Consider the following 273,195-nt stretch of genomic DNA (forward strand, 5'->3'; position numbering starts at 1 on the left):
GATGAGTCCAAATCTTACCCTTTTTTCGCATTTTCCAATTCATTATGAAATGGATATGGGTGGCATTAGCGTGGTAACAAAACTCCGTGAAATTAAATTCCTTTCATCAATGCCTAGAATGGAAAACTATCTACGGAGCCTCTCTCGGATTATTACATCAGGAGTGCGTGAAGGGAGAGTGCGGAGGAAGCTGCACTCTGTGTCTGACCACCAAATTGTGTGATAGGATGGCCTGGAGGAGGCTTCGTCTGTGTCTCACCGCGGGACTCTGTGATGAGAAGAGGTGGAGGAAGTTTCACTCTGTGTCGGACCACAGTCTTTTGTGATGCAAAGGTGCGGAGACAACTTCACTCGATGTCTGACCCCCCGAGTGTGTGATGGGACGGTGTGGAGGGAGCTTCACTCAGTGTCTGACCCCGGGGCTGTGTGATCTGACGGTGTGGAGGGAGCTTCAGTCAGTGTCTGACCCCGGTACTGTATGATGCCACACTGTGGAAGAAGCTTCGCTCTGTGTCTGACTCAAGGCGTCTGTGATGCGTCGGTGTGGAGGGAGCTTCAATCTGTGTCTAACCCTGTCGGTCTTTTTGCGAAACCAAAGGTTCGCTCACTGTGGACTGTCACTTTAAGAGCGCTTGACTGAGAGGCGGGACCATGACGTCAGTCGCTGGCTGCCGTGGCTTTTGCAGGATAAACAAAGTGTGTGTGTGTGTGTGTGTGTGTGTGTGTGTGTGAGAGAGAGACAGAGAAAGAGAGAGAAAAAGAGAGAGAGAGAGGGAACGAGAAAGAGAGAGACAGAGAGAGAGACAGAGAGAGAGAGAGAGAGAGAGAGAAGGAGAAAGACAGAGAGAGAGAAAGAAAGAGAGAGGGAGGGGGGAGAGAGAGAGAGAGAGAGAGAGAGAGAGAGAGAGAGAGAGAGAGAGAGAGAGAGAGAGAGAGAGACTGGGGAAACGGATAACTTCAGCTTGTCGCAGCTAAGACTTGGAACTCTGCTATGCCCACAAAGGTTGGTTGAACATCGGAACACGGTGCACAACGAATGTGTGACTGTCACTTCGTAGGATCCATAGGGGTGAATTTTAGGTTGCCAGGATATGCTGTGTGGTAACCTCTGGAAGACGATATTCCCGTGACAGGTCACTTTCGGTGATAATTCGTGTGTGCATTTGAAACGTCAGGTCGGACGAGACCTACGGCGACTGTCATCTCGTTTTACCAGCGTGATCCTGTGGAATATTTTGTACTTAACTTTTCTCTACGTTTTACCTTGGATTACAAATGTCTCTCTCCCATGATTTATTTCGTAGATTACTGAATATTCCTGCTTTACCATCTCAAGACGCTAAAACTTCCCCCGCCCCACCCCTTTCCAAGCTCAATAGTTATATTTACACACACATCTACACATAAAACCGTTAACTTTTGTTCATCTTGTTAAAGTTACTATGTTATACGTGGTTACTAATAAAGATAGTGATTTTAACATCAAAACCAGACTCGCACATATATAGGGATGTACGGTGGGTGTCGATCATTCTGTCTTGTCGCATGGCCGCCTGGTGTGGAGGCTGCAACGCAGAGGGTCGCCATGGACCATAGAAGGTTCTAGACTCAGCCAGCTCCATCACGGGCACAACCCCCTCCTCCATCGAGGACATGTTCAAGAAGGAATGCCTCGGGAAGACCGCATCCATCAGCGAGGGCCCTCTCCCGCTGGGAAATGCCCTGTGCTCATCGGGACCATCGGGGAGGGGGTGCAGGAGTCGGGGAACTCAACAATTTGCAAGCAGTTACTTCCCCTCCGCCGTAAGATTGCGAACGCTCCCTGAACACTTAAACACTCCCTCCGTATTCATCTTTTTTGCAGTATTTATTAATTTTCCCAACTGTCGTCAATTTTACATGTTTGCACCGTACTGAGACACGTTCTGGTTTTACATAAGGTCGGTGAGGCCGCGCTGGGAGTACGGTGTTCAGTTCTGGTCGCTCTGAGTTCTGGAGAGAAAGCAAGAAGGGTGGGACTTTGTTCCTTGGAGCGTAGGTATGAAGCCAGGAGAGGCACAGATTGGGTAAATGTGCACAGTCTTTTTCCCCCGGGTTGGTGAACTGAGGGACAGTGTGCACAGAACTGAGGCGAGAGTGGGTGGAGGAAACCGAGAGAGGAGAGGCAGAGAATGGAGTCCGAGGGGGAGAGGAAGGGGGAGAAGCGGGATGAGTTGGGGAGAAGAAGGGCAGAGAGAGAAGAGGGGTGGAAAGGGGGAATAAATGGGGGGGAGAGGGGAGTGCGGGGCAGGGAGGGGAGAAGAGTAGGCCAGATTGGGAAAGGGAGAGTAGCGGGGGAGAATGGGGATGCCAGTAGAGGAGGAGAATTGGGTAATTTGTACCACTCGCAAACGCGCTCCCACTTGCCTGCTTCAGTCCGCAAACTATTCCCACTGACCCAATCTTGGCGCACAGTCTCCAAACCAATTCATTTCTCCCACTCTCTCCCTTAGATCTCTGTCAGTTACCAAGGTAATCCCGCCGCCCATTTTTTTTTCTCACAAATCAGTTGAGTTCCACGTTCCCTCCATCTTCCCTTAACTTCGTGCCACTCTCTGAAGGAATTCCGCTGCATGTTGCATTCCCTCAGCCCTGCGTCAGTCAGAAAAAAATAATCGTAGGGTACTGATCTCTCCCCAGATTTCCTGCCAGACCTCAGGATATTCCCACTGCCCTACACTTCCTCTACCCTTCCCCAAAATATTCCCATTGAGCCATCAACTCCCGACAACCTCGTACCGACTTCAAACAGTCCCAGGGCCCCCTTCTGCCCACAAACATATTTCAGTCCGTAAACTAATCCAATTTTCTACCGACAGTACCGTGTCATCCCCTAATTCTCACCACACAGATCAGTCCAAACCTTACCCTTTTTTGCATTTTCCAATTCAGTATGCGGGGATACGGGTGACATTAGAGTGCTAACAAAACTATGTGAAATTAAATTCCTTTGATTAATGCCTAGAATGGAAAACTATCCACGGAGCTTCTCTCGGATTACTACATCAGGAGTGTGTGAAGGGTCGGTGCGGAGGGAGCTTCACTCTGTGTCTGACCACCTAACTGTGTGATAAAACGGTATGGAGGTAGCTTAATTCTGTGTCTGACCTCGGGACTGTGTGATGAGGCGGGGTGGATGAAGTTTCACTCTGCGTCAGACCGGTAGCGTGTGGTGGGACGGTGAGGAGCGAGCTGCACGCTGTGCCTGACCCCGGGAGTGTGTGATTGGACGGTGTGGAGGGAGATTCGCTCTGTGTCTGACTCCGGGGGGTGTGATGGGACGGTGGAGAAGGAAGTTCGCTCTGTGTATGACCCCGGGAGTGTGTGGTGGGACGGTGTGGAGAGAGCATCATTCTGTGTCTGACCACGGGAGTGTGTAATGGGTCGGTGTGGTTACGAACCCGCAGGTTTCGTTTACTGTGGACTGTCGCTTTAAGATCGCCCGTGGGAGGCGGGTTTATGACGTCAGTCACTGGCTGCCATGGTTTGTGCAGATTAAACACAGTGAGATTGAGAGAGAGACCTTCAGTCGCAGTAGAGAGAGGGAAAGGCTGGGGAAGCCGGTAGCCTCAGTTTGTCGCAGCTGAGGTTTGGAAATCTCCTGTGCCCAGAAGTGTGTTCTAAACATCGGAACACGGCACACAACGAATGTGTGACTGTCACTTTGTACAATCCATAGAAGTGGATTTTGGGGTATCCGGTAGGACCACTTTTGTAGCCCTTGCCTGGGTATGCTGTGTGATAACCTCTGCAAGACGATATTCCCGTGAAACGGTCACTTTCGGTGATAATTCGTATGTGCATTTGGAATGACACTGTTATCTCGTTTTACCAGCGTGATATCTGTGGAATATTTGTACTGACCCTTTCCCTCTACGTTTTACATTGGATTACAAAACTCTCTCCCATAATTTATTTCGTGGATTACTGAACATTCCTGCTTTTCCATCTCAAGATGCTAAGCCTCCCCACCGCAGCTTAATAGTTACATTTACGCACATATCTACACATAACACGGTTAACTTTTGTTTATCTTGATTAAGTTACTATATTATAAGTAGTTACTAATAAAGATAGTGGATTTAACATCAAAACCAGACTCGCACATTTCTAAGGATGTACGGTGTCGAGCATTCTGGCTTGTCGCATGGCCGCCTGGTGTGGAGGCTGCAACGCAGAGGGTCGCCATGGACCACAGAAGGTTCTAGACTCAGCCAGCTCCATCACGGGTACAACCGTCTCCTCCATCGAGGACATGTTCAAGAAGGAATGCCTCGGGAAGACCGCATCCATCAGCGAGGGCCCTCTCCCGCCGGGAAATGCCCTGTGCTCATCGGTACCATCGGGGAGGGGTACAGGAGCCAGGAAACACGACAATTTACAAGCAGTTGCTTCCCTCCGATATCAGATAGCGAACGCTCCCTGAACACTTAAACACTCCCTCGGTATTCACCTTTTTGCAGTATTTATTAATTTTCCCAATTGTCGTGAATTTTATATCTTTGTACCGCGCTGAAGCCACGCTGTGGTTGTACAAAAGGTCGGTGAGGCCGCGCTGGGAGTACGGTGTTCAGTTCTGGTCGCGCTGCTGTAGGAAAGATGCCACTGAACTGGAAAGAGCGCAGAGGGAGATTTACGAGGATGTTGCCGGGACTCGAGGGTCTGAGTTATGGAGAGAAGGCATGAAGGATGGGGCTTTGTTCCTTGGAGCGTAGGTATGAAGCCAGGAGAGGCACAGACAGGGTGAATGTGCACAGACTTTTCCTCTTTGTTGGTGAACTGAGGGCCAGTGCGTACAGAATTGAAGCGAGAGTTGGTGGAGGGAACCAGAGAGGGGAGGCAGAAAATGAGGTCCGTGGAGGAGAGGAAAGAAGAGAAGCGGAATGAGTTGGGGATTAGAAGGGCAGAGGGTGAAGAGGGTTGGAAAGGGGGAGTAAATGTGGGTGGCGGAGATGGGGAGAGCGGGGCCGAGAGGAAAGAAGAGTAGTTCGGATGGTGGGAGAGGGAGTAGTGGGGGAGAATGGGGATGAGAGTAAAGGAGGAGAATGGGGTAAGTGTTAGGGCAGAGAGGCTGGGAAGGGATAAAAGGATGGGGAGGTGAGAGAGGGGTAGATTGAATGGGGTGGAGTGGGGTGTTGTCATTTGATTGAAGTCGGTCCCACGGGGTGTTGACAGAGACTTTGGATCTCTTCAGGAATATCTGGGTATAAATGTGCAGACTTCTCGCAGATGAATCTCTGTTTCCTTTTACAACTGTAGCTCTGTGAGTCCGAGTCGCACTTAATGCAGGTGGGGGATCCATAGTATGTCTTGTACAGTAGATAAGAGGAAAAAATCCTATCAAAGAGAGTTAAACAATTTCATAGAACATAGAACATAGAAGAATACAGCACAGTACAGACCCTTCGGCCTACAATGTTCTGTCGACCCTCAAACCCTGCATCCCATATAACCTCCCAACTTAAATTCCTCCGTATATTTGTCCAGTAGTCTCTTAAACTTCATTAGTGTATCTGCCTCCACCACTGACTCAGGCAGTGCATTCCACCCACCAACCACTCTCTGAGTGAAAAAAAACATCCTCTAATATCCCCCTTGAACTTCCCACCCCTCACCTTAAAGCCATGTCCTCTTGTATTGAGCTGTGGTGCCTTGGGGAAGAGGCGCTGGCTATCCACTCTCCCGATCTCTTTTATCATCGTGTACACCTCAATCATTTCTCCTCTCATCCTCCTTCTCTCCAAAGAGTAAAAGCTTATCTCCCTTAATCTCTGATCATAATGCATACTCACAAACCAAGCAGCATCCTGGTAAATCTCTTCTGTACCCTTTCCAAAGTTTCCACATCCTTCCTATACTGAGGAGACCAGAACTGGACACAGTTCTCCAAGTGTGGCCTGACCAGAGTTTTATAGAGCTGTATCATTACATCGCGACTCTTAAACTCTATCCCTCGACTTAAGAAAGCTAACATCCCATAAGCTTTCTTAACTGCCCTATCCACCTGTCAGGCAACTGTCAACAAAGACAAAAAAGATCCAGCAGAGAACTAGGGACCAAAGTAATCTCAGTAATCCACTCTCTCCCCACAGCCCAGGGATCTTGGCCGTGCGAGTCTCATTACACCGCGCTCCCCTACAATCCCGAGTTAGTTCCCATATTAATCCCACTGCACCACCTTCTCCTGAGAACCCTCTATCAGTCAACAGACTAATCTCACTGACCCACTCTCTCCCCACAGATCTGTGTCAGCACTCAAACTAATCCCACTGACCCACTCTCCCCATTGCTTCGTGTCAGTCTGAAAAATAATCCCACTGCCCAACTTTCTCCCCACGGTCTCGTGTCAATCTCACCCCACCGACCTGCAACAGCCCAAACCTCACCCGTCTCCGCAATTTTCAATCCAGTGATATCTGTATTCGGAGTCGAAAGAACTGGAAACAAAATCCTGTGAAATTAAATTCTTTTGTTTAATGTGCATGTAACGCCCTGGGAAAAGTTTCACTGCTGATGTAATGTTTTTTTTTGCAGCCGCGGTGTGTTTGGGTTATGTCTGGAGATAACGGGGCCTTGTGAATGTGTGGCGTCCCATGATAGGAGGGGTGTTCGTTCTTGTGTGACCGAGTGCGTGGAATTCGCGGGCTTTTGTTAGAGAAAAGATGCAAAGACAAGATGCCAGAACGGGGAACTCGTAGACTGCAGATCTGAGCTGACTTGGAATGCGGTCGGGAGTTCGACGACGCCCCGGGGGAAATCGATAGAGAACGAACGGACGGAAAACATTCAGCTACAAGGAGCACATTAGACACTTTCGTTAAAATGGGCCCTTTTTCTCTCTGTTTTCGATGCTAACCAGACAGACAAATTAAGAATCATTAAGCTCTATCGTTTAATTGCATATGGTGTACTGCTCGTTATTTCGTGGGATTGATTTGTAACCAGGCAACACATCACGCAACGTCCACACAAACGAGATTTCTCAGTTGGGCCGGGCCCGAGGCAGTGATACCCCCGACCCCCAGACAAACGCATGCTGGTCGATCCTGAGAGTTATATTTATCCTCTCTCCATGCCTGACCAGGCGAAAAAGTAAAGAGATGCACGGAGATGGAATCACCCAGTGTCTAATCCCAGGGATGTGTAATGGGCCGGTGTGGTGGCAGCTTCACTCTGTGTGTACCCCGGAGGTATGTGATTTCATGGTGTGGAGGGAGGTTCACTTTCTGTCTGACCCTGGGAGTGTGAGGTGGGACTGTGTGGAGGGAGATTCACACTGCGTCTGACCCCGGGAGTATGCGATGTCATGGTGTGGAGGGAGATTCACCCTGTGTCTGACCCGAGAGTGTGTGATGGGACGGTGTGGAGGGAGATTCATTCTGTCTCTGACCCCGGGAGTGTGTGATGGGACGGTGCGGAGGGAGATTCACTCTGTGTCTGACCCCGGGAGTGTGTGATGGGACGGTGTGGAGGGAGATTCACTCTGTGTCTGACCCCGGGAGTGTGTGATGGGACGGTGTGGAGGAAGCTTCACTCTGTGTCTGACCCCGGGAGTGTGTGATGGGACGGTGTGGAGGGAGCTTCACTCTGTGTCTGACCCCGGGAGTGTGTGATGGGACGGAGAGGAGGGAGATTCACTCTGTGTCTGACCCCGGGAGTGTGTGATGAGACGGTGTGGAGGGAGATTCACTCTGTGTCTGACCCCGGGAGTGTGTGATGAGACGGTGTGGAGGGAGATTCACTCTGTGTCTGACCCCGAGAGTGTGTGATGGGACCGAGAGGAGGGAGATTTACTCTGTGTCTGACCCCGGGAGTGTGTGATGAGACGGTGTGGAGGGAGATTCACTCTGTGTCTGACCCCGGGAGTGTGTGATGAGACGGTGTGGAGGGAGATTCACTCTGTGTCTGACCCCGGGAGTGTGTGATGGGACGGAGAGGAGGGAGATTCACTCTGTGTCTGACCCCGGGAGTGTGTGATGGGACGGTATGGAGGGAGATTCACTCTGTGTCTGACCCCGGGAGTGTGTGATGGGACGGTGCGAAGGGAGATTCACTCTGTGTCTGACCCCGGGAGTGTGTGATGGGACGGTGCGGAGGGAGATTCACTCTGTGTCTGACCCCGGGAGTGTGTGATGGGACGGTGTGGAGGGAGATTCACTCTGTGTCTGACCCCGGGAGTGTGTGATGGGACGGTGTGGAGGGAGATTCACTCTGTGTCTGACCCCGGGAGTGTGTGATGAGACGGAGAGGAGGGAGATTCACTCTGTGTCTGACCCCGGGAGTGTGTGATGAGACGGTGTGGAGGGAGATTCACTCTGTGTCTGACCCCGGGAGTGTGTGATGGGACGGTGTGGAGGGAGATTCACTCTGTGTCTGACCCCGGGAGTGTGTGATGAGACGGTGTGGAGGGAGATTCACTCTGTGTCTGACCCCGGGAGTGTGTGATGAGACGGTGTGGAGGGAGATTCACTCTGTGTCTGACCCCGGGAGTGTGTGATGGGACGGTGTGGAGGGAGATTCACTCTGTGTCTGACCCCGGGAGTGTGTGATGGGACGGTGTGGAGGGAGATTCACTCTGTGTCTGACCCCGGGAGTGTGTGATGAGACGGTGTGCAGGGAGATTCACTCTGTGTCTGACCCCGGGAGTGTGTGATGAGACGGTGCGGAGGGAGATTCACTCTGTGTCTGACACCGGGAGTGTGTGATGGGACGGTGTGGAGGGAGATTCACTCTGTGTCTGACCCCGGGAGTGTGTGATGGGAGGGTGTGGAGGGAGATTCACTCTGTGTCTGACCCCGGGAGTGTGTGATGAGACGGTGTGGAGGGACTTCATGCTGTCACACTCAAGAACTTCCATAGTCCTACCTTCGAGAACATTCTGACAGGCTGCATCTCTGTCTGGTATGGAGGTGCTACTGCACAGGACCGAGAGAAGCTGCAAAGGTTTGTAAATCTTGTCAACTCCATCTTTGGGACTCGCCGACAAAGTACCCAGGATACTTTCAGGGAGCGGTGCCTCAGGAAGCTAGCGTCCATTTTTAGGACCCTCCAGCACCCAGGGCATGCCCTTTTCTCACTGTTACCATCAGGTAGCAGGTACAGCAGCCCTAAGGCACACACTCAGCGATTCAGGAACAGCAACTTCTCCTCCGCCATCCGATTCAAAAATGGACTTTGAAGCTTTGGACACTACCTCACTTTTTTAAAAATGTACAGTTTTCTGTTTTGCACTTTTTAATAATCTATTCAATATACGTAATTGATTTGCTTGTTTATTTATTGTTCTCTCTCTCTCGCTCCCTCTCTCTCTCTCTATACCTCTCTCCCTTCTGCTGTATTATGTATTGCATTGAACTGCTGCTGCTATGTTAACAAATTTCACGTCACATGCCGGTGATAATAAACCCGATTATGATTCTCATTCTGGAGGGAGTTTCACTCTGTGTCTATCCCCGGGAGTGTGTGATGGGACGGTGTGGAATGATTGAATCTATGTTAGTCCACGGGAGTGTGTGATTGTTGTTTATATCTCCTCTCACGGTGTGACACTTACCCTTTCCACGTTTGAATTTATTTCCAGGAGCCTTGCATCAAATTTTGAACAATGTTCCCTCGCTCCATCATAAGAATTCTCCAACCTGGATATTAAATAACACCGATCTTCATTGTCAATCCAGTCCTGGGGACACGTTTGCTCTGCAAATCAGGAACAAGCAACACTGAATGTGCCTCCATACCTCCAATTGCACCGGCTGGGAACAGAGGGAAGTCAACCTCCATGTACAACGTCCCATCCCAGATTCGAGCAACACACATCGAAGTTGCTGTTGAACCCAGCAGTCGAGGCAGCATCTCCAGGAAGAGGTACAGTCGACGTTTCAGGCCGAGACGCTTCGTTAGGACTAACTGAAGTAAGAGTTAGTAAGAGATTTGGAAGTGGGAGGGGGAGGGGAGATCCAAAATGACAGGAGGAGTTAGTCCTGACGAAGGGTTTCGGACTAAAACGTCGATGTACCTCTTCCTAGAGATGCTGCCTGGCCTACTGTGGTCACCAGCAACTTTGATGTCTGTTGCTTGAATTTCCAGCGTCTGCTGAAATCCTCTTGTTTGCCATCCCGGATTCAGACAGCAGGTGTCGCTGCTCTCACACCGTCCCATCAAAAACTCTTCCGACGGCCAGACCCAGAATGAAGCTCCCTCCACACCGCCCCATCACACACTCCCAGGGTCAGACACACAGAATTAATGTCCCTCCACACCGCCCCATCACACACTCCCAGGGTCAGACACACAGAATTAATGTCCCTCCAAACCGTCCTATCACACACTCTCGGGGTTAGACACAGAGAAAATCTCCCTCCACATCGTCGCATCACACACTCCCGAAGTCAGTCATAGAGTGAAGCTCCCTTCATACCGTCCCATCACGCACTCCTGGTGTCAGACACAGAGTGAAGCTCCCTCCACTCCGTCCCATCGCACACTCCTGGGGTCAGACACAGAGTGAATCTCACTCCACACCGCCCCATCACACAGTGCCGGGGTGGGATACAGAGTAAAACTCCCTCCAGCCTATCCCATCACACACTCCCGGCATAAGAGACGGAGTGAAGCTCTCAACCTCCTCCCTCCCCCTATCTCACCCCCACCCCCACCCTCCTGTGATGAGAAGCACGAGCAGCGGGGGATGTCGTCTCACCTCTTCTGCTGGTGAGGTACTGGCAAATCTGAACTTTGTTTTCAGAGATGGTTTTGTACTTCGTTTCGAGCTGATTGAATTGACGATGGAGATCGGTGTGTGTTTGATTCAGCTCTGAGAGATCGGAGTTGAGGACGGTAATGTTGTTTTCGAGTTTGGAGAGGTTGTTGTTGAGGACGGAAATATTCTTCAGACAGTTTCTCTGGGAGAGATCCAGGCGGGAATTCTCAGATGTCCTGGATTTAACGGTTGAGTTCAACTCACGAACTTGCTGTTGACATTGGCGCTGGCTCCTGTTCATCTCCTGATGTTGTTCCCAAAGTCTCCGGTAGTTTCGGTCGGAGCCAATCAGAGACTGACGAGTCTGTGATGCTGAGGGTGATGGTAAGGGGTGTGTCAGTGGCACGGTGTGAGGTGTGTCCCTGTCAGAGTGAGGGGTGTGTGGTTCACAGTGAGGGGCCTCACTGTGACACTGTGAGCGGAGTATCGGCGTCACGCACAGGGGTGTAACAGTGTCACGGAGAGAGTTGTGTCGATGTCACAGTGAGTGAAGGGTCAGTGTCACGGTGAAGGAGCTGCAAATATTATGGTGTGGAGTGTGTAAGAGTCACAATGAGGAAAGTGTCGGTGTCACGGTGACGGGACTCTCGGTGTTACGGTGAGGGGCGTGATGATGTCTCAGAGTGGAGCGTGCCGGAGTCACGGTGAGGAGCGTGACGGTGTCACTCTGTGGGCAGTGTCAGTGGCTGTGTGGGGTGTGTAAGTGTCACGGTAAGGGGAGTGCCGGTGTAATAGTGTGGGCTTGACAGTGTCACGGGGAGGGATATGTGTCGGTGTCACGGTGAGGGGTATGTGTCGGTGTCACGGTGAGGAGTGTGTCGGTGTCACTGTGTTCGCAGGTTTAGCGTCAAGTTGTGGGGAGTATCGGTGTCACAGTGAGGGAACAGTCAATGTGACGGTGCGGAGAGCTTCGGGATCACGGTGTTGGAAGTGCCAATGTCACAGTGAGTGGTGTGGTGGTGTCACAGAGAGGGGATTGCCGGTGTCACAGTGATGTGAGAGTCGCTATCACGCAGATTGCTCTGTCACTGTTACAGTGAACGGTGTGTCGGTGTGACAATGAGCGGTTTATCAGTGTTACGGAAAGGGTTGTGGCGGTGTCACAGTGAGTGAAGTGTCGGTGTTACGGTGGAGGGCGTGTCAGTGTTTCTATGTGCAGTGTATAAGTGTCACGGTGAAGAGAGAGGCGGTGTCACAGTGAGGGAAGTGTCCGTGTCACAGTGAGGGGGAGTGTCAGTATCACGGTGTGGGCCGTGAGAATTTCACGGTGTGGGGACGGCCGGTGTCACGGTGAAGTGTGTTACTGTATCCTTGTGAGGGGAGACTCAGTCTTATGATGTGGGGTGTGTCGGTGTCACTGTGAGGGGTGTGTCGATGTCACTGTGGGAGGCGTGTCGGTGTCACGGTGAGGTTATGCGCTAACATTTCATCCCACTCTGTTTGTTTATGGTCTGACTCCTGCCGGAGCTCGTTCGACTCACCATGGATCGAGAGGCCGGCCACTATCGCGACGAGGATGGATGTAACGAGGCAGAGTAGGCAGATCTTATGGTACGCTCTATTTCCGATGTTTTCTTTCGACTCTTGTTTATGCGGACCTGTAGAGAGAACTTTCAGTTTGTGCGTGAATTCAGCCGTGACTCCCACTGGGACTCGCTTCCACCCACGATCCACGCTGTCTCCTTCCATCACGATCACCCTCTCCCTCTCTCAATCTCAGCTATTGTCAGCCGTCGTCGCTGAGAGTCCAAATTCCTTGGCTTGTGTTTGGCTGACGGGAGTCTGACGGATTCCAGAGATCAGTCGGATCTCCCCGGAGCCTCCTCCGCTCTATAGGAAGCAACCCATGTGTCCGACCTCTCGTTGTAACACATGCCATCGAATCCAGGCAGCATCCTGTTACACCTCTCTGGTGGGTACCCAGCGCCTTAACATACATCCGATAATCTGGTGACCAGAGCTGCATACGAAACGCCTGATTCATACTAACTGGTGATGTTTATAAAGTTGCAACATAACTCCCTGACATTTGTATTCAATGCCTCGACTAATAAAGACAAGAATTCCTTAAGCCTTCTTGAAGAGCAGATCGTATCTAACAAGCCTGATAGAGTTTTTTGAGAAGGTGACCGGGCATATAGATGAGGGTATCGATGTGGATGTGATCTCTATGGATTTTAGTAAGACATTTGACAAGGTTCCACACGGCAGGCTTATTGAGAAGGTCAGAAGGCATGAGATCCAGGGAGGTTTGGCCAGGTGGATTCAGAAAGGGCTTGCATGCAGAAGGCATAAGGTCGTGGTGGAGGGAATACATTCGGATTGGAGGGTTGTGACTCGAGGTGTCGCACAAGGATCCGTTCTGGGATCTCTACGTTTCGTGATTTTTATTAACGACCTGGATGTGGGGGTGGAAGGCTGGGTTGGCAAGCTTGCAGACGAAACACAGATAAATTGATTACGTGGAGCAAGGAAATGGCAGACCAATTGAATACCTACTTTGGTTCTGTCTTCACTAAGGAGGACATAAATAATCTTCCCTGAATAGTAGGAGACGGAGGGACTAGTGAGATGGAAGAACTGAGGGAAATACATGTTAGTAGGGAAGTGGTGTTAGGTAAATTGAAGAGATTAAAGGCAGATAAATCCCCAGGGCCAGATGGTCTGCATCCCAGAGTGCTTAAGGAAGTAGCCCAAGAAATAGTGAATGCATTAGTGATAATTTTTCAAAATTCTTTAGATTCTGGACTAGTTCCTGAGGATTGGAGGGAGGGTAATGCAACCTCGCTTTAAACGAGAGAGAGAGAGAGAGAGAGAGAGAGAGAGAGAGAGAGAGAGAGAGAGAGAGAGAGAGAGAGAGAGAGAGAGAGAGAGAGAGAGAGAGAGAGAGAGAGAGAGAGAGAGAGAGAGAGAGAGAGAGAGAGAAAGAGAGAGAGAGAACGGGGGAATTATAGACCGGTTCGCCTGACTTCGGTGGTAGGGAAAATGCTAGAGTCAAAGATGTGATAACAGCTCATTTGGAAAGCGGTGGAATCATCGGACAAAGTCAGCATGGATTTGTGAAAGGAAAATCATGTCTGACGAATCTCATAGAATTTTTTGAGGATGTAACTAGTAGAGTGGATAGGGGAGAACCAGTGGATGTGGTATATTTGGATTTTCAAAAGGCTTTTGACAAAGTCCCACACAGGAGAGTAGTGTGCAACCTTAAAGCACACGGTATTGGGGGTATGGTATTGCTATGGATAGAGAATTGGTTGGCAGATAGGAAGCAAAATGTGTGAATAAACGGTATCTTTTCAGAATGGCAGGCAGAGACTAGTGGGGTGCCTGAAGGCTCAGTGCCGGGACCCCAGTTGTTTACAATATATATTGATGATTTAGATGAGGGAATTCAATGCAGCATCTCCATGTTTGCGGATGACACGAAGCTGGGCGGCAGTATTAGCTGTGAGGAGGATGCTAAGAGGATGCAGGGTGACTTGGATAGGTTGGGTGAGTGGGCAAATTCATGGCAGATGCAACTTAATGTAGATAAATGTGAGGTTATCCACTTTGGTGCCAAAAACAGGAAAACAAATTATTATCTGAATGGCGGCCGATTAGGAAAAGGGAAGGTGCAACGAGACCTGGGTGTCATTATACAGCACTCATTGAAAGTGGGCATGCAGGTACAGCAGGCGGTGAAAAAGGCGAATGGTATGCTGGCATTCATAGCAAAAGGATTCGAATACAGGAGCAGGGAGGTACTACTGCAGCTGTACAAGTCCTAGGGAGACCACACCTGGAGTATTGTGTGCAGTTTTGGTACCCTAATGATATCTCAGGATATTTAGCCGTGACTTTGATCCAGAATGCCGGCAGAGATGTTATATCAAACATACTTTTCAGCCCGCCGTCATTTGTAAGCTTGAGGAGTTGATCTCCTTCCCGCGCTGACATGCATGTCGCGCGGGTAATGACGTCGTGTGCTTTCAAGCTCCTCAGTGACCGAGACAGTAAATGAGGACAGGTTCGGATGACTCCTATCGCTAAATTATATCGTTTTCTCCTGGCCCTGTAGCGCATGCTTTGCGGCCCGGTGATTGGGGACCACTGCCTTAATCTGAGGAAAGACATTCTTGCCGGAGTGGGTGTACAAAGAAGGTTCACCAGATTGATTCCTGGTATGGCAGAACTTTCATATGATGAACGACTGGATCGACTAGGCTTATACTCGCCGGAATTTAGAAGATTGAGGGGGAGATCTTATCGAAACGTATAAAATTCTAAAGGGATTTCACAGGCTAGATGCAGGAAGATTGTTCCCGCTGTTGGGGAAGTCCAGAACGAGGGGTCACAGTTTGAGGATAAAGGGGAAGCCTTTTAGGACCAAGATTAGGAAAAACTTCTTCACACAGAGAGTGGTGAATCTGTGAATTCTCTGCCACAGGAAACAGTTGAGGCCAGTTCATTGGCTCTATTTAAGAGGGAGTTAGATATGGCCCTTGTGGCTAAAGTGATCAGGGGGTATGGAGAGAAGGCTGGTACAGGTTTCTGAGTTAGATGATCAGCCATGATCATACTGAATGGCGGTACAGGCTCGAAGGGCCGAAGGGCCTACTCCTGCACCTATTTTCTATGTTTCCATGTTTCACTCCTGTCATCCTTTTTTTATTCACATAATTGAAGAATGCATTGGGGTTTTCCTTTACCCTACTCGCCAAGGCCTTCTTATGCACGCTTCTTGCTCTTCTCAGCCCCTTCTTAAGCTCCTTTCTTGTTTCCATATATTCCTCAATTGACCCATCTGATCGTTGCTTCCTCAACCACATGTATGCTGCCTTCGTCCACCTAACTAGATTTTCCACCTCACTTGTCACCCATGGTTCCTCCACCCTACCATTCTTTATCTTCCTCACCGGGACAAATTTATCCCTAACATCCTGCAAGAGATCTCTAAACATCGACCACATGTCCATGGTACTTTTCCGTCTACTCTACCCCATTCCACTCTCCCGTGATAAGACAGAAAACGAAACACTTTCAGCCCTATCTCACCGTGGTCAGACACAGTCTGCTGCTCTTCTTTCCCGTCAGATCACACAACACAGAGGTCAGATACGCAAGAAGCTCCCTCCACACCATCCTATCACACACTCCCGGGTGAAAAACAGAGAGACGTCTGCTCCATACCCTCCCACCATAAAATCGAGCGGTAAGGCATAGAGCACACTCCAGGGATCAGGCACAGTGTAGCTGCTTCAGCACCGTCTGATTACTGACACCTTGTGAAAGACATGGAGAGAAGCTCTCTTCCACTCTCCCGTGACACACGAGCAGGATCAGAAACAGACCCATCACAGACACCCGGAGTCAGTTATACAGTGTTGGTCTCCGCACGCCATTCAGTCACAGACTTCCTGATGGGTCAGACACACATTGCCTTCCATCCGCAATGACCCGTCACACGCTCTCGGGGAGAGACGAAGAATGACGCTGTTGTCTCACGGGCCCATCATACTCCCCCGGTGTCAGACACAGAGTTATGCTCCTTCCGCACTGTCCCGGGTTCAGCCTCAGACTGAAGCTTTCTCTGCACCACACTATCAGACACGCCTGGGTCAGACATGGAGTGAAGCTCCCTGCACACTGTCACATCACACAGTCCTGCGGGCACACACAGAGTCAACCTCCGCCCACACTACCCCGTTACACCCGCCCGTGATCAGATAGGAAATGAAATGCTCTCGGCACCACCCGACCGCATACTCCCGTGGTCCGACACAGTATGATGCTCCTTCTACCCCGTCACATCACACAACACAGGGGTCAGAAAACTAGAGATTCTCCCTCTGCATCGTTCTATCTCACACTTCTGTTATCAGACACAGAGCGGAACACCATCCAGGCACGCGTCAATGTTCCCGCTGTCAGTCACACACATGACCTCCCTCCCAAACGCACTCACCCACCACCCCACCTCCGCTATTCCTTCCCATCACACGCACACCGTGTCACAGAGTCCAATGATACACACACGGGGTGAGACACAGATTCAAGCTCCCTGCATACGGTCAGATCACAGACTAAAACGGTCAGGCGCAAATGGAATCTCTCTCTCCACGGTCTCAGCACACACTCTAGGCGTCAGACGTGGAGTGAAGCTCACGTCCACATTGTCAAATCATACACTCCGGGAATCAGACGCCGAGTTTAGTTCCCTCTACAAAGCCTCGTCACGTACTCCCTGCGTCAGAAACAGAGTGAATCTCTCTCTCATGGGCTTATCACACATTCCAGCGGTCAGACGTGGAGTGATGTTTCCTGCACACTGTCCAATTACACTCTTCCCGTGTCAGATTCTGGGTGTTACTCCTTCCCCACCGTTTCATTACACAGTCTCTGGGTCAGACACAGAGTGAAGCTACCTCCCCTCGGCCGCTCATACACTCCTTGAGTAAGATATCAGAATATAGATCCTTCCCCAAAGTCCAATCTCACACAGCCTTGTTCAGACACACTCTGAATCTCTCTCTCTCTGCAACCCCATCACACACTCCAGGGGTTAGACACGGAAAGAAATTCCCTTAGCGCACACGACAAATGTCAGAGGGAGACTGATTCTCCCTCTACATCTTCTCAACACACCACAGAGCAAACTGTCTGGCACAGAGGGAAGCTGCCTCCTCACCGTCCCATCACACACTCCCGAGAATAACACAGTGCGAATCTCCCTCCTCACGTCCAGTACCACACTCACGTGGTCAGACACAGAATGAATCTCCCTCTGCACGGCCACATCACACACCACCGAGTCTAACAAAGTGTGATTCTCCCTCCTTACGTTTCATCACACACTCCCTGGCAACTGTATCTGAACCGTCCCATCACACCCCCTTGTGTTCACACACAAAGTGAAGTTCCGCCCTCACTTCCCATGGCACACTCACGGGGTCAGACAACCTTCACAACATCCAATCACACAATCTGATGTAACATAAAGTGACCTCCCCTCTGCACTTTCCCATCACACACTCCCAGAGTCAGACACATTCTCTCTCTCTCTCTCTCTCTCTCTCTCCCCGATCCCATCAGACACAGAGTGAACGCCCCTCTGCACCGTCCCCTCACACACTCCCGGATTCAAAGTGAAACTCTCTCTCCACGGTGCCATAATACCATTCAGGGGTCAGACATGGAGTGAAGCTCTCTGGGCCCTGTCCGATCACACAGTCCGCCTGTCAGACACAGAGTGCAGCTGGATCCACCGTCACATCAGAATTTCCCGGAGTCAGAAGTTGTAATGTTACGTCACACAATCCCGTGGTCAGACACAGAGGGAATCCACCTCCACACCGTCCCGTCACACTCTCCTGGGTTCAGTGACAGAGTGAAACTTCCTCCACGCAGCACCATGACACACTCCCCCGTCAAACACAGAGGAAATCTCCTTCCACACCACCTCTTCACTACTCCCGATGTCAAACACAAAGTGACGCCTCCCCTGTCTGTGGCTGCCCTGTGATGAGGAGCGGGTTAAAGATGAGAATGATGCCTCACCTCTTCTGCTGGTCAACAATTCACAGATTTGAGCCTTGGTTTCGTTCACAGCTTTGTACTTCGTTTCCATCTCGTTGATCTCGGACTGAAGAATTGAGTTCAACTCATGGCAGTTTCGGTCGAGGGTGGTCTGAGACTGACGAATCTGTGATACTGAGAGAGATGGTGAAGGATGTTTAGCCTTTACAGTGACACGTGAGTCAGCATCACGTTACCGAGCGGGTCACAGAGAGTCTTGTGTCAGTGTCACGTTGAAGGTCGTCACAGTGAGTGGCGTCGGCCTGTCGTGTCACGCTGACGGGTATATTAATGTGTCGGTGAAGGTTACGTTGTTGTTCCAATGGGGGTCTCCGGCAATATCATGCGGGGCATATTCGAGTTGCTGTGAAGGACGTGGCGTGCCACCGTGATAGATGATTCTGTGCCCCGGCGAGAGTTGCTCCAGGCCGCAATGAAGTGTATCTCGATGTCAGGGCGAGGGAAATGTCAGAGGGGCTTGGTGGTGTCATGGTGAGTATCTGTGCGATGGTGTGGGGTGTGCTGGTCTCACAGAGAGGGGTGTGTCTTTGGCACGGTAAGAGGCGTGTCATTTCCACGGTGGGTGTGACGGTGCCAGGCTAAAGTGATTTGGTAGCACGTTAACAGGTTTGCTTGTGTCAGGATGAGGTGTGGGTAATTGCCTCAGTGAGCGGTGCATCGCTATTTTCGGCGATACTGCCTCGGTAAGGTTTGTTACATTGGCATCTGAGTCTTTGTCACGAGGCGGTGCTGAGCGGATCACCTTAAGGAATGTGATGTTGTCACGATGAAGAGCGTGTCGGTGTCATTGTGAGATATGTTTCGGTGTCGCCTTGACCAGTTTATCATTGACACGGTCAAAGGCTTGTCGCTGTTACAGTGAGGGGTTGGTTGCGGTCAGTGTGACGGCCATGTGTGTATCACGGCGATGCTCACGTCCTTGTCGTGGTTAGGAGTCTATCTGTGTCTCGTTGAAGGTCGTGACCGTGCTACGGTGACAGCATTGTTCATGTTATGGTGAATGGCCTGTCAGTGTCAGGATGAGTCTTGATTGTGTTACGGTGAAGGCCGTGTCCTTATCACGGTTAGAGGCTTGTCTGTTTTATGGTGGTAGGTTTTAATCCGTGTTACGGTCAGAGGGGTGTCCGTGTCACTGTGGTGTTTTGCAATAACAGTTTGTTCCACTCTCTTTATTTATGGTTTGCCTCCACCCGGAGACCGTTCCACTCACCATGGATCGAGAATGCTGTCACTGTCACGATGAGTGCGAACGTAACTAGGCAGAGTAGGCAGATCAGACAGTGCAGTCTCTTTCCGATCTTCAGTTTCGACTCCTGATCATGCGCACCTGTGCAGCGACCACAGGACCATAAGACCAAAAGATATAGGAGCAGAAATAGGCTATTCGGCCATCGAGTCTGCTCGGCCATTCAATCATGGGCAGATCTCATTCTTCCAGTCATCCTCTCTCCCCTGCCTTCTCCCATTACCCTTTGAAACGCTGGCTAATCAAGAGCCTATCTATCTCTGCCTGAAATGCATCCAATGACTTGGCTCCACAGCCGCTTGTGGCACCAAATTCCACAGATTTCTCACTCTCTGACTGAAGTAATTTCCCCACAACTCAGTTCTAAAAGGACGTCCTTCAATCCTGAAGTCGTGCCTTCTTGTCCTAGAATCCCCTACCATGGGAAATAAAATGTCCATGTCTAATCTGTTGAGGCTTTTGAGCATTCGGAACGTTTCTATGAGATCGCCTCTCATTCTCCTGATCACCGGGGAATACAGCCCAAGAGCTGCCCGATGTTCTTCATACAGCAACCCTTTCATTCCGGGAGTCATTCTCGTGAATATTCTCTGAACCCTGTCTTATGTCAGTTTATCCCAGGAGCTCAAATCACCACACACTACTCTAAGTGTGTCTCACGAGTGCCTTTTGCTGCCTCAACATCACATCCCTGCTCTTCTATTCTATAGCTCTATAAATGAATGTCAACACTTATAAACATATATAAACATATAACGATTACAGCAGGGAAACAGGCCATCTCGGCCCTTCTAGTCCATGCCGAACTCTTACTCTCACCTAGTCCACCGACCTGCACTCAGCCCATAACCTTCATTTATTTCCTGTCCATATATCTATCCAATTTAACTTTAAATGACAACATCGAACCTGCCTCGACAATTTTTTTCTGGAAGCTCTTTCCACACAGCTACCACCCTCTGAGTAAAGAACCCCCCCCCCCCCCCGCCCCTAAACTTTCGTCCTTTAACTCTCAGTTCATGTCCTCTTATGGAAAAGCCTATCCACGTCAACTCTATCTATCCCCCTCATAATCTTAAATACCTATATGAAGTCAGCCCACAACCTTCTACGTTCCAAAGAATAAATACCTAACTTGTTCAACCTTTCTCATTAACTAGAAGATGGAAACCTAGGCAGCATTTTAGTGAAACTCCTCTGTATTCTCTCAATTCTATTGACATCTTTCCGATATTTCGGTGACCAGAACTGTACACAATACTCCAAATTTGCCCTTACCAATGCCATATACAATTTCACCATTACATCCCAACTCGTATACTCAGTGCTCTAATTTATAAAGGCCAGCATACCAAAACTTTCTTCACCACCCTATCCACATGAGATTCCACCTTCAGGGAACTATGCGCCATTATTCTTAGATCCCTCTGTTCTACTGCATTCTTCAATGCCCTACTATTTACCATGTTTGTCTTATTTTGATTAGTCCTACCAAAATGTAGCACCTCACATTTATCAGCATTAAACTGCATCTGCCATCTTTCAGTCCACTCTTCTAAGTGGTCTAAATCTCTCTGCAAGCTTTGAAAACCTACTTCATTATCCACAACTCCACCTATCTTAGTATCATCTGCATACTTACTAATCCAATTTACCACTCCATCATCCACATCATTAATATATAAATGACAAACAACATTGGACCCAGTACAGATCCCGGAGGCACACCACTAGTCACCGGCCTCCAATCTGGCTCACAGTTATCCACCACTACACTCTGGTGTCTCTCATCCAGCCACTGCTGAATCCATTTTACTACTTCAATATTAATACCTAACGATTGAACCTTCCTAACCAACCTTCTGTGTGGGACCTTGTCAAAGGCTTTACTGAAGTCCATATAGACAACATTCACCGCTTTACCCTCGTCAATATTCCCAGTAACCTCTTCAAAAAATTCAATAGGATTTGTCAAACGTGACCTTCCACGCACAAATCCATGTTGACTGTTCCTAATCAGACCCTGTCTATCCAGATAATTATATATACCATCTCTAAGAATACTTTCCATCAATTTACCCACCACTGACGTCAAAGTCAGAGGCCGATAATTGCTAGGTTTACTCTTAGAACCCTTTTTAAGCAATGGAACAACATGAGCAATATGTCAATCCTCCGGCGCCATTCCCGTTTCTAATGACATTTGGAATATTTCTGTCAGAGCCCCTGCTATTTCCACACTAACTTTCCTCAATGTCCTAGGGAATATCCTGTCAGGACCAGGAGACTTATCCACTTTTATATCCCTTAAAAGCGCCAATACTGCCTCTTCTTTAATCATCATAGTTTCCATAACTTCCCTACCTGTTTCCCTTATCTTACACGATTCAGTATCCTTCTTCTTAGTGAATACCGAAGAAAAGAAGTTGTTCAGAATCTCCCCCATCTCTTTTGGTTCCACACATAGCTGTCCACTCTGATTCTCTAAGGGACCAATTTTATCCCTCACTATCCTTTTGCTATTAATATATCTGTAGAAACCCTTTGGATTTATTTTCACCTTACTTGCCAAAGCAATCTCATATCTTCTTTTAGCTTTTCTAATTTCTTTAAGTTTCTTTTTACATTCTTTATATTCCTCAAGCACCTCATTTACTCCATGCTGCCTATATTTATTGTAGATATCTCTCTTTTTCCGAACCGAGTTTCCAATATCCCTTGAAAACCATGGCTCTCTCAAACTTCTCCCTTTCCTTTCAACCTAACAGGAACATAAAGATCCTGTACCCTCAAAATTTCAACTTTAAATGTCCTTCATTTAGCTGTTATATCCTTCCCACAAAACAAATTGTCCCAATCCACTGCTTCTAAATCCTATCTCATCTCCTCAAAGTTAGACTTTCTCCAATCAAAAATCTGAACCCTGGGCCCAGTCCAATCCTTCTCTATAATCACATTGAAACCAAAGGTCTTGTGATCACTGGACCCGAAGTGCTCTCCAACAGATACCTCCGTCACCTGCCCTATCTCATTCCCTAACAGGATATCCAACACTGCCCCTTCTCTAATTGGTACCTCTATGTATCGCTGCAAAAAACTATCTTGCACACATTTTACAAACTCCAAACCATCCAGCCCTTTTACAGAATGGGCTTCCCAGTCAATGTGTGGACAATTGCAATCTCCCACAATCACAACCTTGTGCTGACAACAAATATCTGCCATCTCCTTACAAATTTGCTCCTCCAAGTCTCGCTCTCCATTGGGTGGTCTATAATACACCTAATTTATTTCGCTTTCTTCACCACCGACTGAACCTGAAGGTGGCTAATGTAACTCCACTTTTTAAAAAAGGAAGGAGAGAGAAACCGGGGAATTATAGACCGGTTAGCCTAACGTCGGTGGTGGGGAAACTGCTGGAGTCAGTTATCAAGGATGTGATAACAGCACATTTGGAAAGCGGTGAAAGGATCGGACAAAGTCAGCATGGATTTGTGAAAGGAAAATCATGTCTGACGAATCTCATAGAATTTTTTGAGGATGTAACTAGTAGAGTGGATAGGGGAGAACCAGTGGATGTGGTATATTTGGATTTTCAAAAGGCTTTTGACAAGGTCCCACACAGGAGATGAGTGTGCAAACTTAAAGCACACGGTATTGGGGGTAAGGTATTGGTGTGGGTGGAGAATTGGTTAGCAGACAGGAAGCAAAGAGTGGGAATAAACGGGACCTTTTCAGAATGGCAGGCGGTGACTAGTGGGGTACCGTAACGCTCAGTGCTGGGACCCCAGTTGTTTACAATATATATTAATGACTTGGATGAGGGAGTTAAATGCAGCATCTCCAAGTTTGCGGATGACACGAAGCTGGGTGGCAGTGTTAGCTGTGAGGAGGATGCTAAGAGGATGCAGGGTGACTTGGATAGGTTGAGTGAGTGGGCAAATTCATGGCAGATGCAATTTAATGTGGATAAATGTGAAGTTATCCACTTTGGTGGCAAAAATAGGAAAACAGATTATTCTCTGAATGGTGGCCGATTAGGAAAAGGGGAGGTGCAACGAGACCTGGGTGTCATTATACACCAGTCATTGAAAGTGGGCATGCAGGTACAGTAGGCGGTGAAAAAGGCGAATGGTATGCTGGCATTTATAGCGAGAGGATTCGAATACAGGAGCAGGGAGGTACTACTGCAGTTGTACAAGGCCTTGGTGAGACCACACCTGGAGTATTGTGTGCTGTTTTGGTCCCCTAATCTGAGGAAAGACATCCTTGCCATAGAGGGAGTACAAAGAAGGTTCACCAGATTGATTCCTGGGATGGCAGGACTTTCATATGAAGAAAGACTGGATGAACTGGGCTTGTACTCGTTGGAATTTAGAAGATTGAAGGGGGATCTGATTGAAACGTATAAGATCCTAAAGGGATTGGACAGGCTAGATGCAGGAAGATTGTTCCCGATGTTGGGAAAGTCCAGAACGAGGGGCCACAGTTTGAGGACAGAGAGGAAGCCTTTTAGGACCGAAATTAGGAAAAAACTTCTTCACACAGACAGTGGTGAATCTGTGGAATTCTCTGCCACAGGAAACAGTTGAGGCCAGTTCATTGGCTATATTTAAGAGGGAGTTAGATATGGCCCTTGTGGCTACGGGGGTCAGGGGGTATGGAGGGAAGGCTGGGGCGGGGTTCTGAGTTGGATGATCAGCCATGATCATAATAAATGGCTGTGCAGACTCGAAGGGCCGAATGGCCTACTCCTGCACCTATTTTCTATGTTTCTATGTTTCTATGAAGGACTCAGAGTTTATTATTTTTCACAGCTGTGTTATTATTTGCCTGCTTTGTTCTTTTCTTCAAACATTGGATACATGACGGGCTAAGCTCTTCCGTTTCTCCAACTGTATCTGTGACTGATCTATGTCGCATTGAGATTTTTTTTGCCAGTTCTCGACATGATCCACAACACCGCCCATCTTCGTATCTGATACAACTCACGAATGCACCCATCTACAATTTCATTAAGATCATTTTTATACATCACAGACAGGAGGTTGAATGAACTTCCAGAGAGGTGTTCGAGGCAGATGAGTTAGCAATTTGAAAATATTGGGCGAATGACACCTGACGCTTGCAGAATGGTGTCACTACGGCGAACTCTGACCTGCTAACCAACTCTCCACCCACACCAATACCTTACCCCCAATACCGTGTGCTTTAAGTTTGCACACTAATCTCCTGTGTGGGACCTTGTCAAAAGCCTTATGAAAATCCAAATATACCACATCCACTGGTTCTCCCCTATCCACTCTACTAGTTACATCCTCAAAAAATTCTATGAGATTCGTCAGACATGATTTTCCTTTCACAAGTCCATGCTGACTTTGTCCGATCATTTCACCGCTTTCCAAATGTGCTGTTATCACATCCTTGATAACTGACTCCAGCAGTTTCTCCACCACTGACGTTAGGCTAACCGGTCTATAATTCCCCGGTTTCTCTCTCCCTCCTTTTTTAAAAAGTGGAGTTACATTAGCCACCCTCCAATCCTCAGGAACTAGTCCAGAATCTAACGAGTTTTGAAAAATTATCACTAATGCATCCACTATTTCTTGGGCTACTTCCTTAAGCACCCTGGGATGCAGACCATCTGGCCCTGGGGATTTATCTGCCTTCAATCCCTTCAATTTACCTAACACCACTTCCCTACTAACATGTATTTCGCTCAGTTCCTCCATCTCACTGGACCCTCTGTCCCCTACTATTTCCGGAAGATTATTTATGTCCTCCTTAGTGAAGACAGAACCAAAGTAATTATTCAATTGGTCAGCCATGTCCTTGCTCCCCGTAATCAATTCACCTGTTTCTGTCTGCAGGGGACCTACATTTGTCTTTACCCGTCTTTTCCTTTTTACATATCTATAAAAGCTTTTACAGTCCGTTTTTATGTTTCCTGCCAGTTTTCTCTCATAATCTTTTTTCCCCTTCCTAATTAAGCCCTTTGTCCTCCTCTGCTGAACTCTGAATTTCTCCCAGTCCTCAGGTGAGCCACTTTCTCTGGCTAATTTGTATGCTTCTTCTTTGGAATTGATACTATCCCTAATTTCTCTTGTCAGCCACGGGTGCACTACCTTCCTTGATTTATTCTTTTGCCAAACTGGGATGAACAATTGTTGTAGTTCATCCATGCGATCTTTAAATGCTTGCCATTGCATACCCACCGTCAATCCTTTAAGTGTCATTTGCCAGTCTATCTTAGCTAATTCACGTCTCATACCTTCAAAGTTACCCCCGTTTAAGTTCAGAACCTTTGTTTCTGAATTAACTATGTCACTCTCCATCTTAATAAAGAATTCCACCATATTATGGTCACTCTTACCCAAGGGGCCTCTCACGACAAGATTGCTAATTAACCCTTCCTCATTGCTCAAAACCCAGTCCAGAATAGCCTGCTCTCTAGTTGGTTCCTCGACATGTTGGTTGAAAAAACCATCCCGCATACATTCCAAGAAATCCTCTTCCTCAGCACCTTTACCAATTTGGTTCACCCAATCTACATGTAGATTGAAGTCACCCATTATAACTGCTGTTCCTTTATTGCACACATTTCTAATTTCCTGTTTAATACCATCTCCGACCTCACTACTACTGTTAGGTGGCCTGTAAACAACTCCCACCAGCGTCTTCTGCCCCTTAGTGTTACGCAGCTCTACCCATATCGATTCCACATCTTCCCGGCTTATGTCCTTCCTTTCTATTGCGTTAATCTCTTCTTTAACCAGCAACGCCACCCCACCTCCCCTTCCTTCATGTCTATCCCTCCTGAATATTGAATATCCCTGTACGTTGAGCTCCCATCCCTGGTCACCCTGGAGCCATGTCTCTGTGATCTCAACTATATCATAATCATTAATAACAATCTGCACTTTCAATTCATCCACTTTATTACGAATGCTCCTTGCATTGACACACAAAGCCTTCAGGCGCTCTTTTACAACTCTCTTAGCCCTTATACAATTATGCTGAAAAGTGGCCCTTTTTAATGCTTGCCCTGGATTTGTCGGCCTGCCACCTGTACTTTTCTCCGTAGTACTTTTTGTTTCTACCCTCACGTTACACCCCTCTGTCTCTCTGCACTGGTTCCCATCCCCCTGTAGTGAACTAACCTCCTCTCGCCTAACCTCTTTAATTTGATTCCCACCCTGACAAATACCCTGAGAAATCAGATACCTATCAATCTCCTCCTGAAACACCCTCCATGATCGGACCTCCACAGCTGTTTGTAGCAACGGATTCCATAGGTCCAGGACCCTGTGGCTAAAACATTTCTCCTCATCGTTGTTTTAAATGGATATGCTCTTATCCTAAGACTGCGGCCTCTTGTCCTGGACTCACCCACCAAGGGAAACAGCCTTTCCACATCTACTCTGTCCAACCCTTTCAACATTCGAAATGTTTCTATGATAACGTCACTCATTCTTCTGTACGCTAATGAATACAGTACAAGAGCCGACACAAGTTCCTCCCATCTTAGCCCCTGCATTCCAGGAATAATCCTGGTGAATCTTTCCTGAACCCTCTCCAACATCAGTACATCCCTTCGAAGATAGGGGGCGCAAGACTGCACACAGTTTTCCAAATGAGGTCACACCAGTGCCCCATAGAGACTCAGCAACACCTCCTTTCTCTTACGCATTATTTCTCTTGAAATGAATGCTAATGTAGCATTTGCTTTCCTCACAGCCGATCCAAGCTGGTGGGTAACCTTTACGGTATCCTGAACGAGGACCCCCCCCCCCCCAAGTCCCTTTGCACTTTTTGAATTTTCTCCCCATCTAAACAATAATCTGCCCGATTATTTCTTCTTCCAAAATGTACAGCCGTACACTTCTGTGGAAGAAAATATCAAGGCCTTACATTGTAATGGGCATTGAGGGAGCTAATGATTTGTTTTAAAATGTGAATTCGAAGTTTACAATCATTTATCTGTAACTAATGTACTCTGTGTGACTGAACTGTGCCTCGCAACCGAGATATAAAAATAATTGCATCTGTACTTCCTTGTTCTGAGAATTTTTATGTGTCCGCGGTTGAGCCAGCTGGCCTGAGAACTAACACTTCAGTAAAATGTGTAGCTGCTCAGGCACATATTTCTGCTACTTTGCTATTCGGTAGCGTTCTCTGAAAATGCTAGACAAAAGTTCAAATAAGGAATTATCTGACCATACAATGTCCTGAAGCACGTGACCTTTACTTCTGTAAAAAAAAAATTCAACACAAGTGTCTCTTGTCACGTACCGTTGATGTATAAATATCACTGAGTTTTCTTGTCTGAGGGAGCTCCAGGATCCCGATTTTAGGGGCTGTGCTCCCCATGATATCATGTGACAAATAAAGAATTTTCTACGGCTCTCTCACTCCGGGTCCGAGCATCGTTTGTCCGCGACAATTTCCTAACATTGTATCTCATCTGCCATTATTTTTTTTTTTGCCCACTCTCCAAAACTGACCATGTCCCTGTGCAACTTTTCCGTTTGTTCAACACTTCCTGCTCCTCCACATATCATGGTGTCATCCGTAAAATAGACACACCTCCGAATATTATTACCACCACACACATATAACCATATAACCATATATCAGTTACAGCACGGAAAGAGGCCATCTCTGCCCTTCTAGACCATGCCGAACGCTTACTCTCACCTAGTCTCACCAACCTGCACTCAGCTCATAACCCTCCATTCCTTTTCTGTCCATATACCTATCCAATTTTTCTTTAAATGACAATATCGACCCAGCCTCAACCACTGCTACTGGAAGCTCGTTCCACACAGCCACAACTCTCTGTGTAAAAACGTTCCTCCTCGTGTTACCCCTGAACTTATGCCCCCTAACTCTCAAGTCATGTCTGCTTGTTTGAATCTACCATGCTCTCCTACACAACGCTTCTATTTGTGACTTTGTATGAACTTTAACATTATTTATTTTCACCCCCGCTCCACTATCTTCTCTGACACTCTGGTTCCCATCCCCCGGCGAATCTAATTTAAACCCTCCCCAATAGCACTATCAAACCTCCCTGCAAGGATATTGGTCCCTTTGCAGTTTAGGTGTAACCCGTCTCTCTTGTACAGATCCCACCTGCCCCAGAAGAGGTCCCAATGATACTGAACTCTGAAACTCTGCCCCCTACACTACTACCTCAGCCACTTGTTAATCTGCCATAGCATCCTATTCTTTCCCCCACTGTCACGTAGCACAGGTAGCAATACCGAGATTACCACCCTTGAGGTCCCGCATTTTAAATTCCTACCAAGCTCTCTATACTCACTCTTCAGGACCTCCTCTCTCTTTCTTCCTACGTCATTGGTACCGATGTGCACCATGACATGTGGCTGTTCACCCTCCCACTTTAGAATGCTGTGCAAGCGATCAGAGACATCCCTGACCCTGGCACCCGGGAGGCAGCAAGCTATCCGGGAGTCTCTGTCACGACCACAGAACCGCCCTTCTGTACCTATAACTATCGCGTCCCCTATCACTACCGCTCTCATCTTCTTCAACCCTTCCTTCTGCACTGAAGAACCAGACCCAGTGCCAGAGATCCGGCTGCCTCAGCTTGTCCCAGGTAAGCCATCCCCCCCAACAGTATCCAACTCGGTATACTTGTTGTAGGAATTTCATCCAATTCTGCTCTACCGTCCTTCCATCTAGCTTACTTTCCCATTCGATTTGGGCCAGTTCATCACTCATACCACTGTAATTAACTTTGTTCCACTGAAATATTGTTACACCTGGCACCAACTTCTCCTTTTCAAATTTGAAACTGAACTTAATCGCCTCAGATTCATTACACAGCACCCAATCCAAAACAGCCGATCCCCTGGTGGGCGTATGGACATGTTGCTCCAAAACGCCATCCCGTGGGCATTCTATAATCTCCCTTTCCTGAGATCGAGTACCTTCCTGACTTTCCCAATCCACTTTCATATTAAAATTCCCCATAATTATCTTGACAATTTCCTTCTGTCACGCTTTTTGTATTTCCAGCTCTAACTGGTAGTCCACATCCCGGCTGTTGTTTCGAGGCATGTATATAACTGCTGCTGTTAGTGTCTTTTTATCCTTGCCATTTCTTAACTTCACAAAGAAGTTGAAAAGCAGGACCTCAAAGGTAGGAATCTCGGGAATATTCCCTGTGCCACGTGACAGTGAGTATAGGAATTGAATGAGGTGGAGGATAAATGAGTGGCTGAGAGATTGGAGGAGGGGAGCAGGGATTTAGACTTCTGGATCACTAGGACTTCTTCTGGGGCACATGTGACCTGTACAAAAATGAGGAGTTGCACTTGAATCCGAGGTGGATCAATATCCTGGCGGAAAGATTTGCTAAGCTACTGGGGAGATTTTACACTAGAATTCCTAGGGGTTGGGAACCAAACTGAAGAGATGGAGGAAAGGGATTTTGACTCACAAACAGAGAAAGCTTGGAGACAGTGCGAAAGGGGAGGATAGGCAGATGATGGAGAAGGTACGCGCCCTGACTGATGGCTTGAGATGTGTTGAAATTAATACGAGGAACATTATGAATAAAGCGGATGAGCTCAGAGCATGGATCAGCACTTGGAGCTACGATGCTGTGGCCATTACATAAATTTGCGGAGTGCAGAGCCAGGAATAGCTACTTCAAGTGCGAGCTTTAAATGTTTCAGAAAGGATAGAGAGGGAGGAAAAAGAGGTGGGTGTTGATCAGAGATAGTGTTACGGCTGTGGAAAAGGAGGAAGTCATGGAGGAGTTGTCTACGGAGTCTCTGTGGGTGGAGGTTAGAAACAGGAAGGGGTCAATAACTCCACTGGGTATTTTTTATAGACTACACAATAGTAACAGGGACATCGAGGAGCAGATAGGGAGACAAATTCTGGAAAGGAGTAATAAAAACAGGGTTGCTGTGGTAGGAGGTTTTAATTTCCCAAATAATGATCGGCATCCCCCTAGTGTGAGGGGTTCAGGTGGGGTAGAGTTTGTTAGGTGTGTTCAAGAGGGTTTCTTGACACAATATGTGGATAAGCCTACAAGAGGAGAGGCTGTACTTGATCTGGTATTGGGAAATGAACCTGGTCAGGTGTCAGGTCTCTCAGTGGGAGAACATTTTGTAGATAGTGATCACAATTCTCCCTCCTTTACCATAGCATTGGGGAAGGATAGGAACAGACAAGTTAGGCAACCGTTTAATTGGAGTAAGGGGAAATATGAGGCTATTAGGTAGGAAGTTGGAAGATAAATTGGAAACAGGTTTTCTCAGGGAAACGTACGGAAGAAATGTGGCAAATGTTCAGGGAATATTTGCGTGGGGTTCTGAGTACGTACGTTCCAATGAGACATGGGAAGGATGGTAGGGTATAAGATCCGTGGAATAGAAGGGCGGTTTTAAATCTCGTCAAGAAGAAAAGAAGAGCTTACGAAAGATTCAAAAAACTCGGCAATTATTTTTATAAATGACCTCGATGAGGAAGTGGAGGGATGAGTTAGTAAATTTGCTGAGACACAAAGGTTGGTGGTGTTGTAGATAGTGTGGAAGGCTGTCAGAGTTTAAAACGGGACATTGATAGAATTTAAAATTGGGCTATAAGTGGCAAATGGAGTTTAACCTAGATAAGTGTGAGGTGGTTTATTCTGGTAGGCCAAATATGATGGCAGAATATAGCATTCATGCAAGACTCTTGGCACTGTGGATGATCAGAGGGATTTTGAGGTCCGAGTCCATAGGACACTCAAAGCTGCTCCGCAAGTTGACTCCATGGTTAAAAACGCATAAAATATATTGGCCTTCATCAATCGTGGGGCTGAGTTTAAGAGCCGAGAGTTAAAGTTGCAGCTATGTAGGGTCCTGGTCAACCGTACTTGGAGTACTGTGCTCAGTTTTGGTCACTTCACTCGAGGAAGGATGTGGAAACCACAGAAACGGTGAAGAGAGGATTTACAAGGATGTCGCATGAACTGCGGAGCATGCCTTATGAGAATAGGTTGAGAGAATTGGCCTTTTCTCCTTGGAGCGACGGAGGACGAGAGGTGACCTGATAGAGGTGTACAAGACAATGAGAGGCATTGATCGTGTGGATTGTCAGAAGCTTTTCCACGGGCTGAAATGGCAGCCACGACAGGGCATAGTTTTGAAGTGCTTGGAAGCAGGTACAGAGGAGATCTCAGGGGTAAGTATTTTTTTCCTTTTTTTTTACACAGAGAGTGGTGAGTATGTGGAATAGGCTGCCGGTGGCTGTAGTGGATACGGAAACGATTGTTTTGTTTTTTTAAGAGACTCACAGTTGGCTACTTGAAGCTTGGAAAACTGGTGTATAAAGGCTGTAATTAATCTAGTCAAGAAGAGAAGAAATGCTGACAGAAGGATTAGAGAGCCAGGGAATGTTAGACACCTAAAAATTATAAGGCTAACTGGAAGCAGCTTAAGAAGGTAATTAGGAGGGCCAGAACGGAAGATGAGAAGGACTGGGCGGGCAGGATTAAGGAAAACCCCAAGGCATTCTACAAGTATGTGAACAGCAAGAAGATAAGACTTGAAAGTATAGGACCTATCAATTGTGACAGTGTGAAAGTGTATATGGAATCGGAGGAAACAGCAGAGGTACTTAATGAATACGTTACTTCAGCATTCACTATGGAAAAGCATCTTGGTAATTGTTGTCATGACTTGCAGCAGACTGAAAAGCTTGAGCATGGAGATATTAAGAAAGAGGATGTGCTGGAGCTTTTGGAAAGCATCAAGTTGGATAAATCGCCGGGACCAGATGAGATAGAAGTATAGAAACACAGAAAACCTACAGCACAATACAGGCCATTCGGTCCACAGTGTTGTGCCGAAAATGTCCCTACCGAAGAAATTACTCGGCTTACCTATAGCCCCCTATTTTACTAAACACCATGTGCTGATCCAGAAGTCTCTTAAAAGACCCTATCGTATCCGCCTCCACCACTCTCTGAGTAAAATCCTTACCCCTGACGTCTCCTCTGTGCCTACACCCCAGCACCTTAAGCCTGTATCCTCTTGTGGCAACCATTTCAGCGCTGTGAAGAAAAAAAAAACTCTTACTTTCCATATGATCATTCCCTCTCATCATCTTATACATCTCTATCAGGTCACCTCTCATTCTCCGTCGCTCCAAGGAGAAAAGGCAGAGTTCACTCAACCTATTCTCATAAAGAGGCTCCCAAATCCAGGCAACATCCTTCTAAATCTCTTCTGCACCTCTTCCGTGGCTTCCATATCCTTCCTTTAGTGAAGCGACCAGAACTGAGCACAGTACACAAAGTGTAGTCTGACTAGGGTCCTTTATCGCTGCAACATTACCACTAGGCTCCTAAATTTAATTCCACGACTGTTGAAGGTTAATACACTGTACGCCTTCTTAACCACAGAGTCAACCTACTCAGCTGCTTTGAGTGTCCGATTGACTCGGACCCCAAGATCCCTACGATCCTCCACAATGCCAAGAGACTAACCATTAAAGTTAGATTCTGCCATGTTATTTGACTTGCCAAAATGAACCACCTCACACTTATCTCTGTTAAACTCCATCTGCCACTTCTCAGCCCAGTTTGGCATCCCATCAAGGTCCCGTCATAACCTCTGACAGCCCCCGACACTATCCACAGCACGTCCAACCTTTGTGTATACAGCAACCTTACTCACCCACCCCTCCACTTCCTCACCCGGGTCACTTATAAAAAATACGAAGAGTAAGGGTCCCAGAACAGATCCCTGAGGCACTCCACTGGTGACCGACCTCCATGCAGAATATCACCCGTGTACAACCACTCTTTGCCTTCTGTGGACAAGCCAGTTCTGTATCCACAAAGCAATGACCCCTTGGTCACCATGCCTCTTTACTTTCTCAATAAGTCTTGCCTTACCAAATGCTTCGCTGAAATCCATATACTCTATATCTACTGCTCTTACTTCATCAATGTGTTTAGTCACATCCTCAATAAATTCAATCAGGCACGTAAGGCACGACCTACCCTTGACAAAGCCATGCTGACTATTCCTAGTCATATTATACCTCCTCAAATGTTCATAAATCCTGCCTCTCAGAATCTTCTCCATCAGCTTACCAACCAGTGAGGTAAGACTCACTAGTCTATAATTTCCTGGGCTATCTCTGCTCCCTTTCTTGAATAAAGGAACAACATCCGCAACCCTCCAATCCTCCGGAACCTCCCCCGTCCCCATTGATGATGCAAAGATGATTACTGCGTACAGTTATTTAGCATTGACTTGGAGAATCGAGGAACAGGGAGCCCAGGTCCCAAGTGAGAAGGGAAAGGGATTTAATTGGGGAGCCGAGTGACATCTTTTGGTTACCCAGATGGTGGTCAGTCTGTGGAATGAGCTGACAGAGAACGTGGTCGAAGCAGATGCATCAGAAAATTGGTCATTTGGGTGTAAGGCAAGTGACCCCTCCAAAACGACGTCATTTTTACTGTCTCTGACCTGTTTGTGCAGTGTTTGGCAGCACGCCGGGACCTGAGGCAATGGGAGGACCCTCGTCCACATCGATGAGGGGTTCCTCTTTCCGAAAGTACAGTTCCGAGTAGGTGGAGTTCAGACCGTCTGGGAGAGAGAGTCGGACAGGCAGATGAGGAAGAGAGTGAGAGGAATAGAGAATGGAGGAGGGAGTCGGGAAGAGAGAGAAGAGAGATGGGGTGAGGGAACAGTCAGAGGAATAAGTGAGGGGTAGAGAAGGATTGAGACAGCGAGAGAGAGGGTGAGGGAGAAGGGGAAGAGAGAGGATAGAGACGTAGAGACAGAGAGAGTGTGAGTGACAAGGGAGAGATTGAGAGAGAGGAGACGGGTTGAGAGAGGGTGAGGCAGGAGAGAGAAGGGAAAAGAAGGAAAAGAGAATGTGGTTAGAAAAGGGAGAGAGTGGTTATGGTTTTATACCGCTCCCTCATCACTGTTTCTCCCACTGGGTCCCTCTGCATATCCCTTTCTCGGCGCTAACTCAGCACCACCACCCCCGACCCACAGCGCTCCCTCCTCATGGCCACTTCCTCCACAGGCCCATCCCATGCTATCTTACCCCACCGATCCTTGCACAGCACTCTCTCCTCAAACCATCCCACTGCGCTCCCTCTATTGCGCCCCTCCCAGGGTGCAATATTCCTCACCGACCATCAAACAGAGTTCCCTCTTCATCGTATTTCTCACGCGTTCTCTCCGTCTTATTTTGGAACAGTTAACCATTCCGGTTAGTTGGGCGCTTGCCCTGAGATCTGTCGAAAGGACTGGACACACATTCTAAAAACAGTCAAAACAACAAAGATGAAACTGACCGCGATCAGTCCGGACCCGGGGCTCAGAGACGGTCTTGAAATTAATTTCACCGTACGATACATCATGTTCAGCTGGGGATAGAACAGTAAGGGTCAGACACAGAGTAAAACTCCTTCCACATAGTCCCATCGCACACACCTGGAGTCACACGCTGTCATCACAGACTCCGGGATCAAACCACCACCCCATCGCCTTGAGGATTCCCGAGGCCAAACATAGAGTGAAACTCCCTCCAAAATGTCCAACCCACATTCCAGGGGTCAGACACAGAGTGAAGCTCCCTCCTGACCGTCCCATCACACACTCCCGAGGTCAGACACAGAGTGAATCTCCCGCCACACCGTCCCATCACACACTCCGGGGTCAGACAAAGAGTGAATCTCCCGCCACACCGTCCCATCACACACTTCCAGGGTCAGGCACAGAGAGAGGCTCCTTCCACCCCGTCCCATCAGACACACCCGGCGTCAGACACAGAGTGAATCTCTCTCCACACCGTCCCATCACACACTCCTGGGGTCAGCCACATAGTGAAGCTTCGTCCACGCCGTCCCATTACACATTCATGGGGTTAGACATGGACTGAAGCTGCCTCAACACCGTCCTATCACTCACACCCAAGGACAGACAGAGACTGAAGCTCCCTCCACACCGTCCCATCACACACTCCCGGGTCAGACACAGAGTGAATCTCCCTCCACACCGTCGCATCACACACTCCCGGGGTCAGCTGCAGAGTGAATCTGCCTTCGCACCGTCCCATCACACACGCCCGGGGTCAGACACAGAGTGAAACTCCCTCCCTCCCTGCTTCTGCCCTACTCACCTCGGGATGGAGACCGTGAGTCCGTGTTTGTGATCTTCACATTCATGTATGTCTCCCTGTCGTCCATCCCGTCGAGAATTTTCTGCGTTCTCAGCTCTGAAAGGGGAAACGACCGTTGTCAGAGGAAGCCCGTGTTGACAGGGTGTCAGACCGACACCAGCAAACATCAGATGAAGGGATTATAAAGAGAGAGGCCGAGATCAGGGACCGGAAGTGCCGGGCAGGACGAAGGTTGAAGGTGTGAGAGCGGGTGAGAGGTGAGAGTGGCGGGGGAAGGAGTTGTGTCAAAGGGGAGAAAGACGGGGAGGGGAGAAGGAGAGAGATTTGGAGGAGTTCGAGAGAGAGAGAGAGAGAGAGAGAGATGGATGATGGAGGGATATATGTCACTCATGCAGAGCATCTATTGCCCTGGAGAAATATATCTCCAGGTACGAACACCCAACACCCACCGAAGCAAGAAAGCCCCCACTCCCGAGTGAAATGAACAGGTCCTCACTGTCTCTCTCTCTCTCTCTCTAATCTGCACCCAATTTACACCTGAAGAAGTCGCCAAAAACAGTTTACCCTTTTTAGACTGTGCAATGTTTAACAAAAAAATGGGTATGTGGTCATTGAAGTTTACAGGAAGCGCACGCTGATCGGTATCTACAGTTTGACTCTCATCTCCAATTAGAACATAACTTGGGCGTTATCAGTATTTCAGAGAAGTCTTGAAAGCGTGCGGATACTCTGACTGGTTCTTCATCAAGACAGCAAAACAATAACAGGGACGTCAACCCAAAAGAGGGATTTCAGGAGCTATTTCAAACACCCTCCACTACTTCCTGTCTATCCCTTTCGCTCTCTGCATGTCACTGTCTCCCTATCTATCCCCATGAATGTACCTATCCCGCTTGAGGTTCGCACCTCTCTCCCTCCCTCTGTCGACCCCCTCTCGCCGTGTGCCTTTCCATCTCACTTCCCTCCTCACTAAGCCTTCCCTTTCTATCGCCACACCCTCTGAACACCACCTTCACTCTGCCCATTCCCTCCCGCGCACACTGATCGTTCACCTCACGGAAGTGACAGGGTCGTTTCCAGGAAAGTTGCCGCCTTCTGACCATCTGTGATCGGTCACATTCTCCACAGTCAGTAAGGGCGAAGGCGGAAGGAGAAGTGAGGTTTGGAAATGAGGGGGGATTTGGCGAAGAGGGTGGTGGTGTGCAGCGATGTGATACAGCGGCTGTATGCGTGTGTGTGTGTGTGTGCGTGTGGATGTGTGTGTGAGAGAGAGAGAGAGAGAGAGAGAGAGAGAGAGAGATCCTCGGCATCGGCAGAATAAACACTCAAACACTCCCGGAGTCAGATACAAAGTGAAGCTCCCTCCACACCGTCTCATCACACTTCCCCGGAGTCAGACACAGCGAAATGCTACCACCGCAGCGTCCCATCACACACTCTCGGGGTCAGACTCAGAATAAAGCTCCTTCCATCCCTACCCAGCACACAGTCCGGGGGTGAGACGCAGAGCGAATCTCTCTCCATACCTTCCCATCACACACTCACGGGGTCAGACACAGAGCGAAGCTCCCTCCACGGGAAATGAGAGTCAAACCGTAGATACCGATCAGCGTGCGTTGGTTTCCTGTAAACTTCAATATCCACATAGCCATTTTGTTCGTTAAACATTCAATAGTCTATGAAGGGCAATCTGTTCTTCGCGACTTCCTCTGCTGTAAACTTGGTGCATCACACACTCACGTAGTTAGACAGAGAGAGAATTTCCCTTCATGCCGTCCCATCACACGCTGCCGAGGTCACACACAGAGTGAAACTACCTCCACGCTGTCCCATCACGAACTCCCAGGAACAGACACAGAGTGAAGCTCACGTCACACCGTCCCATCACACAATCCCGGCAAAGTGAAACTCCCTCCGCACTTTCCCATCACACACTCACGAAGACACACAGAGAGAAGCTCCCTCCACGCCTCTCCGTCAAGCACTCCCGGGGTCAGACTCTCAGTAAACCTCCATCCACCCCGTCAAATCAGACACACCGGGGGTCAGACACAGAGTGAATCTCCCTCCACACCGTCCCATCACACACTCCCGGGGTCAAACACAGAGTGAATCTCCCTCCACACCGTCCCATCACACACTCCCGGGGTCAGACACAGAGTGAATCTCCCTCCACACCGTCCCATCACACACTCCCGGGGTCAGACACAGAGTGAATCTCCCTCCACACCGTCCCATCACACACTCCCGGGGTCAGACACAGAGTGAATCTCCCTCCGCACCGTCACATCACATACTCCCGGGGTCAGACACAGAGTGAATCTCCCTCCGTACCGTCACATCACACACTCCCTGTGTCAGACACAGAGTGATGTTCAGTCCACACTGTCTCCTCATACACTCCCGAGGTCAGGATGCAGAGTAAAGCTCTGACAACACTGTCTCTTCGCACACTGCCAAGAAGATACACAGACTAATGCTGGCTGCACACCGTTCCGTCACACTCTCCCGGGACCGGACACAGTGTGAATCTCCCTCCATCGAACCATAGATCCATAGAACATTAGACCCTTCTTGGCTGTGCCGGACCATTTTTCTGCCTAGTCCCGCTGACCTTCATCTGGATCATATGCCTCCATACATCTTTCATTCATGTACCTGTCCCAGTTTTTCTTAAAAGTTAAAAGTGAGTGCGCATTCACCACTTCATCTGGCAGCTCATTCCACACTCCCACCATTCTCTGTGTGAAGAAGCGCCCCCCGCAATGTTCCCTTTAAACTTTCCCCCCTTCACCCTTAACCCATGTCCTCTGTTTTTTTTTCTCTCCTAGCCTCAGTAGAAAAAGCCTGCTTGCATTCACTCTGCCTATACCCATCATAATTTTATATACCTCTATCAAATCTCCCCTTATTCTTCTACGCACAGGGAATAATGTCCTAGCCTATTCAACCTTTCTCTGTAACTCAGTTTCTCACGTCCCGGTAAAATCCTTGTAAACATTATCTGCGCTCTTCCAACCTTATTAATATCCTTGCTGTAATTAGGCGATCACAACTGCAGACAATACTCCGAATGCGGCCTCACCAATGTCCTATACAACCTCACCATAACAGTCCAACTCCTGTACTCAATACTTTGATTTATAAAGGGCAATGCTCCAATAGGTATCGTTACTACCCTATCTACTTGTGCCGCAATTTTCAGGGAATTTTGTATATATATTCCCAGATCCGAGATTATCACCCTCGAGGTCTTGCTGTTTAACTTCCTACCAAATTCTCTATACTCTTCAGGACCTCTTCGCTCTTTCCTCCTACGTCATTGGCACCATGATATCTGACTGATCACGCTCCCACTTCAGAATGCTGTGTAGGCGATCAGAGACATTCCTGAACATGGCTTCCAAGAGGCACCAAACCATCCCGGAGTCCCTGCCACGGCCACAGAATCTCCAGTCTGTACCTCTAACTATCGAGTCCCCTTATCACTACCGCTCTCCTCTTCTTCCACCCTCCCTTCTGCACTGCAGAACCGGACTCAGTGCCAGAGTTCCGGCTGCCGCAGCTTGTCCCAGGTAAGTCACGACTTCGGTATACTTGTTGTTGAGGGAAATGGCCACAGGGGAACCCTGCTCTGCCAACCCTTTCCCCTTCGCTCGCCTGACGATAACCAAATTACGTGGGCGCTGCTCCTTTGGCGTGACTACCTCCCTGAAGCTACTGTCTTTAAACACATCATTCTCCCGAATGATCCGGAGGTCATCCAGTTCCCGTTCCAGTTCCATAACGCGGTTTGTTATGAGCTGTAGCTAGATGCACTTCTTGCAGGTGTCTTTGTCAGGACACCAGTGGCTGGCAAGAGAAATTAGGGATAGTATCAATTCCAAAGAAGAAGCATACAAATTAGCCAGAGAAAATGGCTCACCTGAGGACTGGGAGAAATTCAGAGTCCAGCAGAGGAGGGCAAACGGATTAATTAGGAAGGGGAAAAAAGATTATGAGAGAAAACTGGCAGGGAACATAAAAACGGACTGTAAAATTTTTATAGATATGTGAAAAGGAAAAGTCTGGTAAAGACAAGTGTAGGTCCCCTGCAGACAGAAACAGGTGAATTGATTATGGGGAGCAAGGACATGGCAGACCAATTGATAATTACTTTGGTTCTGTCTTCACTAAGGAGGACATAAATAATCTTCCGGAAATGGTAGGGGACAGAGGGTCCAGTGAGATGGAGGAACTGAGCGAAATACATGTTAGTAGGGAAGTGGTGTTGGGTAAATTGAAGGGATTGAAGGCAGATAAATCCCCAGGGCCAGATGGTCTGCATCCTAGAGTGCTTAAGGAAGTAGCCCAAGAAATAGTGGATGCATTAGTGATAATTTTTCAAAACTCATTAGAATCTGGACTAGTTCCTGAGGATTGGAGGGTGGCTAATGTAACTCCACTTTTTAAAAAAGGAGGGAGAGAGAAACCGGGGAATTATAGACCGGTTAGCCTAACGTCGGTGGTGGGGAAACTGCTGGAGTCAGTTATCAAGGATGTGATAACAGCACATTTGGAAAGCGGTGAAATGATCGGACAAAGTCAGCATGGATTTGTGAAAGGAAAATCGTGTCTGACGAATCTCATAGAATTTTTTGAGGATGTAACTAGTAGAGTGGATAGGGGAGAACCAGTGGATGTGGTATATTTGGATTTTCGAAAGGCTTTTGACAAGGTCCCACACAGGAGATTAGTGTGCAAGCTTAAAGCACACGGTATTTGGGGTAAGGTATTCGTGTGGGTGGAGAATTGGTTAGCAGACAGGAAGCAAAGAGTGGGAATAAACGGGACCTTTTCAGATTGGCAGGTGATGACTAGTGGGGTACCGCAAGGCTCAGTGCTGGGACCCCAGGTGTTTACAAAATATATTAATGACTTGGATAAGGGAATTAAATGCAGCATCTCCAAGTGTGCGGATGACACGAAGCTGGGTGGCAGTGTTAGCTGTGAGGAGGATGCTAAGAAGATGCAGGGTGACTTGGATAGGTTGGGTGAGTGGGCAAATTCATGGCAGATGCAATTTAATGTGGATAAATGTGAAGTTGTCCACCTAGGTGGCAAAAACAAGAAAACAGATTATTATCTGAATGGTGGCCGATTAGGAAAAGGGGAGGTGTAACGAGACCTGGGTGTCATTATACACCAGTCATTGAAAGTGGGCACGCAGGTACAGCAGGCGGTGAAAAAGGCGAATGGTATGCTGGCATTTATAGCGAGAGGATTCGAGTACAGGAGCAGGGAGGTACTACTGCAGTTGTACAAGGCCTTGGTGAGACCACACCTGGAGTATTGTGTGCAGTTTTGGTCCCCTAATCTGAGGAAAGACATCCTTGCCATAGAGGGAGTACAAAGAAGGTTCACCAGATTGATTCCTGGGATGACAGGGCTTTCATATGAAGAAAGACTGGATGAACTGGACTTGTACTCGTTGGAATTTAGAAGATTGAGGGGGATCTGATTGAAACGTATAAGATCCTGAAGGGATTGGACAGGCTAGATGCAGGAAGATTGTTCCCGATGTTGGGCAAGTCCAGAAAGAGGGGCCACAGTTTGAGGATAGAGAGGAAGCCTTTTAGGACCGAGATTAGGAAAAACTTCTTCACACAGAGAGTGGTGAATCTGTGGAATTCTCTGCCACAGGAAACAGTTGAGGCCAGTTCATTGGCTATATTTAAGAGGGAGTTAGATATGGCCGTTGTGGCTACGGGGGTCAGGGGGTACGGAGGGAAGGCTGGGGCGGGGTTCTGAGTTGGATGATCAGCCATGATCATAATAAATGGCGGTGCAGGCTCGAAGGGCCGAATGGCCTACCCCTGCACCTATTTTCTATGTTCTATGTTCTATCCTGCAAGAGGAGCATTCCAACGTCTCTCTAAACTTACTGGTTAAAAAAATAAATCTAATGATAAAAAAAACAACAACAACTTAGGGAACCTCCCCTCGCCTCTGCCTGTTCTCGCCTAAGCCTGCTGAGCCAAAGCCGTCTAACTCTGACGCTGTCCACTCCCACGATGGCAGCTAGGAAGATGGCCGCTTCGCTAGAGGAAACTTCTTTTAAAGTGCGCTCGCTGGCCGGCTCTCTGCAGATCCTCCCATCCCAATTGGTTGGCCCTTAAAAAAAAACGGAAAAGCCTGCGAATCCTTTCTATCTCAGATCTGACAACGGCCACTTCGATGAATGTACGTATCCCGCTTCAATTTCGCTCCTCTCTCCAGCTCCCTCCCTCTCTCTGCCCTCTCTCCGGATCCCTTTCAATCTCACTGCCTTACTCACGAAGCATTCTCTTTCTATCTCTCCACACCCTCTGCCCTCCTTTATCCCTTCCCACTCTCTCCCACTCACAGTAAACGGTCACCTGATTGAAATATGACCGGGCCGTCTGTTCTGTTTCCAGGAAAGGCGCCGCCCACTTCGCTACATCCTCCACAGTAAGTACTGGGGAAGTGAAAGGAAATAGGGAGTTTGGATGTAAGGGGGCGGGGGAGCGTAGTGGCTAAGGGGGCGGTGGTGCGGAAGGCGATGTGCTGCAGCGGCTTTGTGTGTGTGTGTGTGTGTGAGAGAGAGAGAGAGAGAGAGAGGGAGAGAGAGAGAAAGAGAGAGAGAGAGAGAGAGAGCCCCTACAGCCCTGCACCATCCGAACAACAGTCCCGGGTTCAGACATGAGTATTGCTCGCTGCAGACCGTCCCATCGCACACTTCTGGGGTCAGACACAAAAATGAAGATCCCTCCGCACCGTCCCATCACACACTCCTGGGGTCAGACACAGAATGAAGCTCCCTCTGCACCGTCCCATCACACACTCCCGGGGTCAGACACAGAATAAATCTCCCTCCACACCGTCCCGTCACACACTCCCGGGGTTAGACTGAGATTGAATCACCCCCGACACCGTCCCATCACACACTCCCGGGGTCAGACACAGAGAAAATCTCCCTCCACACCGTCTTATCACACACTCCGGGGGTCAGACACAGAGTGAATTTCCCTGCACACCGTCCTGTCAAAGTCTCCCGCGGTCAGACACAGAGTGAATCTCCCTCCACACCCTCCCATCACACAGTCCTGTGTCTAGACACAGGGTGAAGCTCCCTCTGCATGGTGCCATCACACACGCCCAGGGTCAGACACAGAGGCCAGTTCCGTCCACAACGTCCCATCACCCTGTCTTTTGTTGAGACAGAGTGAAGCTCACTCCACATTGTCCCGTTACACATTCCCGCTGTCAGACGCAGTGTGAAACTCCCTCCACCCTGTCCCATTACCCATTCCTGGAGTCAGAAAGAGATTGGAAGCCCCTCCCTCCGTCTCTGCCCCTCTCACTTCTCGATGGAGGCGATGAGTCCGGTTTCACGAGCTGCACATTCATGTAAGTCTCGCTGTCGCCAATCCTGTCTCGGATTCTCTGCGTCTCTGAGCTCAGTAAGGGGGAGGGGAAGAAGCCGTTGTCAGAGGAAGTTTTTGTTGACAAGGGGATCAGATCGACACAAATTAACAGCAGCTGAACAGCTGATAAAGAGAGGAGCCGAGAGCGGGCGGAGGAAGTGCTGGGGAAGAGGGAGATGGAGGGTGAGAGAGTGGGTGGTCTGGAGAGATGAGAGTGGCGGGGCGAAGAATATGGAGTGTGTAGAGATTCAGAGGGAGGGGAGAGTGAGGGAAAGGCTAGGGCTTGGTGGAAACAGAGACCTGGGTTACAGGAGTCAGAAAGGGGGAGCGGAATGAAAAAAATGGAGAGAGAGAAGTGGGAGGGAATGGGGAGAGAGAGGGGTTAAAATAGGGAGGGTGGAGTCTTGGAGAGAAATTAGAGGATAGAGTGAGAAAACAGAGCGCGAGCAGGAGAAACAGAGAGTGAGAATAAAAAAAAACGGGCAGGGAGGGGCCGAAGGAAGAAAGGGAGAAGAGAAAGCGCTACAGAGAGGGAGGAGGGATGCAGGGAAGGGTCGATTGAGGGAGAAGGAATATAGAAGTTGGAATGACATAGGGAGAGAAGAAGAGAGAGAGAAAGCAATAGAAAAAGGGGAAGATTGATTGATGACGAGTGAACAAGGAAAGAAAGGCGGAAGGATATTTTGTCACACACGCAGAGACTTTATTGTCCGGGAAATTTACAACGAACACCACCCCCCAGAACCCCAACCTCCCGATGATTCCTGGTTTGAGCGTCAGCGCTCCCATTGTTCTGCTTATCGCCGGGGCTTCAGACCCTCTGTGCTCCAGAAACCACGGCCCCGGGACAAACCCGCAACACCCACTGAAGTAAGCGAGCCCCTTCCCTCCGAGAAGACGTCAGAGAAATAGTTTGTCATTTTTAGAACGTGTAGCATTTAGCGAAAAAAGCGGAAGTTTAGAGATTGAAGTTTGAACCAACGCACGCTGATCAGTATCTGAAGTTTACCACACTGCACCCATTGGAACATAAGCGGGGGGTTTTCATTATTTCAAAGAAGTCTTGAAAGCGTGCGGTTACACTGACTGGGCGGTCATACAGACAACAGAAAATAAAAATAGCAGGGACGTCAGCCAAACAGACGGAGTCCAGGAGCTCTCTCAAAAAACCCCCATTACCTGGTTCTGTCATTTTCTCTCTCTGCTTCCCTCACTCTCCGCTCACTATCTCCCTATTTGTCTCCCATGAATGTCTCTAACCCGCTTCAATTTCGCACCTCTCTCCAGCTCCCTCCCTTTTCCCTCTTACCCTCTCCCTCCTATGCCTTTCTATCTCACTGCCCTCCTCATGAAGCCTTCTCCTTTGTCTCCCCACCCTCTCTACCCTACTTTCTCCCTTCCCACCCTCCCGCTCACACTGAACGTTCACCGGACTGAAATGTGACCAGGCCGTCAGTCCCGTTCACAGGAAAGGCGCCACGCACGCTGCAGCCCGATTAGTTACATCCTCCACAGTAAGTAAGGGGGGAGGTGAAAGGAAATGGGTGTGAGGGTAATAGATAAGAGGGTGGTGGTGCGGGAGGTAATGTGCTGGATCGGCTGTGTGTGTGTGTGTGTGTGTGTGTGTGTGTGTGTGTGTGTGTGTGTGTGTGAGAGAGAGAGAGAGAGAGAGAGAGAGACAGAGGGAGAGAGAGAGAGTCAGAGAGAGAGAGAGAGAGAGAGCGTGTGTGTGTGTGTGTGTGTGTGTGTGTGTGTGTGTGTGTGTGAGAGAGAGAGAGAGAGAGAGGGAGAGAGAGAGAGTCAGAGAGAGAGAGAGAGAGAGCGTGTGTGTGTGTGTGTGTGTGTGAGAGAGAGAGACAGAGAGAGAGAGAGAGACAGAGGGAGAGAGAGAGAGTCAGAGAGAGAGAGAGAGAGAGCGTGTGTGTGTGTGTGTGTGTGTGTGTGTATGTGAGAGAGAGACAGAGAGAGAGAGAGAGACAGAGAGCCCTCGGCACCGTCCGACCAACCGCACCCGGGGTCAGACACAAGTACAGCTACCTGCAGACCGTCTCATCTCACAGTACTCAGGACAATACACAGAGTGAATCTCCCTCTGCACCGTCCCATCACAAACTCCCGGCGTCAGACACAGAGTGAATCTCCCTCCACACCCTCCCATCACACACTCCCGGGGTCAGACACAGAGTTAATCTCCCTCCACACCCTCCCATCACACAGTCCTGTGTTCAGACACAGAGTGAAGCTTCCTCTGCATGGTGCCATCACACACGCCCAGTGTCAGACACAGAGCCCAGTTCCGTCCACAACATCCCATTACACTGTCCTTTGCTGAGACAGAGTGAAGCTCACTCCACATTGTCCCGTTACACATCGGCCGTGTCAGACAGAGAGTGAAACTCCCTCCACCCTGTCCCATTACCCACTCCCGGGATCAGAAAGAGATTGAAACTCCCTCCCTTTGTCTCCGTCCCTCTCTCTTCTCGATGGAGACCATGCGTCCGTTTTTACGAGCTGCACATTCATGTAAGTCTCGCTGTCTTCAATCCTGTCTCGGATTCTCTGCGTCTCTGAGCTCAGCGAGGGGGAGGGGAAGAAACTGTTGTCAGAGGAAGCCCTTGTTGACAAGGGGAACAGATCGACACAAACTAACAGCAGCTGAGCAGCTGATAAAGAGAGGAGCCGAGAGCGGGTGGAGGAAGTGCTGGGGAAGAGAGAGATTGAGGGTGAGAGAGGGGGTGCTCTGGAGCGATGAGAGTGGCGGAGTGAGGAATAGGGAGAGTGTAGAGATTCAGAGGGAGGGGAGAGTGAGGGAAAGGCTAGGGCTTGGCGGAAAGAGAGACGTGGGTTACAGGAGTCAGAAAGCGGGAGCGGAATGAAGGAAATGGAGGGCGTGAAGTGGGAGGGAATGGGGAGAGAGAGGGGTTAAAATAGGGAGGGTGGAGTCTTGGAGAAAAAATAGGGGATAGAGTGAGAAAACAGAGGGCGAGCAGGAGAAACAGAGAGTAAGAATAAATAAAACGGGAAGGGAGGGGCCGAAGGAAGAGAGGGAGAAGAGAAAGCACCACAGAGAGGGAGGAGGGATGCAGGGAAGGGTCGATTGAGGGAGAAGGAATATAGAAGTTGGAATGACATTGTACGAGAAGAAGGGAGAGAGAAAGCAATGGAAGAAGGGGAAGATTGAGGGATGACGACTGAACAAGGAGTGAAAGGCGGACGGATATGTTGTCACAGATGCAGAGACTTTATTGTCCGAGCCATTTGTACCGAACACCACCACCCCGCCAACCCCAACCTCCAGGTGATTGCTGGTTTGAGCGTCAGCGCTCCCATTGCTCTGCTTATCGCCGGGGCTTCAGACCCTCTGTGCTCCAGAAACCACGGCCCGGGGACAAATCAGCAACACCCACCGAAGTAGGTCAGCTTCTTCCATCCGAGAAAACGTCAGAGCAATAGTTTGCCATTTTAGACCGTGTAGTATTTAGCCAAAAAACCGGACGTTTAGATATTGAAGTTTGAACCAACGCACGCTGATCAGTATCTGAAGTTTCACTCACTGCACCCATTGGAACATTAGCGGGAGGTTTTCATTATTTCAAAGAAGTCTTGAAATCGTGCGGTTACACTGACTGGGCGGTCATACAGACAACAGAAAATAAAAATAGCAGGGACGTCAGCCAAACAGACGGAGTCCAGGAGCTCTCTCAAAAAACCCTCCATTACCTGCTGTCTGTCATTTTCTCTTCTCTGCTTCCCTCACTCTCCGCTCACTATCTCCCGATTTCTCTCCCAGGAATGTCTCTAACCCGCTTCAATTTCGCTCCTCTCGACAGCCCCCTCCTTTTCCCTCTTACCCCTCTCCCTCCTATGCCTTTCTATCTCACTGCCCTCCTCATGACGCCTTCTCTTTTGTCTCCCCATCCTCTCTACCCTAGTCTATAAAGTTCACCGGACTGAAATGTGACCAGGCCATCAGTCCCGTTCACAGGAAAGGCGCCACACACTCTGCAGCCAGATTAGTTACATCCTCCACAGTAAGTAAGGGGGGAGGTGAAATGAAATGGGTGTGAGGGTAATAGCTAAGAGGGTGGTGGTACGGAAGGTGATGTGCTGGATCGGCTGTGTGTGTGTGTGTGTGAAAGAGAGCGAGAGAGAGAGACAGAGAGCCCTCGGCCCTCGGCACCGTCCGACCAACCACACCCGGGTTCAGACGCAAGCACAGCTAAACGCAGACCGTCCCATCTCACAGTACTCCGGATCATACACAGACTGAATCTCCCTCTGCACCGTCCCATCACACACTCCCGGCGACAGAGACAGAGTGAATCTCCCTCCAGGCCATCCCATCACACACTCTGGGGTCAGACACAGAGTGAATCTCCCTCCACACTGTCCCATCACAAACTCCCGGGATCAGACACAGAGTGAAGCTTCCTCCACACCGTCCCATCACACACTCCGGGGATCAGACATAGAGTGAATCTCCCTCAACACCGTCCCATCACACACTCCCGGGGTCAGACACAGAGTGGGTCTCCCTCAACACCGTCCCATCACACACTCCCGGGGTCAGACACAGAGTGAGGCTTCCTCCACAACGTCCAATCACACAATGCCGAGGTCAGACACAGAGTGAAGCTCCCTCCACACCATCCCAGCACACGCTCCCGGGTGAGACACAGAGCGGCCCCGGGGTCAAACACAGAAAGAATCTCCCTCTACACCATCCCATCACACACTCCCGGGGTCAGACACAGAGTGAATCTCCCTCCATACCTTCCCATCTCCAAACCCGGGATCCGACACAGAGTAAATCTCCCTCCACACCGTTCCATCAAACACCCCCGAGGTCAGACACGTAGAGAATCTCTATCCACACCGTCCCATAGCTAACTTCCGAGCTCAGACACATAGTAAAACTCCCTGCACACCGTCCAATCACACACTCCCGTGATGAAACTCAGAATGAAGCTCCCTCCACACCGTCCTATTACACACTCATGAGGTCAGGCATGGAGCGAAGCTCCCTCAACACCATCCCATCACTGACACCCGAGTTCAGACACAGACTGAAGTTCCTTTCACACCTTCCCATCACATACTTCCGGGGTCAGACACAGAGTGAATCTTCCTTCCCACCGACCTAGCACACACTCCCGGGTGAGGCACAAAGTGGATCTCCCTCCACACCGTCCCATCACACGCTCCCGTGGTCAGACTCAGAGTGGAGCTCCTTCCACACCGTTGCATCACACACACCCGGGCTCGGACGGGGAGGAAAACTCCCTCCACACAGTCACGTCACACACTCCCGGGGTCAGACACAGAGTAAAAATCCCTCCTCACCGTCCCATCTTACACTCCCGGGGTCAGGCACAGACATAACCTCCCTCCACACAGTCAAATCACACACACCTGAGCTCAGACACAAACAGTGAAACTCCCTCCATCCCTCCTTCTGCCCCACTCACCTCGGGATGGAGACCATGAGTCCGCTTTTGTGATCTTCACATTCATGTATGTCTCCCTGTCGTCCATCCCGTCGAGAATTTTCTGCGTCCTCAGCTCTGATAGGGTAAGCGACCTTTGTCAGAGGAAGCCCGTGTTTACAGGAGGTCAGACCGACACCAGCAAACACCAGATGAAGGGATAATAAAGAGAGAGGCCAGGAGCAGGGACCGGATGTGCCGGGCAGGACGAAGGTTGAAGGTGTGAGAGCGGGTGTTCTCGAGAGTTGTCAGTGGCGGGGGGAGGAGTTGTGAGACAAGGGAAAAAGAGGGGGAGGGGAGAATGAGAGAGATTTGGGGGAGTTCGAGAGAATGAACTGGGTGACAGGGGACTATAAAAGTGGAGGGAAAAGAAAGAGGGGGAGGGTCGTATGTGGGAGAGAATGGGTAAAGAGGGGGGGGGGAAAGCCCGGGATATTTGAAGAGAAATTAGCGGACAGAGGGAATAATGTGAGGGTGAGCTGACGGGTAAAGAAGGGAGAAAGCGAGAGAGAAAAGGGCATGGAGGGGGCGAAGAACATGGGAGGGAGGAGAGAGAGTGCCACAGAGAGGGAGGTGGCATGCAGGGGAGGGACGACGGAGGGAGATAGAATGAGAAGTGCGGGAGAAGGGAGTGCAAGAAGATGATTAGAGAGAATTGCAATGAGTGAAGAAGGAGCAAATGACGGAGATGTATATGTCACTCATGCAGAACACCTATTATCCGGGAGAATTGTATCCCCAGGTACAAACACCCAACACCCAACCAAGCAAGCGAACCCCCACCCCCGAGTGAAATGAATAACTCCCCAGTCTCTCTCTCTCTCTCTCTCTCTCTCTCTCCAATCTGCACCAAATTTACACCGGAAAGGTCGCGGAAAACAGATTGCCATTTTCAGACTATCCGGTGTTTAACAAAAAAAAAAAGAACGGGTATGTGGACATTGAAGTTTACAGGAAACCATTCGCACGCTGATCTGTACCTACTGTTTGACTCTCATTTCCAATTAGAATGTAAGTTGGGGGTTATCAGTATTTGAGAGAAGTCTTGAAAGCGTGCGGCTACTCTGACTGGTTCTTCATCAAGACAGCAAAACAATAACAGGGACGTCAACCCAAAAGAGGGATTTCAGGAGCTCTCTCAAACACCCTCCATGACCTTCTGTCTATCCCTTTCGCTCTCTGCAAAAGTCACTGTCTCCCCATCTATCCCCATGAATGTACCTATTCCGCTTGAGTTTCACACTCTCTCGCTCTCCCTCCCTCTCTCTACCCCTCTCGCCGTGTACCTTTCAATCTCACTTCCCTCCTCACTAAGCCTTCTCTTTCTGTCCCCACACCCACTGAACACAAACTTCACTCTGCCCATTCCCTCCCGCGCACACAGAGAGGGAAAACGAAGCGGGATGTTGGAAATGAGGGGTGTGTGGAGTATTTGGCGTGGCGACGTGCTGGAGCAGCTCTGTGTGTGTGCGTGTGTTTATGTGTAAGTGAGAGAGAGAGAGAGAGAGAGAGAGAGAGAGAGAGAGAGAGAGAGACAGAGAGAGAGAGAGAGAGAGAGAGAGGGAGAGGGGGAGAGAGAGAGAGAGAGAGAGAGAGAGAGAGAGAGAGAGAGAGAGAGAGAGAGAGAGAGAGAGAGAGAGAGAGATGTACCTCGGCATCGGCAGAATGAACACTCAAACACTCTCCCGGAGTCAGACATAGTGAATCTCTCTCCACACTGTCCCATCACACACTCCGGGGGTGAGACACGGAGTGAATCTCTCTCCACACCTTCGCATCACACACTCCCCGGGTCAGACACAGAGCGAAGCTCCCTCCACACCTTCCCATCACACACTCCCCGGGTCAGACACAGAGCGAAGCTCCCTCCAAGGGAAATGAGAGTCAAACCGTAGATATGGATCAGCGTGCGTTGGTTTCCTGTAAACTTCAATGTCCACATAGGCATTTTGTTCGTTAAACATTCAATAGTCTATGAAGGGCAATCTGTTCTTCGCGGCTTCCTCTGCTGTAAACTTGGTGCATCACACACTCACGTAGTTAGACAGAGAGAGAATTTCCCTCCACGCCATTCCATCACACACTGCCGAGGTCACACACAGAGTGAAACTACCTCCACGCTGTCCCATCACGAACTCCCAGGAACAGACACAGAGTGAAGCTCACGGCACACCGTCCCATCACACAACCCCGGGCAGAGTGAAACTCCCTCCGTACTTTCCCATCACACACTCACAAAGACACACAGAGAGAAGCTCCCTCCACGCCGCTCCGTCAGGCACTCCCGGGTTCAGACACTGAGTAAACCTCCATCCACACCGTCCCTTCACACACTCCCGGGTTCAGACACAGAGTGAATCTCCCTACGCACCGTCACATCACAAACTCCCGGGGTCAGACACAGAGTGAATCTCCCTCCGCACCGTCACATCACACACTCCCGGGGTCAGAAACAGAGTGAAGCTCCCCCCACACCGTTCCATCACACACTCCCGGGGTCAGGCACAGTGTGAAGCTCCCTCCATCGAACAATAGATCCATAGAACATTAGAGCACAGAAACAGGCCCTTTGGCCCTTCTTGGCTCTGCCGGACCATTTTTATGCCTGGTCCCACTGATCTGCATCTGGACCATATCCCTCCATACACCTCTCATCCATGTACCATCCCAAGTTTATCTTAAAAGTTAAAAGTGTAACCGCATTTACCACTTCATCTGGCAGCTCATTCCACACTCCCACCTCCTCTGTGTGAAGAAGCCCCTCCCCGCAATGTTCCCTTTAAACTCTTCCCCCTTCCCACAACCCATATCGTCTGTTTTTTTTCTACCCTTGCCTCAGTGATAAAAGCCTGCTTGCAGTCACTCTATCTATACCCATCATAATGTTAGATTCCTCTATCAAATCTCCCCTTTTTCTGCGCACAGAGAATAGTGTCCCAGCCTATTCAACCTTTCTCTGAAACTGAGTTTCTCAAGTCCCGGCAGCATCTTCGTAAACCTTCTCTGCACTCGTTCAACCTTATTAATGACCTTCTTGTAATTAGGTGATCAAAACTGCACACTATACTCCAAATGCGGCCTCACCAATGTCTTATACAACCTCACCATAACAGTCCAACTCCTGTGCTCAGTACTTTGATTTACAAAGGGCAATGCACCATTAGGTATCTTTACTACCCTATCTACCTGTCCCACAAATTTTAGGGATTTTTGGATATATATTCCCAGATCCGAGATTATCACCCTCGAGATCTTGCTGTTTAACTTCCTACCAAGCTCTCGATACTCACTCTTCAGGACCTCTTCGCTGTTTCCTCCTACGTCATTGGCACCATAATATCTGGCTGATCACCCCTCCATTTCAGAATGCTATGCAGGCGATCAGAGACATTCCTGAACATGGCTTCCAAGAGGCATCAAACCATCCCGGAGTCCCTGCCACGGCCACAGAATCTCCTGTCTGTACCTCTAACTATCGAGTCCCCTATCACTACCGCTCTCCTCTTCTTCCACCCTCCTTTCTGCACTGCAGAACCAGACTCAGTGCCAGAGATCCGGCTGTCGCAGCTTGTCCCAGGTAAGTCAACAAATCGGTATACAAACGTTTGTACTTGTTGTTGGGGGAAATGACCACAGGGGAACCCTGCGCTTCCTGTCCTTTCCCCCTCCCTCGCCTGACGGTAACCAATTTCCTGCGCACTGCTCCTTTGGCGTGACTACCTTCCTGAAGCTTCTGTCTATAAACACCTCATTCTCCCGAATGATCCGGAGGTCGTCCAGTTCCGTAATCCGGTTTGTTTAGGAGCTGTAGCTGGATGCAATTTTTTCAGGTGTCGTTGTCAGGGACACCAGAGGTCACCCTGACTTTCCACATCCTGCAGGAGGAGCATTCCAACATCCTGCCTGACATTCTCTCTAAACATACTAGTTAAAAAAGAAATCTAATGAGATAAAAAAAAACAACAACAACAACAACAACAACAACAACTTACCTGAACCTCCCCTCGCCTCTGCCTGTTCTCGTCGAAGCCTGTTGAGCCAAAGCCGTCTAACTCTGACTCAGTCCACTCCGACGATGGAAGCTACGAAGATGGCCGCTTCGCTAGACGAAACTTCTTTTAAAACGCGCTCGCTGACCGGCTGTCTTCAGCTCTTCCGCTCCCAAATGGCTGGCCCTTTAAAAAAACGGAAAAACCTGCGATTCCTTTCTATCTCAGATCTGACAACAGCCACTTCAATCAGTGTATCTATCCCGCTTCAATATCGCTTCATTCTCCAGCTCCCTGCCTCACTCTGCTCTCTCTCCGGATCCCTTTCAATCTCACCGCCCTCCTCACGAAACATTGTCTTTCTATCTCTCCACACGCTCTACCCTCCTTTATCCCTTCCCACTCTCTGCCGCTCACAGTAAACGTTCACCGTACTGAAATGTGACCAGGCCGTCTGTCCCGTTCCCAGGAGAGGCGCCGCCCACTGGGCAGCCGGATTGGTTATATCCTCCACAGTAAGTAAGGTGGAGCTGAGAGGAAATGGGGCTACGGAAATAAACGCGGAGAGCGTCGTGACTAAGGGGGCGGTGGTGCGGGAGGCGATGTGCTGCAGCGGCTTTATGGGTGTGTGTGTGTGTGTGTGTGTGTGTGTGTGTGTGTGTATGTGTGTGTGTGTGTGTGTGTCTGTGTGTGCGTGAGAGAGAGCGAGAGGAAGAGAGAGAGAGCCCCTGCACCGTGCGAACAACAGTCCCGTGGTCAGACACAGAGTGAAGCTCCCTGCAGCCCGTCCAATCACGCACTCACGGGTTCAGACACAGAGTGAATCTCCCTCGACACCATCTCATCACAAACTTCCAGGGTCAGACACATAACGAAGCTCTCTCCACACCGTCCCATCACACAGTCTTGTGTTCAGACTCAGGGCGAAGCTCCCTCTGCATGGTGCCATCACACATGCCCAGGGTCAGACACAGAGTTCTGTTCCGTCCACACCGTCCTATCACACCGTCCTTTCCTGGGACAGAGTGAAGCTCACTCCACCCTGTCCCAGTACCCATTCCTGGGGACAGAAAGAGATTGAAATTCCTTTCCTCCGTCTCCGCCCCTCTCTCTTCTCGATGGAAACCATGCTTCCAGTTTTACAAGCTGCATATTCATGTAGATCTCGCTGTCGTTAATCCTGTCTCGGATTCTCTGCGTCTCTGAGCGCAGCGAGGGGAAGCAACTGTCGTCAGAGGCAGCCTGTGTTGACAGCGGAGTCAGACCGACCGAACAAACACCAGATGAGCAAATGATAAAGAGAGGAGCCGAGAGCAGGGGAGGAAGTGCTGGGGAAGAGGGAGATTAAGGTTGAGAGAGGGGGTTATTCTGGAGCGATGAGAGTGGCGGAGTAAAGAATAGGAAGAGTGTGGAGATTCAGAGGGAGGCGAGAGTGAGGGAAAGGCTAGGGCTTGGCGGAAAGAGAGACGTGGGTTACAGGAGTCAGAAAGGGGGAGCGGAATGAAAGAAATGGAGGGCGAGAAGTGGGAAGGAACAGGGAGAGAGAGGGGCTAAAATAGGGAGGGGTGGAGTCTTGGAGAGAAATTAGAGGATAGAGTGAGAAAACAGAGGGCGAGCAGGAGAAACAGAGAGTGAGAATTAAAAAAAAAACGGGCAGGGAGGGGCCGAAGGAAGAAAGGGAGAAGAGAAAGCGTTACAGAGAGAGAGGAGGGATGCAGGGAAGGGTCGATTGAGGGAGAAGGAATATAGAAGTTGGAATGACATAGGAAGAGAAGAAGGGAGAGAGAAAGCAATGGAAAAAGGGGAAGATTGAGGGATGATGAGTGAACAAGGAAAGAAAGGCGGACGGATATGTTGTCACAGACGCAGAGACTTCATTGTCCGAGAGATTGGTACCGAACACCACCCCGCACAACCCCAACCTCCCGGTGATTCCTGGTTTGAGCGTCAGGGCTCCCATTGCTCTGCTTATCGCCGGGGCTTCAGACCCTCTGTGCTCTAGAAACCACGGCCCCGGGACAAACCCGCAACACCCACCGAAGTAAGCCAGCCCCTTCCCTCCGAGAAGACGTCAGAGCAATAGTTTGCCATTTTTAGACCGTGTAGTATTTAGCAAAAACAGCGGACGTTTAGATATTGAAGTTTGAACCAACGCACGCTGATCGGTATCTGAAGTTTCACACACTGCACCCATTGGAACATTAGCGGGGGGTTTTCATTATTTCAAAGAAGTCTTGAAAGCGTGCGGTTACACTGACTGGGCGATCATACAGACAGCAGAAAATAAAAATAGCAGGTACGTCAGCCAAACAGACGGAGCCCAGGAGCTCTCTCAAAAACCCTCCATGACCTGCTGTCTGTCATTTTCTCTCTCTGCGTCCCTCACTCTCCGCTCACTATCTCCCGATTTCTCTCCCAGGAATGTCTCTAACCCGCTTCAATTTCGCTCCTCTCCCCAGCCCCCTCCTTTTTTCCGCTTACACCTCTCCCTCCTATGCCTTTCTATCTCACTGCCCTCCTCATGACGCCTTCTCGTGTGTCTCCCCACCCTCTCTACCCTACTTTCTCCCTTCCCACCTTCCCGCTCACAGTGAAAATTCACCGGGCTGAAATGTGGCCGGGCCGTCAGTCTCGATCACAGGAAAGGGGCCGCCCACTGGACAGCCGGGTTAGTTACATCCTCCACAGTAAGTAAGGGGGGAGGTGGAATTAAATGGGTATGGGGGTAATAGCTAAGAGGGTGGTGGCGCGGGAGATCGGCTGTGTGTGAGAAAGTGAGAGAGAGAGAGAGAGAGAGAGAGCGTGTGTGTGTGTGTGTGTGTGTGTGTGTGTGTGTGAGAGAGAGCGAGAGAGAGAGAGTGGTGAGAGAGACAGAGAGCCCTCGGCACCGTCCGACCAACCGCACTCGGGGTCAGACACAAGTACAGCTCCCTGCAGACCATCCCATCTCGCAGTACTCAGAATCATACACAGAGTGAATCCCCCACTGCACTGTCCCATCACACACTTCCGGCCTCAGACACAGAGTGAATCTCCCTCCACACCAGCCCATCACACATTCCCGTGGTCAGACACAGAGTGATTCTCCCTCTCACAGTCCCATGACACATACCCAGCGTCAGAGACAGATGGAAGCGCCCTCCACACCGTCCCGGCTCACAACCTGTGCTCAGACACAGAGTGAAGCTCTCTCCCCACAGTTCCATAACACAACAACGGATCCAGAAACTGAAAGAATCTCCCTACTTACTCCTTCTCTCCCCTTTTCACCACTCACCATCACTTCAGTCTTTCTGTAGCCTCTAATTGCGTGCCTGTCTCAGAGATAATATCGGCTTGTGACTCGACGTGGAACTGAGGAGGGAGGAGTAGGAGAGGAAGGGCTGTGAGTGGCTGGTGAGTTTGCTGCACTAGGCGGAACTGGTGTGAAACCACACGACCGGCTTGTACATACAGAGACGTAGTGATGCTCAGTACCGAGCGAGCGATATCCGGTGGAAGTGGCAAAACTAACACCAACGGTGTGGAGGGAGATTCACTCTGTGTCTGACCCCGGGAGTGTGTGATGGGACGGTGTGGAGGGAGATTCACTCTGTGTCTGACCCCGGGAGTGTGTGATGGGACGGTGTGGAGGGAGATTCACTCTGTGTCTGACCCCGGGAGTGTGTGATGAGACGGTGTGGAGGGAGATTCACTCTGTGTCTGACCCCGGGAGTGTGTGATGGGACGGTGTGGAGGGAGATTCACTCTGTGTCTGACCCAGGGAGTGTGTGATCGGACGGTGTGGAGGGAGATTCACTCTGTGTCTGACCACGGGCGTGTGTGTTGGGACGGAGTGGAGGGAGATTCACTCTGTGTCTGACCACGGGCGTGTGTGTTGGGACGGAGTGGAGGGAGCTTCACTCTGTGTCTGACCACGGGCGTGTGTGTTGGGACGGAGTGGAGGGAGCTTCACTCTGTGTCTGACCACGGGCGTGTGTGTTGGGACGGAGTGGAGGGAGCTTCACTCTGTGTCTGACCACGGGCGTGTGTGTTGGGACGGAGTGGAGGGAGCTTCACTCTGTGTCTGACCACGGGCGTGCGTGATGAGTTGGTGTGGAGGGAGATTCACTCTGTGTCTGACAGCGGGAGTTTGTGATGGGAAAGTGTGGAGGGAGATTCAGTCTGTTGTGAATATATCTTCTGTGTATCTGACTCGTAACTCTTCCTCTTTTGATTTTATTCCCAGACGCTTTCAATCAGAGTTTGAAAAATGTTGCTTCGCCACATCGCCTGCTCTGGAAAATATGAACAAGGAACGGTGAATCTCTCTCCGCACCGGCCATTGCATTCGCCGGTAGTCAGACACAGAATGGGGAACCCTTCACACCGACCCGTCACACATTTCTGGGATCAGTTGTAAAGAGAGGATCCCTCCGAAACGACCAATCAAACCGACTCGCCGGGTCAGAGACAGAGTGAAGCTCCCTATGTACTGTTCCATCAAATAATCCTGATGTCAGACATTCAGAAAAGTTCCCAACACACTCACCCAAAACACATTACCCGGATAACACAGAGAGTGAAGATCCTAAAACACAGTCCCAGAACATAATAATAATAATAAAAACTGCGCTAGTACACAGATTAAAGTTGTTTTCATACCGACCCATCAAAAAATGAAAGGGGGCAGACTCAGAGCGATGCTCCCTACACACCATCCCATCACAGACTCCCAGGGTAAGACACAGAGTGACACACTCTCTCCACGGTCCAGAAACACACTTCAGCAATCAGTCAAGGCGTGAATCTCTCTGACTACTGTCTCATCACGCACTCCCGCGGTCAGACACATCGTGAATCTGGATCCATACCGTCCAATCAGGCATTCCCGGAGTGAGACACAGAGTGAAGCTGTGTTGCTCCGTCTCACAGCCCAGTGGTCAGACAGGTAGTGAATCCCCCTCCAGGCAACCCCGTCATGGACTCAACGGGTCAAACACAGAGTGACTCTCCCTCCGTACCTTCTCCCACACACTCCCGATGTTAATCAAAAACTGACGCTTCCTCTCGCTATGCCTGTCCTGTGATGATCACGGGTTAAAGAGGAGGATGGTACCTCAGCTCTTCTGCTGGTCAACAATTCACAGACTTGAGCCTTGATACAGTTGACAGATCGTAGCGGGGGGAGGGTTGTGGGGGAGGGAGTGGGTCAAGGGTTATAGGGAGTTTTTGAGGGAGGTAGTGACAGAGACGGGAGGGGTGCAGTGGAGTTAGGATGTGATAAACTGGGAGAAGATTAGTAGACTACAGGGTTGAGAGAAACGCGGAGTAATTTGAAGAGGAAGTGAGTTACAGGGACGGGGAGGGCGTGTCGGTGTGTCGGGGTAAAATGAGGAGCGGGTTCATCTCACGGTGAGATATGTGTCGGTGCCACGGTGTGATGTGTGAAACTGTCATCGTAAGTGGTCGTACCCTGTCCCGTTGAGGATTGTGAGGCAATCTCCGTACCATCCCGTGACACACCCTCCGTACCATCCGGTCACACACTCCCAGAATCTGACACAGTGTGAAGCTCCCGCTACATAACACAGACCCAGGGGTCAGATGCAGTGCCGCTCCTTCCACACCGTCCCATCACGCACTGCCGGCGTCAGACGCAGAGTGAAGCGCCCTCCACACCGCCCGTTCATAGACTTCCGGGGTCAGACACAGAGTGATGCTCCCTCCACACCGTCCCATCAGACACTCCCAGGCTCAGACACAGAGTGAATCTCCCTCCACACAGTCCCGTCACACACTCCCGGGGTCAGACACTCAGTGAAGCTCCGTGCTGATCATCCCACCACTCACTTGCGGGGTCAGTCAAGCAATTAAGCTCCCTGAATATTTTGCCATCAAACTCCCGGAGTCAGAAATGTGATGTACCCCCTGCACTATTGCAACACACTGTACTGGAGTCAGAACAGTTGCGCAGCTCTCTCCCTCCTCCCATCTCCCCGCTCACCAATTCCCCGCACAACGGCTTTCCAGTTGTCTCGAATTGTGTGTCTCTCGGAGATGGTGTTTGTGTGTAGTGACGGGTGGTGTGCTGCGGGAAGAGGAGGGTAGGGGCGGAGAGAGGAGGCCAGGGAAAGGGTGGTGAGGTTGCAACCACTATCAACTGGAGTAGAAGCACTCCACCAGCCAGTGCATGCAGCTTTGTGGAGAGACTCAGAACCTGGTGATAGATATCTGGGTGAAGGGCGGCCTACGTCAGACGTCAAATCTCCCTCACACTCTCCACAATTGTCTGTGATCACAGAAAGGGAGACATGTGCAGTGGCGACTGAGTTGGGGAAGTCTCTAGAGGATGCAGCCGGTCACGGAGACGGGGTGTGCCGTAGGGAAGGTAGGGAATGACGGGGAGTAGTGCAGGAGAGTGAGAGGTTGTCGCAGAAGGGGAGGGGTTTTGAAAAGGGAGGGAGTTATGCATACAGGGAGGAGTGTGTCCGTGCTACGGTGAACCGCCTAAATCTGTGTCGGTATCGTTGATATGGTGGATTCCTGTTATGGTGCAGGACGTGTCGGTGTGCCGAAGAGGGGCGTGTTCCTGTCACGGGGAGGGTTGTGTCGGTGTCACCGAAACATTGTAAAGAGACCTTGAGTGTCACGGTGAGTGTTGTTTGTCTCGTTCACAGCGTCTGAGCTCTTTTGTGGCTTTTCCCTGTGTACGTCAATAGATCGTCAAATTCCTTGATTTGCCAAACCTCCTGCTCCTCCCATAGAGGGCAATGGTAACCCCAGGTAATTTCTCAGGTAAGGTCATGTTCGAAACGGCCTTGTGATCTGAAGGGCCTGTTTTCTACGTTTCTAACGATGGGTTGAAATCTCTTTCTGCTGTTTCGGCAGATCAAAAAACGTGGATCACAGAAGAGAACAGACCCTTCGGCTCATAAAGTCGTGATATTCCAATTAAACTCAATCCGTTCTGCCGACACAACGCCCGTCTCTCATAATTCCCTGCACACCCACGTGCCTGTTAAGAAGCCTCTTAAACGCCTTTATGACCCTCCCTCCACCACCAGCACTGGCAGCACGTTCCAATCACAACCCACTCTCTGTGACAACAGAAACTTGCCAAACTCCTCTCCCTTGAAATTACCCGCTCTCACCTCTGCTTTTCGACATTTCCATCCTCGGGCTAAAAATACCTGTTATCTGCTCTGTCTGTGTCTCTCGTAATGATATAAACAACTGTAGCTGCTCCCTCAGACTGCCCCGCTACAGAGAAAAGAAACGGAAAAATTCCGAGCTCTACTTATAGGTTTTGCTCTCTATGTTGAAATGCCATGCTCCCAGGCGTTGGTCCCTGCCATCAGCTCATCTGGTTTTAGGACGTTACTTTCTGTATTGAAATGTACGCAGCTCCGAACATGAGTCCCAACAGGCTCAGCCTTTTGCTTTCTGACTTTGTCCCATTAACCACTCCACTGCATGATATGCCATTCTGGTTTTCATTCCCCTGTAACTCTAGAATAAACCCCACCACTCCCTATTTTAATAGCAAACTTCCCGTTTGGATATTAGTTCCATTCCAGTTCAGGCGCACAGACTCCCCGGTGGGTGGTATCTGTCATCTGTCAAGTAGGGGACCGTACACAATTCTGATTTGATGGAGACATACGTGATAGTGCGGAGGAACATCTGGAGAAACTTCTGATATTCCCGCTTCGCTGTCGCTGCTACTGTGTGGTAACCGGAATCTCCGGAGCAGAAGGCCTGATCCACGGCTTTGCGTGTTTCAGCGGCCGGGGCGAGGTCGAAGGCGCTCGGCAGAGGATGGCGCTCGGGAGGTTGTATCGGAGAGGCTAGTCGGAGGCACGAAGTTTTCGGATGGACGGACTACGTGTCGGCTGTGGTCGGCTGCTACCAAGGCATCGGCAGTTGACGGTGCCTGGAGGTTTATAGCAGGGAGTTTCTCTATCGGGGAATCGGGAGTCGATCGACTCGTGGTCTTTGAGAATTTTTTTTTAACCGTGCCCATGGTCTGTTCTTTATCAATTCATGGTTTTGCTTTGCACTGCAGTAACTATATGTTATAATTATGTGGTTCTGTCAGTGTTAGTCTTTGGTTTGTCCTGTTTTCTGTAACATCACTCTGGAGAAACTTTGTATCATTTCCTCATGTATGCATGCATTTCTAAATGACAATAAGAGAGGACTGAGTGCTCTCATAATCTAAAACTGAAAGAGGAAATGCTAGAGGAAATTAAGGGGCTGACACAATGGAGGCGGTGTTGCGCGGCCTCCAGGCAAGAGTCTGTGACGCCCCCTAGTGTTCGTTCGGCAGAACAAGCTTTATTGCCTTGGATTATAGATTTTGGTGGCATTCAAAGTCCCCTGGGTCTCAAGAAGCTGCATAGATGCATATATACGAGTATGTGTGTTGGTATTGTGTTTTGCAGCTTTGTCCTGGCTGTATTCACGGGAGTTCATGTATGATGGAATTACAATTAAACTTAAATTGAAATCAATTGAACTGAAATGCAAACGTCTCGTCTGCAGAGGTCGCACCTTCCTTGAAATAGAGCCCAACGATCCACATATCGGAAGCCTTCGTTCCGACGCTAAGTCCATAATCCCGTGTTAATGTCAATGTTCTTTCTATTTCTAGCCACATCTGCACATGAATAACTTCTCAGAACAGCCTCGCTGCTCCTACCGATAGTAGTGAGGAACGCTGAGGCTGTTTACAAGAAGGGTCAGAGCCGTTTCTATTTCCTGAGGAGACTGAGGTTCTTTAACATCTGCCGGACGATGCTGAGGATGTTCTACGAGTCTGTGGTGGCCAGTGTGATCATGTTTGCTGTTTTGTGCTGGGGCAGCAGGCTGAGGGTAGCAGGCACCAACAGAATCAACAAACTCTTTCATAAGGCCAGTGATGTTGTGGGGATGGAACTGGACTTTCTGACCGTGGTGTCCGAAAAGCGGATGCTGTCCAAGTTGCATGCCATCTTGGACAATGTCTCCCATCCACTACATAATGTACTGGTTGTGCACAGGAGTACATTCAGCCAGAGACTCATTCCACCGAGATGCAACACAGAGCGTCATAGGAAGTCATTCCTGCCTGTGGCCATCAAACTTTACAACTCCTCCCTTGCAGGGCCAGACACCCTGAGCCAATAGGCTGGTCCTGGAATTATTTCCTGGCATAATTTACATATTACTATTTAACTATTTATGGTTTTATTACTATTTAATTATTCATAGTGCAACTGTAACGATAACCAAAGATGACTATATGACTACTGTCACCAATAACGGCAACATAACAACGAGGAATCTCGTCCTGGTCCTCAGAACCTCTTTTCGGTTCCGTAACCAAGAAAACCCTATCGCTACAGCTCGTCACATCTCCACCATCCCACAATCTATTCCCTTCTGAGCCACAGAACTACACTCAGTGTCAGAGACATGACCCGTGTGATTTTCCTCTGCTTGCTCCTCTCTCCTCCCATCCAGAAGTATCGAAGCTGTTATACCTGTCAAAGAAAGGGTTGGCCACAAGGAGCCTCTGCACAGGAAATGACAGTGGAGTGGTTATTGGGCCAGATGTTGTTATGACCTTAGACAACGTCAGGAAGCGAAAGGTTGAGCCTGCTGGGTCTCATGTTCTGAGCTGAGTGCGTTTCAATGCAGAAGTATTGTATGAAAGGCAGATGAGCTCAGGGCAGGGTCTGCGACGGGAATTATGATATTGTAGACCTTAGTGAGACGAGGTTGCAGAACCGGCGGAACACTCAACATTCCGTGTTACAGTTGTATTAGTCGTGATGAAGCGGAAACAATTCAAGGGTGAGGGCTGTTTTTCTAGTCACATTCGCTTCATTGACAAAAACAGCGAGAGAGGGTTTCAAGTGGCTCTTTTACAGGGACGTGTGTGTACAGGGTATGCAGAGAGCTGGATGTTGTGCAGGCAGAAGTGATTTAGTTGAATTGGTATATCACAACGTTTCGGCCCGATGCGTCTGTTCTGTTCGGCAATTTACGTCCTCTGTTCTGTACGGGAGCAAAGAGTGATTTGAAGTCATTGCGTAGGAAGGGTAAAGGGTGGTGTAGCTCAAGAATGTTTACGATAGATTGCGAAAAAAGCGAACGGCCACTTCACAGGTTGCATCGGCAGTGAACGAGCCACACAGCCTTCACCGTGACGCGGACACAGCCCTCAACGGGATCCTGAGTGACCCCTTATGGTTACAGTGACACGCACCTCACCGTGACACCGACATCCCTCACAGTGAAAACAACGCGCCCCTCATCGTGACACGTTAATATCGACGCCATGCACCGTGATACGGACACACTCCTCCCCGTCTCCATAACCCCCTCCAGATACCCTCCCAGTTTCTGTCAAAATGTCACTCTGCTACTCTCCTCCCCGTCACTGTCACACACACCCTCGTCTCCGTCACCCTCTTCCCTTCCAAGCTGCCCCGTCTCCGTGACCCATTCCTCCCCTGCAGACTTCCAAGTCTCCTTCATCCCTTAACTCACCGTGGACCCTTCCGTCTCCGTGACCAACAACAATCCATGCAGGCCTCCACGTCTCAGTGGCTTTCCCCCACTGTCAAATCTCTCTCTTGATGTTCACAGTTAATTGCGGGGAGAATGGAATCTGCCAGAGGTTATCAAATCTTTCGCTTTTGAGCCCCTGCAGAGATCTAAATGCACAGCCAGGATAGGTCGAAGTCAGCATGGATTTACGAAGGGGAAATCGTGCTTGACTAATCTTCCGGATTTTTTTGAGAATGTAATTATGAAAATAGACAAGGCAGAGCCAGTGGATGCAGTGTACCTGGACTTTCAGAAAGCCTTTGATAAAGTCCCACATAGGAGATTAGTGGGCAAAATTAGGGCACGTGGTTTTGAGGGCAGAGCACTGACATGGAAATTGCCTGGCTGACAGAAACAAAGAGTAGCGATTAACGAGTTGCATCCTTTTTCCACTCGAAAATTTCTTCTTTTTTGGAATATACCTGTCTTGCACCTTCCTCACCTCTCGCATAAACTCCAGCCACTGCTGCTCTGCTGTCTTTCCCACCAGTGTGTCTTTCCAGTCAACTTTGGCCAGTTCCTCTCTCATGCCACTGTAATTTCCTTTACTCCACTGAAATACCGACACATCAGATTTCGGCTGCTCTTTGTCAAATTTCACAGTGAACTCAATCATGTTATGATCACTGCCTCCAAAGGACTCCCTCACCTCAATCTCTCCAATCACCTCCGGTTCATTACACAATGCCCAATCCAGTACAGCCGATCCCCTAGTGGGCTCAACAACAAGCTGTTCTGAAAAGCCATCTCGCAGACATTCTACAAATTCTCTCTCGTGAGATCCAGTGCCGACCTGATTTTCCCAATCCACTCGCATGTTAAAATCCCCCACAATTATCATAACACTGCCCTTCTGACAAGCCTTTTCTATTTCCAGTTGTAATTTGTAGTCCACATCCCTGCAGCTGGTTTGGAGGCCTATAAATAACTGCCAACATGGTCCTTTCACCCCTGCTATTACTTAGCTCAACCCATAAACTGTCTGACCTCCCGATCCTATAGCACCTCTTTCTAATGATTTAATGTAATTTCTTATCAATAAAGCTACACCTCCCCTTCTGCCTCCCTGCCTATCCTTCCGATACACCGCGTATCCTTGGGCGTTCAGCTCCCAGAGACATGCATCCTTTAGCCAGGTTTCAGTCATGGCCACAGTATCATACCTGCCAATCTGTACCTGTACGACAATTTCATCCACCTTATTGCTTATGCTGCGTGCATTTAAGTATAACACCTTAAGACCAGTATTTGATACTTCTCGCTTTGATTTCACTGCAACTTTTTTGCACTGCAACTCATTCCAATGTCACACTGGTGGGGGCATTGGGAGCAAGAGTGGACCCAAATGCAAGACACATCTTGAGAGGCTACTTAAATTTAGTTTATTGTTCGATACCTGGAGAGCAAGGCAGGAGCGGGAAATACCGAACTGGACAGGGACTCAGGACTACGACTAGGCTGGGATCAAGGGTCTGGGCTAGGACTCGGAATCGGCTCCCAGAACTGGAGGAGACTTGAAGAGACTAGGGTATAGGCTCCGAGCCACAGACTCGGCAAGTGCTCAGTACCTGGGTCTTGCCATGGTCTCGGATCCCAGAACCAGTCAAGGACAGGACATGGGCTAGGGAGAGGAGGAACATAGTAACACAGATCCTCGGTCTCGGGGAGCAGATACAGGGAACCATGGGCACATACACAGAACACAGAGTCGGGACCCCTCCTTGCGTACAGGACATAGGGCCGGGACTCAAACACAGAACAGAGAGTCGGGACCCCTCCTTGGGTACAGGACATAGGGCCGGGATCGCACACAGAACAGAGAGTCGGGACCCCTCCTTGGGTACAGGACATAGGGCAGGGACTCATGACCCTCCGCTGGGTAACGGCAAGACGGCCTGACTTACCCCACGGAGGCAAGGACAAGACAAGACAAGACATGGCTCCCCGCGGGGCAACGGCAAGACGGCCTGATTACCCCACGGAGGCAGGACAAGACAAGACATGACTGCCCGCGGGGCAACGGCAAGTCGGCCTGACTTACCCCACCGAGGCGGGGACAAGACAAGACAAGACCAACACGAATGAACACCAGACAGTACCTATCTAGCTGCAGCGATGGTACTACACCGGAGTGCAGGCGGGGGCTGCAGACAAGGGCTAGAGGCGAGAGGGGCAGAGAAGGGATTCAGACAGGGGGGTTAGGACAGGAATCACAGACCACCAGGGCCAGGACCTGACTTAGAACTGGGAAGCCGCCAGGGTCAGGACTCGACTTGGTGCTTGAACGCCGCCAGGACTAGGACTTGAGTTGGTGCTTGCATGCCGCCAGGAACAGGACTCGACTTGGTGCTTGAATGCCGCCAGGACTAGGACTTGACTGGGTGCTTGCATGCCGCCGGAGACAGGACTCGACTAGGTGCTTGCATGCCGCCGGAGACAGGACATGACTTGGAGCCTCCGGGTAGTGGCGAGCTCTCGACTAGTCCCGGGTACTGGACAGCGTTTCTTGATTCCCTCCGGCAGGTTAACTGACGGACCCACCTCAGCGAGGAAACTTTGTAGGCTCGCTTTGGCGAGGTAACTGGACAGGGTTGCTCCGGTGAGGAGAGGCGAATTTCCGGCACTCGCTTCGGCAGAGATTCGGCTTGTTCCTGCCTGGTGACATTGGCCGCCGTGACTTTGCGGACACTCCCGCGCCGAACGGGTGAAAGCAGGAGACTATAAACTACCGGTTCAGCCGTGCGTTAATTGCCTCTAAATATCAAAGTCGACGGACACGGGAAAACAGGGAATCAACCGTCCAGATCGTATCATATACAAGGTAAATTTAAAGGCACCCCGATCCGGACCATGACACCCAATGGCTACAAATTTGCCCCATCACCTGCCTGTCTTTCCTGAAATCTTTACTGCTCATTATATTAGATTTATTTCTGTTTTCCCTTCCCTCCGCTCTGTCATTCCGGTTTCCACCCCTTTGCCAAATTGGTTTAAACTCTCCCTAACAGCTCTATTAAACTTTCCCGCCAGGATATTTGTCCCCTTCGGGTTTGGGGGTAACCTGGCCATTTTGAGCAGGTCATACTTCCCCCAGAAGAGATCCCAATGTTCCAAGAATCTGAAGCCCTGCCCCCTGCACCAGACTCTCAGCTACGCATTCATCTGCCTGATCCTACTATTCTTGCCCTCGCACAGCCCAGGATCTGCAGCTTGTTGATTCGAACTGAGGAAATAATTGTGCTGAACGCTGAGCTGTTGCCAGGTAACCGCAGCCTGACGTAAGTTCTGCTATTTTCCAGATGGTCCGGGGCCCAGAGGAGAGCAAGTGAGATGACAACAGTAGTAGAACTATTGTGGAGACAGACACATTGCAGAGGGTCGATGTCCTTCTGCATGGAGGCCAGTGACCTGCTGTATAACAGAGGGATCTGTTCTGGGACTCCTGCTCGTTGTGAAAGCTGGAAGGTGGCTTAGTCTCTTTGTCAATGTCACAAAAGTTGCGGGTGTTGTGGATAGTGTGGAGGGCTGTCAGAGATTACTGCGCGATATCGATAGGATGCAGAACTGGGCTGACAACTGGCGAGAGGAGTTCAACCATATCAGTGTGAAGTGGTTCATTTCGGCAGGTCAAATATGAAGACAGGACTTAATATTATTGGCGAGACTCTTGGCAGTGTGGAGTATTATAGAGATCGTTGGGTCCGTGTTAAAAAGGCTTACGATGTATTGGCCTTCATCAACCGTGGGAGGTAATGTTAAAACTATAGAAAAACTTGGTCAGACCGCACTTGGAATAGTGTGTTCATTTCTGGTCACCTCACTACAAGAAATATGTGAATACTATAGAGAGGGTGCAGAGGATATTTACAAGGCCGTTGCCTGGATTGGGGAACATGGCTTACGAGAATAGGTTCTGTGAATTCGGCCTTTTCTCCTTGGAGCTACGGAGGATGAGCTGTGACCTGATGGAGGTGTATCAGATGATGAGAGGCGTTGATCTTGTGGATAGGCAGAAGCTTTTATCCCCAGGGCTGAAATGGCTAACACGGGAACACACAGTTTTAAGGTGCTTGGAAGTAGGTACACAGGAGATGTCGGGGGTAAGGATTTCACACAGGGAGTGGTGAGTGCGGGGAACGCACTGACAGCGACGGTGGTGAAGGCTGATACAAACGGGTCTTTTAAAGACTCTTGGATAGGTCCATGGAGCTCAGTAAAATAGAGGGCTATGTGATAGGGAAATTCTTGGCAGCTGCTGGAGAAGGTTACTTGGACGGCACCACATTGTGGGCCGAATGGCCTGTAATGTGCTGTAGATTACTATGTTCCAGCCAATAAACACTAACGCGTTATTTTACACTCGATGGTCGCAGAAGCAGCTTAGCCCACCCTCCCTGAACACTGGTATGATCGTCGCCCTTTTGAAGCGGATCGGATCCTTCCAATGCAGAAGTGAGAGATTGAGGAAGAGCCTGGGGCAATCCAGTCTGTTTGTCGACACAGGTCTGCAGGGCTCACTCCAGGTACATCATCGGGGCCTGACACCTGGTGAGCGTTCACCCACCTCAAGGGCGTTCTGACCCTGTGCCCCGAAACAGAGATCGCAGAAAATCTCTCACCCCTCACCACTGACCAGCTGCATGAGCTCCTGACAGCGCTGGAGTATCCGGCCCCTCCATAATCCCTTACACCGACTCTCTGTCACCGACTACCCCTTTCTACCTCAGAGTAATCCCCCGTCTCCATCACCCCCTCCTTTCCCTAAACCTCTATTAAATCCTTCACCTCCTTACTCGACTGTACCGATCTCCCTCATCCCCAAACTCCCTGAAGCTACTCCCTGTTTACGTAGACCACGCCATCCCCAGCAGACCTCCAGATCTCTGGGTCCAACCCAAGCCCCTCCTCTCCAATTCACCCTCTCTGTGTTCACCGGGATTTCTGAGTACGATAGGGGTTTACTCCCCTTATATCGGATACCGGTCTCTCGGTTCTGAGGCTCTCAACAGTTCTGTGTGGATAAAACTACCATGTGATTCCTCTCCTATGTGCAATCTCACCACCCGGTCCCCGCCCACTCCACGCCTCCGCTTCCTTCCTCTTTCCTCTGCTTCGCAACGGCTCTCAGACACACACACACGGAATCTTAGAAGCAGACACACAATTCAAGACTTCAGGAACGGCTGGAGGTAGGGAGGTGGTGGGGAAGGGTGGAATGGTGAGAGGGAGAAAAGGAGCGGGTGGGGGTGAGGGTGGGAGTGTGAGAGACAGGTGGGGGAGGGGCACGGAGGGACGAGTAGTGCAGGGGGAAAGAGGAACGGTGTGGGGGAGGGAAAGGGGAAGCGAAGGAGGGTGTGACAAAAGGGACACAAACAGGAAGTAGCGAGACGGAGTGAACGAGGGGGTGAGGTGGGGAATTGCACTGCAGAATGTGAGAGAGGGATGGCTGTCCCGAGCCAAAAAAAACACCCAACGCCTTCCCCACCTTCGACAAGTCGGAAGCGATAAATATGGTGGGAGATGTGGAAGGAGACAGGGAGGGAATGCAAGAGAAATGAGGAATGGGGCATAGGAGAAAGAAGGGGAAGGAGGGAGAAAGAGAAAGAGAGAGAGAGAGAGAGGGGGGAATGAGAGGGAGAGATAGATAGAGAGAGTGAAAGAGAGAGAGAGAGAGAGAGAGAGAGAGAGAGAGAGACTGCTGTGCGATAAGGAAGGGAAGACAGAAAAGACAGAGGACGAGGAAGAGAGAGAGTGGGTTGGGTTTGTGTCCTGTGTCCAGTCACTCTCCATATCACTCTTCTCCCTCTATTTCACACTACCCTGCCCCCCACCACATTCATCCCACACACACTCAATCACTCTCCTATCCCTTTCAGGAGATCAAGAACTCAATACGATGGATGAGAGCGAGACCTACGCGAACATGCGTTTCACAGGAGCGGACTCACAATCTCCTTCGAGAAGTGAGTGGTGCAGAGAGAGGGAGAGAGCTAAACACTGTGTCTGACACCCTGGAAATATGAGGTGGGACAGCGTGTACGGAGCTACACACTGTGCCTGACACCGGGGAGGAGGGTTGGTCGGTCAGTGCTGAGGGCGCTTTACTCGGTGCCTGACACCAGGAGCTTATGACGAGTCGCTGTGAAGGGAGATTTACTCAGTGTCTGACTCGGGAATCTGTGAAGGGACAGTGTGGAGAGAGATTCACTGTGTTTCTGTCTAGGAAATAGGTGATTGGACTGCGTGGAGGAAGTTTTACTCTGTGCCTGCCCCAGGAGGGTGTTATGGACAGTGTGGAGGGAGCTTCAGTCTGTGTCTGACCCCGGGAGTGTGTCATGTGAAGTTGTGGAGGGAGTTTTACTCTGTGTCTGAACCCGGGAGTGTATCATGCGACGGTGCGGAGGGATCTTCAACCTGATTCTCACCCTTACTGTTGTGTTCCCAGCTGAACCTGATGTATCGTACGTGGAACTTAACGTCACGGCCCTCTCCGCTCCTCGGGTCCGGAGAGATGGAGGTCAGTATCATTTTTGTTGAATTGACTGTGTTTTGGTAACGTGTCCGCTCCTGTCGAGAGATCTCAGCGCATGCGCACAGTTGACCCTAATGATAAGCTGCTGTAGAATAAGACGGAGGGAACCGGTGGCTTTGGCCATGATGTGGGAGGTCTGTGGGAGTGTCGGTGTGGAGGGTGCGCTCTGTGAGGTACGGTGGGTATTCAGCACCATGGCAACATGGAGCTGTGTTTGGTGGGGACGGTGCGGTCTGCGAGGGGATGTGTCGACGAAGCGTTGTGGGATCGGGAATGGGGCAGTGCTGTGGAAGGCGTCGGAAAGGAGGGGTGCTCTGGGGGGCGTGGAGTGGTGGGTGTGCCATAGAATTGGGTGAGGAGGGATTGCCGTGTGAATCATCGGTGAGGATAAAGAGAGGTTGAGGACGGGGAGCTGTGTCGGGCACGGAGCAGAAGGAGCGCCGTTGGAGCGGTCGGTGAGGAAAGGAGGGACATCTGTGGGAAGGGTTGGTAAGTCTGGAACACCATTGGAGGGGTGCTGAGGACGGGTGGGGGCATGGAGGAGGCGGAGAGGAGACAGCGTTGCAGAATTTGAACGATTCTCCGAAAATTCTAACCATCTTTCTCTCTCTTCTGATCACCCTGTCTCCCTCTTTCTCTTCTCCTATACCTGCTCTCTCTCCCTACTTCCCCTCCCTGCTCCCCTCTCCTTTGCCCCCTGCTCCTCACACCCCATTCCCTCCACTCTCCCTTCCTTTCTAAACCGCTCCATCTTTTCTACCACTTTCTCCCACTACCCCTCTCTCCATTTCCCTTCTTTGCCCACTTTCTCTAAACTCTCTCTGACCTTCTGCAATTTGCCCCGTTTCTCCTTCCTTCACTTTCTCCTTGTTCTCTCCCCTTCGCCCCATTTTCCGCTTATATCCCGCTCCGCAACATCATCTCTTTGATGATCCCTTCCCCTTTTCCCCTCTCGCTCAGGCTTTCCCTCCTCTCCCTTCCCCTCTCTCAGATTCTCTCTCTTCTTCTGCCTCTTACCCCCTCGCACTCCCAATTTTCTCCTTCCATCTGTCTCCTATCTTCCTCCGCTCTCTTTACTTTCTCTCGCCCCTCTCCCTCTCCCTTCCGTTCTTCCCTCTGCCACTCTCTCCGTATCTCATACCCATACTCTCTCCCCATTCACTCACTCCCAATTCGTCGTCCATTGCCCCTATCGTTCATCATTGTCTCCTCTTTTCCATCCATCTCTCATCCTTTTTCTCCCCCGTCTTCACCCGTTCCTTCAACTTCTTTCTCTTTGTCTTTCATCCTTTCTCCGCTTCACTTAACATACTCTCTCTCCCTGCTCTCCCTTCGCCTCTAACTGCTCGTTGTCGCTGTCCTCACTCCTCTTTCTCTTCCCTTCTCTCTCATCCTCCCTCGCTCGACGCCCCAGCTGGTCTGAGTTCCACCTACGCAGAGGTGAACTGTCCGAAAGACGAGCCCGTCATCGATGAGGACGAGGCCCCTCCCATTGCCGCAGGACCCCGCAAGCAGACAACGAATGCCCAAACAGGTCAGAGTTCACAATGATAACATTATTATGTCATATGCGGAAATGTGTGTATTTTTAAGTACTTAACATTTCTCTCCTTCAGCCACATTTCTTGCATCTCGTTCCACATACGGACCGCCAATTGGTTACAAACTTTTGTCACAAGGGTACCCAATTATATTTTACTCTCTCACTTTCTGCGTGTGCACTCTCTTCCGCGATTCTCCTTGATATGCGCATTCACCCTGTCTGTGCCCCTCGTGGTTTTATACACCTCTGTAAGGTCACCAGTGCACTCCAAGGAAGAATGTCCCTCTGTAGGTCAGTCCTACGCTCCAAGGATTAAAGTTCAGAACTGCACGACATCTCCTAACTAGGTCCCTCGAGTCCCCGCAACATCCTCGTAAATTTCCCTCTGCACTGTTTCCAGCTGAGTGACATTTTTCCTACAACACGGCCAACAAAGCTAAACACCCAGCTCCGATTCCGGCCTCGCCGGCATCTTGTACAACTGCAAAGTGACCTCCCAACTCCCGAACTCAGTGTCCTGACCGGTGAACGCAAGCGTGCCAAACACCTTCTTCACCGCCCTGTCCACCTGTGACTCCTGTCCTTCTACGGCCCCTTCCTTCCTCAAAGCTACCGTTCCTCCACCAATCTCCACTCAGCGCATTAATTCAATCATCCAAGTCTTTGACATAATATAAAAAGGAATAATTCACAACACGGAACCCTGTGGAACACCACAAGTCACTGGCAGCCAACCAGGAAACACACCCTTTATCCTCAAACTTTGCCTTCTGTTCATTTGTGGTCGCCCCATTACAGAAAGGATGCCGAAACTTTGGAGAGGCTGCCGAAGTGATTCACCAGGATGCTGCCTGGATGAGAGGGCACAAGCTGTGCGGAGAGGATGTAGAGAATTGAGTTGTCTTCACCGGCTCTGAGGATGACGAGAGGAGATCTGATAGAGTTTTGTTAGATTATGAGACAAAGGGATTGACAGACAAACCGAATCTTTTTTTTTTCTCCACTGGGGCTGAAATATGAAATCCCAGAGTGCATGCAACCGAAGTGAATGAGTGAGGTTTGAATCGAGCTGTAAAGAGTCTGTTGTTTGGACACAGAGAGTGGTGCCTGGATTTGCGCTTCCTCGGTTGGGGTTAGAGACAGGCACAGTACAGAGTTTAACGAGATATTTAGGTAAGCCGATGAATGTGAAGGAAACGGAGAGATATGGAGATTGTGTAGGCGAAAGAGATGAGGATGGTTATCCATTTGATGAGGAATTCATGTATCGGGGAAAACTTTGTGGGCCGAGGGGCTGTGCTGGTCAGTCTGTGTTCTGTGTGTGCAAATACTTTACGGTATCTGCGAGGCAGCATGTCCTAAACGCACAAAGCCGTGTTGAACACGAAGCTTCCGTCCAAGTCTTTGCCACAGGCGGCACCGATCCGTGCGGAACACAACCAGTCACGGGCGGCCAACCTGCGACCGCCGCCCACTCTGTTCGGTGGGCAAGTCAACTTCGAATCCAAATGGCCCATTCACCGTGAATCCCATACATCGCAATCTTGTGAATGAAACTCCCACCAGAAGATTTATATAAAAGGCCCGTCTGCAGTCAACTCTGTAACACCCCATTGACCTGCGTAATAAAGCCGAAATCTCTTTTGAATGCACAGTTAAGCGCCTTGCCGTTGCAGGTGTCCTGTCCCTATACAACTGAATTTCCAGAGCGCAAAACCTCACACTAACCCGGGATAAACTCATCTACCATTTTTGACTCAGATCTTTAACAGATCCAAACCCACTGAATGTACTGGCGATCTTCTACACTGTCCACCATACCACGAATTTTATGTCATCTGCAATTTTACCAACCCACTCATATTCAGTTTCTTTGAAGTCGGTCCTAATGCATCATATACAACCTTGAGATTCAGAGCTTTAAAATTGACCTTGGATTTACATATTTATTAATAAACGGTGTGGAATCGGCTCTTCCACACTTCAAGCCGCGCTGCCCGGCAATTCCCCGAATTATTCCTAGCCTAATGACGGGACAATTGACATTGACCGATGAATGTCCCAGCTGGAACGTCTTTGGAATGTGGGAGGAAACCGGGGCACCCGGAAGAATCCTACTGGCTCACGGGATAAGGTGCAAACTCAATGCAAGCGGCAGCGGGAGCTAAACCCGGTTCGCTGGTAATGTAAAGTGTTTGCTGACCACTACGTTACCATACCCCCGACAACATGTTAATCCCTACAAGACCGTCATATATCCCACGTGTAAGAAAAGAAAAAAGCTGGGTAACAACAATTCAACTATGAAAAATAATAAACTCTGAATCCGGACGACCAATTCCCCGTGGATCTCAGGTTTCCTAATCGTCTGTATAAGCCTCCTCTGAGGGTCCCAGTCAAATGTCCAATTGAAGTTCACGAAGACAACGTCCTCGACTCTAACTTCACAGTTCAGCTCAGAAGCAGAAACAGAAACAGCCAGACATTAGACAGCCTTTGCCCAGTACAGGATTTAGGACTCTCAGCGATGACGGATAAAAATAGATGGGATTGAGAGAGGGACGGGATGACTTAACATAGAACATAGAATAGTTCTTCACAGTACAAGCCCTTCGGCCCACAATGTCGTGCCGACCCTTAAACCCTACCTCCCATAAAATAAACATCTTAAACTCCACCATATACCTGCCTAGTAGTCTGTTAAACTTCACGAGTGTATCTCCTTCCACCGCTGACTCAGGCAGTGCATTCCACGCACCAAACACTCTCTGAGTAAAAAAAAAACTTCCTCTAATATCCCCCTTGAACTTCACATCCCTTCCCTTAAAGCCATGTCCTCTTATGTTGAGCAATGGTTTCCTGGGGAAGAGGCGCTGGCTGTCCACTCTATCTATTCCTCTTAAACCTTGAAGATCTATCGTGCCTCCTCTCATCGGCCTTCTCTCCAAAGAGGAAACCCCTAGCTCCCTTAATCTCTGATCATAATGCATGCTCTCTAAACCAGGCAGCATCCTGGTAAATCTCCTCTCTATCCTTTCCGAAGCTTCCACATCCTTCCTATAGTGAGGTGGCCATATCCTTCTTCTCGTGATCGTGGTGGAAGGAGAAAGCGTGAATGGTGGGTGGAAGGGGGTCGCAGTAGGGGACACGGCTGAACTCAGACGGACACACACTAAATGGGCTCTCTACAGGTGCACATGAACAGGAGCCGAAACAGAACATCGAAAATAGACGATACATGAAGATCTGCCTACTCTGCCTATTTACGTCCGTCCTCATCGCCATAGTGGCCGGGCTCTCGATCTCTGGTGAGTCTGGATGGAGTCAGAGAGTGGACAAACAGTGTGGAATGAAATGTTCGCGTGAAATCTCACAGTGATGACGACACACCCCTGAACATGACACCAACACACCCCTCACCGTAACACCGACCATATCTCTGGCCGTAACACTGACACATTTCCCACTATGCCAATGATACTGCCGGGCAGCTGTCGGAGCGGGCAGCGGTGTCAGCGGTAGCAGAGTGTAGGGCTTTGGCTGCAACGGGCTTCGGTGATAAACGGGAAGAGGCGAGAGCGAAGCGCCAACTCTTGTTTTCTCTCCCCCCCCCCCCCCCCCCACCGCTTTCGCGAATCGGCCCGGACAGACAGGAACAGCAGGGCTCTCACAGCTAACGGTTTAAAAAGTTTGTCTGTTTGGCGAGGTAAGTGGGTGAGTAGACTTATTTTTCCTGTTTCATTCGTGTAGAATTAGATAGCATGCCTGCAGGGTTAGTGCTTTGTTCAGAGTGTCAGATGTGGGAATCCTGGGAGATTTCCAGACCCCCTGACGGCCACATCTGCGGCAGGTGCACCGAGTTGCAGCTCCTCAGAGTCGGTGTTAGGGATCTGCAGCTGCAGCTTGATGACCTAGTGCTTATCAGGGAAAGTGAAGAGGTGATAGACAGGAGCTACAGGAGTCAGTAGTCATCCCTAGGCTACAGGGGTCAGAACAGTAGGTCACTGTCAAGAGAGGGAAAGGAAATGCCCGGATAGTGGAGAACACCCCTGTGGCTGTCTCCCTCAGCAACAAATATCTTGTTCTGGATGCTGTTAAGGGGGATGACCTGACAGGGGGCGCTCACGGTGACCGGGTCTCTAGTACTGAGACTGGCGCTGTTATATAGGAGAGAAGGAGGGTGAAGAGAAATGCGGTAGTCGTGGGGGATTCCATAGTCAGGGGAACAGACAGGAGATTCTGTGAGCCTGACAGAGATACCTGCATGGTGTTTTGCCTCCCAGGTGCCAGGGTACGGGATGTCTCGGATATTCTAAAGGGGGAGGGTGAGCAGCCAGTTGTCTTGGTACATGCTGGTACCAATGACATAGATAGGACAAAGGAGGAGGTCCTGAAGAGAGATTTCCAGGAGTTAGGAAGGAAGCTGAGAAGCAGGACCTCCAGGGTAGTAATCTCGGGATTGCTACCTGTGCCACGTGCTAGCGAGGGCAAGAGTAGTCGGATCAGGCAGTTGAATGCCTGGCTGAGAGACTGGTGTAGGGGGCAGGGCTTCAGATTCTTGGATAATTGGGATCTTTTCTGGGGGAAGTATGACCCGTCCAAAAAGGACAGGTTACACATAAACCCGAAGGCGACCAATATCCTGGCGGGAAAGTTTAATAGAGATGTTAGGGAGGGTTTAAACTAATTTGGCAGGGGGATGGGAACCGGAATGATAGAGCGGAGGAAGGGGAAAACAGAAATAAATCTAAGATAGTGAGCAGTAAAGATGTCAGGAAACATAGGCACGTGATAGGGCAAATGTGTAGCCATTGGGATGAGTTGCAGTGCAATAAAGTTACAGTGAAATCAAAGCAAAAAGTATCAAATACTGGTATTAAGGTGTTGTACTTACATGCACGCAGCATAAGAAATAAGGTGGATAATCTTGTTGTACAGCTACAGATTGGCAGGTATGATATTGTGGCCATCACTGAGACCTGGCTAAAGGGTGCATGTCTCTGGGAGCTGAACGTCCAAGGATACATGGTGTATCAGAAGGATAGGAAGGTAGGCAGAGGGGGAGGCGTGACTTTATTGGTAAGAAATGATATTAAATCATTAGAAAGAGGTGATATAGGATCAGAAGGTGCAGAATCTTTATGGGTTGAGCTAAGAAATCGCAGGGGTAACAGGACCCTGATGGCAGTTATTTATAGGCCTCCGAACAGCTGCAGGGATGTGGACTACAAATTACAACTGGAAATAGAAAAGGCTTGTCAGAAGGGCAGTGTTATGATAATTGTGGGGGATTTTAACATGCGAGTAGATTGGGAAAATCAGGTCAGCACTGGATCTCAAGAGAGAGAATTTGTAGAATGTCTGCGCGATGGCTTTTTAGAACAGCTTGTTGTTGTGCCTACTAGGGGATAGGCTGTACTGGATTGGGTATTGTGTAATGAACCGGAGGTGATTGGAGAGATTGACGTGAAGGAACCCGTAGGAGGCAGTGATCATAATATTATTGAGTTCACTGTGCAATTAGAAAAAGAGAAGCCGAAATCTGATGTGTCGTTATTTCACTGGAGTAAAGGAAATTACAGTGGCATGATAGAGGAACTGGCCAAAGTTGACTGGAAAGGACAGTGGCGGGAAAGACAGCAGAGCAGCAGTGGCTGGAGTTTATGCGAGGAATGATGAATGCGCAAGACAGGTATATTCCAAAAAAGAAGAAATTTTCGAGTGGAAAAAGGATGCAACCGTGGTTGACAAGAGAAGTCAAAGCCAAAGTTAAAGCTGAGGAGAATGCATACAAGGAAGCAAAAGAAGTCGGAGATAGAGGGTTGGGAAATTTTTAAATGCTTACAAAAGGAAACTAAGAAGGTCATTAAGAGGGAAACGATTAACTATGAGAGGAAACTAGCAAATAATATCAAAGAATATACTAAAAGGTTTTTCATGCATAGAAAGAGTCAAATACAGGTGAGAGTAGACATAGGACCGATAGAAAATGATGCTGGAGAAATTGTAATGGGAGATAAGGAGATGGCGGAGGAAATGAAAGAGTATTTTGCATCAGTGTTCACTGAGGAAGACATCGGCAGTATACCGGACACTCAAAGGTGGCAGGGAAGAGAAGTGTGCGCAGTCACAAAAAAGACAGAAAAATTACTCAGGAAACTGAATAGTCTAAAGGTAGATAAATCTCCCAGAGCAGATGGAATGCACCCTCGTGTTTTGAAGGAAGTAACTGTGGAGATTGCGGAGGTATTAGCGATGATCTTTCAAAAGTCGATAGATTCTGGTATGGTTCCGGAGGATTGGAAGATTGCAAATATCACTCCGCTATCTAACAAGGGGACAAGGAAGCAGAAAGGAAATTATAGACCTGTTAGCTTGACTTCGGTGGTTGGGAAGTTGTTGGAGTCGATTGTCAAGGCTGAGGTCACAGAGTACCTGGAGGCATCTGACAAGATAGGCAGAACTCAGCATGGATTCCTTCAAGGAAAATCCTGCCTCACAAACCTATTATAATTCTTTGAGGAAATTACAAGTAGGCTAGACACGGGAGATACAGTGGATGTTGTTTATTTGGATTTTCAGAAGGCCATTGACAAGGGGTCACACATGAGTCTAATTAACAAGATGAGCTGCCATTGAATTACAGGAAAGTTACATACGTGGATAGAGCGTTGGGTGATTGGCAGGAAACAGAGAGTGGGAATAAAGGGATCTTATTCTGTTTGGCTGCCGGTTACCAGTGGTGTTCCACAGTGGTCCGTGATGGGGCAGCTTCTTTTTACATTGTATATCAACGATTTGGATTATGCAATATATGCCTTTGTGGCTAAGTTTGCTGATGAAACTAAGATAGGTGGAGGGGCCGGTAGTGCTGAGGAAATGGAGAGTCTGCAGAGGGACTTGGATAGATTGGAAGAATGGGCAAAGAAGTGAAGAATGAATTACAATGTTGGAAAGAGTATGATCATGGACTTCGGCAGAAGAAATAAACGAGCAGACTATCATTTAAATGGGGAAAGAATTCAAAGTTCTGAGATGCAACGGGTCTTGGGAATCGTCGTACAGGATACCCTTCAGGTTAACCTCCAGGTTGAGTCGGTGGTGCGAAAGGCGAATGCGATGTTGGCATTGATTTCTGGAGGAACAGTGTATAGGGGCAGGGATATGATGTTGAGGCTCTATAAGGCGCTGGTGAGACAGCAATCTGAGTACTGTGGGCAGTTTTGGGCTCCTTATTTGGGAAAGGATGTGCTGACGTTGGAGCAGGTGCAGAGAAGATTCGCTAGAATAACTCTGGGAATTAGAGGGTTAACATATGAGGAACGCTTGTCCGCACTTGGATTGTATTCCTTGGCGTTTAGAAGAATGAGGGGAGACCTCATAGAAACATTTCGAATGTTGAAAGGCATGGACAGAGTGGATGTGGCAAAGTTGTGTTCCATGATGGGGGAGTCTAGGACGAGAGAGCATGACTTAAGGATTGAAGGGCGCCCATTCAGAACAGAGATGCGAAGATTTTTTGTTTTTTTTTAGCATGAGGGTGGTGAATCTATGGAATTCGTTGCCACGGACGGCAGTGGAGGCCAAGTCATTGGATGTATTTAAGGCAGAGATTGATAGGTATCTGAGTAGCCAGGGCATCAAAGGTTATGGTGAGAAGGCGGGGGAGAGGGACTAAGTGGGGGAATGGATAAGCTCATCATAACATGGCGGAGCAGACTCGATGGGCCGAATGTCCGACTTCTGCTCCTTTGTCTTCTGGTCATATGGCTTATAACCATGATAAAGACACGGCATTCACCGTCACACAATCAAGACTCATCCTGACACCGGCACGCCATTCACCAGAACATGAACAATTCAGTCACCGTATCACGGCCACGATCTTCAACGAGACACAGATACACTCCTAACCGCAACACGGACACGGACCATGGCCGTTACACACCCGTGGCAGTCACACTGACCGCAACGTACCCCTCACTGTAACATCGACATTCCCACTGACCGTGTTACTGATAAACTCCTCAAGGCAGCAGCGAAACACACCTCAAAATGACCCCGACACGGTTTTCACTGTGACACTGTGGTACCGTACACTGTGACACCTTCACGCTCCTCGTCGTGATCTGCACCGCCTCGTGACAAAGATTCAGAAGTCACTGTAACACCCCTGACCGAGACAGTATCACCGCTCAACATAACGCCGATGCACCGCTCACTGAGGCAATTACCCACGCCTCATTCTGACACGGGCAAGCCTCTTAGCGTGATATCAAAACACCTCAGCCTGACACTGTTACAACCACCGTGGCAATGACATGCCTCTCACCGTGACACAAACACATCCCTCTCTAAACACACCCCACACCATGACAGAGATGCTCCACTCACCTTAACAGCACCAGGCCCCTTATTCTGACATTTCCCACGCCGTGACATCGAGGTACACTTCAATGCGACCCGGCACAACTCTCACCGGGGCACAGAATCACCTATCACGGTGACACCGCCACGTCCTTCACAAGAACTTGATCATGACCCACATGATATTGACGCAGACCCCCATTGTGACAACAACATAACCTTCACCGACACATTAATATACCCCTCAGCGTGACACGACAGGCCGACGCCTCTCACTGTGACAACCTTCAACGTGACACTGACACAACACTCTCTGTGGCCCGCTCGGTAGCGTGTTGCTGAATCACGTGTCACTGTAAACGCTAATCATCCTTCACCATCTCTCTCAGTATCACATATTCGTCAGTCCAAGTGCATCCTCGACCGAAACTACGATGAGTTAAACTCAACCCTTCAATCCAAGATCAATGAGATGGAAGCGAAGTACAAAGCTGTGAAGGAAACCAAGGCTCAAATCTGTGAATTGTTGACTAGCCGAAGAGGTGAGGCATCATTCCAATCTTTAACCCGCTCCTCATCACAGGGCAGACACAGAGAGAGGAAGCGTCACTCTGTGCTCGACATCGGGAGTGTGTGAAGAGACGGTATGGAGGGAGATTCCCTCTCTGTGTTTGACCGGTGAGTGCGTGATGGTGCTGCGAGGAGGAAGCTTCACTGTATCACTGAACCCACGAGAGTGTGACGGGACGTTGTGGAGGTGGATTCTTCTGTGCCTGCCCAGAGGATTGCGAGACGTATCTTTACAGCTTCACTCTATGTCTGACTCCGAAAATCTCTGATGGGACGGTATGGATCCACCTTCACTCTGTGTCTGACAGGCGGTTTGTGTGATCGGACAGGGCCCAGAGAGCTTCACCCAAGGTCTGACCCCTGAATGGTGTTATGGATTGGCGGAGAGAGAGTTTCACTCTGAACCCGGGAGTGTGTGACGGGGCGGTGCAGAGGGGGCTTCATCCTGTGTCTGAATCCGGGAGTGAGTGATGGGACGTTGCAGAGGGGAATTCACTCTGTGACTGAATCCGCGAGTGTGATGGGACGGTGTGGAGGGAGCATCACACTGTATCTGATTCCCGGAGTGTGTAATGGGATCGGACGGAGAGAGAGCGTCTGTGTCTGACTCCGGGAGTGTGTGATGGGTCAGTGCAGAGGGCGTTCACTCTATGTTACACCGGGTTGTGTGATTGGATGTTATGATGGTTGTCTGACCCCGTGAGTGTGCCATGGGAGGATGAGGGCGGAATTTCGCTTTGTGTGTGAACACGGGGGGGGGGGGGGTGATGGGACGGTTCAGAGAGAGCTTCACTCTGTGAGTCGCCAGGGACTGTGTGATGAACCGTAAGGAGGGAGATTCACACTTTGTTAGACTCGGTGGTATGTGATGTGGCCGTGCGGAGGGAGATTCATTCTGTGTCTACCCACGGCAGTGTGTTATTGGACGAGAGGAAGGAGATTCGCACTGTGTTATTCTCGGGAGTGTGTGATTGGACGGTGAGGAGGTAGGTTCCCTCTGTGTCAGACAGTTTGCGCTGTGGTGTGTTGAGAAGACGTAGAGGGAGAATCGGTCTCCCTCTGTTATTTGTCGTGTGTGCTAAGGCAGTCTCTTTCCGTGTCTAACCGCTGGAGTGTGTGATGGGCTTGTGGAGAGAGAGATTCACAGTGTGTCTGACCAAGGCTGTGTGAGATTGGACTTTGGGAAAGGATCTAAATTCTGATCTCTTACTCAGGGCATGTATAAGGGGCGGTGTGGAGGTAGCTTCACTCTGTGTCTGACCCCGAGAGTGCGTAATGAAACGGTGTGGAAGGAGTAACATTCAGAATCTGACACGGGGAAGAGTGTATTTGGAAGGTGTGGAGGAAACATCACTCCACGTCTGACCGCTGAAATGTGTGATGAGCCCATGGAGAGAGAGATTCACTCTGTTCCTGACCCAGGCAGTACGTGACGAGGCTTTGTAGAGGGAGCAAAACTCTCTGTCTGACTCCGGGAGTGTGTGATGGGACAATGCGGACGGGAGCTTCACTCCACGTCTAACACCTGTAGCGTGTGATGGGACGGCGGAGAGAGAGATTCCATCTGCGCCTGACCATTTTAGTGTGTGATCTGACCGTGTGCAGGAAGCTTAAAGTGTCTCACCCCGTGTGCGTATCATTGGACTCTGTTTGTGACACAGTATGCGTGTGATGGGAAGGAATAGCGGAGGTGGGGGTGGGTGACTGCGTTTGGGAGGGCGGTTATGTGTGTGTCTGACACCGGGAACAGTGGCGCGTGCCTGGATGGTTTTCCGCTCTGTGTCTGATGCCAGGAGTGAGTGATAGAACGGTGCGGAGGGAGTTCTCTCGTTTTCTGACCCCTGTGTTGTGTGATGTGACAGGGTAGAAGGAGCATCATACTGTGTCTGACCACGGGAATATGCAGTGGGATGGTGGCGAGAGTGTTTGATTTTTATCTGATCACGGGCGGGTGTAACACGGTGGTGTTGGAGGAGGTTCACTCTGTGTTTGCCCGCAGGACTCTGTGTTAGGAGAGTGTGCAGTGAGCTTCACTCCATGTCTGACCCAAGGAATGTGTGATAGTGAGGTGGAGAGAAAGCTTCAGTCTGAGGCTGAACCGGGGATTGTGTGATGGACAGTGTGGAAGGAGCATCACTCTGTGTCTCACACCGGAAGAGTATGATGGGAACGTGAGACAAGAACTTCATTCTTCGTCTGTTCCCGAGAGTGCGTGACGGGACATTGTGGATGGAAGCCCAATTTGTGTCTGACCCATTAGGAGGTGTGTGATTGGATGGCGTGCAGGCTGTTGCACTCTGTAACTGAATCCGGTGTCTGTGATGCCGAGGTAGTTTCATTCCGTATCTGATCTCGGGATTGTGTGATGGGATGGTATGGATGGAGATTCACTCTATGTCTGACTTTGGCTGCGTGTCATGGGATGGTGCGGAGTGAACTTCACTCTATGCCTCACTCCGGGAATCTCTGATGTGACAGTATGGATCCAGCTTCACTCTGGGTCTGACAGGCGGATTGTGTGATCGGACAGGGCCCAGAGAGCTTCACTCCATGCCTGACCCAGAATAGTGTTATGGCACCGTGGAGAGAGAGAGTTTCACTCTGAATCCGGGAGTGTGTGACGGGGCGGTGTAGCGGGGTCTTCACTCTGTGTCTGATTCCGGGAGTGAGTGATGGGACGGTGCAGAGGGCGCTTCACTCTGTCTGAATCCTAGAGTGTCTGAAGGGACGGTGTGAATGTAGCTTCACTCTGTGTCTGACTCCCCGAGTGTGTAATGGGATCGTAGAGAGAGACAGAGCGTCTGTGTCTGACTCCGGGAGAAGAGGGAAGAGTGTAAATGGACGGTGTGCAGGAAACTTCACTCCACGTCTGACCGCTGGAATGTGTGATGAGGCACGGAGAGAGATTCACTCTGTGTCTGACCCAGGCAGTAGTGACTTGGCTTTGTAGAGGGAGCTAAACTCTGTGTCTGACTCCGGGAGTGTGTGATGGGACAACGTGGACGGGAGCTTCACTCCACCTCTAAACCCTGGAGTGTCTGATGTGTCTGTGGGGACAGAATCTATCTGCGTCTGACCGTTTCAGTTTGTGATCCGACGCGGTGCAGGTCGCTTAAATTTGAGTCTCACCCCGGTTGTGTATGCTTGGACTCTCTTTGTGACACAGTGTGCGTGTGATGGGAAGCAATGGTGAGGGTGAGGGGGGTGCGTTTGGAAGGGGGTTCATGTGTGTGTCTGACACCATGAACAGTGACGCGTGCCTGGATGGTGTTCCACTCTGGGTCTAATAACAGCGGTGTGTGACTGGACGGTGCGGAGGGAGCTTCTCTTGTATTCTGATCCCTGTTGTGTGAAGTGACAGGGTAGAAGCAGTATCATACTGTGTCTGACCACGGGAGTATGCGGTGGGATGGTGCCGATAGTGTTTCGTTTCCTGTCTGATCATGGGCGGGTGTAATGGGGTAGTGTGGATGAAGATTTACTCTCTGTTTGCCGCAGTTAAGGCAGTCTGCAGGGAGCCTCACTCCAGGTCTGACCCAAGGAGTGTGTGATAGCGTGGTGGGGAGAAAGCTCCAGTCTGTGTCTGACCCTGGGAGCGTGTGATGGGAGAGTGCGGAAGGAGCATCACTAGCATCTGACACCCGGAGAGTATGATTGACCGTGAGACAAGAGCTTCATTCTTCCCCTGTTTCCGAGAGTGTGTGACGGGTCATTGTGGATGGAACCCAAATTTGTGTCTGACCCTTCAGGAAATGTGTGACTAAATTGCATGCGGGGACCTTCACTGTATAAGTAACTCCCGCTGCCTGTGTGGAACTGTTTCTGACCCCGCGCCTGTGTCACGGGAAAGTGAGAAAGAGCTTCACCTCATGTCTTCCTCCGGGTGTCAGTAATCGGATGGTGCTGAAGGAGATACGCTGTGACTTATCCCTGGAGTGTGCGATTACACACTGCGACAGCAGCATAACTCTGTGATTGACTACTCGATTTTGTAGTGGTAGGGTGTAGAGGGAGCTTCACTCTGTGCCTGACCCCGGGAGTGTGTGATGAGACGTTGGGGAGGGAGATTCACTCTGTGCCTGACCCCGGGAGTGTGTGATGAGACGGTGTGGAGGGAGATTGACTCTGTGTCTGACCCCGGGAGTGTGTGACGGGAAGGTGTGGAGGGAGATTGACTCTGTGTCTGACACAGTGTGTTTGCGATGGGGTGCTATGCACAAAGCCCCACTCTGTGTCTGACCCCAGGAATGAGTCTTCGCAGAGTGAGGAGGGAATTTCAATCTGTCTTCTACCGGGGCTGTCTGATGGCAAGAACATTGACTTCTCTAACTTCCATTAAGGCCCCACTATCCTTTCGTACCCTATCCTTTATTTATTTGTTTGTTCGTTTGGTTGTTATTACTATGATGTTGCCTTTTTTTTCTTTCGCTCTTTTTTTTTCTCTCTCTGTCCCTCTCAGTATAACTCCGTACCCATCCTCTAGGTTCCCCTCCCCCTTTCTCTTTCCCTTGGCCTCCCGTCCCATAATCCTCTGCCTTCTCCCGCCTCGCACCCCCTTGCCAATCTACTTTCCAGCTCGTAGCTCCATCCCTGCACCTCCTGTCTTCTCCTATCATTTCCGATCCCCCCCTCCCCCTCCCACTTTTAAACGTATTCCATTTCTTCTTCCGGTTATTCCTGACTGAGCTTCTCGGCCCGAGAAGTCGACTGTACCTCTTCATTGCAATGCGGCCTGGCCTGCTGGGGTCACCAGCATTTTCTGTGCGTGTTGCTTGGATCCCTATTCTATGTCTGTCTCCCGGCGGATGCAATGTACGGACGGAAGGAGATTCACTGTGACTTGTTTGGAATTTTCAGAGCAAACGTTTTCCCAGGACTGGTTCAGACATGAAGACGGGTGTTATTTTATATCCAGGATTGAAAGATCCTACGATGAGGCGAAGCTGCATTGTGAAAATTCTGATTCAATTCTTCTTGAAATAAATTCAGCAGAAGAACAGGTACGTGTCAGTTCGAGGGAAGACATATCAACACCAAAGTAAAGCTCAATCGACACCGTCACATCACGCACTCCCAGTATTAGACACAGAGTGAATCTCCCTCTACACCACCCCATTACACACTACCGGGTTCAGACACAAAGTGAATCTCACTCCACACCGTCCCATTACACACTACCGGGGTCAGACACAGAGTGAATCTCCCTCCACACCGTCCCATCACACACTCCCGGGGTCAGACACAGAGTGAACCTCCCTCCACACCATCCCATCACACACTCCCGGGGTCAGGCACAGAGTGAATCTCCCTCTACACAACCCCATTACACACTACCGGGGTCAGACACAGAGTGAATCTCCCTCTACACCGTCCCATCACACACTCCCGGATTCAGACACAGAGTGAATCTCCCTCTACACCACCCCATTACACACTACCGGGTTCAGACACAAAGTGAATCTCACTCCACACCGTCCCATTACACACTACCGGGGTCAGACACAGAGTGAATCTCCCTCCACACCGTCCCATCACACACTCCCGGGGTCAGACACAGAGTGAACCTCCCTCCACACCATCCCATCACACACTCCCGGGGTCAGGCACAGAGTGAATCTCCCTCTACACAACCCCATTACACACTACCGGGGTCAGACACAGAGTGAATCTCCCTCTACACCGTCCCATCACACACTCCCGGATTCAGACACAGAGTGAATCTCCCTCTACACCACCCCATTACACACTACCGGGTTCAGACACAGAGTGAATCTCCCTCCGCACCGTCCCTTCACACACTCACGGATTCAGACACAGAGTGAATCTCCCTCCACACCGTCCCATCACACACTCCCGGGGTCAGACACAGAGAGAATCTCCCTCCACACCGTCCCATCACACACTCCCGGGGTCAGACACAGGGTGAATCTCCCTCCACACCGTCCCTTCAGACACTCCCGGGGTCAGACACAGATTGAATCTCCCTCCACACCGTCCCATCACACACTACCGGGGTCAGACACAGAGTGAATCTCCCCGCACCGTCCCATCACACACTTCCGGGGTCAAACACAGAGTGAATCTCCCTCTGCACCATCCCATTACACACTACAGGGGTTCAGACACATAGTGAATCTCCCTCCACACCGTTCCATCACACACTCCCGGGGGTCAGACACAGAGTGAAGCTTCCTCCACTTCGTCCCATCAGACACTCTCGGGTTCCGATAGAGTGGATCTCTCTCTACACCATCCCTTCACACATTCCCGGGGTGAGACAGAGTGAAGCTTCTTCCATACGGTGTCATAACACACTCCCGGATTCAGACACAGAGTGCAGCTCCCTCCAATCCCTACCATCAACATTTCCTGGATCAGGCAGGGTGTGAATCCCGTTCTGCACCATCCCATCAGACTCTCGCGGGGTCAGACAGAACGTGACGAACCTTAAATTGTGCTGGAATTCAATCATTAATCATAGCAATTTAATTTCACAGAGACTAGTCAAGAAAGCTATCAACGACCAACGTAGTTCATACTGGATTGGAAAATGCAAAAGCGGGTGAGAGTTGGTGTCATGAAAGATGTTGAGGAGAAAGTTGGCCGTGGGATTAGTTTGGGGATTGATGTAAACTGCAAGAAGGGAGTGGGCAGTGGGATTAGTTTGGGAACTGACACAGGTGGCGAGAGGGAGCCAGCAGGGGGATTATTTTGCGGACTGACGGGTTCTGTGGGGAGAGTGTGGGATTTGGTAGTATTTTGCGGACAGGGAAAGGTCTGCGGGGAGAGAGTGGGGTGTTTGCATTTGTTCAGTGACTGACACAGATCTCTAGGAAGGAAAATTGTCGGTAGGAGTATTTTGGGGACGGACACTGTAGGGAGGGAGTGAGGCACTGGGATTAATTTGGGGCACATACATCTGTGGGGGGAGAGTGGGCAATTGGTTTAGTCTGTGCACTGGCACGGGCTATTGACAGAGTGTGTGTAGTTGAATGCGTTTGGGGACTGACGTGGAATGTGGGAAGAGAGCGTGAAGTGGGAGTGTTTTGGTGGTTGGGAAAGGTCTGTAGGGAGAAGGTTAGGCAGTGGGATCATTTTCGGAACAGGCACGGGGCCGTGGGGACTGGGTGGATCTGTAGAGCGCTTTTGGGAACTGACACAGGTTTTGAGAGAGAGTTCGGCAGCGGGAGTTCTTTGGGGGCAGACACAGTTCTGTGGATAGAGATTTTTTTCAGTGGGATTAGTTTGGGCATTGACAGAGGTCTGTGGAAAAACAGTGGAAAGTGGGGGTGTTTTGGTTTCTAACACAAGTTTGGAACAAGAAGGCTGGGCAGCAGGATTATTTCCGGGACTCGCACGGGGCTGTAGGGAAAGAGTGTGAAGTGCGAGTATTTTGGGGACCGACACGGGGTCGTGCGGACAGAGCGAAGCAGTGTGTGGACTTTGAACTGACACTGATCTGTGGGGTGAGAATGAGAAGTCAGCGTCCTTTGGGGTGTAAAATCAGGCCTGTGGGGAGACTGTGTAGCAGTTGGAGTATTTTGGGGTCTGACCTGGAGCCTTGGAGAGCGAGTGTCGCTATGTGTGTATTTTGCGACCTATGGGGAGCAGCTGGGGTACTGAGATTATTCTGGGGTCTGACACCGGTCTGTGCGGTGAGATTGGGGCAAGGGATTAATTTTGGGGCTGACTCAGTGCTGCAGGGAGAGGATGGGCCAGTGGGAGTCTCTGGAGACTGAAACCGGGCTGTGCTGGGAAATTGGGGAAGTGGGTGATTTGGGTGTCTGCCACAGGTCAATGGTGAGGGAATGTGTCAGTGATTTTGGGTACTGACACAGGGCTGTCTGCTGCGGGAGAGTAGTCCCTCTCAACTTGTTCACCCCCCACCCCGCCTCCCTTGACAGGAAAGTGGCCTCTTATGTCGTGCAGAAGAATAAAGCTGGAAATTTCGAATGCAGTGAATGTAAATGGGACCGTTGCAAAAACGATCAGCACCGTTTCATCTGTGAGAAGTCGGCAGCTTTGTGCCCAAATATTCGTGAAAAGATCCAGGATCTCTGTCATCAGTCCGAGGGGCCGACTTGAATCAGATGACAACACCCTCTTTCTCCCCCATCTCCCTCTCCGTACCTCACAAACCCGTCCTCTCTTCTCCAACTCCCTGCCCTATTTTCCTCCCTCCTTCTATCGCTCTGTTACTCGCCATCTCGCGTTCCGTTTACCCTCGTTCCTCCAAACTCTCTCTCCATTCTCCTCCCCTCCCACCTGACCTATTATATCCGCATTTTCCTTCCTCTCGCATTTTTGCGTCCCTCTTCCCCAACTCTTCTCTTCACACTCTCTCTCCCGATTCTCTACTCCTTCTCTACCCCTCTCTCCCCATCCCACTCTGTCATTTGATTTATCCCTCTCCACCTCCCTTTTCTCTTTTCAGCTACTCGCACCTAAATCATGTGTCCTAATGTTGCTGATTCCCCATCCCTGGGGAAATAGAGTGCCTTATCTGTGCCGCTGGTGGTTTTATACACCTCTGTAATGTCACAGAATAAAACCTAAACATTCTAGGCCTCGCTCCATAACTCAGTCCGTCGTGTTCCGGCAGCATCCTCGGAAATCCCCATCTGCAGTTTTTCCAGCTTAGAGGCATCTTTCCTACAGCAGGGCGACCAGAACTGAAGACCGTACTCCAAGGGTAGACTCACCGTTGTCTTGTACAACTGCAACGTAACGTCCGACTCCCGTACTCAGTGTCCTGACTGATGACGTCCAGCGTGTCCAATGTCCTGTCCACCTGTATCGCAGGTTTTTCACCGGATTCACGGTCTGTTTTATTATCTGGGACTTGTACCACCTGGGATTTGATCTTTTTGAATGATCTGTAGGGCACAGATATGTAAAATTAATATGAAATGCCAAAAGATAAAAATACCACAAAGAATGCCGAGGTGGTGCTCATGCGTTCAAAAGTATGATAGAGGAGGGGAAGAAGGTGTTCCTGAATCGTTGAGTTTTCATCTCCTGTGCCTCATGTCCGATGGTAGTAACGAATAGGAGCTTGTCCCGGGGTGAGCGGCTTCAGTGATGAATGCCGCCTTCTCCAGGTAACGCATCTTTTTTTTTATTCAATTTCAAACTTGACTACATAGAATAATATCTACCCTCCCCCTCCCCTTAACCCTTCCCCCGTTACATACCTCTACCTAAAAAAAGAGAGACAAAAAAACAGGAAAAAAATGAAAAGAAAGAAAGACAGACTGCCTGGATATTGGAAGGTCTCCACATGTTCCATGGGATTCGAAATAAATTTCATATATGTATTTGTTTATTTCCCCAATGGACCAACATCTTTATCATCAGAGCACCTATATATATAATCCTATCTTTTGTAAATAAGGGCGCAAAATACTCAAAAATGTATCATATTTATTCCTTCAATTATAAATAATTTGTTTTCAAGTGGAATACAGCCAAATATTTCATTATTCCAACGATCCATACTTAAATACGAATCCGATTTCCATGTAACTGCAATAGCCTTTTTGGCTACTGCCAATGCAATTTTTATAAATTCTTTCTGAATTTCATTCAATTTAAGTTCCGGTTTTATCCCTTCAATGTCACCTAATAAAATAATATTGGATTATGTGGAAATTCTGTTCCAATAATGTGTTCCAATAAAACTCTTAAGTTTATCTAAAAAGGTTGAATTTTGAAACAAGACCAAGTAGAATGTAAAAAAGTACCAATTTCTTGATTACACCGAAAACATTGATCAGATAAGTTTGTATTTAATCTACTTATTTGTTTGCTGTGTAGTATATAATTGTTGTAAAAAATATATTGTACTAATCTGAGTCGAAGTTTTATTGTATTTGTCATATTGTCAAGACATAGTCTTGACCAACTTGCTTCATCAATATTAATATTCAAATAATTTTCCCATTTTTGTCTTGACGCATGGATTCCTTGTTTAATCAGATTATACATAAAATAAGTTTTTTTAAAATTTTTTCCTTTTTGAATTATAGTTTCAATTAAATTAGGTTTCGATAATAACATTGTTTGACCCAGTTTCTCTCGTAAATGAGCTCTTAATTGAAAGTAACAAAAGTGTTATTTTATACTTTATATTTATTCTTTAATTGTTCAAATGACATCAATATACCTCCTTCATAACAGTCTCCTATACATCTAACCCCTTTTTGATACCAATTATATAAAAGTTGATTGTTGATTTTTAAAATTTGGAAGTTGTAAGCCTCCTAAGTCAAATTTCCATGTCAAGTTTCCCAACGATAAACTTGACATCTTACTTTTCCAAAGAAATTTCTTCACACATTTATTTAACTCTAATAAAGAAACCCTAATAAATAAAGACTGTAATCTATGAAATATATTCATTTTTATAGCATTAACTCTACCTACTAATGTTATTGGTAAGATCATCCAATTGTCAAGATTTTCTTGAAATTTTTTCAACAGTGATAAATAATTTAATGTATATAATTTATTTATATCATTATCAACTCTAATACCTAAATACTTTATGCCATTTATCGGCCATCCAAATTGAGTTGCTAATCCACATTGACTATAGTCTCCATTAGTAAGGGGTAAAATTTCAATTTTTTCCCAATTTATTTTATAGCCAATAACTTTCCCATATTCTTCTAACCTAGAAGATAATTTCCGCTACGAATGCAATGGGTTTGTTAAATAAATCAAAACATCATCAGCAAATAAATTAGTCTTATATTCCTCCTGATTTACTCTAAAACCCTTAAAATCTGAATCAATTCTAATTAATTCAGCTGATGATTCTATCGCCAATAGAAGTAAAGCAGGTGATAATGGACAAGCTTGTCCAGTTGACCTTTTTAACTGGAATGGTGTTGAAATTAGGCCATTTGTCACTACTTTAGCGTTGGGATCAGTATTTAAGGTTTTAACCCAATTGGTAAAAGGTACTCCTAACCAATATTTTTCTAATATTTTAAATAAAAAAAAATCCCACTCCAATCTATCAAACGCTTTTTTCTGCATCCAAAGCGACTACCATACTCATTTCCTCCCTCTTCTGTGCCAAATGAATTATACTGAGTAACCGAGTTACATTATCTGCCGATTGCCTATTTTCAGTAAATCCTGTTTGATCAGTTTGTATTAATTTTGGTAAATATTTAAATAATCTGCTAGATAAAATTGTTGCTATTATTTTATAATCCGTATTACACAAAGCCTGTACGATGCTGGTTTTAAAGGATCTCTCTCTCTTTTTTTGACAATACTATTAAAATCACTGTCAAAATAGACTCTGGAAGTTTATGTGTTCTTTCCGCTTGACGTATTAACTCCATAAAAGGAGAAATTAATAAAGCTTTAATTTTTTTTTGTAAAATTCAGGCGGAAAACCATCGTCTCCCGGAGATTCATTATTCTGAAGTGAACCTAAAGCTTCTTCAACCTCTTTTAATGTAAAAGGCAAATCTAATCACTTCTGTTTTTCCGAATTCAAATGTGGGAGAGTTATTTGTGATAAAAATCTTTCTATCTCATTACCATCATTTTGTGACTCCGATTGATATAATTCAGAGTAAAAACTTTTAAATGTTTCATTAATTTCTAAAGGTTTATAAGTAATTTTATTTGCACTTGTTCTAATTGCATTTATCGTTTTGGAAGCCTGTTCTGTTTTCAGTTGCCAGGCAGGAATCTTGTGTGATCTCTCACCCAACTGATAATACCTCTGCTTAGTTCTCATAATTGCTTTTCCCTTTCGATATGTCTCAAGCGGATTATATTGCAGCTTCTTGTTGACATGTTGTCTTTGTTAATTCTGTCATATGTCTTTGAGATTCTTTTTCTAATTATGTAATCTCTTTTTCCAGCCGGTACAGTTCTACCATATATTCCTTCTTAATTTTAGAAGTATAACTTATTATCTGACCCCACAAATAAGCTTTCATCGCGTCCCATAATAGAAATGTATCATCAACTGAATAAGAGTTTGTATCCAAAAAAAAATCTGTTTTCTTCATAAAATCAAAAAAATCTTGATGTTTAAACAATATTGAATTAAATTTCCATCTATTCGTCGATTCCTCCTTATCCATCAGTATTATTGTTATTATTAAAGGAGAATGATCGGACAATATTCTCGCTTTATATTCCATACTTTTCACTCTGACTTGATTATTCGTTGATAATAAGAAAAGAAATCTGTCCTTGAGTAAGTTTTATGTCTGTTAGAATAGAGCGCATAGTCTCATTCTCTTGGGTTAATGCTTCTCTATATATTAATCAAATTTAATTGTTTCATCAATGATGAGGTTAATTTTACTACTTTCGAATTTGTAACAGCCTTGGTTGATCTGTCTAATACTGGGTCTCGACAAAAGTTGAAGTCTCCACCTGTTAATATTTTATCGTGAGCGTCATCCAAATTCAAAAAGGCTTCTCCTATAAAAAATTTGCACCATTTACATTTGGAGCATAAATATCCATGACAGTCCATAATTACGAAAAAAAAGTTGACAATGTATAATTATATATCTCCCCGCAGAATCAGTTATTACACAATGTATTCTAATTGGTAACGTTTTATTGACCAAAATTGCAACCCCCCCCCCCCGCTCGCTTTTGAATTAAATGAAGCTGTAATAACACTTCGCACCCAATCTCTTTTAATTTCTGCTGTTCTATCTCTGTTAAGTGTGTTTCCTGCAAGAAGGATATATCTACCATCATTTTGTTAATATGTGTTAAAATTATTATTCTTTTCACCGGTCCATTAGGTCCATTAATACTAAAACTCAAAAAAAATCAACATGTCAGTCATTATTCTCATCAACATTACTCCAATCTATAGCATTACTTAACATCTCAACTCTCATATTTCCTTGGTACATATCTTTAAAAATCACCATGTTGCTATATGTCTCCACCCTCCAATCATCCAGGCCAAAAGAAAGAAATAAAAGATACATAAATTATAAAAAAAAGTAACAAAATACCCCCTACCAATGTTCCGAATAACAAACAAAAACACAGCAACCCCTCCCCTCCATTTTGCGGGCCATGGTTGCCGCCATGATTACACACATGAATCCGGTAGCGATTGATCAGTAGTTGTTCCAGCTCCCCCCAGCAAACAAACAAACTATATATATATGTGTGTGTGTGTGTGTGTGTGTGTGTGTGTGTGTCTGCAGTTTGGGCTGCCGCCTGCAGAGCCCTTTGTTTATCTTGACATCTTAAACATTTTATTAAAATTGATCGCAGATTTTGGTCCCGATGTGGTTTTCGTCTAAAAGCTCTATCTGCCCTTTCAATTTCAATTGACCGATTTCCTCTTCCATTTGCAAATTTTCCGGGATCCATCTTTAAAAAAATTCTATTAGATCCCCCTCCATACCTTCTTTAAGACCAACAATCTTAATATTATTTCGGCTACTAAAATTTTCCAGCACTTTCACTTTTTTTTTTCCAACAGCCGTTTTCGTTCTGTTGTTCAGGCAAGGATATTATCTTCTATCTTTTCCACTCTATCTTTGGTGTCCTCCGATATTTCTTCCAAGCTTTCAACTTTCTTATCAGTTTTGTCCTTTTTTTTCATAACATTATCAAACATACCCTACATGTTTCTAGCATCTGTTCTTTTACCTTGAATTCAACCATTATTTGCACTAAGGCCTCTTTTATGTCTCCACGACGTACTTTATTTTTAATCTCCTCTTGTTCTTCTTCCTCCTTTTCTTCAGCAGTATTCACCGGGGAGTCTGATTCTAACTCCGAATCACTGTCACTTTCAGTGGCAATCGGTCCTTGTAGTTCGGCTTACACCGATTTGCGCATGCCTGCTTTTTTATGCATGTGAAATTCCCGCCTCTTCTTCCAGGAGACCGCTGCCGCCGCCGTTGTCACCCGCTCTTCAACGTGGGAGACAAAGTGTGTCTGCTCGAAAGGAGATCCAACCTGAGCCCAAGGTTCCGTCGCAGTAGTAGGCCCTTTTCTCTTCCCAGCTCGCGGTGTCGTCAAAACGGTAGTCTTCTTCGGTTTCTGTTTACAAGGCATATCTTAAGATAATCTTGTGTAGTTTATAAGTAGTTTTCAAACAAATATTTATTAACTTTGCTTTATTTAAACGATACTTTACTGTCTTTTTTACGGGAGAGCTGATTTCCACGTCTCGATCCTACGTCATCAAGTGACGTCCCCAGGAATCGCATCTTGAGGATGTCCTCGATGCTCGGGAGTGTTGTGCTCGTGATGGAGTTGGTTGAGTTTACACCCCTCTGCCGCCTCTGGTGACCTTATGCATTGTGCAATCCTCCCTGTTTCCGTGACTCCCTGCATCCTCTGCACCACACCCCGGACTAGTCACTCTATCCCTTCTCTTCACCTTTGCCCGTCTTCCCCTCCTCCTGCCCGTCTTCCCCTTGCTCTTCTGCACCCCGCTAGTCTCAGTCAACAACAGCAGGACCTGCATCCGTCCTTGTCTTCCTTCCTCCCCCGACGACCCACTTCGTCATAAACCCTCCTTCCCATCCCCGTCACCGTCAGCCACGGCTTCCCCTACAGCCCTAGCCTATTTCCTCCACCGCCAACCCCTTCTGCACACACCGTCTCCATCAATACTCCGTCCCCTTCACTCTTTGTCGTCTCCACTATCTCCTCCTTTCGAGCCTCCTCTCGCCGTCTCCTTGACACGAACGATCTTCTGCAGCCATCCACGTTTCCATTAACACTTTACCTCCTCCACAGCCCTCCTTCTCTCTGTTCATATGGAACTCTGGGGGAGGAATTGGGAGAGGCGTTGCCCTGTGTTACACCATCCCGCCATCCTCCACCGGATATCGATCCCACGGTTCTGAGCCTCAACACTGTTCTGTGTAGTGGTAGCAATGCCTGGCCAAAAGAGTTGAATGCTCCTCTTGCGGGATATGGGAAGGTGGGGGTCCTTCAGGGTTCCTGACAGCTTACCGTGTAAGAAAGCCATACAGCTGCCCTTACTCTGCGTTGCAGAGTTGGAACTGCAACTGGATGAACTTGGGATCGTTCGAGTAATAGAGGGGGTTATAGGGATGCCAATCAAAGAGGTATTTACACGCAAAGTGTAGGACACAGAAAGCTGAGTAAAATTCAGAATGTGAAAGTGGCTAAAAAGGCAGGGGCAGTGTAGAGATATCTTGTGGCCTACCCGCTTAATAACAGGTATTCCACTTTGGATGGGTGGAGAGAAGTGCAAATGACCGATCATAGCAAAGACTCATCGGTCATTTCTCCGGCACTGAGTGTGGTTTGTGGTTCAAAAGGGAAGAGGGTGAGATGTGGCGAGGTGTATCGATGGGGTTTTCTTTGGTTGGGGAACAGAAAAGAGGTACTGTGGGCGAGAACAAGATTTCTCGATGCTATGCGGTCGTTATAGACACCATATATAGGTAAAGAAGAAGGAGCCAGTTCTGCAAATTTGGAACAACGTCTTCGGATATGCGTATCGCTGGACTCCCTTTCACGGAAGGTGCGACCTCTACAGACGAGACGGTTTCATTTCATTTCAATTCAATTCAACTTAAATTTAATTGTAATTCCATCATACATGAATGCCCATGAATACAGACAAGGACACACACACACACACACACACACACACACACACACACACACACACACACACACACATTTATGCAGCTTGAGGGCTCATGGACACTTTGAATGCCACCGTAATCTACAATTGTTCACAACAGAGGTTGTCTTCTGCCGAGCGAACACTAGGGGGCAGCACAGACTCCTGCCTGGAGGCCGCGCCTCACCGCTCCGACGTTGTTCAGCTCCTTCATTTCTTTTCTCTTGAGCCTCTCTCTCAGTTTACTCCTGAACTGGGTTGGAACTAATATCCCGGCGGTAATGTTTGCCATTGAAAGCTGGGGGGAGGGGGGGGGGGAGGGGAGTGGTGGAATAAACTGGAGTTGCTGGAGGATGTAAAGAAGAACGCCATTACTGAGAGTTGACTGTTTGTGGGACAGATGTTTTTAAGTCCTCAGACAAAGTCAGGAAGCAAAAAGTAGAGCCTTCTGGAACTAATGTTCTGAGAGGCGTAAGTTTCAGTGCAAGCAGGATTGTTCGAAGGGCAGATGAGCTCAGGGCAGGGGTCCACGCCCCTGAGCCTGGCATTGTAGATATTAGTGAAACGGGGAGTGGTGTAGGGTTTGTGGCTGACAGTGACGAGTTTGGTCGTCGGGAAAGGAGGGTTGACGACGAAGGGGGTCGTAAGGGGTGAAGTGGCTTATGGAGAGAATTAAAGTGTACAGGGACAGCTGGTGATGACAGAGACAGGCGGTGTGTACAAGAGAGAGGGGTGGCCATGGAGATTGGCTCGGGTGAAGGAAAGATAACGTGATTAGAACCAAGAGTGGTGCCGCAGGACGGGGGATTGACAGAGATGGCGGGGGAGAGTAGCAGAAGAAGGAGTGGTTGACATGCGTAGTGGTGCAGAGGAGGGAGGGAGTCACGGAGACAGGGAGTGTCTTAGGGGAGGGATAGGGCGGGATAAATGCTGAAGGCGTCGGAGAGGGAGAAGATGACAGAGACGTGGAGGATTACTGGTAAGTAAGTACACGACCTTCTCTATCAAAGAGGATTGAAACAGAGAAAACAGCGCAGCAGTTATCCCTTCACACACTCCAGGGTTCAGAAGCTCACCACCCCCAGCACTCTGCCGTGCTAGTAGTACGTAATAGTGTATCTATCTCGGAGGTTGTGCGTGTGTTTGCGTTCAGATGGTGCGCATGGAAGAGGAGGGAAGGGTAAGAGAGGGAGGGCAGTGAAGGGGTGCTGAGATGTCAGTCACTGGGAGGAAGTGATGCCGAGCCACACCAGCGGCCTGTCCACACAGAACAGTGAATAGCCTCAGAACTGAGAGAACGATATGCGGTGGAGGGTGGCGTGGTGATGTAACACCAGACGTCACCGGTCCCCCTTCCTCCCCACAACTCCCTATGAACACAGAGAGGGAGAAGTGTAGAGGAAGGAGAGGGATGATGGAAATGTGGAGGGCTGTAGGGAATGGCGCGAATCGGGGAGCCGGGGAGAGGAGTTGTGGAAGGAGGGATAACGGATCGGCGGGGGCGCTGGAGACGGAGGGTAGATGGAGACGGGGTGTGTAGAAAAGGAAGCTGGTGATGGAAACCCGGAGTGGGGAGTGTCGGATAATTCCTGACTGAATGTGGCGAGGATGGTCGTCGGGAAAGGAGGGGTTGACGATGAAGTGGGTCGTAGGGGAGAATGGGGCTGACGGAGACAGCGAAGGGTGCAGTGACTGCTGGTGGTGACACAGACTGGCGGTGTGTAGAAGAGCGAGGAGATCAGCGAGACGGGCAAGGGTGAAGGGAAGGGACAGGGTGACTAGACCAGTGAGGTGCCGAATATCGCGGGATTGCCAGAAACGGGAGAGGGAGAGTAGGGGAAGAAGGATTGACTAACATGGGTAGTGGTTGCAGAGGAGAGCGGGAGTCCCGGAGAGGAGGAGTATTTTTGGGAAGGAATAGGGTAGCGTAAAGCGGTTAAGATGTCGGAGAGGTTGGAGGTGACGGAGACGTGGAGGGGTGACGATGAGTACGTACACGAGTTGGGAATGTCACGTTACAGTTGAACAAGATTGTTGGAGTGGGGCACTTTGTTCGGCTCTGCTCGCTCCTTCTCTTCTGTGACTCCTGTCTCGAAGGTCGATGTTAGAATCTTCGTTCAGGTGAGTGAAGCCTCGAAGAGCATCGGGTTCCGATATTGTACCTGGTAGGAACTTTGCCGACCAATATGCTGGATTGTCCAAGAAGCCGGTTGTGTGGAAGGCAAATACAAGGTTAGCATTCCTTTCCAGAGCAAGATTTAATTTGAAGGGATTGGAGTGTGCCTTGCTCTCACTTTCCCTTTAAGACTGACTATTTTTGCCTGTCAGATTCCTTCCTGGAGTGTCTGCAGTTAAAGGTCTGATGCCGAGCACTGAGTCATCAACTGGGTGATGCATTCCCAGCACTATGGCTTGTGATTGAAACTTTGGATGACTTTACTGCCGTCTTGTTAATTTTGTGTCCGAGTGTAAGGTATTCCAGACCTTCCTCTGTCCTTGGGTTGATCACCATCCAGAGCTCCCTCGCTACAGAAGGTGTTGCCACGTCAGGAGTTTGTGACGATTTGGTCTCTCATTGAACACGAGCAAATTTCTGCGGATGTCCGCTGGAGGGCGCTCTGACCATCGCATCACCGCCTGGTGTGGAGTCGGAAACGACCAGGGTGGCCAGAGGCTGCAGAGGGATGTAGTCTCAGCCAGCCCCGGCACGGACACCAAGCTCCCACCGCCGAGGACATCCTCGAGAAGGCAGCATCCATCACTGAGGACCCTCACCACCAGGAAACGCCCTGTGTTCGTTATTACCATCGGAGAAGCGTGAAAACTTAATGAGTCAGGAACAGCGGAACACCTTCTTCCTCTCCTCCATTACATGAGCACAATCTCGACAGTTTTGAGGTATTTACTATTATTTTGTAATTTACATTAATTTTCCATCTTTGCGCCGTACTGATGCTGCAAAAGAAAAAGAATCTCAGGTGGTACAACTCACAAAGAATAAATCAGATCGTGAATCTGGGACAAAAGATGCGATACAGGTGGACAGGACATTTGGAACACTGGCCTTCATCCGTAAGGACACTGAGTACTGGATGGAGCGGGGTGGGCGGGGTTCACGCTGCAAATGTATGAGACGTCCGTGAACCCGCAGATGGAGTAGGGTGTTCGGTTTTGGGTGCCCTGCTGCAGGAAAGATGCCATTCAGCTGGAAACAATGCAGGTGGAGATTGCCGAGGATGTTGCCAGGACTCGAGGAACTGAGTTATGGACAGATGAGGTAAGTCAGGACTTCATTACTTAGAATGTAGGGGTGACCTTACAGAGATGTATATAAACACGAGGGGCACAGATAGGGTGAATATGCACAGTCGTTCTGTCCAGGGTCGGGTAATCGAGAATCAGAGGTCACAGGATTGAGATGTGAGTGGGAGAGAGAGAGGGAGAGCGAGCTGGGCTGGATAGGTTGCGAGAGGGACGTCGACGGACCAAAGAAAAGAGAGGCTGAGATTGAGAGAGAGGGTGCGATAGAGGAAGAGGGAAGTTAAGTAGGGGCGAAGGGCAGTTATGAAGGGGGAGTGAGAGACTGGGATGAAAGAGGGGTTGTTAATTGATTCAAATCGCCCCCAGTGGACAGAGATCCTGGATTTCTTCAGGAATATCCGAGATCAAGGATGCAGCCGAAATGGCAGATGAATCGCAGATGAAATAGTGCTTTTCAGGACTGCAAAACGAATGCTGACTGGACGATTTACATTCAATGCATTCGATGTTTCCGGAATATGTCTTGTACAGGACATTAGAGGTCGCTTTCCTATCAAAGAAGGTTGAAACAGACTCAAGAGAAGCAAAGTAGACCCAGTAGACAAGGCCGAGAGTTTTTTCGAAATATTCCAACCACTCCATTCTCTCTCCACGGCCTCGTGTCAGTCTGCAAACTAATCACACTGCACCGCGATCTTCCCGCAGCCCCGTGTCAGTCTCCAAACTATTCTTATTGAACCTCCCTCTTCACACCTCCCTCTTCACACCTGTGTCAGTCTCCAAACAAATCCCACTGACCCACTCTCTCCCCACAGACCCTGTGTCAGTCTCCATACTAATCCCACTGATACTCCTCTTTCCCACAGTCTCTAAACTAATCCTACAGACCCACTCGCTCCCCAGAGATCTACGTCAGTCTCTAACCTAATCTCGGTGACACACACCAACAACGCAGTGCCCTGTCAGACCCAACCTCACCCGTCTTCTCATTTTCCACTCCAGTTATTTCCGTATGGGCAGCAGACAGCATTGAAACAAAATTCTGTTGAATTAAAATTAGTGTATTATTGCCTAGCAGGAGCTTCACTCTCAATCAAACCACGGGAGTCTGTGATGGGACGGTGTGGAGGGAGATTGACTCAGTCTCTCAGCCCTGAATTGTGTGATGGGACGGTGCGGAAGGAGGTTTTCTCTATGTTTAGCCCCAGGAGAGTGTGCTGGACAGGGGTGGAGGTAGCTTTATTCAGAGTATGAGATCTGGCGAGTGTGATGGGACTGTGCGGAGGGAGCCTCACTCGGTGACTGATCCCGGGAGTGTGTGATGGAACGGTGTATAAGAAGCTTCTCTATGTGTCTGACCCCGGCAGTGTGTGATGGGACGGTGTGGAGGAGGCTTCACTCTGTGTCGAACCCCGGGAGTGTGTGATGGCTCGGTGCAGAGTGACCCATCAATATTTGTCTCATCCTGGTAGACGTGGGAGACATGTGGATATCTCTTCTGGTGGTGTGACACATATCGCTTCATGCTTTGAACTCATTTCGAGGAGACTTGAATTAAAGTTTAAACATGGTTGCGTCGTTCCAGTGTAAGATGTTTCTAACGTGGACAGGAAATAAAACCGGTCTTTCTATCTGACCCAATCCTTCGAACACGTTTGTAGTGGAAATCAGGAGTAAGGAACTGTAAATCTCCCTCTCCGTACCAACTCACCCGCATGTGTTTAGACGGAGAGTGCAGACCGTCCACTGTCCCACGTTTTACCATCACACACTCTCGTGATCAGAGGCAGAGTAAGGCTCACTCAGCAACCACTCAACACACTCTGTGAGATCAGACACACCGTGAAGCTCCCTCCACACCAATCACAAATTCCCGGGATGAGTCTCAGGGTGAAGGTCCATCCACACCATCCCAAAACACTTTTCCGTGGTCAGACACAGACTGAGTTTCCTCCACACCAATCTGAACAGCGGGGGTGAGATCCACGGTGAAACTCCCAATACACTATCACTGCACATCCACCAGGGGTCAGAAAAAGATTGAAGCTCCCTCCACACCGCCTGAAAACACACTCCTCGAGTCAGACAAAGAGTGAGGCTCCCCCCTCACAGTCCCATCACTTATTGCGGGGATTAGAGACAGTGAAGACCCTTCCACTGCGTCGCAACACCCCCCCCCCGGGTTCAGTGGCACGTGTAGCAACACGTGGAGATCCTGCCCTTTAATCTAATTCCCTGTATCCCTCGTCACGTATCCTCCCCATGCTATTCGTAGCCAAATCGAACACGACCACACTTGCTCCCCAGTGGGTCTTGGACCATCTGTACAATTGCAATACCGACATCTGGCTGCGGTTTATTGACAACAGCTCAGAGTTCAGCACAATCATTTCCTCAGTTCTTATCCACAAGCTCCAAATCCCGGGCAGTGCATCTCCCTCTGCAACAGATGTTTTGCTTCCTCATCGGGAAACCACAGTCAGTGCAGCTCGGTCATAACATTTCCCATCTACAGACAGTGCTGAAGTAGCAGAGAGAAATGGGCAAACTAGTGGCTGTGTAACACCGTGTCTAGAGGTGCGTGACCTCGCATTTTGATAGAAGAAATTAAAGTGTAGACTTCTTTCTAAATGCAGAAAAAAACATCGCAGTTCTACCGTGCAAAGGGATTTATGGAATTGCAGGATTCCCTCAAAAGTAAGTTACAAGTGGTCAGACGCAGAGTAAAGCTCCCTCCACACCGTCTCATAACACACTCCTGGAGTCTGGCGAGAGGGAATTTTTCAAACACCTACATCATTACACACTACCGGTGTGAGACACAGATTAAAGCTCCCGTTTACACCGTCACATCACTAACTCCCGGGGTCCGACACAGTAAAACTCCTTCTACACCGTCACATCACACTCTCCCGGGGAATGTCACAGAATGAAGCACATCACACTCTCCCGGGGAATGTCACAGAATGAAGCACCCTCCATACTATCAGATCACACACCTCTAGCGTCTACCGCCACACCATCCCATCACTCCACTCCATGTATCGACACAGAGTGAAGCCTCATCGAAACTGTGCCATCACAAACACACGGGGGTCAGAAAAAAATGTGAATCTCTCTATGCACCAAACCATCACACGCTTCCTGATTCAGGTACAGAATGAAGTTCCATGCACACTGTCCCATCACGCAATCTCGTTGTCAGATGCAGATTGAAGCTGCCGCCCCCCAACACCACCCCTTCCCCCCACCACCTCTGCACCATCCATGTGCACTCTACAAGGGGTCAGATACAGTGTAAATAATCATAGTCATAGTCATAGTCAGACTTTATTAATCCCGGGGGAAATTGGTTTTCATTACAGTTGCTCCATAAATAATAAGTAGTAATAGAACCATAAATAGTGAAATAGTAATATGTAATTTATGCCAGTGAATTTTGAAATGTCCAGGGCCAGACTATCGGCTCAGGGTGTCTGACCCTCCAAGGGAGGAATTGTAAAGTTTGATGGCCACAGGCAGGAATGACTTCCTATGACGCTCTGTGCTGCATCTCGGTGGAATGAGTCTCTGGCTGAATGTACTCCTGTGCCCACCCAGCACATTATGTAGTGGATTGGAGACATTGTCCAAGATGGCATGCAACTTGGACAGCATCCTCCTTTCAGACTCCACCGTCAGAGAGTCCAGTTCCATCCCCACAACATCACTGGCCTCCTCATTGTCACGTCAAACCCCACCTCATTGTCACGTCAAACCCCTCCTCATTGTCACGTCAAACCCCTCCTCATTGTCACGTCAAATCCCTCGTCATTGTCACGTCAAACCCCTCCTCATTGTCACGTGAAACAGACTCAGTGTCTGACAGAGAGCAAAGCTCGTTCCACAGGGTCCTATCACAAACTCCCGATGGAAAGGCAGAGACAAACTCCCTCTGCACCATCTCATCACACAGTCAGGATCCTCAGAGTGAAGCGAGCTTTCTCGCGACGAATAGCACATTCCCAATTTCAGTCACTAGGTGTCGCTGCCCCTCGACGCACACATTCCCAGAACAGGACGCAGAGTGAAGCCTGATTCCACAGCGTCACAACACACACTCCCAGTGTTAGGTAGAGTGAAACTCCCTCTACACCGTCCCATCACGTATTACCGGGTCAGACACAGAATGAGGTTCCCGCCCACCATCCCATCACACACTCCCGGGATCAGACACAGAGTGAAACTCACTCCACTCCGTCCTATCACGCACCTCTGGGGTCTTCACAGGGTGTTACTCCCTCTGCACCATCTCATCATATAATTCCACGCTCAGAAATAGAGTGAAACTCCCTCAGCACCGAACAATCACACAGATCCTGAATCAGGTACGGTTTGAAACTCCCTTCACAACGCCTTATGACCAACACCCAGGGTGAGACACAGAGTGAGGGTCCCTCCACACCGTCCCATCACACACTCCCGGGGTCAGACACAGAGTGAATCTCCCTCCACACTGTCCCATCACACACTCCCGGGGTCAGACACAGAGTGATGTTCCCTCCACACTGTCCCATCACACACTCCCGGGGTCAGACACAGAGTGAATCTCCCTCCATACCGTCCCATCACAGACTCCCGGGGTCAGACACAGAGTGAATCTCCCTCCACACCGTCTCATCACTCATTCCCGGGGTCAGACACAGAGTGAGTCTCCTTCCACACCGTCCCATCACACACTCCCGGGGTCAGACACAAAGTGAATCTCCCTCCACGCCGTCCCATCACACACTCCCGGGGTTAGAAGCAGAGTGAATCTCCCTCTACACCGTCCCATCACACACTCCCGGGGTCACACAGAGTGAATCTCCCTTCACACCGTCCCATCACACACTCCGGGGGTCAGACACATGGTGAAGCCCCCTCCTCACCGTGCCATTATACACTCCCTGGGTCAGACACAGAGTGAATCTCCCTCCACACCGTCCCGTCACTCACACTCCCTGGGTCAGATACAGAGTGAAACTCCCTCCACACCGTCCTATCATATAGCCCTGGACTAGGCACAGAAGAAAGCCCCAGCCACACTGCCCCATCAGACACTCTCGACGTCATACACAGGGAGAAGCTCTCTATGCACCAGACTATCACATTCTTCCCGAGTCAGGTACAGAGTGAACCTCCATCCACACATTCCCATCAGGCAACCTCTTTGTCAGGCACATATTGAAACTACTCCCCCCCCACCCCCGCTTCAAGTTCGAATACCCCGCTTCATTGTCACGTCAGAGAGACTTGAGATCAGACAAATGCAAAGTTTGTTCTGCAGCGTCCGATCACAAACACCCGGTGGAAATACAGAGAGAAACTCCCTCTGTACCATCCCATCACACAGCCAGTGTCTTCATGGTGAAGCTAGCCGAATCTCTCACGTCCAGTTTCAGATACTAGGGGTCTCTGCACACATTCCCAGGGTCGCACACAGAGTAAATCTCCATCATCACTGTCCCATCATGCACCCCCAAATTCTGGCGAGAATGAAGCTCTCTCCACAGCCTCCGATAACATACACAGGGGGTCAGGCACAGTGTGAAGCTCCCTCCACACCGTCCCATTACAAACACCCGAAGTTAGACACGGAAGGGTGCTGCCATCGCATCAAACCATGAAAATCTTCCGGAGTCAAATACAGAGCGATGCTCCCACCGCACCGTCCCATCACACATTCTCGGTGCCCAGCGCATATTGAAGCCTTCCCACCACTCACAGCACACCCCTACCATCGCTGCCCAATGCAAGCCCATACTCCCGGGCAGGTATACTGCGAATATCCCTCTTTAATGTCACGTCTAGGGCATTTCCATTCCGGTGTGAAAGACACACGCTATCTGGTCTATTTGCGTCACGTATTGTTATAAAACTCAATACGAATCTAAACCTCAAGTCATGTCTGTCCCTTTTCCATAATAACCTTGTATCTAATGGCATTACCATCACTAGATGGAAAGTGGCCATCTGCACACATTTCTGTCCCGTGCCTTGTTCCATTCCGCAGGAGCATATCAAGTACTTCACTGTCTCGTTGGGACTTTATACCTACTGATTAAGGAAACTGTCTTGAAAACATTTGACAAACTGTCGCACTGGTCCTTTCACAGTGTGAGGCTCACGGTCAATACCAACAAAGTTTAAATCACCCAATATCACAACCTGATGGTTCATGCAACAGATTCCGAACTCTCTGCAGATTTGTTCCTCTGAATCGCTGGGAATCTGAGGTGGTAGTTAATGTAGCCCCATGAGTGAGTTCATACTTTTCTTAATCCTCAGCTCCACACATCCTGGTGCGCATGCGCCGGTCGTGCATGTAGCCTGGTCCAGCCGTTCCGATCTATTCTTACTTTCTTCTTCTTACTTTTTAATTTACGTTATTTTATTTTTTTTTCTCACTGTAACACGTCGAAGTTGCACCCTCTCTAACATACTGGTAGAGTTTTTTTATTTGGGTTTTCTTTAGCGCTGGAAATGGTTGCATTCCGACACGCGGGACAGAAGCAAGGTCGCATTGTGCATTCCACGGACCAGCAAATGCCGGCCAGTTTAGCGAGCAGAGTGGCGGACACCCCTGCTGAAATCCGGAGGGAAACACGCAGAAGATGCAGAGAGGGATCACAAAGCCGAGGACAGAGGACCGGGTCGAGACAACAGAGACTTTTGGAGAAGAGGAGTTGGGTGGGTAACACTGTCCCGGCTGACAGGAAGTGCACTGAGAGCGATAAGCGTTAAGGGCTGGGTGCTTACTGTTCTGGCTAACAACGGATGGTGCAATCCGGGGTATATTACGCTCGAGGATCGTGTTTGCAGACTGGATATTGAACTTTTTACTGTTGGACTTCGGCCACATTTCACCGTCATACAGCACTGGCGGCACGGGAGGTCGTTCTTGCCTATTGCCATGGAACTTGCAGCTCCTCCCATGGAGGGTCAGACACCCTGAGTCACTAGACTGGTCCTGGACTGATTTTCCATCTGTCATAGTTTGCATTTTGTTGTTTTATTGTTGGGGATTTTGTATTGCTATATTTACGCTCTGTTCTTGGTTGGTGCGGCTGTAACGAAACCAAATTTCCCTTAGGATTTATGAAGTATATCTATCTATCTATCTAAAGCCTCACCTAGACGAGTTCTTCAGTGTACCCTAACTGAGCACCGCTGTGATGTTTTCCCTGACTAGTAAAGCAGCCCCTCAGCCTAAGTGAAATATGCCTTAGCTCGACTATAAACAGCGGTAAACAGGAAGGTTGAGCTAACAGACCTGCCCCTCCTGCACCCAAGTCTTACGATTGGCTAAAATATCATGCTTCAAGGCGTTGAACCCTGCCCTGAGATCACCTGCTTTTCGTACAATACTCTCTGTATTGAGACGTACGCAGCTCAGATCATGAATCCCAGCAGGCTCTATTTTTTGCTTCCTGACATTGTCTGAGGTCTGAAAAACATCTGTCCCGACAATGACTCCACAATCTGTTAAGGCATTCTGGTTTTCTTCCCCCTGCAACTCTAATTTAAACACCACAACGACCCCTTTTGAGGACAAACCTTCCCACTGGGATATTAGTTCCACTACAGTTTAGGCATAAAGTGAGAGAGCGGTGCACAACCACGAGGAAATCTGCAGATGCTGGAATTTGGTGGAGGTGCACAACGTGCGGCGGTGCTGCGCGGCTTCGAGGCTGGAGTCTATACTGCCCCCTGGTGTTCACTCGGTAGAAAACAGGTTCTGTTGTTGTAGATTGTCGATTTTGGTTACATTCAAACTGTCCAAGTCCTCAAGCTGTTTATATATATGCCCGCGCCCGCGTGTATGTGTGTGTGTGTGTGTCTGTGTGTGTGTGTGTGTGTGTGTGTGTGTGTGTTTGTGTGTGTTGTGTATACACAAGTGTATGTGTGCGTGCGTGTGTGCGCACGCATGTGGAAATACTGCGTGAATGTATTTAACTGATATACTACATATGCTTGCTATCTTTCTCTCTTTTATATATTTAGCGTGCTCTGTGCCGTGTGTGATTGTTGGCGTTGTGTTTAGCAGCTTCGTCCTGGCTGTACTCATGGGTATTCATGCATGATGGAATTACAATTAAACTTTCATTAAATTGAATTGAAAGAAAATGCAACCGTCTCGTCTGTAGAGGTCGCACATTCCTTGGAAGACAGCCCAATGGTCCGCATATCTGAAGCATTCTTTCCGAAACCAACTCCTTGGCCACGTATTAACCTGGATGTTCTTTGTATTTCTGGCTACACCTGCAGATACATAACTTTGGAAATTCGCCTCCCTTCCTATCGATACTACTGTTTCCCATAGCGACTTAGAGTGAATCTCCTTCCGCACTGCACAATCACGCACTCACAGGGTTAAAAACCGAGTGAGGCTCCCTCCGCACTGTCCCATCACACACTCCTGGGGTCAGACATAGAGTGAAACTCCCTCCACACATTCACCAGACACAATCCCTGGGTCATACAGAGAATGAATCTCCCTCCGCACAAACCAATCACAGACTGCGGGGTTCAGACACAGAGTGAAGCTCTCTTCATGCCGTCACATCCTGCACACCCGGAGTGATACACAGAATGAAGCTCCCTCCACCCCGTCCCCTCACGCACTACCAGGGTCAGGCATGGAGAGTAGTTTTCTCCACACCGTCTAATCACACACCCCTGGGGTTCAGACTCAAATTAAAGCTTCCTCACCCCGTCCCCTGGTCCAGGTTCTGAAGATCATTTGCTCTCACCTATCTTCCATGATCCTCCATCCTGGCGGTCTGTCGGTCTCGGAGATTGTGCGTGCATTTGTGCTCAGATGATGTGCAGGGAGGAGAAGAGGATTGGAAGCGGGGCGTGATGATGTTGGTGGGAGCCAGCACGTTCTGGTGAGTTAGCTGTCAATGGGAGGAAGTGGTGTGGAACACAAGACCGGCCTGCACTCGCAGAACAGGCAGAGGCTCAGAACCGAGAGATCGATAACCGGTGGAGGGGAACGGGGTGTTGTCACACCAAACGTCACCTCTCCCCCTTCGTCCCCAGAATTCCATATGAACAGAGAGATAAAGGAGTTCAGAGGAGAGAGAGGGTCACTAGAATGATTCCGGGAATCAGAGGGTTAACATATGAGGAACGCTTGACCGCTCTTGGACTGTAAACCTTGGAGTTTAGAAGAATGAGGGGAGACCTCATAGAAACATTTCGAATGTTGAAAGGCATGGACAGAGTGGATGTGGCAAAGTTGTTTCCCATGATGGGGGAGACTAGCACGAGAGGGCAAGACTTAAGGATTTAAGGGCGCCCATTCAGAACAGAAATGCGAAGAATTTTTCTTAGCCAGAGGGTGCTGAATCTATGGAATTTGTTGCCACGGGCAGCAGTGGAGGCCAAGTCATTGGGTATATTTATGGCAGAGATTGATAGGTATCTGAGTAGCCAGGGCATCAAAGATTATGGTGAGAAGGCGGGGGAGTGGGACTAAATGGGAAAATGGATCGGCTCTTGATAAAATGGCGGAGCAGACTCGATGGGCCGAACGGCCGACGTCTGCTCCGTTGTCTTATGGTCTTGTATTCTAAAGGTGGATAGCTGTAGGGGATGGAGCGAATGGAACAAGTAGCGGACGGAGGGTTGATAGAGACGGATTGTGTGGACGAGGATGGCGGTGGCGTGAACGGTGAGGGCTGTAGGGGAAGTCGTGGCTGATGGTGACGGGGATTGGAAGGAGGATTGAGGACGAAGTGGTTCGTAGGGGAGGAAGGAAGACAAGGACGGGTGCAGGGACCGCTGGTGCTGACAGAGTCTGCCGAGGTGTACAAGAGAGAGGGGATCATGGAGACGGGCAAGGGTGGAGGGTAGGGATTGGGTGATTGGACCGGGAAGTGGTGCCGAGGATGCAGGATTTTAGGGGAGGGATGGGGTGACGTAAAACAGTTAGTTTGTAGGGGGAAGAGGACATGGTGGAGATGCGGAGGGTTCAGAAAGTACACCAATTGGGAAGTCACGTTGCAGTTGAACAGGACTTTAGAGAGGGGCACATTGCTCAGCTCTTGTTGCCCCCTTCTCTTGTGTCACTTAAGAATCATCCCTCAGGTGGGTGAGCCCTCAGAAGACATCAGGGCCGATGATGTACCTGGGAGGAAGCTGAAAAAAATTGGCAAACAACGGTCTGGATTGTCCAAGGAGTCAGTGGTGAGGATGGCAAATTCAAGGCCAGCATTCATTTCCAGAGAGAGGATTTAATTTTAAGGCACCACTGAGGCCCTATTTGGGGTGTTGCGAGCGGTTTTCGGCCTTTAAATAATCCAGCCAGATGTGCTTACATTGGAGAGTGTTGAAAGAAGGTTCACGACAAGGATCTCACATCAAAGTTGCTGGTGAACGCAGCAGGCCAGTCTGCACCTCTAGGAAGAGGTACAGTCGACGTTTCGGGCCGAGACCCTTCGTCAGGACCAGCTGAAGGAAGAGTTAGTAAGAGATTTGAAAGTGAGAGGAGGAGGGGGAGATCAAAAATGATAGGAGAATACAGGAGACGGAGGGATGGAGCCAAGAGTTGGACAGGTGATTGGCAAAAGGGGTATGAGAGGTTCATGGGACAGAAGGCCCAGGGAGACGGGAAAGGTGGGGGGCGGGGACCCAGAGGATGGGCAAGGGGTACAGTCAGAGGGACAGAAGGAGAACAAGGAGAGAGCGAGAAAGAATGTGTGTATATAAATAAATAACAGATGGGGTACGAAGGGGAGATGCGGCATTAGCGGAAGTTAGAGAAGTCAATGTTCATGCTTTCAGGTTGAAGGTTACCCAGACGGAATATAAGGTGCTGTTCCTACAACCTGAGTGTGGCTTCATCTTTACAGCAGAAGAGGCCGTGGATAGACATATCAGAATGGGAATGGGATATGGAATTAAAGTGTGTGGCCACTGGGAGATCCTGCTTTCTCTGGCGGACAGAGAGAGGTGTTCATCAGAACGATTTCCCAGTCTGCGTCGGGTCTCTCCAATATATAGAAGGGCACATCGGGAGCACCGGACGCAGTATATCACACCAGCCGACTCACAGGTGAAGTGTCGCCTCACCTGGAAGGACTGTTTGGGGCCCTGAATGGTGGTGAGGGAGGAAGTGTAAGGGCATGTGTAGCACTTGTTCCACTTACAGGGATAAGTGCCAGGAGGGATATCAGTGGGGAAAGATGGGGGGGGGGACGAATGGACAAGGAAGAGGCGTAGGGAGCAATCACTGCGGAAAGTGGGGGCGGGGGGAGGGAAAGATGAGCTTAGTGGTGGGATCCCGTTGGAGCTGGCGAAGGTTACGGAGAATAATATGTTGGACGCGGAAGTTGGTGGGGTGGTAGGTGAGGACCAGGGGAGCTCTGTTCTTTGTGGGGTGACGGCAGGATGGAGTGAGAGCAGATGTGCGTGAAATGGGGGAGATGCGTTTGAGAGTAGAGTTGATGGTGGAGGAAGGGAAGCCCCTTTCTTTACACAAGGGGGACATCTCCCTCGTTCTGGAATGAAAAACCTCATCCTGAGAGCAGATGCGGAGGAGACGGAGAAATTGCGAGAAGGGGATTGCATTTTTGCAAGAGACAGGGTGAGAAGAGAAATAGTCCAGATAGCTGTGAGAGTCTGTCGGCTTATAGTAGACATCAGCAGATAAGCTGTCTCCAAAGATAGAGACAGAAAGATCTAGAAATGGGAGGGAGGTGTCGGAAATGGACAAGGGAAAATTGAGGGCAGGGTGAAACATGGAGGCAAAGTTAATGAAGTCAGCGAGCTCAGCATGCGTACAGGAAGCATCCAAGGTTCGGCATGGCCATTTCCCGGAGTGTGGTTAGCTGCTGCCTTCGCTACAAACCTCAGACCGCCTGTAACATACCTTCACGGAATGCCTGCTGTTAACGGCCTCGTACTGAGCACTCTGTCCTCTACAGTAGGAAATCCATTTCCTGTCCGACAGCTTGTGTTTTTATCTTTGATGTCGTCAGTGTCTTCCTCTTTATTACGAGTCTGAGTCTCGGCAATTGTCTCCACCTCCATCCCAACTGTCCATAGCTCTCTCGTTACAGGAGGGATTAGAACGTAAGGAGTTTGAGAAGATTTGGTCTTGCATTGAAGACCAGCAAATGATCGCTGGGGGCATTCTGAATTGTTGCAACGTCGCCTGGTCTGGATGCTGCAACGCACAAGGTCGCCAGAGGCGGCGGAGGGGTGTAAACTCAACCAGCTTCATCACGGGCACAACACTCCCCAGCATCGGGGACATCCTCAAGATGCGATACCTGGAGAAGGCGGCATCCATCACAGAGGCCACTCACCCCAGGACAAGCTCTCTGTTCATTTCTACCATGAGGATGGTATTTCTACCATCCTGTACCATCGAGGCACATGAGTCTAAAAACTCAGCGATTCAGGAACACTTTCTTCCCGTCCTCCATCATATTCCTGAACGCATGAGCACCACCTCGACACGCTTTGCGGTATTTATTACCTATTGGCATTTCACATTAAATTTACATATTTGCGCCCTACCGATCATTCAGAAGAACAAATCTCATGTGGAATAAGTCACAGATAATAGGGCGAAAACATGCGATGCAGGTGGACAGGAGATTTGACACGCTGGCCGTCATCAGTCAGGACACTGAGTACGGGAGTCGGAGATCACGCTGCAGTTGTGCAAGCTGTCGTTCAGGCCGCACTTGGAGTACGGTGTTCAGTTCTGGTCGCCCTGCTCCGGGAAAGATGCCGCTGAGGTGGAAAGAACTACAGTGGGAGATTTTCGATGATGCTGCCGGGACACGAGGGACTGAGTAATGGAGCGAGGTCGGGAGCTTTTAATCTCTTTTCTGTGACCTTAGAGAGGTGTATCAAACCACGAGGGGCACAGATAAGGCACTCTATTTCTCCAGGGCTGGGGAATCGGGAACATTAGGAATCGTGGTTTAGGTGAGAGTAGCTGAAAAGAGAAAAGGAAGATGCAGTGGGATCAGATTACAGGGAGAGAGTGGGATCGGGAGAGTGCGACAGAGAGGGAGTAAAGGATCGAGCGAGAGAGAGGGAACTGATGGGGAGGAGTTGGGGGGAAAGGGAGGCAAGAACGCGGGGGTGAGGAAAATGCGGATGAGTTAGATGTGGGAGGGGAGAGGTGTGTGAGAGAGAGAGATTTGAGGGGGAATGGTAAAGAAAGGGAGAGATGGCGAGCCAGAGTGTGACAGAAAGTAAGAGGAGAATAGGGAAAGGGTGAGGGGCAGCGCGAATGGGGTAGTGCAAATTGGTAAGAGGAGCGGTGGAGAAGGAGGGTGAAAGAGGGTGCTGTCATTTGATTCACTTCGGACCCACTGGCTGCTGACAGAGTTCCTGGATCTTTTCAGAAATATCCGGGCACAAAGCTGTAGACGTCTCGCAGATGAAGCGATGATGATCACGACTGCAAGGGTAAAGATGACTGTACCATTTACATTCACTGCATACGAACTTTCCAACGCCCATCTGGTACATGACATGAGAGGCCACTTTCCTGTCAAGGAGGGGTAAACAATTCCAAAACTGACAACACTCCAGCAGCAGACAGTCATCTGTCAGTCCCCAAAATCACTGCCACGGTCCCTCACCATTGGACAATGGAAGAACCCAAAATCTCCCACTGCCCCATTTTCCCAGCACAGCCCTCTGTCGGTTTCCAGAATTCCCCACATTCCACTCTCTGCCTGCACCTATGTGTCAGTCCACGTATTAAAACCATGCCCCACGGTCTGCCTGCAGACCGGTGTCAGACACCAGATAAATTCCAGTACCACACAGTCTGCCCACAGGACGAAAATACAATCATAGCGCCACTCTCTCCCCAAGGCCCCATGTCAGTCCCCAAAATACACCCACTGCTTCACGGTCTCCCCACAGGCGAGATTTTCACCCCAAAATACTCTCACTTCCCACCCTCTCCCCACAGCCCCGGGCCCGTTCCGGAAATAATTTCACTTCCCAGCCTTCTTCGTAGAGACCTGTGTCATGAACCAAAACACAAGCACTTCCCATTCTCTTCCCACAGACCTCTATCAATGCCCAAACTAATCCCACTGAGGAATTCTCTCCCCACAGGTCTGTGTCAGTCCCCAAAGTACACCCACCGCCTCACTCTCTCCCACAACGTGTATCAGTTTCCAAAAGAGTCCCACAGCTCCACTCTCTCCCCACTGCCCCGTACCAGCCCCAAAATAACCCCACTGCCCAAAATTCACCCTACAGACCTGTAACAATCACCAAAAGCACTCCCACTCCCAATATCATCCCACAGTCCACGTCAGTCCCGAAATAAATTCAACTGCACACACTCAACCACCAGCCCGTGTCGGTTCCCAAACTCACCCACTCTCCCAGCAAAGATCTGTGTTTTCCAAATTAATCCCGGTGCCGCACTCCCTCTCTACAGTGTCCATCCCCAAAACACTCCCACTGACACATTTCCTTGCCACAAACCTGCGGCAGTCCCAAAAAATCGAACTTCCCCACTCTCTCCCCGTAGACCTTTCCTTGTCCCAATATACTACAAAATCCCACACTCTCCTCACAGAGCTTATCAGTCGGCAGATTAGTCAGCCTGCGCACTCCCTGCCGCAACCCGTGTCAGTCCCGAAACTAATCCCACTGCCCACTCCTTTCTCGCCGCCTGTATCAATCCCCAGACTAATCCCACAAACAACCCTCTTCTTAAACAGTTGCAAGAACCCTAATCTCACCCGGCTTTGCATTTTCCAATCCAGAATGAACTGCGTTGGTCGTGCACAGCTTTGTTAACAAAATTCTGTGAAATTAAATTGCTACCATTAATTATTGAATTCGAGCAAAATTTAAAGAGCGTCACATTACGTCTGACCGCGTGAGAGTGTGACTGGACGGTGTGGAGGGAGATTCACTCTGTGTCTGACCCCGGGAGGGTGTGATGGGACGGTGTGGAGGGAAATTCACTCTGTGTCTGACCCCGGGAGGGTGTGATGGGACGGTGCGGAAGGAAATTCACTCTGTGTCTGACACCGGGAGTGTGTGATGGGACGGTGCGGAGCGAGATTCACTCTGTGTCTGACCCCGGCAGTGTGTGATGGGACGGTGTGCAGGGAGCTTCACTCTGTATCTGACCTGGGAGTGTGTGATGGTACGGTGCGGAAGGAGATTCACTTTTGTGTCTGACCCCGGGAGTGACAGATGGGACAGTGTGGAGGGAGCTTCACTCTGTATCTGACCCTTGGAGTGACAGATGGGACTGTGTGGACGGAGATTCAGCTTGTGTCAGACCCCGGGAGTGTGTGAATGGACTACTGGAAAGATCATCACTCTGTGCCTGACCCCGGGAGTGTGTGATGGATCGGTATGGAGGGAGATTCACTCTGCGTCTGACCCCGGGAATGAGTGAATGGACGGTATGGAGGGAGTTTCACTCTGTGTCTGATCCCGGGAATGAGTGAATGAACGGTGTGGAGGGAGCTTAACTCTGTGTCTGACCCCGGGGATGTGTGATGGGACGGTGTGGATGGAGTTTCACTCTGTGTCTGACCCCGGGAATGTGTGAATGGACGATGTGGAGGGAGCTTCACTCTGTGTCTGACCCCGGGTGTGTGTGATGCGACGGTGTGGAGGCAGTTTCACTCTGTGTCTGATCCCGGGAGTGTGTGATGGGATCGTGTGGAGGGAGATTCACTCTGTGTCTGACCCCGGGAGTGTGTGATGGGACGGTGTGGAGGGAGCTTCACTCTGTGTCTGACCCCGGGAGTGTGTGATGGGACAGTGTGGAGGGAGATTCACTCTGTGTCTGATTCCGGTGTGTGTGATTGGACTGTGTGGAGGGAGCTTCACTCTGTGTCTGACCCCGGGAGTGTGTGATGGGACGGTGTGGGGGGAGATTCACTCTGTGTCTGATCCCGGGAGTGTGTGATGGGACGGTGTGGAGGGAGATTCACTCTGTGTCTGGCACAGGGAGTGTGTGATGGGACGGTGTGGAGGGAGATTCACTCTGTGTCTGATCCCGGGAGTGTGTGATGGGACGGTGCGGAGGGAGATTCATTCTGTGTCTGACCCCGGGAGTGTGTGATGGGACGGTGTGGAGGGAGCTTCACTCTGTGTCTGACCCCGGGAGTGTGTGATGGGACGGTGCGGAGGGAGATTCACTCTGTGTCTGATCCCGGGAGTGTGTGATGGGACGGTGTGGAGGGAGCTTCACGATGTGTCTGATCCCGGGAGTGTGTGATGGGACGGTGTGGAGGGATCTTCACTCTGGTGTGGATATATCTTCCGGTCGATAAGATACATACCTCTTCCTCTGTTGAATTTATTTCAAGAAGATTTGAATGAGAGTCCCAACAATGCTGCTTCGCGTCATCGTAGGATCTTTCAATCGTGGATATAAAATAACACCGGTCTTTATTTCTAATCCAGTCCTGGGGAAATGCTTGCTCTGTAAATTCGGAACACCGAACAGTGAATCTCCATCCGCCCGTCCATTACATCCGCCGGGAGACAGACTCAGAATAGTGATCGTTGCACACCGTCCCAACACACACTCCTGGTGTCAGGAACATAGTGAATCTCCCTCCACACCGTCCCATTACACGTCCCCGGGGTCAGAGGCAAACCTCCCCCAAACCTTTCTATCAAGCATTCCCGTAGTCAAATTCAAACTCCCACTCGCTCACACCGCCCAATCACACTCTCTTGGTGTCAGACTCAAGTTAAATCTCTCTTCACGGCACCCCGTTCCACACTCGCGGGACCCGTCACAAGGTCTAGCTCCCTCAACACCGTCCCATTATAAACTCCAGGAGTCAGTAACAAAGCTCCTTCCCACCATCCTATCACAGACTTTCTGAGGGACAGACACACGTAGAATTTCAATCCACACCGTCCCGTCACACATTCCCGAGATGAGACACGCAATGAAACTTTTCGGCACCATCCCATCACAGGCACCCGGAGTCCGTTATGTAGTGACTATCCCTTCAGGCCATTCAATTACACATTTCCTGATGGGACAGACAGAAATTTAAGTTCCATCACAATGTCTCGTCACATACTCTCGGGGACAGAAGTAGAGTGAATCTCTTATCTCACGGTCCCATCATACTCTGCCAGTGTCAGACACAGAGTGATGCTCCATCCGCACTGTCCCATGACACACGACCGTCGTCCACCGCAGACTGAAGCTTCCTCTCCAGCACACTATCGCATACTCCATGGGTCATACATGGAGTGAAGCTCCCTGCAAAATCTCCCATCACATAGTCCTGCGGGCAAACACAGATTGAACCTCCGTCCACACTACCCCATTACACCTGCCGTGATCAGATAGGAAATGAAACACTCTCGGCACCATTCCACCGCATACTCCTGTGGCCAGATGCAGTATGATGATCCTTCTACCCCGTCAAATCACACAGCACAGGGGTCAGAATATGAGAAAGCTCCCACCGCACCGTCCTATCACACAACCCTGGTATCAGACACAGAGCGGAAAAACATCGCAAAGAGAAGTTTCTTGCACACCGTCCAGTCACACTCTTCCGGGTTGAGATTCTGGGTGTTACTCCATCCACACCGTCTCATCACTCGCGGCCGTGGTCAGACACAGAGTGAAACTCCCTCCACACCGTCCATCACACTCATCTAGTTCAGAGAACACAATTTAGAATCCTCCACAAAGTCTCATCACACACAGCCTTGGTCAGACAGTGTGTGAATCTCTCGTTACACGGCCCTATCACGCACTCCAGCGGTCAGACACCGAAGGAAACGCCCTCAGCGCACACGACAACTGTCAGAGAAAGAGAGAGAGATTCTCTCTCTACAGCTTCTCAACACAGCACAGAGCAATGTGTCAGACACAGAGAGAAGCTGCCTCCACGAGGTCCCATCATACGCTCCCGACTCTAACACAGTGTGATTCTCCCTCCACAACGTCCTATCACACAGTCCGTGACGAGTCACAGAGTGAAGCTCTCTCTGAACCGTCCCATCACAACTTTTTGTTCACAAACAAAGTGAAGTTCCGCCCACACTATCCATAGCTTACTCACGTGATCAGACTCCCTCTAGAACATCCAATCACACAATCCGGTATCACATCAGACAGTCCCGGATTCACATTCTATGCCCATCTGCACCGTCCCATCACTCATTCCTTGAGTCAGACACAGACTTAAGCTCTTTCTCCACGACCCCATCACACACTGCCGGATTCAGACGCAAAGTGAGCGCCCTCTCAGCAACGTCCCGCCACAGACTCTCGGACTCGGAGTGAAACCATAACACACGGTACTATAACACACTTCTGGGGTCAGTCATGGGGTGAAGCTCTCTGGGCCCTCTCCCATCACACAATCCGCCTGTGAGACACAGAGTAAGGCTGGATCCATACCGTCACATCAGAGATTCGCGTAGTCTGGCATAGAGTGAAGCTGTAATAATACGTCTCACAATTCCATGGTCAGATACAGAGTGAAACCACCTGCACAATGTCCCTTCACGCTCTCCTGAGTTCGGTGATACAGTGAAACTTCCTCCGCCCAGCCTCATCACACACTCACCGAATCAGACACTTAGTAATTCTCCCTCCATACCATCTCTTCACACACTGCCGGTGTCAAGCACAGAGTGACGCTTCCTCTCTCTATTCCTGTCCTGTGATAAGGAGCGGGTTAAAGAGGGGGATGATGCCTCACCTTTTCTGCTGGTCAGCAATTCACAGATTTGAGCCTTGGTTTCGTTGACAGATCTGAACATCGTTTCCGTCTCAGTGAACTGGTGACGGAGATCAGTGTGAATTCGTTTGAGAATGGACAGATCAGAGTTGAGCGCAGAAAGATTCTTGAGACAGGTTCTCTGGGAGAGATTCAGGTGGGAAGTTAACTCATGGTAGTTTAGCTCAGACGTGATCATAGACTGACGAATCTGCGATACTGAGAGAGATGGTGAAGGATGTTTAGCGTTTACAGTGACACGTGAGTCACCGTCACGCTACCGAACGGGTCACAGAGAGTGATGTGTCAGTGTCACGGTGAAGGGGGTCACAGTGATGGATGTGCTGGTGGCACAGTGAGAGGCGTTGGCGCCACCTTGCGGTTCGTGTCTGTGCCGCGCTGAGCGGTTTATAAATTTCCCGCTGAAGGTGTTACTGTTACAATGGGGTCTGGGTCAGTACCGTGCGGGGCATTTCCGTGTTGCTGTGAGGTACGTGACGGTGTCACTGTGATATTGTTTTTGTGCCTCGGCGAGAGGTGTGCCGTGTTACTGTGTCTCGCTGTCACTGCGAGGGAAATGTCAGAGTGAGCCATCTGGTGTTGTCACGCTGGATGGAGTATCTGTCTCATGGTGTTGGGTCTGCCGATCTCACACAGAGGGGTGTGTCTGTGTCAACCTTAGAGGCATGCCATGGCCACGGTGGGTGTGACAGTGTCACGCTGAGGTGTGTGGATGTCACCGAGACTACTATGTCGGCGACACTGTGAAATTAGGTGTCGGTATCACGGTGAGTGGTTTGCCTGTCTCACGGTGAGGTGCCTCAGTGAGCGGTGCGTCGGTGTTATTTTGAGGACCGATACAGTATCGGTAAGGTGTGTTACAGTGAGTGTGAGTCTTTGTCACGGTGCGGAGCTGGGCGGGTCACTTTGAGGAACGTGTAGGTTTCACGGTGTGCGGTGCCGCAGTGTCACGGTGAAGGAAGTGACGGTCTTACTGTGAGGTGTCTTTCGGTGTCGCCTTGGAGAATGTATCAGTTACACTGGCAGGATCATGTCGATGTTAAGTTGAGTGGTCCATTTCTGCGTCACGGTGACGCGCGTGTCCCTGTCTCGGTTCGGAGTGCAACTGTGTCACGTTGAACGTCGTGTTCGTGCGACGGTGACAGGATTATTGGTGTTCTGCTATGTAGCGCGTCGGTGTTTGGATGACTCCTGATTGTGTTACTGTAAAGGTCGTGTCTTTGTCACGGTTAGGGATGTGTTCGTGGTGAAGAGTTTTTTTTTTTTTTTTTTGTCCATGTTACAGTAAGGGGCGTGTCTGTGTCAGTGTACCGTTTTACAATAACAATTTGTTCCACTCTCTTTATTTGCGTTCTGACTCCACCCGGAGCCTATTCGACTCACCATGGATCGAGAGCCCGGCCACAATCACGACAAGGATGGACGTAACTAGGCAGAGTAGGTAGATCTTACGGTGCGATCTATTTTTGATGTTCTCTTTCGATTCCTGTTCGTGCGCACCTGTGGAGACAGCACAAGACCATAAGATATAGGAGCAGAAATAGACCATTCGGTCGATCGAGTTTGCCTTCTCCTCATACCGTTTGAAGTTCGTTTCTCTGACAGAAAGCCCGTCACTAACGGTGTTCACCGGGGTCAAGTGTGGGAGCAGTGATCTTTATCAATTATATCGACCATTTGTAGTAGATTATATAAGTCGCGGCTGGTAAACCTGCTGACAACACGAACGTCGTTGCCGAGGTAAACAGTGAAGGCACTTACCGCTTACAGTGGGATCTCGATTAGCTGGGGAAGAGAGCAGAGCAGTAGCAAATGCGATTTATTTCTCATAAGTGCGAGCTATCGTATTTCAGAAAGGAAAACAAGGGTACAACGTTCACAGTGCTCGGGAGAAACCCTGGCGTGTGTTGAATAACAGTGGGACAAAGGGCCCCACGTACAACGTTCCTGGAGAGTGAAGTTACCGGTAGAGGGGTCGGTGAAGGTGTCTGACGTCCCGGCCTTCATCAATCAGGGCACGGAGTACAGGATTAAGGGGGTCACGTTGCAGTTGTACAAGACGTCGGTGAGGCCGCCCTTGGAGTACGGTGTTTAGTTTTGGTCGCCCTGCTATAGGAAATATATCAATGAGCTGGACAGATTGCAGAGGGAGATTTACGACGATATTGCCGGGGCTCGAGGGATTCAGTTACGGAGATAAGTCGAGCAGGTGGGGACTTTATTCCTTGGAGCGCAGGGGTGACCTTACAGGGGTGTATACAAACACGTGGGTACACAGAGAAGGTGAATGCGCACTGTAATTTTCTTTAATCTTGGGGAACCGTGGACCGGAGCGCACATGTCTGAGATGATAGCAGAAAGAGATTTAAACTGGGACCCGAGTGACGATTTTGTTTTTACCCAGACGGCGGTCTGTCTATGGAACGAGCTGCCAGAGGAAGTGATGGATGCCGATGCATTAGGACTTGAATTGTTGGGCGTATGGCACGTGACCACTTCAGAGTGACGTCATAACTGTGAACTCTGACCTCCTTGTGCAGTCACTGGCATTTCGGCTGGTGCCGAGGTAATGGGAGGATCTTCATAATCATCGATGAGAATGTCGTCTTTCCGAAGGTTCAGCATTGAGTAGATGGATGTGACACCGTCTGGGAAGAAAGAAAGAGAATGTGAGAGACAGAGAAATAGAAGGAGGAGGAATGGTTACTTCGAGTGCCAGGATTTAGATGTTTCAGAAAGGACAGGGAGAGAGGCAAAAGAGGTGGGAATGTTGATCAGAGATAGTGTCACTGCTGCAGAAGAGCAGGAAGACAAGCAGGAATTGTTTATACCAAGGGGCTGGAGACTACCGAGACGGTATATGAGGTGTTGCTCCTCCAAACTTGTCCCTACACCTCATCTCCTGCAAACATTCAGGGCCCCAAACAGTCCTTCCAGGTGAGACAACACTTCAGTTGTGAGTCTGTTGGGGTCGACTATTGGATCCGGTACTCCCGGTGCGACCTCATCTACATCGATGAAACCCGACGCAGATTGGGGGACCACTTCGTCGAGCACCTCCACTCCGTCCGCCACAACAGATATGATCTCCCGGTAGCCACCCACTTCAACTCTGCTTCCCACTTCCATTCAGATATGTCCATATATGGCCTCCTCTACCGCTATGATGAGACTAAACTCAGGATGTAGGAGCAACACCTCATATACCGTCCAGGCAGTCTCCAGCCCCTTGGTATGAACATAGAATTCTCCGACTTCCAGTAATTCCCTCCCCCTCCCTTCCTCTATCCTTATTTCACTCTACCCCGTCCCCCAGCTCCCTCATGGTTCCGCCTCCTTCTTCTACCACCCATTTATTCAGGGCTATGAAGTCACTGCTTCTCCTCCACCACCACTTTGTCTTTCAAGTTACTGGTCTTTCAACTGAAGCTACAAGCATTCTTCAAATCCTTCCCCATCTTTCATTCTTCAGTGCTGACGAAGGGTTCCGGTCCGAAACGTCGACTCATCGTTTCTGACTGATGCTGCCCGACCTGCTGAGTTCATGCAGCGTACTGAAAGTGTTGCTTCAATATCTCTACAGGGAGTTTTTTTTTTTTTTTTTTTTTAATAGACGGCACGCTCTAAGATTGAATGGTTCAGATGGGAGGGAGTTCAGTAGGTGTGCTTGAAATTATTTCTTTTAGAGTTCCTCAAAGAACTCTAAAGGCTTGATAGACATGACTTGCCGTTAACAAAACCATGTTGACTGTCCCTGATCAGACCATGATTTTCTAAACGCCCAGAGATCCAATCTCTAAGAATCTTTTCCAAGACAGACGGAAAGCTCACTGGACTATAATTACCCGGACTGTCCCTACTAACTTTTTTGAACAACGGGTAAACATTCGCCTCCCTCCAATCCTCAGGTACCATTCACGTGGACACGAGGACATAAAGGTCCTCGCTCTGCCTAGGAAGGCAGTGGAGGCGAATTCTCTGGATTATTTCAAGAAAGATTTAGATCGAGCTCTTAAAGGTAGCAGAGTCAAGGGATATGGGGAGAAGACAGGAAAAGGGTACTGATTGTGGGTGATCAGCCATGATCACAGTGAATAGCAGTGCTGACTCGAAGGGATGAATGGCCGACTCCTGTACCTATTGTCTATTGTGTGTTAACCCACCCATCTACATTTGTATTCAGATCATTGTATATATCTCAAAGAGGAGATGTCCCAGTGGAATGTCATAGATACAGATCACATCATAGGAGTAAAAGAGGTAAAAGAGTAACAGAGCGCAGAGTAAAGTGTCACAGTTACAGAGAAAGTACAGTGCAGGCAGACATTAATATTCAAGGGGATACGACGTAGCAGACGGCGATGTCTAGAGTGCATTACCGTCATCGGGGACCACTGTATAGTCTGATAAAAGCGGGCACAAACTGCCTTTGTGCCTGGCCAGGCTTGTTTACGTATCTTCGCCCGATGTGGGAGAGTATGGGTTGGGCGGGGGTCTCGTAAGAACATTATCCTGGGTGGGTCGGAGTCTTTATTACGGAGGCTGCTTCAGCGATGCAGCGGGATGTGTGGATGAAGGCCTTGGAGGTGAGGCAGCCTGATCTGCGCGATTCAAGCTGACTGAGAACAAAGTGCCTGAAATGACAGATTGTCACTTCCTGGGAAGAGGACAATCAATGGAGCAGAGCCAATTAAAACGTGTTAAATGTCAGGAGCCGAGTAACAAACTTTTGTTACCCCGATGGCGGTCAGTCAGTGGCACAAGCTGCCAGAGGTAGTGGCCGAGGCAGATGCATTAGAAACTTGGACACTTGTGAGTATGACACGTGACCTCTTCAGTGTCGGTACTGTGAACTCTGACCTGTTCGTGCAGTGACTCGCAGCTCGCCGCAACTCGAGGCAATGGGAGGAACCTCATCCTCATCGATGAGGTGTTCGTCTTTCCCAATGTTCAGCTCGGAGTAGGTGGAGGTCAGACGGTCTGGGGAAGAAAGATGAGAGAATGAGAGAGGGAGATTTAGAAGGAGGACAGACCAGTAAAGCATGGTGGAGGAGTGAGGTCCTAGAAACGGAGCAGCGATGCGGGAAGATAGAGTGCGGAAAAAGAGGGCTGAGTGGTAAATATTGAAGTTGAGAGAGAGGTGCAAGTGAGGGGAAAGAGCCGAGGAGAAAGAGCAGGAGAGTGAGGATGAAAAAGATGAATGGACTGGGCAGAGAGGAGTGAGCGATTTGAGCGATGGGTGAGAAGATGGGAGTGAATGGGGGAGAGAGAACGGTGACGGAAAGGGGAAAGACAGAGAGAGGGAGGGAGAAAAGGGAGAGAGATTATGCGTAGGGGAGAGGCAGGGGTGAGAACATCAGCGAAGGAGAAGGTGAGAGAGGGGGACTGAGGGAGGGGAAACTTGGGAGGCTCAAGGGTGCAAAATAAAGGGAGAGAGACAGAAGGGGAGACAGGTTAAATGGAGAGGGTAAAGAGAGAGGGGAGAGCGTGGGGGAGAGAGGGACGAGGTGAATACAGAGAGTGAGAAGGTGTGGAGGGGGCAGTTGCTCGGAAGATTGGGTCACAGCGAGAGGGTGTGAACGGGGAGATAGACTGAGACAGGAGGGAGAAAAAGTGGCGGGGCGAAGTGAGCGGAGTGAGGGAAAGAGTGCGCGAGAAGAACGAGGACGGTGGAGAAGGACAATATGAAAGAGAGTGTGGGAAAGGGGAGAATGGGGAAAGAGAGTTAGATAGAGGGGAAATGGCAACGGAGAGAGCGGGAGGCGTAGAAGGGTAGAAACAGTGATAAGGGTAGGGAAAGGGGAGAGAATGAAGGTAAGAGAAAGAATTAGTGGGCCAGAGAAGAAGAAAAGAAGGTGAGAGCGGATTAGCGTGTGAGAGATGGGGGGGTGGGTGGGAAAGAGGGAGGCAGGGGAGAGAGAGTAGAAAGGATGAGAGAGCAGGGTTAGAACGCGGAGAGTATTGTTCACATTTTATAGAGTTCCCCTTCCTCACTGCCTCTTTCTACTCTCCTCCCTCCTCGCCACTCCTCCCAAGGGGTTTCCTCCTTATTGGCCATGCCACAGCACTCCCTGCTGTCGCACCACGCCCCCCCCACCACACAGAGCCCCCTCCTCAGTGCCCCCCAATTTAACCCCCTCACACGGTTCTCCCACCACCCCACAAATCCCGTGGCGTTCTCTGCACCGATCCCACCCAGAGCAATCTTCTCATCACTTTCCACAGCCCTCCGTCTCTACCGTCCCGCCTCCTGCTCTGCCTTACCCCGCCCCTTCCCAGAGCGCTCCCCCCTCACCGACCATCCCACAGAGCTCGTATCTCATCGCGTCTCGCACGCATTGCCTCGGAATCATTCTCAAACAGGGAATCATTAGTGTCAACTGCACCCGTGCCACGAGATTTCTCGACAGGAATGGACACATCGGCTGAACAGAGTCAAAACAACAAAGTGAAACTGACCTGCATCTGTCCGGGGAACGGAGAGGCCCCTGATATCCGGTTTCGCGTACGATACATCAGGTTCAGCTGGGAAAAGAACAGTGAGAGTCAGAAACAGGGTGAGGCTCCCGTCCCACGCTCCTATCACAAACTCCCGTGGTCAGACACAGAGTCAGGCTTCCTCCACCCCGTTCCATTCCCCACTCCCGCGGTCAGCAACAGAGTGAATCTCCCTCCACACCATCCCATCACACAGACACGGGATGAGACACCGAGTGAAGCTCCCTCCCCACTGTCCCATTACACATTCCCAGAGCCAGAAACAGAGAGTTTATCCCTCCACCCGTCCCATCACACGCTCCGACTGTCAGACAAAGAGTGTTACTCCCTCCACCCCGTCCCATTACACACTCCAGGGGACAGAAAGAGATTGAAAATCCCTCCTTCCCTCACGGCCTCACTCACTTCTCGATGGAAGCCGTAAGTCCGGTTTGACGAGCTGAACATTCGCATAAGTCTGGCTGTCTTCCATGCTGTCTCGGATTCCGTGCGTCTCTGAACTCAGCGAGGGGATGTATCCGATATCAGAGGCAGCCCCTGTTGACAGCGGAGTCAGACCGACAGGAACGAACACCAGATGAGCAGCTGATAAAGAGAGGAGCCGAGAGCAGGGGAGGAAGTGCTGGGGAAGAGGGAGATTGAGGGTGTGAGAGGCGGTGGTCTGGAGCGATGAGAGTGGCAGGGGGAAGAGTAGTGAGAATGGGGAGGTACACAGGGAGGGCAGAGTAAGGGGAGGTTAGGGCTTTGCGGAAAGAGAGACGTGGGATACAGGGGTCAGAAAGGGATGGCGGAATGAAAGAAGGGGAGGGCGAGAAGTGGGAGAGAATGGGGAGAGAATTTAAAGTAGCGAGTGAGTAAACAGAGGGCGAGCTAAAGGGGGAAAGCAGGAGAAAGAGAAACGAACAGGGAGGGGCGGAGGAAGAGGGTGGAGAGATGCAGGGAAGGGGCGATTGTAGGGGAAGGAATATGGAAGTTGGAAGGATATAGGAAGAGAAGAAAGGAGAGAGAAAACAATGGAAGAAGGGGAAGAGTGGGGGATGACGAGTGAAGAGGGAGGGAGAGACAGAGCGATATGTTGTCTCTCACGCAGAGCCTTTATTGTCGGAGAGATTTACAACGAACACCAGCCCCCTCTCCCGCTAACCCCAACCTCCAGGTGATTCCTGGTTTTAGTGTCAGCGCTCCCATTGCTCTTCTTATCGCCGGGGCTTCAGATCGTCTGTGCTCTGGAAACCACGGCCCCGGGGCAAACCAGCAACACCCACCGAAGTTAGCAAGCGCCACACCTCCCCCCCTCCCCCCCCCCGAGGATACGTCAGAGCAATAGATTGCCATTTTAGATTGTGTAACACTTATGAAAGAAAGCGGACATTTAGATCTTGAAGGTCACAGGAAACCAGCGCAGGCTGATCGGTATCTGCGGTTTGAATCTCTTCACCCATTGGAAGATAAGCCGGGGGTTGTCAGTGTCAGTGTTTCAGAGAAGTATTGAAAGCTTGCTGCTGCACTGACTGAGCTATATACGCAGCAAGAAATAAAAATAGCAGGGACTTCAGCCCAACAGACGCAGTTCAGGAGCTCTCTCAAAAACCCTCCATCACCTCCTGTCAATCATGTTCTCCCTCTGCGTCCCTCACTCTTCCCTCACTATCTTACTATTTCTCTCCCTTGACTGCCTCCAACCTGCTTCAATTTCGCTCCTTTCTTCAGCTCTCCCATTTTCCTCTTACCCCCTCCCTCCTGTGCCTTTCTATCTCACTGCCCTCCTCATGAAGCCTTCTCTTTTTTCTCCCCACGCTTTCTACCCGACAAGAGAGATTCTACGTACCTTGTTCCTATTTTCCAGAGCAGGCGATGTGGCGAAGCAGCATTTTTCACACCCAGATTCAAAGCGTCTGGAAATAAATTCAAAAGTGGAAGAGTCCTTTGTCAGATACACAGAAGATATATCCACACCGGACTGAATATCCATCCACACTGTTCCATCCCACACTCCCGTGATCAAACGCAGAGTGAAACTCCCTCCACACCGTCCCAGCACACACGCCCGGGGTCAGACACATGGTGAAGCCCCCTCCACACGTTTGGTGTCAGATCTGCTATCTTTCACGCGATATCGATCTCTCAGTTCTGAGCTTGCCTGCGTCTCTGTGTGCACAGGATTATCGTGTGGTTTCAGATCACTTCCTGCCAGTGCTGCAAACTCACCACCTATTCACAGCCCTACGTCTCCTCCCGCTCCCTCCTCAGTTCTACATTTGATCACAAACACAGATTATCTCTGAGACAGGCTCACAATTAGAGACTACAGGAACGCTGAAGTGATGGTGAGTGCTGAGGTGGGAGAGAGGGAGTAAAGAGGGAGATACGTTCTGTTTCCGAATCTGTTGGTGTATAATGGGACTGTGAGGAGGGAGCTTCACTCTGTAACACTCACAACACGCTGGAGGAGCTCAGCAATTCGGGCAGCATCCGTGGAACGATCAATCAACGTTTCGGGCCGGAACCCTTCCACGGGTGCTGCCCGACATGTCCAGTTCCTCCAGCGTGTTGTGAATGTTGTTTTCACCGCAGCATTGACAGATTATTTTGTGTTTAAACTTCACGCTGTGTTTGACCCCAGGTGTTTGTGATAAGACGGTGCGCGGGAGTTTCTCTCTGTTTCGGACTCTGTGGAGTCTGTGACCGGACGGTGTAGAGAGAGTTTCACTCTGTGTCTGACCCCGGGAGTGTGTGGTGGGACAGTGTGGAGGGAGATTTACTCTGTGTCTGACCCCGGGAGTGAGTGATGGGACGGTGTGGAGGGAGATTCACTCTGTGTCTGACCCCAGGAGTGTGTGATGGGACGGTGTGGAGGGAGATTCACTCTGTGTCTGACATTGAAGTGTGTTATGGGACGGTGTGGAGAGAGATTCACTCTGTGTCTGACGCCGGGAGTGTGTGATGGGACGGTGTGGAGGGAGATTCACTCTGTGCCTGACCCCGGGAGTGTGTGATCGGACGGTGTGGAGGGAGATTTACTCTGTGTCTGACTCCGTGTGTGCGATGCGACGGTGTGGAGGGAACTTCACTCCCTGTGTGATCCTGACGACTCTGAGATGCGACGGTCTGGAGGAAGCTGTACTTGTGTCTGACTCCGGGAGTGGTTGTTCGGACAGTGCCGAGACTCTCTCTCTCTCTCTCTCTCTCTCTCTCTCTCTCTCTCTCTCTCTCTCTCTCTCTCTCTCTCTCTTTCACACACACACGCACACACATTTCAGTGTGTCAGTGTTCAGGAGAGCTGGAGAGAGGAGCGAAATTGAAGCAGGTTAGAGGCATTAATGGGAAAGAAATAGGGAGATAGTGAGGGGAGAGTCAGGGACGCAGAGAGAGAAATTAATTGACAGAAGCTGATGGAGGGTTTTTGAGAGAGCTCCTGAACTCTGTCTGTTGGGCTGAGGTCCCTGCTATTTTTATTTCTTGCTGTGTATATAGCTCAGTCAGTGCAGCAGCAAGCTTTCAATACTTCTCTGAAACACTGACACTGACAACCCCCGGCTTATCCTCCAATGGGTGAAGAGATTCAAACCGCAGATACCGATCAGCCTGCGCTCGTTTCCTCTGACCTTCAATATCTAAATGTCTGATTTCTTTCATAAGTGTACACAATCTAAAATAGCAATCTATTGCTCTGACGTATTCTCGGAGGGAGGAGCTCGCTTACTTCGGTGGATGTTGCGTGTTTGTCCCGAGGCCGTGGTTTCTAGATCAGAGAGGGTCTGAAGCCCCGGCGATCAGCAAAGCAATGGGAGCGCTGACGCTCAAACCAGGAATCACCTGGAGGTTGGGGTTAGCGGGAGAGGGGGCTGGTGTTCCTTGTAAATCTCTCCGACAATAAAGGCTCTGCGTGAGAGACAACATACCCGTCCGTCTCTCCCTCCCTCTTTACTCGTCATCCCCCACTCTTCCCCTTCTTCCATTCTTTTCTCTCTCCTTTCTTCTCTTCCTATATCCTTCCAACTTCCATATTCCTTCCCACACAATCGCCCCTTCGCTGCATCGCTCTTCCCTCTCTTCCTCCGCCCCTCCCTGTTCGTTTCTCTTTCTCCTGCTTTCCCCCTTTAGCTCACCCTCTGTTTACTCACTCACTACTCTAAATTCTCTCCCCACATCTCCCACTTCTCGCCCTCCCCTTCTTTCATTCCGCCATCCCTTTCTGACCCCTGTATCCCACGTCTCTCTTTCCGCCAAGCCCTAACCTCCCCTCACTCTTCCCTCCTGTGCATCTCCCCATTCTCACTACTCTTCCCCCTGCCACTCTCATCGCTCCAGACCACCGCCTCTCACACGCTCAATCTCCCTCTTCCCCAGCACTTCCTCCCCTGCTCTCGGCTGCTCTCTTTATCAGCTGTTCATCTGGTGTTCGTTCCTGTCGGTCTGACTCCGCTGTCAACAGGGGCTTCCTCTGACAACGATCACATCCCCTCGCTGAGTTGAGAGACGCAAAGAATCCGAGACAGCATGGAAGACAGGCAGACTTATGCGAATGTGCAGCTCGTCAAACCGGACTCACGGTTTCCATCGAGAAGTGAGTGAGGCCGTGACGGAAGGAGGGAGTTTCAATCTCTTTCGGTCCCCTGGAGTATGTAATGGGACGGGGTGGAGGGAGCAACACTCTTTGTCTGACAGTCGGAGCGTGTGGTGGGACGGGTGGAGGGAGCGACTCTCCGTTTCTGGCTCTGGGAATGTGTAATGGGACGGTGGGGAGGGAGCTTCACTCTGTGTCTCATCCCGTGTCTGTGTGATGGGATGGTGTGGAGGGAGCTTCACTCTGTTGCTGACCGCGGGAGTGGGGAATGGAACGGGGTGGAGGGAGCTTGACTCTGTGTCTAACCCCGGAAGTTTGTGATAGGAGCGTGGGACGGGAGCCTCACCCTGTTTCTGACTTTCACTGTTCTTTTCCCAGCTGAACCTGATGTATCGTACACGAAACCGAATATCAAGGGCCTCTCCGTTCCCCGGACAGATGCAGGTCAGTTTCACTTTGTTGTTTTGACTCTGTTCAGCCGATGTGTCCATTCCTGTCGAGAAATCTCGTGGCACGGGTGCAGTTGACACTAATGATTCCCTGTTTGAGAATGATTCCGAGGCAATGCGTGCGAGACGCGATGAGATACGAGCTCTGTGGGATGGTCGGTGAGGGGGGAGCGCTCTGGGAAGGGGCGGGGTAAGGCAGAGCAGGAGGCGGGGCGGTAGAGACGGAGGGCTGTGGAAAGTGATGAGAAGATTGCTCTGGGTGGGATCGGTGCAGAGAACGCCACGGGATTTGTGGGGTGGTGGGAGAACCGTGTGAGCGGATTAAATTGGGGGGCACTGAGGAGGGGGCTCTGTGTGGTGGGGGGGGGCGTGGTGCGAAAGCAGGGAGTGTTGCGGCATGGCCGATAAGGAGGAGAGCCCTGGGGAGGAGTGGCGAGGAGGGAGGAGAGTCGAAAGAGGCAGTGATGAAGGGGAACTCTATAAAATGTGAACAATACTCTCCGCGTTCTAACCCTGCTCTCTCATCCTTTCTACTCTCTCTCCCCTGCCTCCCTCTTTCTCCCCCCTATCTCTCACACGCTAATCCGCTCTCACCTTCTTTTCTTCTTCTCTGGCCCACTAATTCTTTCTCTTACCCTCACTCTCTCCCCTTTCCCTACCCTTATCACTGTTTCTACCCTTCTACGCCTCCCGCTCTCTCCGTTGCCATTTCCCCTCTATCTAACTCTTTCCCCACTCTCCCTTTTCCCACACTCTCTTTCATATTGTCCTTCTCCACCGCCCTCGTTCTTCTCGCGCACTCTATCCCTCACTCCGCTCACTTGGCCCTGCCACTTTTTCTCTCTCCTGTCTCAGTCTATCTCCCCGTCCACACCCTCTCGCTGTGACCCAATCTTCCAAGCAACTGCCCCCTCCACACCTTCTCACTCTCCGTATTCACCCCGTCTCTCTCTCCCCCACGCTCTCCCCTCTCTCTTTACCCTCTCTATTTAACCTGTCTTCCCTTCTGTTTCTCTCCCTTTATTTTGCACCCTTGAGCCTCCCAAGTTTCCCCTCCCTCAGTCCCCCTCTCTCACCTTCTCCTTCGCTGATGTTCTCACCCCTGCCACTCCCCTACGCATAATCTCTCTCCCTTTTCTCCCTCCCTCTCTCTGTCTTTCCCCTTTCCGTCACCGTTCTCTCTCCCCCATTCTCTCCAATCTTCTCACCCATCGCTCAAATCGCTCACTCCTCTCTGCCCAGTCCATTCATCCTTTTCATCCTCACTCTCCTGCTCTGTCTCCTCGGCTCTTTCCCCTCACTTGCATCTCTCATCTTCAATATCTACCACTCAGCCCTCTCTTTCCGCACGCTATCTTCCCGCACCGCTGCTCCGTTTCTCTGTCCTCACTCCTCCACCATGCTCTACTGGTCCGTCCTCCTTCTAAATCTCTCTCTCTCATTCTCTCCTCTTTCTTCTCCAGACCGTCTGACCTCCACCTACTCCGAGCTGAACATTGGGAAAGACGAACCCCGCATCGATGAGGATGTGGTTCCTCCCATTGCCTCGAGTTCCGGCGAGCTGCGAGTCACTGCACGAGCTGCGAGTCAGAGTTCACAGTACCGACACTGAAGAGGTCACGTGTCATACTCCCAAGTGTCCAAGTTTCAAATGCATCTGCCTCGGCCACTACCTCTGGCAACTTGTACCACTGACTGACCGCCATCGGGGTAACAAAAGTTCCTGACATTTAACACGTTTTAATTGGCTCTGCTCCATTGATTGTCCTCTTCCCAGGAAGTGACAATCTGTCATTTCAGGCACTTTGTTCTCAGTCAGCTTGAATCGCGCAGATCAGGCTGCCTCACCTCCAAGGCCTTCATCCACACATCCCGCTGCATCGCTGAAGCAGCCTCCGTAATAAAGACTCCGACCCACCCAGGATAATGTTCTTACGAGACCCCCGCCCAACCCATACTCTCCCACATCGGGCGAAGATACGTAAACAAGCCTGGCCAGGCACAAAGGCAGTTTGTGCCCGCTTTTATCAGACTATGCAATGGTTCCCGATGACGGTAATGCACTCTAGACATCGCCGTCTGCTACGTCGTGTCCCCTTGAATATTAATGTCTGCCTGCACTGTACTTTCTCTGTAACTGTGACACTTTACTCTGCGCTCAGTTATTCTTTTACCTCTTTTACTCCTATGATGTGATCTGTATCTATGACATTCCGCTGGGACATCTCCTCTTTGAGATATATACAATGATCTGAATACAACTGTAGATGGGTGGGTTAATACACAATAGACAATAGGTACAGGATTAGGCCATTCATCCCTTCGAGTCAGCACCGCTATTCACTGTGATCATGGCTGATCACCCACAATCAGTACCCTTTTCCTGCCTTCTCCCCATATCCCTTGACTCTGCTACCTTTAAGAGCTCGATCTAAATCTTTCTTGAAATAATCCAGAGAATTCGCCTCCACTGCCTTCCTAGGCAGAGCGAGGACCTTTATGTCCTCGTGTCCACGTGAATGGTACCTGAGGATTGGAGGGAGGCGAATGTTTACCCGTTGTTCAAAAAAGTTGGTAGGGACAGTCCGGGTAATTATACTCCAGTGAGCTTTCCGTCTGTCTTGGAAAAGATTCTTAGAGATTGGATCTCTGGGCATTTAGAAAATCATGGTCTGATCAGGGACAGTCAACATGGTTTTGTTAACGGCAAGTCATGTCTATCAAGCCTTTAGAGTTCTTTGAGGAACTCTAAAAGAAATCATTTTAAGCACACCTACTGAACTCTCTCCCATCTGAACCATCCAATCTTAGAGCGTGCCGTCTATTAAAAAAAAAAAAAAAAACTCCCTGTAGAGTTATTGAAGCAACACTTTCAGTACGCTGGATGAACTCAGCAGGTCGGGCAGCGTCAGTCAGAAACGATGAGTCGACGTTTCGGACCGGAACCCTTCGTCAGGACTGAAGAATGAAAGATGGGGAAGGATTTGAAGAATGCTTGTAGCTTCAGTTGAAAGACCAGTAACTTGAAAGACAAAGGGGTGGGGGAGGGGAAGCAGTGACTTCATAGCCCTGAATAAATGGGTGGTAGAAGAAGGAGGCGGAACCATGAGGGAGCTGGGGGAGGGGGCAGAGTGAAATAAGGATAGAGGAAGGGAGGGGGAGGGAATAACCGGAAGTCGGAGAATTTTATGTTCATACCAAGGGGCTGGAGACTACCTGGACGGTATATGAGGTGTTGCTCCTCCAACCTGAGTTTAGTCTCATCATAGCGGTAGACGAGGCCATGTATGGACATATCTGAATGGGAGTGAGAAGCAGGGTTGAAGTGGGTGGCTACCGGGAGATCATATCTGTTGTGGCGGACGGAGTGGAGGTGCTCGACGAAGTGGTCCCCCAATCTGCGTCGGGTTTCATCGATGTAGATGAGGTCGCACCGGGAGTACCGGATCCAATAGTCGACCCCAACAGACTCACAACTGAAGTGTTGTCTCACCTGGAAGGACTGTTTGGGGCCCTGAATGTTTGCAGGAGATGAGGTGTAGGGACAAGTTTGGAGGAGCAACACCTCATATACCGTCTCGGTAGTCTCCAGCCCCTTGGTATAAACAATTCCTGCTTTTCTTCCTACTCTTCTGCAGCTGTGACACTATCTCTGATCAACAGTCCCACCTCTTTTGCCTCTCTCCCTGTCCTTTCTGAAACATCTAAATCCTGGCACACGAAGTAACCATTCCTCCTCCTTCTATTTCTCTGTCTCTCACATTCTCTTTCTTTCTTCCCAGACGGTGTCACATCCATCTACTCAATGCTGAACCTTCGGAAAGACGACATTCTCATCGATGATTATGAAGATCCTCCCATTACCTCGGCACCAGCCGAAATGCCAGTGACTGCACAAGGAGGTCAGAGTTCACAGTTATGACGTCACTCTGAAGTGGTCACGTGCCATACGCCCAACAATTCAAGTCCTAATACATCGGCATCCATCACTTCCTCTGGCAGCTCGTTCCATAGACAGGCCGCCGTCTGGGTAAAAACAAAATCGTCACTCGGGTCCCAGTTTAAATCTCTTTCTGCTATCATCTCAGACATGTGCGCTCCGGTCCACGGTTCCCCAAGATTAAAGAAAATTACAGTGCGCATTCACCTTCTCTGTGTACCCACGTGTTTGTATACACTCCTGTAAGGTCACCCCTGCGCTCCAAGGAATAAAGTCCCCACCTGCTCGACTTATCTCCGTAACTGAATCCCTCGAGCCCCGGCAATATCGTCGTAAATCTCCCTCTGCAATCTGTCCAGCTCATTGATATATTTCCTATAGCAGGGCGACCAAAACTAAACACCGTACTGCAAGGGCGGCCTCACCGACGTCTTGTACAACTGCAACGTGACCCCTTAATCCTGTACTCCGTGCCCTGATTGATGAAGGCCGGGGCGTCAGACACCTTCACCGACCCCTCTACCGGTAACTTCACTCTCTGGGAACGTTGGACGTGGGGTCCTTGGTCCCACTGTTATTCAACACACGCCAGGGTTTCTCCCGAACACTGTGAACGTTGTACCCTTGTTTTCCTTTCTGAAATACGATAGCTCGCACTTATGAAAAATAAATCACATTTGCAACTGCTCTGCCCCCCTTCCCCAGGTAATCGAAATCCCAGCGTAAGCGGTAACTGTCTTCACTGTTACCTCGTCACCGACGTTAGTGTTGTGTGCAGGCTTACCAACCGCGACCAATATAATCTACCGCAAATCGTCGATATAATTGATAAAGATCACTGGTCCCACCCTTGACCCCGGTGAACACCGTTAGTGACGGGCTTTCTGTCTGAGAAACGAACTTCAAACGTTATGAGGAAAAGGCAAACTTAATAGGCCGAATAGCATACTTCTGCTCCTAAATCTTATGGTCTTGTGCTCTCTCCACAGGTGCGCACGAACAGGAGCCGAAAGAGTACATCGGAAATAGACCGTACCGTAAGATCTACCTACTCTGCATCATTACGTGCATCCTTGCCGTGATTGTGGCCGGGCTTTCGATCCACGGTGAGCCGAACGGGGTCCGGGTGGAGTCAGACCGCAAATAAAGAGAGTGGAACAAATTGTTATTGTAAAACACTACAGTGACGCAGACACGCCCCTTACCGTAACAACACAATAACTCCTGACCATAACACAGACACACCGCTAACCGTGACAAAGACACGACCTTTACCGTAACACATTCAGGACTCATCCAGACAATCCTGTCACCGTCGCACGGACGCGAACTTCAATTCGACACAGTTGCACTCCTAACCGAGACAGGGACACGAGCCACATCGTGACACAGACATGGTCCCCTTACTGGGAACATCGACCTGACCCTGACAGTGTAACTGTTACACTCCCCTTAGGCGACACCGAAACTCACCTCACAGTGAGACCGACACGTCCTTCACCGTGACAGTTAGGCACCGTACACCAAGACACCTACACGCTCCTCAACGAGATCCGTCCAGCTCGGTATCGTGACAAAGACTCACACCAACTGCAACACCCATTACCGATACGGTATCGGCCCTCAAAATAACTCCGACGCACCGCTCACTGAGGCACCTCACCGTGACACAGGCAAACCACTCACCGTGATACCGACACTTAATTTCACAGCGTCCCCGACCTAGTAGTCTCGGTGACATCGACACACCTCAGCGAGACACTGTCACACCGATCGTGGCCATGACATGTCTCCAAGGTCGACACAGACACACCCCTCTCTGTGAGATCGGCAGACCCAACACCATGACACAGATACTCCACCCAGCGTGACAACACCAGGTCGCTCACTCTGACATTTCCCTCGCAGTGACATCGAGACACGGTAACCCGGCACACCTCTCGCCGAGGCACAAAAACACCTATCACAGTGACACAGGCTCGTAACTCACAGCAACACGAACATGCCCCGTACGATACTGATGCGGACCCCGTTGTAACAATAACACCTTCACCGGGAAATTTATTTACTGCTCAGCGCGGCACAGACACGCACCGCAGGGTGGCGCCGACTTCTCTCACTGTACCACCAGCACATCCATCACTGTGACACCCTTCACCGTGACACTGACACATCACTCTCTGTGACCCATTCGGTAGCGTGACGCTGACTCACGTGTCACTGTAAAGGATACATATCTTTCACCTTCTCTCTCAGTATCACAGATTCGTCAGTCTATGATCACCTCCGACCGAAACTATCGTGAATTAATTTCCCACCTGAATCTCTCCCAGAGAACCTGTCTAAAGAATCTATCTACGCTCAACTCTGATCTGATCGATCTTAACCGAACGCACACTGATCTCCGTCACCAGTTCACTGACATGGAAACGAAATACAGATCTGTCAACGAAACCAAAGCTCAAATCTGTGAATTGTTGACCAGCAGAAGAGGTGAGGCATCATCCACTCTTTAACACGCTCCTCATGACGGGGCAGGCACAGTGAGCGGAAACGTCACTCTGTGCTTAACATAGGGAGTGTGTGAAGAGATGGTATATAGGGAGATTCACTCAGTGTGTGACTCGGTGATCGTGTGATGGGGCTGCGCGGAGGAAGTTGGAATCTATTACCGAACCCAGGAGAGTGTGGTGGGACGCTGTGGAGGTGGTTTCACTCTATGTCTGACCACGGGATTGTGAGACGTAACATTACAGCTTCGCTCTAGGACTGACTCGGGGACTCTCAGATGGGAGGGTGTAGATCCAGCTTCACTTTGTGTCTGACAGTGGGATAGTGTGATGGGACAGTGCCCACAGAGCGTCACCCCATGTCTGAATCCATGGCGTTATGGCACTGTGGAGAAAGAGATTCATCTGAATCCGGGAAAGCGTGATGGGACGTTGCAGAGGGGGCTTCACTCTGTGCCTGATTCCGGGAGTGAGTGATGGGACGGTGCAGAGGAAGCTTCACTCTGTGCTGAATTCAGGAGTGTGTGCTGGGACGGAGCGGATGTTGCTTCACTCTGTGTCAGTCTCAATGGGATCGTAGAGAAAGAGCGTCTGTGTCTGACTCCGGGAGTGTTTGATGGGACAGTGCAGATGGACGTTTATTATATGTGACACCAGATTGTGTGATTGGATGCTGTGGAGAGATTCTGACCCCGTGAGTGTGCCATGGGAGTGTGTGGGTGGAACGTCGCTTTGTGTGAACACAGTGGGGTGTGGTGGGTCAGTTCAGGAAGAGCTTCGTTCTGTGACTCGCCAGGGAGTATGTGATGCGACGTAAGGAGGGAGAGTCACACTGTGTAAGACTCGGGATGTGGGATTGGACCATGTGGAGGGAGATTCATTCTGTCTGTGACCCCGAGACGGTGTAATGGGACGGTGTGAAGGGAACTTTACTCTGTGACTGACCACAGGAGTCTGTGATGGGACCATGTGCAGGGAGCTTCACTCTGTGTCTGACTCCCGGGAGTGTGTGACGGAACACTATGGAGGGAGAGTCACTCCATCTCTGACCCCGAGAGTGTGTGATGGGACGGTGTGGAGGGAGCTTCATTCTGTGTCTGAATCCGGGAGTGTGTGACGGGACCGTATAAGGGGGAGATTCACTCTGTGTCTGACACTTTGCTCTGTGGTGTGTTGAGAAGCTGTAGAGGGGAGAATCATTCTCAATCTGAAATTTTATGTGTGCTCAGGGAGTTTCTTTCCCTGTCTGACCGCTAGAGTGTGTGACGGTGCCACGAAGAGAGAGATTCACACTGTGTCTGACTGGACTTTGTGGAGGGAAATAAATTGTGTTCTCCGAACTAAGGTGTGTGTGTGAGGGGCGGTATGGAGGGAGCGTCACTATGTGTCTGTCCCCAAGAGTGTCTCATGAGACAGTGTGGACGGGAGCTTCATTCCACATCGGGCACCTGGAGTGTGTGATGTGTCCGTGGAGACAGAAACATAGAAACATAGAAAATAGGTGCAGGATTAGGCCATTCGGCCCTTCGAGCCTGCACCGCCATTCAGTATGATCATGGCTGATCATCCAATTCAGAACCCTGTAGCAGCCTTCCCTCCATACCCCCTAATCCCTTAGCCACAAGGGCCACATCTAACTCCCTCTTAAACATAGCCAATGAACTGGCCTCAACTGTTTCCTGTGAGAGAGAATTCCACAGATTCACCACTCTCTGTGTGAAGAAGTTTTTCCTGATCTCGGTCCTAAAAGGTTTCACCTTTATCCTTAAACTGTGACCCCTCATTTTGGACTTCCCCGACATCTGGAACAATCTTCCTGCATCTAGCCTGTCCAATCTCTTCTGAATTTTGCATGTTTCAATAAGGTCCCCCTTCAATCTTCCAAATTCCAGCCACTATAAGCCTAGTCGATCCAGTCTTTCATCATATGAAAGTCCTGCCATCCCACGAATCAATCTGGTGAACCTTCTTTGTACTCCCTCCATGGCAAGGATGTGTTTCCTCAGATTAGGAGACCAAAACTGCACACAATACTCCAGGGGTGGTCTCACCAAGGAATTATGCAACTGCAGTAGAAACACCCTGCTCCTGTACTCGAATCCTCTTGATGTGAATACCAGCAAATCGTTTGCCCCTTCACTGCCTGCTGTACCTGCATGCCCACTTTCAATGACTGGTGCACAATAACACTGGGGTCTCGTTGCACCTCCCGTTATCCTAATCTGCCACCATTCAGAAAATAATTGGTTTTCCTGTTCTTGCCACCAAACTGGATAAACTCACATTTATCCACATCAAATTGAATCTGCCATGAATTTGCCCACTCACCCAAACAATCCAAGTCACCGTGCATCCTCTTAGCATCCTCCTCACAGCTAACACTGCCACCCAGCTTCGTGTCATCCGCAAACTTGGAGATGTTGCATTTAATTCCCTCGACTAAGTCATTAATATATATTGTAAACAACTGGGGTCCCAGCACTGAGCCTTGCGGTACCCCATTAGTCACTGCCTGCCATTCTGAAAAACGTCTCGTTTATTCCCACTCTTTGCTTCCTGTCTGCCAACCAATTCTCTATCCACATCAATACCATACCCCCAATACCGTGTTCTTTAAGTTTGCACACTAATCTCCTGTGTGGGACCTTGTCAAAAGCCTTTTGAAAATCCAAATATACCACATCCACTGTTTCTCCCCTATCCACTCTACTAGTTATATCCTCAAAAAATTCTATGCGATTCGTCAGACATGATTTTCCTTTCACAAATCCATGCTGACTTTTTCCGATGATTTCACCGCTTTCCAAATCTGCTGTTATCACATCTTTGATAACTGACTCTAGCATTTTCCCCACCACCGATGTCAGGCTAACCGGTCTATTATACCCCGGTTTCTCTCTCACTTTTTTTTTTAAGCGGGGTTAAGTTAGCCACTCTCCAATCCTCAAGAACTGATCCAGAATCTAAAGAGTTTTGAAGAATTATCACGAATGCATCCACTATTTCTTGGGCTACTTCTTGGTGCACTCTGGAATGCAGACCATCTCGCCCTGGGGATTTATCTGCCTTTAATCCCTTCAATTTATCCAACACCACTTCCCTACTAACATCTATTTTCCCTCAGTTCCTCCATCTCACTGAACCCTCGGTCCACTAATATTTCCGGAAGATTATTTATGTCCTCCTTAGTGAAGACAGAACCAAGGTAGTTATTCAATTGGTCTGCCGTGTCCTGGTTCCGCATGAACAATTCACCAGTTTCTGACTCTAAGAACTGCATTTGTCTTATCCAATTATTTTTTTTTTCTTTTTACATATCTATAAAAGCTTTTGCAGTCAGTTATTAGGTTCCCTGCAATCTTTCTCTGATCAGCTTTTTTTGCCTTTCCTAATTAAGTCATTTGTCCACCTCTGCCGGACTCTGAATTTCTCCCAGTCCTCAGGTGTGCCGCTTTTTTCTGGCTAATTTGTATGTTTCTTCTTTGGAATTGATACCATCCCTAATTTTCCCTGTCAGCCAGAGGTGCACTACCTTCCCTGGTTTATTCTTGTGCCAAACTGGGATGAACAAATGTTGTAGTTCCTCCATGCGATCTTTGAATGCTTGCCGTTGGATATCCTCCGTCAACCCTTTAATTATCATTTGCCAGTCTATCTTCGCTAATTCACTTTTCATACCTTCAAAGTTACCCTTAATTTCAGAACCTTTGTTTCTGAATTAAATATGTCACTCTCCATCTTCATGAAGAAATCCACTATATTATGATCACCCTTACGCATGAGCCTAGCAGTACAAGATTGCTACCTAACCCTTCCTCATTACTCAGTACCCGGTCTAGAATTATCTGCTCTCTAGTTGGTTCCTGGACATGTTGATTCAGAAAACCATCGGGCATACATTCCAAGAAATCCTCTTCGTCAGCACACTAACCAATTTGGTTCACCCAATCTATATGTAGATTCAAGTCACCCATTATAACTGCTGTTCCTTTATTGCACGCATTTCTAATTTTCTGTTTAATGCCATCTCTAACCTCATTACTACAGTTAGGTGGCCTGTACACAACTCCCACCAGCGTTCTCTGTCCCTTAGTGTTATGCAGCTTTACCCGTATCGATTCCACATCCTCCCGGCTTATGTCCTTCCTTTCTAATGCGTTAATCTCCTCTCTAACCAGCAATGCTACCCGACCTCATTAATTGTCATGTCTATCCCTCTTGAATATTGAATATCCCTGAATGTTGAGCTCCCATCCTTGGTCACACAGGAGCCATGTCTCTGTGATCCCAACTACAGCATATTCATTAATAACTATGTGCACATTCAATTCACCCACCTTGTTACGAATGTTCCTTGCATTGACACACAAAGCCTTCAGGCTTGCTTTTACAACACTCTTAGCCCCTATACAATTATGTTGAAAAGTGGTCCTTTTTGATTTTTACCCTGAATTTGCCGGCCTGCCACTTTTGCGTTTCACCTTACTACTTTTTGCTCTACCCTCATTTTACACCCCTCTGTCTCTCTGCACTTGTTCCCATTCCCCTGCCACATTAGTTTAAATCCTTCTTAACAATAGTAGCGAACGCTCTCCTTAGGACATTGGTTCCAGTCTAGCCCAGGTGCAGACCGTCCTGTTTGTACCCGTGTCAACTCCTCTAGAACAGGTTCAAATGCCCCAGAAAATTGAATCCCTCCCCGTTGCACGATTTTCAACCCACGTATTTATCTGATATATCCTGCTATTTCTACTCTGAGTGTCACGTGGCACTGCTGCTAATCCAGAGATTATTACCCTCGTGGTCCTGCTTTTTAGTTTATCTCCTAACTCCCTAAATTCACCTTCTAGGACTTCATCCCGTTATTTTACCTCTTTCCTTGGTACTTATGTGCACCACCACCACTGGCTGTTCACCCTCCCACTCCAAAATGTCCTGCAGCCACTGAGAGACATCCTTGACCCCTGCACCAGGGAGGCAACATACCCTCCTGGAGTCTCGTTTGCTCCCGCAGAAACGCCTATCTATTCCCCTTACAATCGAGTCCCCTATAACTATAGCTCTCCCACTCATTTTCCTTCACCTCCTGTGCAGCAGAGCCACCCATGGTGCCATGAACTCGGCTGCTGCTAACTCCCCCTGATGAGACATCTCTCCCAACAGTATCCAAAACAGTATATTTGTTTAGGAGGGAGATGACCTCAGGGAACTCCTGCACTACCTGCCTACTGCTACGCTGTCTAGCGGCCACCCATTCCCTTTCTGCCTGTGTAGCCTTTACTTGCGGTGTGACCAACTCACTGAACGTGCTATTCACGACTTTCTCAGCAACGCGGATGCTCCAGTATAAATCTAATCGCAGCTCCAGCCGTTCAATGCGGTCTGCCAGAATCCGCAGCTGGACACATTTCCTGCACACATAGTCGTCAGGGATAGTGGAAGTGCCTGATTTCGCACATGCAGGTGAACAAACCATGGGGCCGATCTGAGCTGTCATGACCTACCCAATACGCTACAGCCTCGCCGCCTTCCTTGCTCCAAATAAAATACCGCTGCATACCGTTCTACTTTTAAAGGAACTTACCCTGCCTTACCTCACTTGGAGTGTAGCTCGCCTTCAGCACGGTGTCGAGGGAGCTTCACTCTGTGTCTGATTCGGGGAAAGTGTGATGAGACGCTGGTGAAGGAGCCTTACACCATTTCTGACCCTTGCGTGTGTTCTGGGAGAGTGGGCAAGAGCTTTCTTCATGTCTTTCTTCGGCTGTCGGTAGTCGGATGGTGCTGAAGGAGCTACACCGTACCACTTCCCTGCGGTGTGCGAATGGACACTGTGAGGCTAGCTTAACTCTGTGCCTCATCCTTCTGTTTTATGGTAGAAGGGTGTGGAGAAAACGTCACTCTGTGTTTGACCCCGGGAATGTGTGATGGGACGGCGTGGAGGGAGCTTCATTCTATGTCTGACCCCAGGATTTTGTACAGGGATCTTTGCTGGGTTTTTGAAATCTGTATTCGGTGACGGGACGGTGTGAAAGAAGCATCACGCGATGCCTGACTCTGTGAGACGGTGATGGAACGGTGCTGAGGGGAGTTTCATTCCCTGTCTGTTCCCGTGTGTGTGATGAGCTTTGCTGAGGTATTTTCATTCTGTGCCTGTTCCCGGGTGTGTGATGGGACGGTGCTGATGGAGCTTCACTCTGTGTTTGTCCGCAAGAGCGTGTGATGCGACAGTGGACTATTCAGAGGAAGCTTCATTTTCTGGCTGACCACGGGAGGGTTTGATGGAATGGTGTGGAGGGAATTTCACTCTGTGCCCGACCCCGGGAGTGTGGGATGGGACGTGTGGAGGGAGCTTCATACAGTGTCTGACCCCGGGAGCGTGTGACGGCATGGTGCGGAGGGAGTTTCACACTGCAGTGGCATGCAACCATTTGGGATTCCCTGATCAAAATTTCTTTTACTGTGAATAGCTAAACGAGTAAAAGATGAACTGATTTCCAAAAAACATAAAGTTAAAGATGACAGTTTTCTTTAATATTTTAGGCAAGAGAACTTTTTTATTTCCATCTTTTACGTTCCAAAATAGCAAACAATGAAAAGGCATGAAGAAAAAATATGGACACCCTGCATGTCAGTACTTAGTAACACAACCTTTGGGAAGAATCACAGCTTGTAGAAACCATAAAAACATTACAGCACAGAAACAGGCCTTCTGGCTCTTCTTGGCTGTGCCAAATCATTTTTGGTGTGGTCCCACTAACCTGCGCCTGGACCATATCCCTCAATACACCTCACCTCTCATCATTGTACCTGTGCAAGATTTGCTTCAATGTTAAATATGAGCCGGCATTTACCACTTTATCTGGCTGCTCATTCCGCACTCCTACCTCTCTATGAGTGAAGAAGCCACCGACCCCTAATATTCTCTTTGAAATTTCCCCCCTTCACCCTTAACTCATGTCTTCTCTATTTTATTTTTTTTTATCTCCCCTTGCCTCTGTAGAAAAAAAGAGCATGTTTGCATTCACCCAACCTATACCCATCATAACCCGTCATAATTAAGATACATGGATATATATACACCACAATTGTATGCACCTCTTTCAAATCCCCCCTCATTCTTCTACGCTCCAGGAAATCAAGTTCTGCCCTTTACAACCTCTCTCTGTGACTGAGTTTCTCAAGTCCCCGCAACATCCTTGTAAACCTTCTCTGCATATTGGAACCATGTTAATATCCTTTCTGTAATTAGGTGAGCAAAACAGCAAACAATACTCCAAATTCGGCCTCACCAATGTCTTGTACAACCGCTCCATAGCATTCCAATCCTCTGTCAATACTTTGATTTATAACACGATGTTCCAGAAGCTGTCTTTACGACACGATCTGCCTGTGACGCCCCTTTTAGAGAATTTTGCATCTGCGTTCTCAGACCCCTCTGTTCCACCGCACTCCTCAGTGCCCAACCATTTACCTTCTATCTTCTACCTTGGTGTGTCCTTCCAAAGTGTAATACCTCACACTTATCTGTGTTAACCTCCATTTGCCATTTTTCAGCCCATTTTCCAGCTGGTCAAAATCCCTCTGCAAGCTTGGAAAAGCTTCGTCACTGTCCACTACTCCTCCACACTTGGTATGATCAGCAAATTTGCTGATCCAACATATCACATTATCATCCAGCCATTGATACAGATGACAAATATAAATGGACCCAGCACTGATCCCTGTGGCACACCACCAGTCACAGGCCTCCACTCAGAGAAGCAATCCTCCACTACCACCCTCTGGTTTCTCTCATTGAAGCAACGTCTAATCCATTTTACTGCCTCTGCATGTATAGCTAGCGACTGACTCTTCCTGACTAACGTCCCATGCGGGACCTTGTCAAAGGCCTTACTGAAATCCCTATAGACAACATCCACTGCGTTTCCTACACCCACCCTCCTGGTAACCTCCTCGAAAAACTCTAATAGATTTGTTAAACATGACGTTCCACGCACAACCCCATGTTGACTCTCCCTAATAAGTCCCTGTCTATCCAAATACTTGTAGATCCTGTCTCTTAGACCTCTTTCCAATAATTTATCTCCTAATGATGTCAAAACTAACAGCCTATAATTTCCGGGATTACTTTCTGAGCCTCGATTAAACTAGGGAACAGCATGAGCTATCCTCCAATCCTCCGGCACTTCACCTGTCGATAACGACATTTTAAATATATCTGACAGGGCCCCTGCAATTACAACACTAGTCTCATTTAAGGTCCAAGGGAATACCCTGTCAGGCTCTGGGGATATATACCTCAAGATTGCAAGCACCTCTTCCTCTTGAATTTGTATCGGTTCCGTGGCCTCATTTGTTGTTTGCCCGATTTCTATTGACTCCATGCCAGTTTCCTTAGTACATAACGACACACAAAAAGAATAAAATAAAATAAAATAAAATCTCCCCTATTTCGTCTGGTTTCATACATAGCCGACCACTCTGATCTTCATTAGGACCAATTTTATCCCTTACTCTCCTCTTGCTCTTAATAAACCTGCGGAAATTCTTCGGATTATCCTTCACCTTGACTGTCAAAGCAACCCCGTCTTCCTCTAGCCCTCCCGATTTCTTTGTTAAGTACTTTTTCACTTGTTTATATTACTCAAGCACCTTATTTACTCCCTGTTTCCTATACATGTAAAACATCTTCTCTCCTTCTTTATCAGTGTTCCAATATTCCTCGAGAACCTAGCTTCCTTACTCTTACTCACTTTTCCTTTAATCCTTACAGGGAAATTCAACTCTGCACTCTCAAAATGTCACCTTTGAAGGCCTCTCACGTATCAATCATATCCTTGCCAGCGAACAACCTGTCCCATCCACGCTTTTTAGATCCTTTCTCATTTCTTCAAATTTGGCCTTTTTCCAGTTTAGAACCTCAACCCGAGGACCAGAGGTATCTTTATCCATGGTCAAATTGAAACTAATAGTGTTATGAACAGTGGAATCAAAGTGTTCCCCTACACACACTTCCGTCACCTGTACTAACTCGTTTCCAAATAGGAGATCTAATATTATATCGTCTCTGGTTGGTAGCTCTAAATATTGATTTAGAAAACCTTTCTGAACGCATTTTACAAGCTCTAACCCGTCTAGACCTTTAACAGTATGGGACTCACAATCAGTATGTGGAAAACTAAAATCCCCGTCTATCACAACTTCATGTTTCTTGCAGTTGTCTGCTATCTCTTTGGAGATTTGCTCCTCCCATTCTCGCTGACTATTGGGTGGTCTATAATACAACCCCATTAAAATGGTCATACTTTTCCTGTCTTTCAGCTCCACCCATAAGGTCTCGGAAGACAAGCCCTCTGATCTGCCCTGACTGAGCACTGCTGTGAGATTTTCCCTGACCAGCAATGCCACACCCGCTTCCCTTCATTCCTCTGCCTCTATCACGTCTGAAACATCGGAACGCTGGAACATTAAGCTGCCAGTCCTGCCCCTGCTGTAGCCAAGTTTCACTAATTGATATTATGTCGTAATTCCATGTGTCAATCCACGCCCTCAGCTCGTCAGTCTTCCCCAGGATACTTCTCGCTTTGAAATAGAGAACACATCAGATGATTATTACAACCACACATAACCCTTCTGTTTGTGACTTTCCATGAACTTTTAACACCAATTATTTTCACCCCCGCTCCACTATCTGCTCTGGCACTCTGGTTACCATCCCCACCCCCCTGCCGATTTAGTTTAAACCCTCCACAATAGTACAGACAAATTTCCCAGCAAGAATATTGGCTCCCCTGTAGTTCAGGTGTACCCGTCACTCTTGTACAGGTCACACCTGCCGCAGAAATGGTCCCAAAGATCCTGAAATCTGAAACTCTGCCCCCTACACCAGTTCTCAGCCACGTGTCTATCCGCCAGAGCATCCTATTCTTACCGTCACTGGCACGTGGCACAGGTGGCAATCCTGAGATTACCACCCACCCTGGAGGTCCTGCTGTTTAACTTCCGACCAAGGTCTCTATACTCACTCTTCAGGACCTGCTCCGTGGGGAGGGACGTGTAGACTAGGGAGTCGCCGAAGGAACGATCCCTTCGGAAAGCGGAGAGGAGTAGAGAGTGAAAGATGTGTTTCCTGGTGGGTCCTGTTGAATTTGGCTGAAGTTGCGGAGGATAAGGTGCTGGATCCGGAGTCTGGTGGGGTGGACGGTGAAGACAAGGGGGTCTCTGTCCCTGTTGTGGTGACGGGAGGATGGGGTGAGGGCTGAAGTCCGGGAATGCAGGAGCTGCGGGTGAGGGCATCATTGATGACGGTCGAAGGGTCTGATCCCGTGTGGTGTTAGATGGGACGGAATGGAGGGAGATTCACTCTATCTCTCACCCCGATGTGCGTGATTGGACGGTGTGCAGTGATATTCACTACTCCTTATTCCTATTTCCAGAGCATACGTGTTCCAAGGACTGGATCACAAATAAAGACCGGTGTTATTTCGTATCCACGTCTGAAACATTTTTCCCAACAGCGATGCAAGAATGTTCAAACCGTGATGCAAGGCTGCTTGAAATCAATTCAAGAGATGAAGCGGTATGTGTCACATCACAAGAAGATCTCACAAGAATCATCAGACACTTCCGGGGTGAGACACAGAGTGACACCCATACTACACTCCCAGGACACATTCTCGGGTTCAGACATAGAGTTATCTCCCTCCACACCGTCCCATCACACCCCCGGGTTCAGCCACGGAGTTACTCCCAGAATACACTCTTAGTACACATTCTCGGGGTCAGACACAGAGTTAAGCTCCCTCCACACTGTCCCATCACACACTCCCGGATTCGAACACAGAGTGAATGTTCCTACACAGCGCCCCATGACACATTCATGGATATGGCACATAGTGAATCTCCCTCCACACCGTCCCATCACACATTCTCGGGTTCAGACATAGAGTTATCTCCCTCCACACCGACCCATCACTCCCCCGGGTTCAACCACAGAGTTACTCCCACAGTACACTCTTAGTACACTTGCTCGGGGTCAGACACAGAGTGAATCTTCCTACACACCGTCCCATGATACATTCACAGGATATGGCAAACAGTGAAGCTCCCTCCACACCGTCCAATCACAGGTTCATGTTGTAATCAACTGAGAGAAACTCCGTACATACTTTTCGATTCTTGGCATTAATCAAATAAATTTAATTTCACAGAGCTTTGTATCCAACAAACTTGTGTACCGAAACAGTGCATACTGGATTGGAAAATGCGAAGACGGGTGAGATTTGGATTACTCTGTGGTGTGAGAGTTGGGTATTGTCATAGACCTGACGGGAGAAAGTGGGATTAGTTTACGATGAAACTATACATGGCTCTCAGGAGAGTGTGGTACAATAGGGACATTTTAAGTCCGACAGGTGTCTGTCGGGGAATGTCCGGGCAGTGGGGATAATTCGGAAACCGCCTGGGGGCAGTGTGGAGAGCTCAGGACACAGGAATTATCTCATTTTTGTACTGACGCATATCGGTGAGGAAAGCGCGGTGGAGTGGGATTATTTTGGAGATAGTCGCCGGGCTGTGAGGAGAGGGATTAACAGCGGCATTTGTTTGGTGAATGACATAGATCTGAGGGGCGAGAGTAGGACAACTGGATTAGTTTGGAGGCCGATACAGGGCGCTAATGGGACTGGTTTGCAAACTCACGCACGGATGTGGGAGAGAGGGTGCCAGTTGTACAAGTCTGGGAGCGGACCAGAGTTTATGGTGAGTGCGCCGTGTACTGCGATATGTTCGGAGACTGACACGATGCTCTGGGTATAGTGAGGGGAAACAGGATTATTCTGGGACCGACACAGGGATGATGCAAGAGTGTGGACGAGAAGGATTCATCTCGGGACAGCCATAAGTCTGTGGGGAGACGGTGGGACAGTGTGGTTTGTTCGAGGAGTGAAACATATCTGAAGGGAGAGTGTGGGCCTGTTCGATTTGTATGGGGACTGACAGAAGACTGTGGCGAGAAAGCGTTACGGTGAGATTAGTTTGGGGAGACATGGGGCTGTGGGGTGACATTCGGTCTGCACGATTAGTTTGGGAACTGACACAGGATTGTAGGGAGACATTTGGACCATTGTATTTGTCTGGGTACTGGCACGGAGCTGTGGGGAGAGAGTGGATGAGTGGGATCAGCTTGGGGACTGGCACAGGCTGTTAGGAGAGATTGATTTCATGGGCTTAGCTTGTAGACTGTCTCGGCTCGGGTTCTCTGGAGCTGCTTTGTCTCTGTTAAAATTGTTAACCGTCTTGGACAGGAATGTAGACTGGGATCTTCTGTACAAGGTGTCCTCGGGGACGTCAGACTGAAGAGACTGCCACTCGTACCCAGCGAAGAGTTCTTGCAATCGTGCTCGGCGTTTCATCTGCGAGAAGTCGGCAGTTTTGTTCCCGCATATTCCTAAAAATATCCAGGATCTCTGTCAACAGCCAGTGGAGGCGACAAAAATCAAGTGACCAACTGACCAACTCCCCTCTTCCCGTTCTATCTGAACCCTCCGTCTCCCTGATCTCTCTCTCTCTCTCTCTCTCTCTCTGTGTCTCTCTCTCTCTTTTTCCTTTTCACCCACAATCAACTTAATCATGTGCCGTCTGTGCTAGTTGGGCCGATTTGAATCACGTATCTACCCCTCCACTTCCCAATTCTCTCTTTGTCAACTACCACTCCTCCATCCTCTCAAACTCCCTCCTCACGCTACTGCCCCTTCCTCCTACTAGATTCTCCCCACCACACCCCAACAGATGTCAGTCCCCTTCGATCCCCTGCTTTCTCGCCATTCCAACCCCGTCCCGCACTTCTCCACTCCCTCTATCTTTCAGTCCACCCCCTTTTGCCTCGCCTTTTCTCTGCTCGCTCTTTCTACTCGTCCTCTGCCAACTCTCTCTCACTTTCTCCCCACCCCTACAGCTCTCTCTCCCTTCCGTCCCCGTCCTCTCAAAACCCTCCGTCTCCCTCAGTGCCCTACCTGGTAAAGACCAGCGTGCCAGGTGTCCTGTCGACCAGTATCGGATGCTTTCCACCGGAATCGCTATTTGATTTATTATCTGAAAAAAAATTGCAGCCTGGATTATGCTCTTTGGCAGCATCTGTATCCCACAATGATGCACAATTAATGTAAGTTACAAATTTTAATAAACACAGCAAAAATGTTCTTGCGTTCAAAGATATGACGGCGCAGGGGCAGAAGCTGGTTCCTGCATGTTGTGTGTGGGTGTTTACAGTCATGTGACTCCTCCCCGATGGTAGTAACGAGCAGAGAGTTTCCCCGAGTGGGGAGGGTCCTCAGTGATGGACGGCGCCTTCTCGAGGCATCGCCTCTTTTAAATGTCCTCGATGGTAGGGAGGGATGTGCCCGTCGGACTGGGGTAAGTCAGGCAGTTCTGCCGTGCGCTACAGGGAGATCTGTCTTGTCTTGTCCTCGCTTCCGTGGGGTAAGTGAGGCATTCTGCCGTTGCCATGCGTGGCGGGCGGGGTGGGGTGTTGTTTTCCGGTCTTGTCTTGTCTTGGCTTTGTCTCTGTTAGGTAACTCCGGCCGTTCTACCGTTAACTTACGGATGGACCTGTTCCACATTGGTGTGGAGATAAATTTGAGTCCCGGCTTGTCTAGGAATTAGTCCCGGCTCTATGTTTATGTACTGTCCTGTCTAATGTTAGTGTCGTGTTAAAGATGAGCCCCGGCTTTTCGAAGGATAATTCCAGGCTCTATGTTGATGTACAGTTCCCAGTCTGTCTCCGAGCTGTGGCCTCCGAGTTATCAACCTCCGCATTCCAAGACTCAAGACCCCAGGCTGCAGCCTCCAGCATCAAGACCCAAAACCCCAACCTGTCTCCAAGCTCAGGCCTCAAGACCCCAGCCTGTCTCCAAGCTCAGGCCTCAAGACCCCAGCCTGTCTCCAAGCTCAGGCCTCAAGCCTGTCTCCTAGCTCAGCTTCAAGACCCCAGCCTGTGTCCTGCAGTCATGTCATGTCCTTGCCCAGTTCAGGGGCCCGAGCCAGAGGCAAGTCCCGGGTTCTGTGACCTTGTCCAGGCTTTGACTCGGAGCCTAAGCACCGGCTCCTAGTGCATAGTTCGTTATCCGGGTTCCCTGTTTTGTCCCTGTCTTAGCCCAACTCTGCGTTCTTGTCCCTGCTCTGTGTCTGCACCCTGTCACGTCCCTACTCTAGTCAGGTCCTATTCCTAGTACTTCAGTGTCTGTGTCTTGCACTTCGGTCCGCCATTAACGCCCACCTTTGTAACAAGAGGTCTGTTGGGAGGAAATATGTCAGTAGAACACTGTGTGGATGGAATGGGGCACAGAATAATTTGGGAGACACAGGTCTCTGGCGGAAGAGTGGGCAATTGCATTATTTTGGGACCCGACACAGGCTGTCGGTGGAGTGTGTGTCGTTGAATGAATTTGGGGACTGACGTGGACTGTGGGAAGAGAGTGGGAAGCGGGAGTGTTTTGGTGATAACAGAAATCTGTATGTAGAAAGTTGGGCAGTGAGATTATTTTGGTGACAGGCACTGGGCCGTGGGGAGAGGGTGGAGCTGCGGAGCTCTTTTGGGAACTGACACCGGTTGTGGGGGAGGATAAGGTAGTGGGAATACTTTATGACTGACACAGATCTGTGGAGACAGAATTTATCAGTGGGATTGATTTGGGCATTGACAGAGGTCTGTGGGAAAAGAGTGGGAAGTGGGAGTGTGTTGGTTTCTGACAGGTCTATAGGGAGATGGTTGGGCAGTGGGATTATGTCGGGGACTGGCACACGTCTGTGCGGTGAGAGTAGGAAGTGCGAGTATTTTGGGGAACGACACTGGGCTGTGCGGAGAGAGTGAGGCAGTGGGTGCACTTTGGGGATTTACACAAATCTGTGGGGTGAGAATGGGAAGTCTGACTATTTTACGATATAAAGCAGGCCTGTGGTAGACAGTGAGACAGTGGGAGTATTTTGGGGACTGACATAGGGCCTTGGGAAGAGAGTGGCGCTGTACGGGTATTTTGGGGAACGGCACGGGACCGTCGGGAGAAGGTCGGGTACTGTGATCATCCTGGTGTCTGACACCGGTCTCTGGGGACAGGGTGGGGCAAGGCAATACTTTGGGGACTGATGCAGGTCTGCAGGGAGAGAGTGGGTCAGTGAGAGTTTTCTGGAGACTGACACAGGACTGTGCTGGGACGTTAGAGTAGTGGGAGATTTTCGGGTCTGCCACAGGTCAACCGTAAGGGTGTGTGATTATACTGGTACTGTGATTATACTGGTATCTGACACTGGTCTGTGGAGACAGGGTGGGACAAGGGATTAATATGGGGACTGAAGCAGGGCTGAAGGGATAGAGTGGGTCAGTGAGAGTTTTCTGGAGACTGACACAGGACTGTGCTGGGACGTTAGAGTAGTGGGAGATTTTGGGGTCTGCCACAGGTCAACCGTAAGGGTGTGTGATTATACTGGTACTGTGATTATTCTGGTGTCTGACACCGGTCTGTGGAGACAGGGTGGGGCAAGGGATTAATATGATGACTATAGCAGGTCTGAAGGGAGAGAGTGGGTCAGTGGGAGTTTCCTGGAGACTGACACAGGACTGTGCTGGGACGGTGTGGTAGTGGGAGATTTTGGGGCCTGCCACGGGTCACTGGTAAGGGAGAGTTCAGTGATTTTGGGGACTGACACAGGGTTGTCCCTTATGAAGTTGTTTACCCCTCATTGACAGGAGAGTGGCCTCTGACGTCGTGTACAAAATGAACGGTGGAAAGTTCGAATGCAGTGAATGGAAACCCGGTTGGTTTCAGAGTTGCAGTAATGACCAACACCGTTTCATCTGTGAGAAGCCTGCACCTTTGTACCCTGATATTCCTGGTATGATACCGGACCTCTGTCAACAGCCCAAGGGGCCGACTTCAATCAAATGGGAACATCCTCTTTCTCGCCGATCTCTGTTCCCGACTCTCAGTACTGCTTCCTCTCTGTCCCTCGCCCCAACCCAACTCTCTTATTTCCTTCTATCGCACTCTTACTCGACATTCCTCTATCCCTTTACCGTCGTCCCTCTAAACCCTCTCTCTCATCTTCCTCCCCTCCCACCTCACCTATTGCATCTCCATTTTATTTCTCCTCGCTTTCTGGCTCCTTTCCCCACAACTCTTCTCCCATCTCTTCACATTCTCTCCCGTATTTCTCTACTCCCTCTCTACCCCTCCCTCCCCATTCCATTCTTTGGTTTAGCTACTCCCTCTCTCTCTACCTTTTTTCTTTTCAGCTACTCTCAACTCAATCTTGTGCCCTAATGTTCTCAATACCCCCATCCCTGGGGAAATAGAGTGCACCTATTCGCTTCCATAACTCAGTCCCTCGTGTCCCGGCAGCATCCTCGGAAATATCCCTCTGCAGTCTTTCCAGCTCAGCGGCATCTTTCCGTACAGCAGGGCGACCCAAACTGAACACCGTACTCCAAGTGCGGCCTCACCGACGTCTTGTACAACTGCAACGTGACCTCCGACTCCCGTACTCAGTGTCCTGACTGATGACGGTCAGCGTGTCAGGTGTCTGTCCACCTGTATCGCGTGTTTTCCACTGGATTCACGGTCTGTTTTTATATATTCTGTGACGTGTACCACATGAGATTTGATTTTTTGAAGGATCAGTGGGGCTCAAACTTGTAAGATTAATGTACAAGGTTTGTAAAATGTAAAACAAAAAAAAGACGCTAATTACCGCTAATAATGTCGAGTTGGTGCTCATCCATTCAAGATTATGATGGAGCAGGGTGAAAAGGGGTTCCTGAATCCGTGAGATTTCAGACTCCTGTGCCTCTTCCCCGCTGGGCTGGTAGTAATGAGCAGGGAGCTTGTCCTGGGGTGAGTGGTCTCATTGATGGACGCCGCCCTCTCCAGGTATCGCATCTTGAGGATGTCCTCCATGCTGGGGACTGTTGTGCCCGTGATGGAGCTGGTTGAGTTTACTCTCCACTGCCGCCTTGGCGACCTTGTGCGTTGCAGCCTCCACACCAGGCGGCGATGAGACAAGCCAGAATGCTCCCAGCGATCATTTGCGAGTTCTCAATGAAAGACCAAATCTTCTCAAACTCCTGACGTTGTAATCCCTTCTGTAACGAGAGAGCTATGGATGTTTGGGATGGTGCGCAGGCCTTTAACTGCAGAAATTCCGGGAAATTATCTGACAGGCAATAATTGGCAGTCTGAGGCTGAAAAGGAAAGCAGCAGCTGACCACAATGCAGGGCATATCCTCATGACACCTTCTTGTTTACATGTGTACGGGGTCTTTCTTTTGTTACATTTAAAATGGCGATTTTTGTTATGTTAATCTGTGGAATGCGGCTTTGTTGTGTTTTAACGCTGCAGAGAGTTTGCGCTAGCAGTTTATTGTGGTTTAGAGGGTGATAAGAGGGTGCTATTAGCCAATGGGTGGTTATGTATCGTTTTGTTTTCGGATGCCATGCTGTATGATATGACTGTGGACTGAGTTTTGGCGGGGAGTCGGGAGGAGAGACGAGGAGGACGGCGGACGTGCGGAGAGGCTCCGGTCGATCACTCCGGGTGGTCCCGAGCCGTGGGTCGACGGAATTCGGGTGGTCGTCTGACGTCGAACTTGAGCTCCAACGGTAGCGCGCGAAGAACTTGGACTTTGAATAAGTGTTGGCGTTTTTTTTCATTACTTTCCTCTCTGTATCAAATGTATATTAATGCCCTAGAATTAGTAATATCTATAAAGTGTATGTGTTAAAATTTACTGGGTGTGCTGGCTGATGATTGATGTTTGTGATTGATTCGGGCGACGATTGATCCTGAGGGGACTGCTGAAGCAGGTGCTGGGCGGGATTTCCCCTAGACATACACGAGCCAAAATAACGGAACGTTACAAGTGGGGGCTACCGTCAGGGATTTGGATTTTTTTTTCGGGAAAGTTGTACTTGCTGTTGCGGTAAGTGGTGTGAAGATGGAGCGAGATAAGATTGTAAGTTGGTGTGAAATGGAGGAGGTACCGGTGAATCATGCGTGTGTGGTAAGCGGGGTCGATTATCGCATTCCGGCGGAGGTACTGGTGCGAGGGTTGAGTTTGATTAAAGGTATCGGGCAGGTAGAACTTGTAGCTAGAAGGGGTGGGAAAGAACTGGAAGCTAGCTGGATGTTGGTGCGGGCGAGTGCCGACGTCGTGACTTTAGAATTACCAGCGACAGTCCATGTCCAGGGGGAGGCGGGGCCGTGGGGTCTCCATACCCTCCCCGAGGACGCAAGTGAGGAGGTGCCGGAGGAGGAGGAGCTAGATGAGGCCCCCGGCCGGGTGCCCGTAGCAAGAGGTAGAGGTGCGGAGTGGGAAGGTTTGGCCAGGCCTCGCCCCCATGGGCTTGAGGAGACTGCCGAGTTAACGGCTGCCATTACCTCCCTGGCGAGAAGGGTTGAGGTGCACCGCCCGAAGCTGAGAATTTTCTCGGGATCCAAGCCCACCCCGGAAGGGGAGGATGACTATGAGATCTGGGTTGAAGATACATCCCAATTGTAAGAGGTGTGGCCAGTTTCGGATGAGGAAAAGAGACAGCGATTGGTGGAAAGCTTAAGGGGCGGGGCAGCCCGGGTGGTCCGCGATCTGAGAGCGGCACGCCCCTTGGCTTCCCTATCGGAGTGTTTAGACGCTTTGGAGGAAGTGTTTGGACTGTCAGGGGATCCCTGGCGGCATTTAGCAGAGTTTCAACGGATGGGGCAGAGAAGAGGGGAAAAGCTCTCCGACTATGCTTTCAGGCTGGAAGGAAAGCTTACGGGGTTGCTGCGACGAGGTATAGTGAGGGAGGACGATGTGGCGGAGTTAAGGATGAGCCAGATATGTAGCGGTTCCCGGGAGGATGACAGGGTGGCTTGGAGTGTACGGCAGTCATTTAAGCAGAGCTCCCCTCCATCATTCGGACGGCTGATCCGAGAGGTACGGGCCGAGGAGTGTGCTTTGGGCCGACCAGGGGGCTCGGACCCTCAGGGACGGTCTTCAGCGGTTCAGGAGGTGGTAGCCGGGATGAGACCAGAGAAATCCAAGGGGTCCTCGGGGGCCCGTATCGGGAGGAGAGAGGCGGCGAGTAGTGGGTGCTATAACTGTGGGAGAGAGGGGCATTTCCGCCGGGAATGTGAGTGGCCGGGGGCGTGCTACCACTGTGGGGAAGCTGGCCACTTACGGAAGGATTGTGAGAGACGAAATGCGCCGAGGGGGGAGGGCCCCCAGGCCACCAAGAAGGGAGAGGTGTCGGGAAACTTAAGAGAGGCTCAGTGAGGGAACGGACTGGAGTCTCGGGAGGAACACGTTCCCAGAAAACCCCTATGGAACCCCGGAACGAACAAGCCCAAATTCCTGATGGGCTGGTGGGACCCCGTTCCAGCGTGTCCCTACGGATAGAGGGGATCTTTGCGAAAGCCATCCTTGACACCGGGTCGCAGGTTACCTTACTGTACCGGTCGTTCTACCACAAATATCTGAAGCATTTGGCAGTAACTCCGTTTAACGCATTGGAGATTTGGGGCATAAGTGATGGTGATTACCCGTACGATGGATACTTGTCAGTGAGATTGGAATTTTCAGAGGGAGATGTGGGAGTATCGGAAGCCTTTGAGACGCTGGTGTTGGTTTGTCCGGACCCGGTGGAGACCGGTGGTGCTGCCCTGTTGGTGGGGACTAACTCCCCTCTGGTGCGACGGCTCTTGGGAGCCTGTAAGAAGAAGGGGGGGGAGAACTTTTTGGAGACCCTCTCGGTACACCCCGTGTTCCGAGGAGTGTACGAAGGAGTGAGTGACCCCCAGGGGCTGGACCCGGAGTGCAAACGAGGGACGGTGTGGTGCACTCAGGCGAGGCCTAAGGTGATACAGCCAGGGGAGGCGGCATTAGTGATGGGAACCCCCAGATTCCCCGGATTGCCGCCGGGAGAGGCCCTGCTAGTAGACGCCCCCGACGACCTGGAAAGGGAGTTCTGGTTCCCGGCTGGGGCGCTGGTGAGACCTGAATTGCAGAGGCCCTCAGCTGTACAGGCACGGCGGATGGGGGTGATGATACGGAACATAACGGAGAGGGAGATCACCTTTAAGCGCGGGATGCCCCTCGCGCACTTGTTCCCGGTGACGGTGATGTCCAGCGCCCCCGTGAAGCCCACTGGAAGAGAACTATTGGGAGACGGGGGGCGGCTGACCGAGGAGGCCTTTAATTTTGAAAACTCCCCTGTACCGCCGGCGTATAAGAGCAGGCTGGTGGAGAAGATGCTGAAGTTAGGGGATGTCTTTTCTCAGGGCGAGTTTGATGTAGGGTTTTCCAAGAGCACTCGGCACACCATTCGGGTAACAAATGACACCCCGTTTAGGGAGAGGTCGCGGCGGTTGGCCCCAGCAGATGTGGAGGATGTGCGGCAGCACTTGCGGCAGTTGAAAGATGCAGGGATTATTGCGGAGTCCCGAAGCCCATATGCGTCCCCCATAGTGGTGGCAAGGAAGAAAAATGGGAAGGTACGCATGTGCGTGGACTATAGGACCCTGAACCGCCGCACTGTTCCCGACCAATATACGGTCCCGAGGGTGGAAGATGCATTGGCCTGTCTAAGTGGTGCACAGTGGTTCAGTGTATTGGATTTGCGGAGTGGGTATTACCAGATTCCGATGAGCGAGACTGATAAGGAGAAGACAGCCTTTATCTGTCCCCTGGGGTTTTTCCAGTTCGTACGAATGCCCCAAGGTATCTCGGGGGCCCCAGCCACCTTTCAGCGGCTCATGGAGCGGACAGTGGGGGACATGAACCTGCTGGAGGTATTGGTGTACCTGGACGACCGGATAGTGTTTGGATCTACGTTGGAGGAACATGAGGAGCGGCTGCTGAAGGTGCTGAGTCGGCTGAAAGAGGAAGGGTTAAAACTTTCCCTGGATAAATGCCAGTTCTGTAAGACGTCAGTCAGTTATGTTGGGCACATAATCTCGCGAAATGGAGTGGCCACCGATCCGGATAAGATAGCCGCAGTCACCACCTGGCCGAGACCTCAGAAGGTGAGCGCCTTACGCTCGTTTTTGGGGTTTTGCGGATATTACCGGCGATTCGTGAAAGGATATGCGAAAATGAGCCATCCATTGAACCAGCTGTTGTGTGGCTATCCACCTGTGGGGGGGGAGGAGGAGGAAGGGAGACCGAGGGTCGGAGGTAGGAGGATACTTGAACCCGGGGGAGCCTTTTGGAGTGAGGTGGGATGCTCAATGTGAGGAGGCGTTCCAATCTCTAAAAAGGGCGCTGACACAGGCCCCAGTGTTGGCTTTTGCTGATCCCCGGAAGCCGTATGTTCTACACACTGATGCCAGTCACGAGGGTCTGGGGGCTGTTCTGTACCAGGAACAGGGAAACGGATTGAGGCCAGTGGCGTTTGTCAGTCGGAGCTTGTCGCCATCTGAGAGAAACTATCCCACTCACAAGCTGGAGTTCTTGGCATTGAAATGGGCGGTGGTAGACAAGTTGAGTGACTACCTATACGGGGCCCAGTTTGAAGTGAGAACTGATAACAACCCCCTCACTTATATCCTGACTTCGGCGAAGCTGGACGCTACTGGGCACCGGTGGTTAGCAGCCTTGTCTGCCTATGAGTTCAGCCTGAAGTACCGCCCGGGGAGTCGGAACATCGATGCAGATGCCCTGTCTCGTCGGGCGCACGACGAGTCGGGCACGGCCGAGGAGTGGAAGGGTGTCCCTGCCCAGGGAGTAAAGGCCATGTGTCAAGTTGGGAGCGACGGGGAAGTAGGAGCACAGATGGGAACGGATCGGGCAGTAGATCAACTGGGGGCTGACGGTGACGCGCTGCCCACTGGTTACTGTAATGTGACTGCTCTGAGGAACCGGCAGCTGCCGGAGTTGAGTCACCAGGAAGTACAGGCGGCTCAGCGTGATGACCCAAGCCTTGGCACTATCTGGTACGCGGTTAGCCAGGGTGATATGGGGCAGGTGGAGAAGGCGAAACATGCCTCCGTTCCTCTACTACTGAAGGAGTGGCCCCGGTTGAAGCTGAAGAACCACGTCCTGTACCGAGTCACGTCGCCTCCGGACCACCCCCGGCGCTGGCAGCTGGTCATGCCCGAGAAGTATCGAAAGGCTGTGCTTCAGGCTCTACATGATGATTCCGGGCACTTAGGGGTAGAGAAGACCTATAGATTAGTCAAGGACCGGTTTTACTGGCCCCGGATGAGGGGGGAGGTGGAAGAATACTGTAAGACCTGTAGCCGTTGCGTCAGGAGGAAGACCTTGCCTGCGCAGGCGGCTCCGTTATCCCACTTGCAGAGTGCAGGACCCATGGACCTGGTGTGTATGGATTTCCTGTCTATTGAACCGGACACCAGCAATACCGCGAATGTTTTGGTCCTCACGGATCACTACACTAGATATGCGCAGGCTTTTCCTACTAAGGATCAGAAAGCGACTACGGTGGCGAAGGTGTTATGGGAGAAGTACTTTGTTCATTATGGCCTTCCCCGGCGGATCCACAGTGATCAGGGACGGGACTTCGAGAGCAGGCTTATCCATGAATTGCTGGATATGCTTGGGGTTGAAAAGTCCAGAACCACCCCCTATCACCCGCAGGGTGATCCTCAGCCCGAGAGGTTTAACCGGACCCTGCTGGACATGCTCGGCACCTTGGAGATTGGACGGAAGAGTAAGTGGAGTCAGCACATCGCCCATTTGGTTCATTGTTACAATTGTACTCGCAATGATGCTACGGGGTACTCGCCCTACTATCTGATGTTCGGACGGGAAGCGAGGTTGCCCATTGATCTGTGTTTTGGGACTGAAGCGGGGGAAATACCTTCGAAGCCATGTCTGAAGTACGTGTCCGATATGAGGAGAGAGTTGAAAAGGGCGTACGAGTTGGCTGAGGCGGCAGCCACCAAGCAGAACCAGCGGAATAAAAGGAGGTATGATCAGAAGGTAAAGTTCGTCCAGCTATTGCCGGGAGACCGAGTCCTTATCCGGAATTTAGGACTACAGGGTAAGAACAAGTTGGCGGACCGTTGGGCAGCCACCCCATATGTGGTGGAGAGTCAGATGCCGAATCTCCCGGTTTACCGGGTGAGACCTGAGGGCGGGCAGGGGCCTGTCAAGGTACTCCATCGGAACCACCTGTTGCCTCTGGGTCGAGAGGTGAAGATGGACCCAGAGTCCGAATGGGAGTTTACTCCTAGTACGAGGACTCTGCGAGGGCGCGGGGCGCGGGAAGAGGCCGCTGCGAAGAAAACGGGGCCGGTCCCCACCTCGAGAAGGGATACGTCATCGGAAGATGATGATTCGGACGTGTGGTACCTGCTTCCGTTCGCTGATTCCCCGGTGCCAGGAGAAGAGACTCTTGGCCCTTCCATCACTGAGTTAGGGGAACCGAGGGAGGGTGTTGCAGAGCCGCCTGTATTACAGCCGGCATTGGGGGAGGAGAGGGTGGAGGCAGAACCCGAGCCAGAGGGCTCACCGGGGCAGAGGGATCCCGGTGAAGGGGAAGGTCCGACAGATCGGCTCGAGGGGTCACCTGGGGTGTCTGAACAGGGAGAGTCCACAGAGGAAGTCCTGAGGCCTCAGAGGAGTAGGCATCCCCCGGAAAGACTCACTTATATAGCGCCGGGAGAGCAGGGTGTGATCTCTACTGCCCTGCAAAGTTATGTCACTGCTTTATGCACCTGGGTTGGGTTTTGTGTTTTACAAGGAGTACTGGTGAACTCTGTTAACGTCATGAGGGCATGACTTTTTTAGGTGGGGGGAGAGTGTACGGGGTCTTTCTTTTGTTACATTTAAAATGGCGATTTTTGTTATGTTAATCTGTGGAATGCGGCTTTGTTGTGTTTTAACGCTGCAGAGAGTTTGCGCTAGCAGTTTATTGTGGTTTAGAGGGTGATAAGAGGGTGCTATTAGCCAATGGGTGGTTATGTATCGTTTTGTTTTCGGATGCCATGCTGTATGATATGACTGTGGACTGAGTTTTGGCGGGGAGTTGGGAGGAGAGACGAGGAGGACGGCGGACGTGCGGAGAGGCTCCGGTCGATCACTTCGGGTGGTCCCGAGCCGTGGGTCGACGGAATTCGGGTGGTCGTCTGACGTCGAACTTGAGCTCCAACGGTAGCGCGCGAAGAACTTGGACTTTGAATAAGTGTTGGCGTTTTTTTTTCATTACTTTCCTCTCTGTATCAAATGTATATTAATGCCCTAGAATTAGGAATATCTATAAAGTGTATGTGTTAAAATTTACTGGGTGTGCTGGCTGATGATTGATGTTTGTGATTGATTCGGGCGACGATTGACCCTGAGGGGACTGCTGAAGCAGGTGCTGGGCAGGATTTCCCCTAGACATACACGAGCCAAAATAACGGAACGTTACACAAGAATATGTTGGGCCCTAGACAGATCCACTGAGGTGCTAACATCCTTGTCCGGAACCTTCTATCAAACCTGTCCAATGTAAGCACATCTGGCTGGATTATGTAAAAGGCGGAAATCTGCTCACAGTACTCCAAATAATGTCTGATCAGTGCCGTAAAATTAAATTCTTGCTCTGGAAATGAGTGCTTCCTTTGTATTTCCCTCCTCACTACTGACTCCGTGGACAATCCAGCCTGTTGATCGACAAATGTTTTCAGTATCCTACCGGGTACACTTTCGGAACCTGATGCCATGTGAGGGTTCACCAACCTGAAGGATGATTCTTACATCTACCTTCGAACAGAGGTCACAGAAGAGAAGGGGACGAGCTGTGCCGAACAATCTGTCCCTCGCCGACGTCTTGTTCAACTGCAATGTGACTTTCCAACTCGTGTACGTACTCACCTGCATCCCTCCACGTCTCCGTCATCTCCTCCCACCCCGACAGCATAACCAGTTTACGTCACCCCATCCCACGGGTAAAATTCTCCCCATCTCTGTGACCCACTCCCTCCTCTGCATCGCTACCCATGTCAGACACCCCTTCTTCACCTATTCTTCTCCTCCGCCGACTCTATCAATCCCTCTCTCATCTGCACCACTTCCCGGTCTCGTCAACCTATCATTTCCTTTCACTCTTGCCCGTCTCCATGACACCCTCGTTCTTCTCCACACCGCCAGTCTCTGTTACCACCAGGAGTCATGCATCCTTCCCTGTCTCCATCAGCCTCTTCGTCCCCTACAACTCCCCTCGTTGTCAATCCTCTTTCCCCGGCGTCCAACCTCATCACCTGCAGCTACGTCATCTCCTACCCCGCCCCGTTTCCGTCATCAGCTTCCTCTTCAACACAATCCGTCTCCATCACCGATCCGTCCCCTACACCCGTGTCGTCTGCGTTATCTCATCCTTCCCCAACTTATTCTCCCCGTCTCCCTGACTCACTCCATTTACTGCAGCCCTCCACGGTTCCATCAACCGTCTCCCTCTGCTACACTCCTCCCTCTCGAGTACATTTGGATTGTGGGGAGGAAGACGAACCGGTGACCGTGGTGTTACATCACCCTTCGCCCCCAGAATCGGATATCGATCTCTCGGTCCTGTGCATTGGTAGGAAGAGGGAGGCAGTTCTGTAAAGTTCTGCATGTGCAGGTGTTGCAGAAATAGAAACAAAATTCAATTTAACAAGGGGCTAAAGAATTGGTGTCGGAATGAGGGCTTCAGATGTGTGGATCATTGGGCTCTCTTCCATGGAAGGTGCGACCTCTACAGGACGAGACGGTTTCATTCAATTCAATTTCTGTTTCATCCTATTTCCGTCATACATGAATAGCCATGAATACAGCCAGGACCAAGCTGCAAAATATAATACCAAGGGTCGCACACGGCACAAATCACAAATCACAAATAATATAGAATTCACAAAAATAGAAAGATTGAAAGGACATGTAGTAGATCAGTTGAATATATTCACGCAATATTTGCACACGCGCGAGCGCACACACACACAGACAAACAGACAGAAACACACACACACGCACACACACACACACAGACAAACATACAGAAAGACACACACACACGCGCACATACACACACACACACACAGACAAACAGACAGAAACACACACAAACACACACACACACACACACACACACACACACACACACACACAGACAAACAGACAGAAACACACACACACGCACACACACACACAGACAAACATACAGAAAGACACACACACACACACACACATATATATAGGCAGCTTGAGGCCCTACGTAATTTGACTTCGAAATCGGCAATCTGCCACAACATCGCTTGTCATCTGCCGAACGAACACTGGGGGGCAGCACAGTCACAGATCTGGAGGCCGAGACACCACCCTCTCCCCCGCCCCCCCGCACGCTGTGCAGCTCCATGGTTTCGTGGTCCAGCGAGCAACTTCATATCCCAGTGGGAAGGTTTGTCATTAAAAATGTGTCGGTGGGGAGTTGCAGGGGATGAAAACCAGAATGGCATAACAGATAGTGGAGTCAGATGGGTCATATGTTGATCAGAGCTCAACAACTTTAGTAAGCAAAAGGGTAAGCCTGCTGAGACTCGTGTTCTGCGTACGTCTCAATGCTGGAGCTATTGTCCGAAAGACAGAAAAGCTCAGGGCAGGGATCTACGCCTGGAGGCATGATATTTTAGCCATTAGTAACGGTTGGTTGCAGGGCAGGCAAGTCTGTTAGTTCAGCCTTCCAGCTTACCGCTGTTTAGAGTCGTGCTAAGGCATATATAATTTAGGCTGAGGGGCTGCTTTACTCGTCGGGGAAAACATCACGGCTGCGCTCAGTTCGGACAGACTGAGGAACTAGTCCAGGAGAGGCCTTAAGGTGGGCCTGAGGAGTAAGAAAGGCATTAACTCGTTCATGGGGGCGGCATTATCGACCGCCTAAAATTCCCGGGGATTTAGAGGAATAAATCTGTAGAAATTTCGCAGACTGTTGCAAATGACATCAGGTTATGATACTGGGTGATTTTAACTTTCTGGGCATTGACTGTGATCCTGATACTGTGAAAGGACCTGTGGGTTAGTTTGTCCAATGTTTTCAAGACAGTTTCCTTAATCAGTGCGTATGAAGTCCCAACGAGAGAGTGCAATACTTGATCTCATCGTACGGAATGGGACAAAGCAGGGAACAGAAGTTTGTGCAGGGGACCGCTTTGCATCCAGTGAAGGTAATGCCATTGGATACGAGGTTATTATAGAAAAGCGTAGGTGTGACCTTGGGTTTAGTTTCGTATTGAGGTTTACATCACAATGAGACGCAAATAGACCAGACAGCGTGTACCTTTTACCTCCAGGGTGGAATTATCTAATGCCAGACGGCCCGGATTAAGGCGAGAGGGGGGTAGGTTCAAAGGAGATAAGTTTGGCAAGATTTTTTTTTTCACAGAGCTGCTGGGTGATTGGAAGGTGCTCCCAGCGCTGGTGGTGGAAGGAGATCCACAGAGGCTTTTAACTGACTCTTTAACAGTCACGTGGGTGAGCAGGGATTGCAGGGAGACGGACGTCGACTGAAGAAATAAAACACTCTATAAGCTTTCTTAACTACCCTATCTACCTGCGAGGCATCTTTCAGGGATCTCTGAACATGTTCCTCCAGATCCTTCTGCTCCTCCACAAAACCAAGTATCCTTCCATTTACTTTGTAGTCTGTCTTGAAGTTTGTCCTTCCAAAGTATACCACCTCACACTTCTCTGGGTTGAACTCCATCTGCCACTTCTCAGACCACTTCTGCATCCTATCAATGTCTCTCTGCAATCTTCGTCAATCCACTACACTATCCACAGCACCACCAACCTTTCGTGCCGTCTGAAAGCTTGCCAACCCTCCCTTCTACCCCCACATCCAGGTCGTTAATTAAAATCACGAAAAATAGAGGTCCCAGAACCGATCCTTGTAGGAAACCACTAGTCACAAACCTCCAATCTGAAAGTACTCCCTCCACCACCACCCTCTGCCTTCCGTAGGCAAGCCAATTCTGAATCCACCTGGCCAAACTTCCCTGGATCCCATGCCTTCTAACTTTCTGAATAAGCCTACCGTGTGGAACCTTGTCAAATGACTTACTAAAATCCATATAGATCACATCCACTGCACTACCCTCATCTACATGCATGGTCACCTCCTCAAAGAACTCTATCAGGCTTGTTAGACACGATTTGCCCTTCATAAATCCATTCTGACTGTTCCTGCTCAGACGATGTTTCTCTAAATCCCCGTAGATCCTATCTCTAAGGATCTTTTCCAACAGCTTTCCCACCACAGACGTAAGGCTCACTGCTCTATCATTACTCTGAATATCCTTCCTAACTTTTTTAAACAAGGGGACAACATTCGCCTCCCTCCAATCCACGGTACCATTCTCGTGGAGAACGAGAATATAAAGATTCTAGCCAGAGATTCAGCAATCTCTTCCCTCGCCTCGTGAAGCAGCCTGGGGAATATTCCATCAGGCTCCGGTGGCTTATACGTCCTAAAGTATTTTAACAACTCCAACACCTCTTCGCCCTTAATATTAACATGCTGCGAAACATCAACCTAACTCATATTGTCCTCACCGTCATCAAGTTCCCTCTAATTGGTGAATACCGAAGAAAAGTATTCATTGAGGGTCTCGCTCAATTCCACAGCCTGCAGGTATATTTCACACTTTTATTCCTCAGCGGTCCTACCTTCACTCCTGTCCTCCTTTTCTTCTTCACATAATTGAAGAATGCCTTTGGGTTTTCCTTTACCGTACTCGCCAAGGCCTTCTCATGCCCACTTCTTGCTCTCCTCAGCCCCTTCTTCAGCTCCTTTAATGCTTCCCTATATTCCTCAATAGACCCATCTAAGCCTTGTTTCCTAAGCCTCATGTATGCTGCCTTCTTCCACCTGACTAGATTATCCACCTCACTTGTCACCCATGGTTCCTTCACCCTACCACTCTTTATCTTCCTCACCGGGACAAATTTGTTCTTAACATCCTGAAAGAGATCCCTAAACATCGACCACGTGTCCATCGTACATTTTCCTGCAAAAACATCATCCTAATTCACAGCCTCAAGGATTAGCCTTATAGCCTCATAATGTGCCCTTCCCCAATTAAGATTTTTCCTGCCCTCTGTGATTCTATCTTTTTCCATGATTATTTTAAAGGCCTCGAGCGGTGCTCACTGTCCGCCAGATGCTCACCCACTGAGAGATCTGTGACCAGACCCGGTTCGTTACCTAGTACTAGATCTAGTACGGTATTCACCCGAGTCGGGCTGTCGACATACTGTGAGAGGAATCCGTCCTGGACACACTCAACAAACTCTGCCCCGTCTAAACATTGGAACTAACCAGGTGCCAAACAAATATTCGGGAAGTGAAAGACACACAAGGTAAAATCCCTGTTATTTTTGCACCTTCCCAAAATCTGTCTCCCAATCTGCTCCGCGGTATCTCTGCTGCTAACAGGGAGCCTATAGAATACTCCCAATAGAGTAACTGCTCCCTTCCTGTTCCTGAGTTCCACCCATACTGACTCAAAAGAGGATCGTGCTCTATTACCCACCCTTCCTGTAGCTGTAGTGGTATCCCGACCAGTAATGCCACCCCTCCTCCTCTTCAATCCCCGCGCCCCGCCCCCATCCCTTTAAAAGCACTGAAATCCAGGGATATTGAGAACCCATTCCTGCCCTGGTGCCAGCCGAGGCTCGGTAATGGCCACTACGTCACAATTCCATGTATGTATCCAAGCTCTCAGTTCATCACCCCTCCCCCCTCCCCCGTCGTGACAGGAACACGCCCGCATCGTGACACCGACACAACGAGACGTTGCACCGTAGCAGAACCTCACCACTGAGAGATACTGACCCAGAGTCAGGCCATTCACAGTCATACGGAAACCCTCCTCCCTGTATGCATAGAACCCTCCCTCGGCACACACCCCCCACCCGGAATCTGTCCAACTCTCCCTCTTCTGCACTACTCCTCGTCCCCCAAACATACTCCCTGCACTACACTACTCCCGTCTCCGTCACGCCTCCCTTCCTTTAAACGTACCATACTCCGTGACCCATTGCCTCTCCTGCACACATTCCCTACCTTCCTTACCGCCCACTCCGTCGCCATGACACGATCCATCCAGTAAAACCCTTCAATCCGTCCCACGCGCCTCCCTCTCTGTGTTCAGCGGCAATTGTGGGAAGTCTGAGGGAGAAATGATGTGTGTTGCTGCACCTCCCCCTTCCACCGAATATCTATCGCCAGGCTCTGAGCCTCTCCAAGCTCTGTATGCACAGGCCGGTCACGTGGTTCCACACCATTTGCATCAGTATGTGCAATCTCACAACCCCTTCCCTGGCCTCCTCTCTCCTCCCCTTCTTTCCCCTTCCCGTTGACGCAGCACACCATCGGGTCACACACACACACAGACACCATCTCCGAGAGACACACACAGTTCGAGACTACTGGAACGCCGAAGTGCTGGGCATTGGTGAGTGGGGAGAGCGGCGGAGGGTAGGAACTGCGCACATTTTCTGATACCAGCAGAGTGTGCTGCGATGGTGCGGGTGTACTTCAAATATCTGACCGCGGGAGGGTGAATGGATAAGATGTTGTGAGCTTCACTGTTTGTCTAACCAAAGAAGCGGGTTTTGGGACGGAGAGGAGAAGCTGCGCTCTGTATCCGACACCTGGGAACGTGTGATGGTACAGTGTGGAGGGAGCTTCACACTATCTCTGACCCCGGGAGTGTATGATGGGACGGTGTGGAGGGAGCTTCACACTGTGTCTGACCCCGGGTGTGTGCAATGGGTCGGTGTGGAGGGAGATTTACTCTGTGTCTGATTCAAAGTCATAGTTAGGGGATTTTGGTGTTTAAACAGCTTCCAGTCAGAAACAGGGTGGAAGAAAATGGCGACTCACACGTTCTGCTCCAACGGCTGCAAGCTGAACAGCCGTTCTGTCGCCTCCACTCTCCTCCCCTTCCTTCCTCTTCTCTCAGCACACCATTCCCTCTCAATGATTCTTAAGTGGGTGAGTGAGCAGCCGGAGGTCCTGATGCATATACAGCGGCATGCAAAAGTTTGGGCACCCCTGCTCAAAATTCCTGTTACTGTGAATAGATAACCGAGTAAAAGATGACCTGATTTCCAAAAGGCATCATGTTAAAGATGCCACATTTCTTTAATATTTTAAGCAAGATTACTTCTTTTTTATTTCCATATATTAATGTTTCAAAATAACAGAAAGGAAGAGGGCCCGAAGCAAACGTTTGGGCACCCTGTATGGTCAGTACTTTGTAACAGGCGCTTTGGCAAGTGTGGTAGCGTGTAAACGCTTTCTGTAGGCAGCTAAACGTCTTTCAATTCTTGTTTGGGGGATTTTCGCCCATTCTACATTGCAAAATGTTTCTAGTTCTGTGACATCCTTGGGCCGTCTTGCATGCATTGCTCTTTTGAGGTCTATCCACATATTTTGGATGATGTTGAGTTCGGTGGACTGTGAAAGCCACGGTAAATCCTTCATCGTGCGCCTCTTGAAGTAGTCCGTTGCGGATTTTGAGGTGTGTTTAGGATCATCCTCCTGTTGTAGAACCCATTCTTTTTTCATCTTCAGCATTTTTTGTATTTTTTACAGAAGTTCATCATCAAACATTTCCATAAGATGTATTTCAAATACTGTATGCAAACCCTATCTCCAGAAAAGTTTGGATATTTTCCAAGATGCAATAACATTGAACATAGAACATAGAACATAGAATAGTACAGCACAGTACAGGCCCTTCGTCCCACAATGTTGTGCCGACCCTCAAACTCTGCCTCCCATATAAGCCCCCACCATAGATTCCTCCATATACCTGTCTTGTAGTCTCTTAAACTTCGCTAGTGTATCTGCCTCCACCACTGATCAGGCAGTGTATTCCACGCACCAACCACTCTCTGAGTAAAAGACCTTCCTCTAATATCCCCCTTCAACTTCCCAGCCCTTACCTTAAAGCCATGTCCTCTTGTATTGAGCAGTGGTGCCCTGGGGAAGAGGCGCTGGCTATCCACTCTATCTATTCCTCTTATTATCTTGTACACCTCTATCATGTCTCCTCTCATCCTCCTTTTCTCCAAAGAGTAAAGCCCTAGCTCTCTTAATCTCTGATCATAATGCATACTTTCTAAACCAGGCAGCATCCTGGTAAATCTCCTCTGTACCCTTTCCAATGCTTCCACATCCTTCCTGCAGTGAGGCGACCAGAACTGGACACAGTACTCCAAGTGTGGATAAACCAGAGTTTTATAGAGCTGCATCATTACACCGCGACTCTTAAACTCTATCCCTCGACTTATGAAAGCTAACACTCCATAAGATTTCTTAACTAACCTATCCACCTGTGAGGCAACTTTCAGGGATCTGTGGACACGTACCCCGAGATCCCTCTGCTCCTCCACACTATGAAGTATCCTGCCTAAAAGCAAACACCTGTGATATGTTAATTCACGTGAACCTTTATTTAACTGACAAAAGTACAAAGAAAATATTTTCAATAGTTTTACTGACGAAGTTAATTGTATTTTGTAAATATACACAGATTTAGAATTTGATGGTTGCAACACACTCAAAAGAAGTTGGGACAGAGTTAAAAAAAGATTGAAAAGTGCACAGACTATTCAAGTAACACCGGATTGGAGGACTCCGCATTAAGCAGGCTAATTGGTAGCAGGTGAGGTATCATGACTGGGTATAAAGATAGCGTCCATCAAAGGCTCAGTCTTTGTAAGCAAGGATGGGTCGTGGCTCACCCCTTTGTGCCAAAATTCCCGAGTGAATGGTTATTTAGTTCAAAAGGAACATTTCTCAACGTATGCTTGCGGAGAATTTAGGTCTTTCAACATCTACAGTACATAATATTGTGAAAAGATGCAGAGAATTCAGAGACATCTCAGTGTGTAAGGGGCAAGGTCGGAAACCACTGTTGAATGCGCGTGATCTCCGAGCCCTCAGGCGGCACTGCCTAAGAAACCGTCATGCTACTGTGACAATTATAGCCACCTGGGCTCCGGAGTACTTCAGAAAACCATTGTCACTCAACACAGTCCGTCGCTGCACCCAGAAATACAACTTCAATCTGTATTACGCAAGGAGGAAGCCATACCTCGACTCTATGCAGAAACACCGGCGAGTTCTCTGGGCCGAGCTCATCTTAGACGGGCCGAAAGACTGTGGAACCGTGTGCTGTGGTCAGATGAGTCCACAATTCAGCTAGTTTTCAGGAAAAAAAACGGGCGTCGAGTTCTCCGTGCCAAAGATGAAAACGACCATCCAGATTATTATCAGCGAAAGGTGCAAAAGCCAGCATCTGTGATGGTATGTGGTGCAACAGTGCCCAGGGCATGGGTGAGTTGCATGTATGTGAAGGTACCATCGAGTCTGAGGCGTATATTAGGATTTTAGAGACATATGTTGCCATCAAGGCGACGTATCATCCGGGACGTCCATGCTTATTTCACCAGGACAATGCCAGAGCACATTCGGCACGGGCTATAACAGCGTGGCTTTGTAGACAAGAGTGCGTGTGCTTGACCGGCCTGCTGTCAGTCCAGATCTATCTCCTCTTGAAAATGTATGGCGCATCATGAAGAGGAGAATCAGACAACGGAGACCACGGACTGTTGAGCTGCTGAAGTCTTATATCAAGCAAGAATGGACAAAATTTCCAATTGCAAATCTACTACAATTAGTATCATCAGTTCCAAAACGATTAAAAAGTGTTATTAAAAGGAAAATGATGTAACACAATGGTAAACATGCCTCTGTCCCAACTTTTGTTGAGTGTGTTGCAGCCATTAAATTCGAAATTTGTGTATGTTTATAAATTAAAAGTAAGTTGGTCAGTAAAACTAATGGAAATCTTTTCTTTGTACTTTTTTCAGTTAAATAAAGGTTCGCGTGAATTAACATATCACAGATTTTTTTTTAATTGCAGTTCGGAAAATACTCCAACTTTTCTGGAAATGGGGTTTGTATATCATGTAATCATATTTGTCACAAATCCCCGAATAATATTTATCTGAGTTATACACTTATCGAAATGAAAGGAGAGAAAGACGAAGCGAAAGAAGAAAACTAACTGCAAGTACGGAGTGATCTTTTTTATTCAAACATATTCATTGACTTGTGAGAATAAAATCAGGCTTATGCGGTGTTATTTGGTTAAACCATTTTCCCCAGTATGAATCAAAATGTTCCAGCTTATGATTAACAGATTCTGTTATCTTCTCCATTTTGTAAATGCCCATTGTAATTTCCATCCATGCATTTAAAGTTGGGCTTCCTGTGATAACCATTTCCTGGTAATGGTCTTCTGTCCCAGCCACCAGCAGTCTATTCATTAAATATTTATCTCTTTTCCCCTTCTTGAGGTACACACCCAAAATATATGCTCTTACTTTCTATGTATTTATTTATTTTAAGTCTTTTTATTAATTATTATTGAAAATCAATAAAAAACATTAATATAGTCAGATCAACATATCAAATAACTGATTAACCAAGCTAAACAGTGTACCATTAATAAGAGGAAAAAAGATGTTAAAAATATATTTTTTTTGGAAAAAAGAAAGATGGTAAAAAGAACCTCTACTAACTAAACCAAATATAACAAAAAAACACTAACCGAAAAAAAAAAAAAACACACATTAAAAAAATCATTGGTAGCACAATCCCGGAGCTGTACGCCATACACGCTTCCATAAAAGAAAACAAAGAATCAATCCGCCAACAGAATCCGATTACACAAGAAACAGAAGGGTACCATCTTAATTAACTCAAATCAAATGATAGTAACGGGCCCCACCTTTTCTTACAGTCAAATTGTGGATCAAAAGTTCGAATTCTACTTTTCTCCAAACTAAGACAACCGGCAGTTGTCCATGCTGCAAGCCTCCCCTCTCCACGCCACCGATGTTGTCCAAGGGAAGGGCAATAGGGCCGATACAGCTTGGCAGCGGTGTTACCGCAGAGCACCGTGTGGTTAAGTGCCTTGCTCAAGGACACGACACGCTGCCACAGCTGAGGCTCGAACCAGCGACCTTCAGCTCACTAGACCGACACCTCAACCACTTGGCCACGCACTGACACATTAAGTAGTCTATTTTTGTATATACAGAAAGTGGGACAGAATAATGAATGTAATCCCTTTTGTCGGGGAAAAGGTCCCTCCATATATCTATTAAACTAACTTTCTCAAAAAGTGCATTAACTCTCTTATGTAACGATTTTGTTTCATAGAGTTTTCGATCGGAAGTGCTAACTTTGGTTGTAATTGTAGATTTAAGTCTCCTCCACATATTAGGAGACCCTCTGTTTCCGTTCCAATATATTAGTAATTTTATGAAAGAAATTAATTATAACTTCCTGGGTGCGCTTTATTTTCAACGGGGTATCTGAATTTCCATCTATATTCCCCCTTACCAGAATATATCTCACCTCCCTATCTCCCATTTCGAATACTTTTTCGAAATTTAGCTTGCTTCAGATAAGTATAACAACTCCTCTCTCATGTCCTGATTTATATGAGGAGAAAAACAAATTAGTGAAGCCCACTCTCTTTAGTTTTCCATGCTCTTTATTACTGATGTGAGTTTTCTGTAACGTATACTATATGGGCTTGTTTTTTTTTTTGATTCATTTTACAGCGTTTGATTGGATTTAACAGCCTAGTGACTTTAAAACAAATGAATTTTACTTCGACCTTAGCCATGTGTATTTATCTGACAATATATCATTGAAATTAGCAGAATACAACTTAATCGATCTACTCCCTGAACAAATACAAACCAAGAATCGCGAATAACAAAAAAAAAAAAAGCCAACGAAGGTGTGTTTCCAAGCTGGGGTCTCTAGATGAACCTGGGTTCAGCTAGAGGAAACACCAGGCCGTGGGGGATAGTCCCTCCTCCCTGTGAGTTGGTGGCCCCCATTAGAGTACCTATAAAAGTAAGTGGACATGTACCCCAGATCCCTCTGCTCCGAAGCTAAGCAGGGTCAGGCCTGGTCAGTACTTGGATGGGTGACCGCCTGAGACCTCGGCCTTCTTTACCTCCTTCATGATGGTTCAGAGGTAGGAACCGTTAATAAAAGTTGGATGTGTGAGTGCTGAGGCTCCAAGACTCCCATCCTGATGGTTGAGTGGTAATAATTTTCCTGAACCTGGTGGTGTGGGTCCTAAGGCTCCTGTACCTTCTTCCTGATATTGGGTGGGTAATAACTGTCCCTGAACTTGGGAGTGTGCTTCCTGAGGCTCCTGTACAGCCTTTCTGTTGGTTGAGGGTTAATAACTGTCCCTGATCACGGTGGTGTGGGTCCTGAGGCTCCTGTACCTCCTTCCTGCTGGTTGAGCGTTAATGACTGTCCCTGAACCCGGTGGAGTGGGTCCTGAAGCTCCTGTACCTCCTTCCTGCTGGTTGAGCGTTAATGACTGTCCCTGAACTCGGTGGTGTGGGTCCTGAAGCTCCTGTACCTCCTTTCAGATCGTTGAGGAGTAGTATCTCTACTTGAACCTGGTTGTGAGACACGTGAGGCTCCTGGACCTTCTTGCTGATGGTTGAGGGGTAATAGCTGTCCCATAACATTGAGTGTAAATCATGAGGCCAGTTATCTACAGTGAGCCAGTCTGCGATAAAGGGATGGTTGCAGGGTAATTTGCCTTCAGCGAGTGTACTCGTGACTATTTATATCAGAAACGACATGAAGTCTCCCTGTGGGTTCAGAGTTTCTCGGTCAGCAAAACCCAATACCGTCACTCACTGTTCTCTGTTCCCTATTTACAGAACAGACGTGTTGCCAGGAATGGGTCAACAGGAGAGGAGCTTGTTATTTCATATCAACGGTGGCAAAATCTCACACTGGAGCGAAGCTAAAATGTTCAAACAGTGGTTGAAGGCTGCTGGAAATGAGCTCACTCGAGGAAAAGGTATGTGCCAATCCATGTGAGGATGGCCACAAACTGCCCGGGGCCTGACAGAGCGAAACTCCCTCCAAAACGTCCCTTCACACGCTCCCGGGGCCAGACACTGAGTGCACCTCCCACACACCATCCCATCACACTCTTCAGGGGTGATACAGAGTGAAGCTCCCACCACATCGTCTCATCACACAACCCCGAGTGGTGACAGAGAGTGAAGCTCCCTGCACTTCGTCTCTTCACACACTCCCAGGGTAAGACGCAGAGTGCGCTTCCAACACACCATCTCAGCACACATTCCCGGGATCAGGCACAACGTGAATCTCCCTCCACACCGTCCCATCGCACAACCACGGGATCAGAAACAGAGTGAAGCCCCCTCTACACCGTCACATTACACACTTCTGGGATCAGACACAGTGTGAAGTTCCCAGTACTCCGTCCAATCAGAGACTGCCGGGGTCAGACACAGAGTGAATCTCCTCCTACACTGTCCCATCACACACAGCGAGAGATAGACGGACAGTGACACTGGCTCCACACCGACTATTCACACACTCCTTGTGTCAGACACAGAGTGAAACTCCCTCCACACCGTGCCATCGCTCACTCCCAGGGTCAGGGATAGAGCGCAGCTCCCTCAACACCCTCATATCACACACTCCCAGGGACAGACAAAGAGTGAAACTTTTTCCACACAGTCCGATAGCACAATCACAGAATCAGACACCGAGTGAAGCTGCCCCCACACCAACTCATCACACACTCCGAGGGTCAGACAAATTGTGAAGCTCCCTTCACACAGTCCCACCACACCATCCCGGGTAAAAGACATGGAGTGGAAATCCCTCCATACTGTCCCATCACACACTTCCGTTATCAGACACAGAGTAAAGCTCCCTGCACACCGCTCCATCACACATTCCCGGAGTAATACAGAATGAAGCTCCCTCCACACCGTCCCATCACACACTCCCGGTGTCATAAAGAGTGAAACTCCGTCCACACCGTCCAATCAAACATCCCGGGATCAAACACAGAAAGAAGCTACTCCACGTCGTGTCATCAAACACTGTCGGTGTCTGACAGTGAGTGAAGCTCCCTCCACACGGTCCCATAACACACTCGGGGGTCAAACAAGTAGTCAAGCTCCCTCCCCACAGTCCTATCACACCATCCCGGGAAAAAAGACAGAGTGGAAATCCCTCCACAATGTCCCATCGCAATATAAGGGGATCAGACACAGAGTGAATCTACTCCACATCACATACTGCCGGTGTCAGACAGTGACTGAAGCTCCCTCCCCACCGTCCCATTACACACTCACCGGGTCATACGGAGTGAAGCTCCCTGCCCACCGTCCCATTACACACTCACCGGGTCATACGGAGTGAAGCTCCCTCCACGCCGTCTCATGACACATCGCCGGACTCAGACGCAGAGTGAAGCTCCCTGCACACCATCACATCACCTTCTCAATTCGAGTCTCGGGCACCGCTATTTTTTGATTGACGGTGTCAAGCTGTGACTTGATATCATTGAGTTGCTCGTTTACATCTCTTTGTAATCCCCGTATCTCTTCCAGAGGTTTTATCATGATCGCCGCTTCACCTGAACGAGGCCCATCGTCAGCCTGGCGAGCACGCGTTCGAGTAGTAGAGACACGTGTTGTACCTCTCCCGTCCATCGGCTCCGCACTGATTCCTTTTTTATCTCCATTCTTTTTCGCCATTCTTGCCCCCCTTATCAATTCAGATATTTTCGGAAGATCTTATATTTGATGAATGAACGCGGCAATATATGCGTTTTTTTTTCCGGAGTAGCTGTTGATTCAAGCTGCCATTTTGGACGATGACGTCATCGGAACCCCCTCGCTGGTGTCTTTAATTGACGGAACCCATCTTGAGTCTGAATATGTGTTTCTCTCTGTCTGTAACTGTCCTTGTAAAAAAAGTAAACACACTGCAGAGAAAACATAACACGAGCTGGTCACCACAGCAACGAGGCAATTCTGCAGACAGTAGAAATTAACACAGAGCCAAACAGTCAGTCTCGGTTCCCTCTTTCTCCTTAAAGTGACAGTCCACAGACAATATGAACCCCAGGGGTAGATAGCACACCACAATCTGAAACGCCCGCCCCCACCCCTCAACACGGTGCCACTGACTCTCCCCCTGACCGTCACTCTCAGTGTTACAGACTCGTCAGTCTATGATCATCTGTGAATGAAACTTTGCGAACAACGTCAGAAGGTGAACAGGACCCAGCGCCTATATCGTCAACAGATTCATGAGGTGAACTCTACCCTGGAATCCAGGACTTCCGAGAACTGCCTCCTGAATCTCCCCCAGTAACAGTTCCTGAGCATGGTGGTGTGAGTCCCGAGGCTCCTGACCTCATTCCTGATGGTTGAGGGGTAACAGCTGTTCCTGAACTTAGTGTGTAAATCATTAGGCCAGTTACCTATAGTGAGCGATTCTGCGAAAACTGGATGGCTGCAGGGTAATCTCCCTTTCGTGAGTGTACTCGCGACTATTTATATCAGAAACAACTTGAAGACTCCCTCTGGGTTCAAAGTTTCTCGGTCAGCAAAACCCAATATCGCCACTCACTGTTCTCTGTTCCCCATTTACAGAACAGATGTGTTTCCAGGGGTGGGTCAACAGGAGAGGCGCTTGTTATTTCATATCGACGGTGGCAAAATCTCACGCTGGAGCGAAGCAAAAATATTCGAAGTGCGGTTGAAAGCTGCTGGAAATGAACTCAATCGAGGAAAAGGTATGTGCCATACCACGTGAGGATGTCCGCAAACTGCCCGGGGCCTGACAGAGCGATCCTCCCTCCACACCGTCCCATCACACACTCCCGGGGTGAGGCAGAAAGTGACACTCGTTCCACACCGTCCCATCATAAACTTCATGGTTCATATAGAGTCACGTTCCCTCCATATCGTCCCATCGCACACCCACGAGGCGTGACAGAGAAACTCCCTCCACACTTTCCCATCACACACTTGCGCTGTCAGATAAATAGTAACGCTCCCTCCACAGCGTCCCATCACACACTCCCGGGATCAGACAAATAGTAAAGCTCCCTCCATATCGTCCCATCGCACACCCACGAGGCGTGACAGAGAAACTCCCTCCACAATTTCCCATCACACACCTGCGCTGTCAAATAAATAGTAACGCTCCCTCCACACGGTCCCATCACACACTCCCGGGATCAGACAAATAGTAAAGCTCCCTCCACAGCGTCCCATCACACACTCCCAGGGTCAGGCACAGAGTGAATCTCCCTCCACACCGTCCCATTACACACTCAACGGGTCATGCAGAGTGAAGCTTCCACACTCCATCCCATGACACAACCCTGGGCTCGGGCGCAGAGTGAATCACCCTCTACACCGTCGCACTACAAGCTCCCGGGATCATACACAGAGTGATGCTCGCTACAGACCGCCTCATCGTACACTCCCGGGAGAGACATAGATTGAAACTCCCTCCACACCGTCCTATCACACACTCCCGGGGTCAGACACAGAGTGAATATCCCTCCGCTCCGTCCCATCACACACTGCCGGGGTCAGACACAGAGTGTATCTCCCTCCACACCGTCCCATCACACACTCCCGGGGTCAGACACAGAGTGAATCTCCCTCCACACCGTCCTATCGCAGACTCCCGAGGTCAGACACAGAGTGAATCTCCCTCCACACCGTCCCATCACACACTCCCGGGGTCAGACACACAGAGTGAACCTCCCTCCACACCGTTCCATCACACACTCCCAGGGTCAGACACAGAGTGAATCTTACTCCACACAGTCACATCATACACTAACGGGGTCAGACACAGAGTGAAGCTCCCTCCACACCGTCCCATCACACCCTCCCGGTGTCATACAGAGTGAAGCTTCCTCCACACCGTCCCATCACACCCTCCCGGTGTCATACAGAGTGAAGCTTCCTCCACACCGTCTCATCACACATACCTGGATCAGACTCAGATTGAAGCTGCTACACATCGCCCCATCACATACTGCCGGTGTCATACGGAGTGGAGCTCCCTCCCCACCGTCCCATTACACACTCACCGGGTCATACGGAGTGAAGCTCCCTCCCCACCGTCCCATTACACACTCACCGGGTCATACGCAGTGAAGCTCCCTGCCCACCGTCCCATTACACACTCACCGGGTCATACGGAGTGAAGCTCCCTCCCCACCGTCCCATTACACACTCACCGGGTCATACGGAGTGAAGCTCCCTCCACGCCGTCTCATGACACATCGCCGGACTCAGACACAGAGTGAAGCTCCCTGCACACCATCACATCACCTTCTCAATTCGAGTCTCGGGCACCGCTATTTTTTGATTGACGGTGTCAAGCTGTGACTTGATATCATTGAGTTGCTCGTTTACATCTCTTTGTAATCCCCGTATCTCTTCCAGAGGTTTTATCATGTTCGCCGCTTCACCTGAACGAGGCCCATCGTCAGCCTGGCGAGCACGCGTTCGAGTAGGAGAGACACGTGTTGTACCTCTCCCGTCCATAGGCTCCGCACTGATTCCTTTTTTATCTCCATTCTTTTTCGCCATTCTTGCCCCCCTTATCAATTCAGATATTTTCGGAAGATCTTATATTTGATGAATGAACGCGGCAATATATGCGTTTTTTTTTCCGGACTAGCTGTTCATTCAAGCTGCCATTTTGGGCGATGACGTCACCGGAAGATCCTCACTGTTGTCTTTAATTAATGGAACCCATCTTGAGTCTGAGCGTGTGTTTCTCTGTGTCTGTAACTGTCCTTGTAAAAAAGTAAACACACTGCAGAGAAAACAAAACACGAGCTGGTCACCACAGCAACGAGGTAATTCTGCAGACAGTAGAAATTAACACAGAGCCAAACAGTCAGTCTCGGTTCCCTCTTTCTCCTTAAAATGACAGTCCACAGACAATATGAACAGTAGTGGTACAAAACGCTCCACACCCTGAAATGCCCCCCTTCCCCCGTCAACACGGTTCTACTGACACATCCCCTGACCGTCACTCTCAGTGCTACAGACTCGTCAGCCTACGATCATCTGTGAATGAAACTTTGCGAACAACGTCAGGAGGTGAACAGGACCCAGTGCCTACATCGTCAACAGATTCATGAGGTGAACTCTACCCTGGAATCCAGGACTTCCGAGAACTTCCTCCCGAATCTCTCCCAGTAACAGTTCCTGAGCATGGTGGTGTGAGTCCTGGGGCTCCTGACCTCATTCCTGACTGTTGAGTTGTAATAACTGTCCCTGAACCTGCTGGTGTAGGTCCTGAGACTCCTGTACCTCCTACCTGTTGGTTGAGGGTTGGTAGCTGTCCCTGAACCTGGTGGTGTGAGTCTGAGACTACTGTACCTTCTTCATGATGGTTGAGGGGAGTAACTGTTCCTGAACCTGGTGGTGTGGGTCCTAAGGCTCCTGTACCTTCTTCCTGATGGTTTAGGGTTGATAACTATCCCTAGTCCCGGAGGTGTGAGTCCTGACGATCCTTTACCTTCTTCCTGATGGCTGAGGTGTAGTATCTCTTCCTGAACCTGGTTGTGAGACCCCTGAGGCTCCGGTATCTTCTTCCTGATGGTTGAGGGGTAGTAACTGTTCCTGAACCTGGTGGTGTGCGTCCTGAAGTTCCTTTACCTCCTTCCTGATGATTGAGTGCTAATAACTGTCCCTGAACCTGGTGGTGTGGGTCCTGAAGGTTCTTTACCTCCTTCCTGATGATTGAGGGCTAATAACTGTCCCTGAACCTGGTGGTGTGACTCCTGGGTGTACTGTTGTTTCTTCCTGATGGTTGAGGTGTAGTATTTCTTCCTGAACCTGGTTATGAGACTCCTGATGCTCCTGTACCTCCTTCCTGATTACTGAGGGGTTATAGTTTTTCCTGATCTTAGAGTGTAAATCATGAGATCAGTTATCTATAGTGAGCGATTCTGCGAATAATTGATGTTTGCAGGGAAATCTCCTTTTAGTGAGTAAACCCATGACTGTTTATATCAGAAACGACATGAAGTCTCCCGGTGGTTCAGAGTTTCTCGGTCAGCAAAACCCAATACCGTCACTCACTGTTCTCTGTTCCCCATTTACAGAACAGACGTGTTGCCAGGGATGGGTCAACCGGAGAGGCGCTTGTTATTTCATATCAACGGTGGCAAAATCTCACGCTGGGGCGAAGCAAAACTGTTCAAAGGGCGGTTCAAAGCTGCTGAAATAAGCTCAATCGAGGAAGAGGTATGTTCCACACCACGTGAGGATGCCCGCGAACTGCCCGGGGCCTGACACAGCGAAGCTCCCTCCACACCGTCCCATCACACACTCCCGGGGTGAGACAGAAAGTGACGCTCCCTCCACACCGTCCCATCAAACACTCCCACGGTCAGACACAGAGTGAATCTCCCTCCACACCGTCCCATCAAACACTCCCGGGGTCAGACACAGGGTGAATCTCCCTCCACACCGTCCCATCACACACTCCCGGGGTCAGACACAGAGTGAATCTCACTCCACACCGTCCCATCACACATTCCCGGGGTCAGACACAGAGTGAATCTCCCTCCACACCGTCCCATCACACACTCCCGGGGTCAGACACAGAGTGAATCTCCCTCCACACCGTCCCATCACACACTCCCAGGGTCAGACACAGAGTGAATCTCCCTCCACACCGTCCCAACACACTCTCCCGGGGTCAGACACAGAGTGAATCTCCCTCCACACCGTCCCATCACACACTCCCGGGGTCAGACACAGAGTGAATCTCCCTCCACACCATCCCATCAAACACTCCCACGGTCAGACACAGAGTGAATCTCCCTCCACACCGTCCCATGACACACTCCCGGGGTCAGACACAGAGTGAATTTCCCTCCACACCGTCCCATCACACACTCCCGGGGTCAGACACAGAGTGAATCTCCCTCCGCCCCGTCCCATGACACACTCCTGGGGTCAGACACAGAGTGAAGCTGCATCCACACCTTCCCATCCCACACTCCCGGGGTCAGACAGAGATTAAAGTTCCCAACACACCGTACCATCACACATTCCCGGAGTCAGACACAGAGTGAATCTCCCTCCACACCGTCCCATCACACACTCCCCGGGTCAGACACAGAGTGAATCTCCCTCCACACCGTCCCATCACACATTCCCGGGGTCAGATACAGAGTGAATCTCCCTCCACACTGTCCCATCACAGAAGGAAAGGTTCAGACGCACCGTGAACCTCTCTCCACACAGTCCCAGGGTCATACAGAGTGAAGCTCCCACACACCATCCCATGGCACACTCCTGGGCTCAGACGCCGAGTGAATCGCCCCCTACAAAGGGTTCAGACGCAGGGTGAAACTCCCTCCACACCGTCGAATTAAACACCCCCGGGGTCATACACAGAGTGATGCTCGCTACACAGCGTCTGATCGTACACTTCCGGGACAGACACAGGGTGAAACTCCCTCCACACCGTCCCATCACACACTGCCGGGGTCACAAACAGTGTGAAATTTCCTCCGTCCTATCGCATTATACACTCAAGGGTCCAACGATAACGTTACATGCAGAATGGTAACGAAAGAAATTGTATTTGACAGGATTATGTTTCCAAAATTTAGATGGAAGCAGACATTACTGGATTGGAAAATGCCGAGGCATGTGAGGTTTGGAATGACTGGTGGCTGTGGGGAGAGCGGGGCGGTGGGTTCATTTTGGATACCTACAGGTCCTGTGGTGAGGGCGTGGCAGTGCGATTGGGTTGGGGACCGACATCGGACTGGACCGGGCAGTGGGCAGGGTGATTAGCATGGGGACTGATAGAGGGCTCTGGGGAGAGAGTGGAACAGTGCAATTTGTTTGGGGACTGACATGAGGCTGCGGGGAGATAGTGGGACAGTGGGATTAGTCTTGTGACGGATACAGGGTGGGAGGTGGAGAGTGGGACTGTGGTACTAGTTTGGCGACTGACTCTGCACTGCGGAGAAAGAACGGGCCAGTGCGCGTAGTGTGGTGTCCGACACGGAGCTGTAGTGAGACAGTGGGCGGTGGGATTAGTTTGGAAACAGACACGGGGCTGTGGTGAGGGAGTGGGGCAGTGGCATTATTTTCGGGACTGAGAGGCATCTCGGTGGGTTGAAAGAGGATCAGTAGGATTAGTCTGGAGTCGAGAAGTGGCTGTGTGGGAGAGAGGGGAGTGTGGGATCTGATTGGGTCTGATGCAGGGTTGCAGGGGACAGACTTGGGGCTGTGAGGAGAAAATGGTGTATCCAAAGTAGAACTGTTAACAACCCCGACTGTGAATCTCGCCGATCAGTGATTGACTGCGGGCAAATGCAACCCCTGTTTCCTTTCCTGTTCCATGTTACAGTGGGCCAGCAGAAAACAATTTGCTGTCCAAGGCGCTGGGATCAGTCTGCAAGAGTTATGCCTCCTAACCCGGCGGTGCCGGTTGCTCCAGGGAGAATTATTTCGTCTGCAAGACTACTGCTATTTCCTGCCCCGTTTACAAAGATCGACGACCTGGCATGTATTTGGAATGTGGGAGGAAACCGGAGCAGCCGGAGGAAACCCAAGCGTTTACGGGGAGAACTCATTATAGGCAGCGGCAGGAATTGAACCCGAGTCACCAGAACTGTAAAGCGTCATGCTAAACACTACGCCTCCCTCCCGCCCTCCACCACCACCTTTTTTTAAAAGTTTAATTCACCTGTAAGAGGACTGGAAGGGTCGGTTAGCGAGTTTGCAGATGACATCAAAAATTGCTGGTGTTGGACACAGTATGTTGGGTTGTCGTGGGACATTGACGGGATGCAGAGATGGGCAGGGACGTGGCAGATAGCGTTCAATCCGGTAACGTGTGAGGCGGTTGACCTTGAGAGGACGATCTGGAAGGCAGAGATCAGAGTTAAGGTCAAGGTTCTTAACAGTGAAGTGGAACAGAGGGATCGGTAGATTCACGTCCATAGGGGATGAGAGACGCTGGAGTGAGGGATTAGAGAGGGACTGAGAGGCCTGAAAGTGGACGACAGGCAGGGAGAGGGGGATGGAGAGAGAGGAGATGGGAGAGGGGAGAGGGAGGAGGAGCGGAAGGGGAAAGAGAGGTAGTGAGGGGGTCAGTGGAAGCGGGAGGGGGAAAGAATGGAGGGAGTGGGAGGGGGGACAGAGTGGGAGGGAGTGGGTTGGAAATGACGCACTCCCTGCATCACACGCTGATTAAATCTCCCTCCACACAATGCTAGAATATTCCAGGAAGAGCATTGGCTCGTAGCTTGTTAAGCAGCCTCATGTGTGGCACCACATCAAAGGCCTTCTGAAAATTCAAGTGCCAAGAGCAACCGATTCTCCTTTGTCTATCCTGCTTGTTATTTCTTCAAATAATTCCAACAGATTTGTCAGTCGAAAATTTTCCTTGAGGAAACCACGCTGACTACGGCCTATTGTATCATTTGCCTCAAAGTCACCCGAAACCTCACCCTTAACCATTGATTCCAACATCTTCCCAACCGCTGAGGACAGGCCAACTTCCCTTCTTCTGCGTACTCTCCCTTCTTGAAGAGTAGAGTGACACCTGCAATTTTCCCGTCTTCCGGAATCGTCCCAGAATTATCCTGAGAAAAGGGTGACATAGGGTCAGAGAATGTTGAATCTTTGTGGGTGGAGTTAAGGAACTGCAAGGGTAGGAAAAAAACATGATGGGAATCACACGTAGGCCTCCAAACTGTAGCCAAGATTTGGGGTTGAGACTGCAAAAGGAGCTGAAAAGGGAAAGTCAGGAGGGTAATGACACAACTGTAATGGGCGGGGGGACTTCAATATGCAAGGGATTGGGAAAATCAGGTTGGTGCCATATCGCAAGAGAGGGAATTTGGTCAATGTCCAGGAGAAGGCTTTTTTGAGCAGCTCGTGCTTGAGACTACTTGGGAAAGGCTATCGTAGATTGGGTGTTGAGTAGTAACCCATATCTAATTAGGGAGCTTAATACAAAGGAACCCTTAAGAGGCAGTGATCACAATATGATTGAATTCGTACTACAATTTGAGAGGGAGAAGCGTTAGTCACGAGTATCTATATCGCAATGGAATAAACGGAATTTCAGAAGCATGAGAGAGGAACTTGCCCAGGCGGATTGGAGGAGGATACTAGCGGGGATGGCGGCCGAGCAGAGATGGCTGAAGTTTGGGGAATAGTTCATAAGGCGCAGGGACAGAAGCAGTTGTTCTCATACCACTGGTGTAGGCAACCGTGGCTGACAAAGGAAGTTAAGGACAGCATCAAAGCCAAGGAAAAGGCATAGAAGGTAGCGAATGTAAGTGGGAAGTTGGATGATTGTTGCGTTTTTAAAATCCAACAAAAGGCAACTGAAAAACTATAAGAAGGGAAAAGATGCAATATGAGGGCAAACAAGCCAATAACATAAAGCAGGATACTAACACTGTATAAAAAATATATAACGAGTAATGGGGAGTTCCGAGTTAATATTGAACCTCTGGAAAATGAGAATGGTGAGGTAGTAATGGGCGACAAAGAAATGACAGATGAACTTAATGGCTACTCTCCATCAGTCGTCACCGTGGAAGATACTAGCAGTGTGCCAGTGGTCCGCGAGTGTCAGGGTGCAGGAGTGAGTGCCGTTGCGACTACAAAGTTAAAAAGTGCCAGGCAAACTCAAAGGTCTTCAGGTGGATAAGTCACCTGAGCCAGATAGACTGCATCCCAGAGTCCTGAGACAGGTTGCTGAAGAGATAACGGATGCATTGGTCATGATCTTTCAAAGATCACTTGATTCTGGCATGGTCCCGGAGGAATAGAAAATTGCAAATTTTCACTGCACACTTTATGTAATGAGGAAGGCCAAAGGGAAGGAATTATAAAGCAGTTAGCCTAACCTCAGTGGTTTGGAATGTGTTGGAGTCTATTAATAAACTTGAGGTTGTCTGGCACCTGTTGACTAATGATTAAATAAGTCAAAGTCAGCTTGGTTTCTGTCAAGAGTATTCTTGTCTGACAAATCTGTAGAGGAAGTAACCAGCAGAGTGGACAAAGGACAGGCAGTGTATGTCATTTACGGGACTTCCAGAAGACATTTGATAAAGTGCCATGCATGAAGCAGTTTAACAAGATAAAATCCTCTGGCGTTACAGGAAAGACATAGGCTTGTCTAGAGGAATGTCTGACAGGTAGGAGACAGCCAGTGGGAATCAAAGGCGCCTTCTCTTGTTGGCTGCCAGTGACTAGTGAGACTCGTCAGGGGGTCAGAATTGGGACCGCTACTTTTCACATTGTTTATCAATGATTTCGTGGAATACATGGCTTTGTGGCAAAGTTTGCGGATTAACCGAAAGTAATGGTAGGGGTCAATTTCATTATCAAAATCGCAGAACAAAGTTTCTTAAAAGACACCAATCAATCAGCCTCGACCACCATCGCTGGAAATGCATTCCCGCTCTGTGGCAACCCACCACTTTCTGGTGAAAAACACCCCTCCAACAACCCCTTGTACCGTCTTCCAAGCACCTTAAAACTATGACCCTACCCGCCCGAGAACAGTTTACTTTTCATTGACAAATAACATGAAACAACGGACTGTGTGGAGGGAGCTTCACTGTGTGCCTGACCACGGGAGTGTGTCATGGCACGGTGTGGAGGGAGATTCACTCTGTGCCTGACCCGGGGAGTGTGTGATGGGACGGTGTGGAAGGAGCTTTACTCTGTGTCTGAACACGGGAGTGTGTGATGAGACAGTGTGGAGGGAGATTCATTCCGTGTCTGACCCTGGGAGTGTGTGATGGAACGGTGTGGAGGGAGATTCACTCTGTGCCTGACCCCGAGAGTGTGTGATGGACGGTGTGGAGGGAGATTCACTCTGTGTCTGACCCCGGGAGTGTGTGATGGGACGGTGTGGAGGGAGATTCACTCTGTGTCGGACGCCGGAAGTGTGCAATGGGACGGTGTGGAAGGAGCTTCACTCTGTGTCTGACCCAGGCAATGTGTGATGGGACTGGGCGGAGGGAGATTCTCTCTGTGTCTGAACTCGCGAGCGAGAGAGAGAGAGAGAGAGAGAGAGAGAGAGAGAGAGACAGAGAGAGAGAGAGACAGACAGACAGAGAGAGAGAGAGATCGTGCACCACTGGACTATCCTCAACTCTATCCGAGGGAGTGGGCTCATTCAACACGTCGGATGCTGGGGCTCTGTCCCGGGGCAGTGGTTTCTCGCAGACAGAGCGTCTGAAGCCCCGGCGATTCTCAGGAGCTGTGGGAGCTTCCGACGCGTTATCAGCAACCAACCACGGCGTGCAAATCTCCAGGACAAGGGAAGCTCTGTATGAGTGACAGAAATCCCTCCGACATTCCGTCCTTGCTCATACCTGCCCTCCTTCTCTACTTCCCTCCTTCCTTTCCTTTTCCCTCTCTCCCCTTCGGATTCCTCTCTCCCTCCATCGTCTAGATTCCTTCTCCCTCATCCCTCCCCTTCCTGCACTCTCTTCTTTCTAGATCGCTCACTCTCTCCTCCCTTTCCTCCTATCCGTTCCCTCTCATTCTATCTCTATCTCCCTCTCTTCACCCCGTTTGCTCGCCCTCTCTTTTCCCCTTCTCCCTCCCAATCTCTCTCCGAATCTCCCTCTCTCTATTTCTCTCCTTTCTCCCTCCCTCCTTTCCCCGTCTCTATCGCTCTCAGTTCGCTCACTCCCAACACTCCCTGTCACCCTCTTCACTCTCCTCCCCGCCGCACTAAACACTTTCTCTAACGCTCCCATCCTCTCTCCTCCCCGCACTTCCTCCGCCTGTTCTCGGTTCCTCTCCTTAGCAGCTGCTCATCTGTTGTTCGTTGGTGTTCGTTCGGACACGCTTGTCAACACGGGCTTCCTCTGCCAACGGTTGCTTCCCCTTTCTGAGCTCAGAGACGCCGAGGACGCTCGACAGCATGGACGACAGCGAGACTTACATGAATGTGAAGTTTACAAAGACGGACGCACAGTCTCTTTCCCCAGGTGAGAGAGACAGAGAGACGGAGGGAGGGAGCTTCGCTCTGTGTCTGACCCCCGGGAGTGTGTGATGGGATGGTGTGGAGGGAGATTCACTCTGTGTCTGACCCGGGAGTGTGTGATAGGACTGTGTGGAGGGAGATTCACACTGTGTGTCTGACCCCGGGATTGTGTGTGATGGGACGGTGTGGAGGGAGATTTACTCTGTGTCTGACTCCAGGTGTGTGTGTGATGGGACGGTGTGGAGGGAGCCTCACCCTGTTTCAGACTCTCACTGTTCCGTCCCCAGCTGAACCTGATGTATCGTACGCGGAACTTAATGTCAAGACCCTCTCAGCGCCCCGGGTCCGGACAGATGGAGGTCAGTTTTATCTTTGTTGGTTTGACTGTGTCTAGCTGATGTGTCCAATCCTTTCTAGAGATCTCAGGGCAAGCGCACAGTTGACCCTACCGATTCCCTGTTTGAGCAGAAGACGGAGGGAACGCGTGGGAGAGAATATGGTGTGTGTATGTGGAAGGGGATCTGTGTGGGAGAGGCGGTAGGGAGAGTGCAGGGAGGAGTGAACGCCCTGGGAGAGGCGGTTTAGAGGGAGTGCCGTGGGATGGTTTGAGGAGAGAGTGCTGTGGGAAGGATCAGTGAGGAGAGATAACATGGGATGTGCCGTGTGGAGGAAGGGGCAATCAGGAGAAAGCGCTCCTGGGTGTGGGGAGGGGGTGGAGGCGGAGATGAGTGAGCGCCATGTCGGGGTGGTGAGACGTGACACAGTGGGAGAGACGGTTTGGAGGGAACGCGGTTTAAATACTTTAGCACTCTCTCCCTTTTCTTACACCATTCTCTTATCCCTCTTTCCCCTTCTATCCCTTCCCGACCTCCTCCTACACTCTCCTTTCTCCCTCTCTCTCCCTCTCTCCCTGTTTTGCCTGCTGTCTCCCACTGACCCTTTCTGTTCGTCCTCTCTCATTTGTCCCCTCTGCCTCCCATCTCCTCATCCTTCTGCGCTCCCTCTCATCCTTCCCCGTTCACTCCCCCCGGTCTTCTCATCTCTCTCTGTCCCCAACTTTGCCGGTTATCTTCCCTGCGCCTTCTCTTCCTCTCTGTCCACGCCTCTCTTCTTTTCCCCGACCCTCTCTCCCCTCGCTCTTGCCTCTCACTCTTAAAGTTTCTTCCACATCCCTCTCGCACTTTTCTCCTCCCCTTCTCTCCAATCTCAATCCCCCTCTCTTTCGCTCTCTCTCACACCTCTCCCTGTCCTCTCAATGTCTCCGTCTCTCTCCCCTCTCTCTCACCCTCTGTGTCCGCCTTTCTCTCCACGTTCTCCCTCCCTATTCTTTCTCTCGCATCTCCCGCCCAACGCCGCTATCGCTGTCTCCCTCTCTCTGTCCATCACTCTCACCTTCTGCCTCCCTGTGTGTCTCCTCTCTTCCCCCCCTCCACCTCACCTTCTTTCTCGCTGTCTCATCACCTCTCCCCCCCTCACTTGCCCCCCTCTCTGTTCTCTCTCTCCCCGACACCCTCCTCCATTCTCTACCGCTCTCACTGTCTTCCTTATCTGCCGGTCCGAATCTCTCCCCCAGACTGTCTGAACTGCACCTACTCAGAGCTGAACTTTCGGAAAGAGGAACCTTGCATCGATGAGGATGAGGATCCTCCCATTGCCTCGGGACCCGGCGGTCTGCCAACCACTGCACAAACAGGTCAGAGTTCGCAGAGATGACGTCATTCCGCAAGGATCACGTGTCGTAGTCCCACGTGACTAAGTTTCTGCCTCGACCACTTCCTCTGTCAGCTCGTTCCATAGACTGACCACCATCTGGGTAACAAATGGTTGTCACTCGGCTCCCCATTAAATCCCTGTCTGTGATCTACATAAATGATCTGGACGAAAGTATAGGTGGCTGGGGTTAGAAACATAGAAATATAGAAAGAAAACATCACAATACAGGCCCTCCAGCCCACAAAGCTGTGTCGAAGATGCCCCTACCTTAGAACTACCTGGGCTTTACCCATAGCCCTCTATTGTTCTAAGCTCCCTGTAGCCATCCAGGAGTCTCTTCAAAGACCCTATCGTTTCCGTCTCCACCACCGCCGCCTGCAGCCCATTCCACGCACTCACCATTCTCTGCGTAAAAATCTCACGCCTGACATCTCCTCTGTACCAACTTCCAACCACTTTAAAACAGGCCTTTTGTGTTAGCAATTTCAGCCCTGGGAAAAAGCCTTTGACTATCCACACGACCAATGCCTCTCATTATCTTGTATACCTCTATCAAGTCACTTCTCATCTTCCGTCGCTCCAAAGAGAAAAGGTTGATTCACTCAACCTGTTCTCTTAAGACGTGCTACCCAATGCAGGCAACATCCTTGTATATCTCCTCTGCACCCTTTCTATTGTTTCCACGTCTTTCCGATAGTGAGGCGACCAGATTTGAGCGCAGTACTCCAAGTGGGGTCTGACCGGGGTCCTATACAGCTGCAACATTACCACTCGGCGCCTAAGTGTATATAAATGATCTGAATGAGATGGTAGATGCGTCGGTTAGTAGGTTTGCAGATGATACGGCGAGAGGCGGTGCTGTGGAGAGCGGAGAAAACTGGCAAAGAATTCATTCGGACGTAGATTAGTTACGGATATGGTTTGGAGACCGGGCAGATGGAGTTTAACCCAGACAATTTAAAATGTTGCACCTTTGCAGGTCAAATGAAAGAAATGACACACTGTCCAAGCCAAGAACCTAAAGAGTGTTGAAACATGTAGAAACACAAAAAACCTCAGCACAGTACAGGCCCTTCGGCCCACAATGCTGTGTCTTACTCTAGATGGGCATCGGAACTTGAGGTTCATGTTCATAGCTCCCTGATCGCGGCTACACAGTTTGAAAGGATGGTGATAGAACATAGAAGATAGAAGAGCACAGCACAGTACAGGCCCTTCGGCCCACAATGTTGTCCTGGCTCTCAAAACCTGCCTGCAATGTAACCCCCCTCCTTAAATTCCTCCATACACCTGTCTAGTATTTTCTTATATTTCAGTAGTGCATCTAACTTCACCACTGACTCAGGCAGTGCATTCCACTCACCCACCAGTGTCTGAGTAAAAAACCTTCCTCTAATATCCTCCTTGAACTTCCCACCCCTTACCTTAAAGCCAAGTCCACTTGTACTGAGCAGTGGCTCCCAGAGGAAGAGGAGCTGGCTGTTCACTGTATCTATTCGTCTTAATATTTTGTGTACCTCCATAATGTCTCCTCTCATCCTCCTTCTCTCCAAAGAGTAAAACACTTGCTCCTTTAATCTCTGATTATAATGCATACTCTCTAAACCAGGCAACATCCTGGTAAATCTCCTTGGTACCCTTTCAGATGCTTCCACATCCTTCCTATAGTGAGGCGATCAGAAATGGACACAGTACTCCAAGTGTGGCCTAACCAGAGCTTTATAGAGCTGCATCATTACCCCGAGACTCTTAAACTCTTATCCCTCGACATATGAAAGCTAAAACCCCATAAGTTTCTTAACTACCCTATCCACCTGTGAGGCAACTTTCAGAGATCTGTGGACATGTACCCCCCGATCCTTCTGCTCCTCCACACTACGAAGTATCCTGCCATTTAGTTTGTACTCTGCCTTGGAGTTTGTCCTTCCAATGTGTACCACCTCACATTTCTCCGGGTTGAACTCCATCTGCCACTTCTAAGCCCACTTCTGCATCCAATCAATGTCTCTCTGCAATCTTTGACAATCCTCTACACTCTCCATAACACCACCAACCTTTGTTTCGTCTGCAAGCTTACCAACCCAGCCTTCCACCCCCACATCCAGGTCGTTAATAAAAATCACGAAACGTAGAGATCCCAGAACGGATCCTTGTGCGACACCTCGAGTCACAACCCTCCAATCCGAATGTATGCCCTCCACCACGACCTTATGCCTTCTGCATGCAAGCCCTTTCTGAATCCACCTGGCCAAACCTCCCTGGATCTCATGCCTTCTGACCTTCTCAATAAGCCTGCCGTGTGGAACCTTGTCAAATGTCTTACTAAAATCCATAGAGATCACATCCACATCGATACCCTCATCTATATGCCCGGTCACCTTCTCAAAAAACTCTATCAGGCTTGTTAGATACGATCTGCTCTTCAAGAAGGCTTAAGGAATTCTTGTCTTTATTAGTCGAGGCATTGAATACAAATGTCAGGGAGTTATGTTGCAACTTTATAAACATCACCAGTTAGTATGAATCAGGCGTTTCGTATGCAGCTCTGGTCACCAGATTATCGGATGTATGTTAAGGCGCTGGGTACCCACCAGAGAGGTGTAACAGGATGCTGCCTGGATTCGATGGCATGTGTTACAACGAGAGGTCGGACACATGGGTTGCTTCCTATAGAGCGGAGGAGGCTCCGGGGAGATCCGACTGATCTCTGGAATCCGTCAGACTCCCGTCAGCCAAACACAAGCCAAGGAATTTGGACTCTCAGCGACGACGGCTGACAATAGCTGAGATTGAGAGAGGGAGAGGGTGATCGTGATGGAAGGAGACAGCGTGGATCGTGGGTGGAAGCGAGTCCCAGTGGGAGTCACGGCTGAATTCACGCACAAACTGAAAGTTCTCTCTACAGGTCCGCATAAACAAGAGTCGAAAGAAAACATCGGAAATAGAGCGTACCATAAGATCTGCCTACTCTGCCTCATTACATCCATCCTCGTCGCGATAGTGGCCGGCCTCTCGATCCATGGTGAGTCGAACGAGCTCCGGCAGGAGTCAGACCATAAACAAACAGAGTGGGATGAAATGTTAGCGCATAACCTCACCGTGACACCGACACGCCTCCCACAGTGACATCGACACACCCCTCACAGTGACACCGACACACCCCACATCATAAGACTGAGTCTCCCCTCACAAGGATACAGTAACACACTTCACCGTGACACCGGCCGTCCCCACACCGTGAAATTCTCACGGCCCACACCGTGATACTGACACTCCCCCTCACTGTGACACGGACACTTCCCTCACTGTGACACCGCCTCTCTCTTCACCGTGACACCGGCCGTCCCCACACCGTGAAATTCTCACGGCCCACACCGTGATACTGACACTCCCCCTCACTGTGACACGGACACTTCCCTCACTGTGACACCGCCTCTCTCTTCACCGTGACACTTATACACTGCACATAGAAACACTGACACGCCCTCCACCGTAACACCGACACTTCACTCACTGTGACACCGCCACAACCCTTTCCGTAACACTGATAAACCGCTCATTGTCACACCGACACACCGTTCACTGTAACAGTGACAGAGCAATCTGCGTGATAGCGACTCTCACATCACTGTGACACCGGCAATCCCCTCTCTGTGACACCACCACACCACTCACTGTGACATTGGCACTTCCAACACCGTGATCCCGAAGCTCTCCGCACCGTCACATTGACTGTTCCCTCACTGTGACACCGATACTCCCCACAACTTGACGCTAAACCTGCGAACACAGTGACACCGACACACTCCTCACCGTGACACCGACACATACCCCTCACCGTGACACCGACACATATCCCTCCCCGTGACACTGTCAAGCCCACACTATTACACCGGCACTCCCCTTACCGTGACACTTACACACCCCACACAGCCACTGACACTGCCCACAGAGTGACACCGTCACGCTCCTCACCGTGACTCCGGCACGCTCCACTCTGAGACATCATCACGCCCCTCACCGTAACACCGAGAGTCCCGTCACCGTGACACCGACACTTTCCTCATTGTGACTCTTACACACTCCACACCATAATATTTGCAGCTCCTTCACCGTGACACTGACCCTTCACTCACTGTGACATCGACACAACTCTCTCCGTGACACTGTTACACCCCTGTGCGTGACGCCGATACTCCGCTCACAGTGTCACAGTGAGGCCCCTCACTGTGAACCACACACCCCTCACTCTGACAGGGACACACCTCACACCGTGCCACTGACACACCCCTTACCATCACCCTCAGCATCACAGACTCGTCAGTCTCTGATTGGCTCCGACCGAAACTACCGGAGACTTTGGGAACAACATCAGGAGATGAACAGGAGCCAGCGCCAATGTCAACAGCAAGTTCGTGAGTTGAACTCAACCGTTAAATCCAGGACATCTGAGAATTCCCGCCTGGATCTCTCCCAGAGAAACTGTCTGAAGAATATTTCCGTCCTCAACAACAACCTCTCCAAACTCGAAAACAACATTACCGTCCTCAACTCCGATCTCTCAGAGCTGAATCAAACACACACCGATCTCCATCGTCAATTCAATCAGCTCGAAACGAAGTACAAAACCATCTCTGAAAACAAAGTTCAGATTTGCCAGTACCTCACCAGCAGAAGAGGTGAGACGACATCCCCCGCTGCTCGTGCTTCTCATCACAGGAGGGTGGGGGTGGGGGTGAGATAGGGGGAGGGAGGAGGTTGAGAGCTTCACTCCGTCTCTTATGCCGGGAGTGTGTGATGGGATAGGCTGGAGGGAGTTTTACTCTGTATCCCACCCCGGCACTGTGTGATGGGGCGGTGTGGAGTGAGATTCACTCTGTGTCTGACCCCAGGAGTGTGCGATGGGACGGAGTGGAGGGAGCTTCACTCTGTGTCTGACACCAGGAGTGCGTGATGGGACGGTACGGAGGTAGTTTCACTCTGTGTCTGGCCCCGGGAGTGTGTGATGGGACGGTATGAAGGGAGCTTCACTCTATGACTGACTTCGGGAGTGTGTGATGCGACGATGTGGAGGGAGATATTCTCTGTGTCTAACCCCGAGAGTGTGTGATAGGACGGTTTGGAGGGACATTAATTCTGTGTGTCTGACCCTGGGAGTGTGTGATGGGGCGGTGTGGAGGGACATTAATTCTGTGTGTCTGACCCTGGGAGTGTGTGATGGGGCTGTGTGGAGGGAGCTTCATTCTGGGTCTGGCCGTCGGAAGAGTTTTTGATGGGACGGTGTGAGAGCAGCGACACCTGCTGTCTGAATCCGGGATGGCAAACAAGAGGATTTCAGCAGACGCTGGAAATTCAAGCAACAGACATCAAAGTTGCTGGTGACCACAGTAGGCCAGGCAGCATCTCTAGGAAGAGGTACATCGACGTTTTAGTCCGAAACCCTTCGTCAGGACTAACTCCTCCTGTCATTTTGGATCTCCCCTCCCCCTCCCACTTCCAAATCTCTTACTAACTCTTACTTCAGTTAGTCCTAACGAAGCGTCTCGGCCTGAAACGTCGACTGTACCTCTTCCTGGAGATGCTGCCTCGACTGCTGGGTTCAACAGCAACTTCGATGTGTGTTGCTCGAATCTGGGATGGGACGTTGTACATGGAGGTTGACTTCCCTCTGTTCCCAGCCGGTGCAATTGGAGGTATGGAGGCACATTCAGTGTTGCTTGTTCCTGATTTGCAGAGCAAACGTGTCCCCAGGACTGGATTGACAATGAAGATCGGTGTTATTTAATATCCAGGTTGGAGAATTCTTATGATGGAGCGAGGGAACATTGTTCAAAATTTGATGCAAGGCTCCTGGAAATAAATTCAAACGTGGAAAGGGTAAGTGTCACACCGTGAGAGGAGATATAAACAACAATCACACACTCCCGTGGACTAACATAGATTCAATCATTCCACACCGTCCCATCACACACTCCCGGGGATAGACACAGAGTGAAACTCCCTCCAGAATGAGAATCATAATCGGGTTTATTATCACCGGCATGTGACGTGAAATTTGTTAACATAGCAGCAGCAGTTCAATGCAATACATAATACAGCAGAAGGGAGAGAGGTATAGAGAGAGAGAGAGGGAGCGAGAGAGAGAGAACAATAAATAAACAAGCAAATCAATTACGTATATTGAATAGATTATTAAAAAGTGCAAAACAGAAAACTGTACATTTTTAAAAAAGTGAGGTAGTGTCCAAAGCTTCAAAGTCCATTTTTGAATCGGATGGCGGAGGAGAAGTTGCTGTTCCTGAATCGCTGAGTGTGTGCCTTAGGGCTGCTGTACCTGCTACCTGATGGTAACAGTGAGAAAAGGGCATGCCCTGGGTGCTGGAGGGTCCTAAAAATGGACGCTAGCTTCCTGAGGCACCGCTCCCTGAAAGTATCCTGGGTACTTTGTCGGCGAGTCCCAAAGATGGAGTTGACAAGATTTACAAACCTTTGCAGCTTCTCTCGGTCCTGTGCAGTAGCACCTCCATACCAGACAGAGATGCAGCCTGTCAGAATGTTCTCGAAGGTAGGACTATGGAAGTTCTTGAGTGTGACAGCATGAAGTCCCTCCACACCGTCTCATCACACACTCCCGGGGTCAGACACAGAGTGAATCTCCCTCCACACCCTCCCATCACACACTCCCGGGGTCAATCACAGAGTGAATCTCCCTCCACACCGTCCCATCACACACTCCCGGTGTCAGACACAGAGTGAATCTCCCTCCGCACCGTCTCATCACACACTCCCGGGGTCAGACACAGAGTGAATCTCCCTCCACACCGTCTCATCACACACTCCCGGGGTCAGACACAGAGTGAATCTCCCTCCACACCGTCCCATCACACACTCCCGGGGTCAGACACAGAGTGAATCTCCCTCCACACCGTCCCATCACACACTCCCGGGGTCAGACACAGAGTGAATCTCCCTCCACACCGTCTCATCACACACTCCCGGGGTCAGACACAGAGTGAATCTCCCTCCACACCGTCTCATCACACACTCCCGGGGTCAGACACAGAGTGAATCTCCCTCCACACCGTCCCATCACACACTCCCGGGGTCAGACACAGAGTGAATCTCCCTCCACACCGTCCCATCACACACTCCCGGGGTCAGACACAGAGTGAATCTCCCTCCACACCGTCCCATCACACACTCCCGGGGTCAGACACAGAGTGAATCTCCCTCCGCACCGTCCCATCACACACTCCCGGGGTCAGACACAGAGTGAATCTCCCTTCGCACCGTCCCATCACACACTCCCGGGGTCAGACACAGAGTGAATCTCCCTCCATACCGTCCCATCATACACTCCCGGGGTCAGACACAGAGTGAATCTCCCTCCTCTCCGTCCCATCACACACTCCCGGGGTCAGACACAGAGTGAATCTCCCTCCACACCGTCTCATCACACACTCCCGGGGTCAGACACAGAGTGAATCTCCCTCCACACCGTCTCATCACACACTCCCGGGGTCAGACACAGAGTGAATCTCCCTCCTCTCCGTCCCATCACACACTCCCGGGGTCAGACACAGAGTGAAGCTCCCTCCACACCGTCCCATCACACACTCCCGGGGTCAGACACAGAGTGAATCTCCCTCCACACCGTCTCATCACACACTCCCGGGGTCAGACACAGAGTAAATCTCCCTCCTCTCGGTCCCATCACACACTCTCGGGGTCAGACACAGAGTGAATCTCCCTCCACACCGTCTCATCACACACTCCCGGGGTCAGACACAGAGTGAATCTCCCTCCACACCGTCTCATCACACACTCCCGGGGTCAGACACAGAGTGAATCTCCCTCCTCTCCGTCCCATCACACACTCCCGGGGTCAGACACAGAGTGAAGCTCCCTCCACACCGTCCCATCACACACTCCCGGGGTCAGACACAGAGTGAAGCTTCCTCCACACCGTCCCATCACACACTCCCGGGGTCAGACACAGAGTGAATCTCCCTCCACACCGTCCCATCACACACTCCCGGGGTCAGACACAGAGTGAATCTCCCTCCGCACCGTCCCATCACACACTCCCGGGGTCAGACATAGAGTGAATCTCCCTCCACACCGTCTCATCACACACTCCCGGGGTCAGACACAGAGTGAAGCTCCCTCCACACCGTCCCATCACACACTCCCGGGGTCAGACACAGAGTGAATCACCCTCCACACCGTCTCATCACACACTCCCGGGGTCAGACACAGAGTGAATCCCCCTCCACACCGTCCCATCACACACTCCCGGGGTCAGACACAGAGTGAATCTCCCTCCACACCGTCCCATCACACACTCCCGGGGTCAGAGACAGAATGAATCTCCCTCCACACCGTCCCATCACACACTCTCGGGTCAGACACAGGGTGAATCTCCCTCCACACCATGACATCGCATACTCCCGGGGTCAGACGCAGTGTGAATCTCCCTCCACACAGTCCCACCTCACACTCCCAGGGTCAGACAGAAAGTGAACCTCCCTCCACACCATGAAATCACATACCTCCGGGGTACCCACAGAGTGAAGCTGCCACCACACCGGCCCATTACACATCCCTGGGATTAGACACTGGGTGATTCCATCTCCGTGCATCTCTTTACTTTTTCGCCTGGTCAGGCATGGAGAGAGGATAAATATAACTCTCAGGATCGACCAGCATGCGTTTGTCTGGGGGTCGGGGGTATCACTGCCTCGGGCCCGGCCCAACTGAGAAATCTCGTTTGTGTGGACGTTGCGTGATGTGTTGCCTGGTTACAAATCAATCCCACGAAATAACGAGCAGTACACCATATGCAATTAAACGATAGAGCTTAATGATTCTTAATTTGTCTGTCTGGTTAGCATCGAAAACAGAGAGAAAAAGGGCCCATTTTAACGAAAGTGTCTAATGTGCTCCTTGTAGCTGAATGTTTTCCGTCCGTTCGTTCTCTATCGATTTCCCCCGGGGCGTCGTCGAACTCCCGACCGCATTCCAAGTCAGCTCAGATCTGCAGTCTACGAGTTCCCCGTTCTGGCATCTTGTCTTTGCATCTTTTCTCTAACAAAAGCCCGCGAATTCCACGCACTCGGTCACACAAGAACGAACACCCCTCCTATCATGGGACGCCACACATTCACAAGGCCCCGTTATCTCCAGACATAACCCAAACACACCGCGGCTGCAAAAAAAACATTACATCAGCAGTGAAACTTTTCCCAGGGCGTTACATGCACATTAAACAAAAGAATTTAATTTCACAGGATTTTGTTTCCAGTTCTTTCGACTCCGAATACAGATATCACTGGATTGAAAATTGCGGAGACGGGTGAGGTTTGGGCTGTTACAGGTCGGTGGGGTGAGATTGACACGAGACCGTGGGGAGAAAGTTGGGCAGTGGGATTATTTTTCAGACTGACACGAAGCAATGGGGAGAGTGGGTCAGTGGGATTAGTTTGAGTGCTGACACAGATCTGTGGGGAGAGAGTGGGTCAGTGAGATTAGTCTGTTGACTGATAGAGGGTTCTCAGGAGAAGGTGGTGCAGTGGGATTAATATGGGAACTAACTCGGGATTGTAGGGGAGCGCGGTGTAATGAGACTCGCACGGCCAAGATCCCTGGGCTGTGGGGAGAGAGTGGATTACTGAGATTACTTTGGTCCCTAGTTCTCTGCTGGATCTTTTTTGTCTTTGTTGACAGTTGCCTGACAGGTGGATAGGGCAGTTAAGAAAGCTTATGGGATGTTAGCTTTCTTAAGTCGAGGGATAGAGTTTAAGAGTCGCGATGTAATGATACAGCTCTATAAAACTCTGGTCAGGCCACACTTGGAGAACTGTGTCCAGTTCTGGTCTCCTCAGTATAGGAAGGATGTGGAAACTTTGGAAAGGGTACAGAAGAGATTTACCAGGATGCTGCTTGGTTTGCGAGTATGCATTATGATCAGAGATTAAGGGAGATAAGCTTTTACTCTTTGGAGAGAAGGAGGATGAGAGGAGAAATGATTGAGGTGTACACGATGATAAAAGAGATCGGGAGAGTGGATAGCCAGCGCCTCTTCCCCAAGGCACCACAGCTCAATACAAGAGGACATGGCTTTAAGGTGAGGGGTGGGAAGTTCAAGGGGGATATTAGAGGATGTTTTTTTTCACTCAGAGAGTGGTTGGTGGGTGGAATGCACTGCCTGAGTCAGTGGTGGAGGCAGATACACTAATGAAGTTTAAGAGACTACTGGACAAATATACGGAGGAATTTAAGTTGGGAGGTTATATGGGATGCAGGGTTTGAGGGTCGACAGAACATTGTAGGCCGAAGGGTCTGTACTGTGCTGTATTCTTCTATGTTCTATGTTCTATGAAATTGTTTAACTCTCTTTGATAGGATTTTTTCCTCTTATCTACTGTACAAGACATACTATGGATCCCCCACCTGCATTAAGTGCGACTCGGACTCACAGAGCTACAGTTGTAAAAGGAAACAGAGATTCATCTGCGAGAAGTCTGCACATTTATACCCAGATATTCCTGAAGAGATCCAAAGTCTCTGTCAACACCCCGTGGGACCGACTTCAATCAAATGACAACACCCCACTCCACCCCATTCAATCTACCCCTCTCTCACCTCCCCATCCTTTTATCCCTTCCCAGCCTCTCTGCCCTAACACTTACCCCATTCTCCTCCTTTACTCTCATCCCCATTCTCCCCCACTACTCCCTCTCCCACCATCCGAACTACTCTTCTTTCCTCTCGGCCCCGCTCTCCCCATCTCCGCCACCCACATTTACTCCCCCTTTCCAACCCTCTTCACCCTCTGCCCTTCTAATCCCCAACTCATTCCGCTTCTCTTCTTTCCTCTCCTCCACGGACCTCATTTTCTGCCTCCCCTCTCTGGTTCCCTCCACCAACTCTCGCTTCAATTCCGTACGCACTGGCCCTCAGTTCACCAACAAAGAGGAAAAGTCTGTGCACATTCACCCTGTCTGTGCCTCTCCTGGCTTCATACCTACGCTCCAAGGAACAAAGCCCCATCCTTCATGCCTTCTCTCCATAACTCAGACCCTCGAGTCCCGGCAACATCCTCGTAAATCTCCCTCTGCGCTCTTTCCAGTTCAGTGGCATCTTTCCTACAGCAGCGCGACCAGAACTGAACACCGTACTCCCAGCGCGGCCTCACCGACCTTTTGTACAACCACAGCGTGGCTTCAGCGCGGTACAAAGATATAAAATTCACGACAATTGGGAAAATTAATAAATACTGCAAAAAGGTGAATACGGAGGGAGTGTTTAAGTGTTCAGGGAGCGTTCGCTATCTGATATCGGAGGGGAAGCAACTGCTTGTAAATTGTCGTGTTTCCTGGCTCCTGTACCCCTCCCCGATGGTACCGATGAGCACAGGGCATTTCCCGGCGGGAGAGGGCCCTCGCTGATGGATGCGGTCTTCCCGAGGCATTCCTTCTTGAACATGTCCTCGATGGAGGAGACGGTTGTACCCGTGATGGAGCTGGCTGAGTCTAGAACCTTCTGTGGTCCATGGCGACCCTCTGCGTTGCAGCCTCCACACCAGGCGGCCATGCGACAAGCCAGAATGCTCGACACCGTACATCCTTAGAAATGTGCGAGTCTGGTTTTGATGTTAAATCCACTATCTTTATTAGTAACTACTTATAATATAGTAACTTAATCAAGATAAACAAAAGTTAACCGTGTTATGTGTAGATATGTGCGTAAATGTAACTATTAAGCTGCGGTGGGGAGGCTTAGCATCTTGAGATGGAAAAGCAGGAATGTTCAGTAATCCACGAAATAAATTATGGGAGAGAGTTTTGTAATCCAATGTAAAACGTAGAGGGAAAGGGTCAGTACAAATATTCCACAGATATCACGCTGGTAAAACGAGATAACAGTGTCATTCCAAATGCACATACGAATTATCACCGAAAGTGACCGTTTCACGGGAATATCGTCTTGCAGAGGTTATCACACAGCATACCCAGGCAAGGGCTACAAAAGTGGTCCTACCGGATACCCCAAAATCCACTTCTATGGATTGTACAAAGTGACAGTCACACATTCGTTGTGTGCCGTGTTCCGATGTTTAGAACACACTTCTGGGCACAGGAGATTTCCAAACCTCAGCTGCGACAAACTGAGGCTACCGGCTTCCCCAGCCTTTCCCTCTCTCTACTGCGACTGAAGGTCTCTCTCTCAATCTCACTGTGTTTAATCTGCACAAACCATGGCAGCCAGTGACTGACGTCATAAACCCGCCTCCCACGGGCGATCTTAAAGCGACAGTCCACAGTAAACGAAACCTGCGGGTTCGTAACCACACCGACCCATCACACACTCCCGTGGTCAGACACAGAATGATGCTCTCTCCACACCATCCCACCACACACTCCCGGGGTCATACACAGAGTGAACTTCCTTCTCCACCGTCCCATCACACCCCCCGGAGTCAGACACAGAGCGAATCTCCCTCCACACCGTCCAATCACACACTCCCGGGGTCAGGCACAGCGTGCAGCTCGCTCCTCACCGTCCCACCACACGCTACCGGTCTGACGCAGAGTGAAACTTCATCCACCCCGCCTCATCACACAGTCCCGAGGTCAGACACAGAATTAAGCTACCTCCATACCGTTTTATCACACAGTTAGGTGGTCAGACACAGAGTGAAGCTCCCTCCGCACCGACCCTTCACACACTCCTGATGTAGTAATCCGAGAGAAGCTCCGTGGATAGTTTTCCATTCTAGGCATTAATCAAAGGAATTTAATTTCACATAGTTTTGTTAGCACTCTAATGTCACCCGTATCCCCGCATACTGAATTGGAAAATGCAAAAAAGGGTAAGGTTTGGACTGATCTGTGTGGTGAGAACTAGGGGATGACACGGTACTGTCAGTAGAAAATTGGATTAGTTTACGGACTGAAATATGTTTGTGGGCAGAAGGGGGCCCTGGGACTGTTTGAAGTCGGTACGAGGTTGTCGGGAGTTGATGGCTCAATGGGAATATTTTGGGGAAGGGTAGAGGAAGTGTAGGGCAGTGGGAATATCCTGAGGTCTGGCAGGAAATCTGGGGAGAGATCAGTACCCTACGATTATTTTTTTCTGACTGACGCAGGGCTGAGGGAATGCAACATGCAGCGGAATTCCTTCAGAGAGTGGCACGAAGTTAAGGGAAGATGGAGGGAACGTGGAACTCAACTGATTTGTGAGAAAAAAAAATGGGCGGCGGGATTACCTTGGTAACTGACAGAGATCTAAGGGGAGAGAGTGGGAGAAATGAATTGGTTTGGAGACTGTGCGCCAAGATTGGGTCAGTGGGAATAGTTTGCGGACTGAAGCAGGCAAGTGGGAGCGCGTTGCGAGTGGTACAAATTACCCAATTCTCCTCCTCTACTGGCATCCCCATTCTCCCCCGCTACACTCCCTTTCCCAATCTGGCCTACTCTTCTCCCCTCCCTGCCCCGCACTCCCCTCTCCCCCCCCCATTTATTCCCCCTTTCCACCCCTCTTCTCTCTCTGCCCTTCTTCTCCCCAACTCATCCCGCTTCTCCCCCTTCCTCTCCCCCTCGGACTCCATTCTCTGCCTCTCCTCTCTCGGTTCCCTCCACCCACTCTCGCCTCAGTTCTGTGCACACTGTCCCTCAGTTCACCAACCCGGGGGAAAAAGACTGTGCACATTTACCCAATCTGTGCCTCTCCTGGCTTCATACCTACGCTCCAAGGAACAAAGTCCCACCCTTCTTGCTTTCTCTCCAGAACTCAGAGCCACCAGAACTGAACACCGTACTCCCAGCGCGGCCTCACCGACCTTATGTAAAACCAGAACGTGTCTCAGTACGGTGCAAACATGTAAAATTGACGACAGTTGGGAAAATTAATAAATACTGCAAAAAAGATGAATACGGAGGGAGTGTTTAAGTGTTCAGGGAGCGTTCGCAATCTTATGGCGGAGGGGAAGTAACTGCTTGTAAATTGTTGAGTTCCCCGACTCCTGCACCCCCTCCCCGATGGTCCCGATGAGCACAGGGCATTTCCCAGCGGGAGAGGGCCCTCGCTGATGGATGCGGTCTTCCCGAGGCATTCCTTCTTGAACATGTCCTCGATGGAGGAGGGGGTTGTGCCCGTGATGGAGCTGGCTGAGTCTAGAACCTTCTATGGTCCATGGCGACCCTCTGCGTTGCAGCCTCCACACCAGGCGGCCATGCGACAAGACAGAATGATCGACACCCACCGTACATCCCTATATATGTGCGAGTCTGGTTTTGATGTTAAAACCACTATCTTTATTAGTAACCACGTATAACATAGTAACTTTAAAAAGATGAACAAAAGTTAACGGTTTTATGTGTAGATGTGTGTGTAAATATAACTATTGAGCTTGGAAAGGGGTGGGGCGGGGGAAGTCTTAGCGTCTTGAGATGGTAAAGCAGGAATATTCATGAATCTACGAAATAAATCATGGGAGAGAGACATTTGTAATCCAAGGTAAAACGTAGAGAAAAGTTAAGTACAAAATATTCCACAGGATCACGCTGGTAAAACGAGATGACAGTCGCCGTAGGTCTCGTCCGACCTGACGTTTCAAATGCACACACGAATTATCACCGAAAGTGACCTGTCACGGGAATATTGTCTTCCAGAGGTTACCACACAGCATATCCTGGCAACCTAAAATTCACCCCTATGGATCCTACGAAGTGACAGTCACACATTCGTTGTGCACCGTGTTCCGATGTTCAACCAACCTTTGTGGGCATAACAGAGTTCCAAGTCTTAGCTGCGACAAGCTGAAGTTATCCGTTTCCCCAGTCTCTCTCTCTCTCCCCTCCCTCTCTCTTTCTTTCTCTCTCTCACGCACACACACACACACACACACACACACACACACACACACACACACACACACTTTGTTTATCCTGCAAAACCCACGGCAGCCAGCGACTGACGTCATGGTCCCGCCTCTCAGTCAAGCGCTCTTAAAGCGACAGTCCACAGTGAGCGAACCATTGGTTTCGCAAAAAGACCGACAGGGTTAGACACAGAGTGAAGCTCCCTCCACACCGACGCGTCACAGACGCCTTGAGTCAGACACAGAGCGAAGCTTCTTCCACAGTGTGGCATCATACAGTACCGGGGTCAGACACTGACTGAAGCTCCCTCCACACCGTCCCATCACACACTCGGGGGGTCAGACATCGAGTGAAGTTGTCTCCGCACCTTTGCATCACACAAGACTGTGGTCCGACACAGAGTGAAACTTCCTCCACCTCTTCTCATCACAGAGTCCCGCGGTGAGACACAGACGAAGCCTCCTCCAGGCCATCCTATCACACAATTTGGTGGTCAGACACAGAGTGCAGCTTCCTCCGCACTCTCCCTTCACGCACTCCTGATGTAATAATCCGAGAGAGGCTCCGTAGATAGTTTTCCATTCTAGGCATTGATGAAAGGAATTTAATTTCACGGAGTTTTGTTACCACGCTAATGCCACCCATATCCATTTCATAATGAATTGGAAAATGCGAAAAAAGGGTAAGATTTGGACTCATCTGTGGGGAGAGAATTCCGGTATGACACGGTACTGATGGAAGAAAATTGGATTAGTTTACGGACTGAAATAGGTTTGCGGGAAGACGGGGCCATCGGGATTGTTTCAAGTCTGAACGAGGTTGTCGGGAGAGGATGGCACGATTCGGGGGAACGATTCGTGTCTGTCGAGGAAGTGTAGGGCCGTGGGAATATTTTGAGGTGTGACAGGAACTCCAGGGAGAGATCAGTACCCTGGGATTAGTCATTATTTTGCTGACTGACGCCGGGCTATGGGAAATGCAAGAAGTAGCGGAACTCGTTCAGAAAGTGACACGACGTTATGGGGAGATGGAGGGAACGTGGGACTGACATTGATCTGTGAGAAAAAAAATGTTGGGCAGCGCGATCACTTTGCGGACTGACAGAGATCTGAGAGGAGAGAGTGGGACAATTGAATTAGTTTGGAGACTGTGTGCAAAGAGTGGGTCAGTGGGATTAGTTTGCGGACTGAAGCAGGTCTGTGGGAGAGGGCTTGTCAGTTGGACAAATTTTGCGGCGGACGCCTGTCTGTGGGTTGAGGGTGGTGTAGTGGGATTAGTTTGTAGGCTGACACGAAGCTGTTGGGAGAAGCTTAATTCGGGGAACGCCAAAGTTTTGCGGGTAGAGAGCAGGCCTGAGGGATTCATTTCGGGACTGTCCTAAGCCTGTGGGGAAAGGGTGGGACCGGGGATTTGTTTGGGGACTGAAACAGATTTGTAGGCGAGGTAGAGTTCGTCTGTTGGATTCGTATGGGGACTGATACAGGACTGTGAAGAGAAAGTGGGTCAGTGGGATTAGTCCGGCGACGGACCGGAGGTTGTAAGGGGTCGGTGGTGTTGTGGGATTAGTTTGGAGACTGACACAGAGCTGTTGGGACCGATTTGCTCAGTGTGATTAGTTTGAGGACGATCTCAGGGCTGTGAGGAGAGCGCTGTTTAATAGATTAGTTGCGCGAGGGTCTCCGGTTGACGGCTGCGCTGTTTTGTCTGTGTTGAATTTAACCCTCTTTGAAAGCAAAATGGCCTCTGCTTTCCTGTACAATGTGTCCTACAGAACACCCGTCTATGTTGATTGCCGACCGAAAGAAAGAGACTATCGTTGCAATAGTGATCGCTGTTTCATCTGCGAGAAGTCTGCACTTTTGTGCCCGGCTATTCCTGAAAACATCCAGGGTTTCTGTCAACTGCCCGTGGGGGCGACATGAATCACGTGACTGCCTCCTCTTTCTCCTCCGCATCTCTTTTCCACTCTCCCTCCATCCATCATCCCAAATTTCCTCCCCACAATCGCCACCGCTCCGTCCTGCTCCATTCTCCGTCTCATTTCGCACCCCCATTCTCTGGAGAACGACAAACCTCTCACTCATCTATCCCTTTATTTGTCTTTATTCCCCCACCCCGCCCGCTCTTCTCTAATCAATCTTGCTCTCTCTCTCTCCACTCACTCGCACATTCTCCTCCCGATCTTTCGCCGCTCGCTCTACCCACCTCTGCCCCTCTCTCCCGCTTTCTCCCCCCTATCCCACTCTGTCTCTCCCCTCTCGGTTCACTCACACCCTCTGTCTCCCTGATTCCTCTTTCTCTTTCTCCTTTTCACCCACTCTCACCTCCACCCTGAGCCGTCTGGTTGTTGATACCCCGACCCAGTGTAAAAGTCTGTGCGCGTTCACTCTGTCTCTGCCCCTCTTGGGTTTATGGAAATCTGTAAGATTACCACTATGTTCCCGGGAATAGAGGGTCAACCTTCCCTCCCTCTCTCCATTACTCAGTCCCTCGAGTCCCTGCAATTTTTCCGTAAATCTCCTTCTGGAATCTTTCCAGCTCTAAAGCATTTTTCCTAGAGCAGGGCGACCAAAACTGTGTGCGGCCTCACCGAAGTCTGGTGCACTGCAATGTGACCTTCCGACTCCTGTATTCAGTGCCCTGACTGGTGAAGGCCAGCGTGCCAAGTATCCTGCCCACTCGTATCAGATGTTTCCCACCGGAATCGCTATTTCATTTATTATCTGAAACTTATACGGCCTGCAATTTGTTCTTTTGCAGCATCAGTGCGGTGCAAATATTTAAATACAGTGTAAATTACAAATATTAATAAATACCGCAAACACGTCGCTCCTTCGATCAAAGATGACAATCAATGTAAAATAAAAAATATTAATAAATACAGCAAAAACGTCGATCTAGTGCTCATGCATTCAAATACGTGACGGCTCAGAGGAAGGAGCTGCTCCTGAATCGTAGTGTGTGGGTGTTCAGGCTCCTGTGACTCCTCCTTGTTAGCAGTAACGGGCAGAGAGCTTCTCCGGGGTGGTGAGGGTCCAGAGTGATGGATGCGGCCTTCTCGAGGCATCGCCTTACGAAGCTGTCCACGGTGGTGGGGAGGGGTGAGACTGCCAGAGTGTTGGCTGAGCTTGGAACCCTCTGCGGCCTCTTGCGATTCTGTGTGTTGCAGCCTCCACACCAGGAGGCGATCCGATTAGACAGAATGATCTCCATCGCGCATTCATTCAAGTTTCCTCATCTTCAATGAGAGCCCACATCTGTTCAAACTCCTAAAGTTGTGATCCGGTCTGTAACGAGACAGCTATGGATTCCGTTGTGCCCAAATGCAGAGTGAGGTCTAGAATTAACTCAGACTCAGTCTTGAAATAAACTAGGCGGCAAGAATCCAATCGAAAAACATCACGAGTAGTGGTGCAGGTAACGTAATTCTTACGATTGAGCACTGAGTGCTCAGCTAGTGCCTTTTTAACGACAGACTGACATAGTATCGTCTCGAATTAACAAATGCATCGACTCGAAATAAACTCGACGGCACGAAACCAATCGAAAGACATCACAAACAGTCGGACTGGAATCGTAACTCTTACGGTTGAGCACTGAGTGCTCATCAACTCTTACGGTTGAGCACTGAGTGCTCATCAACTCTTACGGTTGAGCACTGAGTGCTCATCAAGAGGCCTTTAAGTACAGGCTTCCAATGCAGGAAAGTGGCAGGGAATAATTGCAAGTCTGAGTCTTAAAAAGAAAGTGACTTCACTGTACTCTAGGTAATGGAGTTGCAAAAACCCGCATGTCTGTCCTGTTCAGTCAGATACATGACACATTGATGTTTAAATGTCCGTGTTGGGCCCACTATAGATCCTCTGAGCTGCCAGGAACTCAGGAACTTCAAATAAGGCCATGAGACGTTGCAGCAGAATTAGGCCATCGCATCTGCTCCCCATTTCATCACGGCTGATCCGTTTGTCTTTCAGCCCCAAATATTCCGACTTCTCCCTGTCTCCTTCCATGCCCTGACGATTCAAGGATCTCTGCCTTAAATATACCCAAATGGCCGGAACTCCAAGGCTGCCTACGATTTTGAATTCGGCAGATTCCCCACGCTATGGCTGAGGAAATTCCTCCCGATCTCCTTTCCGAAGATATCCCTCTATTCTCAGGCTGTGTCCTCTGGTCCAGGAATCCCCTGCAATAGGGAACATTCTGTGCACATCCACTCTGTCATAGCCTTTCACCATCCGAGAACTCTCGATAGCGTCTCCTCTCATTCTTCACAATTCCAGCGAGTAAAGGCCACAGAGCTCACCATACTGCAAATATGGCCTCAAAGTTCCGTAAACTTCCATCCTAGGTTTTACATTCTAGTCCTCTTGAAATGAATGCGTGGAGGGGAACTACACATAACGTCTGAACGTCGAGTGAGTGAGGGGACGGTGACGAAGAAGTTTCACTCTTTGTATGTACCAGGCAAATTCTGAAGAGACCGTGTAGAGGGAGCTTCGCACTGTGTCTGACCCGGGAGTGTGTGATGGGACGGTGTGGAGGAAGATTCACTCTGTGTCTGGCCCCGGGAGTGTGTGATGGGACGGTGCGGAGGGAGATTCACTCTGTGTCTGACCCCGGGGGGTGTGTGATGGGACGGTGCGGAGGGAGATTCGCTCTGTGTGTCTGACCCCGGGAGTGTGTGATGGGACTGTGTGGAGGGAGATTCATTCTTTGTCTGACACCGGGGGTGTGTGATGAGATGGTGTGGATGGAGCCTCACCTTGTGTCTGACCCCGGGAGTGTGTGATAGGACGGTGTGGAGGGAGATTCACTCTGTGTCTGACCCCGGGAGTGTGTGATGTGACGGTGTGGAGCGATCTTCACTCTGTGCTGGACCCGAGGAGTGACTAATGGAACAGTGTGGAGGGGTCTTAACAGACTGTTTCACTCCGGAAGTGTGTGATGGGAAATTGTGGAGAGAGCTTCACTCTGTGTCTGACACCGGGAGTGTGTGATGGGACGGTGCAGAGGGAGATTCACTCTGTGTGTCTGACCCCGGGAGTGTGTGATGGGACGATGTGGAGGGAGATTCACTCTGTGTCTGACCCCGGGTGTGTATGATGGGACGGTGTGGAGTGAGGTTCACTCTGTGTCTGTCCCCGGGGGTGTGTGAGGGTAAGCTGTGGACTGATTGAATCTATGCTAGACCCCGGGAGTGTTAGATTGATATAGATATCTCTTCTCACGGTGTGAGACATACCTTTTCCTCTAACTAGGAACTAGGTGACAGTCAGGAGGATGGAAGGAGTTAAGCAGCCAGTCCCAGGGTAGAGTGGCCCCTGTGGTCAAAGCCTTCAATACCAGGTATACCACTTTTTATACTTCCGGGCCGGGGAGAGGGGTGCAAATGACCGGGTAGATCCAAGTATGACAGATGACGTCTCTGAAGTTGGCTCTGTGACTCAGAAGAGAAAGGGACGGACGAGATGAGGTCAGCTGTGATGACAGCGGATTCATTCTATAGGACAGAAAAGAGGTTCTGTTTGGTCGATTTTAAATATAGGCGACAACGCAGCTGGGGCTGTTGGTCCACTGACTGCCACTGAAATCCGCAGAAGACCAGAACAGAGCTTGTCATCTGCCGAGCGAACACTGGGGGGCAGCACATACTCCTGCCCGGAGACCACGTCACACCACCCCACATTGCGCAGTTCCTTCATTTTCTCTGCCCCGAGCAACTCTCTCAGTTCACACCTGAACTGGACGGGAACCGATAACCCAGCGGGAAGTTTTCATATAAGAGGGGGAGTGAAACGGTTTAAACGAGAGATGCAGAGGGATGTAAAGCAGAATGCCAAAACTGACAGTGGAGTGGTTATTGGGACAGATGTTGTTAAGATCTCAGATCGAGTCAGGAAGTAAAAGGTTGAGCCTGTTGGGTCTCATGTTATGAGCTGAGTGCGTTTCAATGCTGAAAGTATTGTACGAAAGGCAGATGAGCTCAGTGCATGTTTCTATCCTGTAATTTCTATCTTGTAGCTGCCGACGAGTAAATCATGTTCTATCTCTAATCTATCCTGCCAAAAAACCGCTGTAATATTTTCTCTGACAAGCAAAGCAACACCTCCCCCTCTTGTCCCTCCGATTCTATCACACCTGAAGCAACGAAATCCAGGAATATTTAGTTGTCAATCACACCCCTTCTGCAACATGTTTCGCTAATAGCAACAACATCATATTTCCATGAATCAATCCAGCTCTAAACTATCCACCTTGTTCACAATGCTCCTAGCATTAAAATAGATGCATTTCAGAAACTCTCCACATGTTACTCTCAGTTTATCCCTAATAGTGCAAAACAACTTTGCTATCTTTTTGTTCCTCCTCCCCTACGGTCTGTGTGTTACTCTTCGCTCTCCCCTGTCTATCCTCCCTCACACACTGTCTACTAGTTTTCTCTAATTGTGAACGAACCTCCTCTATCCTAGTCTCTTCAATTCGACTCCTACCCCCTAACCATTCTATCTTAAAGTCTCCCCAGTAGCCTTCGCAAATCTCCCCGCCAGGATATTGGTCCCCCGAGGATTCAAGTGCAACCCGTCGTTTTGGTACAGGTCACACCTGCGTCAAAGAGGTCCCGCTGCCCAACGTTTTTCTCACAAATCAGTTCAGTGTCACGTTCCATCCATCTTCCCATAACTTCGTGTCCCTCTCTAAACTAATTCCGCTGCGTCTTGCATTCCTACAGCCCTGCGGCAGTCAGCAAAATAATCCCAGAGTACTGATCCTCCCCAGAGTTCCTGCCCGTCCTCAAGATATTCCCACAGCCCTACCCTTCCTCGACAGACACGTATCGTTCCCCAAAATATTCCCATTGTGCCACCCTCTCCCGAGACCTCGTACGGTCTACAAACAATCCCGATGGTCCACTTCTTCCCACAAACATATTTCAGTCCGTAAACTAATCCAATTTTCTCCCGTCAGTATTGTGTCATTCCCTAATTCTAACCCAACAGATCAGTCCAAATCTTACCCTTTTTCGCATTTTCCAATCCAGTATGCATGGATAAGGATGAAATGAGCGTGCTAACAACACTCTGTGAAATTAAATTCCCTTGATTAATGCGGAAATGGAAAACAATTTACGGAGTCTCTCTCGGATTATTACAACAGGAGTGGGGGGAAGGGAGAGTGCGGAGGGAGCTGCACCCTTTGTGTTTGACCACCAAATTGTGTAAAAGGACGGTCTGGAGGAGGCTTCATTCTGTGCTGAACGCGGGACTGTATGATGAGACGGGGTGGAGGAAGTTTCACCCCGTGTCTGACCCCGGTAGTGTGTGATGGGAAGGCGTGGAGGAGACTAACTTTGTGTCTGACGCCGGGATTGTGCGATGGGACAGTGTGGAGGAAGATCCACTGTGTGTCTGTCCCCGGGAGAGTGTGATGGGACCGTGCGGAGGGAGATTTACTCTGTGTCTGACCCCGGGAGTGTGTGATGGGACCGGGCGGAGGGAGATTCAGTCTGTGTCTGACCCCGGGAGAGTGTGATGGGACCGTGCGGAGGGAAATTCACTCTGTGTCTGACCACGGGAGAGTGTGATGGGACGGTGTGGAGGGAGATTCACTCTGTGTCTGAACCCGGGAGTGTATGATGGGACGGTGTGGAGGGAGATTCACTCTGTGTCTGACCCCGGGAGTGTGTGATAGGACGCTGCGGAGGGAGATTCACTCTGTGTCTGACCCCGGGAGTGTGTGATGGGACCGTGCGGAGGGAGATTCACTCTGTGTCTGACCCCGGGAGTGCGTGATGGGACGGTGTGGAGGGAGATTCACTGTGTGTCTGTCCCCGGGAGAGTGTGATGGGACGGTGCGGAGGGAGATTCACTCTGTGTCTGACCCCGGGAGTGTGTGATGGGACCGTGCGGAGGGAGATTCACTCTGTGTCTGACCCCGGGAGTGTGTGATGGGACGGTGTGGAGGGAGATTCACTGTGTGTCTGTTTCCGGGAGAGTGTGATGGGACCGTGCGGAGGGAGATTCACTCTGTGTGTGACCCCGGGAGTGTGTGATGGGACGGTGTGGAGGGAGATTCACTCTGTGTCTGACCCCGGGAGTGTGTGATGGGACCGTGCGGAGGGAGATTCACTCTGTGTCTGACCCCGGGAGAGTGTGATGGGACCGTGCGGAGGGAAATTCACTCTGTGTCTGACCACGGGAGAGTGTGATGGGACGGTGTGGAGGGAGATTCACTCTGTGTCTGACACCGGGAGTGTGTGATGGGACGGTGTGGAGGGAGATTCACTCTGTGTCTGACCCCGGGAGTATGTGATGGGACGGTGTGGAGGGAGATTCAGTCTGTGTCTGACCCCGGGAGTGTGTGATGGGACGGTGTGGAGGGAGATTCACTGTGTGTCTGTCCCCGGGAGAGTGTGATGGGACCGTGCGGAGGAAGATTCACTGTGTGTCTGACCCCGGGAGTGTGTGATGGGACCGTGCGGAGGGAGATTCACTCTGTGTCTGACCCCGGGAGTGTGTGATGGGACGGTGCGGAGGGAGATTCACTCTGTGTCTGACCCGGGAGTGTGTGATGGGACCGTGCGGAGGGAGATTCACTCTGTGTCTGACCCCGGGAGTGTGTGATGGGACGGTGTGGAGGGAGATTCACTGTGTGTCTGTCCCCGGGAGAGTGTGATGGGACCGTGCGGAGGGAGATTCACTCTGTGTCTGACCCCGGGAGTGTGTGATGGGACGGTGTGGAGGGAGATTCACTGTGTGTCTGTCCCCGGGAGAGTGTGATGGGACCGTGCGGAGGGAGATTCACTCTGTGTCTGACCCCGGGAGTGTGTGATGGGACGGTGCGGAAGGAGATTCACTCTGTGTCTGACCCCGGGAGTGTGTGATGGGACGGTGCGGAAGGAGATTCACTCTGTGTCTGACCCCGGGAGTGTGTGATGGGATGGTGTGTAGGGAGATTCACTCTGTGTCTGACCCCGGGAGTGTGTGATGGGACGGTGTGTAGGGAGATTCACTCTGTGTCTGACCCCGGGAGTGTGTGATGGGACGGTGCGGAGGGAGATTCACTCTGTGTCTGACCCCGGGAGTGTGTGATGGGACGGTGTGGAGGGAGATTCACTCTGTGTCTGACCCCGGGAGTCTGTGTTGGGACGGTGTTTAGGGAGATTTACTCTGTGTCTGACCCCGGGAGTGTGTGATAGGACGGTGTGGAGGGAGATTCACTGTGTGTCTGTCCCCGGGAGAGTGTGATGGGACCGTGCGGAGGGAGATTCACTCTGTGTCTGACCCCGGGAGTGTGTGATGGGACGGTGCGGAAGGAGATTCAGTCTGTGTCTGACCCCGGGAGTGTGTGATGGGACGGTGCGGAAGGAGATTCACTCTGTGTCTGACCCCGGGAGTGTGTGATGGGATGGTGTGTAGGGAGATTCACTCTGTGTCTGACCCCGGGAGTGTGTGATGGGACGGTGTGTAGGGAGATTCACTCTGTGTCTGACCCCGGGAGTGTGTGATGGGACGGTGCGGAGGGAGATTCACTCTGTGTCTGACCCCGGGAGTGTGTGATGGGACGGTGTGGAGGGAGATTCACTCTGTGTCTGACCCCGGGAGTCTGTGTTGGGACGGTGTTTAGGGAGATTTACTCTGTGTCTGACCCCGGGAGTGTGTGATAGGACGGTGTGGAGGGAGATTCACTCTGTGTCTGACCCCGGGAGTGTGTGATGGGACGGTGTGGACCGAAGTTGAATCTGTGTCGAACCCTGGGAGTGACTAATGGAACGGTGTGGAGGGAACTTCACTTCGTGTCTGATCGGCCAGATTTGGGAATAGCTTCTTTCCAACTGTGATAAGACTGCTGAACGGATCCTGATCCGGATCTGGACAGTACCCTCCAAATATCCGGATCTGCCTCTCGTTTTTTTTTTTTTTGTTTTTTTTGTTTTTGCACTACCGTACTTCCCATTTTTTCTATTTTCTATTTATGTTTTACAATTTAAATTTTTAATGTTTACAAATATTTACTATTTTCAATATTTTTGTTATTGATTATTTGTAATCCAGGGAGTGAGAAGCTCAGAATCAAATATCGCCGTGATGATTGCACGTTCTAGTGCCAATTGTTTTTCGACAATAAAGCATAAAGTGTCCTGGGAGTGTGTGATGTGACGGTGTGGACCGATCTTCACTCTGTGCTGGACCCGAGGAGTGACTAATGGAACAGTGTGGAGGGGTCTTAACAGACTGTTTCACTCCGGAAGTGTGTGATGGGAAATTGTGGAGAGAGCTTCAGTCTGTGTCTGACACCGGGAGTGTGTGACGGGACGGTGCGGAGGGAGATTCACTCTGTGTCTGACCCCGGGTGTGTATGATGGGACGGTGTGGAGGGAGATTCACTCTGTGTCTGACCCCGGGAGTGTGTGATGGGACGGTGTGGAGAGAGCTTCAGTCTGTGTCTGACACCGGGAGTGTGTGACGGGACGGTGCGGAGGGAGATTCACTCTGTGTCTGACCCCGGGAGTGTGTGATGGGACGGTGTGGAGGGAGATTCACTCTGTGTGTCTGACCCCGGGAGTGTGTGATGGGACGGTGTGGAGGGATATTCATTCTGTGTCTGTCCCCGGGGGTGTGTGAGGGTAAGCTGTGGACTGATTGAATCTATGCTAGACCCCGGGAGTGTTAGATTGTTATAGATATCTCTTCTCACGGTGTGAGACATACCTTTTCCTCTAACTAGGAACTAGGTGACAGTCAGGAGGATGGAAGGAGTTAAGCAGCCAGTCCCAGGGTAGAGTGGCCCCTGTGGTCAAAGCCTTCAATACCAGGTATACCACTTTTTATACTTCCGGGCCGGGGAGAGGGGTGCAAATGACCGGGTAGATCCAAGTCTGACAAATGACGTCTCTGAAGTTGGCTCTGTGACTCAGAAGAGAAAGGGACGGACGAGATGAGGTCAGCTGTGATGACAGCGGATTCATTCTATAGGACAGAAAAGAGGTTCTGTTTGGTCGATTTTAAATATAGGCGACAACGCAGCTTGGGCTGTTCGTCCACTGACTGCCACTGAAATCCGCAGAAGACCAGAACAGAGCTTGTCATCTGCCGAGCGAACACTAGGGGGCAGCACATACTCCTGCCCGGAGACCACGTGACACCACCCCACATTGCGCAGTTCCTTCATTTTCTCTGCCCTGAGCAACTCTCTCAGTTTACACCTGAACTGGACGGGAACCAGTAACCCAGCGGGAAGTTTTCATATAAGAGGGGGAGTGAAACGGTTTAAACGAGAGATGCAGAGGGATGTAAAGCAGAATGCCAAAACTGACAGTGGAGTGGTTATTGGGACAGATGCTGTTAAGATCTCAGATCGAGTCAGGAAGTAAAAGGTTGAGCCTGTTGGGTCTCATGTTATGAGCTGAGTGCGTTTCAATGCTGAAAGTATTGTACGAAAGGCAGATGAGCTCAGTGCATGTTTCTATCCTGTAGTTTCTATCTTGTAGATGCCGACGATTAAATCATGTTCTATCTCTAATCTATCCTGCCAAAGAACCGCTGTAATATTTTTCTCTGACAAGCAATGCAACACCTCCCCGTCTTGTCCCTCCGATTCTATCACACCTGAAGCAACGAAATCCAGGAATATTTAGTTGCCAATCACACCCCTCCTGCAACATGTTTCACTAATAGCCACAACATCATATTTCCATGTATCAATCCAGCTCTAAACTATCCACCTTGTTCACAATGCTCCTAGCATTAAAATAGATGCATTTCAGAAACTCTCCACATGTTACTCTCAGTTTATCCCTAATAGTGCAAAACAACTTTGCTATCTTTTTGTTTCTCCTCCCCTACGGTCTGTGTGTTACCCTTCGCTCTCCCCTGTCTATCCTCCCTCACACACTGTCTACTAGTTTTCTCTAATTGTGAACTAACCTCCTCTATCCTAGTCTCTTCAATTCGACTCCTACCCCCTAACCATTCTATCTTAAAGTCTCCCCAGTAGCCTTCGCAAATCTCCCCGCCAGGATATTGGTCCCCCTAGGATTCAAGTGCAACTCGTCGTTTTGATACAGGTCACACCTGCGCCAAAGAGGTCCCGCTGCCCAACGTTTTTCTCACAAATCAGTTCAGTGCCACGTTCCACCCATCTCCCCATAACTTCGTGTCCCTCTCTAAACTAATTCCGCTGCGTCTTGCATTCCTACAGCCCTGCGGCAGTCAGCAAAATAGTCCCAGAGTACTGATCCTCCCCAGAGTCCCTGCCAGTCCTCAAGATATTCCCACAGCCCTACCCTTCCTCGACAGACACGTATCGTTCCCCAAAATATTCCCATTGTGCCACCCTCTCCCGAGACCTCGTACGGTCTACAAACAATCCCGATGGTCCACTTCTTCCCACAAACATATTTCAGTCCGTAAACTAATCCAATTTTCTCCCATCAGTATTGTGTCATTCCCTAATTCTAACCCAACAGATCAGTCCACATCTTACCCTTTTTCGCATTTTCCAATCCAGTATGCATGGATAAGGATGAAATGAGCGTGCTAACAACACTCTGTGAAATTAAATTCCCTTGATTAATGCGAAAATGGAAAACAATTTACGGAGTCTCTCTCGGATTATTACAACAGGAGTGGGGGGAAGGGAGAGTGCGGAGGGAGCTGCACCCTTTGTGTTTGACCACCAAATTGTGTAAAAGGACGGTCTGGAGGAGGCTTCATTCTGTGCTGAACGCGGGACTGTATGATGAGACGGGGTGGAGGAAGTTTCACCCTGTGTCTGACCCCGGTAGTGTGTGATGGGAAGGCGTGGAGGAGATTAACTTTGTGTCTGACGCCGGGATTGTGCGATGGGACGGTGTGGAGGGAGATTCACTCTGTGTCTGACCCCGGGAGTGTGTGATGGGACCGTGCGGAGGGAGATTCACTCTGTGTCTGACCCCGGGAGAGTGTGATGGGACCGTGCGGAGGGAAATTCACTCTGTGTCTGACCACGGGAGAGTGTGATGGGACGGTGTGGAGGGAGATTCACTCTGTGTCTGACCCCGGGAGTGTGTGATGGGACGGTGTGGAGGGAGATTCACTCTGTGTCTGACCCCGGGAGTGTGTGATGGGACGGTGTGGAGGGAGATTCACTCTGTGTCTGAACCCGGGAGTGTATGATGGGACGGTGTGGAGGGAGATTCACTGTGTATCTGTCCCCGGGAGAGTGTGATGGGACCGTGCGGAGGGAGATTCACTCCGTGTCTGACCCCGGGAGTGTGTGATGGGACCGTGCGGAGGGAGATTCACTCTGTGTCTGACCCCGGGAGTGTGTGATGGGACGGTGTGGAGGGAGATTCACTGTGTGTCTGTCCCCGGGAGAGTGTGATGGGACCGTGCGGAGGGAGATTCACTCTGTGTCTGACCCCGGGAGTGTGTGATGGGACGGTGCGGAGGGAGATTCACTGTGTGTCTGACCCCGGGAGTGTGTGATGGGACCGTGCGGAGGGAGATTCACTCTGTGTCTGACCCCGGGAGTGTGTGATGGGACGGTGCGGAGGGAGATTCACTCTGTGTCTGACCCCGGGAGTGTGTGATGGGACCGTGCGGAGGGAGATTCACTCTGTGTCTGACCCCGGGAGTGTGTGATGGGACGGTGTGGAGGGAGATTCACTGTGTGTCTGTCCCCGGGAGAGTGTGATGGGACCGTGCGGAGGGAGATTCACTCTGTGTCTGACCCCGGGAGTGTGTGATGGGACAGTGTGGAGGGAGCTTCGCTCTGTGTCTGACCCTATCAGTGTGTTATGGGTCGGTGTTGTTACGAACCCGCAGGTTTCATTGACTGTGTTTATCGCTTTAAGAGCGCCTGAAGGAGGCGGGATTATGACGTTAGTCACTGGCTGCCGTGGTTTGTGCAAATTAAACACAGTGAGAGAGAGCGAGACCTTCAGTCGTAATAGAGAGAGGGAAAGGGTGGGGACCCCGGTACCTTCAGCTTGTCGCAGCTGAGGCTTGGAAATCTCCTGTGCCCAGAAGGATGTTTTAAACATCGGCACACAGTGCACAATGAATGTATGATTGTCATTTCGTAGGATCTATAGCAGTGGATTTTAGGTTGCCTGGATATGCTGTGTGGTAACCGCTGGAAAACGATATTCCCGTGACAGGTCACTATCGGTAATAATTCCTATGTGCATTTGGAAAGACACGTCGGACAAGACCTACGGCGACTGTTATCTCGTTTTACCAGCGTGAACCCTGTGGAATATTTTGTACTTAACTTTTCTCTACGTTTTACCTTGGATTACAAATGTCTCTCCCCCATCATTTATTTCGTGGATTACTGAACATTCCTCCTTTTCCATCTAAAGACTCTAAGCCATTTCCCCCAAACTCAATAGTCATAATTACACACTTATCTACACATAACACCGTTAACTTTTGTTTATCTTGTTAAAGTTACTACATTATAAGTAGTTACCAATAAAGATAGTGATTTTAACATCATACCAGACTCGCACATTTCTGGGGATGTACGGTGTCGAGCATTCTGGCTTGTCGCATGGCCGCCTGGTGTGGACGCTGCAACGCAGAGGGTCGCCATGGACCATAGAAGGTTTTAGACTCAGCCAGCTCAATCACGGGCACAACCCTCTCCTCCATCGAGGACATGTTCAAGAACGAATGCCTCGGGAAGACCGCATCCATCAGTGAGGATCCCCTCCCGCCGGGAAATGCCCTGTGCTCATCGGTACCACCGGGGAGGGGTACAGGAGCCGGGAAACTCAACAATTTACAAGCAGTTCTTTCCCTTCCGCCATCAGATTGCGAACGCTCCCTGAACACTTAAACACTCTCTCGGTAATCACCGCTTTGCAGTATTTATTAATTTTCCCAATTTTCGAGATGTTTACATCTTTGCACCGCGCTGAAGCCACGCTGTGGTTGTACAAAAGGTCGGCGAGGCCGCGCTGGGAGTATGGTGTTCAGTTCTGGTCGCCCCGCTGTAGGAAAGATGCCACTGAGCTGGAAAGAGTGCAGAGGGAGATTTAGGAGGATGTTTCCGGGACTCGAGGGTCTGAGTTCTGGAGAGAAGGCAAGAAGGATCGGACTTTGTTCCTTGGAGCGTAGGTATGAAGCCTACGGGGAGAAGCGGAATGAACTGGGAATAAGAAGGACAGAGAGAGAAGAGGGGTGGAAAGGGGGAATAAATGGGAGAAGAGGGAGAAGCGGGGCCGGGAGGGAGAAGAGTAGTTCAGATGGGGAGAGGGAGAGTAGTGGGGGACAAGTGGTTGCGAGTTGAGGAGGAGAATAGGGTAGCAGGGAGGGGCAGAGAGGTGGGAGGGGATGAAATTATGAGTGTTTCAGAGTGGGGTAGATTGAATGGGGAGAAGAGGGGTGTAGTCACTTGATTGAAGTCGGCCCGACAGGCTGTTGACAGAGACCTTGGATCTCTTCAGGAATATCCGGGTATAAATATGCAGACTTCTCGCAGATGAATCTGTATTCACTTTTGCAATCGTAACTCCATGCGTACGAGTCGCACTTACTGCAGGTGGCCCATCCATACTTCACCTTGTACAGAAGATAAGAGGCGACTTTCCTATGAGAGGTTAAAACAATTTCAACGGAGTCAGCAGACAACCGGTGACCGTCGCCAAACTAATCCAACTCATGTCCCCACAGCCCCATGTCAGTCTCTGAACTAATTCCATGATACCCTGCTCTCCCCACAGCCCCGAGTACATCGCCGTATGAATCCCACTGCACCGCTCTTTCCTAAAATCCCGAGTCAGTTCCCAAATTAATCTCACTGCACAGCCCTCTCCCGACAACGCTGTGTCAGTCAACCAACTAACCGCACCGACCCACTCACAGACCACAGGCCAGCAACAGTCCAAAGCTCACCCGTTTGCGCATTTTCCAATCCAGTACGCTGTGTTTCGAATGACATCATTGGAAACAAAAGTCTGTGAAATTAAATCCCTTCATTAATGTTTAGAACCAGACTCTCGCAATGCCTGTCCATGTGAAGGGACGGTACAGAGGGGAAATCACCCAGTGCCTGCCCCGGGAGTGTGTGATGGGACGGCGTGGAGAGAGATTCACTCTGTGTTGACCCCGGGAGTGTGTGATGGGGCGGTCCGGAAAGAGATTCACTCAGTGTCTCATCCCGGGAGTGTGTGATGGAACGGGGTTGAGTGAGCTTCACGGTGTCTGACCGCGGGAGTGTGTGATGGGACGGTGTGTAGGGAGCTTCACTTTGTCTCTTATCCCAGTAGTCTTTGATGCAACAGTGTTGAGAGAGATTCGCGGTCTCTGACCCCGGAAGTTTGTGACAGGACGTTATGGAAGGAGCTTCACAATGTGTCTCATACCAGGAGTGTGTGGTGAGATGGTGTGAAGGAAACTCAACTGTGCGTCACACCACGGAAGTTCTTTACTGTTGATCGCTCTTCCCACGGTAAAACATACCTTTTCCACGTTTGAATTTATTTCGAGGAGCCTTGCATCAAATTTTGAACAATGTTCCCTCGCTCCATCATAAGATTTTACGGACGTGGATATAAAATAACACCGGCCTTCCTTTTCGGTCCAGTCCGGGGGACACGTTTGCTCTGAAACTCAGGAACAGGAAACAGTGAATCTTCCTCCATTAATCCCGTTGCGCCGACTGGGTTCAGAAAAAGTCAATCTTCCTCCACACCGTCCCATTGCACACTCCACAGGTCAAACACAGATTGAATCTCCCTGCGCATCGTCCCATCACACACTTCCGTGGTGAGACACAAAGTGAATCTCCCTCCGCACCGTCTCATCACACACTCCCGGGGTCAGAAAAAGAGTGAGTCTCCCTCCACACCGTCCCATCACACACTCTCGGGGTCAGACACAGAGTGAACCTCCCTCTACACCATCCCATCACACACGTCTGGGGTCAGGCACAGATTGAGTCTCCCGCCGCAAAGCCGCATCACACACTCCCGGAGTCAGACACAGAGTGAAGCTCCCTCCGCACCGTCCCATCACACACGTCTGTGGTCAGACACAGAATGAAGCTCCCTCCACGCCGTCCCATCACACACTCCCCCGGTCAGACACAGACTGAATCTCCCTCCGCACCGTCCCATCACACACTACCGGGGTCAGGCACAGAGTGAATCTCCCTCCGCACCGTCCCATCACACACTACCGGGGTCAGGCACAGAGTGAAGCTCCCTCCCAACGGCTCATCACACACTCCCGGGGTCAGACACAGAGTGAATCTCCCTCCACACCGTCCAATCACACACGTCTGGGGTCAGGCACAGAGTGAAGCTCCCTCCCAACGGCTCATCATACACTTCTGGGATCAGACAGAGAGCGACGGCCGCTTCGTCCGAGCTACCACAGAGCTCTGATGTTAAACGCAGAGTGAAGTTCCTTATGCATGATCTCTTCACACAGTCAGGATCCGACGCAGAGTGGCATGAACATCGACTTCTCTAACTTTCGCTAATGCTCCACCTCCCCCTCGTACCCCATCTGTTACTTATTTTTATACACACATTCTTTCTCTCACTCTCCTTTTTCTCCCTCTGTCCCTCTGAATATACTCCTTGCCCATCGTCTGGGTCCCTCCTCCTTGTCTTTCTTCCCGGATCTCCTGTCCCATGATCCTCTCGTATCCCTTTTGCCTATCACTTGTCCAGCTCTTAGCTCCATCCCTCCTCCTCCTGTCTTCTCCTATCATATTTGATCTCCCCCTCCCCCTCCAACTTTCAAATCCCTTACTCACTCTTCCTTCAGTTGGTCCTGACGAAGGGTCTCGGCCTGAAACGACGACTGCACCTCTTCGTAGAGATGCTGCCTAGCCTGCTGCGTTCACCAGCAACTTTTATACGTGTTGCTTGAATTTCCAGCATCTGCAGAATTCCTGTTGTTTGTGAAGTTCTATCCTACGTGCGCATCCCGCACTCCCGGGGTCAGACAGTAGATGTCGCTCCGTCCAGACTGTCCTATGACACACTCCCGGGGTCAGACACTAGATGTCGCTCCCTCCAGACTGTGCCATGACACACTCCCGGGGTCAGACACTAGATGTCGCTCCCTCCAGGCTGCCCCATCACATTTTATGCGGTCAGACACAGAGTGAATCTCCCTCCACACAGTCCCATCACACCATCCCAGGATCAGACACTGAATGAAATTCACTCCACACTGTCCCATCACACTCTCCCGGGGCAAGAGATGGAGGGAGGCTCTCCCTCTCGCCCCTTCTTTCACACCCCCCCCCCCGCCGTGATGAGGAGCAGGATTACGGGGGGATGTCGTCTCACCTCTTCTCCTGTTGAGGTACTGGCAAATCTGAGCTTTGTTTTCGGAGATGGTTCTGTCCTTCGTTTCGAGCTGATTGCATTCATGGCGGAGATCGGTGTGTGTTTGATTCAGCTCTGAGAGTTCGGAGTTGAGGACGGTAAAGTTGTTTTCGAGATTGGAGAGCTTGTTGCTGAGGACGGAAAGATTCTTTAGACAGTTTCTCTGGGAAAGATCCAAGCGGGAGTTCTCAGATGTCCTGGATTGAAGGGTTGAGTTCAACTCACGGACTTGCTGTTGATATTGGTGCTGGGTCCTGTTCATCTCGTGATGTTGATCCCAAAGTCTCCGGTAATTTCCGTCACAGGTGATCAGAGACTGACGAGTCTGCGATACTGAGGGTGATAGCAAGGGGTGTGTCAGTGACACGGTGTGAGAAGTGTCGGTGTCACAGTGAGGGTTATGTGCGTTACAGTGAGCGGTGTAACAGTGTGACGGAGAGGGTTGTGTCGGTGTCACAGTGAGTGAAGTGTCGGTGTCACGGTAAACGGAGTGTCATTGTTCCGGTGTGGGTTGTGTAAGTGTCACGGTGAAGAGAGCGGCGTTGTCACAATGACGTGGAGTGTCCGTGACACACTGAGGGGTGTGACGATGTTACGGTGTGGGGCCTGTCGGTGTCACCGTGAAGGGCGTGACTGTGTCCCTGTGAGGGGAGAGTCAGTCTTATGATGTGGGGTGTGTCGGTGTCACTGTGGGGGTCGTGTCGGTGTCACTGTGGGGGTCGTGTCGGTGTCACGGTGAGGTTATGCGCTAACATTTCATCCCACTCTGTTTGTTTACAGTCTGACTCCACCCGGACCCCGTTCGACTCACCATGGATCGAGAGCCCGGCCACTATCGCGACGAGGATGGATGTAACGAAGCAGAGTAGGCAGATCTTACGGTACGGTCTATTTCCGATGTTTTCGTTCGACTCTTGTTTATGCGGACCTGTAGAGAGACCATTCAGTGTGCGTGTGAATTCAGCCGTGATTCCCACTGGGATTCTCTTCCACCAACCATCCGCGCTCTTTCCTTCCACCGCGATCACCCCCTCCCTCTGTCAGTTTCATCTACTGTCAGCCGTCATCGCTCAGTGTCCAAATTCCTTGACTTGGGAAAGGCTGACAGGCGTCTAACGGATTCCAGAGATCAGTCAGATCTACCCTGAGCCTCCTCTGCTCTAGAGAAAGCAACCCAGGTGTCCGACCTCTCGTTGTAACACATGGCATCGAATCCAGGCAGCGTCCTGTTGATTCTTTCTGGAGGCTTCCCGACGCCTTGACATCTTTCCGATAATATGGTGAACCAGAGCTGCATACAAAACGCCTGATTCTAACTAACTAGTGATTTTTATAAAGTTGCAACAGAATTCCCTGACATTTGTATTCAATGCCCCGACTAATAAAGACAAGAATGCCTTAGGCCGTCTAGAAGGGCAGATCGTATCTAACAAGCCTGATAGAGTTCTTTGAGAAAGTGGCCGGTCATATAGATGAGGGTATCTATGTGGAGGTGATCTACATGGATTTTAGTAAGACATTCGACAAGGTTCCACACAGCAGGCTTATTGGGAAAGTCAGAAGGCATGGGATCCAGGGAGTTTTGGCCAGGTGGATGGTCAATTGGCGTGTCTACAGAAGGCAGAGGGTCGTGGTGGAGGGAGTACATTCAGATTGGAGGGTTGTGACTAGTGGTGTCCCACAAGGATCGGTTCTGGGACCCCTAGTTTTCGTGACTTTTATTAACCAACCTGATGTGGGTGTGGAAGCGTGGGCTGGCAAGTTTGCAGACGGGACAAAGGTTGGTGGTGTTATGGAGAGTGTAGAGGCATTGTCGAAGATTGCAGAGAGGGAGACAGTGACAGGATGCAGACGTGGGCTGAGAAGTGGCAGATGGAGTTCTACCGGGAGAAGTGTGAGGTGGGACACTCTGGAAGGACAAACTCGAAGGCAGTGTAAAAAGTAAATGGCAGGATACTTGGTAGTCTGGAGGAGCAGAGGGATATGGGGGTACATGTCCATAGATCCCTGAAAGTTGCCTCACTGGCAGATAGGTAATTAAGAAAGCTTATGGCGTGTTAGCTTTCATAAGTCGAGGGATAGAGTTTAAGAGACGCGATGTAATGATACAGCTCTATAAAACTCTGGTTAGGCCACACTTGGAGAACTGTGTCCAGTTCTGGTTGTCTCACAATAGGACGGATGTGGAAGCATTGGAAAGGGTACAGAGGAGATTTATCAGGAATCTGCCTGGTTTAGAGAGTTTGCATTAAGATCAGAGATTAATGGCTTTACTCTTTGGAGAGAAAGAGAATGAGAGGAGACATGATAGAGGTAAACAAGATATTAAGAGGAATGGATAGAGTGGACAGTCAGCGCCTCTTCCCCAGGGCACCACTGCTCAATACAAGAGGACATGGCTTTAAGGTGAGGGGTGGGAAGTTCAAGGGGGATATTAGAGGAAGGTTTTTTACTCAGAGAGTGGTTGGTGCGTGGAATGCACTGCCTGAGTCAGTGGTGGAGGCATATACACTAGTGAAATTTAAGAGACTACTGGAAAGGTATATGGAGGAATTTAAGGTGGGGGTTTATAAGGGAAACAGGGTTTGAGGGTCGGCACAAAATTGTGGGCCGAAGGGCCTGTACTGTGTTGTGCTATTCTATGTTCTATGTTCTATCACCATCTCGTCAAACTGTGCATCCGCGTTCTGGGAGCTATGAACATGAACCTCAAGATCCTCTGCCCATCTAGAGTAAGACACAGCATTGTGGGCCAAAGGGCCTGTATTGTGCTGAGGTTTTCTATGTTTCAACACTGTTTATTGCCTTGGCTTTGATCGTGTGCCATTTCTTTCATTTGACTTATCAAGTTGCAACATTTTAGGTTTGCCAGGGTTAAACTCCATCTGCCTGGTCTCCAAAACATATCTGTAACTAATCTACATCCGAATGAATTTTTCTGCCAGTCTTCTCCGCTCTCCACAGCACCGCCTCTCGCCGTATCATCTGCAAACCTACTAACCCACGCATCTAAAATTTCATCAAGATCATTTATATCCATTTAAGAGCCGAGTGGTTATGCTGCAGCTACATAGGACCATGGTCAGACCCCACTTGGAGTACTGTGCTCAATTCTCCTCGCCTCACTATAGGAAGGACGTGGAAACCATAGAAAGGGTGCAGAGGAGATTTACAAGGATGTTGCCTGGATTGGGGAGCATCCCTTATGAGAATAAGTTGAGTGAACTCGCCTTTTTCTCCTTGGAGCGACGGAGGATGAGTGGTAACTTGATAGCGGTGTCCAAGATAATGAGAGGTCATTGATCGTGTGGATAGTCAGAGGATTTCTCCCAGGGCTGAAATGGCTAACACGAGAGCGTACCGTTTTAAAGTGCTTGGAGGTAGGTACAGAGGAGATGTCAGGGGCGAGTTTTTTTTTTTTACACAGAGAGTGGTGAGTGGATGAATGGGGGACAGGCGGCGGTGGTGGCGGCGGAACCGATAGGGTCTTTGAAGAGACTCCTGGATGACAACATGGAACTTAGAAAAATAGAGGGCTATGGGTAAAGCCTAGGTAGTTCTAATGGAGGGACATGTTCGGCACAGCTTTGTGGGCCGAAGGGCCTGTATTGTGATGCATGCTTTCTATGTTTCTATGTTTCTAACCCACCCACTTACAATTTCGTCCAGATCAGTTATGCACATCACAGACAGGGATGTAACTGGGGAGCCGAGTGACAACCTTTTATTGCCCAGATGGTGCTCAGTCTGTGGAACGAGCTGACAGAGGAAGTGGTCGAGGCAGATGACTTAGAAACTTGGTCACTTGGGAGTATGACACGTGTCCACTCCAAAATGACGTCATTTCTGCGAACTCTGACCTGTTTGTGCAGTGGTTGGCAGCCCGGCGGGTCCCGAGGGAATGGGAGGATCTTCGTCCTCATCGATGCGGGGTTCCTCTTTCCGAAAGTTCAGCTCTGAGTAGGTGGAGGTCAGATCGTCTGGGGGAGAGAGTCGGACAGGCAGATGAGGAAGAGAGTGAGAGCGGTAGAGAATGGAGGAGGGTCTCGGGGAGAGAGAGAGGAAAGAGAGGGGCAAGGGAGGGGAAGAGAGGGGATGAGACAGCGAGAAAGAGGGTGAGGGAGAGGGGACAGAGAGGAGAGACACAGTGAGGCAGAAATGGAGAGCGATGGACAGAGAGGGGGAGACAGCGATAGTGGTGTTGGGCGGGAGATGAGAGAGAAAGAATGGGGAGGGAGAACGGTGTGAGAGAGACGGAGACATGGAGAGGACAGGGAGAGGTGTGAGAGAGAGCGAAAGAGAGGGGGATTGAGACTGGAGAGGAGGGGAGAAGAAAAGTGGGAGAGGGATGTTGAAGAAAATTTAAGAGAGAGAGAAAAGGGCGAGGGGAGAGAGGGTCGCGGAATGGAACAGAGGCGTGGATAGAGAGGAAGAGAAGGCGCAAGGGTGATGTCCGGCAAAGTTGGGGACAGAGAGAGGTGGGGAGACCGGGAGGAGCGAACGGGGAAGGATGAGAGGGAGAGAAGAGAGAGGGAAATGGCGCGAGGGGGAAACCGAGAGTGGTAGACACGGTGACTCTGATAGAGGAAAGATGGGAGGCAGTGGGGACATTGAGAGAGGGCGAAAAGAAGGGCAGAGTGGGAGACAGTAGGTAAAACAGGAACAGAGAGCAGGGGAGAGAGGGAGAGAGGAGAGGGTGGGAGGAGGCCAGGGAGGGGAGAGAGGGGGTAAGAGGGAAAAGAGAGTGGGGTTAAGAAAAGGGAGGAGGGGAGAGAGTGGTTAAGGCTTTAGACTGCGCTCCCTCCTCACAGTATCTTCAACTGTGTCCCTCCTCACCACCACTACACGAAGCTCACTCATCTCCGCCTGCCCCCCACCCCCCACCCAAGAGCGCTTTCTCCTCATTGCTTCTTCCACAACACGGCACATCCCATGCTATCTCTCCTCACCGACCCTTCCAGCAGCACTCTCTCCTCAAACCATCCCACGGCTCTCCCTCTATAGCGCCCCTCCCAGAGCGCTCACTGGTCACGGCAGCCTCCCACCGTCTCTCCCACAAAGATCCCCACCCTACCTCCCCCATCGTCTCTCCCACGTTTTCCCTCCGTCTTATGCTCAAACAGGGAATCATTCGTGTTAACTGAGATCTCTCGACAGGAAAGGACACATCAGCTAAACACAGTCAAATCAAGAAAGATGAAACTGACCTCCACCTGTCCGGACCCGGGGCGCCGAGAGGGTCTTGACATTAAGTTCCGCGTATGACACATCAGGTTCGTCTGGGGGCAAAAGAGTGAGACTCAGAAACAGGGTGATGCTCCCTCCACACCGTCCCATCACACACTCTCGGGGTCACACACAGAGTGAATCACCATCCACACCGTCCCATCACACACTCCCGGGATCACACACAGAGTGAATCTCCCTCCACACAGTCCCTTCACGCACTTCCAAGGTCAGGCTCAGAGTCAAGCTCCCTCCATACCGTCCCATCACGCACTCCCAAGTTCAGGCTGAGAGTGAAACTCCCTCCACACTGTCCCATCACACTCCCGGGGTCAGACACAGAGTGAATCTCCATCCCCACCGTCCCATCACACACTCCCATGGTCAGACACAGAGTGAATATCCCTCCACGGCGTACCATCACGCACTCCCAAGGTCCGGTTCAGAGTGAAGCTCCCTGAACTCATTCCCATCACACAGAGCCGGGGTTAGACAGAGAGTGAAGCTTCCTCCACACCATCCCATCACACCCTCCCGGGGACAGACAGAGGGTGAATCTCCCTCCACACTGTCCCATCACGCACTCCCAAGTTCAGGCTGAGAGTGAATCTCCCTCCACACTGTCCCATCAGACACTCCCGGGGTCAGACACAAAGTGAAGCTTCCTCTACACAGACCCATCACACACTCTCAGGGTCAGACACAGGGTGAATCTCCCTCCACACCGTCTCTCTGACCCTCTCACCTGGGGAAGAAGACCGTGCGTCCGTTTTTGTGAACTTCACATTCATGTAAGTCTCGCTGTCGCCCATCCTGTCGAGGATTCTCTGCGTCTCTGAGCTCAAAAGGGGAAGCGACCGTTGTCAGAGGATGCCCGTGTTGACAACGGAGTCAAACAGACACCAACAAACAACAGATGAGCAGTTGATAAGGAGAGGAAGCGAGAACAAGTGGAGGAAGTGCGGGGAGGAGAGAGGATGAGGGCTTTGGGGAAAGTGTTTAGAGTGGTGGGGAAGAGTAGTAAAAGTGGGGAGAAAGTGGGGGGACGAAGAGAGAGAGGGGAAGTTTGGTGTTTAGCGGAGAGAGTGAAGCGGGTGACAGGGAGTCTTAGGAGAGAGGGAACTGAGAGCGATAGAGATGGGGAAAGGAGGGAAGGAGAAAGCGGTGAATAGAGAGTGGGAGTTTTGGAGACATTGGGAGGAAGAGGGAGAAAAGAGAGGGCGAGCGAACGGGGTGAAGAGAGCTTGACAGAGATGGAATCAGAGGGAGCGGAGACGAGGATAGGGAGGAGAAAGTGAGCGATGTACAAAGGAAAGGAGTGCAGGAAGGGGAGGGATGAGGGAGAAGGAATGCTGATGATGGAAGCAGAGAGGCATCGGAAGGGGAGGGGGGAAAGGAAAGGAAGGAGGGAAGTCGAGAAGGAGGGCAGGAATGAGGAAGGAGGGAATGTCGGAGGGATTTGTGTCACTCATAAAAGCCTCTCTTGTCCTCTAGATTTGCACCCCGTGATTGGGCACCGATTTGCGCGTCGGACGCTCACACAGCTCCGGACTATCGCCGGGGCTTCAGACGCTCTGCCTGGGAGAAACCACGGCCCCGGGACAAAGCCCCAGCATCCACCGAGCTGAATGAGCCCCCTCCCTCGGAGTGAGGTGAGCAGCTCCCCTCGAAACTCGGTCCTCGACTTCCTCGTCCAGTGACGCACTCTTTCTTTCGCACTCTCTCTTTCCTTCCTTATTCCGTGACATTCTCCCCCTCCCCTCTCTCTATCTCTCTTTTCTGTCACCCACAAACACACACACTCTTTCTCTCTCAGCTCTTCCTCTTTCCCCATCACTCTCTCCATCTCCCCATCTGTCTCTCCCATTTTCTCCTACCGTCCTCCCTTCTCTCCGCCTCATCCCGTCTCTACCTTCTCTCCACTTCATTCTCTCCCACCTTCCCCATTACCTTTCCCTACTCTGTCACCCACCTGCCCCGCACCGATTCTCCTCTCTAACACACCCACCCCCATCACACCCGTCGCAGTGACCCAGAGATATCCCGACCCGCCCAGCCATTTCACCCCAACCAGGATCCTCACTGCATTTTCGGTCCCGTCCCTTCCGCGTTTCCGGCGATGGGGGTGGGGGCGAGATTAGACACCGTTTTGCCCGGGGCATCCCTGTACTGCACCCTCCCCTCTCCAAATCTCCTATTAACCGCCTTCACCGCTCCTTCGGTCGTGTCTTCTCTCTTCCCCGCAACCAAACCCTCCACACCAGCGGATCACACACTCCCGGGGACAGGCACAGAGTGAATCTCCCTCCACACCGTCACACCAAAAACTCCAGGGGTCAGACACAGAGTGAAGCTCCCTCCACACCGTCCCATCACGCATTCTCGGGGTCAGACACAGAGTGAATCTCCCTCCACACCGTCCCATCACACACTCCCGGGGTCAGACACAGAGTGAATCTCCCTCCACACCGTCCCATCGCAGACTCCCGAGGTCAGACACAGAGTGAAGCTCCCTCCACATCGTCCCACCACAAGCTCCCGGGGTCAGGCACAGAGTTATGCTCCCTCCACACCGTCCCATTACACACTCCCGGGGTCAGACACAGAGTGAAGCTCCCTCCACACCGTCCCATCACACACTCCCGGGGTCAGACACAGAGTGAAGCTTCCTCCACACCGTCCCGTTGTTTCATGTTCTTTGTCAATGAAAAGTATTATTTTCTCGGGGTGTAGGGTCATAGTTTTAAGATGCTTGGAAGATGGTAGAAGGGGTTGTCGGAGGTATGTTTTTCACACAGAGTGTGGTGGGTTGCCACAGAGCGAGAATACACTTCCATCGATGGTTGGCGATGCGGAATCAATGGGGTCTTTTAAGACACTCTTAGATGGGAACTTTTTTCTATGATTTTGTTAATGGACTTGACCCCGACTCCTACTTTCCACACAGCCATCTGTACCACAAAATCATTGACAAGCAATGTGATAAGTTGCAGTCCCAATACTGACTCCGTGACGAACACCACTAGTCACTGGCAGTCAACTAGAGAACGCCCCTTACATTCCCATTGGCTGCCTCCTGCCTGCCAGTCATTCCTTTAGACATGCCGGTGTCATTCCTGTAACGCCATCGGGTTTTAGCTTGTTAAGCAGCCTCAGGTATGGCACTTTATCAAATGCCTTCTGGATTGCCAGTCAATGATATCAGCTGCCTCTGCTTTGTCCAATCTGCTGGTTACTTCCTCAAAGAAGATGTGTCAGGCAAGATTTCCCTTGACAGGAACCAAGCGGACTTCGACTTATTTTATCATTAGTCACCAAGTGCCTCACAACCTCAAATTTATTAATAGACTCCGACACTCCCCCAAACACTGACTTCAGGCTAACTGGCTAATAATTTCCTTTCTTTGGCCTTCCTCATTTCTTAAAGTGTGCAGTGACATTTGCAATCTTCCAGTCCTCCGGACCATGCCAGAATCAAGTGATTTTTGAAAGATCGTGACCAATGAATCCGTTATCTCTTCAGCAACCTCTCTCAGTACTCTGGGATGCAATCCATCTGGCCCAGGTGACTTATCCACCTGAAGACCTTTGAGTTTGCCAGGTACTTTTTTCCGTTGTAATCGCAACGGCACTCACTCCTGCACCCTGACACTCACGGACCACTGGTATAGTGCTAGTGTCTTCCACAGTGAAGACTGATGGAAAGTACCCATTAAGTTCATCTGTCATTTCTCTGTCGCCCATTACTACCTCACCACTCTCATTTTCCAGTGATTCAATATTAACTCGGAACTCCCCATTACTCTTCATACATTTTGTTTTAAGTGTTAGTATCCTGCTTTATGTTATTGGCTTGTTTGCCCTCATATTCCATCTTTTTCCTTCTTATCGTTTTTTAGTTGCCTTTTGTTGGATTTTAAAAGTGCAACAATCATCCACCTTCCCACTTACTTATGCTACCTTCTATGCCTTTTCCTTGGCTTTTATGCAGTCCTTAATTTCCTTTGTCAGCCACGGTTGCCTACACCAGCCGTCTGAGAACAACTGCTTCTGTGGGACATATCTATCCTGCGCCTTATGAAATATTCCCGAAATTCAGCCATCTCTGCTCTGCCGTCATCCCCGCCAGTATCCTCCTGCAATCCGCCTGGGCAGGCTCCTCTCTCATGCCTCTGACGGACACCACACTAAGCGCAGTCTCCCATTCTTTTCCCGCAGCGTAGTGTAGGTCACCATACTAGTCCCACTGTCCCACTCTCCACCTCACACCCTGTATCAGTCAGAAGAATAATCGCACTGCCGCACTATCTCCCCGCAGCCCCATCTCAGTCCCAAAAGAAATGACATCGTCCCGCTCTCTCCCCAGAGCCCTGTATCAGTCCCCATACTAATCACCTTGCCCACTCTCCCGGTCGAGCCCCAAGTCAGTCCCCAAACTACTCGCACTGCCCACGCCCTCACCACAGCACCCTGTAAGACTCCAAACTGAACCCACTGCCCCCCACTCCACACAGCCGTCAGTCACTGAGAACCTCACATGGATAGGCATTTTCCAATCCAGTAACGTCCGCTCCATCTAAGTTTTGGAAACAAAATCCTGGTAAATACATTTTCTTTCGTTACCACTCTGCATGGAACGTTATCGTTGGACCCTAGAAGTGTATAACGCAATAGGGCGGAGGGAATTTCGCACAGTTACTACCCGGCGGTGTGTGATGGGGCGGTGTGGAGGGAGATTCACTCTGTGTCTGACCCCGGGAGTGTGTGATGGGACGCTGTGGAGGGAGATTCACTCTGTGTCTGAACCCGGGAGTGTGTGATGGGACGGTGTGGAGGGAGTTTCAATCTATGTCTCTCCCGGGAGTGTACGATGAGGCCGTCTGTAGCGAGCATCACTCTGTGTATGACCCCGGGAGCTTGTAGTGCGACGGTGTAGAGGGCGATTCACTCTGCGTCTGAGCCCAGGGTTGTGTCATGGGATGGAGTGTGGGAGCTTCACTCTGCATGACCCCTTGAGTGCCTAATGGGACGGTGTGGAGGGAGATTCGCTCCGTGCCTGATCCTGCGAGTGTGTGATGGGACGCTGTGGAGGGAGCTTTACTCTTTGTCTGATCCCGGGAGTGTGTGATGGGACGCTGTGGAGGGAGCTTTACTATTTGTGTTATCCCGGGAGTGTGTGATGGGAAGCTGTGGAGGGAGCGTTACTATTTATCTGACAGCGCAAGTGTGTGATGGGAAAGTGTGGAGGGAGTTTCTCTGTCACACCTCGTGCGTGTGTGATGGGACGATATGGAGGGAGCTTTACTATTTGTCTTATCCCGGGAGTGTGTGGAGGGAGATTCTCTGTCACGCCTCGTGGGTGTGCGATGGGACGATATGGAGGGAACGTGACTCTATATGAACCATGAAGTTTATGATGGGACGGTGTGGAGCGAGTGTCACTTTCTGTCTCACTCCGGGAGTGTGTGATGGGACGGTGTGGAGGGAGGATCGCTCTGTCAGGCCCCGGGCAGTTTGCGGACATCCTCACGTGGTATGGCACATACCTTTTCCTCGATTGAGTTCATTTCCAGTAGCTTTCAACCACACTTCGAATATTTTTGCTTCGCTCCAGCGTGAGATTTTGCCACCGTCGATATGAAATAACAAGCGCCTCTCCTGTTGACCCACCCCTGGAAACACATCTGTTCTGTAAATGGGGAACAGAGAACAGTGAGTGGCGATATTGGGTTTTGCTGACCGAGAAACTTTGAACCCAGAGGGAGTCTTCATGTTGTTTCTGATATAAATAGTCGCGAGTACACTCACGAAAGGGAGATTACCCTGTAGCCATCCAGTTTTCGCAGAATCGCTCACTATAGACAACTGGCCTAATGATTTACACACTAAGTTCAGGAACAGCTTTTACCCCTCAACCATCAGGAAGGAGGTCAGGAGCCTCAGGACTCACAACACCATGCTCAGGAACTGTTACTGGGGGAGATTCAGAAGGCAGTTCTCGGAAGTCCTGGATTTCAGGGTTGAGTTCACCTCATGAATCTGTTGACGATATAGGTGCTGGGTCCTGTTCGCCTCCTGACGTTGTTCGCAAAGTTTCATTCACAGATGATCATAGACTGACGAGTCTGTAGCACTGAGAGTGACGGTCAGGGGGCGTGTCAGTGGCACCGTGTTGGTGGGGGCGGGCGTTTCAGATTGTGGTGTGTTATCTACCCCTAGGGTTCATATTGTCTGTGGACTGTCACTTTAAGGAGAAAGAGGGAACCGAGACTGACTGTTTGGCTCTGTGTTAATTTCTACTGTCTGCAGAATTGCCTCGTAGCTCTGGTGACCAGCTCGTGTTATGTATTCTCTGCAGTGTGTTTACTTTTTTACAGGACAGTTACAGACAGAGAGAAACACATATTCAGACTCAAGATGGGTTCCATTAATTAAAGACACCAGCGAGGATCTTCCAGTGACGTCATCGTCCAAAATGGCAGCTCGAATCAACAGCTACTCCGGAAAAAATAACGCATATATTGCCGCGTTCATTCATCAAATATAAGATCTTCCGAAAATATCTGAATTGATAAGGGGGGCAAGAATGGAGATAAAAAAGGAATCAGTGCGGAGCCTATGGACGGGAGAGGTACAACACGTGTCTCTACTACTCGAACGCGTGCTCGCCAGGCTGACGATGGGTCTCGTTCAGGTGAAGCGGCGATCATGATAAATCCTCTGGAAGAGATACGGGGATTACAAAGAGATATAAACGAGCAACTCAATGATATCAAGTCACAGCTTGACACCGTCAATCAAAAAATAGCGGTGCCCGAGACTCGAATTGAGAAGGTGATGTGATGGTGTGCAGGGAGCTTCACTCTGCGGCTGAGTCCGGCGATGTGTCATGAGACGGCGTGGAGGGAGCTTCACTCCGTATGACCCGGTGAGTGTGTAATGGGACGGTGGGGAGGGAGCTTCACTCCGTATGACCCGGTGAGTGTGTAATGGGACGGTGGGGAGGGAGCTTCACTCACTTCCGACACCGGCAGTATGTGATGGGGCGATGTGTAGCAGCTTCAATCTGAGTCTGATCCAGGTATGTGTGATGGGACGGTGTGGAGGAAGCTTCACTCTGTATGACACCGGGAGAGTGTGATGGGACGGTGTGGAGGAAGCTTCACTCTGTATGACACTGGGAGGGTGTGATGGGACGGTGTGGAGAGAGCGTCACGTTGTGTCTGACCCCGGGAGTGTGTGATGAGACGGTGTAGAGGGAGCTTCACTCTGCGTTTCATCCCGGGAGTGTGTGATGGGACGGTGTGGAGGGGGATTCACTCTGTATCTGATCCAGTAATATTGCGATGGGACAGTGTGGAGGGATTTCTACTCTGTGTCTTTTTCCCGGGATGGTGTGATGGGACGGTGGGGAGGGAGCTTGACTACTTGTCCGTCCCCGGGAGTGTGTTACGGGACGGTGTAGAGGGAACTGACTCACTGTCTGATCCGGCAGTGTTTGATGGGATGACGTGCAGTGGCTTCGTTCTGTGTCTGATCCCAGGATGTGTGATGGGACGGTGTGGGCGGAGATTCACTCTTTATAACACCGGGAGTGTGTGATGGGATGGTGTGGAGGGAGATTCACTCTGTGTCTGACCCCGCGAGTGTGTGATGCGACGGTGTGGGCGGAATTTCACTCTTTATGACACTGGGAGTATGTGATGTGACGGTGTGGAGGGAGCTTCAGTCTGTACTACCACGGGAATGTGTGATGGGGCGGTGTTCAGGGAGCTTCACTCTGTGTCTGACCACGGGGGTGTGCGATAGGACAGTGTGGAGGGATTTCCACTCTGTGTCTTTTTTTTCCCGGGATGTTGTGGTGGGACGGTGTGAAGGGAGCTTCACAATTTGTCTGACCCCTGGAGTGTGTGATGCGTTGGTGTGGGGTAGCTTCACTCTGTTTCTGATCCTGTGATTGTGCGATCGGACTGTGCGGAAAAAAAAAAAAAATCACTCTGTGTCTGTCCCTGGCAGTGTGTGATGGGTGAGTGTGTGGGGAGATGTACTCTGTGTCTGACCTCGGCAGTCTCCGGTGGGACGGAATAGTGGGAGCTTCACTCTGTGTCTGATCCTGTGATTGTGCGATGGGACAGTGTGGAGGGAGCTTCCCTCTCTGTTTGACCCTGGGAGGGTGTGATGGGACGGTGTAGAGGGAGCTTTACTCTGTCTCCGACCCCGGGTGTATGCAATGGGACGGTGTGGCGGGAGCTTCACTCTGAGTGATCCCTGAAGCGTGTGATAGGACGGTGTGGAAGGAGCTGCATTAGTGTCTGGCCCCGGGAGCGTGTGAAGGGACGTTTTGGAGGGAGCTTCACTCTGTCAGGCCCCGGGTAGTTTGTGGCCATTCTCACGTGCTCTGTCACATACCTCTTCCTCGATTGAGCTAATTTCCAGCAGCTTTGAGCCACCCTTCGAACATTTTTTCTTCGCTGCAGCGTGAGATTTTGCCACCGTGATAAGAAATAACAAACACCTCTCCTGTTGACCCATCCCTGGCAACACGTCTGTTCTGTAAATGGGGAACAGAGAACAGTGAGTGACGATATTGGGTTTTGCTGACAGTGAAACTGTGTCCCCACAGGGACCCTTCATGTCGTATCCGATATAAATAGTTACGAGTATATTCAGGGAAGGCAAATTTACCCTGCAACTATCCATTTTTCGCAGACTTGCTCACTATAGATAATTGGCCTCATGATTTACACTCAATGTTATGGAACAGTTGTTGCCCCTCAACCATCAGGAAGAAGGTCCAGGAGCCTCAGGAGTCTCACAACCAGTTTCAAGAAGATATACTATCCCTCAACGATCTGAAGGGTGGTACAGAAACCTCAGGACTCACACCACCGGGTTCAGGGACAGTTATTACCCAACAAAAATCAGGAAGAAGGTACAGGAGCCTCAGAGCCCTACACTACCAGGTTCTGGAAAATTATTACCACTCAACCATCAGGATGGGTGTCTAGGAGCCTCAGGACTCAGACATCCAGGTTTCCTAACGGTTGCTACCCCTGAACCATCATGAAGGAGGTAAAAAAGGCTGAGGTCTCAGGCGGTCACCCATCCAAGTACTGACCAGGCCTGAGCCTGCTTAGCTTCGGAGCAGAGGGAGCTGGGGTTACATGTCCACTTACTTTTATGGGTACTGTAATGGGGACCCCCAACTCACAGGGAGGAAGAGCTATCCCCCACGGACTGATGTTTCCTCTAGCTGAACCCAGGTTCATCTAGAGACCCCAGCCTTGGAATCACACCTTCGTGGCATTTTGTATTATTATTCGCGATTCTTGGTTCTAATTTGTTCAGGCAGTAGATCGATTAAGCTTTATTCTGCTAATTTCAATGATATATTGACAGATGAATACACATGGCTAATGACAAAGTACAATTCATTTCTTTTAATGTCACTGGACTGTCAAATCCAATCAAACGCTGCAAAATTCTATCTAAAATGAATAAAAAAGAACAAGCCCATGTACTATATTTACAGGAAGCTCACTTCAGTGATAAATAGCATGGAAAACGAAAAAGAATGGGCTTCACTAATTTGTTTTTCTCCTCATATAAATCAGGACATGAGAGAGGGGTTGTTATTCTTAGCTCAAGCAAGCTAAATTTCGAAAAAGTATCCGAAATGGAATATAAGGAGGGCAGATATATTCTGGTAAGGGGGAATATAGATGGGAATTCAGATACCCCGTTGAATATAAAAGCGCACCCAGGAAGTGGCAATTCGTTTCTTTCATAAAATTACTAATATATTGGAATGGAAACAGAGGGTCTCCTGATATGTGGAGGAGGCGTAGATCTACAATTACACCCAAATTTAGATTCTTCCGATAGAAAAGCCTATGATACAAAATCCTAACATAAGAAAGTTAATACACTTTTTGAGAAAGTTGGCTTAATAGATATATGGTGGGACCTTTCCCCGACAAAAGGGATTACATTCAATATTCTGTCCCACTTTTTGTATATACAAGTACAGACTACTTAATGTGTCAGTGCGTGGCCAAGTGGTTGAGGCGTCGGTCTAGTGAACTGAAGGTCGCTGGTTCGATCCTCAGCTGTGGCAGCCTGTTGTGTCTTTGAGCAAGGCACTTAACCACACGGTGCTCTGCGACGACACCGGTGCCAAGCTGTATCGGCCCTATTGCCCTTCCCTTGGACAACATCGGTGGCGTGGAGAGCGGAGGCTTGCAGCATGGACAACTGCCGGTTGTCTTTGTTAGGAGAAAATTAGAATTCGAACTTTTGACCCGCAATTTGACTGTAAGAAAAGGTGGGGCCCGTTACTATCATTTGATTTGAGTTAATTAAGATGATACCCTTCTGTTTCTTGTGTAATCGGATTCTGTTGGTGGATTGATTTTTTGTTCATTTATGGAAGCGTGTATGGCGTACAGCTCCGGGATTGTGCTACCAAAGATTTTTTTTAATGTTTTTTTCGGTCAGTGTTTTTTTTTTTATTTTTGGTTTAGTTAGCAGGGGTTCCAAAAAATATATTATTAGCATTTTTCCCTCTTATTATTGGTATACTGTTTAGCTTGGTTAATTAGTTATCTGATAGTTTAACTCTTATTGTATATATTGATATGTTGATTTGACTATTGTACTGTGTTTTTGTTGATTTTAAATAATAATTAATCAAAAGACTTATAAATAAATAAATAAACAATTAGAGAGTAAGAGCATGTATTTGGGGTGTGTACCTTAAGAGTAGGAAAATAGATACATATTTAATGAATATACTGCTGGTGGTTGGGAAAAAAAAAAGACCATTAACAGGAAATCGTTATCACAGGAAGCCCAACTTTAAATGTATTGATGGAAATTACAATGGACATTTACAAAATGGGGAAGCATCTGTTAATCATAAGTTGGAACAATATGATACATACTGGGGAAAATGGTTTAACTACATAACACCTCATAGGCCTGATTTTATTCTCAGAAGTGAATTAATATGTTGTAATAAAAATGATCACTCCGTACTTGCAGTTAGCTTTCTTCTTTCACTTGTTCTTTCTCTCCTTTCCTTTCGATAAGTGTATACCTCAGATAAATATTATTTGGAGATTTATGACAAATATGATTGTTGTTGTTCGTCCATCGTACGTCGATGAGGACCTCGACACCATTATTGATGAAGTCGAGACTAGCTCGTCACTTTGATTTAAGTGAGGGAGAGTTGCGCAGCGTCAGCCACAGTCTCTCTTCCCAATTCCCATCTGGATCCAGTGGCAAGACAGAGTCGAGACGGCTGGAGATGGGACTAGGCGCAGTGGATGACAAGGACGTCTTCTGTGTCTTGTTCTGCTCTACACGTTCCACGACCCTTGCAGAGACCGCCTTCTTGACCGTTGGACCTTCCATTGGTCTCGTCCACTCAATCCGCCGGAGTCTGTCTTCACATGCTGGGATAGACAGCTCCCTATCTCACCGAGGGTTTCAGACCCGTCGGCTACCCTCACCTGGTTTAGCCAGCTTGTCGAAGCCCGGAGTGTGGCTGTTGTCGCATGCAAACAGCTACGGGGAGCCGCAGGTGAGAGCTGAGTGCCAGGTGGGGACCAAAGGTGGACTAACCGCCTTGAAAAGGACGCGACATGTTTCCCCACCGGAGGTGCTACCCCTCCCTGACACCCCATACACCCCACAAATATGATTACATGATATACAAACCCCATTTCCAGAAAAGTTGGGATATTTTCCAAAATGCAATAATAAACAAAAATCTGTGATATGTTAATTCACGCGAACATTTATTTAACTAAAAAAAAGTACAAAGAAAAGATTTTCAATAGTTTTACTGACCAACTTACTTGTAATTTGTAAACATACACAAATTTAGAATTTAATGGCTGCAACAAACTCAACAAAAGTTGGGACAGAGGCATGTTTACCATTGTGTTACAGCACTTTTTTTCTTTTAATAACACTTTTTAATCGTTTTGGAACTGAGGATACTAATTGTAGTAGATTTGCAATTGGAAATTTTGTCCATTCTTGCTTGATATAAGACTTCAGCAGCTCAACAGTCCGTGGTCTCCGTTGTCTGATTCTCCTCTTCATGATGCGCCATACATTTTCAATAGGAGATAGATCTGGACTGGCAGCAGGCCGGTCAAGCACACGCACTCTTGTCTACAAGGCCACGCTGTTATAGCCCGTGCCGAATGTGGTCTGGCATTGTCCTGCTGAAATAAGCATGGACGTCCCGGATGATACGTCGCCTTGATGGTAACGTACGTGTCCCTAAAATCCTAATATACGCCTCAGAGTCAATGGTACCTTCACATACATGCAACTCACCCATCCGTGGGCACTTATGCACCCCCATACCATCACAGATGCTGGCTTTTGCGCATTTCGCTGATAATAATCTGGATGGTCGTTTTCAACTTTGGCACGGAGAACCCGACGCCCGTTTTTTTTTTCCGAAAACTAGCTGAAATGTAGACTCATCTGACCACAGCACACGTTTCCACAGTCTTTTGGTCCATCTGAGATGAGCTCGGGCCCAGAGAACTCGCCAGCATTTCTGCATAGAGTTGATGTTTGGCTTCCTCCTTGCGTAATACAGTTTCAAGTTGCATTTCTGGATGCAGCGACGGACTGTGTTGAGTGACAATTGTTTTCCGAAGTACTCCCGAGCCCAGGTGGCTATAATTGTCACAGTAGCATGACGGTTTCTTAGGCAGTGCCGCCTGAGGGCTCGAAGATCACGCGGATTCAACAGTGGTTTCCGACCTTGCCCTTTACGCACTGAGATGTCTCTGAATTCTCTGAATCTGTTCACAATATTATGTACTGTAGATGTTGAAAGACCAAAATTCTCTTCAATCTTGCGTTGAGAAATGTTCCTTTTGAACTGACTAACAAGTCTCTAAGGAATTTTGGCACAAAGGGGTGAGCCACGACCCATCCTTGCTTGCAAAGACTGAGCCTTTGATTGACGCTACTTTTATACCCAGTCATGATACCTCACCTGCTACCAATTAGCTTGTTTAATGTGGAGTCCTCCAATCCGGTGTTACTTGAATATTCTGTGCATTTCCAATCTTATTTTGACCCTGTCTCAACTTCTGTTGAGTGTGTTGCAACCATCAAATTCTAAATGTGTGTATATTTACAAAATACAATTAAGTTGGTCAGTAAAACTATTAACAATCTTTCCTTTGAACTTTTGTCAGTTAAATAAAGGTTCACGTGAATTAACATATCACAGATGTTTGTTTTTATTGCATTTTGGAATTATCCAAACTTTTCTGGAAATAGAGTTTGTATATGTACAGTATTTGAAATATATCTTATGGAAACGTTTGATGATGAAGTTCTATATAAAAAATACAAAAAGTGCTGAAGATGAAAAAAGAATGGCTTCTACAACAGGAGGATGATCCTAAACACACCTCAAAATCCGCAACGGACTACTTCAAGAGGCGCACGATGAAGGATTTACCATGGCTTTTACAGTCCACCGAACTAAACATCATCCAAAATCTGTGGATAGACCTCAAAAGAGCAATGCATACAAGACGGCCCAAGAATTTCACAGAACTAGAAACCTTTTGCAATGTAGAATGGGCAAAAATCCCCCAAACAAGAATTGAAAGACTTTTAGCTGCCTACAGAATGCGTTTAGACGCTACCACACTTGCCAAAGCGCCTGTTACAAAGTACTGACCATACAGGGTGCCCAAACGTTTGCTTCGGGCCCTCTTCCTTTCTGTTATTTTGAAACATTAAAATATGGAATTAAAAAAAGTAATCTTGCTTAAAATATTAAAGAAATGTGGCATCTTTAACATGATGCCTTTTGGAAATCAGGTCATCTTTTACTCGGTTATCTATTCACAGTAACAGAAATTTTGAGCAGGGATGCCCAAACTTTTGCATGCCGCTGTATATGCATCAGGACCTCCGGCTGCTCACTCACCCACTTAAGAATCATTGAGAAGGAATGGTGTGCTGAGAGAAGAGGAAGGAAGGGGAGGAGAGTGGAGGCGACAGAACGGCTGTTCAGCTTGCAGCCGTTGGAGCAGAACGTGTGAGTCGCCATTTTCTTCCACCCTGTTTCTGACTGGAAGCTGTTTAAACACCAAAATCCCCTAACTATGACTTTGAATCAGACACAGAGTAAATCTCCCTCCACACCGACCCATCGCACACACCCGGAGTAAGACACAGAATTAAGCTCCCTCCACACGGTCCCATCACACACTCCCGGGGTCAGGCACTGAATGAAGCTCCCTCCACACCGTCCCATCACACACTCCCGGGCTCAGACATAGTGTGAAGCTCCCTCCACACTGTACCATCACACGTTCCCAGGTGTCGGATACAGAGCGCAGCTCTCTCCTCACCATCCGAAAATCCACTCCCTTGTTTACACAAACAGTGAAGCTCACAACATATTGTCCCATCACCCTCCCGCGGTCAGATATTTGAAGTACACCCGCACCATCGCAGCACACTCTGCTGGTATCAGAAAATGTGCGCAGTTCCCACCCGCCGCCGCTCTCCCCACTCACCAATACCCAGCGCTTCGGCGTTCCAGTAGTCTCGAACTGTGTGTGTCTCTCGGAGATGGTGTCTGTGTGTGTGTGACCGGATGGTGTGCTGCGTGAACGGGAAGGGGAAGGAAGGGGAGGAGAGAGGAGGCCAGGGAAGGGGTTGTGAGATTGCAGATACTGATGCAAATGGTGTGGAACCACGTGACCGGCCTGTGCATGCAGAGCTTGGAGAGGCTCAGAGCCTGGCGATAGATATTCGGTGGAAGGGGGAAGTGTATCACCACACGTCATTTCTCCCTCAGACTTCCCACAATTGCCGCTGAACACAGAAAGGGAGGCGCGTGGGACGGATTGAAGGGTTTTACTGGATGGATCGTGTCATGGCGACGGAGTGGGCGGTAAGGAAGGTAGGGAATGTGTGCAGGAGAGGCAATGGGTCACGGAGTATGGTACGTTTAAAGGAAGGGAGGCGTGACGGAGACGGGAGTAGTGTAGTGCAGGGAGTATGTGAGGGGGACGAGGAGTAGTGCAGAAGAGGGAGAGTTGGACAGATTCCGGGTGGGGGGTGTTTGCCGAGGGAGGGTTCTATGCATACAGGGAGGAGGGTTTCCGTATGACTGTGAATGGCCTGACTCTGGGTCAGTATCTCTCAGTGGTGAGGTTCTGCTACGGTGCAACGTCTCGTTGTGTCGGTGTCACGATGCGGGCGTGTTCGTGTCACGACGGGGGAGGGGGGAGGGGTGATGAACTGAGAGCTTGGATACATACATGGAATTGTGACGTAGTGGCCATTACCGAGCCTCGGCTGGCACCAGGGCAGGAATGGGTTCTCAATATCCCTGGATTTCAGTGCTTTTAACAGGATGGGGGCGGGGCGCGGGGATTGAAGAGGAGGAGGGGTGGCATTACTGGTCGGGATACCACTACAGCTACAGGAAGGGTGGGTAATAGAGCACGATCCTCTTTTGAGTCAGTATGAGTGGAACTCAGGAACAGGAAGGGAGCAGTTACTCTATTGGGAGTATTCTATAGGCTCCCTGTTAGCAGCAGAGATACCGCGGAGCAGATTGGGAGACAGATTTTGGGAAGGTGCAAAAATAACAGGGATTTTACCTTGTGTGTCTTTCACTTCCCGAATATTTGTTTGGCACCTGGTTAGTTCCAATGTTTAGACGGGGCAGAGTTTGTTGAGTGTGTCCAGGACGGATTCCTCTCACAGTATGTCGACAGCCCGACTCGGGTGAATACCGTACTAGATCTAGTACTAGGTAACGAACCGGGTCTGGTCACAGATCTCTCAGTGGGTGAGCATCTGGCGGACAGTGAGCACCGCTCGAGGCCTTTAAAATAATCATGGAAAAAGATAGAATCACAGAGGGCAGGAAAAATCTTAATTGGGGAAGGGCACATTATGAGGCGATAAGGCTAATCCTTGAGGCTGTGAATTAGGATGATATTTTTGCAGGAAAATGTACGATGGACACGTGGTCGATGTTTAGGGATCTCTTTCAGGATGTTAAGAACAAATTTGTCCCGGTGAGGAAGATAAAGAGTGGTAGGGTGAAGGAACCATGGGTGACAAGTGAGGTGGAAAATCTAGTCAGGTGGAAGAAGGCAGCATACATGAGGCTTAGGAAGCAAAGCTTAGATGAGTCTATTGAGGAATATACGGTAGCATTAAAGGAGCTGAAGAAGGGGCTGAGGAGAGCAAGAAGGGGGCATGAGAAGGCCTTGGCGAGTACGGTAAAGGAAAACCCAAAGGCATTCTTCAATGATGTGAAGACCAAAGGGATGTCAGGAGTGAAGGTAGGACCGCTGAGGGATAAAAGTGTGAAATATACCTGCAGGCTGTGGAATTGAGCGAGGTCCTCAATGAATACTTTTCTTCGGTATTCACCAATTAGAGGGAACTTGATGACGGTGAGGACAATATGAGTGAGGTTGATGTTTCGCAGCATGTTGATATTAAGGGAGAAGAGGTGTTGGAGTTGTTAAAATACTTTAGGACGTATAAGCTACCGGGGCCTGACGGACTATTCCACAGACTGCTCCACGAGGCGAGGGAAGATATTTCTGAGGCTCTGGCTAGGATCTTTGTGTCCTCGTTGTCCACAGAAATGGTACCGGAGGATTGGAGGGATGCGAATGTTGTCCCCTTTTACTAAAAATTTAGCAGGGATATTCGGAGTAATTATAGAGCAGTGAGCCTTATGTCTGTGGTAGGAAGCTGTTGGAAAAGATCCTTAGAGTCAGGACCTATAGGTCTGGTAGAGTCCTTTGAGCAGGTGTAAAGGCAAGCAGAGGAGGGGAGAGGATGTGATATACATGGACTTTAGTAAGGCATTTCACAAGTTTCCACGCGGTAGGCTTATTCAGAAAGTCAGAAGGCATGGGTTTAGGGAAGGTTTGGCCAAGCGGATACAGAATTTTCTTGCATGCACAAGGTAGAGGGTCGCTGTGCATGGAGTGCATTCCGATTGGAGGTTTGTGACTAGTAGTGTCCCAAAAGGTTCGGTTCTGGGACCTCTACTTTTCGTGATTTTAATTAACGACCTGGATGTGGGGGTAGAAGGGAGGGTTGGCAATCTTGCAGACGGCACAACAGGTTGGTGGTGCTGTGGATAGTGTAGTGGATTGACGAAGATTGCAGAAAGAAATTGATAGAATGCAGAAGTGGGCTAAGAAGTGGCAGATGGAGTTCAACCCAGAGAAGTGTGCGATGGTGCACTTTGGAAGGACAAACTTCAAGATACAGTACAAAGTAAATGGAAGGATACTTGGTTTTGTGGACGAGCAGAAGGATCTAGGGGAACATGTACACAGATCCCTGAAAGATGTCTCACAGGTAGATAGGGTAGTTAAGAAAGCTTATAGAGTGTTTTATTTAATCAGTCGAGGGATAGTGTTTAGGAGTCATGGGGTAATAATGCAGTTCTATAAAACTCTGGTGAGGCCACACTTGGAGTACTGTGTCCAGTACTGAACGCCTCACGATAGGCGGGATATGGAGGCAATGGAAAGGGTGCAGAGTTGATTTACCAGGATGCTGCCTGGTTTAGAAAGTATGTATTATGATCAGAGATTAAGGGAGCCAGGGGTTTACTCTTTGGAGAGAAGGGCGATGAATGGTGACATATTAGAGGTATATAAGGTATTAAGAGGAATAGGTGGAGTGGACAACCAGCGCATCTTCCCCAGTCCACCACTGCTCAATAAAAGAGGACATGCTTTAAGGTAAGGGGTGGGAAGTTGAAGGACGATATTAGTGGTAGTTTTTTTTTACTCACAGAGTGGCTGGTTTAAGTAATGCACTGCCTGAGTCAGCGTGGAGACAAATACACTAGTGAAATTTAAGAGACTGCTAGACAGGTATATGGAGGAATTTAATGCGGGGGCTTATATGGGAGGTAGGGTTTAAGGGTCGGCACAACGTTGTGGGCTGAAGGGCCTGTACTGTGCTGTACTATTCTATGTTCTATGTTCTATGAAAACGGAATACTATGAGCTGTTTTTCAGCATCAGTCTAAAGGCGGTGTCCGTGTCACAGTGAGGTCCGTGTGTCTCGATCACCACCTATACCGTCTGTTAAGTGGTGATTCCCTCTGTTTATCAATGCATCTTCAATACCCCTGATCTCCCCACCCCCCGTTTTTTTCCCATCAGGTGAGCTCAAATCTCTCTCTGCTCTTTCTACAGAGTAGAAAACTTTAATCACAGAACAGAACAGATCATTCGGCCCAAAGATTGTGATGTACCATTTTAACTGAATACCTTCTGCCTGCACAGCGTCCGTCTCCCTGAAATCCCTGCTCACCCACGAGACTGTTAAAGAGTCAGTTTTAAGCCTCTGTGGATCTCCCTCCACTACCAGCGCTGGGAGCACCTTCCAATCACCCAGCAGTCTCTGTGAAAACAAAAATCTTGCCAAACTTATCTCCTTTGAACCCACCCCCTCTCGTCTTAGTCTGAGTCATCTAGCATTAGGCATGTGCACCCTGAAGGTAAATGTACACGCTGTCTGGTCTATTTGCGTCTCATTGTGATGTAAACCTCAATACGAAACTGAACCCGAGGTCAGACCTATGCTCTTCTCTAATAACGACGTATCCAATGGTATTACCAGCACTAGATGCAAAGCAGTGCAAAGCATAAATTTCTGTCCCCTGCCTTGTCCCATTCCGGAGGATGAGATCAAGTATTGCACTCTCTCGTTGTGACTTCATACGCACTGATTAAGGAAACCTTCTTGAAAACATTTGACAAAATAACCCACTGGTTCTTTCACAGTATGAGGATCACAGTCAATCCCTAGAATGTTAAAAACACCCAATGGACGAGTTCTTCAGTCTGTCCGAACTGAGCACCGCCATGATGTTTTCTCCAACAAGTAAAGCAGCCCCTCAGCCTAAATTATATATGCTTCAGCACGGCTCTAAACAGCGGTAAACTGGAGGGCTGAGTTAACAGACCTGCCCCTCCTGCACTCAAGTCTTACTGATGGCTAAACGATCGTGGTTCCAGGCGTTGATCCCGGCCCTGAGCTCATCTGCCTTGCGTGCAATGCTTCCTGTATTGAGACGTAGGCCGCTCAGAACACGAGTCACGGCAGGCTTAACCTTTTGCTGTCTGACGTTGTTGAGCTTTGACCAACATCTGTCCCATCTGACTCCACCATCTGTGATGCCATTCTGGTTTTTCATCCCCTGCAGCTTCACACCGACCCCTTTCTAATGGCAAACCCTCCCACTGGGATATTAGTTCCGCTGCAGTTCAGTTCAGGAAACCGTGGAGCTGCACAACGTGGGGGTGATGCGTCGCGGCCTCCGGACCTGAGTCTGTGCTGCCCCCCAGTGTTCGTTCGACAGATGACAAGCTCTGTTTTGGTAGATTGCCTCGATTTCGGAGTCAAATTACGTAGGGCCTCAAACAGCTTATATAAACAAACCAACAAACAAACAAACAAACAAACAAACAAACAAACAAACAAACAAATAAATAAATAAATAAACACGTGCGTGCGAGTGTGAGCGTGTGTGTGTGTGTGTGTGTGTGTGTGTGTGTGTGTGTGTGTGTGTGCGCGCGCGCGCGCGCACGCCTGTGCAAATATAGCGGGAATGTATTTACCTGATCTCCTACATGTCCTTTCAATCTTTCTTTTTTTTAAATTCTATATTATTTGTGATTTATGATTTGTGCCGTGTACGACTCTTGGTATTATGTTTTGCTGCTTTGTCCTGGCTATATTCATGGTTATTCATGTATAAAAGAAATACAATTAAACAGAAATTGAATTGAATGAAATGCAATGAAATGAAACCGTCTCGTCCTGTAGAGGTCGCACCATCCTTGGAAGAGAGCCCAATGATCCACAAATCTGAAGCCCTCGTTCCGACAGCAACTCTTTAGCCCCATGATAAAATAAATTGTGTTTCTATTTCTGCAACACCTGGACATACATAACTGTACTGAACCGCCTCCCTCTTTCTACTGGTATTACTGATACCCATAATGACCACTTACCATCGAGTAATCTCGCTCTCGTTCACAGAACCACTTTCTCTGTTCCCGTAACAAAGAAAACCCCATTCGCTACAGCTCGTCACATTTTCACCTTCCGACTCCCTATTCCCTTCTGAGAGACAGAACCACACTCAGTGCCAGAGACACCAATCCTCAGCACTCCGCCGTTCTAATAGTCTTGAATTGTGACTCGGAGATTGCCCGTGTGTTTGTGTTCAGATGATGTGCAGGGAAGAGGAGAGAATGGGAAGACGGGCAGGGTGGTGTTAGTGGGAGCAGGGACGTGGTGGTGAGACAGTAGTCACTGGGAGGAAGCACCGTCGAACCAAACGAGCGGCCTGTCCACACCGAACAGCGAAGAGGCGAGGAACCGAGAGATCGACATCCGATTCCGGGGGCGGGGAGGGTGGGTGTGGTTGATGTAACACCACACGTCACCGCTCCCCCTTGTCCCCACAATCATAGGTACTCAGAGAGGGAGGAGTGTAGAAGACGGAAAGTGTTGATGGAAACGTTGAGGGCTGCCGGAAATGGAGTGGGTCAGGGAGACGAGGAGAATGAGTTGGGGAAGGAAGAGATAGCGTAGACGACGAGGAGTGTAGGGGACGGATCGGTGATGGAGACGGGTTGTGTTGAAGCGGAAGATGATGACGGAAACGGGGCGGGGTGTATGGGGATGTCGTAGCTGCCGATGACGAGGTTGGCCGCTGGGGAAAGAGGATTGACAACGAGGGGAATTGTAGCGCACGAAGAGACTGCTGGAGACAGGGAAGGGTGAAGTGACTCCTGGTGGCGACAGAGACTGGCGGTGTGTAGAAGAGCGAGAGTGTCATGGCGACGGGCAAGGGTGAAGGGATGAGAAGGTTGACTAGACCGGAGAGTGGTGCAGAGGAGAGAGGGATTGATAGAGACTGTGGAGGGGGAGAGCAGGGGATGAAGGAGTGTCTGACACGGGTAGCGGTGCAGAGGAGTGAGTGAGTCAGAGAGGTGGGGTGAATTTTACCTGTCGGATGGGGTGACGTAAAGCGGTTATGCTGTCGGGGTGGGAGGAGATGACGGAGGCGTGGAGGGATGCAGGTGAGTACGTACACGAGTTGGGAAGTCACATTGCAGTTGAACAAGACGTCGGCGAGGGACACATTGTTCGGCACAGCTCGCCCCCTTCTCTTCTGTGACCTCTGTTCGAAGTTAGATGTACGAATCATCCTTTAGGTTGGTAAACCCTCGCAAGGCATCAGGTTCCGAAGGTGTATCCGGTAGGACACTGAAAACATTTGTCGATCAACAGGCTGGATTGTCCACGGAGTCAGTAGTGAGGAAGGAAATGCAAAGGCAGCACTCAATTCCAGAGCAAGAATTTAATTTTACGGCACTGATGAGACCTTATTTGGAGAAATGTGAGCAGATTTCCGCCTCTTACATAATCCAGCCAGATGTGCTTACATTGGAGAGGGTTGATAAACGGTTCCGGACAAGGATGTCAGCACCTCAGTGGATCTATCTTGGGCCCAACATATTCATGCAAAAAATAAGGTGTCAAGAGGCCATTCCCCGGAGTGTGGTCAGCTGCTGCTTTCCCTTTAAGCCTCAGACGGCCAATTATTGCCTGTAACATACCTTAACCGAATGTCTGCAGTTAAAGGCCTGCGCACCATCCCAAACATCCATAGCTCTCTCCGTACAGAAGGGATTACAACGTCAGGAGTTTGAGAAGATTTGGTCTCTCATTGAAAACTCGCAAATGATCGCTGGGAGCATTCTGGCTTGTCGCATCGCCGCCTGGTGTGGAGGCTGCAACGCACAAGGTCGCCAGAGGCGGCAGTGGAGAGTAAACTCAACCAGCTCCATCACGAGCACAACAGTCCCCAGCATCGAGGACATCCTCAAGATGCGATACCTGGAGAGGGCGGCATCCATCAATGAGGCCGAGCACCCCGGGACAAGCTCCCTGCTCATTACTACCAGCCGAGCGGGGAAGAGGCACAGGAGTCTGAAATCTCACGGATTCAGGAACCCCTTTTCACCCTGCTCCATCATAATCTTGAATGGATGAGCACCAACTCGACATTATTAGCGGTAATTAGCGTCTTTTTTTTGTTTTACATTTTACAAACCTTGTACATTAATCTTACAAGTTTGAACCCCACTGATCCTTCAAAAAATCAAATCTCATGTGGTACACGTCACAGAATATATAAAAACAGACCGTGAATCCGGTGGAAAACACGCGATACAGGTGGACAGACACCTGACACGCTGACCGTCATCAGTCAGGACACTGAGTACGGGAGTCGGAGGTCACGTTGCAGTTGTACAAGACGTCGGTGAGGCCGCACTTGGAGTACGGTGTTCAGTTTGGGTCGCCCTGCTGTACGGAAAGATGCCGCTGAGCTGGAAAGACTGCAGAGGGATATTTCCGAGGATGCTGCCGGGACACGAGGGACTGAGTTATGGAAGCGAATAGGTGCACTCTATTTCCCCAGGGATGGGGGTATTGAGAACATTAGGGCACAAGATTGAGTTGAGAGTAGCTGAAAAGAAAAAAGGTAGAGAGAGAGGGAGTAGCTAAACCAAAGAATGGAATGGGGAGGGAGGGGTAGAGAGGGAGTAGAGAAATACGGGAGAGAATGTGAAGAGATGGGAGAAGAGTTGTGGGGAAAGGAGCCAGAAAGCGAGGAGAAATAAAATGGAGATGCAATAGGTGAGGTGGGAGGGGATGAAGATGAGAGAGAGGGTTTGGAGGGACGGAGATAAAGGGATGGAGGAATGGCGAGTAAGAGTGCGATAGAAGGAAATAAGAGAGTTGGGTTGGGGCGAGGGACAGAGAGGAAGCAGTACTGAGAGTCGGGAACAGGGATCGGCGAGAAAGAGGATGTTCCCATTTGATTGAAGTCGGCCCCTTGGGCTGTTGACAGAGGTTCGGTATCATACCAGAAATATCCGTGTACAAAGGTGCAGGCTTCTCACAGATGAAACGGTGCTGATCATTACTGCAACTCGGAAACCAACCGGGTTTCCATTCACTGCATTCGAACTTTCCACCGTTCATTTTGTACACGACGTCAGAGGCCACTCTCCTGTCAATGAGGGGTAAACAACTTCATAAGGGACAACCCTGTGTCAGTCCCCAAAATCACTGAACTCTCCCTTACCAGTGACCCGTGGCAGGCCCCAAAATCTCCCACTACCACACCGTACCAGCACAGTCCTGTGTCAGTCTCCAGGAAACTCCCACTAACCCACTCTCTCCCTTCAGCCCTGCTATAGTCCCCATATTAATCCCTTGCCCCACCCTGTCTCCACAGACCGGTGTCAGACACCAGAATAATCACAGTACCAGTATAATCACACACCCTTACGGTTGACCTGTGGCAGACCCGAAAATCTCCCACTACTCTAACGTCCCATCACAGTCCTGTGTCAGTCTCCAGAAAACTCTCACTGACCCACTCTCTCCCTGCAGACCTGCATCAGTCCCCAAAGTAGTGCCTTGCCCCACCCTGTCCCCAGAGACCGGTGTCAGACACCAGGATGATCACAGTACCCGACCTTCTCCCGACGGTCCCGTGCCGTTCCCCAAAATATCCGTACAGCGCCACTCTCTTCCCAAGGCCCTATGTCAGTCCCCAAAATACTCCCACTGTCTCACTGTCTACCACAGGCCTGCTTTATATCGTAAAATAGTCAGACTTCCCATTCTCACCCCACAGATTTGTGTAAATCCCCAAAGTACACCCACTGCCTCACTCTCTCCGCACAGCCCAGTGTCGTTCCCCAAAATACTCGCACTTCCCACTCTCATCGCACAGACGTGTGCCAGTCCCCGACATAATCCCACTGCCCAACCATCTCCCTATAGACCTGTCAGAAACCAACACACTCCCACTTCCCACTCTTTTCCCACAGACCTCTGTCAATGCCCAAATCAATCCCACTGATAAATTCTGTCTCCACAGATCTGTGTCAGTCCTTACCCTCCCCCACAACCGGTGTCAGTTCCCAAAAGAGCTCCGCATCTCCACCCTCTCCCCACGGCCCAGTGCCTGTCACCAAAATAATCTCACTGCCCAACTTTCTACATACAGATTTCTGTTATCACCAAAACACTCCCGCTTCCCACTGTCTTCCCACAGTCCACGTCAGTCCCCAAATTCATTCAACGACACACACTCCACCGACAGCCTGTGTCGGGTCCGAAAATAATGCAATTGCCCACTCTTCCACCAGAGACCTGTGTCTCCCAAATTAATCTCAGTACCGCATTCCATCTACACGGTGTTACACTGACACATCTCCTCCCAACAGACCTCTTGTTGCAAAGGTGGGCGTTCATGGCGGACCCAAATGCAAGACACAGACACTGAAGTACTAGGAATAGGACCTGACTAGAGTAGGGACGTGACAGGGTGCAGACACGGAGCAGGGACAAGAGTGCAGATTTGGGCTAAGACAGGGACAAAACAGGGAACCCGGATAACGAATTGTGCACTAGGAGACTGGGTTTAGGCTCCGAGTCAAAGCCTGGACAAGGACACAGAACCCGGGACTTGCCTCGGGCTCGGGCCCCTGAACTGGGCAAGGACATGACATGACTGCAGGACACAGGCTGGGGTCTTGAAGCTGAGCTAGGAGACAGACTGGGGTCTTGAGGCCTGAGCTTGGAGACAGGCTGGGGTCTTGAGGCTTGAGATTGGAGATAGGTTGGGGTCTTGAGGCCTGAGCTTGGAGACAGGCTGGGGTTTTGAGGCTTCAGCTTGGAGACAGGCTTGAGCCCTGAGGCCTGAGCTTGGAGACAGGCTGGGGTCTTGAGGCCTGAGCTTGGAGACAGGCTGGGGACTTGAGGCCTGAGCTTGGAGACAGACTGGGGACTTGAGGCCTGAGCTTGGAGACAGGCTGGGTTCTTCAGGCCTGAGCTTGGAGACAGGCTGGGGTCTTGAGGCCTGAGCTTGGAGACAGGCTGGGGCCCTGAGGCCTGAGCTTGGAGACAGGCTGGGGTCTTGAGGCCTGAGCTTGGAGACAGGCTTGGGGTCTTGAGGCCTAAGCTTGGAGACAGGTTGGGGTCTTGGGTCTTGAAGCTGGAGGCTGCAGCCTGGGGTCTTGGGTCTTGGAATGTGGAGGTTGATAACTCGGAGGCCACAGCTCGGAGACAGACTGGGAACTGTACATCATCATAGAGCCTGGAATTATCCTTCGAAAAGCCGGGGCTCATCTTTAACACGACACTAACATGAGACAGGACAGTACACAGACTTAGAGCTGGGACTTATTCCTAGACAAGCCGGGACTCAAATTTATCTCCACACCAATGTGGAACAGGTCCATCCGTAAGTTAACTGTAGAACGGCCGGAGTTACCTAACAGAGGCAAAGCCAAGACAAGACAAGACCGGAAAACAACACCCCACCCCGCACCCCACGCATGGCAACGGCAGAATGCCTCACTTACCCCACGAAAGCGAGGACAAGACAAGACAGATCTCCCTGTAGCGCACGGCAGAACTCCCTGACTTACCCCAGTCCGACGGGCACATCCCTCCCTACCATCGAGGACATTTAAAAGAGGCGATGCCTCAAGAAGGCGCCGTCCATCACTGAGGACCCTCCCCACTCGGGGAAACTCTCTGCTCGTTACTACCATCGGGGAGGAGTCACATGAGTGTAAACACCCACACACAACATCCAGGAACCAGCTTCTGCCCCTGCGCCGTCCCATCTTTGAACGCAAGAACATTTTTGCTCTGTTTATTAAAATTTGTAATTTACATTAATTGTGCATCATTGTGGGATAGAGATGCTGCCAAAGAACATAATCCAGGCTGCAATTTTTTTTTCAGATAATAAATCAAATAGCGATTCCGGTGGAAAACATCCGATACTGGTGGACAGGACACCTGGCACGCTGGTCTTTACCAGGTAGGGCACTGAGGGAGACGGAGGGTTTTGAGAGGACGGGGACGGAAGGGAGAGAGAGCTGTAGGGGTGGGGAGAAAGTGGGAGAGAGTTGGCAGAGGAAGAGTAGAAAGAGCGAGCGGAGAAAGGGCGAGGCAAAAGTGGGTGCACGGAAAGGTAGAGGGAGTGGAGAAGTGTGGGACGGGGTTGGAATGGCGAAAACGCAGGGGATCGAAGGGGGCTGACATCTGTTGGTGTGTGGTGGGGAGAATCTAGTAGGACGAAGAGGTAGAGAGCGTGAGGAGGGAGTTTGAGAGGGTGGAGGCGTGATAGTTGACGAAGAGAGAATTGGGAAGTAGAGGGGTAGATACTTGATTCAAATCGGCCCCACTGGCACAGACGGCACATGATTAAGTTGATAGTGGGTGAAAAAGAGAAAGAGAGAGAGAGAGAGAGAGAGAGAGAGAGAAAGAGAGAGAGAGAGAGAGAGCGAGAGAGAGAGAGAGAGAGAGAGAGAGAGAGGAGAGAGAGAGAGAGAGAGCGAGAGAGAGAGAGAGAGAGAGAGAGAGAGAGAGAGATCAGGGAGACGGAGGGTTCAGATAGAACGGGAAGAGGGGAGTTGGTCAGTTGGTCACTTGATTTCTGTCGCCTCCACTGGATGTTGACAGAGATCCTGAGCATGTTCAGGAATATGCGGGAACAAAACTGCCGACTTCTCGCAGATGAAACGCCGAGCATGATTGCAAGAACTCTTCGCTGGGTACGAGTGGCAGTCTCTGCAGTCTGACGTCCCCGAGGACACCTTGTACAGAAGATCCCAGTCTACATTCCTATCCAAGACGGTTAACAATTTTAACAGAGACAAAGCAGCTCCAGCAGAGAACCCGAGGCGAGACAGTCTACAAGCTAAGCCCATGAAATCAATCTCTTCTAACAGCCTGTGCCAGTCCCCAAACTGATCCCACTCATCCACTCTCTCCCCACAGCTCCGTGCCAGTACCCAGACAAATACAATGGTCCCAATGTCTCCCCACAATCCTGTGTCAGTTCCCAAACTAATCGTACTGACCGAATGTCACTCCACAGCCCCATGTCTCCCCAAACTAATCGCACCGAACCGCTTTCTCGCCACAGTCTTCTGTCAGTCCCCATACAAATCGAACAGGACCACGCTCTCCCTTCAGATCTCTTTCATTCCCCGAACAAACCCCACTGTCCCACCGTCTCCCCACAGACTTATGGCTGTCCCGAGATGAATCCCTCTCGTCCACACTCTTGCATCATCCCTGTGTCGGTCCCAGAATAATCCTGTTTCCCCTCACTATACCCAGAGCATCGTGTCAGTCTCCGAACATATCACAGTACACGGCGCACTCACCATAAACTCTGGTCCGCTCCCAGACTTGTACAACTGGCACCCTCTCTCCCACATCCGTACGTGAGTTTGCAAACCAGTCCCATTAGCGCCCTGTATCGGCCTCCAAACTAATCCAGTTGTCCTACTCTCGCCCCTCAGATCAATGTCATTCACCAAACAAATGCCGCTGTTAATCCCTCTCCTCACAGCCCGGCGACTATCTCCAAAATAATCCCACTCCACCGCGCTTTCCTCACCGATATGCGTCAGTACAAAAAATGAGATAATTCCTGTGTCCTGAGCTCTCCACACTGCCCCCAGGCAGTTTCCGAATTATCTCCACTGCCCGGACATTCCCCGACAGACACGTGTCGGACTTAAAATGTCCTCATTGTACCACACTCTCCTGAGAACCATGTATAGTTTCATTCGAAACTAATCCCACTTTCTCCCTTCAGGGTTATGTCAATACCCAACTCTCACACCACAGAGCAATCCAAATCTCACCCGTCTTCGCATTTTCCAATCCAGTATGCACTGTTTCGGTACACAAGTTTGTCGGATACAAAGCTCTGTGAAATTAAATTTATTTGATTAATGCCAAGAATCGAAAAGTATGTACGGAGTTTCTCTCAGTTGATTACAACATGAACCTGTGATTGGACGGTGTGGAGGGAGCTTCACTGTTTGCCATATCCTGTGAATGTATCATGGGACGGTGTGTAGGAAGATTCACTCTGTGTCTGACCCCGAGAATGTGTACTAAGAGTGTATTGTGGGAGTAACTCTGTGGTTGAACCCGGGGGAGTGATGGGTCGGTGTGGAAGGAGATAACTCTATGTCTGAACCCGAGAATGTGTCCTGGGAGTGTAGTATGGGTGTCACTCTGTGTCTCACCCCGGAAGTGTCTGATGATTCTTGTGAGATCTTCTTGTGATGTGACACATACCGCTTCATCTCTTGAATTGATTTCAAGCAGCCTTGCATCACGGTTTGAACATTCTTGCATCGCTGTTGGGAAAAATGTTTCAGACGTGGATACGAAATAACACCGGTCTTTATTTGTGATCCAGTCCTTGGAACACGTATGCTCTGGAAATAGGAATAAGGAGTAGTGAATATCACTGCACACCGTCCAATCACGCACATCGGGGTGAGAGATAGAGTGAATCTCCCTCCATTCCGTCCCATCTAACACCACACGGGATCAGACCCTTCGACCGTCATCAATGATGCCCTCACACGCAGCTCCTGCATTCCCGGACTTCAGCCCTCACCCCATCCTCCCGTCACCACAACAGGGACAGAGACCCCCTTGTCTTCACCGTCCACCCCACCAGACTCCGGATCCAGCACCTTATCCTCCGCAACTTCAGCCAAATTCAACAGGACCCACCAGGAAACACATCTTTCACTCTCTACTCCTCTCCGCTTTCCGAAGGGATCGTTCCTTCGGCGACTCCCTAGTCTACACGTCCCTCCCCACGGAGCAGGTCCTGAAAAGTGAGTATAGAGACCTTGGTCGGAAGTTAAAAAGCAGGACCTCCAGGGTGGGTGGTAATCTCAGGATTGCCACCTGTGCCACGTGCCAGTGACGGTAAGAATAGGATGCTCTGGCGGATAGACACGTGGCTGAGAACTGGTGTAGGGGGCAGAGTTTCAGATTTCAGGATCTTTGGGACCTTTTCTGCGGCAGCTGTGACCTGTACAAGAGAGACGGGTTACACCCGAACTACAGGGGAGCCAATATTCTTGCTGGGAAATTTGTCTGTACTATTGTGGAGGGTTTTAAACTAAATCGGCAGGGGGGTGGGGATGGTAACCAGAGTGCCAGAGCAGATAGTGGAGCGGGGGTGAAAATAATTGATGTTAAAAGTTCATGGAAAGTCACAAACAGAAGGGTTATGTGTGGTTGTAATAATCATCTGATGTGTTCTCTATTTCAAAGCGAGAAGTATCCTGGGGAAGGCTGACGAGCTGAGGGCGTGGATTGACACATGGAATTACGACATAATATCAATTAGTGAAACTTGGCTACAGCAGGGGCAGGACTGGCAGCTTAATGTTCCAGCGTTCCGATGTTTCAGACGTGATAGAGGCAGAGGAATGAAGGGAAGCGGGTGTGGCATTGCTGGTCAGGGAAAATCTCACAGCAGTGCTCAGTCAGGGCAGATCAGAGGGCTTGTCTTCCGAGACCTTATGGGTGGAGCTGAAAGACAGGAAAAGTATGACCATTTTAATGGGGTTGTATTATAGACCACCCAATAGTCAGCGAGAATGGGAGGAGCAAATCTCCAAAGAGATAGCAGACAACTGCAAGAAACATGAAGTTGTGATAGACGGGGATTTTAGTTTTCCACATACTGATTGTGAGTCCCATACTGTTAAAGGTCTAGACGGGTTAGAGCTTGTAAAATGCGTTCAGAAAGGTTTTCTAAATCAATATTTAGAGCTACCAACCAGAGACGATATAATATTAGATCTCCTATTTGGAAACGAGTTAGTACAGGTGACGGAAGTGTGTGTAGGGGAACACTTTGATTCCACTGTTCATAACACTAATAGTTTCAATTTGACCATGGATAAAGATACCTCTGGTCCTCGGGTTGAGGTTCTAAACTGGAAAAAGGCCAAATTTGAAGAAATGAGAAAGGATCTAAAAAGCGTGGATGGGACAGGTTGTTCGCTGGCAAGGATATGATTGATACGTGAGAGGCCTTCAAAGGTGACATTTTGAGAGTGCAGAGTTGAATTTCCCTGTAAGGATTAAAGGAAAAGTGAGTAAGAGTAAGGAAGCTAGGTTCTCGAGGAATATTGGAACACTGATAAAGAAGGAGAGAAGATGTTTTACATGTATAGGAAACAGGGAGTAAATAAGGTGCTTGAGTAATATAAACAAGTGAAAAAGTACTTAACAAAGAAATCGGGAGGGCTAGAGGAAGACGGGGTTGCTTTGACAGTCAAGGTGAAGGATAATCCGAAGAATTTCCGCAGGTTTATTAAGAGCAAGAGGAGAGTAAGGGATAAAATTGGTCCTAATGAAGATCAGAGTGGTCGGCTATGTATGAAACCAGACGAAATAGGGGAGATTTTATTTTATTTTATTTTATTCTTTTTGTGTGTCGTTATGTACTAAGGAAACTGGCATGGAGTCAATAGAAATCGGGCAAACAACAAATGAGGCCACGGAACCGATACAAATTCAAGAGGAAGAGGTGCTTGCAATCTTGAGGTATATATCCCCAGAGCCTGACAGGGTATTCCCTTGGACCTTAAATGAGACTAGTGTTGTAATTGCAGGGGCCCTGTCAGATATATTTAAAATGTCGTTATCGACAGGTGAAGTGCCGGAGGATTGGAGGATAGCTCATGCTGTTCCCTAGTTTAATCGAGGCTCAGAAAGTAATCCCGGAAATTATAGGCTGTTAGTTTTGACATCATTAGGAGATAAATTATTGGAAAGAGGTCTAAGAGACAGGATCTACAAGTATTTGGATAGACAGGGACTTATTAGGGAGAGTCAACATGGGGTTGTGCGTGGAACGTCATGTTTAACAAATCTATTAGAGTTTTTCGAGGAGGTTACCAGGAGGGTGGGTGTAGGAAACGCAGTGGATGTTGTCTATAGGGATTTCAGTAAGGCCTTTGACAAGGTCCCGCATGGGACGTTAGTCAGGAAGAGTCAGTCGCTAGCTGTACATGCAGAGGCAGTAAAATGGATTAGACGTTGCTTCAATGAGAGAAACCAGAGGGTGGTAGTGGAGGATTGCTTCTCTGAGTGGAGGCCTGTGACTGGTGGTGTGCCACAGGGATCAGTGCTGGGTCCATTTATATTTGTCATCTGTATCAATGGCTGGATGATAATGTGATATGTTGGATCAGCAAATTTGCTGATCATACCAAGTGTGGAGGAGTAGTGGACAGTGACGAAGCTTTTCCAAGCTTGCAGAGGGATTTTGACCAGCTGGAAAATGGGCTGAAAAATGGCAAATGGAGGTTAACACAGATAAGTGTGAGGTATTACACTTTGGAAGGACACACCAAGGTAGAAGATAGAAGGTAAATGGTTGGGCACTGAGGAGTGCGGTGGAACAGAGGGGTCTGAGAACGCAGATGCAAAATTCTCTAAAAGGGGCGTCACAGGCAGATCGTGTCGTAAAGACAGCTTCTGGAACATCGTGTTATAAATCAAAGTATTGACAGAGGATTGGAATGCTATGGAGCGGTTGTACAAGACATTGGTGAGGCCGAATTTGGAGTATTGTTTGCTGTTTTGCTCACCTAATTACAGAAAGGATATTAACATGGTTCCAATATGCAGAGAAGGTTTACAAGGATGTTGCGGGGACTTGAGAAACTCAGTCACAGAGAGAGGTTGTAAAGGGCAGAACTTGATTTCCTGGAGCGTAGAAGAATGAGGGGGGATTTGAAAGAGGTGCATACAATTGTGGTGTATATATATCCATGTATCTTAATTATGACGGGTTATGATGGGTATAGGTTGGGTGAATGCAAACATGCTCTTTTTTTCTACAGAGGCAAGGGGAGATAAAAATAAATAAAATAGAGAAGACATGAGTTAAGGGTGAAGGGGGGAAATTTCAAAGAGAATATTAGGGGTCGGTGGCTTCTTCACTCATAGAGAGGTAGGAGTGCGGAATGAGCAGCCAGATAAAGTGGTAAATGCCGGCTCATATTTAACATTGAAGCAAATCTTGCACAGGTACAATGATGAGAGGTGAGGTGTATTGAGGGATATGGTCCAGGCGCAGGTTAGTGGGACCACACCAAAAATGATTTGGCACAGCCAAGAAGAGCCAGAAGGCCTGTTTCTGTGCTGTAATGTTTTTATGGTTTCCACAAGCTGTGATTCTTCCCAAAGGTTGTGTTACTAAGTACTGACATGCAGGGTGTCCATATTTTTTCTTCATGCCTTTTCATTGTTTGCTATTTTGGAACGTAAAAGATGGAAATAAAAAAGTTCTCTTGCCTAAAATATTAAAGAAAACTGTCATCTTTAACTTTATGTTTTTTGGAAATCAGTTCATCTTTTACTCGTTTAGCTATTCACAGTAAAAGAAATTTTGATCAGGGAATCCCAAATGGTTGCATGCCACTGCAGTGTGAAACTCCCTCCGCACCATGCCGTCACACGCTCCCGGGGTCAGACACTGTATGAAGCTCCCTCCACACGTCCCATCCCACACTCCCGGGGTCGGGCACAGAGTGAAATTCCCTCCACACCATTCCATCAAACCCTCCCGTGGTCAGCCAGAAAATGAAGCTTCCTCTGAATAGTCCACTGTCGCATCACACGCTCTTGCGGACAAACACAGAGTGAAGCTCCATCAGCACCGTCCCATCACACACCCGGGAACAGGCACAGAATGAAAATACCTCAGCAAAGCTCATCACACACACGGGAACAGACAGGGAATGAAACTCCCCTCAGCACCGTTCCATCACGGTCTCACAGAGTCAGGCATCGCGTGATGCTTCTTTCACACCGTCCCGTCACCGAATACAGATTTCAAAAACCCAGCAAAGATCCCTGTACAAAATCCTGGGGTCAGACATAGAATGAAGCTCCCTCCACGCCGTCCCATCACACATTCCCGGGGTCAAACACAGAGTGACGTTTTCTCCACACCCTTCTACCATAAAACAGAAGGATGAGGCACAGAGTTAAGCTAGCCTCACAGTGTCCATTCGCACACCGCAGGGAAGTGGTACGGTGTAGCTCCTTCAGCACCATCCGACTACCGACAGCCGAAGAAAGACATGAAGAAAGCTCTTGCCCACTCTCTTGCCCAGAAATGGTGTAAGGCTCCTTCACCAGCGTCTCATCACACTTTCCCCGAATCAGACACAGAGTGAAGCTCCCTCGACACCGTGCTGAAGGCGAGCTACACTCCAAGTGAGGTAAGGCAGGGTAAGTTCCTTTAAAAGTAGAACGGTATGCAGCGGTATTTTATTTGGAGCAAGGAAGGCGGCGAGGCTGTAGCGTATTGGGTAGGTCATGACAGCTCAGATCGGCCCCATGGTTTGTTCACCTGCATGTGCGAAATCAGGCACTTCCACTATCCCTGACGACTATGTGTGCAGGAAATGTGTCCAGCTGCGGATTCTGGCAGACCGCATTGAACGGCTGGAGCTGCGATTAGATTTATACTGGAGCATCCGCGTTGCTGAGGAAGTCGTGAATAGCACGTTCAGTGAGTTGGTCACACCGCAAGTAAAGGCTACACAGGCAGAAAGGGAATGGGTGGCCGCTACACAGCGTAGCAGTAGGCAGCTAGTGCAGGAGTTCCCTGAGGTCATCTCTCTCCTAAACAAATATACTGTTTTGGATACTGTTGGGAGAGATGTCTCATCAGGGGGAGTTAGCAGCAGCCGAGTTCATGGCACCATGGGTGGCTCTGCTGCACAGGAGGTGAAGGAAAATGAGTGGGAGAGCTATAGTTATAGGGGACTCGATTGTAAGGGGAATAGATAGGCGTTTCTGCGGGAGCAAACGAGACTCCAGGAGGGTATGTTGCCTCCCTGGTGCAGGGGTCAAGGATGTCTCTCAGTGGCTGCAGGACATTTTGGAGTGGGAGGGTGAACAGCCAGTGGTGGTGGTGCACATAAGTACCAAGGAAAGAGGTAAAATAACGGGATGAAGTCCTAGAAGGTGAATTTAGGGAGTTAGGAGATAAACTAAAAAGCAGGACCACGAGGGTAATAATCTCTGGATTAGCAGCAGTGCCACGTGACACTCAGAGTAGAAATAGCAGGATATATCAGATAAATACGTGGGTTGAAAATCGTGCAACGGGGAGGGATTCAATTTTCTGGGGCATTTGAACCTGTTCTAGAGGAGTTGACACCGGTACAAACAGGACGGTCTGCACCTGGGCTAGACTGGAACCAATGTCCTAAGGAGAGCGTTCGCTACTATTGTTAAGAAGGATTTAAACTAATGTGGCAGGGGAATGGGAACAAGTGCAGAGAAACAGAGGGGTGTAAAATGAGGGTAGAGCAAAAAGTAGTGAGGTGAAACGCAAAAGTGGCAGGCCGGCAAATTCAGGGTAAAAATCAAAAAGGACCACTTTTCAACATAATTGTATAGGGGCTAAGAGTGTTGTAAAAGCAAGCCTGAAGGCTTTGTGTGTCAATGCAAGGAACATTCGTAACAAGGTGGGTGAATTGAATGTGCACATAGTTATTAATGAATATGCTGTAGTTGGGATCACAGAGACATGGCTCCTGTGTGACCAAGGATGGGAGCTCAACATTCAGGGATATTCAATATTCAAGAGGGATAGACATGACAATTAATGAGGTCGGGTAGCATTGCTGGTTAGAGAGGAGATTAACGCAATAGAAAGGAAGGACATAAGCCGGGAGGATGTGGAATCGATACGGGTAAAGCTGCATAACACTAAGGGACAGAGAACGCTGGTGGGAGTTGTGTACAGGCCACCTAACTGTAGTAATGAGGTTAGAGATGGCATTAAACAGAAAATTAGAAATGCGTGCAATAAAGGAACAGCAGTTATAATGGGTGACTTGAATCTACATATAGATTGGGTGAACCAAATTGGTTAGTGTGCTGACGAAGAGGATTTCTTGGAATGTATGCCCGATGGTTTTCTGAATCAACATGTCCAGGAACCAACTAGAGAGCAGATAATTCTAGACCGGGTACTGAGTAATGAGGAAGGGTTAGGTAGCAATCTTGTACTGCTAGGCCCATGCGTAAGGGTGATCATAATATAGTGGATTTCTTCATGAAGATGGAGAGTGACATATTTAATTCAGAAACAAAGGTTCTGAAATTAAGGGTAACTTTGAAGGTATGAAAAGTGAATTAGCGAAGATAGACTGGCAAATGATAATTAAAGGGTTGACGGAGGATATCCAACGGCAAGCATTCAAAGATCGCATGGAGGAACTACAACATTTGTTCATCCCAGTTTGGCACAAGAATAAACCAGGGAAGGTAGTGCACCTCTGGCTGACAGGGAAAATTAGGGATGGTATCAATTCCAAAGAAGAAACATACAAATTAGCCAGAAAAAAGCGGCACACCTGAGGACTGGGAGAAATTCAGAGTCCGGCAGAGGTGGACAAATGACTTAATTAGGAAAGGCAAAAAAAGCTGATGAGAGAAAGATTGCAGGGAACCTAATAACTGACTGCAAAAGCTTTTATAGATATGTAAAAAGAAAAAAAAATTGGATAAGACAAATGCAGTTCTTAGAGTCAGAAACTGGTGAATTGATCATGCGGAACAAGGACATGGCAGACCAATTGAATAACTACTTTGGTTCTGTCTTCACTAAGGAGGACATAAATAATCTTCTGGAAATATTAGTGGACCGAGGGTTCAGTGAGATGGAGGAACTGAGGGAAAATACATGTTAGTAGGGAAGTGGTGTTGGATAAATTGAAGGGATTAAAGGCAGATAAATCCCCAGGGCGAGATGGTCTGCATTCCAGAGTGCACAAAGAAGTAGCCCAAGAAATAGTGGATGCATTCGTGATAATTCTTCAAAACTCTTTAGATTCTGGATCAGTTCTTGAGGATTGGAGGGTGGCTAACTTAACCCCGCTTAAAAAAAAAGAGTGAGAGAGAAACCGGGGCATAATAGACCGGTTAGCCTGACATCGGTGGTGGGGAAACTGCTAGAGTCAGTTATCAAAGATGTGATAACAGCACATTTGGAAAGCGGTGAAATCATCCGAAAAAGTCAGCATGGATTTGTGAAAGGAAAATCATGTCTGACGAATCGCATAGAATTTTTTGAGGATATAACTAGTAGAGTGGATAGGGGAGAACCAGTGGATGTGGTACATTTGGGTTTTCAAAAGGCTTTTGACAAGGTCCCACACAGGAGATGAGTGTGCAAACTTAAAGAACACGTTATTGGGGGTATGGTATTGATGTAGATAGAGAATTGGTTGGCAGACAGGAAGCAAAGAGTGGGAATAAACGGGACCTTTTCAGAATGGCAGGCAGTGACTAATGGGGTACCGCAAGGCTCAGTGCTGGGACCCCAGTTGTTTACAATATATATTAATGACTTAGTCGAGGGAATTAAATGCAGCATCTCCAAGTTTGGGGATGACACGAAGCTGGGTGGCAGTGTTAGCTGTGAGGAGGATGCTAAGAGGATGCACGGTGACTTGGATTGTTTGGGTGAGTGGGCAAATTCAGGGCAGATGCAAATTGATGTGGATAAATGTGAGGTTATCCAGTTTGGTGGCAAGAACAGGAAAACCAATTATTATCTGAATGGTGGCAGATTAGGATAACGGGAGGTGCAACGAGAGCCCAGTGTTATTGTACACCAGTCATTGAAAGTGGGCATGCAGGTACAGCAGGCAGTGAAAAGGCAAACGATTTGCTGGTATTCACATCAAGAGGATTCGAGTACAGGAGCAGGGTGTTTCTACTGCAGTTGTATAAGGCCTTGGTGAGACCACCCCTGGAGTATTGTGTGCAGTTTTGGTCTCCTAATCTGAGGAAACAGAACCTTGCCATGGAGGGTGTACAAAGAAGGTTCACCAGATTGATTCGTGGGATGGCAGGACTTTCATATGATGAAAGACCGGATCGACTAGGCTTATAGTCGCTGGAATTTAGAAGATTGAAGGGGGACCTTATTGAAGCATGCAAAATTCAGAAGAGATTGGACAGACTAGATGCAGGAAGATTGTTCCAGATGTCGGGGAAGTCAAAATGAGGGGTCACAGTTTAAGGATAAAGGTGAACCCTTTTAGGACAGAGATCAGGAAAAACTACTTCACACAGAGAGTGGTGAATCTGTGGAATTATCCCTCACAGGAAACAGTTAAGGCCAGTTCATTGGCTATGTTTAAGAGGGAGTTAGATGTGGCCCTTGTGGCTAAGGGATTAGGGGGTATGGAGGGAAGGCTGCTACAGGGTTCTGAGTTGGATGATCAGCCATGATCATACTGAATGGCGGTGCAGGCTCGAAGGGCCGAATGGCCTAATCCTGCACCTATTTTCTATGTTTCTATGTTTCTGTCTCCACGGACACATCACACACTCCAGGTGCCCGATGTGGAATGAAGCTCCCGTCCACACTGTCTCATCAGACACTCTTGGGGACAGACACATAGTGACGCTCCCTCCATACCGCCCCTCACACACACCTTAGTTCGGAGAACACAATTTATTTCCCTCCACAAAGTCGAGTCAGACACAGTGTGAATCTCTCTCTCCATGGCACCGTCACACACTGTAGCGGTCAGACAGGGAAAGAAACTCCCTGAGCACACACGAAAAATTTCAGATTGAGAATGATTCTCCCCTCTACAGCTTCTCAACACACCACAGAGCAAAGTGTCAGACACAGAGTGAATCTCCCCCTTATACGGTCCCGTCACACACTCCCGGATTCAGACACAGAATGAAGCTCCCGCCATACCGTCCCATCACACAATCTCGGAGTCAGAGATAGAGTGACTCTCCCTCCACAGTGTTCCGTCACACACTCCCGGGAGTCAGACACTGAGTGAATCTCCCTATATACCATCTCTTCACACACTCCCTATATTAAGCACAGAGTGACGTTTCCGTTCACTGTGCCTGCCCCGTCATGAGGAGCGTGTTAAAGAGGGGGATGATGCCTCATCTCTTCTGCTGATCAACAATTCACAGATTTGAGCTTTGGTTTCGTTGACAGATCTGTATTTCGTTTCCATGTCAGTGAACTGGTGACGGAGATCAGTGTGCGTTCGGCTAAGATCGATCAGATCAGAGTTGAGCGTAGATAGATTCTTTAGACAGGTTCCCTGGGAGAGATTCAGGTGGGAAATTAATTCACGATAGTTTCGGTCGGAGGTGATCATAGACTGACGAATCTGTGATACTGAGAGAGAAGGTGAAAGATATTTATCGTTTACAGTGACACGTGAGTCAGCGTCACGCTACCGAATGGGTCACAGAGAGTGATGTGTCAGTGTCACGGTGAAGGGTGTCACAGTGATAGATGTGCTGGTGGTACAGTGAGAGGCGTTAGCGCCACCTTGCGGTGCGTGTCTGTGCCGCGCTGAGCGGTTTATAAATTTCCCGGTGAAGGTGTTATTGTTACAACGGGGTCCGCATCAGTATCGTACGGGGCATGTTCGTGTTGCTGTGAGGTACGAGCCTGTGTCACTGTGATAGGTGTTTTTGTGCCCCGGCGAGAGGTGTGCCGGGTTACCGTGTCTCGATGTCACTGCGAGGGAAATGTCAGAGTGAGCGACCTGGTGTTGTCACGCTGGGTGGAGTATCTGTGTCATGGTGTTGGGTCTGCCGATCTCACAGAGAGGGGTGTGTCTGTGTCGACCTTGGAGACATGTCATGGCCACGATCGGTGTGACAGTGTCTCGCTGAGGTGTGTCGATGTCACCGAGACTACTAGGTCGGGGACGCTGTGAAATTAAGTGTCGGTATCACGGTGAGTGGTTTGCCTGTGTCACGGTGAGGTGCCTCAGTGAGCGGTGCGTCGGAGTTATTTTGAGGGCCGATACCGTATCGGTAATGGGTGTTGCAGTTGGTGTGAGTCTTTGTCACGATACCGAGCTGGACGGATCTCGTTCAGGAGCGTGTAGGTGTCTTGGTGTACGGTGCCTAACTGTCACGGTGAAGGACGTGTCGGTCTCACTGCGAGGTGAGTTTCGGTGTCGCCTAAGGGGAGTGTACCAGTTACACTGTCAGGGTCAGGTCGATGTTCCCAGTAAGGGGACCATGTCTGTGTCACGATGTGGCTCGTGTCCCTGTCTCGGTTAGGAGTGCAACTGTGTCGAATTGAAGTTCGCGTCCGTGCGACGGTGACAGGATTGTCTGGATGAGTCCTGAATGTGTTACGGTAAAGGTCGTGTCTTTGTCACGGTTAGCGGTGTGTCTGTGTTATGGTCAGGAGTTATTGTGTTGTTACGGTAAGGGGCGTGTCTGCGTCACTGTAGTGTTTTACAATAACAATTTGTTCCACTCTCTTTATTTGCGGTCTGACTCCACCCGGACCCCGTTCGGCTCACCGTGGATCGAAAGCCCGGCCACAATCACGGCAAGGATGCACGTAATGATGCAGAGTAGGTAGATCTTACGGTACGGTCTATTTCCGATGTACTCTTTCGGCTCCTGTTCGTGCGCACCTGTGGAGAGAGCACAAGACCATAAGATATAGGAGCAGAAGTATGCTATTCGGCCTATTAAGTTTGCCTTTTCCTCATAACGTTTGAAGTTCGTTTCTCAGACAGAAAGCCCGTCACTAACGGTGTTCACCGGGGTCAAGGGTGGGACCAGTGATCTTTATCAATTATATCGACGATTTGCGGTAGATTATATTGGTCGCGGTTGGTAAGCCTGCACACAACACTAACGTCGGTGACGAGGTAAACAGTGAAGACAGTTACCGCTTACGCTGGGATTTCGATTACCTGGGGAAGGGGGCAGAGCAGTTGCAAATGTGATTTATTTTTCATAAGTGCGAGCTATCGTATTTCAGAAAGGAAAACAAGGGTACAACGTTCACAGTGTTCGGGAGAAACCCTGGCGTGTGTTGAATAACAGTGGGACCAAGGACCCCACGTCCAACGTTCCCAGAGAGTGAAGTTACCGGTAGAGGGGTCGGTGAAGGTGTCTGACGCCCCGGCCTTCATCAATCAGGGCACGGAGTACAGGATTAAGGGGTCACGTTGCAGTTGTACAAGACGTCGGTGAGGCCGCCCTTGCAGTACGGTGTTTAGTTTTGGTCGCCCTGCTATAGGAAATATATCAATGAGCTGGACAGATTGCAGAGGGAGATTTACGACGATATTGCCGGGGCTCGAGGGATTCAGTTACGGAGATAAGTCGAGCAGGTGGGGACTTTATTCCTTGGAGCGCAGGGGTGACCTTACAGGGGTGTATACAAACACGTGGGTACACAGAGAAGGTGAATGCGCACTGTAATTTTCTTTAATCTTGGGGAACCGTGGACCGGAGCGCACATTTCTGAGATGATAGCAGAAAGGGATTTAAACTGGGACCCGAGTGACGACTTTGTTTTTACCCAGACGGCGGCCTGTCTATGGAACGAGCTGCCAGAGGAAGTGATGGATGCCGATGCATTAGGACTTGAATTGTTGGGCGGATGGCACGTAACCACTTCAGAGTGACGTCATTACTGTGAACTCTGACCTCCTTGTGCAGTCACTGGCATTTCGGCTGGTGAAGGGAGGATCTTCATAATCATCGATGAGAATGTCGTCTTTCCGAAGGTTCAGCATTGAGTAGATGGATGTGACACCGTCTGGGAAGAAAGAAAGAGAATGTGAGAGACAGAGAAATAGAAGGAGGAGGAATGGTTACTTCGAGTGCCAGGATTTAGATGTTTCAGAAAGGACAGGGAGAGAGGCAAAAGAGGTGGGACTGTTGATCAGAGATAGTGTCACTGCTGCAGAAGAGCAGGAAGACAAGCAGGAATTGTTTATACCAAGCGGCTGGAGACTACCGAGACGGCATATGAGGTGTTGCTCCTCCAAACTTGTCCCTACACCTCATCTCCTGCAAACATTCAGGGCCCCAAACAGTCCTTCCAGGTGAGACAACACTTCACTTGTGAGTCTGTTGGGGTCGACTATTGGATCCGGTACTCCCGGTGCGACCTCATCTACATCGATGAAACCCAACGCAGATTGGGGGACCACTTCGTCGAGCACCTCCACTCCGTCCGCCACAACAGCTATGATCTCCCGGTAGCCACCCACTTCAACTCTGCTTCCCACTTCCATTCAGATATGTCCATATATGGCCTCCTCTACCTCTATGATGAGGCTAAACTCAGGTTGGAGGAGCAACACCTCATATACCGTCCAGGTAGTCTCCAGCCCCTTGGTATGAACATAGAATTCTCCGACTTTCGGTAATTCCCTCCCCCTCCCTTCCTCTATCCTTATTTCACTCTACCCCGTCCCCCAGCTCCCTCATGGTTCCGCCTCCTTCTTCTACCACCCATTTATTCAGGGCTATGAAGTCACTGCTTCCCCTCCCCCACCCCTTTATCTTTCGAATTACTGGTCTTTCAACTGAAGCTACAAGCATTCTTCAAATCCTTCCCCATCTTTCATTCTTCAGTCCTGACGAAGGGTTCCGGTCCGAAACGTCGACTCATCGTTTCTGACTGATGCTGCCCGACCTGCTGAGTTCATCCAGCGTACTGAAAGTGTTGCTTCAATAACTCTACAGGGAGTTTTTTTTTTTTTTTTTTATAGACGGCACGCTCTAAGGTTGAATGGTTCAGATGGGAGAGAGTTCAGTAGGTGTGCTTAAAATGATTTCTTTTAGAGTTCCTCAAAGAACTCTAAAGGCTTGATAGACATGACTTGCCGTTCACAAAACCATGCTGACTGTCCCTGATTAGACCATGATTTTCTAAACGCCCAGAGATCCAATCTCTAAGAATCTTTTCCAAGACAGACGGAAAGCTCACTGGACTATAATTACCCGGACTGTCCCTACTAACATTTTTGAACAACGGGTAAACATTCGCCTCCCTCCAATCCTCAGGTACCATTCACGTGGACACGAGGACATAAAGGTCCTCGCTCTGCCTAGGAAGGCAGTGGAGGCGAATTCTCTGGATTATTTCAAGAAAGATTTAGATCGAGCTCTTAAAGGTAGCAGAGTCAAGGGATATGGGGAGAAGGCAGGAAAAGGGTACTGATTCTGGACGTTCAGCCATGATTACAGTGAATAGCGGTGCTGACTCGAAGGGATGAATGGCCTAATCCTGTACCTATTGTCTATTGTGTATTATCCCACCCATCTACATTTGCATTCAGATCATTGTATATATCTCAAAGAGGAGATGTCCCAGTGGAATGTCATAGATACAGATCACATCATAGGAGTAAAAGAGGTAAAAGAATAACTGAGCGCAGAGTAAAGTGTCACAGTTACAGAGAAAGTACAGTGCAGGCAGATATTAATATTCAAGGGGATACGACGTAGCAGACGGCGATGTCTAGAGTGCATTACCGTCATCGGGGACCACTGTATAGTCTGATAAAAGCGGGCACAAACTGCCTTTGTGCCTGGCGAGGCTTGTTTACGTATCTTCCCCGATGTGGGAGAGTATGGGTTGGGCGGGGGTCTCGTAAGAACATTATCCTGGGTATGTCGGAGTCTTTATTACGGAGGCTGCTTCAGCGATGCAGCGGGATGTGTGGATGAAGGCCTTGGAGGTGAGGCAGCCTGATCTGCGCGATTCAAGCTGACTGAGAACAAAGTGCCTGAAATGACAGATTGTCACTTCCTGGGAAGAGGACAATCAATGGAGCAGAGCCAATTAAAACGTGTTAAATGTCAGGAGCCGAGTAACAAACTTTTGTTACCCCGATGGCGGTCAGTCAGTGGTACAAGCTGCCAGAGGTAGTGGCCGAGGCAAATGCATTAGAAACTTGGACACTTGTGTGTATGACACGTGACCTCTTCAGTGTCGGTACTGTGAACTCTGACCTGTTCGTGCAGTGACTCGCAGCTCGCCGGAACTCGAGGCAATGGGAGGAACCTCATCCTCATCGATGACGTGTTCGTCTTTCCCAATGTTCAGCTCGGAGTAGGTGGAGGTCAGACTGTCTGGGGAAGAAAGAGGAGAGAATGAGAGAGGGAAATTTAGAAGGAGGACAGACCAGTAAAGCATGGTGGAGGAGTGAGGTCCTAGAAACGGAGCAGCGATGCGGGAAGATAGAGTGCGGAAAGAGAGGGCTGAGTGGTAGATATTGAAGATGAGAGAGAGGTGCAAGTGAGGGGAAAGAGCCGAGGAGAAAGAGCAGGAGAGTGAGGAAGAAAAGGATGAATGGACTGGGCAGAGAGGAGTGAGCGATTTGAGCGATGGGTGAGAAGATGGGAGTGAATGGGGGAGAGAGAACGGTGACGGAAAGGGGAAAGACAGAGAGAGGGAGGGAGAAAAGGGAGAGAGATTATGCGTAGGGGAGAGGCAGGGGTGAGAACATCAGCGAAGGAGAAGGTGAGAGAGGGGGACTGAGGGAGGGGAAACTTGGGAGGCTCAAGGGTGCAAAATAAAGGGAGAGAGACAGAAGGGGAGACAGGTTAAATAGAGAGGGTAAAGAGAGAGGGGAGAGCGTGGGGGAGAGAGGGACGAGGTGAATACAGAGAGTGAGAAGGTGTGGAGGGGGCAGTTGCTCGGAAGATTGGGTCACAGCGAGAGGGTGTGAACGGGGAGATAGACTGAGACAGGAGGGAGAAAAAGTGGCGGGGCGAAGTGAGCGGAGTGAGGGAAAGAGTGCGCGAGAAGAACGAGGACGGTGGAGAAGGACAATATGAAAGAGAGTGTGGGAAAGGGGAGAATGGGGAAAGAGAGTTAGATAGAGGGGAAATGGCAACGGAGAGAGCGGGAGGCGTAGAAGGGTAGAAACAGTGATAAGGGTAGGGAAAGTGGAGAGAATGAGGGTAAGAGAAAGAATTAGTGGGCCAGAGAAGAAGAAAAGAAGGTGAGAGCGGATTAGCGTGTGAGATATAGGTGGGGGGGGGGGGGGTGGAAGAGGGAGGCAGGGGAGAGAGAGTAGAAAGGATGAGAGAGCAGGGTTAGAACGCGGAGAGTATTGTTCACATTTTATAGAGTTCCCCTTCCTCACTGCCTCTTTCTACTCTCCTCCCTCCTCGCCACTCCTCCCAAGGGCTCTCCTCCTTATCGGCCATGCCGCAACACTCCCTGCTTTCGCACCACGCCCCCCCCACCACACAGAGCCCCCTCCTCAGTGCCCCCCAATTTAATCCGCTCACACGGTTCTCCCACCACACCACAAATCCCGTGACGTTCTCTGCACCGATCCCACCCAGAGCAATCTTCTCATCACTTTCCACAGCCCTCCGTCTCTACCGCCCCGCCTCCTGCTCTGCCTTACCCCGCCCCTTCCCAGAGCGCTCCCCCCTCACCGACCATCCCACAGAGCTCGTATCTCATCGCGTCTCGCACGCATTGCCTCGGAATCATTCTCAAACAGGGAATCATTAGTGTCAACTGCACCCGTGCCACGAGATTTCTCGACAGGAATGGACATATCGGCTGAACAGAGTCAAAACAACAAAGTGAAACTGACCTGCATCTGTCCGGGGAACGGAGAGGCCCTTGATATTCGGTTTCGTGTACGATACATCAGGTTCAGCTGGGAAAAGAACAGTGAAAGTCAGAAACAGGGTGAGGCTCCCGTCCCACGCTCCTATCACAAACTCCCGGGGTTAGACACAGAGTCAAGCTCCCTCCACCCCGTTCCATTCCCCACTCCCGCGGTCAGCAACAGAGTGAAGCTCCCTCCACACCATCCCATCACACAGACACGGGATGAGACACAGAGTGAAGCTCCCTCCCCACCGTCCCATTACACATTCCCAGAGCCAGAAACGGAGAGTCGCTCCCTCCACCCGTCCCATCACACGCTCCGACTGTCAGACAAAGAGTGTTGCTCCCTCCACCCCGTCCCATTACATACTCCAGGGGACCGAAAGAGATTGAAACTCCCTCCTTCCGTCACGGCCTCACTCACTTCTCGATGGAAACCGTGAGTCCGGTTTGACGAGCTGCACATTCGCATAAGTCTGCCTGTCTTCCATGCTGTCTCGGATTCTTTGCGTCTCTCAACTCAGCGAGGGGATGTGATCGTTGTCAGAGGAAGCCCCTGTTGACAGCGGAGTCAGACCGACAGGAACGAACACCAGATGAGCAGCTGATAAAGAGAGCAGCCGAAAGCAGGGGAGGAAGTGCTGGGGAAGAGGAAGATTGAGCGTGTGAGAGGCGGTGGTCTGGAGCGATGAGAGTGGCAGGGGGAAGAGTAGTGAGAATGGGGAGCTGCACAGGAGGGAAGAGTGAGGGGAGGTTAGGGCTTGGCGGAAAGAGAGACGTGGGATACAGGGGTCAGAAAGGGATGGCGGAATGAAAGAAGGGGAGGGCGAGAAGTGGGAGATGTGGGGAGAGAATTTAGAGTAGCGAGTGAGTAAACAGAGGGTGAGCTAAAGGGGGAAAGCAGGAGAAAGAGAAACGAACAGGGAGGGGCGGAGGAAGAGAGGGAAGAGCGATGCAGCGAAGGGGCGATTGTGTGGGAAGGAATATGGAAGTTGGAAGGGTATAGGAAGAGAAGAAAGGAGAGAGAAAAGAATGGAAGAAGGGGAAGAGTGGGGGATGACGAGTAAAGAGGGAGGGAGAGACGGACGGGTATGTTGTCTCTCACGCAGAGCCTTTATTGTCGGAGAGATTTACGAGGAACACCAGCCCCCTCTCCCGCTAACCCCAACCTCCAGGTGATTCCTGGTTTGAGCGTCAGCGCTCCCATTGCTTTGCTTATCGCCGGGGCTTCAGACCCTCTCTGATCTAGAAACCACGGCCTCGGGACAAACACGCAACACCCACCGAAGTAAGCGAGCCCCTCCCTCCGAGAATACGTCAGAGCAATAGATTGCTATTTTAGATTGTGTACACTTATGAAAGAAATCAGACATTTAGATATTGAAGGTCAGAGGAAACGAGCGCAGGCTGATCGGTATCTGCGGTTTGAATCTCTTCACCCATTGGAGGATAAGCCGGGGGTTGTCAGTGTCAGTGTTTCAGAGGAGTATTGAAAGCTTGCTGCTGCACTGACTGAGCTATATACACAGCAAGAAATAAAAATAGCAGGGACCTCAGCCCAACAGACAGAGTTCAGGAGCTCTCTCAAAAACCCTCCATCAGCTTCTGTCAATTAATTTCTCTCTCTGCGTCCCTGACTCTCCCCTCACTATCTCCCTATTTCTTTCCCATTAATGCCTCTAACCTGCTTCAATTTCGCTCCTCTCTCCAGCTCTCCTGAACACTGACACACTGAAATGTGTGTGTGTGTGTGTGAAAGAGAGAGAGAGAGAGAGAGAGAGAGAGAGAGAGAGAGGGAGAGAGAGAGAGAGAGAGATTGAGAGAGTCTCGGCACTGTCCGAACAACCACTGCCGGTGTCAGACACAAGTACAGCTTCCTCCAGACCGTCGCATCTCACAGTCGTCAGGATCACACAGGGAGTGAAGTTCCCTCCACACCGTCGCATCGCACACACGGAGTCAGACACAGAGTAAATCTCCCTCCACACCGGCCGATCACACACTCCCGGGGTCAGGCACAGAGTGAATCTCCCTCCACACCGTCCCATCACACACTCACGGGGTCAGGCACAGAGTGAATCTCCCTCCACACCGTCCCATCACTCACTCCCGGGGTCAGACACAGAGTGAATCTCCCTCCACACTGTCCCACCACACACTCCCGGGGTCAGACACAGAGTGAATCTCCCTCCACACCGTCCCATCACACACTCCCGGGGTCAGACACAGAGTGAATCTCTCTCCACACCGTCCCATAACACACTTCAATGTCAGACACAGAGTGAATCTCCCTCCACACCGTCCCATCACACACTCCCGGGGTCAGACACAGAGTGAATCTCCCTCCACACCGTCCCATCCCTCACTCCCGGGGTCAGACACAGAGTAAATCTCCCTCCACACTGTCCCACCACACACTCCCGGGGTCAGACACAGAGTGAAACTCTCTCTACACCGTCCGGTCACAGACTCCACAGAGTCCGAAATAGAGAGAAACTCCCGCGCACCGTCTTATCACAAACACCTGGGGTCAAACACAGCGTGAAGTTTAAACACAAAATAATCTGTCAATGCTGCGGTGAAAACAACATTCACAACACGCTGGAGGAACTCGACATGTCGGGCAGCACCCGTGGAAGAGTTCCGGCCCGAAACGTTGATTGATCGTTCCACGGATGCTGCCCGAATTGCTGAGCTCCTCCAGCGTGTTGTGAGTGTTACAGAGTGAAGCTCCCTCCTCACAGTCCCATTAT

The 273,195-nt window shown here is 49.7% G+C and overlaps 5 protein-coding genes and 2 long non-coding RNA genes across 24 annotated transcripts; 3 read left to right on the forward strand and 4 right to left on the reverse strand.

Annotated features, from left to right (window-relative positions):
• Positions 1 to 3,335: 3,335 nt before the first annotated feature.
• LOC140207294 (uncharacterized) lies at positions 3,336 to 55,992 on the reverse strand. Of its 4 annotated transcripts, XM_072275781.1 has the most exons (13): positions 55,975 to 55,992; positions 52,701 to 52,883; positions 48,691 to 48,803; positions 35,796 to 35,891; positions 34,969 to 35,040; positions 34,127 to 34,246; positions 19,590 to 19,706; positions 18,341 to 18,493; positions 12,280 to 12,396; positions 10,739 to 11,110; positions 9,593 to 9,735; positions 6,426 to 6,490; positions 5,081 to 5,376 (listed from the first exon to the last, which is right to left on the reverse strand). In XM_072275781.1, the coding sequence occupies exons 3-13, from the start codon at positions 48,755 to 48,757 to the stop codon at positions 5,178 to 5,180; spliced, it is 1,521 nt and encodes a 506-aa protein (XP_072131882.1). In that variant the 5' UTR covers positions 48,758 to 48,803; positions 52,701 to 52,883; positions 55,975 to 55,992; the 3' UTR covers positions 5,081 to 5,177. The 4 variants fall into 4 exon arrangements, with proteins under 4 accessions (XP_072131879.1, XP_072131880.1, XP_072131881.1 ...); XM_072275778.1 differs by lacking the exons at positions 52,701 to 52,883; positions 55,975 to 55,992 and having other exon boundaries at positions 3,336 to 5,348; positions 48,691 to 48,821; XM_072275779.1 differs by lacking the exons at positions 34,127 to 34,246; positions 55,975 to 55,992 and having other exon boundaries at positions 3,337 to 5,348.
• LOC140207305 (uncharacterized) lies at positions 39,332 to 57,248 on the forward strand. The gene is made up of 3 exons (XR_011888549.1): positions 39,332 to 39,370; positions 42,183 to 42,266; positions 56,926 to 57,248. It is a non-coding gene; the product is annotated as an uncharacterized lncRNA (long non-coding RNA).
• Positions 57,249 to 68,390: 11,142 nt separating this feature from the next.
• On the forward strand, positions 68,391 to 201,472 carry LOC140207296 (uncharacterized). 11 transcript variants are annotated; one of them, XM_072275783.1, is made up of 12 exons: positions 166,263 to 166,363; positions 172,692 to 172,834; positions 175,461 to 175,603; positions 178,955 to 179,096; positions 185,662 to 185,845; positions 186,129 to 186,200; positions 187,415 to 187,534; positions 190,460 to 190,576; positions 191,862 to 192,233; positions 193,289 to 193,431; positions 196,845 to 196,909; positions 197,987 to 201,472. In XM_072275783.1, exons 4-12 carry the CDS (start codon positions 178,974 to 178,976, stop codon positions 198,660 to 198,662), a joined length of 1,872 nt encoding a protein of 623 aa, XP_072131884.1. In that variant the 5' UTR covers positions 166,263 to 166,363; positions 172,692 to 172,834; positions 175,461 to 175,603; positions 178,955 to 178,973; the 3' UTR covers positions 198,663 to 201,472. The 11 variants fall into 11 exon arrangements, with proteins under 11 accessions (XP_072131887.1, XP_072131892.1, XP_072131891.1 ...); XM_072275782.1 differs by lacking the exon at positions 166,263 to 166,363 and adding an exon at positions 169,867 to 169,996; XM_072275788.1 differs by lacking the exon at positions 166,263 to 166,363 and adding an exon at positions 169,867 to 169,996 and having other exon boundaries at positions 197,959 to 198,241.
• On the reverse strand, positions 111,669 to 126,379 carry LOC140207419 (uncharacterized). The gene is made up of 10 exons (XM_072275945.1): positions 126,267 to 126,379; positions 124,844 to 124,975; positions 124,400 to 124,465; positions 122,801 to 122,920; positions 120,469 to 120,588; positions 119,324 to 119,440; positions 117,902 to 118,138; positions 115,499 to 115,641; positions 113,933 to 113,997; positions 111,669 to 112,713 (listed from the first exon to the last, which is right to left on the reverse strand). Exons 2-10 carry the CDS (start codon positions 124,908 to 124,910, stop codon positions 112,521 to 112,523), a joined length of 1,128 nt encoding a protein of 375 aa, XP_072132046.1. The 5' UTR covers positions 124,911 to 124,975; positions 126,267 to 126,379; the 3' UTR covers positions 111,669 to 112,520.
• On the forward strand, positions 130,965 to 149,066 carry LOC140207797 (oxidized low-density lipoprotein receptor 1-like). The gene is made up of 7 exons (XM_072276360.1): positions 130,965 to 131,164; positions 133,237 to 133,356; positions 134,384 to 134,500; positions 135,651 to 135,887; positions 146,341 to 146,483; positions 147,115 to 147,179; positions 148,210 to 149,066. Exons 1-7 carry the CDS (start codon positions 130,975 to 130,977, stop codon positions 148,259 to 148,261), a joined length of 924 nt encoding a protein of 307 aa, XP_072132461.1. The 5' UTR covers positions 130,965 to 130,974; the 3' UTR covers positions 148,262 to 149,066.
• Positions 201,473 to 217,230: 15,758 nt separating the features above from the next.
• LOC140207306 (uncharacterized) lies at positions 217,231 to 240,685 on the reverse strand. Of its 5 annotated transcripts, XM_072275803.1 has the most exons (11): positions 240,576 to 240,685; positions 234,409 to 234,550; positions 231,546 to 231,688; positions 226,745 to 226,834; positions 225,981 to 226,052; positions 224,634 to 224,753; positions 221,585 to 221,701; positions 220,735 to 221,106; positions 218,891 to 219,033; positions 218,324 to 218,385; positions 217,239 to 218,018 (listed from the first exon to the last, which is right to left on the reverse strand). In XM_072275803.1, the coding sequence occupies exons 4-11, from the start codon at positions 226,809 to 226,811 to the stop codon at positions 217,820 to 217,822; spliced, it is 1,152 nt and encodes a 383-aa protein (XP_072131904.1). In that variant the 5' UTR covers positions 226,812 to 226,834; positions 231,546 to 231,688; positions 234,409 to 234,550; positions 240,576 to 240,685; the 3' UTR covers positions 217,239 to 217,819. The 5 variants fall into 5 exon arrangements, with proteins under 5 accessions (XP_072131902.1, XP_072131904.1, XP_072131903.1 ...); XM_072275806.1 differs by lacking the exon at positions 226,745 to 226,834 and having other exon boundaries at positions 217,244 to 218,018; positions 240,576 to 240,684; XM_072275802.1 differs by lacking the exons at positions 234,409 to 234,550; positions 240,576 to 240,685 and having other exon boundaries at positions 226,745 to 226,839; positions 231,546 to 231,624.
• Positions 240,686 to 252,715: 12,030 nt separating this feature from the next.
• LOC140207798 (uncharacterized) lies at positions 252,716 to 254,545 on the reverse strand. Its single transcript, XR_011888661.1, has 3 exons — positions 254,272 to 254,545; positions 253,830 to 253,894; positions 252,716 to 252,795 (listed from the first exon to the last, which is right to left on the reverse strand). It is a non-coding gene; the product is annotated as an uncharacterized lncRNA (long non-coding RNA).
• Between the last annotated feature and the right edge of the window lie 18,650 nt (positions 254,546 to 273,195).

The sequence above is a fragment of the Mobula birostris genome, chromosome 13, assembly GCF_030028105.1.
Source record: "Mobula birostris isolate sMobBir1 chromosome 13, sMobBir1.hap1, whole genome shotgun sequence".
NCBI lineage: Eukaryota > Metazoa > Chordata > Chondrichthyes > Myliobatiformes > Myliobatidae > Mobula > Mobula birostris.

Bases quoted from the DNA above. Each gene is read 5' to 3' on its own strand.
- LOC140207797 (XM_072276360.1), top strand. From the start codon at position 130,975: ATGAGGATGTGGTTCCTCCCATTGCCTCGAGTTCCGGCGAGCTGCGAG. The intron at 133,357-134,383 runs GTCAGAGTTCAC...CTCTCTCCACAG, and splicing joins GCCAGTGACTGCACAAGGAG to GTGCGCACGAACAGGAGCCG. The intron at 134,501-135,650 runs GTGAGCCGAACG...CTTCTCTCTCAG, and splicing joins GGCCGGGCTTTCGATCCACG to TATCACAGATTCGTCAGTCT.
- LOC140207306 (XM_072275801.1), bottom strand. From the start codon at position 225,036: ATGTCTCCGTCTCTCTCACACCGTTCTCCCTCCCCATTCTTTCTCTCT. The intron at 221,107-221,584 runs GTGAGTCGAACG...TATCACCCTCAG, and splicing joins GGCCGGGCTCTCGATCCATG to TATCGCAGACTCGTCAGTCT. The intron at 218,386-218,890 runs GTATGTTTTACC...TTAATTTCACAG, and splicing joins TAAATTCAAACGTGGAAAAG to ACTTTTGTTTCCAATGATGT.
- LOC140207294 (XM_072275778.1), bottom strand. From the start codon at position 48,757: ATGGACGACAGGGAGACATACATGAATGTGAAGATCACAAAAGCGGAC. The intron at 18,494-19,589 runs GTGAGTGGAACG...CATCTCTCTCAG, and splicing joins GACAGCATTCTCGATCCATG to TATCACAGATTCGTCAGTCT. The intron at 6,491-9,592 runs GTAAGTGTCACA...TTAATTTCACAG, and splicing joins TAAATTCAAACGTGGAAAGG to GATTTTGTTTCCAGTTCTTT.
- LOC140207296 (XM_072275783.1), top strand. From the start codon at position 178,974: ATGGGTCAACCGGAGAGGCGCTTGTTATTTCATATCAACGGTGGCAAA. The intron at 179,097-185,661 runs GTATGTTCCACA...TCCTCTCCTTAG, and splicing joins TAAGCTCAATCGAGGAAGAG to CAGCTGCTCATCTGTTGTTC. The intron at 187,535-190,459 runs GTCAGAGTTCGC...TTCTCTCTACAG, and splicing joins GCCAACCACTGCACAAACAG to GTCCGCATAAACAAGAGTCG.
- LOC140207419 (XM_072275945.1), bottom strand. From the start codon at position 124,910: ATGGAAGACAGCCAGACTTATGCGAATGTTCAGCTCGTCAAACCGGAC. The intron at 115,642-117,901 runs GTGAGGCATCAT...CCGAATTTACAG, and splicing joins ATTGCTGACCAGCAGAAAAG to AGCAAGCATTTCCCCAGGAC. The intron at 113,998-115,498 runs GTATGTATCTTA...TTAATTTCACAG, and splicing joins TAAATTCAACAGAGGAAGAG to AATTTTGTTAACAAAGCTGT.